The sequence below is a fragment of the Megascapheus bottae genome, chromosome 1, assembly GCF_031878675.1.
Source record: "Megascapheus bottae isolate mThoBot1 chromosome 1, mThoBot2.hap1, whole genome shotgun sequence".
NCBI lineage: Eukaryota > Metazoa > Chordata > Mammalia > Rodentia > Geomyidae > Megascapheus > Megascapheus bottae.
Window position 1 is genome coordinate 2,950,001 of NC_143509.1, and position 213,561 is coordinate 3,163,561.

Below are 213,561 nucleotides of genomic sequence, written 5' to 3' on the forward strand. Positions count from 1 at the left end.
CTGGGGTCCACCTGAGCAAGGGGTGACAATGTTACCAGGTCCTGGGTCAGAAACACCCTTCCTCCTATCCCTGCCCCACCTAGACCAGCCTAGTCAGAACCTGTCTGCAGGTGTGTGTGTGTGTAACATGCACACACTTATACTAGGGCTAGAACTCAAAGCCTGGGCACTGTCCTTTAGCTTTGTCCCTCAAGGCTGGGATCCTACCACTTGAACCACAAACTCCACTTCTGGCTTTTTGGTTTTGTTTTGTGTTGTGCCAGCCCTGGGACTTAAAGTCAGGGCCTGGGCTCTGTCTCTGAGCTCCCTGTGCTCAAGGCTAGCACTCTTCCATCTGAGCCACAGCTCCTTTGGTTAGTTTAGTGGTGGTAAGAGCCTCATGGACTTTCTTTTCCATATTGGCTTTGAACTGTTATCCTCAGATCTCAGCTTTCTGAATAGCTAGGACTACAGGCGTGAGCCTCCAGTGCTGGATTGCAGCCTTTTCTTGCCAACTCTCATCCTTGCACCCCAGGGAGAAGATGCCATGCCAACATCACACCACATCTGTCAAGTCCAGGGTGACATATCAGCAACCTGCCAGCTATTAATGATGTGCTAAGGACATGTAATTTGCTGGTCACGTGCTAAGGGTGCAGTTATGCTATCCATGCCAATATGAAAACCATCTCCTCTCCCCTTCTTTTTTCTTTGTGTTTTTCAGTGTTGGAGATTGAACCCAGGGCATCTCAGATGATAGACAAACTTTTTTTTTTTTTTTTTGGTTTGGGGGCTTGAACTTCAGGGCCTGGGTGCTGTCCCTGAGCTTTTCTGCTCAAAGCTAACCCTCTACCACATGGAGTCATAGCTCCACTTCCAGTTTCCTGGTGGTTAATTGGAAATAAGAGTCTGGAGTTTCCTGCCTGAGCTGGTTTTGAACTGTGATCTTCAAATCTCAGTCTCCTAGGTAGTTAGGATTACAGGCATGAGCCATCAGCACCCTGCAGCCCCAGCCCCTTAAAAATATTATTTTGAAATAGGATCTGGTGGATGACTGGAAAGTCTCATGGACTTTCCTGCCCAGGCTGGCTGTGAACCATGATTCTAAGGGGAGAAAAGAGGGAAAGGGAGGAAGGGGAGGAGAGGGGAAAAAAGGGGAAGAGGGAGGGAATTCATAAGCATATAGTAAGTTTTCATTAAGATTCATGTAAGTATATACACAGTAAGAATCTAATCAAAGACTGAGTTAAACTGGAGACATTTAAATTATTTATTATGTTGTATACTGACCAATTATTAATAATACACATTTCAAAATTGCTAAAATAAATCTTTAGCATTCTCACCAGTAACTTGGTAAAGACATACATTAATTAGCTTGCCTGTATCTTTTTTTTTTTTTGTCAGTGGTAGGGCTTGAACTCTGGGCCTGGGCACTGTCCCTGAGCTCTTCGGCTCAAAGCTACTGCCCTGCCCTTGAGCCAAGCCCCACTTCTCGATTTCTAGAGGTTAATTGAGGGAAGAGTCTCAGGTCCTTTTGTTCTAAGGCTGGCTTTGGACCTTGATCCTCAGATCTCAGCCTCCTGAGTAGCTAGGATGACGTCATGCTCCGCATCCCTCAAACTTTTGATCCTCTTGTCTCAGCTTCCCAAGTAGCTGGAATTACAGGAATAGCCCACCACCGCCAGAACTTTTCTGGTAAGTCTATTTCAACGTGCAATGTGTGGCCCTGTAAGCACTCAATCCTCACAGCACATCTCAGGTGGACCTTGTAATAACATACCAGCCCTTGACAGAAAGGGAAACAGAGTCCTGGGTACCTGAAGCCATTTCCCCAGTTGAGAATCCCTGGGCTAAGGACCTAGGTTGAGGATGACAGGGCCTCACCACGGCTCCACCGTTCTATATGAGGCCCAGGAAGGTGAAGTCAGCTGTTCGAAGGCGGCAGAGCTTGGATTCCAATGAACAGATGTCTTCATCAGCTCCCCCTCTCCCCACCACCCGCACAGTCGTTAACGCGCATGTGCGGAGGCCGCCGCGGGGGGGCGTGACGTGACGGGGGGCGGGGCCTGGCGTGCGTCCGGACGGCCGTGACGTCACGCGCTGACTCACCCGGCGCGGGCTCCCGGGCTGGTGGCCGCTTGGCCATTTATAGAATCCGCTTCGGCTCTGAAGTCACCGCGCAGGCACGACGCGGGCGGGGGGTGGGGGGGCGCTTGGTTCACCCCGGAACAGGCAGCTCAGGGTCCCCCCGCCCCGAGGCGGCTCATTCCGGGGCTGACCAATCTGGCTTGCCTTTTGTCAGTCTCCATCCCTGGGGTGCTGACACTGTGCCTCAGTTTCTCCGTGTCACCGGCAGCCACTCAGGGAGCCAGGGCCATCTCCAGGGCTAACCTCTTCACGAGTTACCCCTGAACCATCCCTGCTCAGCTCTACCCGGCGTTTTCAAGGCTCTATCCCCTCTGTGCCCCAGTTTCCGATCTAAATGTGGGGTCTTTTTTCTTTTTCTTCCAGTCCTGGGCCTTGAACTCAGGAGCTGGGCAATGTCCCTGAGCTTCTTTTGCTCAAGGCTAGCACTGTACCACTTGAGCCACATCACCACTTCAGGCTTTTTTTTGAGAAGTTTATTAGTCCTGCCTGGACTGGCTTGGAAGCACGATCCTCAGATCTCAGCCTCCTGAGTAGCTAGGATTACCAGCGCCTGGCTTCTAAGAGACTTAGCTGCAGTGTTTAACCAATGAAAAGTCACAAGTGGAGGAGTGGTTCATCCCCTCTCTCCCCCTCCCACCAAACTACTTGTGAGATGGTGGGCAGGGGAGAGCTGCTCACTGAAGTCTTTGTGTCTGGGACTCTGGGTTCAGTCCCCAGCACCTTCTACTGTCCTCAGTCCCCAAACTGCAGCAAAACTCACCAACACAGCACCCAGATTTGAGTTCCAGTCCCAGCTTACTCACTGTGATTTCATTTAGTTAGGGAACTTTTAGGGTTTTTTTTGGGGGGGGGATGGGTATGGAAGGTTAGACATTGGACCACAGCATCCTGTCATGTCACCCACAGCTCCACTTCCAGCCTTTTGCTGGTTAGTTAGGGATAAGAAAGTCTTCCAAGCCAGGCATGGTGGCTCACACCTGTAATCCTGCTACTCAGAAGGCTGAGATCTGAAGATCACAGTTCAAAGTCAGCACGGGCACTAAAGACCATGGAGACTTGTAGCTCCAATTAACCACTCGAAAACTGTGGCTCAAGGGGTAGAGAGGTAGCCTTGAGATGAAGAGCTCAGGGATACCACCCAGGCCAAGCACCATTGCCACCAAGGCGGCTGGGGGTGGGGTGGGGGGAGGAAGTCTTCCAAACTTTCCTGCCCCGTCTGGCTTTGAACCAAGATCCTCCAATCTCAGCTTCCTGAGTAGCTACAGTTACAGGGGTGAGCCATAGGTCCTTGGCCTTTCATTACATTTCATTTCTGTGCTTTAGATTTCACTAGTGTATCACAGTCCTTCTGCTTTTCAGGACTCTTGTGAAGGGTACTCATCGATTATTTTGTAGACTGCTTGCCTCTTGATTTGGTTTGTCTGAGGTTTTTGCATTTCTTGGAAGGATGCCAGAAAGGTGACACTGTGGCCTTTTCAGTGCGTCATCATGGTGTCACTGTGACTCATGCATGGTGAGAACAATCCCAGCCCTGTGGTTAAGGTAATGTCCGTCAGACCTCTCTAAGAGCTCTTTGCAAAACTGCACTGTCTTAAAAGAGACTGTAATAGTCTGAGTTGGTAGCTCACACCTGCAATCCAAGCTACTCAGGAAGGAGGCTCCATCCAACAGAAGCCAGAATGAATGTCAGGAATGAATGAAGAGGAAAACGGGTCGTGCTGGAGAACTGCCATCGACAGGAGGAGGGGGGAAGGAGGCTGACTATGGTCAGTTATGTCATGAAAAATTAGGTACTTGTAGAGTCACAGACTCTCTCTGGCAGTCAGACACACAATCACACTCGGAGGAATAGGTAATTGGTGTCACACCTGAGGTATGTTAACAGTGGGACACAATCACTTATCCTCGTTAGTGATCGATCCACTGGTGTGGTTCAGTACTTCAGTTTCAACCCAGGTCTTTGAGCTTGCTAGGCGGGCACGCTAGCGATTAGCCACGCCCCCCACAACAGAACCACGCCCATCGCATGACCACGCCCCGTCGTATAGCCACTCCCCCGGTGACCAGTGAGGTTCTGTCCAGGCAACTACATATGCAATGAAGCACAGGAAGGATCTTAGAGACTTTAGTTAGAATACTGCTCATCGGGCCCGGGAGTTTGGCCTAGCGGTTAAAGTGATTGCCTAGCATGCACAAAGACCCGGGTTCGATTCCTCGGTATCCCACATACACAACCAAGCCGGAAGTGGCAGAGATGAGACTGCAACAAGCGACAGAGAGCGAAAGCAAGCAAGCAAGCGGAGCCCAACCGAGTGGTGGCCGGGGCCGGAGCGAGCTGGGCCGGAGCCAGCGGGACCAGAAAGAGAAGGGGGCCAAAAGAATAAAAAAAAAAAAAAAAGAATACTGCTCATCTCTCAGTTATGAGTTAAATTCCAGTCTCCCCTGATGGACAGGCATCCAGAAGTTAGCACAAATAGCATGTGGACACACACAGCTCAGCAAACTGTCACACCACAGACTGGCTGACACTGACACACACGGACCATTCCTGACTCACACTTTTTACTTTTTGACCCATACTCTCATAGCTATGTGCATACTTTTATAGTTTTGTTAGAAGTTCGAGACACTGTAAAAAACAAACAAACAAACAGGGTCCGGGAGTTTGGCCTAGTGATAGAGTGCTTGCCTAGCATGCACCAAGATCCGGGTTCAATTCCTAGGTACCACATATATAGGAAAAAAAAAAAGCCAGAAGTGGGGCTGAGGCTCAAGTGGTAGAGCTCTAGCCTTGAGAAAGTCCAAGGACAGTGCTCAGACCCTGAGCTCAAACCCAGAACTGGCAAAAAAAAGAAAAAGAAAAAAAGAAAAAAAAACAGTAAAACACTCATCATTCATTCCAACGTCACGAAGATACATACATATTTGTGCACACACAGGCACACCATAGCTTCAGCACAAATACAACCACCACCCGAGAATCTCAGCCCCTCAGTGTGAGTGGTCTTAGGAGAAAAACCAGACTCTTGGCACTTCCAGATAGGGAGAGAATAAATCTAGGACTAAATCCCTATCATGGCAGCAACACATACTGTACTTATATGGCCGTTTCGCACAGATTAAGTCAAACCTAAAAGAATCCTATTAAAGCCTCCTTCAGTGGCCTGCTCCTATAGCCCCAGCTATTAGGATCACTTAAGTCCAGGAGTTCGACACCAGCCTGGGCAATGGAGGGAGATCTTGGCTTAAACACCCCCCCCCCCAGGAGTAAAACAACAAAATCACCTAAGCTGGGTGATGGTGCCTCCCGATTGTAATTCTAGTTGGTCAGGAGGCTGAGATCTGAGGATCGTGGTTCAAAGCCAGCCAGAGGAGGAAAGTCTGTCAGACTCTTATCTCCAATTAATCACCGAAAAAGCCAAATACGGCATTGTGGCTCAAATGGGGTCTGGGAGCGTGGCTTAGTGCATGAGGCCCTGGGTTCGAGTCTTCAGTACCACATACACAGAAAAGGCCATGGCCTTTTAAAAACAAACCCCGCGTGGATGCGGATTCCTCCCTGCGCGGGCAGTGCGTGCAGCGGAGCGCCGGGCGCACTTCTCCTCCACGGTGGAAGTCTGGGCATTGGTAAGCAGTGGACGGGAAACCGAGCCGGGATGGGAGCCGGGGTCAGCCATCGGTGCCGCCGTGGCTCTACCGGTACCAAGGACCAGGGTTCAAGCCCCAGGACCAGCACAAGTAACAAGAATCCCTCTGCAGTTCGGGTGGGGAAGCTGGGGCGCCTCGGGAGCCCCAGGCCCGGCTTCCCGGCCCGGTCACCCCCCTACCCCGCGCCGCCTCCCGGCCCGGCTCCCCGGCTCCCCGGCCTCACGCCTGCGTGTTCCGATTCGTCCGGAGGCGGGACCAATATTTGTTTCCTCGTTCCTATTGGCGGATATCTCCTTCGGGGGCGGGTCTTGCCCGAATTGGCCTTTTTTGATTCGCCGTCTCTCTGCGGTGGCCTGTCACCCGGAAGCTCTCGGCGTCAACATGGCGGCCCCCGTCGCCGAGACGGTGCCGGCTCGGCGGCGTCCGTAGCCGGCGGCGAGACCGGGTGAGGTTGTGCGTGGAGGGGCGAGGTGTCGAGTCGCTGGGCGTCCCCGGGGTCCCGCTGTGTGTCTGGAAGCTCGGGAATGCGTTCTCCATGGGGGACGCGGCCGTCGGGCAGGGCGCGGTGACCTTTCGGGGATGCGGGGCCGGGCTGCCTGGGCCACTGGTGACTGGTCGGGCGCCGAGAGGTTAGGGCTGTCGGCCGGGGTCGCACAGCCCGAGGCTGGCAGTGACGCCCCCGGGGCCGGCAGCCAGCGAGTCTCACCGCTTCTTACTCGTGTGGATCCGCCGCCCCCAACCCTCGTATTTCCTAAGGGCGGGAGACACGGAGCAGATCAGAAATAAACGAAGCCTGGGAGCTGGCGGCTCACACCTGGCATCTGTGCTTTTCAGGAGGCTGCGAGGCTCGCCAGTCCAAGGCAGACCGGCAGGAAAGTCTGGGAAAGCCCCAAGTGGAGATGTGGCTGAAGTGGTAGCGTGCGAGCCTTGAGTGGAACAGGTAAGGACAGCGCCCAGGACTGGCACAAAAACAGAAACATGAGCTCAGACATACATAGCCATCCAGGTACCAAGTGGCTCGCAACAATAATTCTAGCTACTCAGGAGGCTGAGATCTGAGGACCACAGTTCAGTGCCACTCAAACATGAAAGTCAGTGACTCTTATCTCCAATTCATCGCCAGAAAACCAAAAGTGGCGCTGTGGTTCAAAGTGGTAGGGTGCTAGGCTTGAGCAGAAGAGCTCAGGGACAGCACCCGGGCCCAGAATTCTAGCCCGATGACTGAAAAAAAGAAAGAAAGAAAAAAAGTCTGTAAGGCTGTTATCTCTACCAAACCACCAAAAGAGACAAAAGTGAAGCTGTGGTTAAGTGGTAGATTAGCCGTGAGCACAAAGACGTTCAGGGACAATGCCCAGGTTCTGAGTTCAAGCTCCAGGACTGGCACCAAAATAAATAAATAAAAATTGATGAGTAGAAAAAAATGGTTGGTCCTAGGGCTTGAATGCAGGGCCTGGGCACTGTCCCTGAGCTCTTTTGTTCAAGGATAATGTTCTACCACTTTGAGCCACAGTACCACTTCTGGTGATTAGTTAGAAGAGTCTCACAGACTCTTTGAACGGCTTTGAACCGTTATCCTTAGATCTCAGCCTCCTGAGTAGCTAGGATTACAGATATGAGCCACCAGCACACAGCTCAATATTCTTTTTGTTTGGTTTGTTGTTGTTGTTTTTTTAAATGATCCATTAGAGAAGGGACCATTCCATGAACAAATTCCTGCTGAGAGAGAATCATTTGGCCCTCTCAAACCAGGACTTGGAACCAGAAATCACCTAAGCTAGGCTGGGGGCCCAGGAATCATGGAGGCTGGCCAGCTTCCCAGGAAGTCTCCCTGCACAGGTTGACTGCCACCTCATGCCATCTCATCTCTTCACCAGGTGGTGGCCAGACTGGCTGAAGCATGAGCTGGGTAAAGGCCATCCTGCTGGCCCCGGGCCTCTCAAAGGTCCGGGGAGGGGTCAGCAGGATTCCGCTCAAGGGCGCACCCTTCTCTGAGGTAACTGCCAGCTGGGCATTCATTGTGGGGCGTGGAGGGGTGAGGAAGGCTGAAGGTGTTCTTTCTGCCTATCAGATTGGACCTAAAGAAGTCCCCTCTGAAACCAGGTACTGGTGGCTTCACTTGAGTCAGCTCTTGTATTCTTTTTGTTTTGTTTTTGTCAGCCATGGAGCTTGAACTCTGAGCCTGGGCACTGTCCCTGAGCTCTTCAGCTCAAGGCTACCACCTTACTCCTTGAGCTACCTCTTTTCTAGTGATGAGTCTCACAGTCTTTAGTGCCCGAGTTGGCTTTGAACTGTGATCCTTAGATATCAGCCTCCTGAGTAGCTAGGATTACAGGTGTGAGCTGCCACGTCTGGCTGTTTCGTTGTTTTTTTGCCAGTCCTGGGCCTTGAACTCTGGGCCTGAGTGCTGTACCTAAGATCCTTTTTGCTCAAGGCTAGCATCCTACCACTTGAGTTACAGCAACATATCCAACTTTTCCTGTGATTAATTGGCAATTAGAGACTCATAGACTTCCCTGCCCAGGCTGGCTTTTTTTTTTTCCAGTCCCCAGGCTCGAACTCAGGACCTGGGCATTGTCCTTGGGCTTTCTAGAACTACAGCACCACTTCTGCCTTTTTTCTATGTATGTGGTACAGAGGAATAGAACCTGGGTCTTTGTGCAAGCGAGGCAAACACTCTACCACTAGGCCAAACTCCCAGCCCCTAGGCTGGCTGTGAAGAATCCTCAGAGCTCAGCCTCCTGAGTAGCTAGGACGACAGGTGTGTACCACATGCACCTGGCTTGTTTTATTTGAGGCCGGGTCTCACTGGAACTAGAAGATGCCTCTACCTGCTTGGTGCTGGGATGGCAGACCCAGTACTGTATCTTCTCCCACTCTGTGATCTTGGCTTTTGTACCTACAGTACCACACGTCCTCAGAGGCCCTCAGAATCACCACTGCCTCCTTTTCCAGAAAATGATACTGGCAACGCCCCCATCCCCGCCCCAGTTATTTGGGAGGTGCCAGGTTCCATCCATGGTCCCCTGCCCCTAGGTTCCCCTCCAGGCCCGACGGGCCCTCCACTGCAGCACAGCTTCTCACCACAAGGAGTCGTCGCTGGCTTCCCGCCCGCCTGAGCCCCGGCCTAGGTCAGTCAAGGTCCCGGAGCCCCATGAGGAGCTGTTTGGATCCTCGGGTGGGGACCGGAGCAAGGGGAGCTTCCTGCGCGTGCTGCAGAGCTTCTCGCAGCACAGCGTGCGCAAGCGCGGCCACGTGGACTTCATCTACTTGGCTCTGCGCAAGATGCCAGAGTTCGGCGTGGAGCGCGACCTGGAAATCTACAACCAGCTGCTGGACATCTTCCCCAAGGAGGTCTTCCGGCCCCAAAACATCTTCCAGCGCATCTTCATCCATTACCCACGGCAGCAAGAGTGCGGGGTCGCTGTCCTGGAGCAGATGGAGAAATTCGGTGAGGCCTGCCCAGCTCCCTCGCCCCACTCCTCTTACTCCCTCTTCCCCCAGGCTCCCCCGCTTCTCCTCTTCTGTTCTTTTCCAGACACTGAGTCTTGCTATGTGGCTTTGAACTCAGTCCACTTGTCCCAGCTTCCCAAGTGTCGGAATTACAGGCGTGTACCATGACACCCATCTTGTCTCTTCATCTCTTACCTGCCTCCTTCTCTATAACTCTCTTCTGATTCTGATTTTCCTGTCGGTTTCCCCTCCTCTGACTTCAGTATTCTCCCTCTCCCCTCTCTCCTGGCTCTCCCTGACCCAGGAGTCATGCCCAACAAAGACACGGAGTTCCTGCTGCTTCAGATATTTGGACGCAGAAGTCACCCCATGCTCAAGTACCTGCGTATGAGGCTGTGGTTCACCCGTTTCAAAAACATCAACCCGTTCCCCGTGCCTCGGGACCTGCCTCAGGACCCCGTGGACCTGGCCAAGCTGGGGCTGCGGCACGTGGAGCCTGACCTCAGTGCTCGGGTCACCGTCTACCAGGTATCAGTTGTGGTCTACGCCCATAACTGCCGCTCACCACTCCCTGGGGCTCCCCTGGGAGGGCAGTGCTGATGGAGTTCTAATCCCTGCTCTGCCCTCCAGTGGATCCATGGCTCTTGACCTTAGCCATCTTTCAGAGGCTGTGGCCTGGGGCTTAGGGACAGCATCAAGGCCCTAAGTTCAAGCCCCACAACCACCCTCCTCCCATCCCCCCAAAAAAGTTGCTTGGCAAGACAGAAAGCCAGGGAAACACTCAGGTCATGCTCACTTGTTCCCATTTTAGTATTTTTTTCTTAAGTAATTAAATATGAAATAGATGTCTTCTATTCCTGTTCCCTCCACCCAATTCTCCTTGATATATATATTTTTTTCTTTTTGCCAGTCCTGGGACTTGAACTCAGGACCTAGGCACTGTCCTCAAGTTTTCTCAAGGCTAGCGCTCTACCCCTTGAGCCACAGCTCCACTTCTGGCTTTTTCTGTGTATGTGGTACTGAGAAATCGAACCCAGGGCTTCGTGCTTACCACTATACCACACTCCCATCCTCCTTGAGATAATTGTCTTTACTCATTTTTCTTTTTGGTGCCAGTCCTCCTGGGGCTTGAACTTAGCCTTATGGTCCCACTTAGCTTTTTCACTCAAAGCTGGCACTCTACCACTGAACCTCAGTGGTTAATTGAAAATGAGCATCTCTTGGATTTGTGCCAGGGTTGCTTTTGAACTGTGGTCCTCAGATCTCTCAGCCTTCTAAATAACTAGGATTATATGTGTAAACCACTAGCATCTGGCTTGTTTTTTATTTTTTGTCTGTTGTGGGGCTTGCATTCAGGGCCCAAGGCTAGTGCGCTGCGCTACCGCTTTGAGCCACAGTGCCACTTCTGGTTTACTTGTGGTTAAATGGAGATAAGAGTTGGTATAGACTTCCTGCCCAAGCGGGTTTTGAATCACAATCCTCAGATCTCAGCCTCCTGCGTAGTTAGAATTACAGGCAACGCTAGGAATGAATCCTAGGGCCCTCTGTATGCTAGGCAAGCGCTTTACCACCCAGCTGCACTCAGTCTTGTTCTAGGGTTTCAGTGCCATCTCAAGTAAGGGCTGTTAGTACCCTCATTTTGAAATTGGAGAGACTGAGGCACCATAGCCTGACACAAAGCTAGGGTTTTAATATAGGTGAGTGGTTCCTGGGTTCCCTGTCAGCATATGTGTGTGTGTAAGTGCACTAGTCTTAGGGCTAGAACTCAAGGCCTGGATGCTGTCCCTTTTTTCACCCAAGATTGGTGCTCTACTACTTGAGCCACAGTTCTACTGGATTTTTAGGTACGTAATTAAATAAGGATCTCATGAGCCGAGTGCTTGTAATCTGAACTACTCAGGAGATGAGATCTGAGGCTTGCAGTTCAAAGCCAGCCCAACAAAGAAAAGTCTGTGAGACTCATATCCAATTAATCACAGAAAAAGCTGCAAGCGATAGAGGGCTAGCCTTGAGCAAAAAAGGAATTTGGGACAGAGCCCATGCCTGAGTTCAAGCCCCATGACCAACTTAAAAAGTTTCCGGAACTTTCCTACCAGGGTGACTTTGATCTGTGATCCTCAGTTCTCAGCTTCCTGAGTTGCTACAGGCATCAGTCACACCCAGCCAGTGGGACCATCTTACACGTTGATGGCTGTGACCATATTGCACAGAAGGGAAGAGGGGAGTGGTTGCAGTGATGGGCAGAGGTGTCCAGGATGTCCTAGCATCTCCGGGGCTTCCTTCCATCTTTGTCTTCCGGTGCTACATGGGCTGGGGTAACGCAAGCCTGCACACCATGCTCTTTCCACAGATGCCTTTGCCCAATGACATGATGGGGACAGAGGAGGCCACAAAACCCCACATTGTAGGTAAGACCCCAAGCACAGGGCAGCGAGGCTTGTGACCTTTCCCAGCCCCTGCCCATTGCCCCAGGACCTGTGACAGGTGGGTTCCCTGGGCCTTCCAGAGCCAGTACATCCATAATCTCCACCCCAGGGATCCAGAGTCCTGATCAGCAGGCAGCCCTGGCCTGCCACAACCCAGCCCGGCCTATCTTCGTGGAGGGTCCCTTCTCCCTGTGGCTACATAAGAAGTGTGTCTACTACCACATCCTCAGAGCCGACCTGCTTCCCCCTGAGGAGAGGGTGAGAGCCCTCCCTCCACATGGCATGCACAGCCCTAGCGGGTGGGCTGCTGGGCAGGGAGGCTGCAAGATCCTAGGCCCCTGACCCTGCCTGCTTCCTGCACCCCAAGTTAGGAAGTGGAGGCGATCCCTGAGGAATGGAACCTCTACTATCCCATGAAGCTGGATCTGGAGTATGGCAAGGGCAGCTGGGATGACTATGAGTTTGACATCGATGAAGGTGAGCATCTACACAAGATGTGTGGTCTCCGGGGACAGGCAGAGACACACCCCCACTCAGCAAGCACTTACACAAGGCGCCAGCCTCCGGGCTTGGGCTTGTCACTCCTTCCAGCTCTGTCCTTCATCAAACACTTCCACCCTGATGACTATGGCTGACCCCCAGGTCCGCCGGAAAGCAGGTTAAATTTTGGGGGGATTTAAGAGAGTGTTACTCAGGATCAGGAAGAAGCAAGCAGACTGGACTCTATAGGCATGGATTGTGCAGTCAGGCAGAGGGAACAGCTGGTGCAAAGTGTGGAGACACTCTTCACAGATGCTTTCCCCACAGGGGGCTCAGACTTCCTGAAGGGCAGTGGGCATGGGGGAGGGGGCTGAGCACCCTACTGCACTCACTCTCTCTGCCCACAGTGGAAGAAGGCCCCGTCTTCGCCATGTGCATAGCGGGTGCCCACGACCAGGCCACACTAGCCAAGTGGATCCAGGGCCTGCAGGAGACCAACCCAGCCTTGGCTCAGATCCCTGTGATCTTCCGCCTGTCAGGGGTTTCAGGAGAGCCCCTGACGCCCCCAGGAATGGAAAAGCCGGAGCCTGGACCCCTTCCCGAGGGCCACCTGGACGATGATGAGCGTGGACAGCGACAGCAGCAGAGCCACAGGGGATCCTGAGCAGGCATGAGGGCACAGGCAGCCGCTCATGGCGGCTGTGGACCGGTGTGGACGGAGGGTGAACTTTTGAGTGTACAGGAAATAAAAATGTTCTTGCTTGGGGCCGTCTCCCCTCCGCTCTGGCACTGTGGTATCCTTTCCTCCGGATCTCCCCAGGACCAGAAGCGTGGGGTGCTCCACAGCTGGCGTGCACTCCTCTGCCTCTTCCACGAACCTCAGTCCTTCTTTTAACGAAACTAGACAATTAACCGAGTCTGGCGCTGCTGGCTCACACCCGTACTCCTGGTACTACAGAGGCTGAGATCTGAGGATCGCGGTTCAAAGCCAGCCCGCGGAAAAAAGACGGTTATCTCCAATTATAGCCACCAGAAAGCCAGGAGTGGAGACGTGGTTCAGGAGCCGATCAGCCGGGGGACGGCGCCCAGGCTCCGAGTTCAAGTCCCAGGGCCGGCACGCACACAAGTTAACCCCAAGCCGCGGAGCCGAGCCGGCTGCGCGCATGCGCAGCTCCCGCTCCCAGGCCTTCTTTGGTGCCGCCGGGCAGAGACGGGCCGTGAGAAATTTCCCGGCGGCGCGGAACATGCGCGCCACTTCCGGCAGGGCTCCTAACAACGGGGGAGGCCGGTAACCAGGGTGGGGGGGATGGCGGAGCGGGCGCTGGAGCCCGAGGCGGAGGCGGAGGCGGAGGCGGGCGCAGGCGGGGAGGCGGCCGCGGCCGAGGAGGGAGCGGCGGGCCGCAAAGCGCGCGGCCGGCCTCGGCTCACGGAGTCGGACCGGGCCCGGAGGCGGCTTGAATCCCGGAAGAAGTACGACGTGCGGCGCGTGTACCTGGGCGAGGCGCACGGACCCTGGGTGGACCTGCGGCGCCGCAGCGGCTGGAGCGACGCCAAGCTCGCCGCCTACCTCATCTCGCTGGAGCGCGGCCAGCGCAGCGGCCGCCACGGGTGAGGGGGTCCGGCCAGGGAGGGAGGGAGGGAGGGAGGGAGGGAGGGAAGGTGGGAGCGCGCGCCGGACGAGACGCCCCGCCCTCGCGGCGCGCGGCCACGCCCACTCCTCCGGACGGCTCCGCCCCCTGCACCTGCGAGCTCCGCCCCAGGGCCAAAACTGCGGGCCCGGGTCTCCCACAGCCCGCCTCGGGACGCGCCTGGCTCGCGGCTCCGCCCCCAGGCCTCGACTACCCAATCCTAGGATGTGCCCAGCCTCTTGGCCCGCCTTCTGGACGCGAGGCCCCGCCCCTAGAACTATGGTTGACCAATCGCCGCTGGCTCCACCTCCGGACATTGTAATTACCCAATGCCTGGAGAGGTGTTCCCTCGTCCTGAGGCACCTGATGGCCTGCGGCAGCTCTGGGGTTTCAGGGTTTCCAAAACGCCACGCTTGCCCTGAGACTCCGATTAGACTTGAGGTTCTGATGCCCTGCATGGGACTGCGTGTGTGTCCGGTCTACCTGGGGTCCCCTCTGTCTCCCACTCCTGGGGAGCGATTCAGCCCACAAAGGCTAGATGAACAGGAGAAGGGCTGAGTTAGCTGGTCAAGTGGAGGGTAGAGACATTATGGGTGAAGTTTTTATCTTCCTGGCCTAGAGGGTGATGGGACAAGTGAGTTAGAGGCCGGCAGTGTGCTCAGTTGTTAGCTTATCTAACACATGCAAGACCCAGCCCCACAAACAGAAAGCAAATACTCTGTCAAATGATGTAAAAGGTGTTGAAGTGAAATCTCGTTCTGTCCTCCTGTGTGTGTTTCTCTGGGGGGTTGAGAATCACCAGATCTTGCTAAACTGTACCCAACTCCTGTAGGAGGATTTGAACTCAGGGCCTTTTGCTCACTGACCTGGTGCTCTTTCACTGCAGCCCTACTCTTTGCTGGTTTGACTACAGATAGTGTCTGTGAGACTTTTCTGCCCAGATTGGCTTTAAATCTAGATCACCACTTCCTGAGTTGCTAGGATTACAGATGTGAGTTACCAGTGCCTCAACGAACAGGAGGTATTTTTGTGCAGGTCCTGGAGCTTGAACTCAGATCCTACACACTGGTCTTGAGTTTTTCTACCCAAGGCTGATACTCTATCACTTGAGTCATAGCTCTCCTTTGGACCTTTTGGTGGCTCATTGGAAATAAGAGCCAGGTGCTACAGCTCCAGTGATAGTGCTCTAGCTTTGCGCACAGAGATTCTCAGGGACTGTGCCCAGGCCCTGATTTCAAGACTCATGACTGAACAAAAAAAGAAAAGGAAAGGAAGAGCACCCTTAGGCTCTGAGTTCAAGCCCCAAAATCAGCACAAGGAAATAAGACCCCTGATGTTCTGCAGTCACAATGTTGAGCCACAGCCAGAGTGGAAAGGCTTAGGAGGCAAATGATTCTGACATCCGGGTCCTCTTATGGCCAGGCTGGCTGCAAGAAGGACTGGCTCACTGCACAGCCAGCCAGCCAGCCAGCCAGCCATGGTGGGGCCGGACCCTCTTCCACCAACGCCTAAGGAATAGCATGGCTTCAGACTCCAGCTCTACACATCCTTACTGTGAAGCAAGTGCCCAGAATTCAAGGGCTCACAGCCCCAGAAATCTAGCACCTCTCAGTTCCATAGATCAAGAGCCTGGCACAATGGTACAGGGCCCTTCACTAGGGCTGGCAAAACTGAACTCAAGGTGCTAGCTGCTTATGCCTCCATCTGAAGCATGCTGGGAAAGAGTACCTTCCAAGACGGCTTCTGGTGCTGGCAGGATTTCTTGCCTCATGACTGTGGCGCTGAGGTTCCTGCTTTCCTCTGGCTGTTGGCTGGGACTGCTCCAAGAGGCCCCTCATTCGGGAGTCCATGATTTCAGTTTCCCATTGCTGTCTGCGGCAGTGCCCGGTCCCTTTAAGACCACCCAAGTTAGGCCAGATGGCTTAGATGGGCACAGCCACATAGGAGTGTGAGTTCTGCCGCAGCCTAACAACTTTCCTTATTTGTCATCAGTCAGGACATGCCCCCCCCCCCCTTGATCTAGACTCACACTCACCACTTCTCTCTGTTGCAGGAAGCCCTGGGAGCAAGTCCCCAAAAAGCCAAAACGGAAGAAAAGTAAGTAGGGTTCGCTTCTGCTCAAGGGGAGACCAGGAGAGGGGAGGGAGAATCAGGAAGGCCCAGAGAGGTGGAGACACCGCCTGGTCTGCATAGTCAGATGGCCCTGCCAGCCCGCAGCCCCAGATGTGCCATCTGCCTGTCCCCTAGCTCCCTCTGTGGAGTTGACCAGGGCCAGCTGAGCACAGAGGACACCTTGTACAAAGACACAAGTCGCCTCTTCCAGGCCCCTCCTCATCTGCCAGTGCTGAGGCTAGGGGCACACATGCCTCCCTCCCGCTTGTCATGGGGCCCAGCCCCATGGTTTCCCTGATCCCTGACAGTCCCTCAGGCTCTCCTGCCCCAGAGGAGGCAACCAGGGTTCAGACAGGTTGAGTCACTTGCCTGGCACCACCCAGCTATGAAGTGGCAGAGCTAAAATTTGAACCCAGGCAGTCTGGCCTTCCTCTGTCCACTTTCCATAGTACCCTCTCTTTGTGTGCCAGCTTTTGGGGAGCTGACATTCGGGGGGCAGGAGGAGGTACAGGCAGTGCAGTTGCTCCTAAGAGGATAGCCAGAAGGGTTGGCCAGGCTCGTCTGCAGGGTGGCCAGTCAGAGGAGGCCTGAGTAATGGCAGAGGAGCAGGGATGGTGGGGGAGGAGGAGGGCACAACGTGTGTAAAGGCCCTGAGGCAGGGCTGGCCTTATGCACACAGGAAGAACTTTGGCTCTGGTGGTTCAGGGGGAGAGTGCAGTGGACTGAGCAGTCAGGGTAGCCCTCCCTATCTGCTCCCCACTCATTGCTCCTGTGCGCCCCCTGGTGGCTGCGCTGTACGCCAAACAAGGCTGACCAAGGCCTCCGAGCTGGTCACAGGTGTTGAAGAGAATCACAACGTCAAGGACAAGCCGACAACCTACTGTGTGCTCGGCACCATGGTTTCTATATGACGGCACTCAGACAACGAGCAATCCCTACATCTTCACACACAGGCACACAGCGTGTTTTTTCTGTCCCTCCTCTGAAAACTGGGCGCAGGGCTAGGGAGGGGGGGTCAGCCACCCCATCTCCCCAGGCGCCCTCACGCCCACCTGCCCTGCGTCCGCAGGGCGGCGGCGCAACGTAAACTGCCTGAAGAACGTGGTGATCTGGTACGAGGACCACAAGCACCGCTGCCCGTATGAACCTCACCTGGCCGAGCTGGACCCCACCTTTGGCCTGTACACCACCGCTGTGTGGCAGTGCGAGGCCGGCCACCGCTACTTCCAGGACCTGCACTCGCCCCTGAAGCCCCTCAGTGACTCAGAGCCTGACAGCGACAAAGGTGGGGCCTTTGTGTGAGGACATGGACACAGAAGGGGGCAAGGACATGGAGGGGGAGGGGATAAGGAGGGGCAGGGACAGGAAGGGGGGGGCTCTGAGTGAGGACAGCAACCCAGACTTTGGGGACAGGGAGCTCAGGCCTTGTGGATCTGTCTCCACATCATCTGGCCCAGGGGCTGGGCAGAGGCTGGGCCCTTGAGATTTTTGTCCTTCTGTTCTCCTTTTTATTTGGCAGCTCAGCGCTTCCAGCTTGCCACATAGATGATCTGCTCCTGGAATCCCGCCCCTAACCCCTCCTCCACCTCCCTTTTATTATTTTTATTTATTTATTTATTTATTTATTTTTGTGGATCATGGGGCTTGGACTTGGCCTAGGTGCTGTCCCTGAGCTCTTCAGCTCAAGGCTACCACCCTACCCTTGAGCCAAGCCCCACTACCCGTTTTCTAGAGGGTAATTGGAGATAAGGGTCTCAGGTCCTTTTTGTACCCAGGCTGGCTTTGAACCTTGATCCTCAGATCTCAGCCTCCTGAAAAGCTACGGAGGATTACAGGCGTGAGCCACCTTGCCTGGCTCCCTTTTTAATTTTTTACTTTTGTTATTTTTCACTTAATGCAGCCTCAGACCACGATCCTTCTACTTACACCTCCTGCATGGTGGGGTAACCACAGCCCACCACACCTGACTTGGGGGGTTGACATGGGGGGTGTCGCTCACTTTTTTTTTTTGTCTCAGCTGGCCTCAAACCACAGGTCTCCCGGTCTCCAGTTTCTGCATGGCTAGGATTGCAGGCCACTGAGCTTGGCCCATTTGCCTTCCTTGATCTCCCATTTCCTCCTCCTCGCTGGCTTTCTCCTGACTCCTTCCTTCCTTCCTTTCCTCTCCTTCTTCCTCCCGTGACGTTCACCCCGGGCTGAGGCCTCACTACAGGCCAAGGAGGGACTCAAGGGAGGGCTGGCTCTGGGGAGCACTGCGGACCCTGTAGGGTAGGGAGAGGACACCCCTGCTGCCTCTGGGCTTGGCATGGCTGAGCTGGCGTGGGGCTCACTGCCAGGCCCAGGGTGGGGTCAGTCACCAGGGCAGAGCCATCGCTGGCAGGCATGGCAGAGCAGGTGGTGTCCCAGCAGGCTGAGGGGAAGCCGTGGGCGAGAGGTGTTCCTGGTGGGCTCCCAGGCCCTCAGCCTCCCCACCTCGCACAGGCCAGGCTCCCACAGGCAGCGTGCTGTGCCTCGTGACAGAGCCCCACCTCCCCCACCTGTCGTGTCTCCTCACCAGGCCCCACTCCAGGACTGCCTCGAGCTTCCCCATAACCCTGGCATTAGCCAGGACTAGCCTAACTGGCAGACACTCATCTGGGACAGGGGTGGGGGAGAGGATCCTCTCATGCCCTTAGCCCTTCCGTGTGTGCCAATACTGGGGCTTGAACTCAGAAACTGGACACTGGCCCTCAGCTTTTTAGCTCCAGGCTGGCACTCTGCCTCTTGAGCCAGGCTTCCAATCTGTCATTTTGCTGGTTCACTGGAGATGGAGTCGCAAAAGCTCTTCTACGTGGCTGTGTTTGAACTGCAGTCCTCCAGATCTCAGCCTTCTGCATAGCTGGGATTATAAGTGGTTATCATTTTAACTGAAATTTTTTTTTTTTTTTTTTTTTTTTTGGTGCAAGTCCCGGGCTTGGGCTCAGAGCACTGTCTTTGGACTTTCTCAAGGCTAGAGCTCTACCATTTGAGCCACAGCACCACTCCTGGCTTTTTTTTTTTTTTTTTTTCAATGTATGTGGTACCAAGGAATCAAACACAGGTCTTTGTGCATGCTAGGCTAGCATTCTACCACTAGGCCACACTCCCGGCCCCATTTTAATTGAAATTTTAATGAATTGATTTCTCTGGTACTGGGGTTTGAACTCAGTGTTGATGCTTGCTTGGGACTTGTTCGATTGGCTGGTGATCTATGACTGGAGGACAGCCTCCAGCCCTCCAGCCTCCTTGGTACTGGGCATCTGTCTAGGCAGCTCCTTCTTCCTTTGCAGAGCTGTATTCTGGGGGGAAGCAGACAGTAAACAAGATAAAGCTAATAGGGGTTGGAGGCATGGTTCACTTGGTAGAGCATAAAAAAAGAAAAAATTAACACAGTGTGGCTTACCTTGGATGCTAAGTGCCTGGTAAAGAGGCTACTTGAGACCGTATCAGGGAAGCCTTTCTGTGAAAGAACCCTGGGATGGGGCTGCTGGAGGTGAGGGAGGAGCCTTATGGAGAACTGAGTTCTGGCAGAGGAACAGCAAGTGCAAAGGCCGGGGGGTAGGGACTAGCCCAGGGTGTCTGAAGGACAGAGCCTGACCTGTCCTCCCAGTCTCCCTGGTCAAGAGGCCTTAGGACCCCATCCGTCTCTATCCCACCCAGGCCCTGCGGTTGGGGCTGAGGCTGTTCATGTGTTTCGCCACTTATGTCCCCTGTGCCATTGAAAAGACGAGTCAGGGAGAGCTGGGATAAGAAGCATCCGATTTGTGTGGCACTGGTGCCTTACGCCTGTGACCTCAGCTGCTTAGGAGATCTGAGGTTCGTAGCCTGGGCAGAAAAGCCTCTGAGACTCTTGATTTTTACATCCTATTTCATATGTCATATTTAACAAGGTTGAAGAGGGGACTCTCCCTGTACAATCACTGGCACAGATTTTAGAACATAATTAAAATGAAGCTGAAAGTTGGTATGTCGTAGATACATATCAATATATGTAATAAACCATTATGTCTATAGAGTAGATAGCCCATCTGTGAGACTCAGGTTCAGTGCACCACCAGGAAAGCCAGAAGTAGAGTGTGGCTCAAGTGGGAGAGGGATAGCCCTGGGAAAAGCCATTCAGGGACAGTTGCCCAGGCCCTGAGTTCAAGCACTCAGGAAGCTCAGGAAGCTTGGATCTGAGGATTCCAGTTTAAAGCCAGGACTTTCACCTTAAAGGAAACACCAGGAAAAACAAAATGGCAGTGGTAGAACACGAGCCTTAGGCAGAAGAGCTCAGGGACTGTGCTCAGGTCCTGAGTTCAAGCCCCATGACCAACCAAAAAAGAAAAAAGAAAGAAAGTGTCCAATTTTGGGCAGCAACGTCCAGAAAACTCCTGTGGCCACTGCTGTGCTCACGCGCCCCTCTCTTCTCTTTCCTGCAGTGGGCAATGGCGTGGGGGCCAGCAGCTCCACCTCGGCCAGCTCAGGCTCAGGCTCGGACTCGGAGGACCCCCCGGAGGTGCAGCCCACGAGAGCCGCGGCCGCGGCCGTCACCCCGAGCAGCCCCGTGGGCAGCAGCGGGCTCATCACGCCCGAGGGCGTGCACATCCCCTTCGACGTGCACCCTGTGGAGGGCCTGGCCGAGCAGGGAGCCCCGCTGGGCCCCAACCCCGCGGGCAGCGGGCCCGAAGCCTTGGAGACCGTGGTGTGTGTGCCAGTCCCCGTGCAAGTGGGCGCGGGCCCCAGCGCCCTCTTTGAGAATGTGCCCCAAGAGGCACTGGGCGAGGTGGTGGCCAGCTGTCCTGTGCCAGGCATGGTGCCCGGCTCTCAGGTCATTATCATTGCCAGCCCTGGCTACGATGCCCTCACGGCTGACGGCATTCACCTCAACGTGGCTGCCGGGAGCGGTGCCCCCGGCAGCGGCCTGGGCGAGGAGGTGTCCTGTGCCATGATGGAGGGGGTGGCCGCCTATACCCAGACGGAGCCCGAGGGCAGCCAGCCCAGCAGCTTGGACACCACAGTCTCAGCCAGCATGGAGGCCAAGAAAGGTGTGGGGGCACTGCCCACGGCGGCCTCTAGCAGGGATGGGGGAGGGCCTGGGGGGTCAGGCATGGCCTCAGCCTGCCTCCACGACGGCCTTAGCCCCCCACGGACACCGCTCTGTGTCCACCCCGTAGAGAAGGAGGATCTGTACCTGCTCAAGAGGGAGAAGGAGGAGCCGGCGGCGGCCCCGGCACTGGCAGAGCTGTCCGTGGTGCCTGAGAGCGCAGAGGCGGAGATGGATGGGGAGGAGCTGGACGGCGGCGCCATGTCGGCTATCATCTATGAGATCCCCAAGGAGCCGGAGAAGTGGGTGCTGGGGTAGCCGGGTTGGGGCAAGGGCGAGGAGCCACTGTGGGCCCAGAGCCTGCCCGGGCTTGATGCCCCCACAGCTCGGGCCCTTCCTCTCCAGGAGGCGTCGGAGCAAGCGGTCTCGGGTGATGGACGCTGATGGCCTGCTGGAAATGTTCCACTGCCCCTACGAGGGCTGCAGCCAGGTCTACGTGGCCCTCAGCAGCTTCCAGGTGAGGCTTCTGCTGCCCCCCAAAACAGGCTGGCACAAGGCCTCACTCAGGGCCCCCCTGGAACAGCAGGCCTGCAGGGCTGTATCCAGCTTCCTGCAAAGCTGCCATCTTGCAGGACATCTTACCTCTTCACCCTCCTGTCCCCACACACTCCCGGAAAGCCCAGCCCAGCCTCAGCTCACCTTACCAGGACCCAGGGCCCGTGGCTTGCCCTCAAGCCTGGACCCAGCGCCCGAGGGCTGAAATAGTCCCGACCCCACGCCTAGCACAGAAGGCAGCATCGTGGCCTTTGAGTGTGCCAAGCCATATTTTCACCAAGCCTCTATTGAGTGCCTACTGTGTGCCAGGCCATTGTAGTGAGCTGGAGTGGAGGGATGAGAGTGAGGGAGTACCCCAGGGACCCCCCGCCCAGTACTGTGGCATCCCTGAGCTCTGGAGCCCCACTTTCCCCATCTGTGAACTGGCCCAACAGCTGGGCCCTTCCTGGGGTTCCCCGATGCCCCAAGCCCACACCTGGACTGCAGGAGGGACTTGTTATGGCTGCTCTGATCCCTTGCTCAGTAGCCCTCGGAGCCTCCAGGATGGACCAAGGATCTCCTCCCCCCTTTTTCAGCCAGTCTCCCAACTGTCCTCATCCCCCCCACCTTCATGAGTCCCTTGGGCGACCCACAGCACCCACCTTCTCCTGCCCCTCTCACCCCTAGAACCATGTCAACCTCGTGCACCGGAAGGGGAAGACCAAAGTGTGCCCTCATCCTGGCTGTGGCAAGAAGTTCTACCTATCCAACCATTTGCGGCGGCACATGATCATCCACTCAGGTCAGGCCCCACCGCTGCTGCTGCCAGGGACAGAATAGGCTGGTCAGACTCCGGCATGGCATGGTGACAAGTGTGTCTTGAGCCCAGCACTAGGAAGGCTGAGGCAGGATGATCAAAAATTGGAAACCAGGCTGGGCGCGGTGGCTTGAGTCTGTAATCTTAGCTACTTGGGAGACAGATCTGAGGATCAAGACTCAAGCCAACCCCCGTATAAAAGTTCTTGTGATACTCCTATCTCTAGTTAATCACTCAAAACTTGGAAGCGGCACTGTGGCTCAAGTGTGGTACAGCACAAAGAGGCTCAGGGACAGCGCCCAGGCCCAGAGCTCAAGCCCCACAACGGACAGAGAAAGCAAAACACTGCTTCCCCCTGAAGATTGACTCCTGGGGCCTGCCAGGTGTCAGGAGTGAGGCAAGCAGAGGAAGCAAGAGGGCTTTTGATGATGCATGGAAAATAAGAGCAGACTTTGTTTTTGTTTTTGCTAGTCCTGGGGCTTGAACTCAGGGCCTGAGCACTGTCCTTGGGCTTTTCCCTCAAGGCTAGCCCTCTGCCACTTGAGTCACAGCACTATTTCTAGCTTTTTCTATGTATGTGGTACTGAGGAATCAAACCTGGGTCTTCGTGCATGATAGGCAAGCACTCTACCACTAGGCCAAACCCCGGCCCAAGGGTAGACTTTCTTGCCAGGGCTTGCTTCAAACTGGGATCCTCAGGTCTCCGCCTTCAGAACAGCTGGGATTTTCTCATGAGCTCGCCCAGAGAGCAAACCTTAATGGCAAAGCAAGCCCATCCTGTCCGGGCCGTTAGCACCTGGTGCCCTCAGAGAGCCAAGCGCGCACTCCAGCCTCTGCTTGGTCAACTGTAGCGCTGGGGGTGAAGGGGAGTTGGGGAGACCAGCGGTGCACCCCGTCGGAACCCCGCCTCAGCCGCGTCTCCCCACTGTCGGCAGGTGTCCGCGAGTTCACCTGCGAGACCTGCGGCAAGTCCTTCAAAAGGAAGAACCACCTGGAGGTTCACCGGCGCACGCACACGGGGGAGACGCCCCTGCAGTGAGTGACAGGCGGCGGGGCGGGGGGATTGGGCGGGCACCTGCGGGGGGCGGGACGCCGCCGGAGGCCCCGCCCCCGCCCGGAGGCCCCGCCCTCACCAGGCCCGCGGCGCCCCGGCTCCCCGCAGGTGTGAGATCTGCGGGTACCAGTGCCGGCAGCGCGCCTCGCTCAACTGGCACATGAAGAAGCACACGGCCGAGGTGCAGTACAACTTCACGTGCGAGCACTGCGGGAAGCGCTTCGAGAAGCTGGACAGCGTCAAGTTCCATACGCTCAAAAGCCACCCGGACCACAAGCTCACCTGACCACCCAGCCTCGCACCGCCCATATATTTATTCGTCCTCTTGGACACAGTGACCGGGCCTGCCGGCCGGGGAGAACCCCGAACAGCTGCTGCGGGGGCTGCCCGGGCCGCAGGCCGGAAGGAGGCGCCCCCCCCCCCCCCCCCCCCCCGCTCCACCGTGTCCCAGGGCTGGGTCTCCCCCCCCTGCCCGCCGGCCGCTTCCCATCCCTGGAACTGTCACATGGGCTGCGCCACTGGAACTGTGTGTGGAGAATGGCGAGATTAAAGTGTGAGAACGGAGATACCTGTTTCCTAGGCCCTGAGGGTTAGGGGATGGGAAGCGCCCCTCTGTGTCCAGCATGCCCGATCCCTTCCAGGCAAGGCCAGGTTAGGGGAGATGGCACACAAGGCCCTTTCCTTCCAGCCTTCGCTCTCCCTCAGTCCCTGGGGCCGGCTGCCCCGCACAGCTCCTGCTCTGCTCGGGAGCAGGGGTGGGTTAGAGGGGCTGGGGAGACATTAGTAGACCCCCCCACACCCGGTGGACGCTTCCCACCAACCACAAGCGCTGCACTGAGCAGAAAACGGAGGCCTTGGTTTCGGGGCTGACATTACCATCGGGTCGGGGATGGAGAGCTGAGGACCAGAACGTCCCAAAGATCCATCCCCGGAGGAAGGCCCAGAGAGGCAGACAGATCCCAGCGCACCGCCAGTGCGAGGCCATGGAGTGGACGGGTTCCTGGAACCGGAAGCGGGGGGAGGGGGCGGGGGGTGCAGGCAGCAGCCGGGCGGGGCCGGGTCACGCGGCGGCAGCCCCGGCGGCCCGGGCACGTGCTCCCGCGAGCCCTGCGGCGCCACGCGCAGATGGGCCCCGTGGGGGCCGCGGCTTTGACTCAGTTTCCGAGACGGGCCGGGGACGGAAGAGCCTGCGAGGATAGGCTCAGCCGGGCAGCCCAGGCCGGGCCCGCGGGGGAGGGGGCTCCCGGGACGCAGCCGGAGCCGGCGGTTTCCATGGGAACCGCAGCGGGGTCTGCGCCCCCGGGGACAGCCCCGCTCCGGGCCTCGCTGCTGACCCGACGGGAGCCCGGAGGAGCACGGGCTGGGGTGGGGCAGGGGAAACAGGCCTTGGCTGGGGGGGGCCCGTGTATCCGCTGCCGAGGTGCCCCGCGAGCCCAAGCGGGGCCACGCTCGCTCGCCGCCGCCGCCGCCGCCTCCTGCGCGGGCGCCCCGATTGGCCTGCGTGCGCCCTGGGCCGGCGGCGCCCCGGCTGCGTGCGCTCTCATTGGCTCCGTCTCTGGGGCCTCTTCCGGCCATTGGGTCTCTCCGGAACGTCTCTGATTGGTCAAATGAGTCTCTACTCCCTGGTGGTACTCTTGGCAATCTGGGCTCGCTCAGAGGCGAGGACCGGAATAGGGTGGGGTCTGGGACTCTCGGGTCCCTGCGCTCCGCCACCCGCCCACAGCGCTTCCCCGCCGGCTGCTGGTGGGGCCGCTGTCTTTGGTGCTGAAGACCCCCTTTCACCCCAGTCAATATATTTCTGCGCCTCGCTGCCGCTCCGACGTAAACATACACGTGTGCCCCGGCACCAAAGGATGGGAGCATTCCTACGAGAGGGAACAAACCACGGAGCCCAGGAAGCCGGGACGGGACCTGGAGCAGCGAGGGGGCCCCAGAAGCATCTGTGGCTTCCTCCTTCTGCAGCATTCCAATGGGGATTGTCTAGAGCCCAAGCCTCTTGACCTTCTTCAGGGCCGTGTGGAATTCCTCCCACACTGAAGGGCGCTAGAGGCATCTGCCCCACTCAAAATCCAGTCTAGTTATCTTCCAGCCGCTAGATTCGAGCCACCTAAATTAATCACATCTTTGTTTTTTTCTTTTTGTCGGTCCAGGGTCTTGGATTCTGGGCCCGGGTGCTGTCCCTGGTCTCTTTTTGCTCAAGATTAGCACTCTACCACTTAAGCTACAGCGCCACTTCTTTTTCTGTTGATGAAATGGAGATCAGAGTCTCACGGACTTTTCTTGCCTGGGTTGGCTTCAATCGAACAGGATCCTCAAAGTCTCACCTCTGCAAGGTGGTAATCCTGCTTCCTCGGGTCCTCTCCGTGGACAGCGCCTCGGGAGGGTCATAAATTCGGGACACTAGCAATTCCTTACTGTCGGACCCTCCCTCATTCCCTAGATCGAGGTGCTGGACCAAGCAAGGGAACCGAGGAGTTTGTGTTCAGACAAAATAGATTGTGCGCTGAGACAGGAAGCAGGGCACCCGGCACAGAAGGCCCAGAATCTGGCCACAGAAGCTTCCAGATGTACTTGTGTGTGTGTGTGGGGGGGTAACTAAGGCCTGGACCCCGGGCCTGGGCTCTGACCTTGAGCTTCCGTCCTACCGCCACCCTCAAGGCTACCGCTCACCACTTGAGCCACAGCTCCACTTCAGGCTTTTTTTTGGGGGGGGGGGAGTTAGGTAATGGGAGAGAAGAATCTCACGCACTTTCCCGCCCACTCCCCGGCCCAGGCTGTCTTCGAACCGCAATCCTCAGCTCTCAGCCTCCTGCGTGTCGGGGATTTACAGGCCTCTCCATCCAGGCAGCGCTTCTTTCGGGGGCTGGGCGGGGGAGGCGGTGTCCGGGCCCGAGCGCGCCTACTTCCACCTGCCGCGCCGTCGGGAGCCACGGGGAGGCGGCGCTCGGGCGCGGCGGCCAATGAGCGACGCCGGCGCCGGCAGCTGCTGCTATAAAGGGCTGGGGGCGGCGGCTGCGCGGCCCAGAGCTCGGAGCGCGCAGCGCAGGCCAGAGGGAGGGAGGGAGGGCGGGCGAGGGGAGCGGACTGAACACCGGGGTCCCCCACAGGCCTGACCGAGGGGCGGCAGCCAAAGACCCGCGCGCCACGGTCTCCGTCGGGAAGCGCGCGCACCCACCCCGGGCCCCGCGGGGCCACGCAGGGGGGGCGTCCTCCACCCCGCGTCCGGCTCCCTCTTTCCATCCTCGGCCGCCCGAAGGCCACCCCCGGGGCCCGGTCACCGGAGCGTGCATCCTCGGGCTCGGGTCCATCCATCCTTGGCCCTCGAGGGAGCCGCCGCTCGCATCGCCGCCGCTGCCGCTGCAGCGGCCGCACCCGAAGCCGCCCGGGCGGGACCCCGGCGTGAGCATCGGGCGCCCCCCCTAGGAGTGCACGACCCCCGGAGCCGCCCTCAACACGGACCGCGCCCGCCGGGCACACAAGAATGGTCACTGTAGGTATTCCCTCGTCGCCGAGGGGAGGGGTTGGATCCAGGCTCCGGGGAGATGGCGGGGAGGGGGGGGTAGGACCAGGCCGTGGTAGGCCCGGGTGTGTGTGTGGGGGGGGTAGGACCGCGCCTCGGGCCTGCGAGTGGGGCAGGGCGGCGCCCGGAATGTCGGGGGGCCGCTTAGAGCCTGGCCCGGGAGGCCTTGGAGAGCCAGGTTGTCATTTCGGGGGCGCCCCGGAGGCGGGATGGCCCCCCGCTCCCGAAGGCCTGGTGGGGGAGGGGCCGCGGCGGCGGAGGATGCTTCTTCCTCCATCCAGGCCCGGACCCCGCGGGCCCCCGGCGCGCACGCCGGACACCCCCCTCCCCACGGCGGACGCGGGGCCGGGCCCCGGCGGCACGGCGTCCCCAAGAGCCTAAGGGGAGGCGGATGGCGTCGGATCGGGCGCTCCAGGCCTCGACCGCGCCCGGGAGGCGGGCGTCTCGTCCTCCAGCCCCGTCGACCTTGCGGCAAGCGGGGAGGGGCGAGGAGGGGGCGCGCCCCGAGGGCCCCGCGGGCCCGCCGCCGCCGCCGCTGCCGCGTCCCTTTGTTTCTCGGAGCTTCTTCGCGGGCCGTAGCCTCGCGCGGGCGCCTCGGGCTGCGGGGAGGGGGAGGGGAGGGAAGGGCCCGCGGGGCGGGTGCGGGGAGGGGGTGGTGAAGAGCGCTGCTCGGCTCCTTGGGCCCCGGCCTCCTGGGAGATGGAGGAGTTGGGGGAGGAAGTAGGGGACGGAGGCGGCCGCTTGGGCCAAGTCTAAGCGCCCCACCCCGCCAGGACTCTGGGCCGCGGGGTGACCTTGAACGCGCCCGCTCGCCCGCACCGCTCGCCCCGCGCCTCGGTGGTTTCAGCAGCGAAGAAGCTGGTCAGCTCCTGAGCGAGCGGCCCCGCCCCGCCGGTCACGCCCAGTCTAACCACGCCCCCACACACCCATCTAGGCCACGCCCCCAGGGCCCCAGGGGACCCGGCCTCGCCCGCGTCCCCGCGGTTCCCCCGGGCGGCCCCGGGGGCGGGGCGGGGGCGGGGCGACGCGGGGTGAGCCCCGCCCCCGGCCCCACCCCTGCCCCCGCCGCGCGACTCGGCTCCCCGCGCCGCCGCGCGTCCTTTGTCTGGTCCCGGCGCCCGGGCCTCGCTCCGAGGCGGCCTGGGCGGCTCTGCGCCCGCGGGTTCTCTCCGGGCCGGTTTTCCGTGCCCGGCGCTGGCCCGGTGGGTGGGGGTGGCGGTGGGGATGGCGGGGACTCTCCGGGCCGGGGCTGCCCCTCTCCTTTCCCAGGCGCTGGGGCCCGCCCACCTGACTGTGGCAATGGAGACCCTCCCCGCCAGCGCCCGGCCGGGCGGGGGGGCGTCACCCAGGCCAGACCCTCCGACTCCCCCCCTCGTTTCACATCTCCCTTCCCCCACACACCAGGGGAAAAAAAAGGGGGGGATAACGAGTGTCCCGGGAGGTCACAGGGGGCCGCGCCCCGGCGGCGGCGGCGGGGAGGAGGAGGTACCAAGCCGGGATGGCCGGGGGCCGCGGGGAGGGAGGCCGGGCCGGGCTGGGAGGAGGCGGGCCCGGCTGCACCATGTGGTGGGGCCCCTCAATGCTCCTTTGTCGCCGGCGTCCAGGCATCTGTCACCGTGACTGGGGCCCAGGCCCACAGCTGGGGGCCCAGGGACGCAAAGAGGCCTTAGGTCAAGTGGGGGAGGGAGAAGGGGACGAGAGGGGCTTGGGGTGAGGAGGAGCAGAGAAAGGCCAGAAATGGAGGAGGAGGGGCGAACTGGAAGGCCAGGGCAGAGCCAGGAAGGGTGACCGAGCCGGTTCTCCGCTCCCCGGCTTCCCATCCCTTCCTCCGGCCCGCGCTCGGGTGAGGGCAGCCGGGTGCCCCCGCTGATCCGATCCCCATCAAGGGCTGAGCCGGCTCAGCCCCAGGAAGGAAAGACGACAAGGCCATTTACGCCCTGGCTCTGACAGGAAGTGGAAGGGAGATTAGCAGGCCAATTCCCATGTGACCCCCCCCCTTCACTTCTACTGCACCCAAGTTGGGGGTGCAATTATCTGCGCGTGCACCTGTGCGCACGTGCCAAATTAGGGCTTGAACCCAGAGACTCGAAATGTCCCATAGCTTTTTCACTCAAGGCTGGTGGTGCTCTTCCACTTGAGCCATAGCTCCACTTCAGCTTTTTGCTGGCGCCCTGTAGATAAGAGTCTGATGCCTCCTGAGCAGCAGGGGTGTACAGGGTGAGCACCAGGATTTTTTTTTGCTCTTGTTTTTGACAGCACTGGGGCATGAGCTCGGTGCCTTGAGCTTGCTTGGCAAGTGATTTAATCATCGGGCTATCCTCCCACCTCCTTTTCCTTAGATTAATTTTCTAATGGGGTCTCAAAAGCCTGGCCTCATGCTTCCTGTTTAAGCTGGGATCATAGGTGAGAGTTATGATGCTTGGCTTGTTGACTGCCTGGCCTTCCCTGGAACTCTGTTCCTCCAGCTCTCTGCCTTCAGAGTAGCTGGTAATAACAGGGAATAACTATTGTACCTGCCCTCAAAAAAATTTTTTTAAACCAGTCCTGGGATTTGACCTCAGGACCTGGATACTGTCCCTGAGTTTCTTTTGCTCAAGGCCAGCACACTACCACTTGAACCACTTACAGGTTTTTTTTTTTTTTTTTTTTTTTTTTTTTTTTTTTTTAATAGGTGGTACTGAGGAATCAAATCCAGGGCTTCATGCATGCCAGGCAAGCACTCTACCACTAGGCCACCTTCTCAGCCCTCAGCCCTCCTCAATTACCCCCCCTCCCCCCCAAAAAAAAGATTGGCATTCTATCACTTGAGCCACAGTTCCACCTCTAGCTTTTTGCTGCTGGTTCATTGGAGATAAGCCTCTCATGGACAGACTTTCCTGCTAAGGCCATCTTGGAACCATGATCCTCAGAGCTCAGTTTCCTGAGTAGCTGGGATTGCAGGCGTGAGCCACTGTGCCTGGCTTGGAGTAAACACTGATTGACTTGAAAGAGTACATTACAGGAATAAAGTGGGTTTAAGGGCAATACCCAGAGACTGGACATGTAATTCAGTTTGTGTTAGCATGTGTTGGGTTTGATAGTGATGTCTAAGGAGTGGTATACAGTAGGTTCTCAGTTTTGTTTTGTGTGTGTGTGTGTGTGTGTGTGTGTGTGTGTGTGTGTGTGTGTGTGTGTCAGACATTACTAATCAACTCTGGAGCCTCAGAGCGCCCCTCCTGAGTGGTTCTTCAGATGGAGATGAAAAGCTGATTTTTGTCTGTTTCTTCCTACCCCATTCTTGATGGTCCTGGGGATGGAACTCAGGACCTTTCGGGTGCTGGCTAAGCACTGGACCACGGGGTCACCTCCTAGCTCAGTTTTCCCTTTGATTAAAGCTAGGCATGCTTGGCATGTGCCAATAATCTGGAAGCTGAATGAAGGAGAAGTATCATTTGGGCCCAGAAGTTCAAGTGATACCCCCGTGCTATGACCACTGTGAAGCCAAGCAGCTCTGAATGCAAACAGGTTGAGGCTTGGCATGGAGTTTCTCATTTCAGGTTGCCAAGATCTCTGAGTTTGTATCCTGGAGGGTAAGTCTAGTGATACCTTGAAGTGTGCTTCTCCCACAGTGCCTGGCACTGGAGCATGCTCAAATGGAGCACACTGATGGCTAATAAAGGACAAGGCAGTCGTGGTGGATAGGACAAAACAGCCTTACTTTTCATGCCTCTGCCTATGGCAGACATTACTGATGGATCCCAAGCTGTCTCTCGGCTGTCTGCACATGTGGCTTTAGATGTTTCTGCAGACCACTGTGCATAATCTGCAATTTGCCAAAGACCAGAGGAGGTGCCCAGAAGCATTAAAATGGCATATCTGAGAATACAAAGCTGGGAAGTGTTAGAGCCAGTGCCAGCCCTGGTTGGCAGTAGATGTTGGAAATAGAGACACTGGATGAGGAAAACTCGTACACAAATCTGTCATTTCTATGAGCCATTTATACGATGCACAGTCTGGGGCAGTGTTTAAAACCAGCTGTTTTGCACTTGCTAAGCAGGCACTCTACCACTTGAGTCATGGCCCCAGCCCTTCTTGCTCTGTTATTTTTGAAATAGTCTCACTTTTTGGCCAGGCCAGTCTGACCCACAATCCTATTTACGCTTCAGTATATGAGAAGTTTCCTCATAGACTGGGCATATAGGTGGATAGGGCGGGCATATCTCCTCAGCATGGTTATGAATGAGAAGAGAAAAAATAAATAATCGCATGTAGAATGTTTTCAGTTCCAGGTGCAAAGTAGTGTCTGATATTTGGGCAGTTATATTAAAACAACTTGAATAAGAAAAGGCTGGGATAAGCTGGGTGTAATGGCTCATGCCTGTAATCCTAGCTACTCAGGAGGCTGAGATCTGAAGATCACGGTTCAAAGCCAACCTGGACACTGAAAAAGTGAGACTCTTATCTCCAACTAACCACTAGAAAATCGGAAGTGGCGCTGTGGCTCAAGGGGTAGGCAGTAGCCTTGAGCTGAAGAGCTCAGGAACAGCACCCAGGCCCAGAGTTCAAGCCCCGCAACTGACAAAAAAGGCAAGGCTGAGATAGAGGCTGGAAATGTGGTCTAGTGGTAGAGGGCTTGCCTAGCATGCATGAAGCCCTGAGTTAGATGCCTCAGTACCACAAGCACAGAAAAGGCCAGAAGTGGCTCTGTGGCTCAAGGGATAGAAATGCTAGCCTTGAGCCAAAGAAGCATACCTCTTGAGTGGTGCCTTTGGCCCTGACAGACATTGCTAGTTGAGCACCAAGGTCTTTCCTGCTGATACGGAATGTGCTTCTGAATGTAGCAGTTAATTTGAGGTTTTTTTTTTTCCCCTATCTTTTTTGGTCCTTCCTTTCTTTCTCTTCTTTCTTTCTCTCCTTCCTTCCTTCCTTCTCACACTCTCTCTCTTTCCTTTCTTAGCACTGGGGTGTAAAGAAGGCTAATCCACCTCATAGAGGCTGAAAGGGATGCTGTCATTTACGTTCCCATGTTCATGACAGACATTACCAATCAATCTGTCTATAATGGCTCTTCAGATATCCATCACGCATTTATTTTTACTTGGCTGCAAGGTAAAACAGAGCTTCAAGGACATAAGGACAGCAGAGTATAGTGACTCACATGTTTAATCCTACCTACTCAGGGGGGAAGAGGCTGGGAAGATCAATGTTTGAGGCCAGATCAAGTACAAAATGCCTACGTCCCCCTCCCACCCCTCCCATATTAAGTGATAACTGAGCATGGTAGCATATACCTACATTCCAGCCTTCCGGGCATACATAACAGGAAGCATAAATAGGATTGTGGTTCAGGCTGGCCTACACAAAAAGTGAGACTAGGGCCGGGAGTTTGACCCAGTGGTAAAGTGATGGCCTAGTATGCACAAAGATTTGGGTTCGATTCCTTGGTACTACATAGAAAAAGCTGGAGGTAGCCCAGCACTGGTGGCTCACTCCTGGAATCCTAGCTACTCAGGAGATCTGAGGATCAAAGTTCAAAGTCAACTAGGGCATGAAAGCCCTTGAGATTCTGATTTCCAATTAACCACCGGGAAATCAGAAGTGGCGCTATGACTCAAGTGGTCGAGCTGTAGCCTTGACAAAGCCCTGAGCTCAAGCTCCAGGACTGGCTCCCCCCCAAAAAAAGTGAGACGACATATATATATTTTTAAAAAAACCCAGAAGGGCTGGAGATGTGGCTCAAGTGGTAGAATGCCTAAGGAGCCTATTTTGTGAATTGTCTGAGCCAATACCAGCCTAGTTTATCTGCCACTCGTTCTAGTCAGAGAATGGCAGCGTGGTCTTCAAGTTTAGAAAGGTATACATTTTTTTTTTTTTGCCAGTCCTGGGGCTTGAACTCAGGGCCTAGGAACTGTCTCGGGCTTTCTCAAGGCAAGTGCTGTACCACTTGAACCACAGCACCATTTCTGGCTTTTTCTGTATATGTGGTACGGAGAAATTGGTACGTGCTCGGCAGGCACTCTATCACTAGGTCACACTCCCACCCCCACCATTTTTTACATGTAAATGTACTGTTTACTGTTTAAATTTATGGTTATAACAGAGGTGATATACAGAGGAGTTACATTTACAGGCAACAGGGAATAAGTAGAAAGGTGTACCCTTGAGATCCAGTGCTACCCCCAAAATGTTGTGTTTCTTAACATCTCTGATCCTCAGATTCTTCATCAGTCTAACTCTGTAGTCTTTGTATGAATTCAGTAGCAAACAGCATGAAAAAAAATACTGCACAGATTGAGAAAAAGTAGCTCACACCTGTAATCCTAGCTACTCAGAAGGGCTGAGTTGGAAGCCAGGCCCCCAGGAAGATAAATCCAAGAGACTCTTCAATTAGCCAGATTACCAAACACCAGAGAGTGCCGGGAGTTTGGCTTAGTGCTCATGTAGCATGCACGAAGGCCCGGGTTCAATTCCTCAGTACCACATATACATAGAAGCCAGAAGTGATTCTGTGGCCCAAGTGGTAGAGCACGAGCCTTGAGAAAGCCCAAGGACAGTGCTCAGGCCCTGGTTCAAGCCCCAGGACTGAGAAAAATACAAAAATTCTGAACAGGAATGAGGTGTGATTCAGTGGTAGAACAATTATCTAGCACATACACACTTAAAAATACCTAATATCAAATATATATATATAAACAAACTCACATGTTGGCTTTTATCCTACAAAGCTTGGTTTAATATTGAAAAAATGTTCATGAACATACCTTATGGCATTACTATATTAACCCTAAAGTCCATTTCGATGGATACAGAAAACACTTCAATAAACATTCTTGCTTTTTCTTTCTTTTAAATCTATTTAGAATCAGGCAAATAGTAACAGTAACACAGACTTATCATCTCTGTTACTCAGGAGCCTGAAGAAACGACAGGTAGAAGTTCAAGGCTAGCTTGGACAACATAACAAAACCCACCTGAAAGGAAAAGAAAATTTGTTAGGATGCTAGACCAAGACTCTTTCTTTTGTTCTTTTTTTTTTTTTTTTGTGAGTTATGGGTCTTGAACTCAGTGCCTAGGCGCTGTCCTTGAGCAAGCTACAGCTCCACTTCTGGTTTCCTGGTAGTTCATTGAAAATAAGAGTAACTGGAACTTTTCTGCCCAGGCTGGTTTTGAACCCCGCTCTGCTAGAGCTCAGCCTCCTGAGTAGCTGGGATGACAGGCGCTGGTGAGCACAGGCTTATTTATTTATTTATTTTTCTAGTATTGGACATAAACCCCAGAATGTAGTGTATACTAGGCAAATGCTCTACCACTGGGCCACATTTCCAGTTTTAAGGAGCATATTTCAACCTGATCAAGGCCATCTAAACCTGCAAACCTGGAGGCATGGTTCAAGTGGCAGAGATCCCATGCCAAAAAAAGGCTTAAAGCATTTCCTTCTGTGTGTCCTTAGATTTTTGTGAGTTTTCCCTTTTCTCTTCCGCACGCCCCCTTTGTTGTTTTCTTTCTCTTTCTCCATTTTTTGTTTGTTTGTTTTTGTTCTGGTCATTGGTGCTTGTACTCAGGGCCTGCTGTCCTTTTTGTTCCAGGCTAGCTAGCACTCGACCACTGGAGCTACAGCTCTACTTCTGACTTTTTGGGGGAGTAGTTTTAGTGGAGAGACTAGTCTCACAGACTTTCCTGCTTAGGCTGGCTTTGAACTGTGATCCTCAGATCTTGACCTCTTGACTAGCTGGGCTCATAGGCCTGAGAACCTGTGCCATACTTCAAGGGGCCTATGCAAGGCCCTGGCTTCCCTCCTCCGCTTCCTCCCCTCTAAAAACAACCCACCCTGGAGAGAACTAGCCAAGGTCCCAGGAGAAGGGCACTGATCTCTTCCAAGGGTAATGCTGGCCCCCAAATGACTAATTACCTCCTGCTTAGCCTCAACTCTTAAAGATTCCACCATCTCACCTCCTGTGCCACACTCGTACAAGGCCACACAGCACCCACAGTTTTGTGTTGTGTTTATTTATTTATTTATTTATTTTGCCAGTCCTGGGCTTGAGCTCAGGGCCTGAGCACTGTCCTTGGACTTTCTCAAGGCTAGAGCTCTACCACTTGAGCCTCAGCACCACTTCCGGCTTTTTGCTATGTATGTGGTTACCAAGGAATCGAACCCGTGTCTTCGTGCATGCTAGGCAAGCACTTTAACCACTAGGCCAAACTCCTGGCCTGTTTGTTTGTTTATTGGCAGCATGGAGGTTGAACTCAGGGGCTCGGGAGGACTACACAATGCCTTCCCCTCCCAGCCACATCTCTAGCCCACATGTATTTTGTTGGTTTGTGTTTCTGTTTCTGTGCTGGTTACTGGGGCTTGAAGCTCAGGGTCTGGGTGCCGTCTCTTTGCTTTTTGTGTTGGAGGCTGGTACCTGAGCCACATCTCTACTTCTTGGGTGTGTGTGTGTGTGTGTGTGTGTGTGTGTGTGCCTGTCTGTCTGCCTGTCTGCCTGTCTGCCTATCTGCCTGTGCTTGCACCGTTCCAGTCCTGGGGATTGAAGTCTGAGCCTGGATGTTGTCCTTGATTTTCTTAAGCCACAGGTTCACTTCTGGCTTCCTGGTGGTTCACTAGAGGTAAAGAGTCTCGTGGCCTTTCCTGACTTAGGTGTCTTCACCCAGTGATCCTCAGATCTCAGCCTCTCAAGTAGCCAGGATTATCCGTGTGAACCACCAGCACCTCGACTGCATTTTCTATTTATAGATAAGATACTGTTCACCTTGAGATCACACAAGAACATTTGACTTCTTCCTTTCGTCCTCTCTTTAAAAAAGTTAACAGGGCTGGGAGTTTGGCCTAGTGGTAGAGTGTTTGCCTAGCATGCACGAAGACCCGGGTTTGATTCCTCGGTACCACATACATAGAAGAAAGCCAGAAATGATGCTGAGGCTCAAGTGGTAGAGCTCTAGCCTTGAGAAAAGAGAAAGAGAGAGAGAGAGAGAGAGAGAGAGAGAGAGAGAGAGAGAATCCAAGGACAGTGCTCAGGCCGAGTCCAAGCCCAGGACTGGCAAAAAAAAAAAAAAATTAACAGGTACTTAGTCTTGAACTCAGAGCTTTGAGTAATTTCTACAAGCCCCCCCCTTTTTTTGCCAGTCTTGATGTGGCACTGTCCTTGAGCTTTCTTTGCTCAAGGCTAGTGCTCTGTCACTTGAACTATAGTGCCACTTCCGGCTTTTTCTGTGTATGTGGTATGGAGGAATCGAACCCGGGTCTTCATCCATGCTAGGTCAGCACTCTAGCACTAGGCTACGCTCCTGACCACCACCAGATGTTTTATTCATTGATTGATTGATTGATGCCTAGAGCTTCTATTTAAGGCCTTGGGGGATTAGTTGGAGCTAAGAGTTTCAGCAGTCTTGCTACATAAGCTAGCTTTGAATTCTAATCCTCGGGTCTCTGCCTCCTGGGTAGGATTATGGGTGTGAGCCACTGACACCAAGTTGATTTTTTTGTTTTTGTGTTTTGTCTTTTTTTGCCAGTCCTGGGGCTTGAACTCAGGACCTGGGTGGGCACTGTCCTTGAGCTTCTTTTGCTCCACACTGGCACTGTACCACTTGAGCCACAGTGCTACTTCCAGCTTTTTCTGTGTATGTGGTGGTACTAAGAAATTGAATTTTTTTTTTTTTTTCTTGCAGTCCTGGGCTTGAGCTCAGGGCCTGAGCACTGTCCTTGGACTTTCTCAAGGCTAGAGCTCTACCACTTGAGCCTCAGCACCACTTCCGGCTTTGTTCTATGTATGTGGTACTGAGGACTCGAACCTGGGTCTTCGTGTATGCTAGGCAAGCACTTTAACCACTAGGCCAAACTCCCGGCCCCTAAATGGAGGAGATTTTAAGAAGAGTTTTTAGGTAAGGCATCAGTAGCTTATCTGTCACCCTAGTTATTCATGAGTCTGAGATCTGAGAATCGCAGTTCAAAACCAGCCCACACAGTAAAGTCTGTTAGACTCTTGTGTACAATGAACCCGCTGGAAGCTGAAAGTGGAGTTATGGCTCTAGCACGCCAGCTAGCCTTGAGCAACAAAGAAAAAGAAAAAATTGGAGCAAGATTGTAAGCCCCTCTCCCCCCAAAAAAGAAGAAGAAAGAACCTGGACACCAGTGTCTCACACCTGTAATCCTAACAATTTACGAGTCTGGGATCTGGGGATCACAATTCAAAGCCGGCCTGGTCTCTCAAAAAGTCTGCGACACTCATCTCCAATGAGCCACCAGAAAACTGGAAGTGGCTCAAAGTATAGATCACTATCCTTGAGCTGAAGAGCTCAGAGACAGTGCCCATGCCCAGAGGTCAAGCTCCATGACCAACCAAAGAAAAACAACAGGAGATTAATAATTAGTCATTTGTGTGTGTGTGTGCGCCAGTCCTGGGGCTTGAACTCAGAGCCTGAGTGCTGTGTTTTGCTCTACCATTTGGGGCCATAGCACCACTTCTGGCTTTTTGGTGGTTCGTTGGAGATAAGAGTCTCCTGGATGGGCTGGGAATGTGGCCTAGTGGTAGAGTACTCGCCTAGCATGCCTGAAGCCCTGGGTTCGATTCCTCAGGACCACATAAACAGAGAAAGCTGGAAGTGGTACGGTGGCTCAGGTAGTAGAGCACCAGCCTTGAGCAAAAAGGAGCTCAGGGACAGTGCCCAGGCCCTGAGTTCAAGCCCCAGGACTGGCATAGAAAGAGTCTCACCGACTTTCCTTCCTGGGCTGGCTTGGAACCCTGATCCTGCGGAGTAGCTGGGATTTTAGGCATGAGCCACAGACTCCCTGCAGCAGGAGTAATCTTGTCACTGAAGCAGCCACGGTGTGCCTGGGTGTGAGGACTGGGCGGTGAGCGGGTGCCACCTGTTGTTTCCAGCAGATACTGGGGGCCATGGAGTCTCAGGTGGGGGGGGGCCCGGCCGGCCCGGCCCTGCCCAACGGGCCACTCCTGGGTACTAATGGAGCCACTGACGACAGCAAGACAAACCTCATCGTCAACTACCTGCCCCAGAACATGACCCAGGACGAATTCAAGAGTCTCTTTGGCAGCATCGGAGACATCGAGTCTTGCAAGTTGGTGCGGGACAAAATTACAGGTGTGCCTGGTGGCAGGGTGGGGATGGAGGTGGCAGGAGGGGACTTCCCCGGACCTATAGGGACTGCTGGGACTTGGGGGGGTGCAGGGGGGGTGGTCTTTAGTGGGGGTCCGGCCAGCCCAGGAGGCTGAGGTCATTTTCCTTGGTCTATACCACAGGGCAGAGCCTGGGCTATGGCTTTGTGAATTATTCTGACCCCAATGACGCAGACAAAGCCATCAGCACCCTCAACGGCCTCAAATTACAGACAAAGACCATCAAGGTGAGCGGTCCCTGGTGGCCCTGCTCGGGCTGGGCATATCTCTCTTCCGGCAGTGTCTGGCTTTGGCTTGTCTCCATCTCGGTTTCCTCATCTGTCAGGGGTGGGGGATGCGGGGGAGAAGACAACCGTGCAGGAAGTCTTGTGTTTGCTGGAGACTCAGAAAAATGAGTCAGGCCCCAGAGGTAGGATAGGATGACTTGGGAGTGGTGAGCAGAAAGGGGTCCCATGAGCTATACCCCTCTTTGCCTTTGTACTGGAAATGGGGGTGGGGGGGCCCAGCTGCCATCTGGAGTCTAATTAGGGCCTTAGGAGGGCTGGATTAGGGGGCAGCCCAGCCCCTCCCCCCCTCCTCACAGCTGCAGCTGGGTCCCAGGGAGCCCAGATTCCCTGGGGAGGGGGGAATCACCATGGAAACACCCCCCCCTCTAGGTTTGGAAGGAAGGGCGGTGTTTTGCTCCACCCCACAAATCTGCTCCTGGACCCTGGGGGAGAGGCCAGGCAGGGAATGCCCCATCTGGTCCCGTTTTGGGCATGGGGAGTGCAGAGTGATAGAAATCTTGATTTCTCTTTCTGCTCTAGAGGCTCCCTTCCCCCGAATTCTCCACCTATGAGTGGCTGTTGTCCTGGGGTAGGGAGGGTGTCTGGTGAGTTCAGATTTGGGGTGTGCCCTTCCTGATGTGTGAGCTCTGAGATTCATGTGACACACCCCCGCTCTGGCTGTGACCTGATGGGACCCCCCCCATCCCGTGGGTATGTCTGGCTATGACAGGGTGTTGGGGTGTGTGTCAAGGTGATGCTGTGTGGGGGGTGTCTGCCTGTGCACGCGTGGGGGTGGAACCCATGTGAGGTTAGTGGGTGATAGGTGTGGGTTCTTGTCTTTCTTTTCCCAGTCCTAGGGTCTGGGTGCAATCTCCATATTTCTTTTGCTCAAGCCCTGCATGCTACTACTTGAGCCACAGTGCCGCTTCCAGCTCTTTTTTGGGGGGGGTTCATGGGGCCTGGGTGCTGTCCCTGAGCTCTTGAGCTCAAGGCTACCGCCCTACCCCTGGAGCCACAGCGTCACTTCCAGTTTTTCTAGTGATTCAATGGAGATAAGAATCTCAGGGTCTTGAGTGCCGGGGCTGGCTTTGAACTGTGCTCCTCAGATCTCTGCCTCATGAGTAGCTGGGTTACAGGTGTGAGCCACTGCTCCCAGGTTCTTTCTATTGATTTCTTGCAGGTATTAGGGCTTTTGAACTCGGGGCCACGGTGCTTTCCCTGAGCTTTTTCACTCAAGGATGGATCTCGTCCACTTGAGCCACAGATCTACTTCCAGCCTCTGGTGGTTCACTGGACATAAAGAGTGTGATGGGCTTTCTGCCCCCAGGCTGGCTTTGAACTGGGATCCTCAGATCTCAGCTTCCTGAGTAGCTTGCGTTACTGAAGGAAGCCACTGGCGCCTAGCTTTTGTGTGCCCGTGTGTGCCGGTCCTGGGCTTGGGAGAGGGGCGCTGCTGGCTCAGGCTGGCTGTCTATACTCCCAGCTACTTAGGAGAATGAGGTCTGAGAATCATGGCTCAAAGCCAGCTCAGACAGGAAAGTCTGGGAGACTCTTATCTCCAATCAAACACCAGAAAGCGGAAAGGGGCCCCGAGGCTCAACGTGGTACAGTGTCCTTGAACTGAAGAGCTCAAGGACAGCAACCGGCCCCTGACTTCAAGCCCTACAAGGAACAATAAAAAGTCTCCAGACTTTCCTTTTGGGCTAGCTGGGATTACAGGTGTGAGCGGCTCGCACCTAGCAGTTGTTTCTAAGGTAGGTGGTTCAGACTCAGCATTCAACACAAAAGCCAGACCTCTCAGCCAGCTGGGGGTCAATTTAGAAGTAGATGTCGATAACCATAATGATCCCCCTCCATGCCAGCAACAGGGCTCCCCACAAGCGCATGGGGGCAGGCAGGCCTCGAGCCCGCCCCAACACTGATAACCACACAATGGGATGGGCTACAGGACACTGGCTGCTCAGTAAATGGACTTTTATTCCCTCCATTCTCGACTTCACAATACCCACCAGTGTTTCTGTGAAATGAATGTCCACGGCCACCATTTTTAAAGACAGCGAGTGAGTATCAGTGGTCACTGGGTCTCATGAATGACAGGAACCATACCAGAATACGGGTAATTCACAAGCAGGGTGAGTCATAGAATTGGGGCTGGAGGGCAGCGTCCAGGTGGAGGAGAACCTGGAGGGACTTTGCAGCTGAGATCTGGAGAAGAGAGGGAATCATTTCAAAGGCCCTGAGGCTGCCTGTGCCTACTAGAATTGGGGAGGACAGAGGGGGCTGGATCAGAGCCATTGGGCGAAGAAGGGGGGCCAGGTGAGGACAGCATGGTGACTGAGACAGGACAAGAGGTTATGCACATAAATTAGTGGGCGACAAGATGGGTTCATTTTCACACTGAGGAGGGTGGGAATTTGTCAACTCAGGAGGCTGGGATCTGAGGATGGCAGTCTGAAGCCAGGCAGAGCAGGAAAGTCCCTCTCTCCAAAAATAACCAGCCAAAAGCAGGTCTGGAGGTATGGTTCAAGTGATAGAGCGCCAACCTCAAGTGAAAAAGCCAAGCAAGAGAGGGGCCTTGTTCAAGTCACCATACTGGCATGTGTGCACGTGTATACACACACACACACACACACACACACACACACACATATTTAGACTAGAGGCACATGTCAAGTGGTAGAGCCACAAGCTGAGCTAACAAACCAAGTGATAATGGAAGATACTGAATATTCATCAAGAAAGAAAGAAGGAAAGAAAGAAAGAAAGAAAGAAAGAAAGAAAGAAAGAAAGAAAGAGGGCCAGGAGTTTGGCCTAGTGGTAGTAGAGTGTTTGCCTAGCATCCACAAAGGCCTGGGTTCGATTCCTCGGTATCACATATACATAGAAAAAGCCAGAAGTGGTGCTGTGGCTCAAGTGGTAGAGCTCTAGCCTTGAGAAAGCCCAAGGACAGTGCTCAATCTCTGAGTCCAAGCCCCAGGACTGGCAAGAAAAAAAAAGAAAGAAAGGATGGGAGAGGGAGGGAGGGAGGGAGGGAAGGAAAAAGAGTTGAGCTGGGTGCCAGTGGCTCTCTCCTATCATCCCAGTTTCTCAGGAGGCTGAGATTTGAGGATCACAGTTCAAAGCCAGCCCAGGCAAGAAAGTCTGTGAGACTCTTATCTCCAGTTGTCCAGTTAACCACTAAAAAGCCAGAGGGGAGCAGTTGTTCAAGCGGTAGAGTACCAGCCTAGAGAAAAAAAGCTCAAGGGAGGGATAGCACCCAGGCCCTGAGTTCAAACACCAGTTACTGCACCAAAAGGAAAAGAAAAAGCTCAATAGCAAGTAAGCAAGCATCCTAGGTCTCCCAAGACTCAGTCTCTTCCACAACTCAGGGGTGCTTGAATCCCCCCTCCTACCCCGGCCAGGTGTCCTATGCCAGGCCTAGCTCTGCCTCCATCCGAGATGCCAACCTGTACGTGAGCGGGCTCCCCAAAACCATGAGCCAGAAGGAGATGGAGCAGCTCTTCTCCCAGTACGGGCGCATCATCACTTCTCGTATCTTGATGGACCAGGTCACAGGTGAGTGCTGGGGTTTGGGGGGGTTGGCATGGCATGGCAGGAGGCAGTGTGGGGGGTGGGCAATCACAAACAGAACGGGATCAGGGGACCAGCTGCTCACTACACCCCATCACACACCCCACCAGGTGTATCTCGGGGCGTGGGATTCATCCGCTTTGACAAGAGGATCGAGGCAGAAGAAGCTATCAAAGGACTGAACGGGCAGAAGCCGCTTGGCGCTGCCGAGCCCATCACGGTCAAGTTTGCCAACAACCCGAGTCAGAAGACAGGCCAGGCCCTGCTCACTCACCTCTACCAGTCGTCAGCCCGGCGCTACGCAGGGCCCCTGCACCATCAGACGCAGCGCTTCCGGTGAGCTAGCGTTCTGTCACCCGTGGGACACCCCAGAGCTCCCAGGCCTGCAGCTCCTGTTGAGAACCAAAATGGGCAAATGCAGACTCATCAGGTGTCGAGACCAGGCCCTCACATACAGAAAGCACCCAGTATACCCGCCTACGGTGGCTCACCCCAGTAACCCTAACAACTCAGGAGGCTGAGATCTGATAATCATGATTCAAAAGTCCAGAGAAACTCTTATCTCCAATTAACCACCAGGAAACCAGAAGTGGTGCTGTGGCTGAAGGGGTAGGGTGGTGGCCTTGAGCTGAAGAGCTGAGGGACAGCACCCAGGCCCAGAGTCCAAGTCGTATGGACAGATAAGAAAGAAAGAAAGAAAGAAAGAAAGAAAGAAAGAAAGAAAGAAAGAAAGAAAGAAAGAAAGAAAGAAAGAAAGAAAACACACCTAGTATGTGCTGGTCAGTACAGTTGGCATTAGTGAGGTGAAGGGGCTTGGGAGAAAGCTGAGAAGCTGGGTGCAGTGGCTCATGTCTATAATCTCAGCTCCTTGGGAGGCACAGATTGGAGGATAGTTGTTTCAGGCTAGGAGGAGGACGGGTGACCCCCCCCCCATCTCAACAAATAAGCTAGGTGTGGTAGTTGTCTCTAATTCCTACTTGAGAGGCAGAGGTAGGAAGATTATCAACCCAAGGCCAGCTAGGGCAGCCACTAGAGGCCTTACCTGAACAGCTAAAGCAAAAAGGGGTAGGGGACAGCTTAAGTGGTAGAGTGCCTGTGACCCTGAGTTCAGACCCTAGATCAACCAGAAAGAAGGAAAAGAGAAGGGAAGGAGGGAGAGGGTCAGGTGCCAGTGGCTCACACTTGTCATCCTGGCTACTCAGGAGGCTGAGATCTGAGGATCAAGGTTCAAAGCCAACTGGGGCAGGAAAGTCTATGAGACTCATTTCCAATTAACCAGCAAAAAGCCAGAAGTGGCTGGGCACAGTGGCTCAAGGGGTAGGGCTGTAGCCTTGATCTGAAGAGCTCAGGAATAATGCCCTGGCCCAGAGTTCAAACCCCATGGCCAAAAAAAAAACACAAAGCCAGAGTGGAGCTGTGGCTCCATTGGTGAGCACTAGCCTTGAATGTAAAAGCTAAGAGACAGCACGAAGGCCCAGAGTTCAAGCCCCACTTCTGGCACCAAAAGAAAAGAAAGAAAAAAAGCTGGTTGTAGTTCAACTGCCTGAGCCCCCCCCCATCTCAGTTCTTTAATCCCCACATCTATGCCTCAGTTCCCCCTCTGTAACAGCCCTAAAGGTTCCTGGGCCCCTACTGTCTAGTGGTAGAGGCGGCTCATTTATTCTGCATAGCAGCCCCAAGAGAACAGAGATGGTATTGTCCCCATTTCGCGGAGGGGGACCCTGAGGCCCAGAGGGACACGCGGGGGCCCCTCCCTGCGGCGGGGAGGGCCGGGGGTGGGGCCGTGCCAGGCGGTGTCCGGCGTGGGGGGCCCCCCTGACCACCGCTTCTCCCTCCACAGCCTGGACAACTTGCTCAACATGGCCTACGGAGTCAAGAGGTAACAGTGCCCCCACCCTGCTGTCCCCCACCCTCCATGCCTGTCCCCCTCCCATCCCTGGCCCTGACCAACCCACACCCCACCACCCGCCGCACCCCAGAACCACCAGAGGCTCCACGGGGAGGCGGGGACCTCCGGGCCTGGGGCCTCTTTAGGGGTCTCTGAAGCCTGGCAGAGTGGCTGGGAAATGGGATGGGCGTGGTTAACGGTGGCCCCTCCCACTTCCGTTTTCCAGCCCAATGAGAGGCAGGGCAGAGGGCTGGGGGCGTGGCTCTGTGGAGCAGAGCCTGCTCAGCCTGCAGAGGTCCTGGGTTCCATCTCCAGAGCCTCCAAAGGGAGAAGAGAGAGGGGAGGGGGGGTGGGGGAAGGAGAGGAGGGCGCCCTCTGGTTCTACCACTAATTCTGAGAGCCACCGCTCCCCCTCCATTCATTCATTCATTCATTCATTCATTCCTGGTGATCTTTGTTACAGATAAGTAGAATGACCCAAAGGTGGGGCCTGATTTGGGGCTGGGGACAAAGCGAACACGGCCCAGAGTGAGCTCAATAAAAGGTGGCCACGTGTATGATTCACACTGCTCTTCATGGTCTCGGTCTCAGGCCAAGGAGTGGACATGGGGCTGTGCAGGAAAAGGGTCAGGAACAATGGAGGCCGAGCAGAACTCTCCCCCCCACCCAGTTTTGTTGTGACACATTTGTCATTTGGGGTGTCACCAAGTGTCTACCTGGAAGTGGAGTCCTGGCAGCAGGAATAACCTGTGCAAAGGCCTAGAATTCGTCCCACATGATCAAGGCTCCCCTCCGGAGGATGTCATTCATTCACTCCACAGACATCCCCAAGCTACTCGGGAGGCTGAGATCTGAGAATCACGGTTCTAGGCCCGCCTTAGGGCAGGAAAGTCTGTGAGATTCCTACCTTCAGTGAAAAGCTAGAAGTGGAGCTCTGGCTCAAGTGGTAGAGCGCCAGCTTTGAGCGAAAGAAACGAAGGGATAAGCACCTAGGCTCTGAGTTCAAGGTCCAGTACCTGCACCTAAAGAGAGAGGTGACAGCCAGTGGTGTCACCCTGTGAGGGCTTGACACCCTCAGTAGGAGGTGACACCCACAGAGCAGGCCCAGCGGGGAGCCGCGATGGTGCCAGTGTGGTCGGAGGCATGCTGGGGGTCAGGGCAGAGCCCGCGTGACCCCCAAAGTAGTCCCCTGTCGCTTATTGCTAGGTTCTCCCCCATCGCCATCGACGGCATGAGCGGCCTGGCGGGCGTGGGGCTGTCGGGGGGCGCGGCGGGCGCCGGCTGGTGCATCTTCGTGTATAACCTGTCGCCCGAGGCCGACGAGAGCGTGCTGTGGCAGCTGTTCGGGCCCTTCGGGGCGGTCACCAACGTCAAGGTCATCCGTGATTTCACCACTAACAAGTGTAAGGGCTTCGGTTTCGTCACCATGACCAACTACGACGAGGCGGCCATGGCCATAGCTAGCCTCAATGGCTACCGTCTGGGGGAGCGCGTCCTGCAGGTGTCATTCAAGACCAGCAAACAGCACAAGGCCTGAGCTGCCCCCCACCCCGCCGCCCTCCCCTCCCTGGGCAGCAGAGAGAGAAAGAGAGAGAGAGAAAGAGAGAGGCCCGAGAGAGCCAGTCCAGGCAGACCCGCATCTCTGTGGAACGCCACAGCCACAAGCTGAGCCCTCTGGGGGACAAAAGGTCTGTAAGGAACTGGGGGTTCCCCAGGGGGGGTCCCCCACCTTGTTCTCCCTGCCCCACCCATCTCAGGCTGGGCTGTTCACTCTCGTTTGGCTCCCGGTAAAAGGTTTTGTTTCTCTTTTTGGCTAAAAAGAAAGTCGAGATGAATGTGCCTCCCCCCCCTCCCTTAGCCATTCTGCATAGGATGGCTTGGGGGACAAAGGGGGGAGCCTTCCCAGGTCCCTGTTTCCCCAGGCTCCCCCAATACCCAGATGGGCCTGGAGAGAGAAGGGAGGGAATAGGTTAAAAAATTCCCCGCCCCCCCCAGAAAAAAATCAAACCATGAAGAGGGGTGTGGGCATGCCAGACCCCTACCCCCCCCCAAACCCCTGCCTGAGTAGAATGTGAGGAACAGGGTTGGGGGGGGAGGGTTAGGGTTGGAAGCTGAAACAAAATGACAAAAAAAAAAGGGGGGGTGGGAGGGGAAGAAAAATTCTATTTTTGTAAAAAGGGAAAAAGACCTCGTGGAGAATTTTTACTGGGGATTCTTGAACTTAAAAAAAGAAAAAAAAGACAAAAAAAGACAAAAAAAATAAGACTTAAAAAAAAAAAAGAGAAACCTATTTTGGCAGGTTATGATCATCAACCAGGGCAGGTGGGCGTGCAGGGAGTGGGGGCGAAGGGGCTGAGAGGCCACAGGGCTACCCTGCAACCCTGGGGGACGGACACCCAGAGACACACACAGACTGCACGACTCGTTCTTTTCCATCTCATTGGCCCAAATCCAGTCCTTCAAGGCTGGGGCTAAGCCTACACAAAGGGAAAGAGATGGCAGGTTTTATTTGGGGTGGGGGGAGACACAGCCACAGAGACACAAAGATAGGAAGTCTCACGGACACGTGGACAGGTAGCCTTGTCCACCAGCCCACGAGGATGCAAAAACTCACAGACAGATCGATCTGGACACACGCGCACACATGCACACACACGCACACACACACCCAGGGACATGCACACATTTTCACAACATCCCACGGGGTAAGATGTCCCTAGCCAGACCCTCCCGTGACCCAGTGGCTTCCTCAGCGGGGCCCCTGCTCCAGTCACCACTCTTAGTCCCAACCCGCCCCGGGCCCCAGGTTCTCTGCAGATTTCTTCTGGCTCTGGGTCTCCCTGCTGCCCACCTATAATAGGGGTGTATACCTGACAACCATGCACCCACACACATAATACCTCTTCTACTTTGGCATCATGGGGGGGGCTGGAGGCAGCCCACCCCCACCCCCACAACACTTGAGGCCAAAGGACCCCCCTTCCCTCCTGTCTCTGGGGCTCAGCCTTCCCGGGCCAAGGGGAAGGGCAGCCCTGAGCCTTTCTCCACTAAGGTCACACCCTGGCAGCAGGCACCCAGCACCCCCATCCTTGCCGGGCCCAGGGTGGAAAGGTCTGAGGCCACACCCCAAGATCCCTTCCTGTCCTCCCAAATGCTCCCCTCCACCCTCCTTTCGGTTGTTGGGGATCTCATCTTCCCAGATTTTTTTCGGGGGGGGGTAGGTGATGGACACAGAGCCCTGGCCCTGGCTTCTGTCTGGATTTTGCACCCCTTTTCCTAATTTTTCATTGCTTGTTTTTGTTTTTTTAAACAAATCTGACAGAAGCCAAAGGCCATGAGCCTCTGGGAGCCGCTCCCCTTCCTGGAACCCACTTCTCCCGCCACCCTCCCCCCCCCCCCGTGGGCCCAGTTAGAACTGAGAATTACAAAAGCCCCCCTCCCCAGTGCCCCCAACTCCGGTTCTTCTTGCCTGGTGTCCTCTTGTTTGGTGTCCAGCCATGGCCTCATTGAACGTCCGACTCTCTCTCCCCACCCCTCCCGGTGTTGTTTTTTTAAAGTCCATGGAGCTCTTCTGCTGCAAGGAACAAAAAGAAAAAAAATAAACAAATAAAAATTCTTTAAAAAAAAAAAAGTGACAAAAAAGAAAACCACCGAGAAAAACAACAAAAAGAGAAACCACAACCAAGAGGAAAGAAAAAAAAAAGCAAAGGAAAAAAGATTAAAAATACCACACACACACACAGAAGAGATTTAAAACAAAAACAAAAAAAAAGAAAAAAGAAGAAAAAAGAAAAAAAAAGGACATAAAACTGGCACCAGTTAACTTTCTTGTACTTTTTTGCTGAATTTAGCTTCTTGTAGTTTTTAACTTATTGCTATGTTAACTATTTATTGCCCTGTAAAGACATTTGTGTATATTTCTGTTCCTTCCGTTTACAAGTTGTACAAGGGACAACACATGTTCTCTTTGTTTCTTTAAGTTTTGCGGAGATGTGGTTATGCCTAATTTATTTATTAAAAAAGGGAGTGGAATTATTAAAGTAATAATAATAATTATTAATAACAGTAATGGTAGCTGAGGGGCACCCAGGAGGCGTGTGGGCTCTGTGGGCCTGCCCCAATCTGGGGGTCTTCATGGAATTATTTTTGCTCTTGTCTTGAGAATCTTTTCAGTCTTATTTAGCTGGTGAAAACCCTAGCTTGTTGATGATACACGAACCTATTTATTCTTGTGGTTTTTAAGTCCTCCCTCTTCTTCCTCCACCTCCTCCTCGCAGGGCAGGGACCCCCCCTCTTCTAGCGGGTGCACCCCTCTTTTTCCCTGCTGTTTCTGGGGCTTTTCTTCCCCCTCTCCGCCCTCCGCACTAAGTGCTGGAGGCATCCGAGCAATAAGGGCTGGGTTTGTCCCCCACCCTGGGCGGGGCCAGGCTCTGCAGAGGGGGCATCCCCCACCCTCCCCCCCACCAAGGCCTAGGTCCCTGCCAGTCCTGACTGGGTGAGACTTCTTTTTTCTAGACTACAAAAGCTCAGCCCAGCCAGGCTCCCCCTTCCCAAGAGTCCAGCCCCTTTTCCCTGGGGGGGAGCAGGGCAAGGGGGGGGCCCTTGGAGTCTTCCAGGGTCTTCCACATCCCTGGGGGGGGGCGGTCAGGAGCCAGCCAGTGGGGAGGGGGCTCAGCCCCTCCAATCCTCCTCCCTTCATCCTGTTATTTATTCTGAAAGGTTTCAAAAACTCTTGAGAGTCCATGTTGGAGGTGATAAAGAACTGTTTAAAAAAAAAAAAAAGACAAAAAAAAAAAAGACAAAAAAACCCCAAGAACAAGAACACTTCACGTTGCTGCGTCTAGACTATTTATTACCGGGATACCAGGCCTGGCCGCGGTAACAAGACTTTTACATGGAATTGTTTAATTATTTGTACTTTTCATGCCAGAAAATAAAAGTTCAGAATCTTACGGTGCTTGAGTGGTATGTGCATGAAGCAGGGGTGCAGGCAGGCGTGCATGAGTGTGTGCAGGATGCCAACGCTCTCAGGCCTTGGGTCTCGGGTCCCGAAGCCGCTGTCAGCCACAGCCGTCTCCCTGTGCCCCACCCCAGCCCAGCAAGGCACACAGCCACGATTGGAAGGGAAGAGTCACATTTATTGTTCCGAAGCCACACAGGTCAAGACACTCTTGGTTCCCCCACCAGGATTGGGGGACAGGGGCTGGGTGCCAGGTACAGCGGTGAGCCCCAAGGGAGGGGCAGTTTCTTAATTCTGTCTTTGGAAGCCCCAGCTGGGATCTGAGAATGCAGCTCAGCTCCCACCAGGGGCTGGGAAGTGGGGCTCCTCTTGGCTCCTGCCCCAGGGATAGGGCCAGGAACCCCAGGTGGGCCCAGGCCTTGGTCCACAAACTGGGGGGGCAGGTGGGTGGCACTGCTCGGGGCTGGCTTCATACAGGGAGGTCCTAGGATGGAAGAAAAAGGAATTGGGGGAAGCAGGAGGCTGATTCAAAGGTACAGCACAGAGTGTGCGTACGTGCGTGTGCGCGCATGCGCCCCCCCTTTGTGGTGGTCCCAGGGCTGGGCACTGTCCCTGAGCTCCACCACTTGGGGCTTTCTGGTGGTTCACTGAGGACTGTGATCCGCCCAGCTGAGGGCCTCCCTCCTGGTTCGCTGGGATTTCAGGCCCTGGCCTCTCGTACCCTCTTCTGGGCCGTCCCAGGCTGCGGGAGCTCACAGCTCGTCGTGGTCGTCGCTGGGGGGCAGCTCTGGGGGCGGCTCCGGGCAGGCGGCAGGCGTCACCAGCTCCATGAGGTATTCACAGCGGCTGGGCTCCGTGGTGCTGGTCACCGCGGTCTCCTTCCCACACAGCAGGCGGACCTGGGGGACAGGGATGGGCCGGAGGGGTTGGAGCTGCGCCAGGCCTAGTCCCCCACTGTGCCCCCTGCCCCCTGGGCACTCACGGTGGTAGAGCGGTTGGGGCCCTGCCAGCAGCCGGTGCCCTGCTCGTACTTCATAGCACTGAACTTGTCGTGGTCGGGGCCGGCCCAGGAGCCCCAGGTGCTGAAGGAAAGGGGAGGTGCTGAGGGCCTGTGGAGGGAGGGGCGGGGCCACGGAGGGGGCGGGGCCACAGCCCACCCACCCATGGTTGGTTGTGGGAGGAGCAGGGCCACGGAGGAGCGGGGCCTAAGCCCACTCACCCAGGGTTGGTTGCGGGAGGGGCGGGGCCACGGAGGGGGCGGGGCCACAGCCCACTCACCCAGGGTTGGTTGCGGGAGGGGTGGGGCCACGGAGGGGGCGGGGCCACAGCCCACCCACCCATGGTTGGTTGTGAGGGGGGGCGGGGCCACAGCTCACCCACCCATGGTTGGTCGTGGGAGGGGCGGGGCCACGGAGGGGGCGGGGCCTAAGCCCACTCACCCAGGGTTGGTTGCGGGAGGGGTGGGGCCACGGGAGGGGCGGGGCCTAAGCCCACTCACCCAAGGTTGGTTGGTGAGCCGCCGTGCTTAGGTTTCTGGGAGACCAGCTTGAAGGGGCAGAGTCGGTAGACATATCTGTCAAGGGAGAGGGCTGGTGTGTGTGGGGGAGATAGGGGTGCCCCTACCTCCATGTGCTGGGTGGTATGGTTATCTTCCGTCCCTAGAGCCCATGCTGGAAACCAGTCCCGGGGCTTGAACTCAGGGCCTGGGCTCTGTTTCTGAGCTACTTTCACTCAAGGCTAGCACTCCACCATTTGAGTCACATTGCAACTTCTGGATTTTTTTTCTGTTTATGTAGTACCGAGGAATTGAACCCAGGACTTTGTGCATATGAGGCAAGCACTCTACCACTAAGCCACATTCCCAGCACAGCCCCCCCCCCCATGCTGCTCTTTCACTTACAATCCCCATCTCAGCCTCCTGAGAGCAGGGATTACAGATGTGCACCACCACACCCAGCAGGGGGTGTGGGGGAACCTCCTGCTCACATGCGCTGTCCAACTCTCAAGCAATTCCCATCGGGAAATCCCACTGGCTTCCCTCTGATGCCCACCCTGCCCTGCCTTGCTGGGGTTCCTGGGCCCAGGGAGAGCATTGGCACAGGACATACTCATTGGTGGTGAGCTCGTAGCACTGGCTATACAGGTAGGCGAACTCTCCATGTGGGCCGAAGTCAAAGGAAATCTCCTGCTCCAGGTTCCTGGATGGACAGGCCCAGCATAAAGGGGGGCTGAAGACCCCAAACTCTGACACAGGAGGCAGACACCCCATGGCTGAGTCCACAGCCACCTTGGTACCTGATAGAGTCTTCCATCTCCTTCAAGGAGCGCTCAGCTTCCTCAAACTTGGTACGGGCCTCCTGGGCAGCTGGGGAGGGTGCAGAAGTGAGTGGGGGGCTCAGCCCTGGCAAGACCAGGAGCCAAGGAAAATGACTGTCCCCCATCTGGGCCCCCCATCTTCCTTGCACAAGGACAAATCCTCAATACAGGCCAGTGGGCCCCTCCAGGCACAGGGCGGCCTCAGCCGGCTGCCCGGGTGCCTGGCTCCCCAGGGAACCCTGCCAAGGCTCCTGGGACCCAGCTGGCTCCTGGCATGCCAGAGGGTGGCACAAACAAGCTGAGCCCCATGGGGAAGTTGGAACAACCCTGGGGCTGCAGAGGGAGCGGGGGGTGCGATCAGCCCTCCCCAAGCTTCAGAGCCATTTTTGGGGACTCCCAGAATGGGGGAGCACATTCGGGCCTCACCATCAATTAAAGCCTGCGTCTGCTCATCATAGGCTGGCATCTTGCCCTCCTCGGGTCCTGGGCTGGGGGGCTGAGGGGGCTGGAGAGGCGGGGCCTCCTAGGAAAGGGGCGGGGTCAGTGGCCACCAGCACCCCACCCTGTTCAGTGATCCAGCTTCCCCCTCCACACCCACCTTGGGCTGCTCCCCTAGCACCTCCTCTTCTTCCTCTTCCTCCTCCTCTTCGTGGTCCTCCTCCTCCTCCTCCTCCTCTTCCTCTGAGGGCTGCTGGGGTTCGCGCGGCTGCTCCTCGCTGGGCTCTGTTATGTCAGCTGCTGAAGGTGGGTCGGTGGGCAGTGCCTGGCATGCAGGTGAATGGGGTGAACATTGTTGAGGGCAGGGGCAGCCTGTGTCCCCTCCCCACCTCTGGGCAGCCGCCATGGCGTGGGTTGCCCAGCTGGCCCAGGTGGCTGGGTGCCAGCGCTGGAGGCCTGTGTGAGGCGGTGGGGGCAGGGCCAGGCCAGGACTCAGCCCCTTCCCCTCTTATCCACACACCTCTGAGCGGTACTTGTCCCTGATGGCAGCCCAGACACGGTCGTAGAACAACGTGCCATCCATCTGGGTGTCCCCACTGAAGAGGGCCTGCACGTGAGACGCGGTCACTATGGAGACCGCTACGCACCCTCCACTGCAGCCCAGCCCCAGTGTTCAGGGCTTAGGCTGCGGTGCCAGGCACGGGGACGCTGGGCCCTGAGCCTCGGAGGGCAGCACAGGCATGAGGGGAGGAGCTGGGAAGGACAGAGGGACACACTGGGGACAGGACAGGGAACAGATGGACAATGACAGGGTAGGGATACAAGGACACTGGTCCTTCGGTGCTAAGGCCCAGGAGAGCTGGGCAAGGACCAGGAGCAGGCAGGAATGGATGCACAGAGTGGAGAGGGTGGTGAGGGGAACGGGCTCTGTCCTGCCCCTTCCCTAGCCCCGAGGTCACCCCCAAGCCAGTGTTTTCTCGAAGTCCCAGTCCCAGGGCAAGCCGGGTACCTGGGCCTCCCCCTCTGAAAGCACCCCATCCCCATCAGTGTCCAGCTCCGGGTGGGTCTGCAGCTCAGCCACGGAGACCCTGCAAGGACAAGACAGCAGAGGTGATGCCCTGGCTGCCAGCCGGCTGCCTAAAGCCCTGGGCACCACAGGGGCACCAGGCAGGGAGCTCGGAGATGAGGTCCAAGGCTGGGGGGACCTGTGTGTCAAATAAATTCTGGGCCTCTGACTCCCGATAACTTCAAAACAAAGGGGTGCAACTGGGAAGCACCTGACCCCCCATACACCCCCAAGGCTCCCTTATCTGCCCCTCTGGCTCTCACTTCCTTTGTCTTCCCACCCAACCCACTGAAACAATGTATTGTCCTGTACCTCTGCCCTGTACCACATCCTGCACCCCCATAATTGGCACTGACCAAGAAATGCCCCCCGCCCACCCTTCTGCATCTCCAGGCTCCATGTCCCCCTAGGTCTCTGCCCTCTACGCAGGCCTGCAGAGTTCAGAGGTCCAGTCAGGTCTCAGACCCAGGATCTGGGGTGTGGTTATTGGATGGAGAGGGGGTAGTGTGCATGGCTCCATCCAGAGCTCTTGCCTAGCTAGCAGGCATCAGGCTGTAGATTCCAACCTAGTAACAAGTAAAATAATAACAACAACCAACAACAGAAGCCCACTGAATGAGATAGAGAAAAACAATATGACCTCTCAGAGGGCAGCTTCTCTAAGACTACGGATTAGTCCAGGCCTTGGGGGTCGGGGGGAACCCCACGTGGACTAGCTGATTTCCAAATGCAGGTTAGGGTGAGGGGGCCCAGGAGGATGGCCTTGTCACACTTACAGCCCATCCATGTTGTCATCCAGCTCCTGGAAGGCATTAGCTGACATCTCCTGCTCCCGCCTGGCCTTGAAAGCAGCCTGCTGCTCTGTGGGAATGCCAGCTGTCACCCTGCGTGCCCAGCTCACCAGCTCCCACCACCCAAAAACTGGCCCTCACTGCACACAAAGCCCCTACTGTGGGCCTGGCCCCATACCGGGCAGACACAGCTGTGAACAGCAAGACAAACAAGAGAACGAAGGCTGGGTACAGGCAGCTCACGCCTGTAATCCCGGCTTCTCGGGAGGCTGAGATCTCAGAATCACAGTGGGAAGCCAAGCGTGGGCAGGAAACCACTCACACGCACACACGTGCGCGTGCTCACACCCCACACCCCAAAGACATACCCTCCCACAGCTTCTGGTGCTGGTCTTTGGCTTCCTTCTCTGGTCGTTCGGCCTCCTCCTTCACTGTCCGCAGCATGTCCACCTGGTCTTCTAGAGACTTCTTTCCAGCCTGCAGCTCCGAGAGCTTGTTCTGTGGGGTGGTGGGGAAGAGGCCAGTGTTCCTGCAGTTCTCCTTTCCTCTGTCACCTTCCTGTCTCTACGCCATGGGGCAGTGCTTGGCTTATCCAAACCACTTGCCCTCCTGGGTCTCCTTTCTGCACCAGGGGAGAAGCCCACATAATCAGCATGGCCCACGAGGTCCTGTGTGACCAGATATCTCCATCTTTTTTGGGGGGCTTGAACTCAGGGCCTAGGTGCTGTCTCTAAGCTTTTCTACTCAAGGCTGGCGCTTCATCATTTGAGCCACAGCTCCACTTCTGGCTTTTTGTGGTAAACTTAAGAGTCTCACAGGCCTTCCTCCCAGGGGCTGGCTTCCAACCTTGATCCTCCAGTCTCAGCCTCCTCAGTGACGAGGCTTACAGGTGTGAGCCATAGTGTCGGTACCAACCTAAAAGCAAGGCTCGAACTGCCTCCAGTTTTTCACACGTGCTATCCCTTCAGTCTGGAACATTCTCCATGACTAAAACTCTCAATTATTCTGCTGATTTTGGTTTAGCTAGAGGCCCCACTTTCTACGAAGTCTTTCTTATTTCTTGTCCCCCCCCACCAAAAAAAAAAGATATGAGAGCGGACAAAAGCTACCAAAATGCCTTTAAACCCCAAATCTCCCTATTTCCCAGTAGTCCCGGATATCACTTTCTGTCTGTCCTTCCTCTGAGGCAGGTCCAGGTCTTGTCTCAGCTTCCAGACAGTGCACAGCACACCTGTTATATGCTTAAAAAGACATGAGAGCTGTAACCCTTGCTACTATGGAGACTAAGATCTGAGAGTCACAGTTGAAGGCCAACCCAGGCAGGAAAGTTCAAAGCCTCTCTTACTTCCAACTAGGCCTTGAGTTCAAGTCCTGCCACTGGTATAAACAAATCAATAAAGCAAGCTGTAAAACTAAAGCAATTTATAGATACATCACGACGTCTTTATAAAACTCATCTGAAGTCCAAGGCTCAATTCTTCCAATGGGAACTCTCAGTCAATACCTAACCACCCAGCATGCACCTGGGGAGAGCAAGGGCTAGGAAGGTATGGACTTGCCCTGGACATCCCTACCCAAGATCCTCTAGGGTTCGCCCCGAAGGTCCCTCACCTGCTTCTCCTCCCGGGCTTTCTTCCAGTCCTCGATGAGAATTTTCTTCAGGCGGAATCCCTCCCGGGTGACCTCTGCCAGCTGCTGCAGGGACTCCCTCTCCTTCCGCCCCTTCTCTCTAAAGGGGGAGACACACAGGCACTGATGGGTGGCACTTTCAGCTTACCAAAAGGGTGAACTGTCCTCCTCCTCCTCCACCCCCACCCACCAAGGTACTTTATCTACCCAAAATAAGAGGAAGGGAGGGAGGAAAACTAGTTTGCTTTCAATTTGGGAGAATTCTGATGAGGTCTTTCAGTTGCTTTCCAAAACTGATCCAACCCTGTCACTTATGAAAGGCAACAGAAATTGGAAGTAACTGTTCCTTTAGCTTTTGGTAGATGTGGGGCTTGAACTCAGAACCTGGGTGCTGTCCCTGAACTCTTTTGCTCAAGACTAACACTCTATCACTTTGAGCCACAGTACTACTTCCGGTGTTTGAGTGATTGGTTGGAGATAGATAATGATGTCTGAGTGATTGGTTGGTAGAAAGACGGCTGAGTTCAAGGTTAGTCTGGGTTACAAAGCACAACACTATCTCTAAACACTTGGGGGAGAGACAGAAAAAGGAGACTGTCTTTACGGGGGATGGTTTCAGACAAGGGGGTGATGAGGAGAGGGTCCTGTCACCCACTTACTTGCAAGTGTTCTCGCAGACAATGCCACTGTTGTACTCATCTGTGCCATCACAGCAGTCTATGGTGGAGAGGTGGGACTCAGGTCAGATTGGCAGTGCCGCTTCCTGCCAGCCATCACCTACTATTCCCAAGCCGCGGGGGTGGGGCATCTCATCACTTACCACAAATCCCATCGTTGACACGGCCGGAGTGGATGTACAGGGGCTTGTAGCCAGTGTTGGTACAGTGGAAGCTGCCATTAGGACAGGCAGCTGTGCCTGCAGCAACAACAACAACAACAACAATAATAATAATGCTCTCAGGCCCACACCTGTCCTACCCATTCATCCTGTAATCCCACCTCCTATCATTTTTTTTTACCAGTCCTGGGACTTGGAACTCAGGACCTGAGCACTGTCCTTAGGCTTTCTCAGGGCTACAGCTCTACCACTTCAGCAATAGCACCATTTCTGGCTCTTTTCAAATCTGGGTCTTCATGTGTGCTAGAAAAGCACTCTACCACTAGGCCAAACAACGGCCCCCTCCTTCCAATTTTTGAGGCCCCTCTCTCACAGGAAGGGGAAGAAAGGAGACAGCCTTCTGTGCTCCTATAGGAGACTCACTGCTCACTGAGTCAGGATTGTACCATTCAATGGGGTGCACACTGACCAGATTTTGACCCTCTTTCTATCCTTCAGGACCCACCGGCTCTACCCATCCCAGCATTGGGGCTTGGGCACTCAGCAAGTGCTCACTAAATGCACCAAGGACTTGGAGAAAGGACTCACCTGGCTCGTCTGAGCCATCCTTGCAATCACAGTAGTCATCGTTGACCTGATCAAAGGGGATGGTGGCCGAACCGTCCAGACAAGTGAAAGGCTTAGACTCATCATAGAAGGGATGGTCTGACAAGGAGCACAAGAGATTCAGCCCAGAATACCAAGGGGGAAAAAAGGAAAAAAAAAAAATCTCAAACTTGAGATCCACCCCACAGAGCTGAGTCCAAAAGGCTTGTGGAAAATCCCCCTGGCGGCCTCCCACCCCACCCTAAGCACTCACTGGTGAGAGAGACGCCCCGGGGCCTCTTGACTTCCACAGCCCAGCAGAGGGGCAGCACAAGCACCAACAGCAACATCCCGAGATGAGGAGGGGTGGGGGGCTCGGAGGCCGGTTCTGTGACGAGGAAGCAGGAGGATGCACGGAGCCGCGAACGTGGGGGGGGGGATCCCAACAAGTCGACCCCCCCAACAGATCGGAGGAACAGAGGCTACTTTCAGAAAACCGGATGGCTACACCGCCTGTGGCCAATGAGAACTCACTGGGCTTCCGCTTTCGGGGTGCAGGGCCTGGGGATCTCCCCGCGATCCGGGCCGGCCAAAGTCTCACTTGGCTCGAATCAATGGTGAAGGGAACCGCAAGCCCCGGAGCCCGGCGGAGGCGCGCCGACTCCCGCCACGTCCCCACGCTGACCACCGGGCTCCCCCGCGGCGGCGCCTTCCCAGGCCGGGGCAAAGAGCAATGTCCCCCGCAGCACCCCGCGGGCCACGGTTCCTGCAGCAGAAAGAAAGCGGAAGCGCGTCGACGTCACTTCCGCCGCGCGCCGGAAGCGGCCGCTCGGGGACGCCATCTTGGGGGTGGCGCGGCTGCGGCGGCCGGAACTGGGGCGGCCATCTTGGGTAGGGCCGGCGAGTCGTGAAGAGCCTAGGGGTCGGAAGGCTCGCGCTTAATGGCGGCGCAACGTGTCTCCATCTTGGGAGTGGCGGCTTCCGCAACCGGGAAAGAAAGTTCCTGAAAACTATCTACGCACCGCAACCCGGAGAGGAAAAGCAAACACAAGCACGTGACCGCCGAAGCGCCCTCCCTCCGCGCCAGCCTCTCGCGCCTTCCCCCTCTGGTCCCGCCCATCCGCGCGACCTCCACCAATGGGAGCCGTGCCCAGCAGCGCGGCTGGTCTCCATGGGAACGCGGGAGGGAGGAGGGGCCGAGGTTACCTAGCAACCGGGAGATGCTAAAGAGGCTCAGCCCAGCGGACGGAAAGTGCATTCCCCAGCCTCGGAACCCGAGCCGACTCCCTGACCCGGGCAGCCAACTTCTACTTGTTTTTTACCCTCACCCCTAAGTGCCTCTTAGCTCCAGCCCAATCATGTCGAACCCCCTGTGCAGGGCGGCCTCTGCCAACGCCCTGCTGACTCAGGACCAAATAACAACGTCCTCTTCCAAAGCCAAGGGCAGTAAGTCCCAGGTCAAGCAGGGTTACCCTCGTGGCAAGGATGCGATGCGGGCACAGGCCTGGTCCGCACACCGTTCCAAAGGGGCTCTTGCCCTATCCCGTGCGACGAAGGCTTCCATGCAAGCACAGGTGGTTGAGTTACAAAGGAAGATCCAGCTATTAGGTAAGGTGTTTGCAGAGGGCACTGAGGGTCAGGGGCCAATAGTATCCAGAGAGTTACCTGATGATGCAAGGGGAGACAAAAGGCTGACTGCCAGCCTGAGTCTACGTGGCCAGGTTGTGGAGACAAATACTTACACTTGTCCATCGCCCTTTTAAAAATTCTGGGCTTTGAGGGCCGAGAGTTTGGCCTAGTGGTAGAGTGCTTGCCTAGCATGCACAAAGACCCAGGTTCCATTCCTTGGTACCACATACATAGAAAAAAAGCCAGAAGTGCTGAGGCTCAAGTGGTAGAGCTCTAGCCTTGAGAAAGTCCAGGGACAGTGCTTAGGCCCTGAGCTCAAGCCCAGGACTGACTAAAAAACTACTCTGGGCTGTGAGCAGACTGGACTGGGGCTCTTGACGTAGGTTGTCATATAGCCCTACTTGCTTAGTGTTCATGGGACTCTGAATTCCATCCTCAGCACTAGGGGGGAAACGATTGTGTTTCATAATTTTTCCCCCCAGTCCTGGGGCTTGAAATCAGGGCCTGGGCAATGGCCCTGAACTTCTTTTGCTCAAGCACCACTTCAGCTTTTTCTGTTTATGTGGTAGTGAGGAATTGAACCCAGGGCTTCATGTACTCATGCATGCTAGGCAAGCACTCTACCACAAAGCCACATTCTCAGAATTGTATTTCATACTTTGCTTTAATTTTAGCTTTTCTATCATGAATGTGGTAGAGCAATGCATAGATGTCTTTGGGCTTTCTCAAGGCTAGAACTCTACAACTTGAGTCACAGCACCACTTCTGGCTTTTTCTGTGTATATGGTACTGAGCAATCAAACCTGGGTCTTCGTGTATGCTAGGCAAGCACTCTACCACTAGGCCAATTCTCAGCCCCTAGTTTATATTTTTTGTGCTTAAATTTTATATTTTTTGTACTGGTGCTTGAATTCAGGGTCCTGTGCTATCATGTAGCTTCTCCCCCCCTCCCCCGCCCCAGTCATAGGGCTTGAACTCAGACCCAGGGTACTTTCCCTGAGCTTTTGTGTTCAAGGCTAGATCAAGGCTAGCGTTCTGTCCCTTAAGCCACAGCTCCACGTCTGGCATTTTGATGGTTAATTGGAGATCAGTCTCGTGGACGTTTCTACTAAGCCTATCTTCAAACCATCATCTTCAGATCTCAGCCTCCTGTGTAGCTAAGATTACAAACATGAGCCACCAATACCCAGCTTGAAAAGCATAGATTTTACAGCCAAGTTTTCTTAAATTCAAATGGTGACTCTGATGAATCGTTTTCTGATGTTAAGGAACCAAGAATAATTAAATTACTTTTTCCATCTATAAATCTGATATAATATGACTGGGGGCATGGCTCAAAAGGTAGAATACCTGCATACCATGCACAAAGCTTTGAGTTCAAACCCCAGCACAACCAAAACAAAAGGGCAAGGTAAGAGAGTAGCAGTGCAGTATAGGTAATGTGCAGTGTAGAAATGTGTAAAGTGAGTTGTGGGTCAGTGGCTCACACCTATAATCGTACCTACATAGGAGGCTGAGATCTGAGCATCAAGGTTCAAAGCCAGCCCAGGGCAGGAAAGGCCCTGAGATACTTGCTTCCAGTGAACCCACAGAAAACCAGACGTTGTGCTGTGGCTCAAAATGGTAGCGTGCTAGACGAGCTGAAGTGTTCAGGGACAGCATCCACACCCTGAGTTCAAGCCCCATGACCACCACCACCACCAAAACCATGATAGAGTGGGCAGCACAGAGTGTGGCACACACATGTGAAGTGCAGTGATCTGGCAGTGTTTCTCATGGAGGACAAGTTCCCACTTCCTAGGGTCAGCATTCTTTTCTGTGTGCGCCAGTTCTAGGGCGTGGACTCACAGTCAGGGGCTGTCCCTCTGCTTTTTCCACTCAAGGCTAATGTCCTACCACTTGAGCCATAGCCACTTTTGGCTTTTTACCTGTTAGTGGTAGATTAGAGTTTTGTGGATTTTTCTGCCTGAGCTTTCTTTGAACCTGAATTTTTCAGATCTCCGCCTCCTGCATAGTTAGGATTATAAGCATAAGCCACTGACACCCTGCTGCTTATGTATATATATATATATATATATATATATATATTTTTTTTTTTTTTTTTTTGCTTGGTTGTGGGCTTGAACTCAGGGCCAGGGAGCTGGCCTTGAGCGTTTGCGATTAAGGCTAGTGCTCTACCCCTTTGAGCCACAGCTCCACTTCCAGTTTTCTGGTGGCTAGTTAGAGATAAGAGTATCATGGGGGGGGGGGCGCCTGGAGTTTGGCCTAGTGGTTAAAGTGCTTGCCTAGCATGCATGAAGACCCGGGTTCGATTCCACGGTACCACATACATAGAAAAAGCCGGAAGTGGTGCTGAGGCTCAAGTGGTAGAGCTCTAGCCTTGAGAAAGTCCAAGGACAGTGCTCAGGCCCTGAGCTCAAGCCCAGGACTGGCAAAAAAAAAAAAAAAAAGTATCATGGGGACTTTCCTGCCCAGGGTAGATCTGGGGTCACTAGGATTACAGGTGTGAGCCAGTACGGCTTATACTGGTTGGTTTTCATGCTCCAGCATGGGGTGCCTGGGCACCACGATCTACCTGTTGACACTTCCTTTTAAGCTGAGGCGCACAACATTTCATCCAGGTATGGGTTAAGAAGGTATCTCATGAACATCTTATTCTCTCCTGGGGTTAGCTTTGAACCAAGATCCTATTTCCTCCTCCCCAGTAGTTAGGAACACAGTCTCCGGCACCCAGATGGCAATGTATTGCATCTGGGCTTTGCACCCTTCACTAGATATTTCAAAATATATAATTAATTGTTGCCCTACTGTGCTGTAGGACATGCAACGTTACTTCTCTGTGGCTCAAGATAGTGGCTCATGCCTGTAATCTCAGCTACACAGGAGGTAGGAAAGTAAATGATCACAGTTCCAGGCCAACCTAGACAAAAGTTATTGAGACTCCATCTCAACTAATAAGTCGTGTGTGGCAGTACATACCTATCATCTCAGCTACAAGGGATGCATAGAAAGGAGGATTATCATCCAAGGCCAGTCTCAAGGAAAGCCAAGAGACTCTATCTTAAAAAAAATAGCTTAAATAAAAAAAAAAAAAAGGCTGAGACCCGGTTCCTATAATCCTAGCTACTCAGTAGGCTGAGATCTGCGGATTTCAGTTCAAAGCCAGCCCACACACTAAAAAGTCTGTGAGATCCTTATCTCCAATTAATCACCAGAAAACCAGAAGTAGCACTTTTACTGAAGGGGTAGGGTATTAACCTTGAGCTGAACAGCTTACGGACAACACCCAGACCCAGAGTTCAAGTCCCACGACCACTCACATGACCACACACACACACTCACACAACGCAGAGGACATAGCTGGGAACTGGTGGTTTATTCAGGCCTCTAATCCTTCCCTACTCAGGAGTTTGAGATGTGAGGATCACAGTTCCAAGCCAACCCAGGCAAGAAAGTTGATGAACCTTTTATCTCTAACCACTAAAAAGCCAGAAGTAGGGCTGTGGCTCAACTGGTGAAACACCAGCCTTGAATGAAAGAACTAAGGAAGCGTGCCTAGACCCTGAGTTCCAGTCCTAATTATGGCGCACATACGCCACACGTGTAAATACACACACACCAAAAAGCTGAGGACATTGCTCAAGTGGCAGGGTACCTGCCTAGCCAGCAAAGAGATGCCGAGTTCAAATCCCAGAACCTCAAAAACATAGTTCATCCCTTGAACCCATTATCCGTCTTCATCATCAAGTGTTATTAGACCGTTGAGTTATTACCACACACTGCTGGCTCATGCCTGTAATCCTAGCTATTTAGGAGGTTAAGATCTAAAGATCATGGTTTGAACTCAGCCTGGTCAGAAAAGTCTGTGAGATTCTTATTTCCAATAAAACTACTCAAACAAGCCAGAAATGACAGTATGGCTCAAATGGTAGAGTGCCAGCCTTGAGCAAAACAGAAGCCTAGAGACAGTGTCCACATCCAGAACTCAAGCACCAGGACAAGCGGAAAAAAAAAAAAAAAGCTCAGGGGCAGCACCCAGGCCCTGAGTTCAAGCCCCACAACCCCCACTCATTGAAAGGGTCTCGTCTCTGAGAGCCATTACTCACCTACCCAATGTCACTGTGCCTGTGTCTGCCCTTCTCGCCTGCTTCCCAGAGGGTGATCGGAAAGCCTTTTATGAAAGTTCCCAATGGAATATCAAGAAAAACCAAGACACCATCAGCCAACTTCGTGAGGAGACCAAGGCTCTGCGGACACAGCTGACTGATCTGCTCAGGGTGAGCATGGGCATATGGGAGATGGGGCCCTGAGCAGGGAGGTGGTGGAGGAAAGAGCTGAATGGCTCCTATCTTTTCAGGGAGATGAGAAAATGGTCCAGGCGATCATTCAGGAATGGAAGTCAGAGAAGCCATATTTGAAGAACAGGACTGGCCAGGTTTGCCTTGCCCCAGTTCACTTGACCCTCCCCATTAGCTCCAGCCACCCTCCTCACTGGCCTTCCGGCTGCCAGGCTCACCCTCTACACAGAACTGTTGATCATTTAATCATTGACTTCCCCATCAGATCTTTATTATGCATTCATCTCATGATTGGCACGGTGTTTGGGGTTGGTGACCCAAAACAGAAGAGCAGAAAAACAAGCAAGTCCTTTCTCCCAGCTCTGCATCAGTGGCTCATGCTTGTAATCCCAGCTACTCAGGAGGCTGAGTTCTGAAGAACGCTGTTCAAAGCCAGTCCAGGCAGGAAAATCTGAGACTCTGATCTCTAGAAGTGGAGTTGTGGTTCAAATCAGTAGAACACAAGCCTTGAGCAAACAGAACTCAAGGACATTGCCTAGGGTCCAAGTTCAAGCTCCACCACAGACCACAAAATAAATAAAGTTGAAGGACAAAGCTCAGGTCTCAAGTTCAAGCCCCAGCAGTGGCACAAAAAAAAAAAAAAAAGCATGAAAGATGAGAAAGATGAGACCCAAGTACACAGTAAACTGAGGCAGGACAATCTCTTGAGCTGAAGAGATGAAGATTAGATCGGTGTGGAAAATATTAAGGAGGCTCTTGTCTCTTAAAAAGAAAAACCTAGGCCAGGATCATGGCCTAGTGGTAGAGTGCTTGCCTCGTATGCATGAAGACCCAGGTTCCATTCCTCAGTACCACGTTCGTGTTGCAAGATCCAGTCACTTGAGCTATAACCCCACCTTCACCTCCTTTTTTTAGGTATTAGTAATTGAAGCCAGGCCTCTTGTTTGCTGGGCAAGTGCCCCTCACTTAAGCCATGCTCAGCAGGGATGAGATGGAGATGCCTAAGGCAGCATGTACATATATAAGCCCCAAGAAGAAGGCTAATTGTGGTGTTTTCAGTTTGTGAATGAGTTTTCAGACCTTGTCCACTAGCCAGGTACTGATAGCCTCATGTCTTTAATCCCAGCTTCTCAGGAGGCTGAGACCTAAAGATGGTGGTTGAAAGCCAGCATGGTCAGGAAAGTCTATAGGATTTGGAGATAGGTCCGAGGTAACTAGTAAAGTCAGAAGTAGAGCTGTGGACAGGGAGCAGAGCCTAGTGGTAGAGTGCTTGCCTAGCATGCATGAAGCCTTAGGTTCAGTCCCTGGAACCACATACACAGAAAAAGCTGAGTGGTGCTGTAGCTCAAGTGGCAGAGTGCTAGCCTTGAGCAAAAAATGTTCAAGAACAGTGTCCAAGCCCTGAATTCAAGCCCCAGGACTGGCAAAAACACACAAAAAAAGTAGAGCTGTGGCTCAAGTGGTAGGGCATTAACCTTGTGAAAAAGTGTCAGGAGTTTGGCCTAGTGGTAGAGTGCTTGCCTTGAGAAAACCCAAGGATAGGGCCCAGGGTCCTGAGTTCAAACCCCTGGACTGACACCAAAAAGGAAGAGAATGTGTTGGTGATAGCCAGGTTGGATGCTAAGAAACAAAAGGAGACCAAAGGACGTGGGGAAGGATTATCTGGAAATCAGATCTGGTTCCTCCCCCCCCCCCCCGCCCTGCCCCCCAGCAAGCCCTGGAGCACCTGGACCACCAGCTGAACGAGAAGGTGAATCAGCTGAACGAAGCCCGGCACCAGCTCATGCTGCGGCAGCGGCGGCTGGAGGAGCTGCAGCTGCGCCACAACCTGCGCCAGCTGGAGATGGCCTACGCCCAGGACAGCAACACCGAGGTGGCCAAGGTGGGATGGATGAGGCCTGGGGGGCCGGGGCGGGGGACAGGGGCTTGGGTTGAGGGGACTGGACTCAGCCTGCCCCCCCCCTGCCCCGTCCCATTAGACCATGCGGAACCTGGAGAATCGCCTGGAGAAAGCTCGGATGAAGGCGGAAGAGGCCCAGCACATCACCACCGTGTACCTGCAGCTCAAGGCCTATCTCCAGGTGGGGACGGGAGTGGCCCAGGAGGGAGGGGCAGGCCAGGCCCGGGCCCCCGATCACCACCCCCTCCCTCAGGAGGAGAGCCTCAACTCCGAGAACCGGCTGGACTTCATGGAGGCGGAAGTGGTCAAAACCAAACACGAGGTGGAGGAGCTGCACGTGGTGAACCAGGAGGCCCTCAACGCGCGCGACATCGCCAAGGTGCCTACCTGCCCCGGGGTGGGGGGAGTGCTCACCCGCAGCTCGGGTCGCGCCCACCCCTTCTCCCCCCTCCCTCGCCGCCTGGCCTCGCGGCTCTGCCCCCAGCCGCCCCCTCGCCCCTGCCCGCCTCGTAGCACCAGCTGCAACTCCTGGAGGAGAACGTGATCCGGGAGCGGAAGAAGCGGGAGCGCCACATCACTGAGTGCAAGAAGCGCGCCGAGGAGAAGAAACTGCAGAATGAGCGCATGGAGCGCAAGGTGGGCGCGCCCGGCCGGCCCCGCCGGGAGACCACGCCCCGGCCCCGGCCCCGCCCCCGCCCCTCCCAGCACGCGCCGCGTCCAGGCTCCGCCCCGGAGGGCTCCCTCCCAACCGTAGAGGGCCTCCTGGCCCCGCCCCGCCCTGGCTCCACCCCTGCCCTACCCTCCAGTCCCGCTCCGGTTCCGCCCCCTCCCTGGCATGGAGGGTCCCTAGCCTCGCCCCATCCTGCTCGGGCCCTCCCGTGATGGGCCTCCTAGCCCCGCCCCTCCCTTGCTCCACCCTGAAATCAGGCCCAGGCCTCTCCCCCAGGCGCTTGTGCTCTCTCCAGTAATCCCCACCGCTTCCCGCTGCGCCCCCCCACGGCCTCCACCCCTGCCGTCCCTACCCGCCCCACCTCCAGCTGGCCCGTTTCTAGAGGTCTCCTTACCTTGACAGCTCGCCCTCGCGCTGGCTGCCAGGCCCCCACTGGTCCTGTGCTGAGCCCCACCCGCCTCTCTTACCTAGCCTTAAGGAGTTAAGCCCTGCTCTCCCGTCCAGCCCCAGCCAGGCTGACCCCGCTTCCTCGCCCCCTCCCACGTTTCACCCCCCCCCCCGAGCAGACGCAGCGCGAGCACGTGCTGCTGCAGTCGGAGGACACGCTCCAGGACAGCCAGCGCAACCAGGAGGAGGAGCTGAAGCAGCGCTGGAGCATGTACCAGATGGAGGTCATCTTCGGCAAGGTCAAGGACGCCACTGGTGTGGCTGAGACCCACGTGAGTGCCACCCCTCAGCCCGCTCGCCTCCCCCTCTCAGCCTAGCCAAGTGTAGGAACCTCTCCAAAGGCATCCTTCCTCTGGGCCTCGGCGCCAAGCCTGTAATCCCAGCCGCTCAGAATCACCAAGAAAATCAGTGAGGCTCATTTCCAATTAACCGCCCCAAAAGCCAGAAGTGGAGCTGTGGCTCAACTGCCAGCTTGTAGTGAAAAAGTTAAGAGACAGTGGTCAAGCCTCAAGACTGGCACACTGGCACAGACGCACACACACCGCCCCTCAGTTTTCCCAGTCCATACTCCCTCCATGGGATCACTCTCTAGGAGACCCAACAGTTAGATCTGTGGCCGGGGTGAGCTGATCGCACCCCAATCGCCAGTCTTTGTGTGGCGATGGGGCATTATAGATTGCTAGTACTTGATGGCACGTTGATTTTAGAAAGCAGCGCATTTGGTGTCTCCAAATGTTGGTTGTATCTGACTCAGTCAAATACAGGCAAGCAGAGACAGGGTGGGGTGAGACATGACTTGTCCTGGCTGGAGGCAGCCTTGAACTGGACCCACACCATCCCCATACATCGCTGTGCCAAACCGCGGTGGGGCAGAGCGCACGAGCTCTGGCCTCACTTAGTCCCAGGCTCTGATGCCTGGGTGGCCCGCAGTCGGTGGTGCGACGGTTCCTGGCCCAGGGTGAGACCTTTGAGCAGCTGGAGACCCTCAAGAAGGACAACGAGCTGGAGTTAGTGAGGCTGAAGCAAGAGAAGCAGCAGCTACAGCAAGAGCTCGAAGGCCTCAAGTACTCTGGGGATGCCAAGCTGGTGAGGTGAGGCCCCGATGCCCATGCCCATGCCCGAAAACGGGAGGTGGCGGGAGGGGTGAGTTCTGTATCTCGTCCGCTCGCTCGCTCTGCAGCCAGCAGAAGTTGCATTCAGAGATGCAGGAGAGCCTCAAGACGGAGGAGCAGCGGCAAACAGGGGTACAGGAACAGCTGGACAGCACCTTGCGGACCATACAAATTGCCAAGGACAGCCTCCAGCACCTGGCGGGCAAGCTCAACCACATCGCAGTGGTAGGCCCCGCCCCCGAGGGCCCCGCTCCCAGGGCCTAAGCGGCGCAGCCGCTCAGTGGGACGCAAAAGACCCATCTAGTCCTCTGCCCAGGACCTCAGAGGCCTAGCACTTGAGAAACCTGGGCCTACTCAAGCTCCGCCTCCAATGAGAGATCCATATTCCCCCCCACACACCCCAAATCTCACAAGGCTGCCCCAGCCTTTCCGAAGGCCATCCTCATAATGGACCCTGTCTAGTTCTTACCTCCCACCACGAGACCGCCACATCCCACCCTTTGCGTCGGGAGCCTGTGAGCCCCATCCAGACCACGCCCAGGGGCGGGGCCCTTGTGCACAGGCCACGCCCACGGGAAGAGCCCGCCGTACTGGTCCGGCCCCTGCCCCCTGACGCCCCCCAACCTCCCCCCATCCCCGGCCGCAGGAGGACAGCCGGTTCTCCGGAGTGGTGTTGGACCCCAACTCTGGTGACTATCTGCCGAACCTGCTGGGCATGGTCGAGGAGAAGCTGCTGAAACTGCAGAGCCAGCTGGAGGTCCACGTCGTGTCCGAGATGCTGCGACACATCGCGGATCGCGAGGTGCCCCTGCGGCCACGGGGCGGGGCCCGGAAACCTAGGGGGCGGCATAGGTGGCGGGATGGGAGGCCGGCTGGGGGCCAGGTCTGGGAACTTCACTGCCACCCCCGCCTCTCTCCACGTCCGCCCCGCCTTAGTTCCTGGCCAGCTTGGAAGGAAAGCTGCCCCAGTACAACACCCGCATCCCCCTGCCCCTGACCAGAGCCAAGGACAAGTACTTCGGTCAGTACTGGGGTGGGAGGCCTGGAGGGGTCCCAAGCCCAGGAGGAGGTGGGTGGGGAACTGCGTCCCTCACGCCCCCCACTCCATGCCCCCCCAGACGAAGAGGAGAGTGAGGACGACGACAACGAGGTGGTGAGCCGCTCTGCGCTCAAGATTCGCTCCCAGAAATTAATCGAAACCCGAAGCAAGAAGCGCAGCCGCACGCGGAAATAGACGCCTGGAAACCTCGCCCTCCCGGCGGCTCCAGGCCCCCCCTCCGTTCGCCCCCGACCCCTCTGGGCCCGCCCACGGGCCCGGTGGAGAGTGGGACGAGGCCCGCACAGGGGCAGAGCAGGCCAGAGGCCGTCCCCGGAGGAGAGGAAGGGCCGGGCCGAGGTTCCCACGGTAAATCTCCCGAGGCGGGCCGCGCCGGCCTCGGAATCGCGCAATAAAGGTCACGGACCAGCCCTCTGGGTGCTCACCTCTTCTTCACCCCGCACCCCCCAAGACGGCTGTGCGCCCCAGGGCCACCCACACCCCCTCCCCAACCCCTCTCCTACTCCGCGCGCCCCCACGTAGCGCCACGCACAGCTCGGGGTGGGGGGGCCCCCGCGGGGCCAGGGCCGCGCACACCTGTGGGTCCTGGGGGCCTCGCCGGGCCCCGCCCCGCCCCCGCCCCCGCCGAGCCCCGCGGCGGCCCGCAGCCCGCCGGCCCTTCCGCCTCACTCGGCGGCGCGGCGGAGCCATGGAGCGCACGGCGGGCAGGGAGCTCGCCCTGGTAAGGGAACGGGGACCCGGGCCCCACATCACTACTGACCCCGCAGGGCCAGAGATTGCAGGCGCCCCCCCACGACGGACCTGCCCCCACTCGGGACAGGGAAGCCCCCACTTCGGAGCGCCTCTAAAGGAAGAGCTGGGACGGGCAGGATCCGTGAGATGGGGTCCACCCCCCCTTCTCCTCACGCTGACCTGGGGCGCAGAAGGGACCCACACGGCGTCCTGTCCCCGAAAGAGGGCGGGCGGGAGGGCCAGGCTGGGCCGTGCGGCCGAGGCCCGGGGCCGCCCTGAGCTCGCTGCCCCGTCCAGGCGCCCGTGCAGGACTGGGGCGAGGAGACCGAGGACGGCGCGGTGTTCAGCGTCTCCCTGCGGAGGCAGCTCAGCCAGCGCTCCCGGCCCAGAGCCGGGCCCAGGCACAGCCAGGTGAGGGAGGGGGCGGGGCTGGGGGTCAGCCAGGTGAGGGAGGGGGCGGCCTGGGGGTCAGCCAGGTGAGGGAGGGGGCGGGCCTGGGGGTCAGCCAGGTGAGGGAGGGGGCGGGCCTGGGGGGGCAGCCAGTGAGGGAGGGGGCGGCCTGGGGGTCAGCCAGGTGAGGGAGGGGGCGGGCCTGGGGGTCAACCAGGTGAGGGAGGGGGCGGGGCTGGGGGTCAGCCAGGTGAGGGAGGGGGCGGGGCTGGGGGTCAGCCAGGTGAGGGAGGGGGCGGGGCTGGGGGGGTCAGCCAGGTGAGGGAGGGGGCGGCCTGGGGGTCAGCCAGGTGAGGGAGGGGTCAGCCAGGTGAGGGAGGGGGCGGCCTGGGAGTCAGCCAGGTGAGGGAGGGGGCGGGGCTGGGGGTCAGCCAGGTGAGGGAGGGGGCGGGCCTGGGGGGGTCAGCCAGGTGAGGGAGGGGGCGGCCTGGGGGTCAGCCAGGTGAGGGAGGGGGCGGGCCTGGGGGGGCAGCCAGTGAGGGAGGGGCGGGTCTGGGGGGCACAGCCAGGTGAGGGAGGAGGCGGGCCTGGGGGGCAGCCAGGTGAGGGGAGAACAGCCAGGTGAGGGAGGGAGAGGGCGAGCCTGGGGGGGAGCTGGAGGAGCAGGGGCTGATAGATGGAGCTTGGGCCTGGGGCCAAATGAGGGCCTGGGGGCGGGGTGAGCTGACAGAGAGATTGGGAGGAAAGGGATTGGAGTGTGAGTGGAAAAGGGCCTAGGGTCGGACAGGAGAGGGAAGCAAGCACAGGAAATGGGGTGGGGCCAATTCCGTGCTCAAGCAGTGGCAGTGGTGGTCACTCAACCAGGTGAGGGCAGAACTGGACAGCAGAGTCTAGGAAATCCAGGCTCAGTGGGCCGACGCTGGAAGGAGGGGTGCGGGGTGTACAGGCCGCTGGGAGAGGGTAGGCGGGGCCAGGGCATGGCCTGTGAAGGCAGCCAGACAGCAGAGAGGCCCTGGCCAGGGGCAGCGCTCAGAAGGACTAGGGTTTACAGGGGACGGTCCATTTGTGCACAGGGACCGAGATTCTGAGAGACTCATGAGCAGGGACAGATTGAAACGAGGAGCTAGGAAGCCAAGTAGCTCATGCCTGTGATCCCAGCTGCTCAGGAGGGTGAGATCTAAGAATCACAGTTCAAAGCCAGCCCAGGTAGAAAAATCCCTGAGACTCTCATCTCCAATTAGCCACAGAAAAATCTGGAAGTGGAGCTGTGACTCAAGTGGTAGAGTACCAAGCACAAAAGCTCAGGCTCTGAATTCAGGCGCCAGAACTGGCCCACACACAGGCAAAGAGCTAAAGATACATGTAACAAGAAAAGGGCGTGCTTGGAAGCCCCTCCAGGCCTCTCATTACCCTCTCTGACCCCTTGCTTATAGATTCCCAGCCCCAATGCCACGGAAACCTTCCTGCACTACCGCACCAGCAAGGTGCGGGCATTGAGGGCAGCCAGGCTGGAGCGATTGCTGCAGGAGCTGGTGTCTGGGGACCCAGAGCAGGATCCCAGCTTTGTACCCACTTTCCTGGCTACCCACCAGGCCTTCGTGCCCACCGCCCGAGTTCTGGGCTTCCTGCTGCCCCCACCACCACCGCCCCCACCTCTCAGGTCAGTGGCTATCAAAAGACTGCAGTACCCGCCCCATCCTCCCCTGTCTTTTCTCCTTAGGTGTTACAAGCAGGAAGTCCAGGGAGGGGAGGAAGTGGCTCAAGCCACTCAGGAGGCTGAGATCTGAGGATTGCTGAGGTTCAAAGTCAGCCTGGGTAGGAGAAAGTTCACAACACTCAATTAACCACCACCCCCCCAAAAAAAAGTGGAGCCGTGGTAGAGCACCAGACTTGAGCAGAAAAGCTCAAGGAGCACATGCAGGCCCTGAGTTCAAGTTCAGGAAACTCCTGGTTCTCCTCTTGAACCCCTCTAACCTTTCCCAGGGAAGAGAGCAAGACAAAAAGACAAGATCTGAGCATCAACAAGAACCTAAGGTTGGTCTTTTGGAAGGCATGGGGAATAAGGGGGGTCCCCCAAATCAGTGATCACCCCTCACTCTGGGGGCTGGAGGGCTAGCTGACCTGATGGTCCAAGATTGGGCATCTGTTTCTTGCCTGGTGTCCTGCAGGCAGGGGTGGGGGTGGGGTCTCTAATGGAGGAAGTACCCAATCAATCCCACTAGCTAGCATCTCTTTTGAATCTTAATTCAGATCTGGGTCCAACTCTAAGGTTGTCCCCACTTGTGGGCAGGGCTGTGATATCAGTGCTGGGCTCCTGGCTCCGGGACCACCCTCAGGACTTCCGAGACCCCCCTGCCCATCGAGACCTCAGCAGTGTCCAGAGCTTTCTGGGTTGGGCAGCTCCAGGGGGAGTCGAGGCCCAGGAAGCAAAGAAACTTCTAGAAGAGTTCTTGAAGGAGACTGAGCGAGAACAGGAGAAAGAAGAGCAGGCTGTGGCCTGGGCAGGTAAGGAGGTTTCTGTGTGTGTATGTGTGTGTTTGAGTACATGTATGTGCACATACTAGGCATGGACACTGTCCTTTAGCCTTTTTTTTTCCCTCCAGTCCTGGGCTTGAGCTCAGGGCTTGGGCACTATCCTTTAGCTTTCTTGGGGATAGAGCTCTACCACTGGAGCCACAGCACCACTTCTGACTTTTTCTATGTATGTGGTACCAGGGAATCAAACCTGGGTCTGCATGCATGCTGGGCAAGCACTCTACCACTAGACTATACTCCAGCCCTGTCCTTTAGCTTTTTCCACTCAAGGGTGGTGCTCTATAACTCAAGTCGCTGTCTCCAGCTTTTTGCTGCTTAGTGAGAGATAAGAGTGTCATGATTTTTTCCCTGTGTAGGCTGGCAGGCTGGCTTTAAACCAGGATTCTCAGACCTCAGCCTCCTGAGTAGCTGGGATTAGAGGCGTGAGCCACCTGCATCTGGGTCCCTCACTTTGTGAGGAGAGGAGTCAGAAGGGTCCCCTCCATCTGCTCCCCAGTGCTGGCTCCAGAGCAGGAGGCTCAAGGATTAGCTGGCTGAATAATTGCATTTAGCTTAGGCTATCATCTTCCACCCTGAGTGTATGATCTGGTCTCTGTTGCTAAGCCTCACCTCTAATCCTCAGATTAGATTAGATTAAGAAGTGCTGCCACTTAGTAAAGCCCCTAGAGTTCTAGTTGTATTTTTTTTCCCCTGACCTCCTGATTATTAGCTATCTTCCTCTTCTTGCTACTGAGTTTTCACAACTGGTCTTCCAAAGCATTAGGAACTGTGCATTCCAGGTTAATAGCTGCCAGCCCATGTTGTGATTGAAAATTTGTTAGAATTATTAGCCAATGGCTCATGCTTGTAATCCATTCATGTCTTTTTTTATTTTTACTAGTCCTGGGCTTGAACCCAGGGCCTGAGCACTGTCCTTGGGCTTTCTCAGGAATAGAGCTCTACCACTTGAGCCACAGCACCACTTCCAACCTTTTTCTATATATGTGGTACCAAGGAATGGAACCAGGGTCTTCCTGCATGCTAGGCAAGCATGCTTACCACTGGGTCAAACTCCTGGCCCTGAACTGTTCTTTCTTTTTCAAGGCTAGAGCTCTAGCTCTTGAACCACAGCACCACTTCTGCCTTTTTCGTTTTCTTTTTCTGGTTAGAGAGTCTCACAGACTTTTCTGCCTAGGCTGTCTTCAAACCTTGATCCTCACATGTCAGCCTCCTGAGCAGCTAAGATTATAGGTGTGAGCCACGAGCACCTGGCTCTTGCTGGTTGTTTTGTAGATTAAGTCTTGTGGACTTTTCTGCCTAGAGTGGCTTTGAACCATGATCCTCTAGATTTCAGTTGTGGCAGAGCCCTAGACTTGAGCAAAGAAGTTCAGGGACAGTGCCCAGGCCTTGAGTAGCTAGGATTATAGCCAGGAGCCACTGATACCCTGAGAATGGAACAGATTTTCTTTTAATATCTACCATTTGATTTTTTGCTATAGGAAAATTCAGGTATATATCAAAATAGGAGAAACACACTAGTAAAGAACACTCATAGGTGGCTTTCAACAGTTACTGGTATAAGCCTGGGTGTGGTAGTGCATGCCTAGAGTTCTAGCATTTGAGAAATTAATTCCATGAGAATGATTCAGGCTCTTGAGTAATAATTCCAACAGGAGGATTCTGGATTCCTGTTCATTCTGGGCTGTCTAGCCAGAACCTGTTAAAATCACCACCACCAAAACCCACCACTCATTTGGCCATCCAGTGATTTATAATTCTTTATCTTTTGGGAAAGGAAGAGTGCAATTCTTTAATGTGATCCATAGAGGGCGCTGACGTTGAAATTCAAGTTTTTGTTTTGTTTTGTTTTGTTTGCCAGTCCTGGGCCATGAGCTCAGGGCCTGAGCACTGTCCTTGGACTTTCTCAAGGCTAGAACTCTACCACTTGAGCCACAGCACCACTTCTGGCTTTTTTCTATGTATGTGGTACCGAGGAATCGAACCCGGGTCTTCGTGCATGCTAGGCAATCACCCTACCACCAGGCCAAACTCTCGGCCCTTTGTTTTGTTTTTAAAATATTGCTTTCTCCACACTTTATTGCAGTCTAGTTTGCCGGATCTCATTTGATTGAAAAGGAAAATCAAGAGCTGGGTGCCAGTGGCTCACGCCTCTAATCCTAGTTACTTAGGAGACTGAGATCTGAGGAGCAGGATTTGAAGTCAACCTGGGCAGGAAAATCCAGGTTGTGCCTCCATTAAACTACTCCGAAGAAGCCAGAAGTGGTGCTGAGGCTTAAGTGGTAGAGCGCTAGCCTTGAGCACAAACAGCCTCTAGGACAGCCCTGAATTCAAGTCCCACAACAGACACCCCCCCCCCAAAAAAAACACCTACCTCTCCGCCTTGTGTGGTGATGCATGTCTGCAATCCCAGCTCATTGGTAGGCAGAGGCAGGAGAACCTGAGCAAAATTAGAAGAGAAAGCAAACAAAAACAGGAAACAAAAGGGAAGAGAATATAGTCTTAAGTGGTAGAGTTCTTGCCTAGCAATGTAGAAAGTTCCTTCCTTGTTGTGCTGAATAACTAAATCAATCCATTCCTGAAGAAACTCCAAGTCCCTTTAAATTTTCAATGCTTTTTACAGATGACAGAAAAAAAGGGGGAAGGGACTGGGGAGGGGTTAGGTTTTTAAAAATTCTTTCTGTAGTTGCTAGAGCTTTAGCCTGACTTGGCCTTGCCTTGTCTACTCTTATCCTCTGCTCAAATTTAAACGTTTTTTTAGTTTGTTTTTTCTCTGTGCCAGTCCTGGGGCTTGAACTCAGGGATGCTGTTCCTTATCTTTCTTGTTGTTCACTGGAGATAAGAATCTGCTGGAAGCAGCTCCACAGATCCCAGCCTCCTGAGTAGCTAGGATTACAGGGGTGAGCCACCTGTGCCCCATCTAATCCTCAGGGCCTCCCAGGGCTGTCCCGACCCCCAGACCAGACTCCCAAGAGGGCCTCGCCGAGGAGGAGGAGGAGGAGGAAGAGGAAGAGGAGGAGGAAGGGATGGGACAGAAAGGTCCAGAGATCCTGGACTTCAGCGAGGGCGAGGTGGCGGAGCAGCTGACCCTCATAGATGTGGTGAGAACCCTGGGCTGGGGTAGAGTGGGGTGTCTCGGAGGGGCGCCCTGGAGAGGCGCAGAGGTCAGAGTCCCCCTCCCATCTCACCCTCCCACCCAGGAGCTCTTCTCACGCGTGCGGGCCTGCGAGTGCCTCGGCTCCGTGTGGTCGCAGCGGGACCGGCCCGGGGCCGCAGGTGTCTCCCCCACCGTCCGCGCCACCGTGGCCCAGTTTAACAAGGTGACCAGCTGCGTGCTGGGCTCGGTGCTGGGGGCGCCCAGCCTGGCCGCACCGCAGCGGGCACAGAGGATCGAGAAGTGGATCCGCATTGCCCAGGTGGGTGTGGGTGTGGCTTTACAGTGGGGGCGTGGTTACGTATGGGGGCGTGGCCGTGCACGTAAAGCGGGGTGGGCGGGGCGTTTAGGGTAGAGCCGTGGTGTCGGTGGGCGGGGCTTCTTTGTGGGCGTGGTGTACAAGGTTAGGGGTGGTGGGAGGAGCCTGGGCCACAGAGGATTACAGTCTGGGACCTGTTAAAGGACCTGGAGAAAGGAATGGGTCTGGAGCAAGCTGTGGAGTAAGCGGAGAGAGGCTGGGAGAAGACCCGGCCAGGGGACGGGGCTCACGGGGTGTATGGCCCCCCGGTGGGCGTTGCTATGGCAGAACAGGGCTCTAGCAGGAGGCGTGGCCTTGCGGGGGTGGGTCGATATAGAGGCGGGGCTTCGCTGTGGGCGGGGCTATGGTAGCACAGGGCTCTAGCAGGAGGCGTGGCCTTGCGGGGGTGGGTCGATATAGAGGCGGGGCTTCTGTGGGTGGGCGGGGCTATGGCAGAACAGGGCTCTGGCAGGAGGCGTGGCTTTGCGGGGTGGGTCGATATAGAGGCGGGGCTTTGGTGGGCGAGGCTATGGGAGGAGCCAAGGAAGGGATTCGGGGGGCGGGGGGGAAGGGGAAAGTCTTAGCAGGACCCCAGGGTCACGTGGCTTCCGAAGTTGTGATCCCAGGTGGCTGTGGCCTGGGAGCCAGCTCCCAAAGTGACCTGTGTCCCACCCGCCCCCAGCGCTGCCGGGAACTGCGGAACTTCTCCTCCTTGCGGGCCATCCTGTCCGCCCTGCAGTCTAACCCCATCTACCGGCTGAAGCGCAGCTGGGGAGCCGTGAGCCGGTGAGGAGGGGGGGCGATGGGGGCGGCAGAGGAGTGGGGGCTCCCATCTCAGCTCCCCAGGTCTGAGGACCTTCTCTCTCTTATCCCCACCAGGGAACCATTATCCACCTTCAGAAAACTGTCACAAATTTTTTCCGACGAGAACAACCACCTGAGTAGCCGAGAGATTCTTTCTCAGGTTTGCATGGTTCTTGATCAGGGGATTTGGAGGCAGGAAGGGTCGGGTGTGTGGCGCTCTACCACTGTGAGTCACAGCTCCACTCCTAGCATTTTGCGCTTCAATTGGCCATAAGAGCCTCAGAGACTTTCCTACCCCTGCTGGCTTTGAAGCTCGATCCTCAGGTCCTCAGCCTGCTGAGGAGCCAGGGCTACAGGCGTGAGCCACTGGCTTCACTGTTTCTGTGATGCTCAGCAAAAAAGCCTTGACAAAATACAAGAAGTGACAGGAAAAGGTTACTTAAGGCTAGAGTGGCAGCCAAGTGTGGAAAAGGAAATGGGTTCTGGGAACTTCTCTTGATTCGCATGAATCTTTAAATGTGGGCCAAGGCTGATTCATTATAGGCAAAGACGAAGGTTCTAATTGCAATCAGGCTCTGGTTCTTCCAGTGAATTCAGAATAAGTGGAACACAGAACCTCTTCCTAAGTCTAGAACATTCTGTTACTGTCCCCCTCTCCCTCTCAGATAGGCAGGCTTGGTTCTGGAAGTGTCTGTCTATATGCCTCACCTTGAAGAAACTCTCCTGAAGTTAAGGGCCCCCATCTGCCTGCGTGATGACGAGTTCCTCTGCCTGTGCTATTATGGGGTTTATGATTCTGTGCTACTATTTCTCAGGAGGTACTGGGGCTTGACCTCAGGGCTTGAGCTTCTTTTGTTCAAGGCTAGCACTCAACAACTTGAGCCACAGCACCACTTCTGATTTCTTCTGTGTATTTAGTACTGAGGAATGGAACCCAGGGCTTCATGCATGCTAGGCAAGCATTCTACCATTAAATCACATTCCAAGCCCCCCACCACTTTTTTTCTATAAACATTTGTGCTATCTGCTTGGCACTCCAGATAGTGCCTGGCACACAATAAGCACTCAGTGAACACCTAGAGAAGGCATATGTCAAATAATGAGGGCACAAGGGACAGGAAGCTCTGTCAAAGCACCTACTGTGTCCCCTCAGCACCTACTGTGTGCCAGGCCTTGTTTTTGCTCCATCAACAATCAGACAGATACAGAATATAAGAATGTCTACTTTGGGGCTGGGGGAGGGGGAAAGAATATCTACTTTGCAGGGCACCTATGACTCATCCAGCTACTCAGGAGGCTGAGATCTGAGGATCGCTATTTTAAAGCCAGCCATGGGCAAGAAAGTGTGTGAGACTCTTAGCTCCAATTACTACTGGAAAAAAAAAGAAAAAAAAAAACCAGCCTGGAAGTGGAGCTGTGACTCAAGTGGTAGATCAATAGCCTTGTGCACAAAAGCTTAGAGATAGCAGCGAGGCCCTGAGTTCAAGCCCCAGGATCTAAACACACACACACACACACACACATACACGATGAGTGTCACTGTGGGTTTTGAAGAAGTTGCAGGAGACCCTAGACCAGTCCTTCCTTTCCACCAAGGAGGAGGCCACTGAGACACCCCAAGAGGAGGACAGCACCCCAGGAAGCCTGCCTTCCGTGAGTGTCATGGCGGTGGTTGGGGAGGTACAGGGAGGACCCTCAGCAGGTGATGGGTCAGCGGTGACCCCAGAGTGACCGGAGCTTGGGGGGGGCTGCAGAAGCTTCCCCCAGGTCCTGTTCCCTACCTTGGCACCTTCCTCACTGACTTGGTTATGCTGGACACAGCCCTGCCGGACATGTTGAAGGTTTGACTCCCCCCCAACCCCATCCCTTGACCCCTGACCCCAGATCCACTTGCTCCAAACTCAGTGGGCCTCCTGCTATTGACCCTTGATCCTGCCTTGAACCCCTGACCTCAGCCCCTTGGGCACAGTAGGGCTCCTGACATCCCACTTCTTGACCTTGACCCTTGCCCTTGACCCTGGACACTCCAGCTCAGATCAATGTTGCCCCTCCCCAGGGGGATCTCATCAACTTTGAGAAGAGGAGAAAGGTAAATGGGCCCAGGTGGGTGTTAGGGGTGCAGGGAGGTGGTGGTTATGGGGTGGGGGGGTCTCACAGGCCAACTCCTCAGGAGTGGGAGATCCTGGCCCGAATCCAGCAGCTACAGAGGCGCTGTGCAAGCTACAACCTGAGCCCCCACCCGCCCATCATGGCCGCCCTGGAAGCCCAGCGCCAGCTCAGTGAAGAGCAGGGGTGAGACCTGGGGCCTAGCCCAGCTGTAACCTGTCACCCCTCCAACCCCCTAGCCCAGCCCCCACCTGTGTGGTGAGCCTGCCCACCCCCAGCCCCAAACTTGAACTTAGGGCCTGGGTGTTCTCCCACAATCCCAGTAGTTGTGTGTGTGTGTGTGTGAGTGTGTGTGTGTGACAGAGAGAGAGAGAGAGAGAGAGAGAGAGAGAGAGAGAGAGAGAGAGAGAGAGAGAGAGAGAGAGAGAGATATCATGGCCTCGTTGCTGACTCTGAGCTGTTTTGCTCAACATTGGCTAGCTTGGGACTGCAATCCTCGGATCTCAGCCTTCTCTGTAGCTAGGATGACCGGCGTGAGCGACCAGTTCCTGGCTTAACTCCAACTTTGCATATCTGACCATCTGATTCAACCCACTTGTTTCCAGCCAGCCTCTCAAATTCATGACCTTCACCCTTGACCCTGAGCAGAACTTTGTACCCGGTTGACCCTTGACCCAACTCCTTTGTTGAACTGGTAGTACAGACGTGGCTCCATGGTAGAAGGCTCTGAGTTCAAATCCTAACACAACCTAAATAAGAAAAGAAATTCTTCTGTGTCACCTTGTAAATCTCCAGGTGGCTAGCCAACCACGCCACCCCACCTTTTCCCTGCTGCCTCCCCTCAGCTCCCCTGACCCACCATCTGGGGTCTCTTTTCTGCTGAAGCTTTCCCTCCACACACAAGACCCAATCCCGACTCATTCACTCCTGTCTCTTCCTCCCCTGCTGCATCCTGGCTCCCCTTCTCCCATCCACAATTCTGATTTAGCTACCGGCTTTCCCGGGTCATCGAGCCACCGGCCGCCTCCTGCCCCAGCTCCCCACGCATTCGGCGTCGCATCAGCCTCACAAAGCGTCTCAGTGCGTGAGTTGGGGATGGGGGGGGTACCTGAGGGGTCAAGAGTCATGTGAGCCAGGATTGGGAGGTCTGCTCAGGCACAGTCTGGCCTCAGCATCTTTCCTTCCTTCCTCCCTCCCTCCCTCCCTTCCTTTCTTCCTTCCTTCCTTCACTGGTCCTGGGGCTTGAACTCAGCACCTAACGCTGGCCCTTAGCTTTATTACTCAAGGCTGGCTCTCTGCCTCTTGAGCCATAGCTCCACTACTGCTTTCTGATAGTTGATTGGAGGTAAGAGCCTCATGGACTTTTCCTGCCTGGACTGGCTTTGATCATCAGGTCTCAGCCTCCAGCTGTCTGCATTATTCTTTGTTCCCATTCTCAGGAAGCTGTCTCGAGAGAAAAACTCATCTCCTGGTGCCAGTCCTGGGGACCCTGCATCGCCCCCCTCCAGGTGACTTCCCAATTGGTGAAAGGACTTAGAGAGACAGTGGGGTCAAAGGTCAGAGCAGCCACCCCTCCCCCACTTCAGGCTCTGTGTTTCCCCCAGTCTGTCCCCAGGCTCCCCTCCATCCAGTCCTAGAACCAAGGATCCTCCCAGCAGCCCTCCAGCCTCTCCAGGGCCTCAGGGCCCCAATACCAAGGTACCTAGGCCTCCTGGGTTCGGGTGGAGAACAGGGGTATCTAGATCTCTTCCTGTGAATGTGTGTGCTCCTGTCGGATTGTCTGCATGCACGGGATTGGGGGCCAGTCAGGAGACCAAAAGCCCCTCCAAGGGTCTGGCTGACCAATTTGATTGTGTGTGTGTGTGTGTGTGTGTGCCCCCAGTGTCCATTCCTGTGTGTGTCCCTTCACACTGGTGCTTGAACTCAGAGTCTCAGGCTCTTGGCTTTTGCCACCTAAGACTGGTACTCTACCACTTGAGCTGGAGTTCCACTTGCGCTTTAGGGTGATTAATCGGAGATTAAGGATCTCTTCAATTTTCTGGCCCTGTGCTGTCTTCAAACTTAGATCTTCAGATCTCAGCTCCTGAACAGCTGGGGTTGCGGGTGTGCATCACCTGTGTCTGATGACGTGTGTCTTGTAGACAAGTCTGGGCTGTGCAGCCTGGAATGTCTTTACCAATTCACAGTGCTCCTCCTGAGTGCTGGGATTCCAGGAGTGCACTGCCAGGCCCGTCACTTGTACACAGGATTTGCTGTGTGTGTGGACATGGTGTGTGTGGCCATCTGTTTGTGTAAAAGAGGACTGAGGGCTGTGGACAATTGGAGATAAGAATCGCACAGACTTTCTCTCCAGGACTGGCTTTGAATCGGGAGCCTCAGATCTCAACCCTTCTGAGTAGCTGCGTGACAGGCGCGAGCCACCAGTGCCGTGCTTGCTCTCATCCTTTTATAGCTGCCTCTGAGCCCAGACCTGCCGGACTCCCGGTCTCTGGCCTCGACCCTGAGAAGCCCTGGAGTGCCCCTCGCGGGACAGCAGGACTCGGAAGCCCGTATCATTCGGGTCAGCATTGACAACGACCATGGGAATTTATACCGGAGCATTTTGGTGAGGAGCTGACCTGGGGACCTGCTGGGTGCAGCCCTGCTCTCCGAGTGGGGACCCCCCCACTTACTTCCCACCCTTGTGTTGCAGCTCACTAGTCAGGACAAAGCACCCAGTGTGGTCCAGCGAGCCCTAGAAAAGCACAATGTGTCCCAGTCTGGGTCTTGTGCCTATCAGCTATTCCAGGTCCTTCCTGGGGACAGAGGTGAGCAGGGACAGCTTGGAACCTGGGCCCACATGCAGTCTCTACTGGCGTCAAAAAACCACTGCTAGGTGCAGTGGGTTCGTGGCTGCAGCCTTCAGCTAATTGGGAGGCTGAGATTGGAAGATCGGGATTCAAGGCCAGCTCAGATAAAAAGACATCCATGAGACTCTGCCTCAACCACTGGTTGAGTGTGGTTCCACTGACGTGTTCTCACACGAGTGGTGGGAAGCAGAAGTAGGAAGGTCATAGACTAGGACAGCCAAGGCATAAAGGGTGACCCATAAAGGGTGCTGGGCTGGGAATGTGGCTTCAGGGTAGATAGAGTGCCTGCCTTGCATGCATGAAGTCCTGGGTTCGATTCCTCAGCGCCACATACACAGAAAGAGCTGGAAGTGGTGCAGTGGCTCAAGTGGTAGAGTGCTAGCCTTGAGCTAAAGAAGCTCAGGAGCAGTGCTCAGGCCCTGAGTTCAAGCCCCAAGTCTGGCCAAAAAAAAAAAAAAAGTTGGAGCCCAGCATTACCTGGCACTGACCCTATTCAAGGTCAGGTGGGAGATGGGAAGTGCAGGTTGTCTGCCCAAACTGGATAGGGATATGAGGCAGTTGTTGGTTTTTGTTCTGGTCATTCGTGAGGTTCTAACTCGGGGCCTAGGCACTGTCCCTGAGCTTACTTTGCTCAAGGCTAGTGCTCTACCACTTGAGCCACAGCACCTTACAGCTTTTTCTGTGTATGTGGTACTGAGGCATGGAACCCAGGGCTCATGCGTGCTAGGTAAGCACTCTTACCACTAAGCCACATTCCCAGCCTGGACTATGAGTTTGTTCAGGTCCAGGCGGAGGGCGGGGGTGGAGGGGAGAACTGGGCTTGGATCTATGAGAAAACAAGGAAAGGAAAACACATATAATATGTGGGGGTACTGGGCTTTGAACTCAGGGCATGGGTGCTATTCCTGAGCTCTTTTACTTAAAGCTGGTGCTCTACCACTTGAGCCACAGCTCCACTTGTAGCATTTTTTTGGTGGTTTATTGGAGATAAAGAGTCGCCTGGCTTTCTTGCCCGGTGTGGCTTTGAACCGTGATCCTCACATCTTGACCTCCTCCAGAGTAGCTAGGATTTACAGGTGTGAGCCACCAAGAGACAATACAGGGCCTGGGAGCAGGTGAGCCACGCATCCCGAAAGAATAACTCAGGTATAGAGCCTGAAGCCAGAACATCGTGTAAACTGGCAAGGGGAAGTTACCCAAGTTCCTCCAGTATGGCTGGGCGAGGGAGGGGAGTGGAAGACAGTCACTGGAATTCTAGAAGGTTCTCTGGATCCTTCCTGGGGTCATTTCTGCTTCTCTCCAGAGCTCCTGATTCCGGATAATGCTAACGTCTTCTACGCAATGAGCCCTCAAGCCCCCGGAGACTTCATGCTACGCAGGAAAGAGGGGCCCCGGCCTACCTCCTCTGTCTCCCCATCCTGACCTCCACAAGAGCGTCTTGGGTCCTGGCTTCTATCACCATGGAAGTGGGGGACCTCCGTCCTGGAAAGCCTCCACCACCACCTCTTTTTCTTTCCTTCTTTTTTTTTTGTCAGTTGTGGGGGTTGAACTCGGGGCCTGGATGCTCTCTGAGCTTTTGTGCTCAAGGCTAGCGCTCTACCACTTTAAGCCACAGCGCCACTTCTGGTTTTTCTACAACCAATTGAAGATTAGAGTCTCACAGACTTTCTTACCCATGCTGACTTCGAACCATTATCATCAGATCTCAGCCTCCTGAGTCTTTAGGGTGACAGGTGTGAACCCCCAGCTTCCAGGCTCTATTGCTTAATAGAAGCCATTTTTCTCTGTATTCTGCAACATTCCCCCTCCCCTACTAGACTCTATTTCTCTGACTTTTGGGGTACTAGAGCCCTAATCAAAAAGAAAAAAAACTCAAGCTCAAACCAGGGGGTTGCTTGAATCCAAGACTGATGTGGAAGCATGAAGAACCCAGCCTCCACTGCCCTGTGATGCTTCTGCCTCTTCTCTGCCATGTATGTGTAGGGCAAGGGAAGAAATAAAAGTCCATGAGAATCAAAGGCAAGGGCATTATTTAGGACTGGACAAGCAGAATGAGAAAAGGCAGAGAGGGAGGCGTGATGGGTACCCCTGGCTCTCCCGCAGGTAGCTACTTGGTTAATGCTCCTGGCATCATTCTGAACGGCTTCATGGAGATGAGCAGGTGTGAACTGCCACACCTGGCCTGCAGGTGTTGGGGACTTCTGGCAGACCCCGGATGTGAGCAGCATGGCCTGCAGGCAGCTGAGTGCCCACCCGGTGCTTCGATTGATTTGAGGAATAAAGCAGGAGTCCATCCTGCCATTTAATTGTTATAAGGGCCCATGCTGGGCTTGAACTCAAAGGCCAAACCCTTTTGCTCCAGGCTAGTGCTCTACTACTTGAGCCACAGCTCTACTTCCAGCTTTTTGCTGGTTCACTTGGAGTCACATGGACTTTTCCTGACCTAGCTAGCTTAGATAATGCCATTCTCAACTTCCTGAGCGGCTAGGATTGCAGGCTGTGAGTCACTGGCCCTTGGCTACTTACAATATTATCAAATCCCAAGTGTATAAAATATGTAAGCAGTAAAATTGTTTCTTTAAAAAAAATGAGAACAGTGCCCGTGCGGGTGGCTCACCCCTGTAATCCTAGTTATTTAGGAGGCTCAGATCTGAGGTTGGTAATTCAGAGCCAGCATGGGGGACTGGGAATGTGGCCTAGTGGTAGAGTGCTTGCCTAGCATGCACGAAGCCCTGGGTTCCATTCCTCAGTACCACATACACAGAAAAAGCCAGAAGTGGTGCTGTGACTCAAATGCTAGATGCTAGCCTTGAGCAAAAGAAGCTCAGGGACGGTGCCAGCATGGAAAGGAAAGTCCATGGAACTCCTTATCTATGACTCAAAGAGGTAGAGTGCTAGCCTTGAGCAAAAGAGCTCAGAGGGAGTGCCTGGTCCCTGAGTTACAGCCCTAGGACCAACCAAATCGTTATATAGCAGAAAAGATGTCAGTTGCCGGTGGCTCATGCCTGTAATCCTAACTACTCAGGAATCACAGTTCGAAGCCAGTCCTGGTAGGAAGTCCTTGAGACTCCAAATAAAAAATAAAAATCTGGAAGTTGAGCACTAGTCTTGAGCACAAAAACTCACGGCCAGCACCCATGCCCTCAGTTCAAGGCCTAGGACTGGCACAGACACACATTAAAAAAGAGAAAAGAACAGGGCCAGGAGTTTGGCCTAGTGGTAGAGTGCTTGCCTAGCATACACAAAGACCTGGGTTCGATTCCTTGGTACCCCACATACATAGCAAAAAGCCAGAAGTGGTGCTGAGGCTCAAGTGGTAGATAAGTGTCTAGCCTTGAGAAAGTCCAAGGACAGTGCTCAAGCCCTGAGCCCAAGCCCAGGACTGGTCAAAAAAAAAAAAAGAGAAAAGAAAAATCAGTGCCGGGAGTTTGGCCTAGTGGTAAAAGTGCTTGCCTAGCATGTGTGAGGATGCCGGAAGTGGTTCTGTGGCTCAAGTGGTAGAGATCTAGCCTGAGAAGGCCCAAAGACAGTATTCAGGCCCTGAGTTCAAGCTGCAGGACTGGCCAAAAACAAATAAATAAAAAGAAAACCCAAATCAGAAAAGAAATCCCACACTTCAGAATTAATATGTACAGGCTGGGAGTTTGGCCTAGTGGTAGAGTGCTTGCCTAGCATGTATGAAGACCCAGGTTCAATTCCTCAGTACCATACACATAGAAAAAAAACTGGAAGTGGTGCTGAGGCTCAAGTGGTAGAGCTCTAGCCTTGAGAAAGTCCAAGGACAGTGCTCAGGCCCTGAGCTCAAGCCCAGGACTGGCAAAACAAAAAGAATATGTACACCTCACAAATAATAAACCATATACTTCTGTCCCCACAGCATAGCCTAGACCTTTGCAAGCATTCTGTTTCCTGATTTGAACATCACACTGATTGGTCTGAATAACCAAGACCTGACATTTTGGGAGAGCAATATTTGCTATGCATGGGGACATATTTGAGATAAAAGAAGACTCATTAGTGCAGGGTTAGGGCAGTGTCAAAGTTTGTCACTTAGAACTATTCCAGACCCCCCTCCTCCTCCTCCTCCTCCCCCAAGCCTCCTCCAGGGGCCAGGCGGTGCCCGGTCCCCTCCCAAGGCAGCTGCCTGGCCTTTATCTGGGGCCAGGCTTGGTGCTGGCCCCGCCCCGGGGCGCCACCACTCGGAGCTCCTGGCCGGGAAGGGCCTGGTCAGCTGTGTCCGGTGGAGACAGCTGCGGACCCAGCTGGGGACTGTGTCAGGGGCCGAGGGGAAACCGAGGGCCTGGAGTCCTGGCTGCCCCGGGGCTCCCCGGGTTTGGGGTGAGGGGGGCGGTGCTGCGGCGTGATGGGCCCCCTCAGAACTGCCCTGCGGCCACCCGTCGGACTCCTCTGTTTCCTGTTTGCGGGGGCAGCCTGGGCCCCCCAATTCAGCCTCCCGGACCCCAAGTTTGAGAGTAAAGGTAAGGTTTGCAGCTCCTGGCGGGCACACCTCCCCATCCCATCCTCTCCCCTCAGGTCTGCAAGGAAAGGCTGGTCAGTGAACCTCTAGATTAGATTCTGGGGGGGTTAATGTGGGGGTCGGCTGGCGTCTGAACCCCCCCGGGTCTGGTCCTGATGGGACGAAACTGGGCTGGAAGCCCCCAGGCTGGATTGGGGGGGCGGTGAAGAGAGGATCCTAAGGGACCTGCTGAGCCTTGGTGTTGGGGTGTGGGTCTCTGAGCCCCCCGGGGCGGGGGGATGAAGGGAGAAGGGCTAAGACAGGGTCCTGGCGACTGTAAACACGGTGCTCGGGCGCGCAGCCCCCCACGAGTGGAGGGAGGGACGCGGGCGCACGGTTGGCGCTATCTGGTCACCCGGAGCCTGCAGGGGCAGATAGGGGCCGCCTCCTCCCCACCCACCCGCCGGGGCCTGCGGGTCCCAGGGCGGGGTCTGGAGGCTGGGCCGGTGGGGGGTGGGGGACACCAGAGCCATTTGCGCTTGGAAGTTTGAGGGGCGCCACTCACGCGGGGGTGGGAGGGGACACAGGACTTGGTTCTTATCGGGTCCGCCCAGGCAGTGGGAGGGGGGAAGGAAAGGGCAGCTGGGGCCTGAGGACCCGGAGGGGCTTCCTGGACGGATGGGGACGGGGGGGGGTGTTGGGCATTCTCCATCCGCCATCGCCCCCTCCCGTCCCCCCACCTCCAGCTGCCCTGCTGGTGGCCCGCGGGGCTGAAGACCTGGTGTGTTTCACGGAGCGCCTGGAGGACTTGGTGTGCTTCTGGGAGGAGGCGTCCAGCTCGGGGCTCAACTACAACTTCTCCTACCAGCTGGAGTGAGTGAGATGGAAGTGGGGGTGCGGGTCCCCGGCCAGTGCCCAGGGATGGGAAGGAGGGGGGTGGGAAGAGGTAGAGCTTCCCGGAGGTCCTAGCTTGAGATCCCCCCCCCACGTCCCATGCCTGGGGTCAGGCCACGCCCCACATCGTGATTGCTGGGGGGGACCCCCAAACCGTGGGGGAGCAGCGCCCCTAGTGGCCTAGGTAACCATAACTCAGGCCGCGATGGCCCCTGGAACGCGATCCTCCTATACTCACACCTCCAATGCGCTCTTCCCCGTGGGCGCAGGGGTGAACCCTGGAAGCCGTGCGGCCTGCGCCGGGCTCTCACTGCCCGCGGCACCGTGCGCTTCTGGTGCTCGCTGCCCACGGCCGACACGTCCAGCTTCGTGCCGCTGGAGCTCCGCGTCACCTCGGCCTCCCGCGCCCTGCGTTACAAGCGCGTCATCCACATCAACGAAGTGGGTGAGTGCGGGGGGGGGGACGGGGCAGGGGGGCCGTGGAGGGGTGTCTCGGCCCTGGCCACCTGCCCGACCCCTCCACCCCCTCCTCCCGCAGTGCTTCTGGACGCCCCTGTGGACCTGCAGGCGCGCAGGGCGGAGGAGGGCAGCCACGTGGTGCTGCGCTGGCTCCCGCCCCCCGGGGCACCCATGACCACCCACATCCGCTACGAGGTGGACGTCTCCGCGGGCGGCGCAGGGGGCGCGCAGAGGGTGAGTCCCGGCGGTGTCACGGCCCCAAAGCCCCCCAGGACCCCAAGCCCCGCCATGCCGTCGCCACGAAGCCCAGCAGAACCCTCGACCCTAGACGCCATCCCCAAATTCCAGCACGCGCCCTCGCTCCTGCTCTACCACCCAGGTCCGGTCCCATCCAGACTCGGCAGCTCTCTGCTGATTGGCTATCGTTCCAGACGAGGCCCTGCTCCCTGCTCTCATTGGTTTACATGCAACGCTTAGGGGAAGGGCTGTCCTTGCCTAGCCCCGCCTCTCCGAAGGCCCCGCCCCACAAGGACACACCCCCAAAGGCCTGCTCAGGACGAGGCCACGCCCCACAGTCTCTTAGACCACGCCCACACGGGGGGCCACGCCCCTCGCGCGGCCACGCCCCTCACGAGGCCACGCCCCCAGGTGGAGATCCTGGAAGGCCGCACCGACTGCGTTCTGAGCAACCTGCGCGGCACCACCCGCTACACCTTCGCCGTCCGCGCGCGCATGGCGGAGCCGAGTTTCAGCGGCTTCTGGAGCGCCTGGTCGGAGCCCGCGTCGCTGCAGACAGCTAGCGGTGAGACCCCAGGGAGGAGCTGGAGGAGGGTGGTCGGGGAGACCCCGGGAAGCCCTCCGCCCTGACTCCGCCCTGTCACCAGACCTGGACCCCCTCATCCTGACCCTGTCGGTCATCCTCGTGCTCATCCTGGCGCTGCTGGCCGTGCTCGCCCTGCTGTCCCACCGCCGGTGAGCCACCCCGCCGGGGGGCCCCCTGTCTTCGGCTTTAGTGACTCTTCAGGAAGGGTTTCCAGCTGTTGGCCTTGGGCTGGCCTCAGACCTCAGTCCTCCTGCCTCAGTTTCCACAGTGATTGCTGGGGATTAGCCGGGTGCGCCTCGCGCCCTGCCTGGGAAGATTTAAATCCCCAAATCCCTCTGTCAAGTTCCTCCCATGCTCTTACCATCTGAGCAGACATCCTCAGGGAGGTGAGATTGCAGACACATAGCAGAGCTTTGCAGGCCCCCAAGCCTTTGGATACACTGTGCCTTCTGCCAAGAATGCCCTTCCTTTCCCGTCAGCCAAGCCATACACTAGATATCATTCCTGGCCTCATTCATTTCCTTGGAATATACAGAGATTCATATACAGATATGGATACATAGATAACAAAAAAGAGACAGCCATGTACCAGGCATCTCAAAGAGAGTGGACCACGAGTCCTGTGGGTCTCATGGTCAAGGAGACGTGTAGCTATGTGGTTATAAGTGTGACTGGTGGCTAGGGACATGATACAGTAACCAAAACACTAAAGTGGGAACCGGATGCAACCACATCAAAAGTGGGGGAGAAGGCGCATTAAGTGTAAAGACTCTGGGGTGGGACTGAACTTGGAGTACAGAAGCAGCTATCAGAGCCATGGGGCTGGAGCAGGGGTGTAAGGGTGAGTGACGAGTCAGCCACTCAGGAATCTCTGCAGGCTATAGTTTTAGATGTCAGCCTTTGGCTTAGGAGATTTGAACTCAGAGCATTGAGAGTACTAAGCTTAATATAGTCTCCTACTGAGGTACCTCTTCAGCCTTGGAGTCAATGCTAAAGATACTAAGGGGAGTGGTAAAACTACAGAAAGGACCAAAACAGTGACACAATGGACCTTCAGGTAAAGCCAAAGCCAACATTAGAAAATATTGAACTCTTATACATCCTTCAAAAACTCAATTCCAGTTGCCCTTTGGTAGGGCAATGCTGATGCTTCACCCTGTTTCCCAGAAGTTTTAGTAGCTCTGAAGATACTGGTTTATGTTCAGTAACATGGCCAAGAAAGAACCATTTGTGTGTGTGAGTGTGTATGTGTGTGTGTGTGTGTGTGTGTGTGTATGTGTGTGCCAGTAAAATTTTAAAAAAGGCGGGGGCATGGCTCAGGAGGTAGAGAATCTACCTATCAAACCTGAGGCCTTGAACTCATGGCCTTGTGCTCTCACATGGCTTAGTTTGTGCTGCCACTTGAGCAACAGCTTCACTTCTGGCTTGTACTGGTAACTGGAGGTGTATGTCTTAGGGACTTTCCTGCCTAGAGTGGCTTTGAACCAAGATCCTCAGATCTCAGCCTCTTGAGCAGCTAGGACTATAATCATGTGTCTGGCTTAAGGAGAGGGAGGGGGCTTTTAAATGTTTAGGGAGTGCTGGGGATTGAACCTAGGGCTTCCTGCTTGGGAGGCAGGTGTTCTCTCACTCACGCCACGCCCCCTCCCATCTGTACCTATCAGGTCTCTGAAGCAAAAGATCTGGCCTGGTATCCCCAGTCCAGAGAGCGAGTTTGAGGGTCTCTTCACCACTCACAAGGGTAACTTCCAGGTAAGTGGCTGTGCTGTCCCCTCTTCTGGGTCCGGGGCTATCCTGCAGCTGGTTAGCTGAAGGCCAGGCCACTGAGCAGACTGGTGCTGTGCTTTCCAGCTGTGGCTGTCGCAAAACGATGGCTGTCTATGGTGGAATCCCTGCACCCCCTTCACAGAAGACGCCCCTGTCCATCTGGAGGTCCTCTCTGAGCGCTGCTGGGGGATGACCCAGATGGTGGAGCCAGGGCCAGGTGATCAGGGCTCCCTGCAGGAGCCGCTGGGCACTGAGCATGCCCAGGACACTTACCTGGTGCTGGACAAGTGGTTGGTACCCAGAAGCCCTTGCAGCGAGCCCCTCTCAGACCCTGGTGGCAGCGTGAATGCAGAGGCCTTGGGTGAAGGTTCGGAAGCTCCCTCCTGCTCCTCTGACACGGCCTCAAAGCCCAGGTTGGAGGGGGCTTTGACAGCCAGCTTCGAGTACACCATCCTGGACCCTAGCTCCCAGCTGTTGCGTCCAAAGACACCAAGGCCTGCGCTGCCCCCCACCCCACCCCACCTAAAGTACCTGTACCTCATGGTGTCTGACTCAGGGATCTCAACGGATTACAGTTCGGAAAGCTCCCAGGGAGCCCCTGGGGACTCGTCGGATGGCCCATACTGTCACCCCTACGAGAACAGCCTGGTCCCAGCTACTGAGCCTCTGCATCCCAGCTATGTGGCTTGCTCTTAGGACTCCAGCTGTGGAGGCTCAGAGATCCAATATGGCCCCCCCTGAGAGAGTCCAGGCAGGGGCCGGGGAGCCAGTCTCAAGATAATGGCCCTTGGCCATCTGCCCAGCCCATCCTGCTCAGGTAGTAGCCACGCCCTGGCAGTGTTTGAAAAGATGTGCAGTTTCCTTCTTGTGTATATACATGTGAATATATATATATATGTGTGTGTGGCATACCGTGACATTTATCTACAAACACGCCATAGGTTCCTTAAGCTCAGTCTGCAATTTAGGTTCTGGGAAGACTCATCATGACAAAGCGTGTAAGTTATGCTAGCTGTCATAACAAGCACCTCTTCAGTCTGAGTGGTTAACTCCACTGAGTAGTTTCACTTGGATCTGACCTGAAACAGAACTGTGGGGATGCTGGGAAATGTAGTTTCATTATAGACCCTGGTTAATCGGAAAATTGTTCCAAGCAGAATAGTAGGGTGCTGGGAAATGTAGTTTCATTATAGACCCTGGTTAAAGGAAAGCTGTTCTGAGCGCCTAGAACTATTCTGTGCCCCCTAGTAATGACAGTGACCCATAGGATTTGATTCTGAATTAGGCCATGTTTTAAGAAATTACTGTGATGCCACCACACCATTGACTCAGGAGTAGTTTAAGTACTTTTCAAAAATTTGAGTAAGAAAGCTGACTCAGGAAGATCTTATCTTTCAGTAATTTGATTAAAGAAAAAAAAAAACATAAATATACCCAAACTTGTAGGCAAGAATGTTGTGAGAGAGCCGGGAGTTTGGCCTAGTGGTAGAGTGCTTGCCTAGCATGCACGATGACCCGGGTTCGATTCCTCGGTACCACATACATAGAAAGAAGCTGGAAATGGTGCTGAGGCTCAAGTGGTAGAGCTCTAGCCTTGAGAAAGTCCAAGGACAGTGCTCAGGCCCTGAGCTCAAGCCCAGGACTGGCAAAAAAAAAAAAAAAAAAAAAAAAGAATGTTGTGAGAATAAGTCCATATGCTCAATAAGTTGGGGTACAGTCAGCCACAGAATATTACGTAACTGAGAAAAAGGAAATGAGACTAGAAAATGTGGTTGAATATTAGTAATAAGGTTTAGTGGCAACAAAGAAAGCCCTGGAAAATTAAATTTATCATGAAACGACATAATTCAAAACAGGAAAGTTAAGTATTATTAAAATAATGTTGATATGTACATAATAATGCTAGGTGATTTGATTTTTTTTAACTGCTGAGGAACGGAACCCAGGGCCTTGCAGCTCTACCACTGAGCTACATTCTTAAAATCTATAAAGCTAATTTATCGATCTTCTTTTTTTTTTGGTCAGATGTGGGGCTTGAACTCTGGGCCTGGGTGTTGTCCCTGAACCCAAAGCTAGTGCTCTACCACTTGCCACAGCGCCAGTTCTCGTTTCCTGGTGGTTAATTGGAGATAAGAGACTCATGGACTGGCTGGGCTGGCTTTGAACCTTGATCCTCAGACCTCAGCCTCCTGAATAGCTAGATTTACAGGCATGAGCATTGGCGCCTGGTCAATTGATTGACTTTGGTTTTTGTTTTTTTGTACTGGTTCTGGGGTTTAAATTCAAGAGTCTGGACCCTGTCCTTGAGATATTTTTGCTCAAGGCTGGCATTCTACCACTTGATCCACTGTTCCACTTCCAGTTTTCTTGTGGTTCACTGGAGGTAAGAGTCTCAGGAACTTTCTGGCCCCGGTTAACTTTGAACTGCCATCTTCAGATCTCAGTCTGCTGAGTAGCTAGCGCCTGGCTTTTAATGCTAGTTTTGAAAGAGACAAAGTCCTTTCCATTCTGTAGGCCTTTTGCATCTTCATATGATCCAGAATGAAGTATCCCAGCACCCACCATGGCTCAAGGCTTGCCTCCAGCACTTGAACTCTCCTCCGAGTTGGGGTTACCAGCTTGGGTGGGCCACGGGGTGATTCTCATCTCTCCCTGTGGCTGGAAAGTCACCCACCACTCTGCCCTGGGGCCTAGCCCACCAGGCTCCAGGCAGACCCGCAGGCGGTGCTCTCCTGGGCCTGTTGCATCTGGCCACAGCCAGCACTGGGCCGGGAAGTAGCGCCGAAGCATGGCCATCTGCAGGCCGTCACAGCTGTCGGTTTCCCCGGCCGGGGTCTGCAAGGCCACCAAGAGCCCGCAGCCCTGACCATGGCCCAGCCTGCGACCGTAGTGGGCAGCGGTGTCCAAGAGCAAAGCAGTCAGGTAGGTGGAGTCCTGGGCCCCCAGGTCGTCCAGCAGGTACTCCTCCAGGCCGTCCAGCAGCAGCAGGGAGGGGGCAGGCCCCTGGGTCTCATGGGCAGAACACAGGAGCCTCAGGAGCTCTCGCGGGGAGGGTGGGTACTGGAAGTGAATTTTCTAGAAGATGGGAAAAGAAGGAAAAGGCCAATTTGGCACAGGAGGCCAGACGCTAGCTCCGAGCAGTACCCATCTCCTGGGTCTCTTTTGGTCTTGCAGGACTTTATCATTGCTGCAGGTTGCTGCAAGGTTTTTTTGTTGTCAGTCCTGGGGCTTGAACCCAGGGCCTGGGCACTGTCTACCACTTGAGCCACGGCGCCACGTCTGGCTTTTTCTGTGTATGGGGTACTGAGGAATCGAACCCAGGGCTTTATGCGTGCTAGGCAGGCTTTCTACCATTTAGGCCACGCGCTCCCAGGCCTCACCGCTCTCTTATTGGATGCCGCATCAATCAATCTCAACTAAGTCCCGCCCTTCACGAATTCCCCGCTCCACCCCATTATAGCTGCTTCCGGGGTGGGGGGGAGGTCGCCAACCAGTTTTCAGTGGTCATTGGTTTGTGTCCATGTCACTCATTCCCTCACAGCCCCATCATAGGCTAGCAGTGCTACAAGCCCCGCCCTGCCGTTACCTGCAGCCGCCAAGGGTCGAGAGTGGTTCTGGTACCCAGGGGGAGGCTTTGAAGAGGACGCCGGGTCAGGAAGAGCACAGGGCCGCGGCCTTCTCCGGCCACTTCCAGGGCTATTGCAAACAGCAGCGCTGTTTTCCCAGAGCCTGAAGTACCGAGCAGCAGCACAGGCGGCCCTGCCTCGGCCGCGCTCTCCTCCTCCCTGCTGCCAGCCACGCTGCCCCGGTTTAGCACTCGCCTCAGCGTCTCCGCCATTCGGCAACGTAGCTTCTGTCCAATCAAGGGCGCGGTTCCAGCTTTAAGCCCGCCCCATAAGAAGCCCCATTGGTTAGAGCGCGTCTAGCTTGTCTATTGGTTCACAGAGCTGCCCATCTCAGGTAGCTCTTGCTAGCTCCTCCCCCCACCTTGAGCAAATAATCTAGTCTGAGAGTGGAGGAATGGGGAGGCAAAACCTTGCTCTGAGGGGATCTCTGGGGCGAGTCGGGGAGGGAAAGCAGCATGAATACTATCGCTGGGGATGAGGCAGGTAATCAGACGAGTGTACAAGTTGAGAGTCGTAGGGAACCTGGCCACCTAGCCTTAAATGTACCCACCTGGCGCCACGGCTCACACCTGTAATCCCAGCCACTCAGAAGGCCGCGATCTGAGCCTCCAAGTTCGAAGCCAGCCCGGATCAGAAAGCCTGTGAGACGCTTGACTTCCAAATAACCACCAAAAGTCAAAACGTGGAGCGGTGACTCAAGTGTCAGCCTTGGGCAGAAAGAAAAAAAAAAGCCAGGCCCGAGGCCCTGAGTTCAAGTCTCCCCCCCTCCCCGCACAGAATTCAGCAGCAGCTGTCTGTGCGGTCTTCTCACTTCCACATTTTTTTAATTCTTTAATTTGATAATTCTTTAACTCTTGTTAGTACTGAGGCAAGAGAACAAAATCCGGAGAAAGGGGGCAGGAGAGAGAAAGGGGGGGAGACAGAGACTAAAGAACCTTGGCTCTCAGAACAGTGCTCACTCAGCACATTGTAGGTGGCAGGTCCCTCCTCTCACCAGCTCAGTGAATGAAAGGAAGGTGGGGATGGAGAATCTAAGAGATAGGAACAAGCAAGTTGGTGGCTGTCTGGGACGCCTCACCCAGACTCCCTGCCACTCACTTCTGCTGCCCTGGCAACCGGGTCTCTTGGTAACTTCAAAGTGGTGCCGTTGCCTAGCAACCCAGGGGGCAGGGTGGAACTGTGATTTCCTGGGCTGCTTCTCTCCCTCTGGGGCCAGAAAACAGTTCTACAGCATCCCCCTGCACACCCACTCACGCAGCTGGGCCCCCCTACACCCTTCTGTACACACACACACACACACACATGCGCGTGCGCGGCATGGATTCCATTTTCAGAATCCCCATCACCCATGTACTGACGGCTAGCTCTCCCCTACCTGACACACAAAGCATCTCATACGCACTCTGCTTGTCCTACATTTCCACCCCACACGCCTCCCTGTACAAACCCACATTACAGCATCCTCCCTCCCTGTCTCCCTGTCTCCCTGTCTCCCTCCCTCCCTTCCTTCTTTTTGTGACACTAGGGATTGAATTCAGGGCCTCCTGCATGCTAAGTCACACTGAACCACTTAAGCTAAACCCTCAGCCCTAAATGATTTTTATTTGGACACTTATTTGGGGCCAGTCCTGGGGCTAGAACTCAAGGCTGGGACACTGTCCCTGAGATTCTTTTGCTCAAGGTTAGTGCTTTGACTAATTGAGCCAGACAGCATCACATCTGGCTTTTTCTGTGTATATGGTAGTGAGGAATGGAACCCAGGGCTTCCTGCATGCTAGGCAAGCACTCTACCATTAAGCCACATTCCCAGCCCCTTGATATTCTTTTACTTCTTTGCTGTACTGCGTTTGAACCCAGTGCCTTGTCCTTATTAGGCAGTCATTTTACCACCTGGCGCCATGTCCCCAGACCTAGTTCTTCCTTTTTCCCTCTCTTCTTTCCTTCTTCCTTCTCTTCTTTCTTCTTTCCTTCCTTTCCTTCCCCCCTTCCTCTCCTCTCTTTTCCTTTCCTTTCTGGTACTGGGGCTCACACTCAGAACCTGGCCACTCTCCTTAGCTTTTCCCTTTCAAAGCTGGTGCTGTAACACTTGAGCTGTTTCAAGCATTTTCCCTGGCTTAGTGGAGATCAGTGTTTCAGAGTGTATTCTGCCCAGGCTGGCTTTGAACCGTGATCCTCAGATCTCAGCCTCCTGAGTAGCTAGGATGACAGGAAACTACCAGCACCAGGCTCTGCTTCTTTTCTTTTCAATGGTAGATATGAACCTAGAACTTACACAGGCGAGGCAAGTTCTATATCCACAACTGCACCTCCAGCCCAACAAACACGAGGTACCACTGTTTTTCAGGGTTTGTTCCAGACACTGAAGACTGACAGTGAATGTTGAACAAACAATGAAGTCTTTTTTTTTTTTTGATTTTGAGCAGAATCAGGTTTTGGTTTTTGTTTTTTGGTCAGTCATGGGACTTGAACTCTGGGCCTGGGCACTGTCCCTGAGCTCTTCAGCTCAAGGCTACCACCCTACCCCTGCAGCCACAGCACCACTTTCCATTTTCTAGGGGTTAATTGGAGATAAGAGTCTCTTGTTCTGTAGTTCCAGGGCTGGCTTTGGACCACGATCTGCAGATCTCAGCCTCCTGAGTATCTAGGATTACGGGCGTGAGCCACTGTGCCCCGCTGCTTCTGGCTTTTTTTGTGTATCTGTTGCTGACGAATCCAACCCAGGGCTTCATGCATGTTAAGAAAACACTCTACCACTGAGGCACATTCCCAGCCATGGTTGTGAATTCTTTAAATGATCTTCAGGTTTAGGGGAGAAGGTATGTAAAACATTAAGGGGATTTCATGTTCAGATGGGACCCATGTTGAGGGTATTCATTATGTATATGTGAATATCTCAAAATCAAAAGCAGCTTTGATCAAGGCCTGTTGCTGAAAGCATCCTCCCGTGCACTTTCTTGTCACATAGGGAGACGAAGCACGGTGGCACATGCCTGCAGTTCCTGCTTCTCGGAGCCTGAGGGACTGAGCAAGCAAGAACAGCCTAGATTGTGTTTTCTACCTAGGATTATTCACCCTCCCGCTCCTGGCACTCTGTCAGCACCGCGGACAGCGGTACTGCCTTCTTGGGCTAGAGGAAGAGACAAGTTTAGAATGGACCATGGATTTCCGGTATGTAAATTTTGGAAACTGACTTGGTCAACTAATCACTCACTGATTGTGTGTGTGTGTGTGTGTGTGTGTGTGTGTGTGTGTGTGTGTGTGTGTGTGTGTGTGTGTGTGTGTGTATTTCCTAGTACTGCACGATCATGCCTGGCTGTGAGCCAGATTTTTTGTTTTTCTTTTGATACTAATCTTGTGGCTTAAACTCTGGGCTTGGGTGCTATTCTTGATTTTTTTTTTTTTTGCCAGTCCTGGAACTTGGACTCAGGGTCTGAGCACTGTCCTTGGGCTTTCTCAAGGCTAGCACTGTACCAATGGAGCTACAGCACCACTTCCTTTTTTTTTTTTTTCTGTATATGTGGTACCAAGGAATCGAACCCAGGTCTTTGTGCATGCCAGACAAGCACTCCACCGCTAGACCAAACTCCCGGCCTTATTCTTGGGCTTTTGCACTTAAGACTTAGTGCTCTATCCCTTGAGCCACAGCTCCACTACTAGTAGTTAGTTTGAGCTACTGGCCAGATACCTACTGACTTTCCTGTCCAGGTTGGCTTTGAACCATGATCCTCAGATTTCGGTGTCCTGAGTAGCTAGGAGTATGGGTGTAAACCTGGCTAGGTCAGTGTTTTGACCTGTGTGACTGTCCCCAGGGTCCCATATTGCCTCTGCATGACTGTCTGTCCTCAGATACACTATGGCAGTACACCCACACCTAGCTTCACACCCTTCTACACCCAGAATTTCAGTCCTTCTCAGCCCACCACCCGGGGGAGGCAGGCAAGTGGCCAAACTTCTGTTACAAACAGATTTTTATTAAATGTGAGGAGCCAGGTCTTTATTAAAGATGAGAAGGAGGCCGGAAAAGAGGGTCAACGTCCCCTCTACCCACTGCCTTTGGCTGTTCAGGGTAGTGGAGTCCCTTCTGTGCCACCCATGCCCCCCTAAAGATGATATTTCTTCATGAGGCTCAGGCTTGGTTGAGCACAGTATGAAAACAGAGGCAGGCTCCAAGAAAGAAAGAAAAAAGAAGTCATTTCCCACAGCCCTAATAAATAACAGAAGGACTTGGGGGTGTCCTGGGTACGGGCAGACACAGATCTCAGAACCCCAAAGCCTCTGAATTGGGGCAAGCCCTGCTTTTAGTAGGGAGTTGGGAGGGGGTTAGTGAGAGGGGGTACAGTGCAGGAGGGGCTGAGAAGGGAAAGGGGTACCCTAAGGCCCTGTCATGGGGGAGCCTGCCCCCAACCCTTCAGCTGGACTCATGAATGGAAGGGGACCTGGTGGCAAGGAGTGACCCCCCCCCCCAAAAAAAAAAAACCCTATCTCCCTCCACCTCTCCTTTGCACATGCTTAGACAAGGGCGGTCCCCCATTGACTGGCATCATACCCACCCACTGTAGAAAGTCTGAAAGCCAAGGGCTCCTATTGGCTCTCGGGACACTCAATCGTTGGCTGGACTTGCCCTCTTGCCTGGGAGCACGCTCCCATTGGCTGGAGTCAACTCCAGGGGCCTAGAAGTCTGAGAAGCGAGAGCGCTCATTGGCTGAGCCACGGAAGCTCTCATTGGCTGCTCTGTGGGCCAATGGGGATCGAGCTTTAGCCTTTCCAAGGCCGAGCCTTCAGGCCAGGGTCCGTCCTGCAGCTCTCGCTTACTGAGACGTCCCAGTGGGGAAGAGAGATAGGAAGTCTCCCCCACATCCCCTGCCAGCCATCCTCTGATGGCTGGGCAGGAGGGGGGGAGCGAGGAAGAGCAGGGGCCTTTGGCACTCACATGGCACACGCACACACACGCGTGACGGGGGAGAGACGGGGGCCCGGGGGGATTCTGGGTGGGTGTGGGTCTCACAGCAGGTGGTCGCGGCTGGCAAAAAGGTAAGGGCTGAAGTTGTCCCGGTGGAAGGGGGAGGGGTAGAGTCCACTGAGGGTGTACAGGTCCCGCAGCAGGGGCGTGGGCAGCAGCAGCTTCCGGCCACGCCCACCACCCCCACCCGGCCCCCCAGGCCCCGGGGAGGAGGGCGAGGGGCCCTGGCTGGGAGTGGGCGCTGGCAGGGGTAAGGGCAGCGGCAGGAGTGTTGGCTCAGACCTCAGTCGGGGACGGGGCACGCGGGGTGAAGAACACATGGCCGGGGCCCTGGAGGACACGCAGCTGGGGATCAGGTGGCCACGGCGGGCGCAGTTCTGCGACTCTGCAAGTTGAGAGTCAGAGAGCAAAGGATTAGAAATGGGGGTGGTGGTGGAGGGGGAAGGCCAAGGAAGCCTGGAAGTCCTCATGTTTATCCCCCCACTTGCCCAGTACTCACTGGATGGGGTGAGCCGTGCCGGTGTCGAATGCGGCCTGCAGGCCTCGGGTTCCTAAGATAAAGAAGCAGAGGGAAGGGGCTAGAGGACCCCTCGATCTCATCATCCACAGGCCGGGGTGGGGGTGGGGGGCTCATCCCATAGACAACTAGCAGTGTCCTTTGGGAAGAGACAAAGAGGGTGCTTCCGTTCCAGGCTGTTCCCTCCCCAAGAGGGTACCCCCTACTTCTCGTTTTATTTCCTGCCTCCCTGGGCCCCTCCACCCACCTCCCTCTCCAGCCGGGAGCAGCCCCCGGCCCCCCTTACCTGAGCCACACTTAACTTTTCGAGGGGGCTGTCCATGGTAGCAGCCTGGCTCAGGTCTTCCCAGGTGGAGAGCCTTCGGCCAGAGGGCGGCCGGCTCTGGAAATTGTGCACGACGCAGATGACCTGGGATAGAGAGGAACTAGGTAAAGGCAGGATTGATTCTGTGTTCAGCGCGTGTGTGTACTGAGGCTCAAACTCAGAACCTGGGTGCTGCTTCCCACCCCCCCCAAGCCTCTTCGGTCAAGGCTGGCACTCTACCACTTGAGCCACAGAGCCACTTCTGGTGAGAGCTGGAGACAGGGCTCCAGGGACACATGTGCTTGTTCTGGCTCCCACCTGTGACTCTCAGATCTCAGCTCCTGAGGAGCTGGGGTTACAGGCCTGAGCCACAAGGGTTCGGCTGGTTTTGACATTCTGACATTCTGTGTACGGATGGTTCTTAGAGCTGTGGCATCCCCTTCAATTTTGCACTCAGGGAGTGTCTTAGCAGGGATCTTCACCATCAAGCAGTCTTGTCTTTGGGGTTGGGGTCCACTGCGGTAGGGGTATCCCACGCAGAGATGGGGAGGAAGCTATGAATCTCACCAGAAAGGTAGCTATGGATGCTCCAGTCAGGAAACCAGCCAGCACATCTGACCAGTGGTTGCGGTACTCGGCCACACGGACCACGCCCACCAGGAAGGCAGGACACAGCAGAGCCAGGCAGAGGGAGGGCTTAACCAGACGAGAGCCCTTCACCCGGAACACTCGGGTCACGTACATCTGGGGGAGGCAGATTGATCAGGGGGCACGTGAAGATGAACTCAAGGAGGACATTGCCTTCTGGCTTCGGGAGCCTGGTCAGGGCCCCAGGGCAGGGGGGGAGGGGGTTGGCTATGGAAGCCAAGTGATGGCTTTCTTTCCAGGAGAAAGGGTTCTTACAGAGATGGGAGTGTGTAAAAGGAGAGGGGACAGCTGAAGTGGCTTCGAGGGCCTCAAGGATCCCCAATTTACCTACAGGAGTATGGCCAGAGCTCCAGAGAGCAGAGGTCAGGGTCTCAGATTCCTGCATTCGTTAGTTTCCCAGGATAGAGACCCAGATTGGGAAAGACACCCGCTGGGTTAGAGCCTAGGGAATGGAGGAGCCAGGTCCAAAGGGCCAGATCCAGGGACTCCAAGAGATGGCATCCTGAACCCCAGGGGATCCCAGACAGGTTTAGGGGCCTCATCACCCCTAGAGATCAGAAAAAGGAACCAAAAGAACCAAGGGAGCCACTAGGAAAGGGGGGTACGGAGTTAGAAATCAGCAAGTGAGTCAGGAGCCACAGAGGATGGAGACCAAGCTTCCCAGAGGGCGGGCGGGAGGGGGATGGTAAGGACAGGGAGGGGAGCTGGAGTTGAAGCCGTCCCAGCCAGGTCTTGTAACTTCTTTGGAACTCCAAGGGGCAGAGCCCAGACAGCCAAAGACAGACATCCTGAACCCAAAGGATGCAATCAACAGCCTTCCTGGGGCGTGGCATTCCCAAAACCAGAGGGGTGGCCTGAGAGGGGAGGAACCAATAGACTCTGCAGGGGGCGTGACCACAGTACAGGGGCGTGGCCTCCTGGACACAGGTGCAGGAGGCGTGTCCTGAGAGGGGAGGAGCCAATGGACCACGCCAGGGGCATGGTCATAATCCAGGGGCGTGGCCTCGTGGACACAGGGGACCAGAGGCGTGGCCTGAGAGAGGAGGAACCAATAGATTCCACAAGGGGCGTGGCCACACTGCATGGGCGTGGCCTCATGGATACAAGGCAGAATCTAAGACTCCAGGAAGGATGACCTCCAGCCACCTGGCCCCAGAGCTTGCTCACCGCTGTGTAGGTGACGGCGTAGGCGCAGAGGGCCGCATCCTTGCAGGGAAAGGCGCGACGGGCGGCAGCCACCAGGCTGGGGCTGCCAGCACAGGCTCCCTGGTCTGTGACAAAGCGATCAGGCCCTGGCCGGTCAGGAGAGGGTGGTAGGCAGCCCAAGGCTGTGTAGTTGGGGCGACACACTGACAGGAAGTGCGGTGTGGGGTTTCCAGTCACCACCTGCCCCGCGTTGGCGAAGATGGTGGTGGTGAACAGGCCGAAAGAGTATACTCCTAATTGTATGGGAGGAAAAAGAAGGGGTTCAGGCTCCAGGCAGCCCTGATGCCCCAACTGAGACCCTGTTACAATTTCAGGGGATCCCTTTTTCCTCCCCTCCCCTCCCCCGACACCGTTCCTGTGCTGCATTAGTGCCAATGTGGCATCCTCAGAATGGTCTTCTGAACACCTCAGAATGGTGTTTAATGGGTGATAAGAGTCTCACAGACTTTCCTGCCTGGCTTGATCCTCACGTCTCAGCCTCCTGAGTAACTGGGATTACAGGTGTGAGCCATTGTGCCCAGCTCCCTTGGCATTCTTGTGCCTCTTTAGGCCACTCCTTCCCCAGGGACCCAAGGACCACTATTTTTGACTGCATCCCCATGTATGGTGTATGGTGCCAGGAAATCTCATGATTTTCCAGCTTCAGCTTCCTGAATGCTGGAATTAGAGCTGTGTGCCACTATGCCAGGCTCCACTGACCCATTTCTAGATTCTTCATCCATAGCTATCACCCTTGGCTTAAGCCTCACCTATGTCTCTGGATCTTCCATTATGTCTTGTTTAAGTGCAAATACGCACTGAATTCTGGGCTGAGCTCCCCCCTACCACACTTGTTTGAACTCAGGATCTGGGTGTTGTTCCTGAGTTCTTTTGCTCTCCACTTCTAGTTTTTGAGTAGTTAATTGGAGATGAGAGACTCATAGAGACTTTTCAGCTTAGATGGGCTTTGAACCATGATCTTCAGATCTCAGCCTCCAGAGTAGCTAGGATTACAGGTGTGAGCCACCAGTACCTGGCACTGGCCTGTATCTCTTTCCCTCTGCACCCATCTCCTTCCCTGTCACCCAGGGGTGTGTGTCTCACCCAGGAAGCGGACCAGCCTTCGCAGTGGGGGGCTGAATCGACAGCAGGCCCCAGACACAATGGTGCTCTCCCCAGTGATAGGGCTGGCTGAGGGGGGCACAGGAAAAAAGGCACGTGCCAGCTCTCCCAGAAGGATCTGTGGGACAAAACCAAAGTGAAGTCTTTCTGGGCGTTAGAGCCCCCAGCTCCAGCCCTCCTGCTTTCCCACGGGGGTCTTCCCCATGCCGTCTCACCGTGAGGGTAGGCCCGGCAGTGACCAGGGCGTAGATGAGAGCAGGAGGTGCTCGGCTGGCGGCCTCAGGGCCTGGGTAGGGCTTGGCGTAAGTGCTGTCATAGCAGAAAAAGCCCTGGGTATGCACGGGGAAGGTGTCTGTGAACTCGAGGCGGTAAGCAAGGAGAACTACAATGCCCAATAGCACCGACTGCACCCAGCCGGGGCGGGAGTGGGGGGGAGAGAGGCAGAGAGAAGAGGAGGTCAGAGATTTGAGGCCACCTAGAAACACACACACACACACACACACACACACACACACACACACACAGATGGAGGGAAAGAGGTGGATACTGGAAGATTAAGATGGGAGAGGGAGGCATGGTAATAAGCAGTTGATTATTCCCTTCTCCCCTTTTTTTGGTCAGTCATGGGGTTTGAACTCAGGGCCTGGGTGCTGTCCCTGAACTCTCTTGCTCACAACTAGTGTTCTACCATTTTGAGCTACATCTCCACTTTTAGTTTTCTGGTGGTTTATTGGAGATACAGACTTTCTTGCCTGGCCAGGCTTTGAACTGTGATCCTCAGATCTCAGCCTCCTGAGTAGCTAGGATTACAGGTGGGAGCCGTCGGTCTGGCCAATGTTTCGTGGTTTTTGCTAAAAGTCTCAGTATGTAGGCTAGACTAGCTTTGAACTTTCAAGAGGAAGTTCATCTTGTCCAGTTCTGGGCTCAATAGACATGTCCTGTCATGCCAACTCAACCGTACCCATTTTATGGATGAGGAAGACTGAGGCTCAGAGGGCGTAGAGACCCTCCGTTGGATTTGGGTAGACGGGGCACCGTGGAATTGAGAGGAAGAGTTTCTGAACCTAAGTTTGTGACTTTTTTTTTCTTTTTTAAGAAGGAAAAGTGATGGAGGTTGGCATGATGGTGATAGGGGGTGAGGGCAGAGAGGAAAAGCAGTCAAGAGACAGGAAATGGGTTACAAAGGTGAGAAACTAAGGTTGGGTGGAGACAGAGGAAGGAATCACCCCACACCCATTCCCATGAGCATGGGTCTGGGTTCTCACCTCCACAAAGACGAAGCAGGGAATGATGGAGAAACTCCTTTTCAGGTGAGGCCTTCCTCCCGCCATGGTGAAGCCTGGGCCTATGCAGATGTGGAGAGCATGGGAACTCTAGGGCAGATACCTGGCCCACCGAGCCCCATTCTTGAGCAGGGAGAAGGCCAAGGAGCTATGGCTCCGCCCATTGAGCCTCCTGGCCACCCCTCCACAATCCAGACCCTTGCCCTATTGGCCCCTGGGCCTGACTGTGCCCACCTGGGACCACAGCCTGTGATGGGAGACTGTGACCACAAATCTTTTAGGGGAATTCTATTTTCTGGTCATGGGGGACTCCATGCCCCCACCCCTGCCAGGTCCCAAGTCCCTTCCCCCACGCCTCCATTTGAGCCCTCCCCTGCCTCCATGGGCTGTGGTGTGTTTGTATGGGCTGATAGCCAGGACCTCCTTCTCTCCCAGCTGCCTCCCTTCTTCTCCTTCTCCTCCGCCTCCTCCTCCTCCTCCTCCCAACCCAGCTGCCTCCCTCTCTGTCCCCCCCCCACCTCACCTGTGAAAGTGCCCTAGGGCCTCCTCCAGGACACCTCCTTGGTCACAGACTCACAGCTGCTCCTACTGGGCAGCAGGACAGGGGTGATCACCCCCATTGCGCAGATGGGGAAACTGAGGCCCAGGCAGGCAAAGGTAGACACTGTGGGTCCAATACTCCATCCACAAGGCCTGCTCTGTAGTGTGACATGTGAGGAGAGGGACATCACCAGAGATCCTAGATGTCCGAAATCCCCCCCCACCCACACACACCAGCACCCCCATAGGACCTAAAGAAGCCACAGTGTCTACCCCAAATGCCACATGCACACAGAGACATCTGTGACATGGCGAGTATCCGTCCCACAACAGGGACCAAGCATGCTAAGCTAGGTGCTTGCGTCCTGGATGGCGAGACAGGTCTGCTCATTCAGGCAGTGCTCTATGCTCACGACACTCCTAACACACACACACACACACACACACACACACACACACACACACACACAGTGTACGTACAGCCTGTCACAGACACCCACACAGACCAAACCTGTCCCCATACACCAACACACGCACCAGGGGACCCTGTGTGTATGACAGCACAGTGGATCCACCACAGTCACAGTGTTCACCATCCACCACAGAACCGGTCTCAGAGTCACACCCCCAGTTACAAGGCACTCACAATCAACAGCCCTAGGGGAGAGAGCCCCAGGAGAGGCCACATGGTCGCATAAGGATACAGAGCTGGGTCACGACACAGGGGGACATGCACACAGACCCACACAGCCACCCCGGAAAGACACAGGATGGCAGACGCACACATGCCCTGAACACACACACACACACACACGAGCGGCCACACAATGACAGTCAGACACAACAGTCACAGGGCCACCCAGGCACGTCCTAGCAGGTATCCACACACACACACACATGCACGTCGGTGACAGACACAGGGAGACACACACACAGACACACCCGAGGCCACCACACAATCACAGCACCCACAGCCACCCTCACCCTCACCACCACAGCTTTGGCCTCTCAGGCCTGGGGTCCTCGCTGAGCCCCCTTCCCCCAGGCCCTGGCTCGCCCCCCGCCACCCCTCCCCCTCCCCCCACCCAGACCCGGACCCCTCGAGCCCCTGTCCTGGCCTGGGCCGGCCGATCCGGGGTAAGGGGGCCGCCTCAGGTCCCTCCCTCACCGATCTAGGTCGCCGCCGCCGCCTCCTGAGACCCTGGCTCCGCCCAGAGCGGGTCGGCGGCGCGGGACAGACAAACCAGGACGGACGGACCGAGGGACGGACGGATGGACTGGCCGACGCGGAGACCCGGACAGCGCGGCCCCGCTGAGCCGCGCAGACTCGGCGGCCCAGGGAGAGGAGGAGCTTCCTGACAGCTCATTTGCGTGCCCCACCCAGAGGGGGGCGTGGCGCGCGGCGCCTCATTAGCATACGGGGCGGGGTTTGTGCGCACGGATTCCACGTAGCAGGTGCGAAGTTGCCCACCGACCTGGGGGCGGGGAGCCCGAGGGGCACGGGAGGGCGGGGCTCCGAGCTCCACGCCGCCGTCCGCCCCACCCTCTCGGGGCTTCAGCTCCCCCATGTTGGCTACAGGAAGCCAGATCCTGCAGAAAGGAAGCCTGGAAGAGCCAGAGTGACCCCTGACCGCATCTGAGATCCCCCGGCTGGAGGCCGGCGCGTCCCCAGCTGGCGCGTGCGCGCGCGCGCCTGCATGTGCGTGCGCGCGTGCGCGTGCACGTGTGTGCCTGTGTGATGGGGATTCCCGCACCGCTCCCTGACTCTGCACAGGAGGACATGTCGGGGTTCACTTGGGGTGATCGGGAGGTTCCCAGGCGCAGGAAGGCAGCCGGGGCGGCGGGAGTGGGGCGCAGAAGGAGCTCTGCTAGTTTTATTTCTCTCTGGAGGGATCTTCTGGGCGAGCAGTCCCGGCTGCTCAGGCTGTGGAGAGAGAGGGTAGATGAGGAGGCCAGGGCCTGCCTGAGCCCGGGGGAGCCCCAGACTGCAGGGCAGGGTCCAGATACCCAGGGTAAGGAATCTAGGGGTGGTCCTGGGGGCCTCGCTGGCGGGCGATGGGCGGGCGTGGTGGGTTCACACCGGGTGGGAAGAACTGGCTGTTGGTGGGAGGTGGGGATTCCCAGTCAGAGTCGGAATCCCACGAGGGGAGCTGAGGGCTCAGGCACCGGTGCCCCTTGCGTCCTGTGGGAGAGACGGATGCCAGGCTGGCTGTGTGTCCAACCGGTGAGATGAAAGCCCAGGGATCCATGATAATCATTCCATCCCAAATTATCTCCCCCGATTGCTCGCAAAAATAGAACTCTCAAAAACATAAATGTGATCCTGGAATAAAGAGCCAACCAATATAACCACCACCACCACCACCACCCCTTAAGCTGGAGAGTGACTTCCCAGTACCCCAGGGATTCTTGACTCCCTCACCCCTGAGGTTTGAGGCTCTGGGCCGGGTCCCCGATGACATGTTGAGGCTATCGATGGAACTCTGTAGCCCGTGCACAGCGGACCTGTGAGGAGACGGAGAGATGGGAACCAGGAAATACCAGATGTTCAGAAGAGGGCAGCAGCTACAGCATTCAGACAGAGGTGAGTCAGGAGAAGGAGATGGCTAGACTTGGTAGACTCCACTTCTTGTTTTTTTTTTTCTTGGCCAGTCCTGGGGCTTGAACTGAGGGCCTGAGCACTGTCCTTGAATTTCTTTTGCTCAAGGCGAGTACTCTTACCACTTGAGCCACAGGACCACATCTGCCTTTTTCTGTGTATGTGGTACTGAGGAATTGAACCCAGGGCTTTGTGCATGCTAGGCAAGCCCAGCCCAAGGGTTCCACAATCTTGTGTTTAGTAGATGGTGTCTGGTCAGGCCCAGAGGTGTGTGTGTGTGTGTGTGTGTGTGTGTGTGTGTGTGTGTGTGTGTGTGTGAATGGCTCAGATGAGGGTCAGAGGTCAGACAGAGTAGGCATTACCATATGTCACTCAGCTCTTTCTGGAGATCACTCTTCCAGTAGTTATTGCCTTCTAGATATACTCCTGCAGTCTCAGGACTGGCAGCGGGTTCACAACCCTGCTGTGACATCTTGGTCAGGACCTAGGGTTTGGGGGAAGGAGGAATGAGAAGCCAGACACAGATGAACAATGATAATGGTGATGGGTAACATTGTTTTTGCACACTTATGTGACAGTCTGCATGCATTCACCGCTGGCTCAGGCCTGTCATCTCAGGAGGCTGAGACGTGAAGATCATGGTTCCCAGCCAGCCTGGTCAGGAGAGTCCATGAGATTCTATCTCCAAATAAACTAGCAAAAAACCCCACAAAGCTGGAAGCGGTGCTGTGGCTCAAGTGACAGAAAGCTAGCCTTGAGCGCTGGGGGGAGATGTGCCGCTTATGTACTTGTCACACATCCTGTGGAGTGGAGAAGTCTGAGGCCCAGAGAGACACCAAGTGATTTTTCCAGCGGGTCACACAGCATTAAGTGGTAGCTCGGGGATTTGAACCCAGACTCCTCCCTCTGCTCACCTTACGGCACTTCACCTGCGTCCTCTGCATCTTCTGAATATTTACCAGGTTCTCTGAGATCTCCTCTTCCTGTGCCTCTGTGAGGGGCCGGGGCTCAGAGGGAAGGTGCACAGTGGAACCCCACTCCGCTCCACCCCCCCCATTGTGGGCTTGTGGGGGACACTCACGAAGCTTCTGATAAATGAAGGACACCTCCTCCCGCACCAGCTCCAGCTCCTCCCACAGGAACTTCTTACTGAGAGGACAGAAGGCTCCATCACCCCTCCCCCACCTCTCTCCCCACCCCCACCCATCTGTCACTCTCCCTCCTATGGCTGTCCCTTGGGTCCAAGCCTCAACCCTATCCTCTCCTCCTGAGCCTTGGCCTCCACTCTCTTACCCTTTGGCCTCCATTTCTAGTCTCCTTCCTCCCCCCGGCCTTCCTTGCTACCTCCATCCCACTCCCTCCTTCCCCACCTCTCTCTGAAGCCTCCCACCTGCGTGTCCTGACCCTCCGCCCCTCCCGCTGGGTTCCAAGTCCCCGCTCCCCAGGCCTCTCCCACACAGTCCTCCTCCCAGCAGCCTCCATGCTGCCAGAACTCCACCTGTCACGGATCTCCTGGGCCAGCAGCTGCAGACAGCGGGTGGTGCGAGCCCGCTGCATCTCCTCCCCGTCTCGCAGGGTCTTCTGCAGCCCCCGGAGGCCCTGGGCCAGGGCCCCGTACAGCTCCTGTCGGCCCTGCTCTGTGTTCCACTTTTGCCCCTCTTTGTCTACCTGGCGGACCGAAGGGGTCAGCATATCTGCAGAGACCATGGGGATTTGGGTGGGGGCTGAGGCCAGCCGGAAGCCAGCCTGACCTCCACCTTGGACTGACTTTGACCTGGAACTCAGATTTCCCCAAGCTCACTCCCCCTGGCCTGACCCTAACGGAACCAGCTTCCAACTTGACCTTGACCTCCATCTGTCCTCACCTTTGCCCTTGATTCCTATCCTCACTTTTGCCTTTGACCCCACCCCATCCTCACTTTTGACCTTGACCTCCTCTTTTGACCTTGACCTCTACCCCATCCCCACCATTGATCTTGACCTCCATGTATCCTCACCTTTGCCCTTGACCCGATCCTTACCACTGACCTTTACTCCCGTCCTCACCATTGAACTTGACCCCACATCCCATCCTCACCTTTGACCTTGACCCCCATCCACCCTCACCTTTGACCTTGACCTCCATCCCATCCTCACCTTCGAGCTGCTGGATCTTGATCTGCTGCAGGCAGCTCTCTTTCTCCAACATAGTCACAGAGTGGTTCAGAAACTCAAAAGCCTGGTGGGCAGCAGGGGAGAGGTTGGCTCTGAACTGGGAAAGAGGACAAGACAGGAACCCAGGCCGGGGCCAGTGGCTCACACCTGTTTCCCTACTCAGGAGGCTGACACCTGAGGATCGTGATCCAAAGCCAGCCTCAGCAGGAAAGTTTGGTGAGGTGCTTTAATGAACCACCAGAAAGCTGGAAGTGGAGTTGTTGGCTCAAGTGGTAGAGCACTAGCCTTGAGCATAAAGGCTCAGGGATGGTGCCCAGGTCCTGAGTTCAAGCGCCAGTATTGGTGAGACGCATGTGCACACGTGCACGCACACACACACACACACACACACACACACACACACACACACACAGGAAACAGGTTTCTGGGGACAAGGACGAGGTGATCACCTTTGTCTGAGCCTGGAGCTGAGTCTTGAGTGACTCTAGTTCACATCGCAAGAATTTCTGAGAGTCGGGAACTATCATGGCAGACTTAACTGTGGACAGATGGGAAGGATGAGTTGGGCTGGGGGCAAAGACAGGGGTGAGGAGAACCCCGGAGGAGAGGGGTGAGGCACAGAACAGGGGCAGGGCAGGATGGGCTGTGATCATGGGATAGGTCTTTCTCCAATCACCTTGTGGGATAGGATTCTCACCTTTGCTTTTAGAAGAGATGGTCTCCAAGGACTTCTGGAAAATGGGGACAAAAGAGAAGTGGAAATTTGTCCCTAGAAAGCCCACTCCGACCCAATTTGGAGGATAAGACAAGAACTGACTCCCTTGGTTTCCAGGAATTGCAAACCAAGCATGCAGGTAAAGCTGTGTCCAGATGCATATTCATGCACCTCCTTTGCATGGCCCATCCCACCTGTGTGGGCTGGTGAGTTGTCCCCAACCACAGGTGCCAACCCTGATCCCAGTTTGGGCTCAGGCAATGACATTTTTCACTCCAAATAGCATCAGGAAAACAGAGGCAGTAAACGGGGCTATATGTAGGCAACACACATAAAACCACACATCCAGGCTAAACACACAATTCCAGACACACCAAACCTCAGCTACAACCATAAACATGAACTCATTAGACCCAAGGTATCCTCTAGCATACATCTCTGATACACAGTCACAATCACAACCACAGACATAGCGAGGGACAGTAAGGAAGAAAACCCTACCAAGGTTTCCCTTCCATTCTCAACATTGAATGAGCTAAGTGTGACACCTCACGTCAATAATCCTAACTACTCAGGAGCCTCAGGATCTGAGGTTCAGAGCCAGTCCAGGCATGAAAGTCCATATGAGGGGCTGGGAGTTTGGCCTATGGGTAGAGTGCTTGCCTAGCATGCATGAAGACCCGGGTTCGATTCCTCGGTACCACATACATAGAAAAAAGCCGGAAGTGGTGCTGAGGCTCAAGTGGTAGAGCTCTAGCCTTGAGAAAGTCCAAGGACAGTGCTCAGGCCCTGAGCTCAAGCCCAGGACTGGCAAAAAAAAAAAAAATCCATATGAGACTCTTACATGAACCAGCAAAAAGGGAGAGCTGGGAGTTTTGGCCTAGTGGTGGAGTGCTTGCCTAACATGTACAAAGACCTGGGTTCCATTCCTTGGTACCACATACACAGAAAAAGCCAGAAGTGGTGCTGTAGCTGTAGCTTAAGTGGTAGAGCCCTAGCCTTGAGAAAGCACAAGGACAGTGCCCAGGCCCTGAGTTCAAGCACCAGGATTGGCAAAAAAAAAAAAAAGGCAGAGCTGTGGTTCATATGGTAGAGTAAAAAAGCTCAAGGACAGTGTCAGGACCTGAGTTTAAAGCCCAGTAGGGGTACCCCCTCCCCCAAATAAAAAGACTCTGTGAAGGGGGTGTCCTAGCTATTGAATCAGGCACTGAATGTTCTACAAAGTCCCCAATCCACAACCCCATTCACCCCCCCCCCAGTCCTACATCACAGTGGCTTAGTGACTTCCTGGCTCTCTGAGGGAGCCTTCTGAATGGGGAGACCTGGACTAGGTCATGTTGTCTCCTCAGAAGCTCCTGTGCATCGCAGTGCTCAGTCTAAGTTGGACTAGGAGGGAGTCCCACCCCAGCCTCCAGTCTACAGTCCTCACAAAAGCCTCAGAAGCAGTGGCTCCCACAGCCTCTAGCTCTGGTGTCCTGGACCAGTAATTCTTGAAGTCCAAAGCCTTGTCAGAGGAGGACCCTAAGGAGAACAGTTTCTGTGAAGGATTCCCCCAACCTTTTCCCCTCCTCAACCCTCCCATCCTCAGACAAGCCCTGCCACGAACCCCAGAACTTATTACACTTCTCTGTGTGGCCGGGAAAACACACATCCGAGGGTGAAGGAGGTGAGTACTGATAGGATACAGAGAAGTCAGGGTCCAGGGGTAGGCCGGCCAAAAGAGGGTCACTGCAAATGGAGAGTGGGGGGCAGGCAGGAGCTGTTTTGAGATCAGACACATTATCCTCCCTTCTCCCCCTCCCAGATCCTTCCCCACCCCTGCCCAACATCTGGGAGATGCTCTGAATGTGCGCATGTGTGTGTGTGTGTGTGTCCTGGGGTTTGACCTCAGGGCCTCAGTGCTGTCTCTGAGCATTCTTTGCTCAAGGCTAGCACTCTACCATATTGAGCCATGGCATCATTTCCAGTTTTCTGGAGATAGGCGGCTCACAGGCTTTCTTGGCCAGGTTGGCTTTGAACCTCACTTGTCAGACCTCAGCCTCCTGAGTAGTAACTAGGATTACAGGAGTGAGCTACTGATGCCTGGTTTAGCTGTATGGGTTTTGAATTTTGGGGGTGTGGGGGGAAGTCAGGGATGCTCTGTGCTTGCTAAGCAAGTACTCTATGGTGGGGGGGGGTCATGCCCCCCCATCCCTGCCCAGCCCAAGAACAGCACAGGTAAGCAAGGAAACCCTCCAGCTGGATGGCCTGGGGTCAAGTCCTCACTCAACCTCCCCCACCCCTGGCGCTCTGGCCCCCAGGCCAGCAGTGGGGAGCTCACCGTCTGCTCGTCAATGCCACGCTGAGGACTTGCGGGGTGGGGGAGCATTGGAACCCCGGGCGGACTAGAAGCACGAAGGGGCATTTGGGGTGTGGAATGTAGATAGCCACGCCTCTCCAGCCTGGGCCCTGCCCCCCAGGCCTGGAACCCGGATCCCACCCGCCTCCCACTCCCCCTTCCGTTCCCACCTACCACATATCACCTGTTCATGCTCTCCCATGAGAGACCGCGAAGCCAGTCCCCAGCTGTGACGCTGAAATTTGATCCCGTGGGGACACCATCGCTGTCAAACGTGCCCGAGTGGAGGCAGAGTCACAGAGAGGGGTGTGGCCTGCGCTTCAGCCCCGCCCCCTCCCCGGAGAGTCCCCGGCCTCATTGGCTCCTTCACATCCACGGTGTGATTGGATAAAAGCCTAATCGAGTGGGGCGGGACCGCCAGGCCGTTCCGGTTAATCTATTAGTCAATACGTAAGAAGGCGGGCTCGGAGAGGGCAGGTCTGCGATCCGATTGGTTTAGGGCTCAGGGCGAAGGCGGGACTAGTTCCTGATTGGGGAAAGGCGTTGCACTGGCCGAGGCAGCGGCCCGCAGGGGCGTCCGCGGTTCGCGACGGGGCCCGGGCGTGCGAAGCGGATCTTGTCTCTCGCTCGCCCTGGTGATCTGATCCCTGGCGACCCAGGTCGGCTCCGACTCGCGACTCCAGGTGCTCCTGGCTGAGATCCGGTGTCCTAGCGGCGGAGGCTGTCCCTCGCATGAGTTTGGGGGTGTCCCGGGATAGGATGGGGTCTCTGGGGGTGGCTTAGCGGTGTTCGCAGGGTTGTCTGGGGTTCCTCGTGAGGAAGAACGGGTTTTCACTGTTAGAACTGGATTCTGGGGTGACACTCAGGGGTGGAGACTTGAATAGCTAGGGCTGAAAGTGGGGGGAGGTGGCTGGAGCCTGAGTGGGCTTCAGGGTTTGAACTCAGGGCCTGGGTACCGTCCCTGCACTTTGGCAGTCAAGGCTGGCGTTCTACCACATGAGCCACAGCTCCAGAACCGCTTTTTGCTGTTGAATGTAGATGGGCCTGGGCAGTCTTTGAACCCAGACCCTCAGATCTCAGCTTCCTGAGTAGCTAGGATTACAAACATGAGCCTATGTAGAGAGCTTGAGATTTATTTTTATTTTATTTATTTCTATTTTTTTTTTCCCCAATGCTAAGGAGGGCCTCAGCTCTTGGCCTGGCAAGTGCTCAGGCTCCAGAGCCACCCTCCAGTTCAGAGTCTAGGATGCTGATTGGAGAATTGGAGGGGCCTCCTACCTCCCTACCCCCCACTCCTGGGTTGTTTTCCCTTGATATCTGCCAGATTGCCAGTGACCTGGCTCCTAGACTCAGGGCGTCAAGGGCAAAGGGCAAAGGTAAAACTTTGAGGGGTTGGGAGTTTGGCCTAATGGTAGAGTGCTTACCTATTATGCATGAAGACTCGATTCCATGCCTCCGTACCATATCCATAGAAAAAGCTGGAAGTGGTGCTGTGGCTCAAGTGTTAGAACTCCAGCCTTGAGAAAGCCCAAGGACAGTGCTCAGGCTCTGAGCTCAAGCCCCAGGACTGGCAAAAAAAAAAAAAAAAAGGTAAAACTGAGTCATCGGTGCCTACTTCTCCAGGGCTGCAAGATGGAAGATGGTGGGGACCCAGGAGGCCTGACTAAGGTCATCCATGTGCTGGTCTTGTCAGGTGCCTGGGGCATGCAAGTGTGGGTGACCTTCGTCTCAGGTAGGGACCCCATCCTGGCCGTCCTTGGCATGCGGGTGGAAAGGGCCCTTGGTCAATGTCCTAACCCACTGTGTGTCCTGCCTCACAGGCTTCGTGCTCTTCCGAAACCTTCCTCGACATACCTTTGGCCTCGTGCAAAGCAAGCTCTTCCCTTTCTATTTTTATATCTCCATTGGCTGTGCCTTCACCAATCTTTGCATCTTGGCTTCTCAACGTGCCTGGGTTCAATTTACATTCTGGGAAGCCATCCAGGTACGTGGGCTTGAGTGCCACCATGCCCCACAGACTCCATGCTCAAGACCCCAGTGAGCACCTAGAGTGACAAATTTTCTAGGGGGGAACAAAAAAGGGTTCTTTATTCCAGATAGCGCACTGGGTATCTTTGTGGGGACTCGAGCAGTACTACAGCCTTTACAGCTATCCATGTGTATTTCAGAACATCTCTCCATTGGCTGTTATTTCCTTCCTCTCCTCCCTGTCAGTGGGCGCACTGCCAGGCGGTGGTGACTCAGCTGAGTTGGGGCACTGACCCCAGTTCATTGTTTAAAAACCAGCCTGACTGGGAATGAACACTTCTGTGCCTCCCACCTCCAACCCCCCTCCCCCATCCACACATTTGCTAAGCCACAAGGCCCATGACCCACCAAAAAAAAAAAAAAAAGGTGGAGGCAGGAGGATCTTGAATTTGAGACCAGCCTGGGCTCTTAGTAAGATTCCTGTTAAGAACAAAACCAACACCCCCTCCTCCCCCTGCCCCCTGGCACTGGTACATGTACACCTAGCTACTCAGGAGGTTGAGATTCAAAGGTTAGGGAAGCCCTTGAGACTCCATCCCAAAAATAACCAGCAAAAAGCACGACCAGCCCTGCAAGTACTCTGAGCCAGGGTGAGGCCCTGAGTTCAAACACTGGTAGTAGTAAAAGAAAAAAAATATCTTTCACGGACAGAAGAGGTAGTGGGTCTCACAAGCATTTCACTGACCTGTGAACCTCATCTTTTGGGGTCTGAGCCCTATCTTGGGGACCGTGGGAACAAAAGAGCAATCAGAATTCTCTAGCTTAATTTCTAGTCATGTTAAATAACCTTGATTTGGGGGGACACTCCATGAGAAGAACCTGTCCACAAACACAGGGTAACAGAGGTGTCTCAGGAGCTGGGGAGAATAGAGATGGAGCCTTCCCTGAGTGACCCCTAGTTTCAGGGTATGCTTTGGGGGTTTGGGGGGACACGGAACATTCAGGAGGGCCCCCTCCCGAAGTTTCCTCCTGCCTCCCTTGCCTGGCTTACCTTCTCCTCCCCTGTCCCTCACCAGCTCTGCCTGCTTCTCCTGAGCCTCACACTAGCCATGGTCAATGCCCGCTGGCTGGAGCCTCGCACTACTGCCGCCATGTGGGCCCTGCAGGCGGTGGAAAAGGAGCATGGCCTGGGCGGAGAGGTCCCTGGCAGCCAGCATGGCAACGACCCCTACCGTCAGCTGCGGGAGAAGGACCCCAAGTACAGTTCCCTCCGCCGGAAGTTCTTCCACTATCACGGCCTGTCTTCTCTTTGCAATCTGGGCTGCCTGGTGAGCAACGGGCTGTGCCTGGCCGGCCTGGCCTTGGGCCTGCGGAGCCTTTAGCATGGGTCTTGCGTGTAAATAAATGCTTCTTTGAAAACGACTATGGTAGTTTCTCCTTCTCCCCCGACCCCAGAGTGGGAATTCAGGAGGAGCTGAAGGCCGGTTTCCCCATTCTCCCAGCCTAAGGACTTGGGGTGTCATTGCAGCCCCCCCGTGTTTCCTCTGTGACGCTTATTATTGCTGTAGTTATTGGTGTGTGTGTGTGTGTGTGTGTGTGTGTGTGCTGGCCCTGGGGCTTGCCTTTCGTACCTGGCTCCATCCACTTGTGGCATTTTGCTGGTTTAACTGGAAATGAGAATTGCTCGGATTTGTCTGCTTTGAACCGCGATCCTCCGATCTTAGCCTCCTGAATAACAGATTACAGGCGGGAGCCACTAGCTCCCAGGCTCTTGGTTTTCTTACTGCAAAAGAGATCCTACTACCCAGAGAGGTTCAGCAACGTGTCCACACTCACAAGACGACCGGGTGATGGAGCTGGGATTCGAACCCCGCTCCTCAGTCCGTTGGACAGGCTACGGAATCTCTACCTGCAGGTAAGGAAGAAGGTGTTGGTTGCCAGGGGCAGGTTCGGTCAGCGGATGGTCACGGCGTCTGACCACGCCCGCCCGCGATCGATGGCCACGCCCACTATCCCTTAGGCCACGCCCACCGCGCTCTGCAGGCCCCGCCTCATCCACCCGCGGTGTCAAGTTTCTTCCCCACAATTGGCCACGCCCACTACCCTCCACCGACCACGCCCACCCGCCCGCAGGCTCCGCCCCGGCGCGGCCCCGCCCTCGCCGTCTGGGCGGAGCCCTGCGGGATCCGGGTGGCTGCCGACTGCGGGGTGGCGGCGGCGGCGACTGCGGGGCCGGGGGTCCCGGCCGGGGTCAGGCCGCAGCGACTTGGAAGGCGGATACCTGCGGGCAGCGTCCCGGATAAGAGGTGAGCCCCTGGGAAGGAGCGCACCCCACTTTCCCCCGGCGCCGTCCCCGCAGGTCCGGAGGCCGGGCTGGGGGCCTGCGGGACAAAGGCGGGGCGGTGGGGGGCGCGGGGTCCCCGGCCCGCACCCAGCTGGGCTCCCGGGCTGGGCAGAGGGGCGCGGGCGGGGCCGAGAGCGCAGCCGGGGACCCGCAGTCAGTCCATATGGTGATGGGGGCGGCGGCTGGGCTCCCCTGCGCCGCCCAGGGCGCCCCAAGCCCGGTGAGAAGGGGCCGGCCGAGCCCCCCAGAGACCCTCACCTCGTGCCAGGCGGAGGGGAGGGTGGGGCCTGGCGGCCCTGCCCTGCGTCTGGCTTCTCTGCCCCTCCTCAAACTCGTTCTCCGGGAACACGGGGTGGGGCTGGTTGGGTCCTGGTTGAAAAAAAAAAAAAAAAAAAGCACAATGGTCATTGAGAAACAGCTCGGCCGGGCCTCTGCGGGGTGCCCGCCTCACCAGCTCAGGAAGCTGCGGCAGACCGCTGGGGGAAACTGAGGCCCGGGGCGCGAACCACAGCTCACCCCCCGTGCATTCTTGGGGGTGTTTGCCCTAGCAGGATGTTGGGGGGCCAGGGAGGGGGGGGCCGGACAAAGCAAGGGGCAGGGTGGTGGCCGTGGAAGTGGAGCCTGAGATCCTGCTCTTGCCTTTGGGGACTCGAACTCCGGCCTCCCTGGGCTGAGTCAGCCTCGCCAGAGAAAGTTCCAGCCCCTTTGCCAAATAGAAAATAGCAAGTACTCACTTGAGAGGCGAGCTGGGGCGTACACATGTTTGGAGAGTAAGGGGAAGGGTTAACCTGGGCTTGAGGGGGGGAGGAGGCGGGGCAGGCACCCCAGAAGCCAATACCTGCCAAAGTCAACATCTATGCCAGGGAAAGGGGGAGACCTGTCCAGCTGGCAGCCGCCTCTCCTCTCCCAGATCATACCTGGGCCGCACCAGCTGCCTACCTTAGAGCAAAGTCCACATGTCTATAGCTGTCTTCATGGCCAGAGAAGTAACAGCCCAGGGACCCCCACCCCCCAGCCCTAGCCCTAGCCCTAGCCCTGAATTTGAATCCTTTCCCAGACCTCCAATTGCAAAGGTTCGATGTTGCTTTTGTGAGACTTTTTATTGAGACTTTTTATTATGCCGGGTCATCTCTTAGAACCCTTGGGTGTATTATTAAGGCCTCACTGGAGAGCATGTGGGTAGCCTTACCCCTGTGTCCCCTTTGTCTTATTCACAGAGATGTCTCAGAAACAGTGCCTGGCACAGATAGGTCAGGTGTTTGTTGAATGAATAAAGAAACTCATTTTAGTCAGGTGTTGGTTTTCGTGCGTCTGATCCTACTCAGGTAGCTGAGATCTAAGGATCCCAAGATTCAAAGCCAGCCTGGACAGACATAGCTGTGAGATTCTGACTTCCAGTTGACCAGCAAAAAAAAAAAAAAAAGTCAAGACAGGAGGCAAGGTTCAAGTGATAGACTAGGCCAGCAGAAAAGGGCAAGTGATAATGGGAGGCCTTGAATTTGAGCCCTAGTACTGGTGCATGCCCACGTGTGTATACACACACACACACACACACACACACACACACACACACACACGCATGCACAAGCACATCCGCTTGCGCATGTCTATTTGTGGGGCTTGAACTCAGGGCCTGGGCGCTGTTCCTGAGCCTCTTCCTCAGCACTCTCATTACTTGATCCACAGCGCCACTTCGGTTTTTTGAGTGGTTCATTGGATGTCATGGGTACTTTTCTGCCTGGGCTGGCTTTGAACCACAGCCCTCAGACCTCAGCTTCCTGAGCAGCTAGGATACCAGGTGTGAACCACCTGCGCCAATAGCCTTTTCTGGTAGGGACAAGGACAGGTGACCCATTTTTTTTTCCCCCGTCCTGGGCTTGAGCTCAGGGCCTGAGCACTGTCCTTGGACTTTCTCAAGGCTAGGGCTCTACCACTTGAGCCACAGCACCACTTCTGGCTTTTTTCTATGTATGTGGTACCGAGGAATCGAACCCGGGTCTTCATGCATGCTAGGCAAGCACTCTACCACTAGGCCAGAGTCCTGGCCCCAGGTGACCCATTTTACAGAAGAGGAAGTTGAGGTTCAGTGGGAGACCTGGGTCATTTGGCTCTCCAGCTGGCTGAGCCTGGATTTGAACCCAGGCCAGGTGGATCCACTGGACCTGCCATTGCTTCCTTTAGGGGTCCAGTGGTCGGCACGTGAGGATCTCCCAGGTGTCCTGGCAGGTGGCTCCTACAATGGCTTCGGCCGGAGACCCCCCGTCAGGCTCCCGGGATGCTGCGGACCAGAACTTTGACTACATGTTCAAGCTTCTGCTCATCGGGAACAGCAGCGTGGGCAAGACGTCCTTCCTCTTCCGCTACGCCGACGACTCCTTCACCCCCGCCTTTGTCAGCACGGTGGGCATCGACTTCAAGGTCAAGACCGTCTACCGCCACGACAAGAGGATCAAGCTGCAGATCTGGGTGGGCCTGCACAGCTGCCTGGGGATGGGCGGGGTGGGGAGAGGGTGGGCATTCCCCCCCCCCAGCTGCTGGCCATGGTTGTCATGGTAACAGGGCCACCAAGTGGACTGAAGATGGAGCCTTCCTGAGCCAGCTCCATCACGTGGCCATTAAGTGGTTCTTGGAAGCCAGGCAGGCGTGGGCATGTGGGCTGGGACCCTCACATTGGACGGGGAGGGTGGGTGGGGACCTGGTGGCCCGTGGCTGGCTGACCACTGTTCCCCCAGGACACGGCGGGCCAGGAGCGTTACCGGACCATCACCACGGCCTACTACCGAGGCGCCATGGGCTTTCTGCTCATGTACGACGTTGCCAACCAGGACTCGTTCGGCGCCGTGCAGGACTGGTGAGGCCTGGAGGATGGACCCCCCACCCCACCCCCGGGGCCTTCCTGCACCCCAGCTTCTGGCTCACGGCCCACTCTTCCACAGGGCCACGCAGATCAAGACCTACTCGTGGGACAACGCGCAGGTCATCCTCGTGGGAAACAAGTGTGACCTGGAGGACGAGCGTGTGGTGTCCGCCGAGGATGGCCGCAGGCTGGCTGACGACCTGGGTCAGTGCCCAGCCTGGCCCACAGGCCCAGGCCCCCGCTGCCGCCGTCTCCCCAACCCGGGCCAAGCACAGGCCACCTTCCCTGCCTCTGGAACCCCAGAGCATTACATGTGGAAGCTTAATAAGGCAGCAGGTTTTTCTTTTTACTTTCTTTTGGTCGGTGGTGGGATTTGAACTCTGGGCCTGAGCACTGTCCCTCAGCTCTTTCTTGCTCAGGGCAAGTGCTCTACTACTTTGTCTGGTTTTCTGGTGATTCACTGAAGGGAAAAGTCTCATGTCTCACGGAAGCCCGGCAGTTGTGGCTCACGCCTGTCATCCTAACTACTCTGGAGGTTGAGAGCTGAGGATCATAGTTCAAAGCCAGCCCCAGCACTAAAGTCCATGGTGACTCTTATCTCGAATGAACCACCAGAAAACCAAAAATGGCGCTGTGGCTCCAAGTCGGAGAGCGCCAGGCTTGAGCTGAAGAGCTCAGGGACAGCGCCCAGGCCCAGAGTTCAAGTCCCATGAAAGACCCCCAAAAGAGAACTGAATTTTAGGCCCAGGTTCCCCTCCCCCAAGCCATGGAGGATCTCCTGAGTAGCCCACTTTTTGCCCATGCAGGTTTTGAGTTCTTCGAGGCCAGTGCCAAGGAGAACACGAACGTGAAGCAGGTGTTCGAGCGCCTGGTTGACATCATCTGTGACAAGATGAATGAGTCTCTGGAGCCCAGCTCGAGTCCCGGCAGTAATGGGAAAGGCCCGGCTCTGGGGGACACCCCCCCTTCCCAGCCTAGCAGCTGCAGCTGTTAGGGGTGACACCCCTCTTCCTCCTCAATCTCCACAGCCGGCCTCCTTCTCCTGCCTAAGCTGAGACTGTGGCGGAGGAGCCACGAGCCACGGGGGCTGGCTCCAAGCTCAGAGCACCCCCCTCTCCTCCTCCATTCCCCTCCCCTGTCCCCCCGGCATGGTTCCCTCCTCTTCCAGAGCCACAAGCCCCAGGACAGCCCAGCCTGGGGTCCTGCATGAACTTGCTGCTTTCCATGGCGTTCTAATGGCTGGTCGTGGGCAGCGAGTCTTCTCCTGGCTTCCAGTGGTGTCACCTGTGCCTTCTGCATCTGCCCGTGGTGTTTAGAAGCCACCAGAAGCCAGGCACTGGTGGTGGCTCCCGCCTCTCATCCTAGCTACTCAGGAAGCTGAGACCTGAGGATCATGGTTCGAAGCCAGCCTGGACAGGAATAGATCGTAAGACTCTTACCTACAGTGAGCCTCCAGAAAACCCGACGTGGCACTGTGGCTCAAGTGGTAGAATGGTAGCCTGGAGTAAAAGAGCTCAGGGACAGTGCCCAGGCCCTGAGTTCAAGCCCCATAACCGACAAAAACAAAACAAAACATGAAGCTGCCTGAAGTTGGGGTGGCTTGTCTGAGTTCATGTTTGGGCCACGTGGCAATCACCCCTTTTTCTCAGGTTCCCCCAGCTTGGCCTTTAGCCTGCCCTGGGAATTGCCTGCATGCCATGGTCACGAGCTGGGGTGGTGATTGGGGTCCCCCCATTACAGAGCCTCTCACTGTGCTCACAGATCCCTTGCACAACCTCCCCTCCCCCATCCCGGTCCGCGTGGACTCTCCAAAGTGCCTTGGCGAGAACGCATGTCCTGCCCATCCCAGCCCACTGCACGGGGATGCTCAGACCTTCTAGAACATTCTGTGTCTCTTTCCTTCTTGCTTTCCGGCTTGGACTCAGGGTCTCTTGCTCTCTTGCTTAGCTTTGTCCACTCAAGGCTGGTGCTCCACCACTTGAGCCACCCAGCTCCACTCCTAGCTTTTTGCTGGTTGATTGGAAAGAAGAATCTCACAGACTTTTCTGTCCTGGGCTGGCATCAAACTGTAATCCTCAGATCGCAGCCTCCCGAGTAGCTGGGATTCCAAGGGTGAGTCACCAGTGCCCAGCCTTCTAGAACATTCTGGCCACAATAGATAGGGCTGAGAATGACTCAACTCTTAATATTCCCTCTGTAGACCATCTGCCAGGAGACCCGGGCCTCCCGCCCTGGCCTCACCTAGCTGCTTGTATTTTAAGCAAGACCTTTACAAATCTTAACATCCTGCTTCAAAAGGAAGTTAACCAACGAGTGGCCCCAACAAGCCTGGGCTGGCTCTGTTTTTGGAGGGGCCTGGTTGAGTCTGCCTCATTTCCCTCCTATTTATGTTTCCCTTGTAGCTGGGATGGTAGGTACATGCCACAGGGCTCAGCTTTTCATTGGTTAAGATGGGGTCATCCCGCAGATTTAATGGCCTCAGCCTCCCTGTGAGTGAGACACAAGGTCTGGTTCAAGTTCACGTTTATTTTGTAGGCGCCTTATTTACCCTTTATCAGTGGAGCGACTGATACCATCCAAGAGAAGGTATTTCTGTTAGCATTAAAAGTCAAAGCATTTAAGGAAAGAGAATGGAGAGGGGAACAGCGGTTCACGCCTGGTAAATCTAGCTGCTCGGGAGGCTGACAGCTGAGGATGGTGGTTCCAGGCCGGTCAGGTTCGAAAAGTCCTCAAGGTTCAATTTCCAAAATTAACTAACAAAATGCCAGGCTGGAGGTGTGGCTCAAATGTGAGACCCTGAATTCAAATCTACTACTGACAGATGCAAACAAACAAAACAAAAACGGGGTTCTCTGAAGAGTAGAATTAATCTTCTCTAGTGTTTTGTTTTTTAAGCCCAAGATGTCCTTGAAAATTGTGGGGTTTGGGTGCTGTTTATGGGCAGAAATTAAACCAAAGACCACAAGAAACTTCTTTCTTCCTCCTTTCCGCCCGTCTCGGTCTCTTTCTTTCCCATTTCACTTAGGGAACCCAGGGGTAATGGAAGCTGTAATTGTGCCACGGCCCCTCCCTGGAACTCCTCCAACCCTGGGGAAGAGCACTTATGCCCTCAGTGCCCGTGTATACCCCCAGGCTGCCATCTCCATCCTCAGCCAGCTCTCCTGGGCACCAGTCCCTTCCCGTCTGGTGAGGATGGATGTGCACTTTGTTCCACATGAGAAAAAGAATAAAATCCCGAGAGGCTCAAACACGGTGTGTTCTTTGATTTCCATGAGTGAGCTGGGGCTTGAGGAAGCAGGTGTGTCCCCTCACCTGAGACCACGGGCAGTGGCCATGTGTGGCACGCAGCGCCCTCTTCAGGCTCAAAGATGCATTGCTTCTTTGAAGGTTGTTGACACCTACTGGATTTGTAAAGCACGCTTGTGGGTGTGTCACTGAGAGTTGTTCTAGAGATGATTGACAAGGGGGCGACAAATGGTAGAAGATCCCTCCCCTGATTGTCAGTGGCTTCATCCAATAAGCTGAAAACATAATATGACAAAAGTGGAAGGAGAAGGAAGTTCACCACCACCAGCCTTCTCTCTGCTTCCTGGCCGCCATGAGGTGAGCAGCTTCCTCTGCCTCCAGTCCACCATGGACTCAAACCTCTGAATGAGGGCCGGGAGCATGCAAGAAGCCCCTTCATACCACATCCACAGAAAAAGCTGGAAGTGGGGCTCTGGCGGTAGAGCGCTAGCCTTGGAAAAGCTCAAGGACAGTGCCCAAGGTCCTGAGTTCAAACAAAACAACAACAAACCCAGACTTAAAGAAAAGGTGAGTCATTGCAGCTAATGTTGAGGTTGACAGGGAGGGGTGTGTGGGAGTCCACAGACTTCGTGGCTGAGTCAGACATTAGCAAGCGTCAACAGATTACATGTTTCCCAAAATGAAAGTGCTGGAAATGTAATTCCCCCAACTCAAACTAAATGGCATTTGGAGGTGGGATTGGGAAGAAAGTAGGGGTTAGGGGAGGTCCTGCAAGTGGGGAGAGAGTCCCCAGACATCCTTCAATGCCCTATGTTGGGAATTTAGAGACAGAGCTTGAATTCCCAGCCTTCCGAATCACAAAGACTGTGTGTGTGTGTGTGTGTGTGTGTGTGTGTGTGTGTGTGTGTGTGTGTGTGTGTGTAGCGGGGCTTGAACTTGGGGTATGGATGCTGTCCCTTAGCTTTCTCCCTCCAGGATGTTGTTCTAGCACTTAAATCACAGCTCCACTTCCTGGTTTTGTCCCAGCCAATCAGAGATAAGAGTCTCACCAATTTTCTTCCCAAAGTTGATTTTGAACGTGGATCCTCAGATCTCAAGCTGGGGTTAGAGTGTAGGCCACCAGTGCCCAACCAAAGTTCCTTTTATTTTTCTCTTTTGGAAGGGAGGTGCTCGACCTAGGGCTTGAACTCAGGGACTGGGGACAGTTCTGAGCTTCTCTGTGCTCAAGGCTAGGGCTCTATCACTTGTGCCACAGCACCACTTCTGGCTGTTTCTGAGTAGTTTATTAGACATGCAAGTCTCACAGAGGACTGGAAATGTGAACTAGTAGTAGACTGCTTGCCTAGCATGCATGAAGCCCTGGGTTTGATTCCTCAATGCCACATACATAGAAAAAGCCAGAAGTGGCACTGTGGCTCAAGTGATAAGTGCTAGCCTTGAGCAAAAAAAAACCTCAGGGACAGAGTCCAGGCCCTGAGTTCAAGCCCCAGGGATGGAAAAAAAAAGTTTCACAGATTATTTGCATGGGCTGGCTTCACAATCCTTAGAGCTCTGTGTCCTGAGTAAGATAAAAGGCGTGAGCCACTGGTGCCCAGATCAAACCTCTTTTCTTTTTCTCTTTTTGCCAGTCTTTGGGCTTGAACTCAGAGACTGAACACTGTCCTTGGGCTTGTTAAAGGCTAGAGCTCTAAAACCTGAGCCTCAGCACCACTTCTGGCTTTTCTTCTATGTGTGTGGTACCGAGGGATCAAACCCGGGTCTTCGTGCATGCTAGGCAAGCACTCTACCACTAGGCCACACTCCCAGCCCGAGTCTCAGATATTTTGTGATAGTAACAATATACGGCCTTGCACACCATCCTACTCAAGGTATTTCAAACTTAAACCCATTGCCAGCTGAGGCAAAAGAGAAAACCAAAGAGAAAGGGATGCACATGGATATTTTAAAATTATTACTCCTCTCCAAAAGCAGTGAGTGTGCCAGAGAAATAAAAGGTGGAATCCATGCCCAGCAGCCAGGTAGACTCAGGTGTCCCGTCTTCTCCAGGCCTCACTGTCAGCCCAGCTTAATGAACAGCAGCAATGTGGCAAGAGTTCCTGGCAGCTGCAATGAGAAAGTGGAACACAGAGCCATCACTGGAAACTTCCAAAGTAGAATCAAAGTGTAGCTCACAGCTAGTGGGGGAACACTCTGGAGTAGAAAGGTGAGGGTTGCGTTTTACAGCTGGTTGGAGGTCTGTCTGGACCGTGTCAAAGCTACTTTGGGCCTGTGAACAGTAAATCCAACAACAGCAGAAAGGGTGAAGACAATGTACGTAAATACATGTGAGTTCTCCTGTCTAACCCTCAAGGACTACATTTCCCAGAGTTCTCTGTTCTCCAACTTCCTATAGATTGTCCAATAGGAATGTCCTGGCTGTTTGACTTCCTGGAACGTTTGTCCAATAGGAAGTACCAAGAGGAAATCTGGTCAGGTGGGGGGCAGAGATTTGGGGCATTTGTGCCTATGCCTTCTCTTTTGTCCATCCTAAACTTTCCATGACTACAGAGTGGCCAGATCCCCTCCTCTCCCCGCCTTGACTTTTCATTATTGCAAGGGGAAATACAAGGCTACTCTATCACTTGTGCTACAGCACAAGATAAGAATCTCCTGGACTTCCCTGCCTGGGGTGGCTTCACACCACATCCTCAGATCCCAGCCTCTTGAGTAGCTTCCACCAGTGCCCAGCTAAAATTTTTCTTTCCTTTTTTTTTTTTTTTTACCCAGTCCTGGGCCTTGAACTCAAGGCCTGGGCACTGTGTCCTTGAACACATTTTGCTCAAGACTAGAGCTCTGCCACTTAAGCCACAGCAGCACTTCTGACTTTTTGTATGTATGTAGTACTGAGGAATCGAACCTGGGTCTTGGTGCATGCTAGGCAAGCACTTTAACCACTAGGCCAAACTCCAGGTAACCACCCCCCTTCTTTGGTAGGTCATGGGCCTTGAACTCACGGACTGGATGCTGTCACCTGGCTTTATTTATTTTTTTTTCAAGGCTGGTGATTTATCATTTGAGCCACTGAAAGTCACGTCATCAATGGCTCACGACAAATTATAGGGCAAGAATGGACCCCAGGGCCTATCACGTGAGTGGCAAGTGCTCTGCCATCTAGCCCCACCCACCACAACCCCCCCCACCAAACCACACCCCAATATAAAGCCCCACCCCTAGATTGGAGCCACCCCACCCCCACGGAGCCAGGCCCACACCACTGCACCAAGTATCCTTAACTGAGATAATTGCTTAATGTCCACTCCACCATGGCAGAAAGTTCTGGGTTTTGTTGTATGACCCCAGTGCCTGGAGCATTGTTTGGTATACAATTGGTATTTTTTTTTTTTGGCAGGGGAGGGGAGGTCTTCAGAACAGTTTAACGAAAGAAATGGAACCCTTCCTAAATGGACAGGTCATCCTGGCATAGGGGTTATGATCATTCTCTCTGTATTGTTTCCATTGTAGTATGCATACAGCACTACCGCGGTGCCTGATGAAAGAGCTGAAAACAAGCCACTCAGGAGGCTGAGAGCTGGAGGATCGACCTTCAAAACAGGCCAAAAAAGGGCTTAAGCCAGGGGCCAGGAGTTTGGCCTAGTGGTTAAAGTGCTTGCCTAGCATGCACGAAGACCAGGGTTCGAGTCCTCGGTACCACATACATAGAAAAAAAAGCCAGAAGTGGTGCTGAGGCTCAAGTGGTAGAGCTCTAGCCTTGAGAAAGTCCAAGGACAGTGCTCAGGCCCTGAGTTCAAGCCCAGGACTGGCAAAAAAATAATAATAATTTGCCAAATAATTGGTGAAAAGCAGAGCTGGAGGCATGGACCAGGAGGCAGAGGACCAGCCTAGGGAGTGGGAAGCTTGAGTTCAAACCCCAGTCCCAGGGTGTTCCAGAGAGGCTGGGCCTTACCTGGATCACGGCTGCTCCCACGGACATCCCGCTCAGGGTTAGGCTGTGGGTCCTGGTTATTTTCAGGAGTTTGGTAAAACAGCCCTGAGGATATGAACATGAAAGCAAGCAGAGGAAGCCAGTGAGGGGTTCACCGATGCCTGGGTTCCGTGAAGCCCACCCTTCAGGCCACCAGCACCCATCGATTAAGAGGGAAGAGGAGGGGGTGTCTGCAGATCCAGGCTCCTCCCCCCCCAATCATCTTTCCTGGGCTTTGTTCTTCCCCGGGCTGTATCAGCACTAACTGGAGATGTTAGCTTGCACCATTTATTATTTACTTTATTATTTTATTTTTTATTTATTTTTAATTTTTTTTATTTATTTTTTTTGCCAGTCCTGGGCTTGAGCTCAGGGCCTGAGCACTGTCCTTGGACTTTCTCAAGGCTAGAGCTCTACCACTTGAGCCTCAGCACCACTTCCGGCTTTTTTCTATGTATGTGGTACTGAGGAATTGAACTCGGGTCTTCATGCATGCTAGGCAAGCACTCTACCACTAGGCCAAACTCCCCGCCCTATTACTTTATTTTTTTTTGTCGGTTATGGGGCTTGAACTCAGGGTCTGGGCGCTGTCCCTGAGCATTTTTGCTCAAGACTAGCGCTCTACCACTTTGAGCCACAGCTCCACTTTCAGGTTTCTAGTGGTTTATTGGAGATACGAGTCTCATTGACTTTCCTGCCCTGTCTGGTTTTGAACCATGATCCTCAGATCTCAGCTTCCTAAGGAGCTAGCTAGGATTACACGCTTGAGCCACCACTGCCCAACTAGCTTGACCCCATGTATAACTGCCAGAATCTACTTCTCAGATGTGTCTTCTAAGAAAATGGAGAAGGAACGCTTCACTCCTCTTGGCAGTTTGTAGAATGTTGCCCAGGGGTCATGGATTAGAGACTTAGATTCCCAGCTCAGCACTATGGGAAAGCCTTTAAGAAATAGGGCCCAGCCTGTGTGTTGGTGGCTCCAGGCCTGTCATCATAACTACTCAAGGTCCAAGGCCAGCCAGGCAGAAAAGTCCAAAGCTAGCATAACCAGCAAAAAGCATGGCTGGAGCTGTGACTCATGTGGTAGCGCACCAGTGGAGCCCACTTAGCTAAATAAACATGAGACCCTGAGTTCAATCAATGGTACACACACACACACACACACACACACACACACACACACACACACACACACACCGGTGGGATTTACTTGTTAGATTTAGGGCATTGTATGCATACTCTACCCTTTGAGTTCTCTTCCTGTCTCTCTTTTATCCTTTGCCCATGAGCTGAGGGCTGGCTTTCCTCTCCTGTGTGGCCCCAACGTTACTGCTACTCTGCCATCGGGCTACAAAATGACCAGGCCAACCAACTACAAAGTCTCTGAAAACTACAAGCCCAAGTAAACCTTACTTCTTTTTAAATTGATTGCCTCAAGTAATGTGCTACCGTCACAGAAAGCTAACACCGTCACCAAAGTGACAGTTGCCAAAGCGAACCAAACACCAAATGAGAGTTTCTCTCCCCTTTCTAGGATTCCTATAAATAAGTATATTTTGGGAGGAGAGGGAGGTCTTAAAAACTACTGGGGCAACATACAACCAAATCCTGAATTACCTCCCGGTAGATGACCTCTGAGGATACATTCTGCCCATCACAATTTGGGGTTTCCATGGATTTACAGCAGCCCCTGGGGTAAGTATGGCCAGTTGTCATTTGAAAGGAAGAGCCAGAGAAATCTGTGTAGTTATTTACACCACAGCACTTGAGCTGCAGGAAGAGAGGGAGGGGGGGGGGAGAAAGACATGAAAGTCTCCATTTCAAGTAATCAAACGCAGGTAGAAAAATCACAGTCATCTTAGATACTGTCCAGAGAAGTTCTAATACTGCTGCTCTGGACCAGAACCTTCCATGGCTCCCATCTGATCAGGATACCAGGTGAATTCTAAGCATGGAGTCTCAAAGCCAGCCAGCTGGGTGAGGAAAGTCCCTGAGACTCTTACCTCCAATGGACTACCAGAAAACCAGCAGTGGAGCTGAGGCTCAAGTATTTGAATACTAGCCTTGGGCAAAAAATGCTCAGGAACAGTGCTCAGGGCCTGGGTACTGTCCCTGCACTTTGGTGATCAAAGTTAGCTATCTACCACTTGAGCCGAGCTCTACTTCTAGATTATTTTGGTAGTTAACTGGAGATAAAAGTCTCAAAATTTTCCTACCTGGGCTGGGTTTGAACTGTGGTCCTCAGATCTCAGCCTCCTGAGTTGCTAGGATTATAGGTGTGAGTCACCACGCCCGGCTACGGGCCTAGCATACTGATTATAATAGAGGGGTCTCACTAACTTTTTGCCCAGGTTGGCATCGAAACCTGATGCCACCAAACCCACACACTCAGAAATGGCTGTGATGGTCTCCTGCTGTTCCTATTTTATCCCCAATTTCCTGCAAAAGCGAACCTCACCTTCTCCATGACCAAGTTCCACTGTGCTGAAAAGTCGTCTGGCTCATTGTAACCTTTGTAATTCTTCCTCAGGATTGCAAAGTTGTGTTCCAAGGCTACATCTCGAACCTTCCAGAACAATCCAGAAGCGGCAAAGATTAGCATGCTGGGTGTCAGATGTAACCCTAGCTAGTGAGGAGGCTGAGATCTGAGGATCATGGTGCAAAAAGGGGTCTAGAAAAGGGGTCCCTTCACGCTGCCAGGGTAGCCACCCCGTTTGGGGACACAAAAGAGGAGGTGTTTGCAGCCAAGTGCATCTTGTCCTCCCCATCACTGACAACCAACTTGAATCATCTGCTCGTCCTGAATCGCCCACGAGCCAGGCACACCTACCATGTGTCTGGAATTGGATTAAAGAATGGAGTAGAGGTAACCATTCTGGTCCCAACGAGGGGGTTTGCCCAAGAGCACACCCCAGTAAATTTCCCTCTACTTGAAAAGAAAAAAAAAAAGGCCTGGTGAGGCGGTGCATGCCTGCAAAACCAGCTCTTGAGAGGCTGAGGCAGGAAGGCCTGGGGTCTGACTCAGGTCTGATTGGGTCACTTAGTGAGCAGTTCAAGGCCAGGCTGGCCTTGCTATACAGCAAGACTTTGTCTCACAAAAAGAAAGGAGCGACTGGGAGCATGGCCTACTGGTAATGTGCTCGCCTCGCATGCATGAAGCCCTGGGTTCGATTCCCCGGAACCACATACACAGAAAAAGCCGGAAGTGCTGCTGTGGCTCACGTGGCAGGGTGCTAGCCTTGAGCAAAAAATGTCCAAGGACAGTGCCAGGCCCTGAGTTCAAGCTCCAGGACTGGCAAAAATATAAAGAAATAAAGGAAAGGAGGAAGGGAGGGAGGGAGGGAGGGAGAAGGAATACTTTTTTTTTAATGAAGCTTTAAAAATGCCTCGTTTCCGGCAGCAACCACGCATCCCGGGCTCAGGACCGACCGAGCCCAGGAGCGGAAAGCACGGGGCGTCTCCCTCCCACCGCTTTCTCTCTGCCAAGAAAAGGGGCCTCCGGCTTCACACTCATCCCTAGCTCGGTTTCCTGTGTCCCCACACAGGCCTGCAGCTGGGGCGCCTCCACCCTTGCCCGCGGATAACTTAGATGCGCGCTCCACTCAGGACCCAGGCCCCTGGGCGCCAGCTCCTCCACAGGTCCTGGGTGGCTCAGCGCGGGGGGCGTGGCGCTCGGCGGGGGCGTGGCTCAGCGCGGGGGGCGTGGCTCCGTCCTGGGGAGGTGCTTCAGCACTAGGGGCGTGGCTCCGTCGTGGGGCGTGGCTTGCTAGTGGGGGCGTGGCTCAGGCCTGAGGTTAAGCCTCAACAATAGGGGTGGGTCTCAGCACTGGGGGTGTGGCTTCGAGCCAGGACCAGGCTCAGTGGTGGGGCGGAGCTTTGTCCTAGGGTCCCTGGCTCCGAGTTAGGGGCGGGGCTCAACGGAAGAACAGAGCTGGGCCTCAGGGGCGTGGTTCAGCGGTGTGGCGAGGCTCTCTGTGGGGGCGGGGCTCTGTGGTGTTGGGCGGGGCTCCGCGAGGGGGCGTGGCTTCCACGGAGGTGCAGGTGGGAAGAGTGACGTGGGTGTCTTGCTCTGGACAGGGGGAGACAGAAGCCCCTCACTTACAATTGGGAAGAAGGCCAGGGTCACGGAGGCGGCTGTGATTTCCACGATGAGGATGGTCACCATGAAGAAGAAACACTGCAAGACAGGGGGTGGTGGCACAGGGCTGGCTGGAAGGATGTGGCGGGAAGGATGTGGAGGGAAGGATGCGGAGGGAAGGGCTGTTTCCCTGTCCCTGCACACTCATCCCATCGCACTTTTGCAGTGCCAGAGAATTCAGGCTTGCTCGGGTGGTTCCTGCCTGTAATCCAAGCTTCTCAGAGGTGAGATCAGAGAATCCCCGTTCAAAGCCAGCCCAGGCAGAAAAGTCCTTGAGAGTCTTATCTTCAACGAGCCTCCAGAAAACCAGAAGTGGTGCCGTGTTTCAAATGATACAGTGCTACCCTTGAGCAAAACTGTTCAAGGGCAGTGCCCAGGCCCAGAGTTCAAGCCCCAGGACTGAGGGGGACGTCAGGAAGGAAGCCAGGTGGCTCATGTCTGTAATTCTAGCTACTCAAGCCTGGGCAAACAAGCCCAAGATCTTATCTTGGTTTACAGTTAACCACCTACAAACCAGAAATGGAGCTGTGGCTCCAACTGGTAGAGCACTAGCCTTGAGTAAAAGAGCTCAAGGGCAGTGCCTAGGCCCTTAGTTCAAGCCCCGCAACCAATCAAAGAAGGAAAAAAACAATGTAGGTGAAGAATACTTTGGGGAGTAGAATGTATTATATATGACTGTAATATGTAATTTAATAATTTCTGAGTTTAGAGAGAAGAAGGGATTTGAACCAAGATACCAAGATATCATAATGGATCTTACCCAGTGAAATACCATCAGCACTGTTGAAAAGGGGGCATGAGGTGAAAGGCTTTGTGTGGGGCGCAATTAGTCAGTCTTGAATTTAGGGCCTGGGTGCTGTCCTTAAGCTTTTGGTTCTTTTTGTCTTTTTTCCCCCCAGTCCCGGGGCTTGAACTCAGAGCTTGAGCACTGTCCTTGGGCTTTCTCAAGGGTAGAGCTCTATCATTGGAGCCACAGCACCACTTCTGGCATTTTCTATGTATGTGCTACTGAGGAATCGAATCCAAGTCTTCGTGCATGCTAGGCAAGCACTCTACCACTAGGCCAAACTCCCTGCTCTATCCTTAAGCTTTTTCCACTCAAGGCTGCCACTCTACCACTCAAGCTACATTTCTACTTCTGGCTTTTTGCTGGCTAATTGGAGATAAATTCTCATACATTTTGCTGCCCAGGATGGCACTGAACCTTGATCCTTAGATCTCAGCCTTCAGAGTAGCTGGGATTACAGGTATGAGCTCTGGCACCCGGCCAAAGTACTTCTTGCTTATTTTCCTTTATCACTATTTTTTTTTTTGGTACTTCTTGGGTTGGAACTTAGGGCCTTGAGCTTGTTAGAACAGATGCTTTACCACTTGAACCCATTCCCAGCCTGAAAGTATTTATCATATAACTGTGATAGGAGAGCCGTGAAGGAGAAGTGGGGGAGGAGGGGCCGGTGGGGTAATTTGTGGTTCTGTGTGCAAATCCAACTTACAAACAAGAGAGTGCCTCTGCTTTCTTTAATGGCTCCATACCAGCCAGCCAGGGCGAGCGGGATAATGACGCATCCCAGAACCAGGAACAGGTAGCCGAAGTGAAGGAGGTAGGAGGATGACAGCCCCAGGACTGTAGTTAGGGACGCCCGACCATACTTCATACCCAGACCCAAGGCAATGAGGATGATACCAGATACCTGCATACCACAAGTCAGAGAGGAGGAAAAAAGCCTTGAGTGGTCCCCAGAACATTCTCCAGGCTGAGTGCCACAGGCTCACGTTTGTCATCCTAGCTACTCTGGAGGCTAAGAGCTAAGGATGGTGGTTCAAAGCCAGCTTGGGCAGAAAAGTCTCTGTGAGACTTTGATCTCCAATGAATCACTCAAAAACCACAAGTGGCAATATGGAAGAGCCACAGCCTTGAGCACAAAAGTGGCTCAGGGACAGAGTTCTGGCCCAGAGTTCAAGCCCCAGGACTGGCAAAAGCAAAAACAAAAGACCTGGCGAGGGAGTAGTAGTTGGGAAAGCAAAAGCAAATAAAGCCAGCAAAAAAAATGTTTAGGGGCCGGGAGTTTGGCCTAGTGGTAGAGTGCTTGCCTAGCATGCACGAAGACCTGGGTTCGATTCCTCGGTACCACATACATAGAAAAAAGCCAGAAATGGTGCTGAGGCTCAAGTGGTAGAGCTCTAGCCTTGAGAAAGTCCAAGGACAGTGCTCAGGCCCTGAGCTCAAGCCCAGGACTGGCAAAAAAAAAATGTTTAAAAAAAACAAAGAAATGAAAATGGGGGACCAAGGCTCATGCCTGAAATCCTAACTACCCAGGAGGCTGAGATCTGAGGATCCTGGTTCAAAGTTAGCTTGGGCAAGGCAAAGAGTCTTAAATTGTTGAGACTCTTATCTCCAATGAATCACCCCCAAAGCCAGAAATGTCATGGTGGCTCAAATGGTAGAGCACCAGCCTTTGGAAAAACAAAACAAACAAAAATACAGCCAGGTGTCAGTGGCTCACATCTGGAGTATTAGCTATTCAAGAGGCTGAGATCTGAGGATTGCATTTCAGAGCCAGCCTGGACAGCAAAGTCTAGGAGGCTTTTATCTCCAATTAACCAAAAGAAAACTAGAAGTGATGCTGTGGCTCAAAATTATACAGTGCTAGAAGTCTGGAGCAAAAGAAGCTCAGGGACACTGCCCAGGTCTTGAGTTCAAGCCCCACAACCAAAAAAAAAAAAAAAAATGGGGTTGGGGATCGGTGCTCGGTGGTCCAGCACAAAGTTAACACTCAGGAAGCTTCAGACACACACAACACAACACAAACGGGCATGCACACCAGGCTCTCCAACTGGCCTGAATTTTCTGCAGGAGTCATTCTAAGCCGTTTTGTCATCTCTGATCTCCACACAGTTCTGAGGGCCACCACTAGGGGACAGGCCAGAGCTGACCACGCTGTTCCCAGCATGCTCCACTCCTGGGGTGGGGGGGGGGGGAGTGGGATCACTTTATTCCTGTCATTCAGAGAGCTGGCCATACCCCCCCTCCAAGGGGCGACATACTTACAGCTATGACACCTTTGAGGAGCGATAGTAGTTTTTTCAAGGAGGAATAGGGCGTGTGGGTTTCAGTCATGTTTGTCAGATGAGGGTGTCTTGGTGATTTAAGTTAGCATTTTCCCACACATCCGGCCTCCTGATTGCCAGGTTTGGTGGAGGGCTTGGGGAGGGGTGAATGAGGTTGGCTTGCTCCTCCCCTTTGTCTCCTGGCTGTTTGATTGGTTTCCCCCGGCCTCCCCCCACCCACCCTCTCAAGGCTGCCCAACAAGTGCCAGCTTCAGGCCTAAGCCTTTATCACATCACAATGGGATTGCACAGCAAAGCGCTGATGATGCCCTAGGAAACAGGTCCCCCCCCAGCTCCCCACTGTCACCTCCTGCCAGCTGCTCTTCACAAACTACCACACTGAGGAGAGAGATAAGACCTCTGTCCCCATATGCAGAGGGGCCCTGTGGCAAAGTTTGTGCAACTGACACAGACCGTCAAAGGGCAGGGACCTGGAATGCCCTGTTTTGTGTCCCTCTGTCTGTCCCTCTGGCCCAGTGGCTTTGAAGGAACCCATTAGGATGAAAGAACCCAGCGGGTCCAGTGCCAGTGGCTTACCCCTGTAATTCCAGAGACTTAGACATCATCTGAGATCTGAGGATGACAGTTTGAAGTTAGCCCGGGCAAGAAAGTCTGTGAGACTCTTATTTCCAATTAACCAACAAAAGGATGGAAGGAAAACTGTGGCTTAAGGTTGCAGTGTGCTAGCCTTGAGCAAAAAAAAAAAAAAAATCAGGTACAGTGCCCAGGCTCTGAGTTCAAGCCCCTGTACTGGCACCTAATAATGGTGCTTCCCCTATGATTCTCCAAGCTCCACTTCCTGAGTAGCCAGGATTACAAATGTATACCGCTACCCCCAGCAAATGGGCTTTTCATCAGAATGACAGAGTGCTATTTCAGGCCAAAGTGTCCAGACCTGGCTCCCCTTATCCCCCCATATCCCCAGAACACACGCACCCCAGCCGTGTCCAGCCTTGGCCTGGGGCTAGACCTTGTGTAGGTACTGGATGGCTGAGCTGGGGTGAGGGGGTAGCCGAGAAGGAAAAAATTAACTTCATGATTGTCCAGTCACTTGTTTTGTGGAACAAGCCCAGCTAAGCAAGATCTTAAGGGGTAGAGTGACCTTATCCGTCTGGGTCCAAGGTCACGTTCACAGCTAGGAATGTGTGCTGTCACACCATGTTTGTAAAAGTATTACTGCCCCCGTATGGGTGTACACACACACACACACACACACACACCCCATACGGCAGCATTTCCCTCTGCACACGTGTAAATGTGTCCTGGTCCCCAGTGCTGTCACCTGGCCGGTCAGCATGAGGAAATGCAGCAGACAGCCCAGCCCATACCCTCACCCACGCAGCGGATAGGAGACAGATTGTGCCAGAAATGCCAGCACTTGGAAACACCAGGGAGAACATGTAACAGAAATCATGCAGAAAGAAAGGCAGGTGTCATAAGGCCCCGGTGGCTCATGCCTGTCATCTCAGGAGGCTGAGATCTGAGGATCTGGGTTCGAACCCAGCCTGGGCAGAAAAAGTCCATGAGACTCTTATCTCCAAGGAAGCACCAGAAACCCAGAATTGGAACTGTGGCTCAAAGTGGCAGAGCTCTAGCCTTGAGCTGAAGAGCTCAGGGACAGAGCCCAGACCAAGGGTTCAAACCCCACGACAGACAAAAAGAAAGAGAAAGAAAGAAAGAAGAGAAAGACAAAAAACAAGCAAGAAAAGCAGTGCGATTTTTGCTCACAAATCAGAGGTTCTAGAAAGCTGACCCCTTTGTAGACTCCAGAGTTACAAGCAGGACTTTTAAATGCCTTTGTTCACATAATGAAAGTGCCAATCAAATAGAACCTTAATAACAGAAGGTAAAGTGTGTGGAGGTGCCTATTTCTACACACGTTTTTCTTTCCTTTCTTATATTTTAGATGTTCTAAAATATTTTTGTTAGTAGGTATTAACTGTGCAACAGTGAGTTTCATTGTGACATTTCCACACCATAAACAATATATACCAATCAGCTCACCCTCCCATCTCTCTCCCTCACCCTTTTCTGGTTTGGAAAACAATCTGAGCCCAGTGCTGGTATCTCACACCTAAAATCCTAGCTATGATCTGAGGATTGGGGTTCAAAACCAGCTCAGGCAGGAAATTCTATAAGACTATCTTCGACTAGCCACCAGGCACAGAGTTCAAGTCCCACCACTGACAACAACAACAACGAAAGATTGGGCCAATGAAATCCACAGAGCTGTTAAATCCACAGGATGACTGAAGAGCAGATGCAGCCACAGATTTGGTGGCTCCTATGGTCGGGGTGGGAGCTGTTCCCTTGAGCAACACTAGGGGGCACAAAGCCCACAGAAAACAATGCTTATGGCTGCTCTGGGTGCTTCTGGTTCTGCAGTTCTCATCCTCAGGGACAGGCGCCTTTTCCTTCAGTCTTCTTCCAGGCAGATATGAGGATTAATATTACTATTAACAGATTTGTTTGCTTAATTGTGTGTGTGTCTTTACATGTCAGTCCTGGGGCTTGGCCTCAGGGCCTGGGCGCTGTCTCACTTGCTCAAGGAAAGCACTCTACCACTTGAGCCACAGCTTCACTTCAGGCTTTTTTTGTGTGTGTGTGTGTGTGTATGTGGTACTGAGGACTCGAACCCATGGCTTCATGAATGCTTAGGCAAGCATGCTACCACTAAGTCCCCTTCCCAGAGCTGTTATTGGTTTATTCTCTGCCCCCCACCTCCCCCACTCCGTAGGGCAGGGGGCCTGCGCTGAATTACAAGGGTTTTTCTTCTCCCGGAAGTGTGTATTTTTCTTGGGGTGGGGAGCCTGCCTCAATTTCTCAACAGGGCAGCTCCTTGCTGGGCCTGAGGAGTGAGGGTGGGGAGACCACATCTTGGGCTAGCCAAATCGGAGATCCCTGAGAGAGAGGCAAAACAAAACAAAACAGGAGGAAACAACCAGCTCTGATCTACAACTTCGCCGGATCCTCAGGGGTCCTGGCCAGCCCTGGAATGTTCTTGCCGGCTTCTTTTCCACTATTGGCCATAGCCCAAAGATCTGTGAGGTCGGCATAGGAATGTCTTCATTTCGTGGAGCCCTTCCTTCACTGGGCCCAGCTTCTGATCCGGCCTGGAGCTCTTTCCTGGACAGTCCTTGCAAGTAGGCACTGGGGAAGTGAAGAGGAGAAATGAAAAAAAGGAGTCACTGATGTCAAACGCTCAGAACAGAGGGCAGGAGCCCAGGAGGGAGCCTTGGGCAACATAATTAATAATAAATCCCAGTTTTCTATGCATTGTGCAAGTCTGTATGCACAAATATGTGTGCAACCAGTCAGCTCTTTGTACCCAGGAGCCAAGAAGCACAGCGTTGGGGGCGTGGCTAGATGTGGAGGCGTGGCTGTACTGTGGGCGTGCCTCAGGTGTAGGGCTGTTTTAGCCGGGTGGAGCTTGAAAGCAGGGGCGTGGCCCAGTGGCGGTGGGCGTGGCTCTGACGTGGGCGGGCCTACAGGCTGAGGCCAGGCTCAGGCATCTTCGCTGTGTGGGTGTGGCTCAGAACGGAGGGTGTGGCTTGCAGCGGGGCGTGTCCCCGGTGTGGGCGTGTCCTCGTCCTGGGGGCGTGGCCTCGGATGGGGGCGTGGCTGGAGCGCTAGAGCCGCAGCTCCTTGCAGTCCAGGAGCTGTGGTTTCAGGCCTGCAATCGCAGCCATTGAGGAGGCAAAGGGAGGAGGATTGCAGCTGGACGTTCTTCCAGGGAAAAAGACACCATCTGAGAAGTAACGACAGCCAAAGGGGCTGGCATGCTGCTGGTATGGAAAAGGTGATTGTGCTCCAAGATCCCAGACGTACACATCAGAAAGATGCATAGGTCCTTTCCACTTCCGCCTGTCGGCTTCAGACCACCCCCGGGGAGCTTAGAACCCCTGACACCAGGTCAAGGATGCTGGGACTGTTTTGTTTAGTCAGGGCCTGAGCACTGTCCTTGGATTTTCTCATGGCTAGAGCTCTACCACTTGAGCCTCAGCACCACTTCTGGCTGTTTTCTATGTATGTGGCACCCAGGAATCGAACCTGGGTCTTCGTGCATGCTAGGCAAGCACTTTAACCACTAGGCCAACCTCCCGGCCAGTGCCTGTCTTCTTAAAAGAACAGTTTAAGTACTTGTTGTTTTGTTTTTTTAAAGGGATTCAACATGTCAGTTTGTCCCCCCTTTTCTTTTTTTTTTTTCTTCTTGCCATCTCACCAGCTCAGCCCCAAACTCATGGTCCTCCTTCCTCCACCTCCTGAGAGCTGGGATCATGAGCGTGAACAACCATCCCGAGCCTGATGCTGTGATTTTTTTCCTTTGTGTCGGTCGTGGGTTTGAACTCAGGGTCTAGGTGCTGCCGCCCACAGCTCCATTTCCAGCTTATCTGGTGGTTTATTGGAGAGTCTCATGGACCTTCCTGTCAAGGCTGTCCACAGTCCTCAGCTCGCAGCCTCCAGAGCAGTTAGGATGACAGACTTGGGTCTTGAGGGAAATAATTCAGGGGCAGTGTGCCTGGACACTGAGTTCAAGCCTCAGGACTGGCACAATAAGGAGAGCGAGTGAGAGAGAGAGAGAGAGAGAGAGATGAGAACTATGGTTGAAGAATATTTCACTGTTCCCTGGAGTCTGCTTTCTTCTCCTCAAACCCAGGCAGCACAATTAGATTCTTACAAACCATCGTGGTTATAAATAAGGCCATTGTGCCTAATCACTGTCCCGTCTGTGTGCGCGTACTTATGGAACTGTAAACTTTTATTTCTCTTATGAAAATATCCAGCACTCTGTTGACTGGGGGGCTGAAGGGGGTGAATTTGTTTGTGCCGTCTCAGTACAAGCCTCTCACTCTTGCTTGGCTTTCATACTACAGCTGGTGCTTTAGCACATGAACCATGCCTCTGGTCCAACTTTGTGCTGGTGAATTACAGATGGAGGCTTTCCGACTTTTTCTACCCTGGAGCTGGCTTGGAATTTGGATCCTCAGGTCTCAGCTTCCTTCGTAGCTGGGATTCCAGGCGGGAGTCACGGATCCTGTGTGAACTTTGTCACTGTCTTGGCTCTGACATTCCAGCACTGGTTGGCTGGCGCCCTTAACTATATAAATGGAGGTTGGGGCCCGTTCCTTGGTGACTGGACTCCTTCTGGCTCAGGATCCCAGAGTGCTGTGGCTTTTCCTTGCTACCTCTGTGTTCTTGGCTGGCATTCTGTGAGCTGGCATGTGAGCATGGGACTGGGGTAAGTGTATGCCTGTCGGTTTAATTGCAGGTGTCCATTTGCTGAGGTCTGCTAAACACGGAAATTAGTACGTGGAGAAGACTCCATCTCAAGCAGCCATGACCCAACTGGACTTCTGAAGAATTAAAAAAGACAAGTCTCTACGCCTGGTGCTGTGGCTCACGCCTATAATCTCAGCGACTGGGGAAGCTGAGGTCTAAGGACAGCGGTTCAAAGCCAGCCTACACAGGAAAATCGGTGAGGCTTGTGTGTCCAGTGAACCATCATAAGCCAGAAGGAGAGCTGACTCAAGACGTTAGAGTACCTGCCTTGGGCAAAAACCACTCAAGGACAGCGCCAGGCCCTGAGTTCAAACCCCTGGGACAGACACAAAAACCACACCAAACCCAACCCAAACAAACAAAGCCAAACCGGAAGCCTGCGCTGGGACCTCTGCCCTCTGCCTGTGACCTTTGATCCCAGAGCCAGGCCTGTCCACCCAGAGCCCCCCACCGCTTCCTTCCCTGGCCCTGAAGACAAGGACAACAGCCCCAGCCACCTACTGCAGCTCTCTGGGCCTGGCTGTGGCAGTGCTCATGTCACAGATGGGGAAACTGAGGCTCAGAACTCAGCCCCCCCCCCTCCCATCACGTAGTCTTGTGGGGACCAGGTGAGCTGGAATCCTAAAATAAAATGTCTGCACTCAGAGTCCTCCTCAGGCCTCTCCTACAGGACGTGAGGCCATTCCTTCACTCCTTCATTCATTCCTTCACGGTCTATTGGGTGTCATGCAATCATTCATTGGTTCATTCCATCCGTCTTTCCTTCCTGCGTGTGCTTCTGCATCCATTTACTCAGGCATCCATTCATGCATCTGTTCCTCCATCAGCATTCATTCATTCATTCATTTGCTCATCCATTCCTCATTCATTCATTCATGCATCCAATCATCTGTCCATTTATCTGCGCATCATTAATTCATCGCTTCCTTAAATCGTTGCTTCATTTCTTCATTCCTTCACCACTCTGCCGGAAAGTGTCTGAATCCCTGGGAATGGGGATTCTGGAAGGGTCTGGGAGTTGGGCGCTACTGGTAGACTGCTTGCCTAGCATGCACAAAGTGCACAAAAGGCATGCCAGGTTCCATTCCTCTGTCAGTACCACCTACATAGAAAAAAGCCGGAAGTGGTGCTGAGGCTCAAGTGGTAGAGCTCTAGCCTTGAGAAAGTCCAAGGACAGTGCTCAGGCCCTGAGCTCAAGCCCAGGACTGGCAAAAAAAAAAGTCTCAGAGCCCATTGTCTCTGGCTGGGGTAGGGGACCTTGCTACAAGGCCAGTCACTGACACCTCGTGGGCTGGGCCTTCTGGGTTCTGGAGGGACAGAGGGAAGAAAGGGAGAAAGAGGAACTTTCCTGGAACTTACCAGGGAGTCAGGGTGCCCGGCCCCCCATGCAGATGCAGGCTGGCCTCCTCCCTGGTCTATCAGTGCCCTCACCACACCCCCAGAAGGTGATCGCAGACATAGGAGGCCAAAGTCCCCCGCCCCAGCCCCACCCTGTTGAGTCAGAAGCCTCACCAGTCAGGTCTGGCAAGTGCTTGGGTGGCACTGGGCCTACAGCAGCCTTTGCTCAGAGTGGGGGTCTCCATGCTGCCTCACTAATCAAGCCCTAGTTGGGTAGGTTGGGAGGGAGGGGGTCCTCACCCCCACAAACCTATACGGAATGATGGAATCCTGACATAGCATGTGCAAAGGTCCTGAGGTAGAGCTGTGTTTTTCATATTGAGGGGGTGGGGCAGCTGGAATGAAGTGACTGAAGGGCACAGAGAAGGGAGGTGACAGGGAGAGCTCATGAGGGATCGAGGGGGTATCCATTGGGTCAGAAACAAAGACTTTAGTGTGGCAGACTACAGGTGACAATGGGTGGGGCCCGCATGTGATGGGTGGAGTTACACCTGGTTTCTCCACACCTCCATGGCAGGACTACACTGAGATGTGTGGGGGCTGCTGAAACCTGCCGTGCCCTGTTGCTTGCTGGGCTGGGCCAGCCCTGCTAGCTTCCCTACCTCATGGACCTGGCTATGGATGTCTCTTTTATCATCCACGTCTCCTCCCTGTGGATTCAGGATCAGACACGGAATCAAACAATGTCACAATCACTCTGGGCCTCCTCATCTGTCCAGGAAGAATAATAACAGCATCCATACTCCTAGGATCAAGAATGGCATATGCAAAGGCCCTGAGGTGGCCACGCGTTCCAATGACCGTAATTCAGCTTCTAGTTCTCCTCAGGATGTGTGGTGACCCCCGTGGGAAGGGTCACCCTGGGAGAAGGACCTGGTGTTGGGCCAAAAGGTCTGGTGCGCACAGACGTCTGAGCCTTGGTTTCTCTTTCTGTCCAGTAACGGTCGACAGTTACTCTGTGTTGCACACACATTGGCAATTCTTCGGTTTATTCCACCTGTGGACTTTGATGTGGCTGCCATCTAGGAGTGAGGGAACAGCAAGGATGCACTGGGTCTTTACCCCGTGCCTCAGTTTCTTCATCCAGGGATCTCAGGGATGGATGGGGGTGGGAACAGTACTCCTCCTACCCCCTGTGTTCAATGGCCCCGCCCACAAGCCCCGCCCCTCCCACTGGCCCCGCCCCACACTGGCCCCTGCCTCTGGCGGCTCCCACCGAGCTGCATCGAGCCCCGCCCTCGATCCAGCCTCACCCAACCACAGTCTGTTTCCACCCTTCAAGCCCCGCCCTCCTCCGGCCCCACCCACCCAGCCACGCCCAGCCCCGAAGTCGACCAGCCACACTGGGCCCCGCCCCTCGCAGTGGCCCCGCCCACGGCGGCTCACACCCCACTCTACCGCATCAAGTCCCGCCCCTCCATCCAGCCTCACCCAATCACATTCGAGTTCTCCCCTTAAGCCCCGCCCTCCTTCCGGTCCCACCCAGCCAGCCACGCCCAGCCCCGAAGTCGATCAGCCACACTGGGCCCCGCCCCTCGCAGTGGCCCCGCCCACGGCGGCTCTCACCCCACCCAACCGCATCGAGCCCCGCCCCTCCATCCAGCCTCACCCAACCACAGTCGAGTTCACCCCTTAAGCCCCGCCCTCCTTCCGGCCCCACCCACTCCCAGCCCCGAAGTCGGCCCGCCACACTGGCCCCGCCCCTCTCGCCGGCCCCTCCCACTACGGTCCCGACCCCGCCCATTCAGGCCCCGCCCATCCCGGCTTCTCAGCGCGGGGCGGCGGCGGCGGCGGGACGCGGGGCCGGAGCGCGCGGCGGCGGCGGCGGCGGCGGGGACCCGGGGCGCCATGGCGGCCGCCGAGCGCCGCGCCTTCGCGCACAAGATCAACAGGTACGGCGGGGCCGGCGGCACCGTCCGCGTCGCCCCCACTCGGCCGCTCGGGCCCCACGGCCGCCTCTCCCACGGGGCTGAGGTGGCGCCGGGGCGCGTGCGGCGGGCGCGGGGACCGCCGGGCCCCGCGGGGACCCCGACGCCGGCCTGGGGCGGGGACCGCCGGGGACAGCCGGGGACAGGCCCCCCGCGTCCTGCTCCGGGGCCCCCCGGCCCGGGCTGGGGACGATGGTGTGGGGGCTGGGAAGGAGCCAGCTGGTGGGCAGACGACGGGAGGGACCGGCGCCAGGCGCTGATGTGGGGCGGGCCAGGGGGGGCATCCACTTCCGCGGTCTCTAGAGATTGGGAGGGAGGAGTCCGGGACGGGGGGGTCAGACTCTCCGGGGGGGCGACAGGGTGCGGTGGTCCCCCGGGCCACCCCAGACCGGAAGGAAACTGGGAAGGGTGGGGCTGCCAGGATGCACACCTTCATTTTCAGGTGGCCTGAAGGAGGTGGGGGAGCCGCCTGTGCCCCTGTGTGTGGAAGAAGACAGAGCAGACGCACGGGAAGGGCAAGTGCAAAGGCCCTGTGGTAGCTAAGGGAGGGGATAGTAAGACTAGCTCAGGCAGAGCTTGGGGCCCGAGGAAGGACTTGGATTTGGTTTTCTTTTGGTGTTGGTACTGGGGCTTGAACTCAAGGGCTGGGCGCTGCCCTTTGGCTTTTTCATTCAAGGCTGGTGCTCTCACATATGAACCACAGCCCCATTTCTGGCTTTTTTTTTTCTTTTCTGCTTAATTGGAGATGAGAGTCTCCTGAGGCATTCTTGTCCAAGGCTTGCTTTGAACTAGGATCCTCACATCTCAGCTTCCTGAGTAGCTGGGATTACAGGCGAGAGCCACAGTGCCCAGCCAGAACTTTGAGACGTGTATCCCCTGTGAGGTGAGTGAGAGCCGTGGAGGGTTTTGAGAAGAGGAAAGGAAGCGACCTGGTGTAGTTTTCATGGTCTGCCTTTATGTGCTTCTCTGACTTGGACTCCACAAAGTCTCTGAGCCTGAGGAAATTGAGTAATATTTCTTTTCTGCTTTGCTGTGTCCACCAGTCCTAGTATCTGCTCAAGAGAGAAAAACAGACCTCGGCTTCTGTTGTGGGAAAATAGCCACAGGAAGCACAGAAAATGCCCCAGGGCCCAAGGCTTCCAGCGCAGCCTGTGGGTACCCAGGTGTCTGCACTCAGACTGGGCCTGTGATTCCTTCACTTATTCAATCCATTGGCAAATACCAAGTTAGGGAGGCAGAGGCAGGCGGATTGCCAGTTTGAGGCTAGCTCAGAATATTTAGTGACACCCTCTCTCCCCAAATCCCTGAGTATTAGGTAGTTTCTTTTTTTCCTACTCTATGTGTATGTGTGTGTTCTAGGCCTTGAAGTCAGGGCTTCGGTGCTGTCCCTTAGCTCTTTTGCTCAAGGCTGCTTCTCTGCCACTTAAGCCACAGCTGGTTAATTGCTGGTATTTTCTTTTTCTTTTTTTTTTTTGCCAGTCCTGGGCTTGAGCTCAGGGCCTGAGCACTGTCCTTGGACTTTCTCAAGGCTAGAGCTCTACCACTTGAGCCTCAGCACCACTTCCGGCTTTTTTCTATGTATGTGGTACCGAGGAATCGAACCCGGGTCTTCACGCATGCTAGGCAAGCACTTTAACCACTAGGCCAAACTCCCGGCCCCAATTGCTGGTATTTTCTTGCCTGGACTGGCTTTGAGTAGTTAGGGTTACAGGCATGAGCCACTGGCACCCAGCTTCTCTAACGAACAGATTCTTAACAAAAAGAAAAGGATCTTTGCTACTCAGGAGGCAAAGATTAGGAGAATCTTGCTTAGAAGAGAAACTTGGGCAAAAAGTTAGGGAGACCCCCGATCTCTTATCAACAATCTGGGTACAGTGATGTCTACTTATAATGCCAGCTACATGGCGGGTGGGATAAGGAGGATTTCACTCTAAGATCAGCCTGGGTGTGACTTCAAGACCTTACCTAAGAAATAACTAAAACAAAAAGGTCTCGTTGGGCTTGGTGACCCACACCTGTAATCCTAGCTGGTCAGGAGGCTGAGATTGGCAGATTGTGGGCACTAAAGTCTGCCAGACTCCTATCTCCAATTAACCACCAGAAAACCAAACAGGGCCCTGTAGCTCAAGGAGTTGAAGAGCTCAGGGACAGCGCTCAGGCCCAGAGTTCAAGTACCACAGTTGACCAAAAAAAGTCTGGAGTGGTGGTTCAAGTGGGAAAGCAGCTGACGAGCAATTGTGAAGCCCTGAGTTCAAACCCTAGTACTACCTAACCCCTAGGGAAACACACACACACACACTCACACACTCCTGTGACCTGCTTTTATTTTTGTTCCCGGTACTGTAGATGGAACCCAGTACCTCATACATACTAACCAAAGTCACATCGTCAGTCTTGTTCATTCATGATTCATTTCTTTTTATTTTTGTTGGTCGTGGGACTTGTACTGCGAGCCCGGGTCGTGGTCTCTAAGCTCTTTTGCTCCAGGCTAGCGCTTTACCACTTTGAGCCGCAGTGCCATTTCCGGTTTCTGATTGGTCTTTGGAGTTAAGAGTCTCCAGGGACTTTCGTGCCTCAGCTGGTTTTGATCCCTGATCCTCAGATTGAGCCTCGTGAGTAGCTGGGATTACAGGTGTGAACCACTAGGTACTAGCTCCAACAGGCTTTTTTTTTTGTTTTTCTCCCCTAGTCCTGGGCTTGAACTCAGGGTCTGAGCACTGTCCTTGGACTTTCTCAAGGCTAGAGCTCTACCACTTGAGCCACAGCACCACTTCTGGTTTTTTCTATGTATCTGGTACCAAGGAATCGAACCCAGGTCTTTGTGCATGCTAGGCAAGCACTCTACCACTAGGCCATACTCCCAGTCTCCCCGTTCATTTTTATGGTGTTTGTGCTACGTGTCTTCAAGAACTTCTGCCTTGAGAGAGGCCATGGGTTTTCTTGACTTGTTCCCTTGCTTTATTTTTATTTTTATTTTTACAAGTGGAGAGCTCACAGCGCCTTAGACTTGGGTGCTTGTGGGTTTTGTCCTCCCTCCTCCTCCAGAGGGGAGACCTCTGTTCATCTAAACAGCCCCAGGGGTCACACCCACAATCCTTAGTATGCTTCCTGTTGCATTATGGGAACCACCCACTCCAGTCACCCTTACTGGGGACACCAGAAGCAGGTGAGAGGAAAAATGAGGTGTGAATTCTGGGCTCCCATGAGACTGGACCCTTAGAAAGGGGAAGAATGTTGAGAATCTGGGGTGCAGGCACAGAGACCCCCCAACATGATCCTCTGGCACCAGCCTCAAGATTCACTAAGACTTCGTTTTCTTTTTTTGTGTGTGTGCTGGTCCCCAGGGCTTGAACTCAGGGCCTGAGGGTTGTCCCCGAGCTTTTGTGCTTAAGGCTGGCAGTCTTCCACTTGAGCCACCGTTCTACTTCCGGCTTTGTGTGTGTGTGGTTAAGTGTCTCACAGGCTTTCCTATCTGGGCTGGCTTGTTCTGAACTACCATCCTCAAATCTCAGCCTTCTGACTAGCTGAGATTTACAGGCATGAGCTTGGCCAAAATTCACTAATAGTTTACTTAGGAAGCGCAGGGTCAATAGGCCCTTTGGGGGGTTAGGGGGTGGACAGAGAAGAGGTGGGTTCTACAACACTGTATTCTTGGCCCTGCTTCCCTTGGGGGCCCTGCCCTGGGACAGCTCAGGACCCCCAGCCTGGGGGATGCGGTCACTTCACCATTCTGGACTCTTCTAAGTTTGGCTGTGTGGCCTTGGGTGGGTCACAAGACCTTTCAAAATCCCAGGCCCCTTTGATGTAAAAAACAAAGCTAATCAACTCAGCTTCCACTTACTGTATATACTGGGTCCATTATGCCAAGGAACAAATTTACAAGATCTGGAACTTTCCCAAGTCCAGAGAGACTCATGTATGGGTCTTTTTTTTTTTTTTTTTTTTTTTTTGTCACTATGAGAAAAGGCCCTGTGGCTAAATAACCTATGAAGAAAAGAGGTTTATTTGGGTCCTCGTTGTGAAGATTGAGGAGTGAGGGTCTTGCGTGTGTGGTGGGCTTTGCTGACAGCCTGCAGTTGGGTTGAAGTGTCAAATGGTCAAATGGGAGAGAATGCATGTGATGGTGTGTCTTTGTGCTCCACTGGTCTCAATCTTGGTTGTTTTGTTTTATTCCCCCCACCCCCTTTAATTGATGATACTGGGGATTGAATTCAGGGCCTCTTGATTGCTGGGCAGATGCACTCAAGTCAGCTGTCTCCTAGGCAAAGGGCTGGTGAGGCCCTGTGTGTCTCTCTAAGGCCAAGGGAGAAAGGAAGCTGGAGGTCTGGCTTCTAGAATAGCAGCTGGGAAACAGCTGGTCTCTGGGCACAGCCTCATTCCCTGCCTGTGCCCTGGCATCTTTTAGAAATCAACTCCTCCCACCCCCAGGCTCTGTGGGCCTGGAGCTCCAGAGAAGGCTTTTTGAGTTTTAGCATGAAATCGTAATTTTAAAAAATGGTTTTTTAATTGTTATTGGGACCAGGAGTGTGGGTGGTAGAGTGTTCACCCAGCAGGCATGAAGCCCTGGGTTTGATTCCTTGATACCACATACACAGAAAAAGCCAGAAGTGGCGCTGTGGTTCAAGTGGCAGAGCACTAGCCTTGAGCAAAAAGTGTCCAAGGGCAGTGCTCAGGCCCTGAGTTCAAGCCCCCAGGACTGGCAACAAAAGAAATTATTATAAAGGTGATGTACAGCTGGGCATGGTGGCTCAGTCTTAAATTTCCCAAGTACTGCGGAGCCACGCCCCACGGAGCCACGCCCATCGCTAGCCACGCCCACCGATAGCCCCGCCCCGGCTCTGGCCACGCCCCCGACCCGCTCCCCCAGCCCTGCACTATCTTTTTGTGTGGCCTGGGCCTGAACTCAGAGCCTGAGGGCTTTTAGCTTTTCCATTCAAGGCTGGCGCTCCACCCCTTGAGCCACAGCTTCCCTTGTGGCTTTTGGCTGGGTCACTGGAGATAAGGATCTCCCGGACTTTCCAGCCACGGGCTGGCTTGGATGCGGGAGCCTCAGATCTCAGCCTCCTGAGTGGCTGGGATGGCGGGCGTGCGCCTTGCACGCCTGTCTTTGTTTGGAGGAGGCCCAGGCCGGCCTGGGAGATGGGCCTGCGTCCGCCTCCGGCGGGGTGCCAGACTGAGGCTGGGGTGCAGTGGACGCTGTCCCCCAAGGCTCCCTCCCCCATGTTGCTGCCTTCCAGGACCGTGGCCGCCGAGGTTCGGAAGCAGGTGTCCCGGGAGCACAGCGGCTCTCCGCACTCCAGCCGGCGCTCCAGCAGCTCCCTGGGGGTGAGCCTTGGGGATCCCCCCCAGGACACAAGCGGAGTCCCCTCTTTCTTCTGGCTGGCCTTCCTTGTCGATGTCGGGGAGGGGGTGGGCAGTCACATCCCCAGATGGAGCTGGGGACATCCGGCGCGGTGGGGGAGGGAAGGGCCGCTCTTGGCCTCCTCCCTTCGGGATGCTGTCTTCCTCTGCCTCCACTGTTAGATTATTTATTTCCCCAAGCAGACACCAGGGCGTGATTTCCTTCCTGGAGCCCGGGAGGGGGTGGGGTCGGCCAGGCTGCCCTGGAAAGTGTGATGTCACCAGTGACATCACCGATGAGGTCACGGCCCCTTGACCTCTGCAGCACAGAGTCACAACCCCTCTGCCCCTGCCCAGGTCCCCCTGACCGAAGTCGTGGAGCCCCTGGACTTCGAGGACGTTCTGCTGAGTCGGCCTCCCGATGTGGAGCCCGGGCCCCTCAGGGACCTGACCGAGTTCCCCGAGGATGATCTGGAGCTGCTGCGTCAACCCCGCGAAAGCAGGACCACAGAGCCAGGGGTCCCCGAAGATGGGTGCGTCCTATACCTGCGGCCCCCCGGGAATTCCCCCCCCACCCCCTCACCTCACATATCTCATCCTCTCTGAGCTGCTTTGCAAGTCAGCAGGAAGACGCCTGCGCCCTGTCTACCTGCTCTGATTGCTTTTGTTTTTGTTTTGTTTTTTTTTAATCAGAAAATTGGACGCCCAAGCCAGGGCTGCAGTGGAGATGTACACAGAGGACTGGGTGATTGTGCACCGAAAGTGAGTCAGATCCAGGCGCAGGCTCAGTTCCCAGGAGGCATTATTTGGGGCTGGCCCTCCTATGATCTAACCCCTAACCCAGCAAAGGTGGCTGAACTTTTCCTGTAGCGCACAAAGCATTGTCCATAACCTGATGGGCATCACAGGATGCTCGTAAGAGCAAACCGAATAGTCCTCAGATCACTCCTTGCCCACCCTCCTATGCTAGGTACCAGTACCTGAGTGCTGCATATAGCCCTGTCACCCCAGAGACGCAGCGAGAGAGGCAGAAGGGCCTCACACGCCAGGTCTTCGAGCAGGATGCCTCTGGGGATGAGCGATCTGAAGACACGGTGAGCAAATCTGTGGCTGGCGTCTATACATAGACTCAAAGACCCCATCTTAACCAGCAGCTGGGTATGGTGGTACATGTCTGCCCTCCTAGCTGTGCAGGAAGTGTAAAATAGGTGGATCATAATTCAGGCTGGCCTGGGCTTAAACTGTGAAATTTTTGTTCCACAAATAAAGCCAAGAGAGCTGGTGCACTTGGCTCGAGTGGTAGACCCTGTGCCTAGAAAGTGCAAGGTTCTAAGTTCAATACCCTCTGCTGTAGACAGAGACAGAGAGGACTCTGTCAGCTTCGATCCCCAAATAAATTGTACCATCATTCCAAACCTATACCAAGAAGCCTGAGACAGGAGGATTACAAATTCAAGGCTAGCCTGGGCTACATGTCAATACTGGATTGCACAAATCAGGAAGAAAATTCAAGAGAATTTGATCAGCTCTTTTGAGTTGAAAAGTTAAAGCTAATAATTATAAGCACTTATTGAGTGCTCAGTGTATACTAAAGGCCCTTTCATGCTGATTGAGGCTAGGTATTGCAACCATTTTTACAGGTAAGAGAAATTGAGGCATGTTATTAGAGGCTCCCGAGTATTTTGCCAGCCAACATTTATTGAGTACCTAGTATAAACCACTTTTTTATTGCTTTTCTTATTTATGGAGGTAGGGCAATTCAGGCCTTTAGAGTTGATGGGGGGGGTTGGCAGAGACAGGTCAGGGAGTTAAATTCCAACCAGAGCCTATGCCACTGGCCATACCTGTGGCTGCCTGTTGTGTCCTGTGGTCAGTAACAGTCCCAGTGAGAAGAACTTGCCCCTCCCCTCGATGACAGTGAGCCGCGTCCCAGGGAAGGCTCTCATTGGCCAGCCCAGGCATCTCATTACCCTGGAGCTGAGCCTCCTGGGAAGAGGCGGTGCCTCCCCCACCCCTGCGTCCAGGGGAAGGCTCTCATTGGCCAGCCCAAGCTCCTCCCCCGCCTGGAGTTACCCCTGGGGCTGGCAGGTGTATTCTCAGCATCTGGACCAAGCCCTGCAGAAGCCAGAACTCGGGACACCACTACCATCCACGGCTCATCCAATGCTCGCTGGTCCTCCACCCACAGGACGACTCCCGGCGCAGCTCGGCCTCCCCCGAGGACACCCCTCGAAGCAGCGGAGCCTCTGGCATCTTCGACCTGAGGAACTTGGCTGCGGACTCGCTGCTGCCCTCCCTGCTGGAGCGGGCGGCCCCGGAGGACGTGGACCGCCGCAATGAGGCCCTGCGCCGGCAGCACAGGCCCCGCGCCCTGCTCACCCTCTACCCGGCGCCGGATGAGGTGGGCACCGCTGACTGGGACGTCTACGTTATCCAACAGGCATTTATTAGATGTCGACGGTTACCCAGTCAATAGTGTTATTCAGTACCAGATAGTCATGCACTTACCCAAGTCTCATGCATTCTGATATTTACTTAACTAGCCCTTGTTAGGTTTAAATTAAGTTATGCAGTGCGGACCTTACAATACTTATTGCATGCTTCTTATTTATTTATTTGTTTGTTTGTTTGTTTTTGCCAGTCCTGGGGCTTGAGCTCAGGGCCTGAGCACTGTCCTTGGGCTTTTCTCAAGGCTAGAGCTCTACCACTGGAGCCATAGCACCACTTCTGGCTCTTTTCTATGTATGTGGTACCGGGGAATCGAACCCTGGTCTTTGTGCATGTTAGGCAGGTACTCTACCACTAGGCCAAACTCCCGGCCCCTTATTTATTTTTTTAATGCTAGTGATTGAAACCTAAGACTTCATACTCACTTTTTCACTTGAGCCACCCTGCCCTGCCATTTTAGCTTTATTATTAATTTTCAGATAGTGTTTTGTGTTTTTGCCCACATGGGCCTAGATCTTGGTGCTTTCTGTGTAGCTGGGATGATTAGTATGCACTACTATGCCCAGCTTTATCAGTTAAGATGGTGTTCTTGCTAACTTTTTTCTCAGCGTAGCCTTGAACCAATCCTCCTGATCTAGATAGAACCAGATGAGATTCTAGGTATGAAATGTTAGGCCTGGCTTGTTGTTTTGGTTGTTTTTGCTGGGGTAGTTTTGTTTAGTTTTTGCCTGAGACTCTTATCGCCAATTAACCAGTAGAAAACAGGATGTAGGGCTGTGGCTCAAGGGGTAGGGTGGTAGTCTTGAGCTGAAGAGCTCAGGGACAGCGTCCAGGCCATGAGTTCAAGCCCAACCGACCAAGAAAAAAAAAAAAAGTGTTTACTGCACCTGCCCTACAGGACACAGAGCCTTGCCTGCCTTCAGGACGCTCTGTAAGCTTTCGTTAGCTAATGGTTGGGCAGACATAAAGCTAAATTTGAAAAAAACAAACACTACAACTCAAAGGAGATCGGGATACAGAGATTGGAGAATCCAAATTTGAAGCCAGCCTGGGGGAAGAAAGTTGGAGAGACTCAAATTGAACTAGGGCCTGGGTGCGAGGGTGCTTCCCTGCCACCCCAGTGACCTGGGGAAGCACACATAGGGGGTCCCAGCCAGACAGGGAGGGAGGAAAGCAGTTCAGGCTGGGAGTGGAGCTGGTCCTTTCTGAAGGACGCAGCTGAACTGGAGGCCCCCGGCTCTTGACAGGACGAGGCGGTGGAACGCAGTAGCCGCCCGCAGCCACCCCGTGAGCACTTTGGGCAGAGGATTCTGGTCAAGTGTCTGTCACTCAAGTGAGTATCTGACTCGCCCCTCCCCATCCCTCGAGGGGTCCAGGCCTGAGGGCCGTGGTGTGACCGTGCACAGCCTGGCTTCCTGGCTCAACTCTTTCACTCAAGGTTGGTTCTCTACCACTTGAGCCACAGCTCCACTTCGTGCATTTTTTGCTGGTTGATTGGAGATAAAAGTCTCCTAGGCCTTTTTGCCCAGCAATCCTCAGATCTCAGCCTCCTGAGGAGCTGGGATGCCAGGCGTGAGGCCCTGGTGCCTGACTGAAGCTGCTTACTCCTCAAATGTCAACAACGGCGGCCCGTCATTTACCTTAACTCCCATATGCACCATAGCCTATCAAGTCCCCACTTGTAGATAGGGAAACTGAGGCAGAGTCGTGATGCCTGGTACCTAAGGTCATGTAACTTGTAGGCCAATGTCTCCTGGGCTCCCCCACCCCTGCTGCTGGGGTGACGAGGTGGTCCTGGGTCTGGGTCTGCTTCCCACTACCCATGGTGCCCTCCGTATCCGTCTTCCCCCAGCAGGGGAGGGGGCGGGCAGCGGTGCATGGGAAAGGAAGTGAACAGGATGCAGGCTTGGACCCTAGCCCAGGCTTGTGGCTTCCCACCCCCAGTTCCTGCCTCCATCCAGGCAGGAAAGGGAGGTTCCTTTCTAGCGGGAGGCCCCAGGGACCTTCTGCTGCTGACCCAGTGCTTAAGATTCAGCCTGCATGCTGGGCAAGGCGCAGGCCAGTGGCTCACACCTGTAATCCCAGCTACTCAGGAGGCTGAGATCTGAGCACCACAGCTCAGAGCCAGCTCAGGGGAGGAGGGGTGGGAGACCTGTAGAGGCCCCTGGTCCAACATGGGGGACAGGGGAGCTGACAGCTGGGGAGCAGGCACTAAGACCCCACAGGAAGGAGAGACTGGCTCTGGGATGGGAGAGGAAGGATGTGGGGACACCTGTAAAGTAGGGGGCTGGAATGTTTGGGTGCTCTGGTTTGGGAAAGGGGAAGATAAAAGTTGTTGTTTTTTTTTCCAGTCCTGGGTCTTGAACTCAGGGCCCAGACTCTGTCCCTAAGCTTCTTTTGCTCAAGGCTAGCATTCTAGCGCTTGAGCCACAGCGCCACTTCTGTGTATGTAGTACTGAGGAATTGAACCCAGGGCTTCATGCATGTGAAATTAAGCACTGCACTGCTAAGCCATAGTCCCAGCACCTGTCAAGTTTGAAGAGTGTTTTCTAGCCAGGCAAGCTGGCTCACGTTTGTAATCCTAGCTACTCAGTAGGCTGAGATTTGAGGATCACCATTCAAAGCCAGCTGGGGCACTAAAGACCGTGAGACTCTTATCTCCAATTAACCACTAGAAAATGAAGAGTGGTGCTGTGGCTTCAGGGGTAGGGTGGTAGCCTGGAGCTGAAGAGCTCCGGGGCAACTCCCAGGCCCAGAGTTCAAGCCCCACAACTGACCAAAAAAAAAAAAAAGTGTTTTTTTGTTTGGTTTTTCTTTCTTTTTTTGGAAGGGGGGACTAAAGTTTGAAATCAGAGCCCTGTATGTTGTGAAGCATGTGCTTCACAAAGCTTTTGGTTTTAATTACTTTTTGAGTAATTTTTTTTTTTTTTGCTCAAGGTAACCTGAACCGTGATCCTCCTATTATGCCTCTTGCTTAGCTGGGATGCCAGGCATGGCCACTTGAACCAGCTATTTATTGGTCAGGATAGGAACTTGCTACATTCCTGATCTCTCCCTCCCAGATACCTGGAATTACGGCTGTGAATCCCACTGCTTAGCCCTGGTTTTAGGGAGAAGTTTTGATAAGTTCCCTGAAGAAGCACTTTGCTGGGTGGGGGCCCCCAAGTAGAGTAGGCCCGGGAGAAGGATTAGGAGGATTTGATGGATCTGTAGACAGGCATGTGACTCAGCCCAGAATGGCCAAGGATATTGTATAGACGTGGATGGGAGGCTCTGGATGTGGCACAGAGATGCAGAACTCCATTTCTCCTGTTTGTCAAATGGGGAGTATCTTTCCTGACAACCAATGGTTGGTTCCATTTGGCCCCGTGGGAATCAGAGTCTAGCTCTTCTCTGCTCCCTCACCCCCCCCTCTGGGTTTGTGGACAGTGGGGCGTCCCAGAACATCTCTCCCTGCCACCGTGCCATTTTACCCCCAGGTTTGAGATTGAAATCGAGCCCATCTTTGGCATCCTGGCCCTGTATGACGTGCGGGAGAAAAAGAAGGTTAGTAGCCTGTTCCCTCTCCTTCCCTGTGAGGGGCTGGTGGGCTTCCTGGAGGCGGTGGCCCACCTCCCATTCATGTCCCCTCAGATTTCAGAAAACTTCTACTTCGATCTGAACTCGGACTCCATGAAGGGGCTGCTTCGGGCCCACGGCACCCACCCTGCCATCTCCACCCTAGCCCGCTCTGCCATCTTTTCCGTGACCTACCCCTCGCCTGACGTTTTCCTGGTTATCAAGGTGAGCACTGGGGCTCAGCATGGAGGGAGGACGTGTGAGGTCCACAGGATCGGTTCCTGTCTTGGTGGACCGAGAGCAACCGCAGGGGGGCCTCACCGGACCTAGGTGGGGACAAAGTCTGGAGAGAGTTCTCCCATAGGGTCTCATACTTCTGCCTGGCATCCTGGGTCTTTTACCTGTGCGCCTCAAGTAGCCAGCATTAGAGGCACACTACCATGTTTATCTGTGCAGATGAAATCTCCCTGCCGTGTTTGCCTGGGCCAGCCTTCCATTGCTCTTTCTCAGCTCAGCCTTCCAAGCCTCTGGGGGTCACAGGTGTGAGTTGCCACGCCAGCCTCTTTAATTTCTTATTTTTAGAATTGTTTTGTTATTTGAGGGAGGAAAGACTAGCTCGCCCATTCAGTTGGGATTTTTCTGTTTCCGTGTATGAGATCAGGTTTCCTTCCCCTGAACCTTCTTCAGATTGCAATAATGAAATGAACTGAGAGCCTGCAGGGGGCTGTGCACGTGGGTCAAGGTGGCTAAGGTCTTGATTTTGCAGATGGGAAACTGAGGCATGAGTGGGCAAGCAACTTGCCCATGCTATGTGCCCACTCCTGAGTGGTCAAATGGGAGCCCAGGCCTCCTGTTCTGGAGCCAGCACCTGTGTTTATAATAACTAACCAAGAACAATGTAGAGGACTGAGCGAGAATGTGGCGCAGTCTCTGTGGCAGGTCTCAGGAGGCTGAGACCTGAAGATTGAGGTTCCCAGCCAAGCTGGGCAGAAAAGTCACTGAGAGAGACTCTTCTCTCCACCATCGGAAAACTAGAAGTAGTCTGGTGGCTCATCTGCAGAGCCTTGAGCAAAAGAGGCTCAGAGACAGCACTCTGATCCAGGGGGAGCTGGGAGGGAGAGCCAGCCATGGCACGTCTGGGGGTCCCGGAAGGGTCCAGGAGATGGAGAAGGGGCCGGGATGGCCCTCACCTGCCCTCCTTCCCCGCAGCTGGAGAAGGTGTTGCAGCAAGGGGACATCAGTGAGTGCTGCGAGCCCTACATGGTGATGAAGGAGGTGGACGCGGCCAAGGTGCGAGGGCGGGGCCGGGGGCGGGGCTGTGGGAACCGGGAGGGCCTGGGGGGGTGGGGCCCTGAGCGGCTGCCCCTCCCCCGCCCAGAACAAAGAGAAACTGGAGAAGCTGCGCGTGGCCGCCGAGCAGTGCTGCACCCGCCTGGGCCGCTACCGCATGCCCTTCGCCTGGACGGCCGTGCACCTGGCCAACATCGTGAGCAGCGCCGCCGGCCAGTCCGACCGCGACTCGGACTCCGAGGGCGGTGAGGAGGCGGGGCCGGCGGGGCGGCGGCCAATGAGTGAGGGATGTGGCTGGGAGGTGGGCGGGTCCAATGCGTGAGGGCGTGGCCTAGAGATGGATGGGGCGGTGCAGAGCGGGGGCGGGGCCAGTGGAGGTGGATGGGAAAGTTGAGAGGGTGGGGTGCGTAGAAAAATGGGCGTGGAGGGGGAGTCAGATTCCTGAGAGAGGCGTGCGTGCGTGCGTGCGTGCGTGGGCGTGGCCAGCGGAGAAGGCAGGGTCAGCCCTGGGGGCGGGGCTATCCTTGGTGGGCGTGGCCTGTGGGGAGGAAGGCGGGCCACGGGTCATTGCTCGCCCTCTGCTGGCCGATGGCGGCACTGCTCCGAGTCAGGTCAGCTCTGCCCCTGGCCTGTCTCCTCTCCAGCTCTCCTGGGTCACTGTCACTGTCTCCCCTAGAGCGCCGCCCTGCCTGGACCGAGCGCCGCCGTCGGGCCCCCCAGGACCGGGCCAGCAGCAGTGATGACGCCTGCAGCTTTTCTAGCTTCCGCCCGGCCACACTGACCGTCACCAACTTTTTTAAGCAGGTGTCCTGTCTGGAGTGTGGGGGGGCTGGTGGGCGGGAGCCAGGGCTCCGCCGCGCCCCCCTCCCCCGGCCGAGCGGGACAGGGGCTTACAGAGGACCCGTCCCCCAGGAGGCCGAGCGGCTGAGCGACGAGGACCTGTTCAAATTCCTGGCGGACATGCGGCGCCCGTCGTCCCTGCTGCGGCGCCTGCGGCCTGTGACGGGTGGGTGTCACTCAGCAGACCACCCCATGACCCAGATTCCCGGCCTTGCCCCGCGTGAGGACTACACTGAACAACTAGGACAGTGGGTCACCCGGGGACACAGGCGGGAGGCAGGGCAGAGCAGCCCAGATGCGGGGTGACTGTGGGTTTTGCCCCTGTGGCCCAGGTTGTGTGTGGGGCCCTGGCTAGGAAGCTCCCCAGGGGCCACCAACGACTCCCATTTCCCCAGCTCAGCTCAAGATCGACATTTCCCCGGCTCCTGAGAACCCCCACTTCTGCCTGTCCCCCGAGTTGCTTCATGTCAAGCCCTATCCGGACCCCAGGGCCCGGCCCACCAAGGAGATCCTGGAGTTCCCAGCCCGGGAGGTCTATGCCCCCCACACCTGCTACAGGTACGGGCTCCCAGCTCGGGGGTGCTGGGCGGGGATTGGCTCTGGGGAACCCCCATCCTCACACACAGCCGCGCATGGGGTACGCCAGCGCATGGCTTTAATGCTCAAAGGGGGTTCATATGTCCTTCTCCCGCTCCTCCTCTCTTCCGTCCTCGACCCGGCCTGCTCGGGCTCTGCTCCGTGGCCGGAAGCGGGGCACCCTGGCCGGCCTGTGGGCGGGCCGCTCCTCCCAGCTGCTGCAGGCGCCCGGAAGCGTCCCTTGAGACGGTGTCTTGCCCTCCATTCTACACAGGCAGGAGGTTCAGGCTGGTAGCGCCGCAGTGTGTAGTCTGGGAAGAAACATGGGGGTTGAGTCCAGGCCTGGAGGAGGGAGGGGACTCGCTCCAGTTGCCATGGGTGTCAGACAACTCCCAACACACTCACCTCTCCTGGATCTGCCGCAGCCATTGCCGCTGCTTTCTCATCTCCAGCCTCTGGCGCTGCAGGTGACCGGTGAGGGCCCACACCAGGTGGCTCTGCTTCTCAGTGTGAGCCTGCGGGAACAGGACAAGAGCTTCAGTGTGTGTGTGGGGGGGGTAGAGGGTCCCCTGTAATCCCCGATCCTACTCAGGCCCCCTCCCCCATCCAGGTGACACTGGAATTTGTCAACCACCCTCCTTGCTCTCCATGCCACCATATGTAAAGAGTGTGTGTGTGTGTGTGTACATGTGTACGTGTACACATGCGCATGCACGCCCGTGTTGGGGCTTGAACTCAAGGCCTGGGCGCTGTCCCTGAGCTTTCTCATTCAAGGCTAAGCTAGCCATAACTTCTACTTCTGGCTTTTTGGTTGTCCACACTGGAGATCAAAGTCTCATGGACTTTGCCCGCTCTGGCTGCCTTTGAACTGCGATCCTCAGATCTCAAGCCTCTTGAGTACCTAAGATTACAGGTGTGAGCCACCAGCTCCCAGCTTAGAAAATGGGTTTAAGGTAGGGTCATGAGCACCCCAGAACTTGTTCCAGGGGCCTCAGACCATGCCTAGTCACAAGGCATGTTACTAGGTACCGTGTCCCTGATTTTGCTCTGAAATATTAGTTGTTACCTCTGTCTGCAAGTGGGGAAACTGAGGCAGGGGAGAGGGTGCTGGTTTTCGCCCTGATGTGGGAGGTGTCCACGACGCAACTTTCAGAAGTTTTGAGAAAACCACTTACCTTGATGGCCTCAAATTCTTGGCCAGCCTGGCCCAGCCAGGCGCCCCTCAGCTGGACTTCCAGCTGCTTCACACTGTCTCTCAGCCTTCGCTGGGCCTGGGTCACTTCCCCCAGCAGCTGGGCTGTGGCCTCTGTGCGGAGCTGCAGGGCATCCTCTTCCGTCTGTTTGAAAGACAGTAGGGTGTTAGTGCTGTGACCAGCCTGCCTTTGCGCTGCCCGAGCTCTCAGACAACCTAGCCAGTCATCTTTCTACAGACTCCTATCTACCCCACAAAGCCCCACGCGTCATGCCCACCTGCATCTCCAATAAGCTTGTGCGAAGCTTCTGAGCAGCATCCCGACCCTCATGGACTTTGGTTCCCAGGAGTCCCAGTGCCTGGTCAAAGAGGCCCAAGTTGCGCCTGACCTCCATCAGCTTCTCCTCCGTGCTCTTGTAAACGCCATTCAGAGCCTGGCCCAGCTGTAAGGCCCCATGAAAGAGCAGAGTCAGCTCCTCATGCTGGGCCGGCTGGGCGCCCCCCACGGGAGCTGCTGGTACGGGCAGCGCCACGGTGACCAGGGCACACAGCAGGTACAGAGACAACACAGGCATGGCTGGCGTCTGAATCATGGTCCCAGAGCCACCGCTGGGCCTTTTATGGTCCCTGCCTGCTGGTAACCCGTCAATGGTTAACCCGTGTTGCTCAAGCGCCTGGCACTGGCTGGGGAGTTGCATCAGGCGCGTGTCTGGCCCAGCCACGCTGGAAGCATGCTGGCAGAGGCTCAGCCCGCCGGGGGCGGAGGGCACTGGGCCAGACCTGGCTAGAGCCTCAGTTTCCCAACTCAGCCAGGCTGAGTGTGGTAGTGCATGCCTGTAACCCCCGCAACCTGGGAGGCAGGGATGGGAGGACTGCAGCCTGAGGCCAGTTGGCACCAAAAGTCAGTGAGACCTCACCTCCACAGACAAATGGCGGTCCATGCCTGTCTCCCTGGTTGTGTGGGAAGCAGAAGGGGGAAGGCTGGGATCCGAGGATGACCAGGCCAAAAAAAAGAAAGAAAGAAAGCAAGACCGTGCCTGCACAATATCCAAAGTAAAAGTCAAGGGCTAGAAGGTATGATTCAAGTGGCGGAACATACTGCCTTGTGAATGTGAGGCTCTGAGTTCCAACCCCAGTACCACCACCACCAAGCAAACAAAAAATAGATAGCAGTGGCTCACGCCTGGAATCCCAGCTGCTCAAGAGGCTGAGATCTGAGGATTGGGGTTTGGAGCCAACCGAGGCAGGAAGATCTATGAGACTCTTATCTCCAGTGAACTCCCAAGAAGCCAGAAGTGAAGCTGTGGTTCAAGTGGTAGAGCACCAACTTGGAGCACAAACCCTCAGGGACAGAGCCCAGACCACGAGTCGAAAAAAGTAAGCAAGTTGTTAGACATGGAAAGCCCATAAATGTTTGGCATAATTATTTACTGCCTACAAAGGGTGGACAAGAATCTTCAGTGTCCGGGCCGGGAGTTTGGCCTAGTGGTAGAGTGCTTGCCTAGCATGTGTGAAGACCCGGGTTCGATTCCTCGCTACCATGTACATAGAAAAAGCCAGAAGTGGTGCTATAGCTAAGTTCTAGAGCTCTAGTCTTGAGAAAACCCAAGGCCCTGAGCACTGAGTTCCAGGCCCAGGACTGGCCAAAAAACAACAAAAAAGAATCTTCAATGTCTCCATAATACAAGGAGACAGCACAGATTCCATCCCCAGCCGCAAAATCGGGCCTCAGTCTCCCCAGCTACGAGGCAGGAGCTAAGACGTCAATGTCCCTTGGTATGCTGGGGGGGTGCACAGAGCCCTGCAACCAACCCCCAAATCCATGTCAGTGTCCATCTGTTTCCTACCCCCTCCCCCTCTGAGCCCCTTGTCTGTACTTTGAGGGGGGCTGTGTGGCCCTCACTCCCATGGGAGTAATAGTGTGTGTGGGGGGGGGGGGGCGGTCCTGGGGCTTGAACTCAGGGCCCGAGCACTGTCTTGGAGAACTTTTTCACTCAAGGCTGGTTCTCTACCACTTGAGCCACAGCTCCATTTCCATATTTTGGAAATTCTCAACACACTTTCCTGCCCAGGCTGGCCTCGAACCTCGATCCTCCAGGCTCAGCCTGCTGCGTAGCTGGGATAACAGGCATGAGCCACAGGCCCCTGGCTTCTACGTGGGGCCCCACCACTGTCCTGTGTGCCGGGTGGGCTCGGGACCCGCGTTCCCGTGCTGTCTGAGCCCTGGACCTCCGGGGCACCCCTTCACCTGCCCCGTCTCCCCCACCCAGGAACCTGCTCTACGTCTACCCACACTGCCTCAACTTCAGCAGCCGCCAGGGTTCCGTACGCAACCTCGCTGTCCGAATCCAGTACATGACGGGCGAGGACCCCAGCCAGGCCCTGCCGGTCTGTGGATGTGACCAGCGGAGGAGGGGGGGGTGCCACGTCCCTGCAGGCCCCTCCCTCACGGCCCCTTCCCGCCTCCCCAGGTCATCTTCGGCAAGTCCAGCTGCAGCGAGTTCACCCGTGAGGCCTTCACACCCGTGGTCTACCACAACAAGTGCGTGGGGTGGGGTTGTGGGGGGAGGCAAGAGAGCCTGGAGTTCTAGGGCAGCGTGGGCCACGTAGGAAGAGAACCAGTCTTCAGAGACAGCCAGAGACCCGTGGCTCCCGCCTGTAATCCTGGCTACTCAGGAGGCCGAGATGTGAGGACCTGGGTTCAAAGCCAGCCTGGGTAGGACAGTCCACGAAGGAGACTCTTCCTTCCAGTGACTCACCAAAAAAGTGGAGCTGTGGCTCAAGTGGTGAACCTTACCCTTGAGCACAAAAGCCCAGAAACAGCATCCCAGCCATGAGTTCAAACTCCAGGACCAGCACTAAAAAAAAAAACAACAAAAACTTGTGGGCCCACATGGGGTCCCTGGTGGCTATGGAAAGAGATATTTGCATGTACCAAGTTGGGAGATGGGCAGAATAGGGGTAGGCGATCCCTCACTCCAGGCTGCACCCCCCAATCTCTCCAGATCCCCTGAGTTCTACGAGGAGTTCAAGCTCCAGCTGCCGGCGTGCGTGACCGAGAACCACCATCTGCTCTTCACCTTTTACCACGTCAGCTGCCAGCCCCGGCCTGGCACGGCGCTCGAGACGCCTGTGGGCTTCACTGTGAGTCGGGGCGCCCCACTTAGAAGCCCCCTCTCACCGAGCCAGGCCCCCACCTGACCCCTCAACTTTTTCACAGTGGATCCCCCTGCTGCAGCATGGACGCCTGCGGACCGGCCCCTTCTGTCTCCCCGTGTCTGTGGACCAGCTGCCACCCAGCTACTCTGTGCTGACCCCCGATGTAGGTGCAGGGTACCCCGCTTCCCAGCACCCTTTGCCTCTGCTAATGCAGAGACCTGCCTCTCCTCCCCCCAAGAGTGTTTCTGGAGTCTCTATGTACCTCGCACCACCAGCCCCCTTCCAGCTTTTGGGGGGCACTAGTGGGGGGGTGTCCTGAGTACCCCGCCCCCCTCCTGGCACCCTTGCTGGCCCATCGCTTCCTCTGGAGTTCAAGTTCATGGTGAACAAGTGTCACCTCATTTTCCACTGTCGGGGAACACGTGACTTTGCAGCCTGCCAAAGGACGCCCCTTTCCCCTTCCCAGCGGACCAGGCTAGGGTCAGGGGTCAGGGGTGCAGCTGCTCTCCCGGTCTGAGCTGGGCACCAGGCCACTGCCTGGTGGCCTGATAGGCGTGGGAAGGGCGGACCAGTGCCCACCCACGACTCCCTCCCTCCCGCAGGTGGCACTGCCAGGCATGCGCTGGGTGGACGGCCACAAGGGTGTGTTCAGCGTGGAGCTCACAGCCGCATCCTCGGTGCACCCCCAGGTAAGGGGACCTCCCCCCAGATCCAGGCCCCCCCCAATCACCCCCCACTCATGCCCGATTGCTCTGGGGTTGGGCAATGGCCACCGAGAGCCAAGCGTGGGCTGGCCCTGTGGACGTGACTTTGGTCAGCTGGGCAGGGCCCTGGGGAGAAGCTGCTGGTGGGGGGCAGGGCCCTGGCAGCACTGAACCTCGACCCCCACCCCGTGTCTCCCCCTCTCCCTCCCCCCCAGGACCCCCACCTGGATAAGTTCTTCACGCTGGTGCACGTCCTGGAGGAAGGGGCCTTCCCCTTCCGGCTCAAGGACACCGTGCTGAGCGAGAGCACCGTGGAACAGGAGCTGCGGGCCAGCCTGGCCTCTCTGCGCCTGGCCAGCCCCGAGCCCCTGGTGGCCTTCTCCCACCATGTCCTGGACAAGCTTGTCCACCTGGTCGTGCGGCCCCCCATCATTGGAGGCCAGATGGGTGAGTCGCAGGGGGGCAGAGAAGGGCTCAGGCCTCAGTTTCCCTCACGGGTGGGAGAGGAGGGGCTCTCCATAGGGACAGGAGAGGCCTTGGCCCTGGAACTTGACCTCTGCTCTGCCCGACAGTGAACCTGGGCCGGGGGGCCTTTGAAGCAATGGCTCATGTGGTCAGCGTTGTCCACCGGAGCCTGGAGGCCGGCCAGGAGGGCCGTGCTCACTGCCCGTTGCTGGCTGCCTATGTCCACTACGCCTTTCGCCTCCCTGGCACCGAGCCCAGCCTCCCTGGTGGTAAGTGCTGGTGAAAATCCTTGGGATATAAGAAAAATCCAAGTCAAGAGCAGATCAGGGAAAGGGAAACGGCATGTGCAAAAGCCCTGGGGTTGCACAGGTAGGTTTGGTTTGGACAATTTACAACACAGATAGCATCTTTTGGGGGGGGCTTGAACTCAGGGTCTAGGCTCTGTCTCTGAGCCTCTCTGTGCTCAAGGCTAGTGCTCTACCACTTGAGCCATACCCCTACTTCTGGCTTTTTCTGTGTATGTGGTACTGTGGAATGGAACCCAAGGGCTTCCTGCATGCTAGGCAAGCACGCTACCACTAGGCCACACTCCCAGCCCACACATAGCATTTTATCAAGAAAATAAATCAGTTAGCTGGGCATTGTGGCTTATGCCTGTAATTCTGGCTACTCAGGAGGCTGATCTGAGGATCAAAGTTCAAAGCCAGCCCGGGCACTAAAGTCTATGAGACTCTTATCTCCAGTTTTAAGCACCAGAAAACCAGAAGTGGTATTGTGGCTCAAGGGGTAGGGCCAAAGCTTTGGGTGCTGAAGAGCTCAGGGACAGCACCAAGGTCCAGAGTTCAAGTCCCACAACTGACAAAATAAATTAATTAATTAAAAATAAAGGAAACTGCATATTGATGGCTCACATCCTAACCGACTTAGGAGGCTGAGATGGGAAGGTCAAGGCCCAAAGCCTGGGCTAGAATGCCCTTGAAACTCATATCTCCAATTAACTACCCAAACCAAACAACCCCCCAAACAAAAAACAACCCAAGAGGTGGAGCTGTGGCTCAAGTGTTAGAGAACCAACCTTGAGCAAAACAAAACAAAAAACGTCAAGGATAGCACCCAGGCCTCAGGTTCAATTCCTAGCTCTGGTATCCAAAAAGTAATTTTCAAAAATAGAGACCTAAAAAGGAGAAGGAGGGAGGGAGAGGGGTGGGGTGAGGGGGAGAGAGAGAGATACAGACAGACAGACAGACAGACAGACAGACAGACAGACAGACAGATCGATCTCTCAGCTCATTTACTTTTGCCCCAGCCTTAGATTGTGGTCTGCATGCCCTTGACTGGCAGCTGCTTCAGCCAATCAGCAAGCACCTTCGGTAGCTTGGGCCAGGGACCCAAAACTAGGATTTGAATCCTTGGCTGTCCTGACCCTGGACGTGTGTTCTGCTTTCCCATTCGTGAATCAGGGGACCTCATGGGGACAATGGTAGTTACAAAGGACAATCACTTGCACAAAGTGCTTAGTAGGTCCGCTGTCCCTGTGTTGTGAGCATTCTGAGTTTGGCGGGGCCGAGATTCAGTGCTCTGTCCTCAGCGCAGCACCAAGGAGAATTGAAGAGGAGAGCTGGGTGTGTTCGGTGCCCGTGCATTTATTTGTTACGTAATGAGGGGTTCCCGCCCCGCTGGACTGAGAGAAGGGAACAGGACCCTGAGAAGCCCCCGCACGGCTCCCACCCGCTGCCATGCCAGCTACTCGGGAGCCTGAGCTCTCGAGGACTGTGGTTCGAAGCCAGCCTCGACAGCAGTGTTCATGTGACTCTTCCTTCCTCCCCCGCCCCCAGTGGGCCTGTGGCTCAAGGTTGGGGTGCTAACCTTGAGTGAAAAAGCCAAGCGGGAGCGCAGGGCTCTTGAGTTCAAATCCCAGAACCAAAGAAAAGAAGAAAAGAAGCACCGCCAACTTGGAGGGCCCGGGGTGCGGGGCAGGCGCGGCCCGACGCTGTCTCCCCTCCCCAGGGACCCCGCCAGTGGCCGTGCCGGCGGCCACGCTCGCCCACGGCTCCCACCGCCCCGCCAGCCTCTATCTGGCCCGGTCTAAAAGCATCAGCAGCAGCAACCCCGACCTGGCCGCGGGCCCCGGCTCCGTGGACGACGAGGTCTCGCGGATCCTGGCCAGCAAGGTATGGACGGGGCAGGGCCCGCGCGGCCCCCAGGCGGGTGGGCAGCCGGGCGGGGGGCAGGAAAGCCCCGGCCCCAGCCCGGCTCAGCAGGGCGGAGGACCACGGCTCAGAGCCAGCCTGGGGCAGGGCGGCTGAGGCTCTTAGTTCCGACCTGCCAGCACCAAGCCAGCGGTGGAGCGCCAGCCTCGAGCACAGCCTGCGAGGACAGGGCCAGGCGCGGCGTCCACACCCGCGCGGGGAAGGGCGGCCGCCGTGGGCACCGCGCATGCGCGCCGCGGACGTGGACGTGGGCACCGCGCATGCGCGCCGCGGACGTGGGCACCCGCGCGGTCCCGCGCGTGGGGGGGGACCCGCCTCTCTGACGTGTGCCTCTCCAGGGCGTCGACCGCTCCCACTCGTGGGTGAACTCCGCCTACGCTCCGGGCGGCAGCAAGGCGGTGCTGCGGCGGGCGCCCCCGTTCTGCGGGGCCGAGCCCAGACAGGTGCCCGCGCTCCCCTCCGACGCCGCCACGCACGCGCCCCTCCCACGCCGCCACGCACGTGCTCCTCCGACGCCGTCACGCATGCGCTCCTCCCACTCCACCACGCATGCGCTCCTCTGACGCCTCCACGCATGCGCTCTGACGCCGTCACCCATGCGCTCCTCCCACTCCACCACGCATGCGCTCCTGCCACACCGCCACGCATGCGCTCCTCTTACTCCACCACGCATGCGCTCCTCCACGCCCCCACTAACCCGGGTGGCCGTCTGCGGGAGGCAGCGGGTCTCCTTCCTGTCTTTGAGGCTGCAGGCATCCTTGGGGTCATCTGAGGTGCCACGTAGTAACAACAGCCTGGATTTGGGGGGGGGGCATGGCTCGGTGGCCCTACGCACACCTGGCTTGTGCAAAAGCCCTGGGGTCCATCTACCCCCAACCCCACCAAAACTACGTGCAAAAGAAAGCACAGGCCGCAGCCTGCGCAGAGACAGAAAGCACTAGGGTGGCATGTAGATGCGTGTAAGTTAGACACAGATACGACCACCTGTCACTCCTCCCGGCACAGCTTCCCTCCACCCACCGCTCTGCCTCGAAGGAGCCAAGGGTTCAGCCCTGGATGCCTGGATCCCTCTCCCCTTTGTAGATAAAGGACTCCCCCATTCTGCCCTCTCTCCGGTGTGGGGAGGTGCTTTGCCTCTAGTTAGACCTGAGTCCCACTCTGCTATAGCCACATCCTGTGTCCTCAGCTGTCCACTGCGCCTCTCTGAGCTTCTGTTTCTTTATTCATTGAAGCTATCAACGTGGTGTGGTGGCTCATGCCTGGAATCTCAGCACTCAGGGGGCTGAAATACAAAGGATCACAGTTGGAGGCTAGCCCAGCCAGAAAAGTCTGGGACCCTCTGCAATTGGCTGGAGGCACGGCCTAACAGGTAGAGGGCCAGCCCTGTGACAGTGCAAGGACCTGAGTTCCAGCACAGGTATTGGCACAAAAAGAAAGGAAACAGAATGAGGTGCCAGTGTCTCGAGGGGGGACAGAATCAGCCAGAGTAAAGGGGTGCAGTTTGGGGGTCAAAGGGAAAGGGCAAAGACAGAGGCTTGGGTCCCACATAGCTGGCCATAGCCTAGATGGACAAATCTGGGGATGGTTAGTGAGAAGCAGGGATGATCCTAGCTGGACACTGGTGGCTCACACCTGCAATCCCAGCTACTCAGGAGGCTGAGATTGGAGGATTGTGGTCGGGAGCCAGTCAGGGAAAGTTCTTGAGAGGCTCTGGTCTCCAATTAACCACTCAAAACTCACATTAGCCTGAGCAAAAGCACTCAGGGATGGCGCCTAGGCCCTGAGTTCAAGTCCCACAGCCACCAAAAACCAGGAGAGGGAATAGTTCTCTCCAAGCCTGCCTTTCTGCAGCACTATCTGAGCCCTTGTTCAGGGACCTGTCATGCAGGCCCGCTGGGACTGCGATCCTCATACCTAGACCATTCTCCCTGCTGGGACCACAGGTGTGGGCCACTGTGCCCCACCTTCATGGTGAAGATGGGGTCTGGATAACATTTTTCCCTAGGTGCCCTCAAACCCACATCCTCCCTATCTCCACATCCCAGATAGCCAGGATTACAGACTGGAGGCCCTGCGCCCGGCTGCGTTTTGTTTTGAGAGACTTTGATCAGGCTGACAGCCTTTACCAGCCTTCTATTTCTGCCTCCAGAGTGGCAGGGATTACAAGTAGAAGCCACCACACCAGGCCCTGAGTCACCCACGTTGAGCTGTCTCTTCTCCTAACTGCCTGGGCGGGGATGGTGGTGGTGGAGGAGAAGAAGAGTGCAGCTTTGCACACTGCCCGATGTTGTACCCATTTCTCAGATGAGGATACTGAGGCCCCACGCGAGGCTGGAGCAGGGCCAGGCCTGGAACCCAGCGTTGTCATCACCATGTCATATCCTCTATCTACACCTTTTCTCCCACCATCTCCTCTGTGGTCCACCTCAGCTCATCTCTTGTGACCCCCACATGCTCTTGGCCCTCTGCAGATTCATCCTCACACTCGCTGGCCAGCCCTTGCGTGTTCCATCCTGCTCCTGTAGTGGACATGGTCTCCTGTGCTGGTCACTGCTTTGTTGCCTCCTTATCATGGCTTCTTTGTCCTTAATTCTCAGCAGTACTGAGATTTTGAACTCGGGGCCTGGTGTGCGCAAGTCCAATGCTCTACCACTGAGCCATGCCTCTAGCCCAAGACAGCTTGAGGTTTCATTTCTTTTCTTCATTTCCATTGATTTCTGTTGGGTTTTCTCGGCTCTTTTCTTCTTGTGGTGGGAGGGAATTCAGCCCAGGGCTCTGTGAGGGAAGCCCTCTTCCTTCTTCCACTGAGCCATAGCCCAGCCCATGATTTTTTTTTGGGGGGGGGGTGTTGTGGGGCTTGAACTCTGGGCCTGGGCGCTGTCCCTGAGCTCTTCAGCTCAAAGCTACCGCCCTACCCCTGGAGCCACAGCCCCACTTCCCAGTTTCCTAGAGGTTCATTGGAGATAAGAGTCTCACAGTCTTTTGTGCCTGGCCTGGCTTTGAACCTTGATCCTCAGATCTCAGCCTCCTGAGTAGCTAGGATGACAGACGTGAGCCACCAGACTCCTGGGCTGGTTTTAAACCTTGAGCCATAGATCTTAGCTTCCTGAGGGGCTAAGATGACAAGAATGAACCACTGAACCTCCCTTAAACCCTTGGGCTTCTTGGGCACTGGTCTTACTATATGGCTTAGAGGCTGGCCTTGTGTCTCAGCCTAGAATGCCGGGTGCCCGTGGCTCACTCCTATAATGCTGGCTATTGAGGAGGCTGAGATCTGAGCACTAGCTTTGAGTGAAAGAGCTCAGGGACAGCGCCCGGGCCCTGTGTTCCAGCCCCATGACCAAAAGACACACAAACACAAAACACTTCACCTCCTAGAGGTCCCACGTGGAATCCACCACGGGAATTAAGTTTTCCCCCTTGTGGAAACACTCCAGCCATGGTATTATGCCTCCATGTTTCTCTGCCTGTTCATTCTGAGTCACCTCCTCCCTCCCATACTCCATGCAGAACGTCCGTCTTCCTCCATGCCATTCCCATCTTCCATCCCTGTGGCCTCCCCTCTGGTGGCCTCCACTCCGGTGGCCTCTCCTCCGGTGGCCTCCACTCCGGTGGCCTCTCCGGTGGCCTCTGTCCCAGTGGCCTCCCCTCCGGTGGCCTCCGCCCCCGTGGCCTCCTCTCACCCATGCTAACTCCTCATCATCCCATGCTCTTCATCCCATCCCATCCCAGGCCACCGACCGCAGCTCTAGCCGAGCCTCCTCTTACCTCGAGGGTTCCTCCTCGGCCCCGCCAGCCTCCCAGCCGAGACCCACTGTGCACAAGGTAGTGGATGGGAGGGTGGGCGCCTTGGCCTTTGCCCCTTCCCAGGAGAGGGATCCAGAGCAACCCCCCTCAGGGCCACGTTGCGGTGTGACCAGGGCCCGGGCACTTGTCATGTGCTCCTTGTCTTGTCCTCTGGCATGGCCTCCTGCTGCTCTGAACCCCCCAAACCCTTCAGCTGCATCATCCATTACCCCCACATCCTCACCCTCCCCGCATCCTGGCTCCCTGTGACCTCTGGCCCTGCCCCGCAGCTGCTTCACGAGGAGCTGGCCCTGCAGTGGGTGGTCAGCGGCAGTGCCGTGCGAGAGGCCATCTTGCAGCACGCCTGGTTCTTCTTCCAACTCATGGTGAGACCCCCGTCCCCCCACCTGCTGACCAGAGACCCCAGGGGAGCCCCCAACTGCCCCTGACTCCCTTGAGAAAGGAGCTGAGACCAACCCAGGAACCCAGACTCCCAAGCCCCGCCCCCCACTGGCTTGAGCTCCTCCCACACAACACCCGCCCACCAATCACTGCTAGAATCCATGAAGTCCCGCCCCTGCCTAGCTCAAGCCCTGCCTATATGTAAATAGCCACACCCATAGCTCAGACCCTGGAGCCACGCCCCTTCCCTCGAGGCCACGCCCCCAGCCAGTTCACTCTTCCCCCCAGGTGAAGAGCATGGCACTGCACCTGCTTCTGGGCCAGCGGCTGGACACACCTCGAAAGCTGCGTTTCCCTGGCCGCTTCCTGGACGACATCGTGGCCCTGGTGGGCTCCGTGGGCCTGGAGGTCATCACCCGTGTCCACAAGGTGAGGAGTGCAGGGCCTCAATAAGGGAAGCCAGTGGGCTGATGTCGCCAGTCCTGCCCAGTGTCTCTGCTGGGAGCCGACCCAGCAGGCAGGCCAGGATCAACACTCATGTAGGACTGAAAGGAGGGGAAGACTAAACCTGTGGGATTTAGCAACAGCAGGTACAAAGGCCCTGTGGTAAGCAGTATCTGGGCTGTTAGGAATGGAGCATGGTTGGAGTGGAGTCTGTAAGGGAAGATGAGGTACATTACAGGGCAGACCCATCATCCCAGCATGGTACCAGTGTGTAGTAAGTGCATAATAAATGTACCTTGCTCTTCTGAGACCTTGATCACAGAGTCCAGTCTCTACCAGGGGTTAAGCAGACAACAGTAATGCTAATAGCAATGGTATGGAGAATTTATTGAGCACTTACTGCATACCCAGGTACTTCTGTTCTTACTGGGCTTGAACTTGGGGCCTGGGCGCTGACCCTGTGGCTCCTTTTGCTCAGGACGATTGCTTTGCCCCACAGTGCCACTTCCGGTCTTCTGGTGGTTAGTTGGAGATAAAGAGTCTCATGGGCTTTCCTATCAGGGCTGACTTTGAACCTGGATCCTCGGGTCTCATCCTCCTGAGCAGCTAGGATTCTAGGCATGAACCACCAGCACCTGGCTTTACCTGGGTACTTTAGATAGATGCTACTAATAAGCTCTCCCAGACACGGAGGGATGTAGCCTTTTACTAGTGAGGAAACTGAGGTGCAGGTATCATGTAGAACCACAGAACTGGAAAGGGGTGGAATCAAAGTAGGATTTATGGAGACCAGAGATCACGTTTTCTCTTGGGAGGGCGGCAGGCCTTCAGAGCCAGATCACCAGGTCTCTGTGGAATTGTGTCTCTTGAGACCAGATTGTCCCATCCACCCCCCCCCCTTTTTTTTTGTGGGTCCTAGAGCTTGAACCCTGGGCCTGGGCACTGCCCCTGAGCTCTTCAGCCCAAGGCCCTATGCTTGAGCCACAGCACCACTTCTGATTTTCTGATGATTAATTGGAGATAAGAATCTCATAGACTTTAGTGCCCGGGCTGGCTTTGAACCACAACCCTCAGATCTCAGCCTCCTGAGTGGCTAGGCTTACAGGCGTGAGCCACTGCGCTCTTTTCTTTCCTTTTTAAGAGAAATGGAACTTTAGGATTTGGTGGGAACTTTCCAGGTTTTGAAATGTCATCTGACTCAAGCAGCCCTTGCTTAATGCCACGGTCCTCTGGGCTGACCTCAAAGGTCTCGACCTTGTTTTACTGGAACCTTCCCAAGAGGAGCCCAGTTTCCCAGATTGTGAGAAAACCAACCAAGCCACAGTGGGGTGCAGGACAGAACACTACTCTTAAAAATCTGTGTGTGTGTGTGTGTGTGTATGTATATACCAGCCTTGAGGCTTGAACTCAGAGCTAAGTGCTGTTTCAGAGTGGTCTTTCTTTTTTGCTCACGGCTGGTGGTCTACCACTTGACCCACAGCTCGACTTCCTGCCATTTTCTTTTGTTTTTGCTGGTTCATTGGAGGTAAGAGTCTTACAGACTTTGCTGCCAGGGCTAGCTTAGAACCTCCGTCCTCAAAATCTCAGTCTCCTAGGATATTCAGTCACTGGGGCCTGGCTAAAGCTGGGTTCCTAAGTTCCACCAGTGACATTTAACAACTCATATCAGGCTCCATGCTCGACAGAATTTTTGTTCCTCCTCTCTATTGACTCACATTCCAGGCCCATTTTATTTATTCTTCCTTTGGGGTTGCAAGGAATCAAAGGCCGGTGAACCACTGTGGCATGTAAGGGTACAGAGTAACAGTAAGAGCCCTCACAATCCAGGCTCATCCCGCCCAGGGCCGTCACGCTGACTGCTGCAGCTGCTCAGGACACCTTTCCGGAGCTCGCATCTCTGGAAATAGCCCACTGCACACCTAGTATTATCTCGAATCCTTGTCTCCTGTCTCTCCCACGTCAGGCTGTGGGTCAGGCAAGCAGCAGGGACCGTCTCCATCTTGTTTGTAGGCCCTGATTGACAGTGGGATGCTTGTGAAACGATTGCTGAGGGGTTCTCAAGCCAGTTTGCACAAACGTAATCACACGTGCTTCAGACAGAACCAAAAGTTTATTTCTGAGTATAAGGAGGCTTTAGGCTTTTTTTTGGGGGGGGGAGTGGGGGCCTGTAAGATGTGCTCCTGAAAATTCACCACGATGCTCTCCACCTCAGGGTTGCAAGCAACCCAAAGCTGACCCACATCTCATTGGCCAGAATGGGGTTTCTTGGCTGGACTCAGATGCAAGGGATTCTGGGAAATGTAGTACCGCAAGGCATGCTGGGAAGTGTGGTCCGGCTCACCGTAAAACTTGATCCAGAGGGTCGGGACCTGGGTGTGCCAGGCGCTCCTGTCTGCCAACGGTTGTGTTTTTCAAATTCTGGATGACAGTGGAAAGGAAAGCGCATCCAAATGAAGCCAGAGGGAAGGAAGCCAGGGCGGACAAGGGGCTGCCCGTACCCCCAGAGATGGACGTGTCTAGAAGGGCATTGCCCAGGGCAGCTCGTGGAGTTTGTCCGTGGTCCTTGGGATCAGGACCCACACGTTCCTGTGTCCCCAGGACGCGGAGCTGGCCGAGCGCCTCAACGCCAGCCTGGCCTTCTTCCTCAGCGACCTCCTGTCCCTCGCCGACCGGGGCTTTGTCTTCAGTCTGGTCCGCAGTCACTATAAGCAGGTGGGTTGGGTGGAGCCTGGAGACGCTGGGTGGGTGTGGCCAGGGCCGTCCTGGGCGGGGCTGGGGTGGCGGGGTGGGGCCCGGCGGGTGATGGGGAGGGCGTGGCAGTGACCCCGTGGGGCATTTGGGGCAATGGCACCGATCGCTGACCCCCCCCTTGCAGGTGGCCACCCGACTGCAGTCTGCCCCCAACCCGGCAGCTCTGCTGACCCTGCGGATGGACTTTACCCGCATCCTGTGCAGCCACGAGCACTATGTGACCCTCAACCTTCCCTGCTGCCCGCTGTCGCCCCCGGCCTCCCCCTCGCCCTCCGTCTCCTCCACCACCTCCCAGGTGGGCCGGCCTCTGCGTGGGCCTCTTGTAGACCTAGGACCTCTCACCTTCCCTGCACTGCAGTGGGTTTCGTGGTGGACGGGCCCTTTACCTCGGAATTCTCACCTCTGAACTCTCACGCTGGCAGTTCTTAGCAGGGTCCTGGACTTCTGATTCAGGAATAGAAATCAGGCTGGCAGGCCAGCTGCTGGCTCGGTCTTAGGACTATTGACCCCGTGCCCTGTCCCTTCGCAAATGGGTTAACCCCAATTATCACCTTTAATCCTTAACCTCAGAGCCTCTGCCACCGCCAGAGGAGTTCATCCTACATTCCCATCAGTGGCTCGTGGTATCATCACTTCAGTCATTTCCCAGATGGCTTTTTGAGGAAGTCTCTCACCTAGGACCCCTGACCTCAGGCACCCCATCTCCCCCTATCTCTGCAGGGCTCCACCTTCTCCAGCCAGGCCCCAGACCCCAAGGTGACCAGCATGTTTGAGCTGAGCAGGCCGTTCAGGCAGCAGCACTTTCTGGCAGGACTCCTGTTAACAGAGCTGGCTCTCGCCCTGGAGCCTGAGGCCGAGGGGTAAGCGGAGGCTGGTCCCCACTCATGGCGGTGGGGCTGGGTCCCCATGGAGGACAGGTGGTCCCATCCCCCATCCAAAGTGCGTGGACCCCTGCTGAGTCCCCGTCCTCCCGCAGGGCCTCCATGTTGCACAAGAAGGCCATCAGCGCGGTGCACAGCCTGCTGTGCAGCCACGACACCGACCCCCGCTTCGCCGAGCCCGCTGTGAAGGCCCGCGTGGCCGAGCTGTACCTGCCGCTGCTGTCGCTCGCCCGGGACACGCTGCCCCGACTGCACGACTTTGCGGGTCAGGGGGCCCGGGAGGCGGGGGGTTGGGGAGGGACGGGACCCGTGATCTGGGGGCCGGGCCTTACCAACACAGGCTGGGAACGGAGGGCAGCACGGTTAAGGATGAGGGGACAGAGGTAAGAGCTGGCAGAGCAAAAGCCCGCCACCCGAGCTTCAGATTACCCACTGGTAAAACGAGAATTCTGGGGCCACGCCTACCATTCTATAGCCACGCCCATTGCATAAGCCACACCCACTTATCACCTCCCATGTGGCCACGCCCACAACCCTCTGCCACACCTCCTACATCCCACATCATGTCTACATACCCGTGGCCACGCCCTCCGTGGCCACACCCACACCAATCGACCACGCCCACGACATGGCATTCCCACATCTATCGTCCCGCCCACAACGTCTTCTGCAAAGCCACCAGTCTCCCCTAACATCTCATGCCACGCCCACATCCATCGGCCACGCCTCCTCAGGTCACTACACCCCCCAACATCCCCTGCCACGGCCACACCCACCAGGCACACACCCCCATCACCAGCCAATCCTGGACCTGACCTTCCCGACATCAGTAAGAGCCTAGAGACAGGTGGAATTTGGCACACCACAGTACCAAGTGCGTAACCAGCCCCTGGATCTTAGCCCTGGAGAGCGGGGCCCACCTGGTGAGGAAGGGCAGAGGGCTGTGCTGGGCACGGTGGGTGGGGGACCTTACAGTGAGGAGGGGGAGCCGAGGCCTGGGGTGGGGGAGAAGTTCACCTCCCTTACCTTTTGAACTTTTTCTCTTTGCTGCTTCACTTTCCCTCCTTTCTCCTGGGACTGGAATTACACGTATGTTAGACCTTTCGATTTATGTCTCACATCTGCTCCTTTTTTCTCTCTCTCTCCTTTTTGTTTCAGTTGGGAACGTTCTGTACCCATCTTTGATGGCACACATATGTCTTTCGTCGGTCCCATCTGTTAGGTCTTAATGACAGACATTTTGGTTGTTGCTGCTGTAAAATGTCCAATTTGATTTTTTCCCCCTCCCCATAGAGTTCAGTTTTGTATTTTGGTTTCTTCATCTTTTGGCCAATGTTTGCCCTTTTTCTCTGAATATGTACAGTACTTCGCTAGCGTCAGTCTCTGATTATGTGTAGTATTTCTGTTGTGCTTTCCTGCCTGGTTCTGTTTTGGACACTGTGTGAAAGACAATACAGGAGGGCTGGGGGGTGTCATTATCCCTTAGAAAGGATTTATTCTGTCCCTGTCACAGGCAGAGAGGATAGTCACCTCAGTCTGGAATTGAGCAAAGCTGGGCTGGGCTAGGGCTTTGGTTAGTCTTATTCTACTTTTTGTCTCAAGAGTGTTTAGGAAAAAGCCACACCCTAGCTACTTGTTTGAGGCCAATTTAGCAACCTCTTTGGGAACAGAATAGGCCTGGCATTGGTGGCCCAGAGTTCAAGCCCCATGACCCACAAAAAAAAAAAATCACAGACAGGAACTAGATTGTGGAGGTAAAACACCCTGGCTGTACTGCCAGGATGTCTGCTAAGGCCTAGAGGTACCTTCCTGTAGTCTAGCACTTGGGACACTGAGATAGGAAGGTTGTAAGCTTGAGGCTAGCCTGGGAGATACTACATAGCCAGACCTGTCTCAACAAAACAATGGAAAGAAAAAGATCCTAGCTCTACACTTCACATGCTGCAACCCAACCCTTCAGTGTCTCATTTTTCTTATCCCTGAGGGGAGAATGATTTAAAAAAAAAATACCTACCTCATAGGGGGTTTTGTTTTGTTTTAGAATATACCAGGATTAACTCCTACCATAGGGCTGTTTTGGTTTGGTTTGGTGTTTTTGTGGTCATGGGGCTTGAACTCGGCCTGGGCACTGTCCCTGAGCTCTTCAGCTCCAGGCTACTGCCCTACCCTTAAGCCAAGCCCCACTTCCTGTTTTCTAGAGGTTAATTGGAGATAAAAGTCTCAGGTCCTTTTGTTCCCCGGGCTGGCATTGAACCTCGATCCTCAGATCTCAGCCTCCTGAGTAGCTAGGATTACAGGCCTGAGCTACCGCCCTCAGCAGAACTGGTTTTAAAGGTTAAGAATTAATTTGGGGGCTCAGTGGCAAAAGCTTGCCTACCAAGTGCAATGTCCTGGGTTCAATTCCCAGTACCAAGAGAAAAATCCAAAAACCAAACAACAAAAAAAGAGAATTAATTCTGTACCAGGTGTGATGGCGCATGCCCGTAATCTTAGGTACTTGGGAAATAAAATTGTAAGGATTGAGGTTCAAGGATAGCCCAGGCAGAAAAGTTCACCGGACCCTATTTCAACCAATCGCTGTTGGCAATGGCCTGTGCCTGACATTCGAATTATATAAGAAGTGCAAACAGTAGCACTGTGGTCTAGACGAGTCAGGGGGCGGAAAATGAGACCCCATTTCAAAATTACAAATAAAGCAAAACGGACTGAGGGGAAGGCATGCATTTACTGTCTAGTAAGTGTGAGATCCTAAGTTCAAATCCCGTTTATTACATTTTTTTAAAAGCCAAAGCCAGGGTGGGGGAAACCCCACACAAAACAAACCCCAGAAATCCTGCATTCCAGGGGTAGACAGCCAAGCCCTCAGCATGGTATATGTTGTCAAGGGAACCTTCTAGAATAGGAGCCACTGGAGGGACAACTCACAAACACTTTATTCTTCTCTGGCCGCTCCTCCCCTCACCCCAGAGGGCCCAGGTCAGAGGTCAAGACTGGCCTCCTTGCTTGACTCAGACACCGATGGTGAAGGGGACATTGGAGGAACCATCAATCCCTCGGTGGCCATGGCTATAGCCGGAGGCCCCCTGGCCCCCGGCTCCCGGGCCAGCCTCTCCCAGGGACCATCACCTGTGAGTAGCAGGCTTGTCCCCACCCCATGGGGGCCGAGGACTGGGGTACATGCCGGGTGGTGCTCGTGGCGAATGGAGGGTGACGCTTGTTCTTGTGGGGCGCAGGCATCCCGCGGGGGCTGTCCCCTCTCGGCTGAGTCCAGCAGGACCCTGCTGGCCTGCGTCTTGTGGGTGCTGAAGAATTCCGAGTCTGCCCTGCTGCACCGCTGGGCTTCTGACCTGGGCCTGCCACAGCTCGGTCGCTTCCTGGACCTGCTCTACCTCTGCCTGGCTGCATTCGAGTACAAGGTCGGGGGTGCAGGGGGAGTCTGCATTGCTGGTAAATCTGCGAGGCTGGCTCGGATGGGATGAAATTAGGGTTGAAGGCGGGGATGGGTGAGAAGGAAAGAAGGAAGGGAGGAGGAAGAGAAGGAAGGAAGCAAAGAGGGAAAAAGTGCTGAGATCTGGGAGCTCAGGCCTGTGATTCAAACTACCCGGAGGCTGAAATATGAGGACTGAGGTTCAAAGCCATCATGGGCCGAAAGAGTTCCCAGGAGACTCTTACCCCTCAAACACCTCACGTGGCCTAGTGGTAGAGTGCTTACCTAGCATGCCGGAAGCCCTGGGTTCAATTCCTCAGTACCACAGACACAGGCAAAGCTGGAAGTGGTGCTGTGGCTCAGGTGACAGAGTGGTAGCCTTGAGGAAGCTCGAGGACCATGCTCGGGTTCTGAGTTCAAGCCCCAGGACTGGCAAAAAAAAAGTGAAGCTGTGGATCAAAGTGGTAAAGCACACTCATCTTGAGCAGAGGAGCTCAGGGACAGCTCCTAGGTCCTGGGTTCAAATCCTACAACTGCCACACACACAAGGAAAAAAAAAAGAGGGAAGGAGGAAGGAAAGAAAAGGAGAGAGGGCAAGGGGAAGAAAGGAGACTTTGACCAGCCAGCCTCACTCTTGGCACAAGGGCAGACTTTAACCTTGACCTGGGGTCTCTGCCCACAGGGGAAGAAGGCCTTTGAGCGAATCAACAGCCTCACATTCAAAAAGTCTCTGGACATGAAGGCCCGGCTAGAGGAGGCCATCTTGGGCACCGTGGGAGCCCGGCAGGAGATGGTGCGGAGGAGTCGGGGTGAGATACGCCTTGGACCCCAGTCTCCTCCGGCTAGACACCCCTCACTGTCCCCACACAGGAAGCGTGTGGCTTGGGGGTGCGGCTGTCCGAGCATTTGCCTAACGTGTGGGACCCCAGGATCCACCCAGCACTGGAAAAAATGAAAAGCTGGGTGCTGGCGGCTCACACCTGTCTTCCCAGCTACTCAGGAGGGTGAGATCTGAGGATCCCGGTTCAAAGCCAGCCCAGGCAGGAGAGTCCCTACGAGACTCTTTCTAACAGACTGTCCTGCCCTGGCTGGATTTGAACTTTGTCCCTCAGATCCTGAGTAGCTGGGATGACAGGTATAAGCCACCAGTGACCGGCTGTGTGTGGGTAACTCACCCAGACATCTTCATCTCCGCTTCGGTCTTGAGGGGTCACGTGTCTTCCCTGCCGACACAGTCACGAATGCACACTTGCACTTTGCAGAGAGGAGCCCGTTTGGAAACCAGGAGAATGTTCGCTGGCGCAAGAGCATCACACACTGGAGGCAAACCTCAGACCGTGCAGACAAGTAAGGGTCCAAGGTGGACAAGGGCTCCTACTCTTGTCCGTGTTCCGTTACTGTCATGAATTAATCTGTGGCAGGTCAGCTTTATAAAGAGAAAAGGTTTTATTGGTGTACTATGCTCACCCAGCATGTGCGAGGTCCTGGCTTTTCTGCCTACTACTGCAAGACAAAACAGGAAAAGGGGAAGAAAAAAGTCTCATTAAAAATATTTATGTGATGGAGCCAGGTGTTTGGCCTAGTGGTTGAGTGTGGGAAGGAATTTTCTGGGTTCAGACCGGCCATGGGATGGAGAAAGAGCTCGCTTGTGCGAGAGACTCTGACCCCATGTGGCCTCATGACTCGCCCCCACTCCAGGACCAAGGATGAAATGGAACATGAGGCCTTGGTAGATGGGAACCTGGCTACTGAGGCGAGTCTGGTGGTTCTGGACACACTGGAGATCATCGTGCAGGTAGCGCTCGATCCAGCGGCTTCCCTGACACTCTGATCCCTCTCAGGCGGCCTGGAACCCCTGACCCTTGACCCCTCCTCTCCTTCCTGCTCCCATAACCACCTCCATCACTAACATGTGGATTTCTGGCATCCTTCCCTGAAGACCGTGATGCTGTCCGAGGCCCGGGAGAGTGTGTTGGGTGCAGTACTGAAGGTGGTGTTGTTCAGTCTGGGCAGCTCCCAGAGTGCCCTCTTCTTGCAACACGGCCTGGCCACCCAGAGGGCCCTCGTGTCCAAGGTAAGCGGCCCTTCACAGCTGTTCATGCCAGCCAGTGCCAGGTGAGGTGGTGTCCCTGCAACCCAGCTCCTCAGGAGACCCAGGTCAGAAAGACCCCTGGCTGCAGGCCAGCCTGTGCAAAGAGGGCTTGGGGGTGCAGCTAAGAGGGGGTAGAGCACGTGTTGTCTGGCTCTGGCTTTCCTCAGTGGAACCACCAGAAAGAAAGAAACATCAGCTCACTTAAGACCTACACTGTGTGCTCAGGCCCTTAGCTGTGGCTGCACTGCCAGGGCGTAAGCCTGGCCCGCGGCTGGCCGGGGCCAGGGTCCACCAGGCCTTCTGAGCCTGAACGAGGCGGGGCTCAGTCTGTCTGTCTGTCTGTCTGTCTGTCCTGGGAGCAGTTCCCAGAGCTGCTGTTTGAGGAGGACACGGAGCTGTGCGCCGACCTCTGCCTAAGGCTCCTGCGACATTGCGGCAGCCGCATCAGTGCCATCCGCACCCAAGCCAGCGCCTCGCTCTACCTCCTCATGCGCCAGAACTTCGAGATTGGCCACGTACGTGGGGGTGTGGCCTGCCTGAGGGGTGGGGCGTGGCGGTGGGGGCGTGGCCAGTCCAGTCAGGGGGTGTGGCTTAACCAATGCACCTACCCACGGCATGGGGCGTGGCCTATGCTACACAAGACAGGGCCAAGCAAGGTGGGGCATGATCAGGGTGGGCGTGGTCTGTGCTGTGGGAGGAGCCTAGCCTAGGGTTTGGCTTGGTGAACACGAGGCTCCCTCAGGGAGGCCACCTGTGGGTCTCACTGTTCAAAGATGGATTGGGAGGGAAGGGGGGACCGGAGTCTGGCCTCATGGTAGAGTGCTTGCCTAGCATGCAGGAAGACTCAGATTTCATTGCTCTGTGCCACATACACAGTAACAGCCAAAAGTGGTGCTGGGCTCAAGTGGGAGACTGCTAGCCTCGAGAAAGCCCAAGAACAGTGCCTAGGCCCTGAGTTCAAGCCCCGGGACTGGCAAAACAAAAAACAAAAAAAAAGATGGACAGGATGGCAGGTGCTGGTGGTCCTGTCTGTAATCCTAGCTCGTCAGGAGGCTGAGCTGTGAGGATCACATTCTGAAGCCAGCCAGGACAGGAAAGACCTTGGGACGCATCGTTAAGACCACCAGGAAACCGGAAGTGTCACTGTAGCTCAAGTGGTAGAGCACTAGCCTTGGGCAAAAGGAGCTCAGGGACAGCACCCAGGGACTTCAAGCCCCACAAGCAAAAGCCCCCCCCCCCCAAAGGAGTCTGGAAGGTAGACAGGTGGAGAAAGTGGTACTGGGCTTCTGTGAGGCATCAAGTCCACAGGCTGTCCGGGCCTCGGTGCCCGGGGTGTCTGAGCTCTTCCCACGTCCCCGCAGAACTTTGCCCGCGTGAAGATGCAGGTGACGATGTCTCTGTCCTCCCTCGTGGGGACGACCCAGAACTTCAGCGAGGAGCACCTGAGGAGATCCCTCAAGACCATCCTCACCTACGCCGAGGAGGACGTGGGGCTGAGGGACAGCACCTTCGCCGAGCAGGTGACATTCCCGGGCCTCCACCCCGCCCTTGGCCCCTGAACCCCCACCCTCATGGTCCCCGGATGTCCTCCCTCTGGCCCAGGTCCAGGACCTGATGTTCAACCTGCACATGATCCTGACCGACACCGTGAAGATGAAGGAGCACCAGGAGGACCCGGAGATGCTCATCGACCTCATGTACAGGTGAGGGCGTCCCAGCCCCCCCCCCCCCCCGACACCCCAGCAAGCAGCTTTGTGTTCTTCACTGGAGGTGAAGTCTCATGACCTGGCTGGCCTCCAGCCGTGACCCCGTGGATCTCAGCAGCTAGCAGGATAGGTGTGAGCTGTTGGTGCCTGGCTTAGTTTAGTTTTCACAGGCCCCTCATGGTCCCCTCATGGCCAGGTTGCCAAAGAGAATGGAGGTCTCACCGTCCACAGAGGGCCTTAAAAATATGTGTGAAGGGACTGGGAGTTTGGCCTAGTGGTAGAGTGTTTGCCTAGCATGCACGAAGACCTGGGTTCGATTCTTCAGTCCTACATACACAGAAAAAAAACCAGAGGTGGTGCTGTGGCTCAAGTGGTAGAGCTCTGACTTTGAGAAAGCCCAAGGACAGTGCTCAGGCCCTGAGCTGAAGCTTTTCCCCTTTGTGTATGGGGGGAGAGGAGATGGGGAAAGATGAGGTCCAACTGTGTTGGAATGGGGTGTGGCTCTGCCATGGGGGGGTGGTTTGATGGTAGCACTCTTGCCTAGCATGCACTGCACCTCCCAAAACATTCAAGCTCACAGAATGCAAGATGCCGACAGGTGAAGGAGAATAAAAGGATACCAGATGACTGGTTAGAAGAACAACAGATGTGAAGAAGGGGGTGTTTGAAAGATAGATGGGAGAAGGCCAGTTGGGGGGACTGGAGATGGGAACAGGAGAAATGGCAAGCCAGTTTGATTGGTTTGCAGAGGGGGTTGTGAGGTGGGAGGGCAGGAAGGCGAAGGAGAGGGCCAGGCAGGGGGCAGGTAGGCCAAGTGCAGCAGGGCTGGACAGCTGGGGAGTGCGTGGACAGGTAAATGGGATACAGGGGCCCTGGGCACAAGACAGGTACCAGAGGGAATGGAGTGAGTCCCTGCCCTTACCTCCCCTCACTGTGGATCCCCCCCAGGATCGCCCGGGGCTACCAGGGCTCCCCAGACCTGCGGCTCACCTGGCTGCAGAACATGGCAGGCAAGCACGCGGAGCTGGCCAACCACGCGGAGGCTGCACAGTGCATGGTGCACGCGGCTGCCCTGGTGGCCGAGTACCTGGCCCTGCTGGAGGACAGCCGCCACCTCCCCGTGGGCTGCGTGTCCTTCCAGGTGAGGGGGCGGCGGGGAGGAGAAGGGGGGACAGGGGGTGTCAGGATGAGCACCCCACGATCCCTGTGACCGCAGAACATCTCGTCCAACGTGCTGGAGGAATCTGCCATCTCCGATGACATCCTGTCGCCAGATGAGGAGGGCTTCTGCTCGGGGAAGCACTTCACGGAGCTGGGGCTGGTGGGTCTGCTGGAGCAGGCGGCCGCCTACTTCACCATGGTGAGGCCTGGGGGCTGTAGGTGATGGGGGGGGGCAGAGGGGCCAGGAAGCCAGAGTCATAGGCGCCATCAGACACTGCTGCGCTGTTTCTAGGCCGGGGGTTCATGAAAGAGAATTGGCTGGTGCAGGAGTAGCCACCTGTAATTCCTGCACTCAAGGTAGAGGTAGAGAGATCATGGGTTCTACCCCATGCCAGGTGCCGGTGACTTGTTTCTATAATCCTAGCTACCCAAGAGGCTATGAGGATTGTGGTTCAAAGCCAGCTCAGAAAGGAAAGTCTGTGATACTTTTTTCTTGTTGTTGTTAGTCCTGGGCTTGGGCTCAGGGCCTGAGCACTGTCCTTGGGTTTTCTCAAGGCTAGAGCTCTACCACTTGAGCCACAGCACCACTTCTGGCTTTTTCTATGTATGCAGTACCAAGGAATCGAACTGGGGTCTTTATATATGTTAGGCAAGCACTCTACCACGAGGCCAAATTCCTGGCCCCTATGGTACTATTTATTTCCATTTCACTACCAGAAAACTGAAAGTGACACTGTGGCTCAAAGTGGTAGAGTGCCAGTCTTGAGCAAAGAGGTCAGGGACAGCACCCAAGGCCCTGAGTTCAAGTCCCATGGGCAGCAAAAATAAAGAAATAAAAGTAAAAGAAGAAGAGAATTTGATATGCAGAAACTCCCCCCCCAAAGTTAATTAATAAAAAATAAATTGTGAAATTGTTTATAAGAAGGAGGGAGAGTAAGAAAGGAGGTTGAGGATGTAGTTTAGTGGAAAGCTTGCCTAACATATACAAGGCAAAAACAAAACAAAACACTGGACTCATGGGCCTTAGCAAAGCCCTCCATACCGGACCATGTAGTTAAACCAAGATTTCAGAGATTCACAGGCACTTTCAAGTCTGATAGGCTCTGACTTTAAACAAATCCCAGCTGGCTCCGTGTACACCAGAGCTACTTTCTTTACAGCCCTTGCTGAGAAAACACTTTGCAAAACTCTCCTCCTTGTTTATAGTAATGCATGTGATAGATATGTAGTCATCTTTCTGTGGTTGCTTAGTTTGAATCAGGATCCATAAAGAGCCTTTAGTGGTGGATGGCTTGTCTTTCTTGTGTGAATTAAACTCAGGGTCTGAGCACTGTCTTTTAGCTTTTTCACTCACGGTGTGGTTTGACCACTTGAGCCATAATTCTGCTTTTTTTGTGTGTGTGAGAGAGGTTTAATTAGAGATCTTATGCATTCTCCTGTTTGGTCCGGCTTTGAACTCAAAGGGTCAGATCTCAGTCTTTTGAATAGCTAAGATTACAGGTGGCATAAGCCACTAGTGCCTGGTTTCTTTTCTGTTTTCATCTTTTGGGTTTGAACGCAGGTTCTCATGTGCTGGACAGGCACTCCACCACTTGAGTTACTCTCAGTCTTTTTGTGTGTGTTGTTATTTTCAAGGTAGGGGTTCACTTGCTGCCTGGGGTGGCCTGGGCTGTGATCCTGCTCTAACTGTGCCTGGCATGTAATTGGGGTCATAGGTGTCATCCACCAGGCCCAGCTCTTGGTTGAGATGGAATCCCATGAAATTCATTTTTGCCTAGGCTAACTTCAAACTAAAGTCCCCTCAATCTTGACCTCTCAAGTAACTAAAGAGTCCAAGTTGGAGCTACCATGACTGGCTTGCCAATTCTTTTGACCTAAAATTACAAAAATGGAGAATGGGTTAACAGTCCCCACTTGAAAGAAGGATTTATGAGTGAGATTTTTATTCTGGATTTCCAGACACTCTCATGAGGCTGCTTATTAGAGTCTTTGGAAAGAAAGGCCTCAAGGGCAAAAAATGGACATATATTTTCTGACAGCCAATCAGCAAACACCTCCTGTGTGCCAGGCTTGGGCACCTATGAGGAAGTGTTCCTGACAGAGTAGAAAGTTTGGGGAGAGGGGCCAGGAATTTGGCCTAGTGGTAGAGTGCTTGCCTAGCATGCACGAAGACCTGGGTTCGATTCCTCGGTACCACATACAGAGCAAAAAGCCAGAAGTGGTGCTGAGGCTCAAGTGGTAGAGCTCTAGCCTTGAGAAAGTCCAAGGACAGTGCTCAGGCCCTGAGCTCAAGCCCCAGGACTGGCAAAAAATAAAAGAGAAAAAAAAGTTTGGGGAGAGGGACGGGAGTGTAGCTTAGTGGTAGAGTGCTTGCCTAGCATGCATGCAGACCCGGGTTCGACTCCTTGGTACCCAAGGACAGTGCTCAGCCCTGAGCTCAAGCCCCAGGACTGGCCCCCTCTCAAAAATGGGGAAATCCTGAACTCCCCCCAATCCCGGTACCCTAGGGCGGACTCTACGAGGCTGTGAACGAAGTCTACAAGAACCTCATCCCCATCTTGGAAGCCCACCGAGACTATAAGAAGCTGGCAGCTGTGCATGGTAAACTGCAGGAGGCCTTCACCAAGATCATGCACCAGGTGTGTCCCGGCCCCGCCCACATCCCCACTCAGGCCCCGCCCACATGCAATCCCAGGCCTTGCCTCACCTATGGCCGCAGGCCCTTCCCACATCCCCACTCTAGGCCAGCCTCAATCCTTCCCAGTCCTGCTCCTGGAGGCCCCGTGTCCCCCCCCTCGGGCTCCCCTGACCTTGACCCTTCTCTCCCCCCACAGAGCTCTGGCTGGGAGGTGAGTCCCGCCCCCTCTCTGGCCGTCTGCCTCTGGGGACCCCCAGGATCTCCGGTCATCAGTGGTCAGCGACCACGAGGGGGCGCCCGAGGAGCATGGCCGCGGACCACAGGGGCCCCAGCTAAGCGGGGGATGACGCAGAGCCCCCGCCCGACCCTCCTCCTTCAGATGCCCCATCCTCCCTCCTCCCCCATCTCCAGGGAGGCTGTGAGTCACCCAGCTGGGGCCTCTCCAGAGACACCCCTCCTGGAGGCCAGCTCAACACTGCCCAGGAGGGGGGCCGCCCGCCCTCCCCACACCCTCTCTTTCTCTCCCATCTCCCCATCCCAGACTCCATCTCTCCATCCTAGTCCCTGTCTCTGCCTCCCCAGCTCCCCGCTTCCCCCCAGGCTCCTCATCTCGAGATAACATACAATTCCCCCCCCAAAATAAAGAAAAAGTCCCGCCTTTCCCTTTCTATTTTTAGGCAACTCTTAGTTTGGGGAGAATTTTCTGGCCAAAGATGGCAGGAACCCAGAGCCCGGGCAGGCAGGCCCCCCTGTCCCCATCCTGAATCTCTAGCTTCTCATAGGGTGGTATAACCAGAAGAGGGGGAGAGGGAGGCCCCAACCTCTCCCGTGACTGTGTCTTTCTGTCCATTCCCCCCCCCATGTCTGCCCTGCCCGGCTCGGATCCGCCCTGGTGAGTGAGCCGCCCCTCCTGCTTCCCTGTGGGCAGAGGGTGGTGATTCTTGGGGTGACTTGGGGGAGGGGTCTCCCCTCCACACGGGACAGGAAGGGGGATTGCCCTAGCATACAAAACAAGAGTCACTGTGGGTCCCGGCCTCTGGCCCGGCTTGTCCTCAGCCGAGCAAACATGGGGCGCCTGCTGTATATGCAATCCCAGGGACTCTGGGCCCTAATTTGGTATTGGTATCCAGAGGATGAACCCTCACCCACCAAGGAGCGAACCCGGAATTCAGAGCTGGTGGCAGAAGCCATAAATACTGGCAAAGGCGGGCGGGCTGCGGCCTGGCTCCTCTCGCTGATGGATGGCTGAGGGGGCTCCTCGATGGTGCCCGGGACCCCCAGGACACACACATGGGGTGGCGGGACACCCTCCAGAGGCTCCCCCAAATAGCCACGTGCCTTTCTCACAGCCCCCAGCGCGTATTCGGGACGTACTTCCGGGTGGGATTTTATGGCGCGCGCTTTGGGGACCTGGACGAGCAGGAGTTTGTGTACAAGGAGCCGTCCATCACGAAGCTGGCTGAGATCTCACACCGGCTGGAGGCACGTCCCAGCGCCGGGGGGCCGGGGGGGGGGGCGCACCCCCTCCACCCTGACTCGGCCCTCTGTCCCCAGGAATTCTACACGGAGAGGTTTGGAGAGGACGTGGTTGAGATTATCAAAGACTCCAACCCTGTGGACAAGTCCAGACTCGACCCACAGAAGGTGGGCCGCCCTGCCCTCCCCAGCCAGCTATCCGGGGTGCTTCAAGCACGCTCTCCCGGAGACTCTTGCACATCCCTGCTGTTGTCTGAGTGCGGTGATTCACGCGCTCGGGAGGGGGAGGCAGAAGGATCTGGAGGGGGAAAGAAGAAAAGGTGGGCAATTCCAACCTTACCTCCTGGGGGCCCCTGGAGTGCAGGCATCGGGTGCTGGGCCATACCTGAGCGGGGCATGGGGGTGCTCACGCCGGACCCCGTCCCCAGGCCTACATCCAGATCACCTACGTGGAGCCCCACTTCGACACGTACGAGCTCAAGGACAGGGTGACCTACTTCGACCGCAACTACGGGCTGCGCGCCTTCCTGTTCTGCACGCCCTTCACGCCCGACGGGCGCGCGCACGGCGAGCTGCCCGAGCAGCACAAGCGCAAGACCCTGCTCACCACCGAGCACGCCTTCCCCTACATCAAGACGCGCATCCGCGTGTGCCACCGCGAGGAGGTGGGGCCCGGCCCGCCCGCGGCGGAGATGGGAGGACCGCGGTTCAAAGCCAGCCCGAGCTGGAACGCCGATGAGCCAGAAAGCCCAACGTGGGGCTGCGGCTCCCGAGCGCGGGGACAGCGCCCAGGCCCCGAGTTCAAGTCCCCTGAAACCGGGCCGCTCCCAAGGGAGACCCCCCCAACCCAGCCCGAAGCCGGGAGGGGACACGGTGGGCGGGCCACGGGGACTCAGCCGCGCCCCTCCCCGCAGACCGTGCTGACTCCCGTGGAGGTGGCCATTGAGGACATGCAGAAGAAGACGCGCGAGCTGGCCTTCGCCACCGAGCAGGACCCTCCCGACGCCAAGATGCTGCAGATGGTGCTGCAGGGCTCCGTGGGGCCCACGGTGAACCAGGCACGCCGAATCGGCAAGGGGAAGGGGGCTGCGGGGGCCCGGAGGAGCCGGGCGCCCCCTCACCTCCCGCTCCCCCTGCAGGGACCCCTGGAAGTGGCCCAGGTGTTTCTCGCCGAGATCCCAGAAGACCCCAAGCTCTTCCGGCATCACAACAAATTGCGCTTGTGTTTCAAGGACTTCTGCAAAAAGTAGGCCGGGCACATGCGGGGGGAGCTGCTGTGCCCCCTCCGAGCCCCCCCAGCCCCGCCAGCCTCTGCCTGCTGTCAGTGAGAACCCACTCCATCCTCCCTCCTCAGGTGTGAAGATGCCCTGAGGAAGAACAAAGCCCTGATTGGCCCGGACCAAAAGGAGTACCACCGCGAGCTCGAGCGCCACTACTGCCGCCTGAGGGAGGCCCTGCAGCCCCTGCTGACCCAGCGCCTGCCCCACCTGCTGGCACCCACGGCAGCCAACCTCAGGTACCGAGGGGAGGCCCATGGGAGGCAGACAGAGACGTGGACAAGCAGCCGACCGGCTCTGGGCCGGTCCTCTCTTAGAGCCTCAGTTTCCACATTGGAGAAACTGATGTGATCGGTTCCTCCGGTGGCAGATGTGTGAATCGCACAGCCCAAATCAGAATAGACAGGAAGAGATCCTAGAAGGGTCCTTGGAGGAAGACAAGGTGGACTGGGGAGCACTGTGGAGTTTGGGGGACCCTGGGGCCATGCTGACCCATTATATTTCACCCCCAGGAACTCACTAAACCGAGCAAGTTTCCGGAGGGCAGATCTCTGAGCTGACAGCTCTGCCTGGATCCACATACCCAAGGACCAACTCCCAGGCTTAGCTGTTTGGGCCTCGCTCTCCTAGGGGCCTGGGCCCTCTGTCCCTTTGTCTGTCCCCATCCATGTGCACTGGTGTGCCCTTCCCTTTCTTAATTTAAAATGTGTTTTTTTTAAAAAAAAAATATATATATATATACATCTGCAGTGTGTGGTCTGTTCCCAGCATCCCTTTATCCTGAGATGGCTGCTGAGACCCTAGGGTCCCACCGGGCTCCATCTGTGGGACACAGGGATACCTCAGACCAGGAGGCGCAGACACTATAGCAGAGGTGACACAATTCACACCATGCCTACTGGGAAAACTAACACCAGTGCCAGGCGTTGGTAGCTCACACCGGTAATCCTACTACTTAAGAGGCTGAGATTTGTGGATCAAAGCCATCCCAGGCACAAAAAGCCCATGATACTCTTGTGACTCTTGTCTCCAATTAATCACTGAAAAACCAGAAATGGTGCTGTGGCTCAAGTAAGTGGTAGTGCAATAGCCTTGAGCTAAAAATGCTCAGGGACAGTGCCCAGGCCCAGAGGTCAAGCCCTAAGATCTACCAAGAAAGAAAGAAAGAAAAAAAGTGCCCACCTGGAGTGTTTACTTAGTGTTGGGGAAGGTTTCTCAAAAGATAAAGTACCTGTGGTGGGAGTTAAAGCCCTGAGTTTAAATCCCAGCACCCCAGGGAAAGAAAGAAAAGACTCTGGGTTTGGCCAGGTGCTGGTGGCTCACGCCTCTCCTGAGAGCTGAGGATCTGGGCAGGACAGTGTATGAGACTCCAATGAACCAGTAAAAAGCCAGGAATGGAGCTGTGGCTCCAAGAATGAGTGCCAACCTTGAGAAAAGAAAGCTGAGAGGGCTGGGAGCATGGCCTCCACAAGATTGCTTGCCTCACAGGCATGAAGTCCTGGGTTCCATTCCTCAGTTCCTCATTGACAGAACTGGAAGTGGTGCTGTGGCTCAAGTGGAAGAGCTCTAACCTTGAGAAAAGCTCAAGGACAGTCAGTGCCCAGGCCCTGAGTTCAAGCCCCAGGACTGGGAAAAATAAGTAAATAAAAAAATAAACAAAAAGCTGAGAGAGCCTGGTGAGGTGGCTCACACCTGTAGTCCTAGCTACTCAGGAGACTGACATCTGAGGATCGTGGTTCAAAGCCAGCCCCGGCACTTAAGAACGTGAGACTCTTATCTCCACTTAACCCCTGGAAAAGCGAAGTGGGGCTGCGGCTCAGGGGCAGGGTGGTAGCCTTGAGCTGAAGCGCTCAGGACAGCGCCCAGGCCCAGAGTTCAAGCTCCACGACCCACCAAAAAAAAAAAAAAGCTGAGATTGTGTGAGGCTCTGAGTTCAAGCTCTGAGTACGCCGGCGCGTGCGCACACACAGCCGAGAAAACGGGGCTTTACTGCCCCTGCCTATGAGTTGGAATTTTCTCGATCACCTAATCGGGGTGAGTGAATGGGGAAACTGAGGCACGGCACAGAAGAAACCCTCAGCGTGTGGGATTGGAGTTCAGGTCTGGCACCCCCACCCCACGCCTGCTCCGCCTACCCGACGGCGGTCACACCACAGCGTACCAGGCCAGCGCTGGGCGGCTTCCAGCCCCGTGGGGCCTGGGGGGGAGGGGTGACCTCCCGCAGCCACCGCTGGATCCGCCCCGAGCTGGGCCCGGCCCGCTGCAGCGGCGGAGGGAGGGGGGGCCCGGCCCCGGGACTGCTGGTGGAGGGGGACAGGACCCGACGTCCCTCGACCTGCGCGCATACCTGCCCCACCGGTGCCGGGACCCCGCAGCCAGGGCGCCTGGGCGGCGGAGGGGGGCGTGGCCCGCGGGAGGGGCGTGGCCCGCGGGAGGGGCGTGGCCCGCCGGGAGGGGCGTGGCGGTGGGCGTGGCCGCGGCCGGGCGGCCGGGCGGCGGCGCGCGGAGGACGCACGGGGCGGCGGGACGCGGGGACGGCGGCGGCCGGAGCGCGCCAGGCGGGTAGGACTCGGGGACTGGGTCGGTCGCGGTTCGAGTCCAGGTTCGGGGGTTCCAGTGGGGCTTTCCTTCTCTTTCTCCACCTCCGGAGCCCGGCCTCGCGGGGTACGGGTCGGGGGCCGCAGGCGCAGCGCTGGCGTCTGGGTGCCGCTGCCTCCAACTTTACCCGAGTGGCCAAACTTTTCCGCCTGGTCCCGGGCGCTGCCCCGGAGCCCGCTTCCCTGGGCCCCCGCTCCCTGCGCCCCTTCCTCCCTCCCGGCACCCCTCCCCCAGCCCCGGGCGGCGGGAAGGCGTCCGGCCGCGGCTGGGCCTGGGCCTGGCGCGGGGCGGCCGGGCGGGGACGGAGCCGCAGCTGTTTGCTATTAACCGGGGACCCCGCCGGCCCCGCCTCCCCTGCACGGGGCGGGGTCCTCTTCCCTCCCCGCCTCCCCCCCAACTTTGGGGCGGAGAGTGGGTCTGGAAAACCCGTGACACCGCCGGTCTCCTGGGGAGATGCTTTGGGGAGACCCCCTCCTCCCCCTGCCCCCTCTCCTGGGACACCCCATCTTGTCTTCTCCGCACCCCACCCTCAGCTGGCACCCCCACTCCTCAGTTCTCTGGCCCTGGCTTGCTGCAGCTCTCAATGTAGAGGGCGCCGGGATGGCAGTACACCCTTGTGCACCCCCTTCACTGCGTGCCCTGGAATGTGGGGTTCAAGGGGTGATGGGGGGCCCCGCGTGGGCCACATCTACCAGGCGCAGCTTCAAGGCCTGGCTGGGTCAGCTTCCCCAGGGACGAGAGGCGCTGCCCCTGTACTGTTTGTTCCTTCACCCGTGGAGCAGGGCTGTTACCTCCCCACTTCTTGCAAAGAGGTGTTACCAGCCGGGGGCCACGGCTCAAGCCCTATTCTGGAGCCTGAGATCACGGGGTCACAGCTGGAAGGCAGCCAGCGCAGGAAATTCCATGCAACTCGTTATCTCCAGGGAACCACCAAAAAGCCCAGAAGTGGTGCTCTGACTCAAGTGGTAAAGTGCCTTCCTTGATTTTCAAAAAAAACTAAAGGACAGCACTCAGGCCCTGAGTTCAAACCCCAGGACTGGCACCCCATGAAAAACCGCCCATTGTTGTAGTTATTGTTATTTGGTGTACTTCCTAACCCCTATCCTCTCTCTTTGGCACCCAGAAAATATTATAGATCAATTCCTGCACCCCAGAAGAAAGTGAGGTGAAGGCAGGGAGATGGAAAATCTAATATCCTATCATCAGTCACTCTGCATTCTAGGTGTTGAAAGTCAGAAAAGCAAGGACAGAGACGTGGACAGACAGGGAGAGGGAAGTGCAGAGGGACTCAGAGGCGTGAAGACAGACTAAGCAAGACAGGACAAGAAAACGAGCTCGAGTTCAGCTGTTCCTGGAGCCCCTGCCCGCCTTCATGCCAGGCACGTGCCCTACCTGGCTGGTCTTCCCAGGTACCCAACTACCACAGGCCAGAAAGAGGCCACTGTGTTAGTGAGACTGGCCCACCAAGATGTCTGCAGCATGGTGGCTGTAGGTCAGACAAGAGAAAGGACTGGCCAAGTTTAGGCAGGGTGTTGGAGACAAAAGAACCCTGGCTAACATCCAGGACTGCAGGGGGGGTTAGTGAGAGGTCCTGATTGTCCCTCTTTCTTCACAGCCCCCAGGAGCCCCCCTTACTTCCTGCTTCCCACCCCTCTGACTTCCCGGGCCTCCACCCTGGCCCTGCAGCGTGCCCCCCCACGCCGGACGCATCGTTGGGGGCAGGAAGTTCTGTGTAGCTGGGCAGCAGTGAAACTGTTTATTTTTAGAGAAAATCGCTTTCCATAAACTGGGTGGGGAAAGCTGTCCCAACGTGCCGCCTCCCCCACCAGGCCGGCCAGACCTGGCTGTCTTGTTTTGGGGTCACACAGGGGTCCCTGCATGCCCCTGCCCCATCTCCATGCGTCTCCTTGTGTCTGTCTCCTTTGATCTTTGCTGGAAGACGCCCCCGGCCCCCTCCCCACAGTGGCTCCTTCCCCCATCTGTCTCAGTGGCCTGGAATGAGAGGAGGGGGACAGGATGGGTGGGGCTGTGGGCTTGGGGGCCCCCTAGCCTGGGGCTGTGTGGAGGCCTGGCTGTGGGAACAGCTGGAGCCTGTCCAGGGGTGGACAGATGTGCACACCATGGGCGGGGAAGTTTGGTTTCTTTGTTCTAGGCCTGGCTGTGGCCGGGCTGGGCGTGTGTCTGAGTGAGGGTCCTGGGTGGGAGAGCGTGGAAGGGGTGGGCACATCACCCCCCCCCCTTCTCTGGTACATTCTTCCTGACACCCACTCCTTCCCTGCTGTCTCCCCAGGTCACCTGCAGCCAGTGCTGCAGACAGTCTGACTTGCAGTCCCAGGAGCAGCTTCTGATTGGCAGACTAGAGGATGGCTCAGGTTCTGCACGTGCCAGCTCCCTTTCCAGGTCTGCCCGGGCCAGGGCTTTGGGGGAGAGGGGGCACAGCCATGCCATGTGTGTGTGGGAGTCTGAGGGAGGGGCCAGTCCCGGGTGGGGGGGGGGACCCCAGCCTGAGGGCGCCGTGTGTCTGCGCTCGCAGGGACCCCGGGCCCCGCGTCGCCGCCGCCCTTCCCGGCCGGGGAGGCGGAGGCCCCGTACTCGGTGGAGACGCCGTACGGGTACCGGCTGGACCTGGACTTCCTCAAGTACGTGGACGACATCGAGAAGGGCCACACGCTGCGGCGCGTGTCGGTGCGGCGGCGGCCGCGGCTGGGCTCGTGGTGGACGTCCACCGAGTCGCTGTGCTCCACGGCCAGCGCCGACAGCCGCCACTCGGCGCTGTCGTGCGGCGCGGCCCGCGGCGAGGCCCGCGGCGGCCTGAACGCGCGCGTGGAGCGCACGCTGCTGGGCGCGCGGCGGCGGCTGGAGGGCCAGGCCGGGCCGGGCGCGGGGGGCGCGGCCACGCCGCGGGGCTCGGGGCTGTCCACGCCCGTGGCGCCCAGCGCCGGCCACCTGGCGCAGGTGCGCGAGCAGATGGCGGCGGCGCTGCGGCAGCTGCGGCAGCTGGAGGAGCAGGTGAAGCTCATCCCCGTGCTCCAGGTCAAGCTCTCCGTGCTCCAGGAGGAGAAGCGCCAGCTCGCCGTGCAGCTCAAGGGCCGCCGGGTGCTGGGCGCCCCCGAGGCCCGCAGCGTGGGCACCTGGGTCCGCGAGCGCGACCTGGGCCTGCCGGACGCCGAGGCCGCGCTGGCCGCCAAGGTGGCGGCGCTGGAGGCGCAGCTGCAGCGGGCGCGGCAGGAGCTGCAGGCGGCGCGCGTGGCCGCGGCGCGCGTGGACGGCCGCGCCCCGGACGCCGTGCGCGTGGTGCGGGGCCCGCGCGACGTGGAGGTGGCGGCCAGCGCGGCCGCCGGGGCCCCCGCCCAGAGAGCCCGGGACCTGGAGCCCCCCGGCCCGGCCGTCTTCCGCAGCCACGAGGTGGTGGAGGCCATGTGTCCCGGCCCCGCCGCGCCCGCCGGCCACGTCCACGGCATCAAAAAGATCAGCATCACCGAGCGCAGCTGCAACGGGGCCGCAGGTGAGTGGGGAGCCCGGGAGCGTGGGGGGGACCCCGCACCCCACGGCCTGCCACGGGCCTGCGCCACCCCCCGCACTAAAGGAAGAACCTTGCGTGGGAATCCCACTTGCGGGGCTGTGGGGAGCATGCGGAAAAGTGGGTATCCGGTGTTGCCCGTGGGAAACGTCTAGAAACACACGGGAGTGAGGGAGGGGACAGTCCCCAAGATCGATCGCCCAGGCGCTAGCCAGAACTGTAACCTGGTTTGCGGCTGGAGCAGTTGAGCCAACACCATGGGCTGTCGGTGCAGCGGCGAGGGACAGCTGCAGGCACAGCGGGATCCAGGTGCTCTGGTATCGCTCCCAGCGTGTCACTCACACACTGCCAGTCTTTCCCCCGGGGAACCCCCACATGTGGAAGGAAGGGCCTCCAGGGCAAGGGGGGGTCTGCATTACAAAGAACTCCTTGCAAACCCCAGCAGGGCCTTTCATGGTGGAAGCAAGCATACCCTGCTTGCTCCTGGATCCTGAGGGCTCTAGGAGGCCCGCCCAAGCCTCCCCCGTGGCTCTGCCAAGAGGAAGGAGGTGCCCCCCCCCCCAGGAAGTCCCAAGCCCTTGTGCCAGGAAAGGGGTACAGACTTGTCAGCTGGCGGTGGAGAAGCTGCCAGAATGATTCATGCTAACAAGACAGCTGCTCTGAGGCGCACCCCAGCCAGGGATCCCGCGCTGTGCTCAGCGATTCTCCCCAGGAGGGGCTGAACATGGCCTTTCCGGCCACTGCCCCCCCTCCTCCCAGCTTCCCTCCCCTGTTCTCATTATACTTGAGGTGCTAAGTGGCCCTGGATGAGTGGCTTCGCCTCTCTGGGCCTCAGTTTCCCTCCCTGTGATCCATACCGTTTGTGAATCCGCGTATACAGAAAGTGCTCAATGTGTGCCTATTTAAACATGTGTGTGCTGGTCATGGAACTCGTGCTCTGGTCCTGAGCGCCTCAGCTCAAAGCTGAGCCACAGTGAGCCACAGTGCCGCTTCCCGTCTTCCAGTGGCTAATGGGAGATTGAGCCTCGGGGACTTCCCTGCCTGGGCTGGCTTTGAACCTCTGTCCTTAGATCTTGGCCTCTTGGATAGCTGGGGTGACCGGCGCGAGCCGCTGGTGCCTGCTAGTTTTGTTTCCGCCGAGACCATGTTCTAGTGCATCCCGTTGTGGTGTGGGAGACCACTCACCTGCTCGGCTGTTTTCTGGGCCCTCGGTGTTGTTTCTGGCAAGCTGGTGACACCCGGCTTGTGTTCCCATTCCCTTAATCACTCAGCGCTGCCACGCTGGCCCTCAGCCAGAGGCCGGCCCGGCCCAGACCCATAGTCCCCGAGCGGTGGCTCCATGCCGCCGTTCCCCGAGTGCCTTCCAGGGCAGTCATCAGCCTCCTGACCGGAGGACAGGCGGACTTCGTGAGGTCAAGTCCCCGTGCTCACTGCCGGTCCTGAAAGTCACTCCTTGCTGCAGGCAGCAAAGTCTCAAACTATCTTCTGCAGTTCTCTTTTCCCTGCTTCTGGTCTATGGTCTGCACACCCATTTCTTGAATTGCTGAGCTTGTTGCAGGTTTTGGCATTTGTTTGTCACTGGACTAATGTGAATCTTCTTTTTTTGTTGTTGCTTTGGTCGGCCCTGGGGCTTGACCTCAGGGTCTGGGCACTGTCCCTGAGCCTTTTGCTCTAGTCGTGCTCTACCGCTTGAGCCACAGATCCACTGGCAGCTTTTTCTGAGTACTTTATTGGCGATAAGAGCCTCTGGGACCCCCCTGCTGCCCCATCTGACTTTGTAACGTGAGTCTTGAAGGTAGCATGGCTGGGAACGTGGCTCCGTTCCAGCACTGCAAGAAAAGAAATGACGAGTTCCGTTTTCAGTGTGACATTGGGTTGTGGCAGGTGTCTAGGCTTTGTGACAAGGTAAAAAAGCTGGAAGCTGGCCACTCACACCTGTAATCCTCGCTTCTCAGGAGGCTGGGGTAGGTGGTACTAGGGAATCGAACCCAGGGCTTCACGCATGCTAAGCCAGCACTCTCCATGAAGCCACCTTCCCAGGCCTTGTACCTCACAGGTTTGCACATGACTCCTCCCCTGTCTCTGCTGGCTAATTGGAGACAGCGCCTCTCCAGCTCGTCTGCCTGGGTTGACTTTGAACTACAGTTTTCCCGATCTCAGCCTCCTCACTGGCTAGGGTTACAGGCGCGAGCCGCCACACCCAGGCCAGGCAGTGGGATTCGAACCCAGCCTCATGCTGGCTCCGGAAGTCAGCCCTCTACCGCTTGGGGACTGCCTGCAACCCTGCTTTCTTTTAGTTGACTTCACAGATGGGTCTCATGATGGTCCCATACCGGCTGGATTACAGGCATGTGCCATAACACCCAGCACAGTGTTCTTGTTTTCCCAGCCACTTAGCAATGGAAAGCTGACATGGCTGGGTGCCAGGCTCACCTCTGGGCCTTCCGTGCACCCACCACCCTTTCCACTCAGTTTCCTTTGTGCTTGCTTGCTTGCTTCTCTTAAGTAAACCAGATGTCACGGTTGTCTTCTTCCACTCCTGGACTCAAGTGACCTCCTGCCTCAGCCTCCCTCATCGCCGGGCCACACCCTTGAGTGTTTCTTATTCTCCACCTTCCAAGGATTCATTTAGATATTTGCAAAATATGCCGGCTCCCGGTTTAATTTCCTTACATGGTATTGTATTTCAGAAAAAGAAGGGGGGGAAAAACACAGCTTTTTGCTTATTTTTTCCACTCTTTTTTTTTTTTTTTTTTTTTGCGGTGCTGGGGATGGGATCCAGGGGTTTTTGCACATGCTAGGCCAGCAGTCTGCCCACAGACCCATGCCCCTGGCAGAGGAGGCCTGCCACTCATCCATTGGCCACACCCACTCACGGATGGTCACACCCCTGACTGCCAGGCCCCTCCCCTAGGCCACACCCACACCACCCTCTGCCTCCTCCTGCCCATCTCATTTTTCTCTTTCCTGCTTTCTGTTCTTCACAGTGGACATTGTAAATCTGGCTTGTTTGTTTGTTTGTTTGTCGGCCATGGGGCTTGAACTCAGAGCTCAGGATGCTTAAGGACCATGCTTTGCCAATTGAACCACAGCACCACATCTTGGTGCTTCTTTGACATTCATTAGTGATAAGAAGGATCTCGTGGACTTTTCCTACCAAGGCTAGTCTTGAACTGTAATCCTAAGATCTCAGCCTTCTGAGTAGCTGGGATTCCACTCGTGTGATGCCCAGCTCCTCCACTCCCTTTCTTTGTGTGTGTGTGGGGGGGTCTGGGTGATTATCTTTTGAATGGGGGGCCCCCACCCCAGCATCCTCATCTGCACGGGTTGTCTTTCTGTTCCCTTTCTTTTCCCTTCACCATTTGGACAGTGTTGGTACTAGGTCACGTCTGCTGTCTTTGTTCCCTGCATCTCTGCTGTTTTGGCCTGGAGCCTCTTACTCAGGGTCTTCTGTGACTCACCACTTTATTGACTTGCTCCATTTTTTTTTTTTAAAGAGTAGTTTACAGACATTCCTGGAATATTCCAGAATAGGGAATGGCAAACTGCAGTCAGATTTGACCCGCGGGCTCCCTTCATGTGGCTCAGGGCTGAGGAAGTTTGGTTGGTTAGAATTTGCTTTCTTTGGGTATTTTTTTTTTGTGGGGGGTTCTTTCTGTTGGGTCTGGAATTCAGGGCACTGTACCCGAGCTGCACCCACAAAGCCCTAGGATTTTTTTGTTGTCGTTTTCTGTTTTTGAGCTTGGAATCTTGCTGTTTAACCCAGGGGTCCTGAAACTCCCATGTTCACCCCATCTGCTTGTGGCTCCATCTCAGTCCTGTGGCCACACCTGACCTCTTGTGCGAAGTTGTCTGAACTCGTCAAGGAGTAAACGTTCGGGACCCTGTGCCGGGTTTTCTGGTGGATTCACAGGACTCCACTCAGCCAGTAGCAGTGGCGTAGCCTGTAACCCCAGCTCCTCAAGAGGCTGAGATCGACAGGGTCACAGCTCGAAGCCATAAGGCTGTTATTGCCAAGGAACCGGCAAAGAGCTGGAAATGGAGCTGCGGCTCAAGTGGCAGAACAACAGCCTTGAGTGAAAAAGCTAAAGGACAGTGTCCAGGTCCTGAGTTCAAGCCCCAGGACCAGTGCGTGTGTGTGCTCATACACACACATGCACGCACGCACACGCACACACGCACGCACATTCAGTATTTCCTCGGCAGCAGATACTCCAGCCCCTTTCACAAGCGGTCCACCCGCAGTCCTTAATTAATTGGCGATTAGAGTCACTTTGCATTGCAATCCTCAGATCTCAGCCTCTGAGTAGCTAGGATTATAAGCGTGAGCCACTGGGCTCGGCTCTGTGAAATGAGTCTTAAGGTTTAGAAAGCAAAACCAGGATACCCTGGTGGGGTCCAGCAAACATGAAGCCCTGAGCCCATCCCGAAGCTCACAAAAGTAGAAGGAAAAAGAACATTGTAATTCAGAAATCTGGGCCATGATGGCCCCCTTTCATCCCAGCTACTCAGGAGGCTGAGATCTGAGGGTCACAGTTCAAAGCCAGCCCAGGCAAGAGAGTTGATGAGACTCTCATCCCCAGTGACCCAGCAAAAAGTGGAGCTGTGGCTCAAGTCATTGAGCACTAGACTTGACTTTAGCAAAAAAGAAGCTGAGGGGCCAGCAGCACCCACGGCTGAACTCCAGCCCCAGAACCACCACACAAAAACAACAACAACAAAAGGTTGATCTAAGCCAGCGTTTGCTCTCGGCTCCCTGTGGGAGTTCGAGCCTGGGCTGGGGCCACACCCGCAGCCACATTCCTGGCCCCGTGTCCCCTCCGCCCTGCCCTGTCTGAGTTTTTGGTCTGGAAGTTTTTGGTCTGATGGGCTCCTTGGCTGGATGGGACATTGTGAACTTGACCAGCTTGTCCCACCCTGTTAATCCTTAAGGGCCCTCGACTTGACATTCCTTGGTCTGAAGTGTCCGGGGGCCAGTGGCAAGAAGTCCTGGGGAATTGGGGACAGGAGAGCTGCCCGGCCTGGGAGACCTGAGTGCATTTGTTCCAGCAGAACCAGGCGCCGGTGCCTCACGCCTGTAATCTAACCAGCTGCCCCAGAGGCTGAGATCCGGAGGCTTAGTTTTGCTATTCTCCACATCAGGTCTAATGTTTATCCCCAGGCGTGCCCCGGGCTGTAGTCTTACTGTTTGTACTTGCTGCGTAGCTGGGGTTACAGGTCTGTGCCTCCACCTGTGTCCAGCCAAGGTTTAAGTAGAAACAAGACAGCCTTGATTTGTAGGTACACGTGACAATTCTATTCCCCTTTTTTTCCCCTCATAGATAGAGTCTGGGGCTAGTGATGGGAAAGCATGCCTAGCGTGGACAAGGCCCTGAGTTCTTTTGTTGTTTTTGTCAGTGGTGGGAATTGAACTCTGGGCCTGGGCGCTGTCCTTGAGCTCTTCAGCTCAAGGCGACCACCCTATCCCTTGAGCTTCAGCGCCACTTCCACTTTTCTGGTGATTAATTGGTGATAAGAGTCTTACAGACTTTTTAGTGCCTGGACTGGGCACTAAGCCCTAGCTGAGCTAAGATTATAGACGTGAACTGCTGTGCTGAGAGTTTGGCCTAGTGGTAGAGTGCTTGTCTAACATACGTAAAGACCTGGGTTCGATTCCTCGGTACCACATACATAGAAAAGCCAGAAGTGGTGCTGTGGCTCAAGTGGCAGAGCGCTTAGCCTTGAGAAAGCCAGGGACAGTGCTCAGGCTCTGAGTTCAAGCCCCAAGACTGGCAAAAAAAATAAATAAAAACCAGTAATAAACTGGAGGCAAGTATGGTGGTACCTGCCCTTGGGAAGCTGAAGCAGGAGGACTGGTGAGTTCAAGGCCAGCCTGAATTACACAGAAAGAGTCTACCTCAAACACAGGAATGAAAATAGTTTTTACCATAGCCAGCTGGGTTTGGGGCGGTGAGTGCTGTAATTTTTGTGTGTGGCCCTGGGTTTGAGCTTCACCGTGCGTCTCTCCAGGTCTCCCACAGGCTTCTACAGAGTCTTCCCCGTCCCTCCTGGAGCCCGCTGGGCACTCCAACGCCCCCAGCCAGGAGCCCAGCAGGCATGCGGCCCCCTCGCCCGAGCCACAGGAGGCTAGCGCTGCAGGTGAGTGGGGGTACCCCCTGCCCGCAGCGCGGTGCCACCCAGGCCCACACCCGGTTGCCCAGAGTCTGACCTCACGTCTCTGCCCTGTAGGTGAGGACCCAACAGCCACGAGGTCCATTGTGAAGTGCAGAGAGGCGGCCCCGGACCCCACGACCCAGAGGAGAAGCCCCCAGTTCCTGGGGGTCAATGGCGGGTGAGACAGAGCTCCCCTCCCCCATCCTCATTCTTACCCACAAGGGGCAAAAATGAACGGGACTTGCTCTCAGCCCCTAGCTTTACTTAATCCACGGGGAAACTGAGGCACAGGGAAGTTGGGCTTCTTCCTGGGGCTCTGGAAATGGTGTGTGTAGAGGTGCTGGCATGGGTACTGGTCCTGCAAGCCGGAGCCCACACACATGGGCCTGGGTTGTAGTGCACGCCTGTAACCCCGGCAGAGGCAGGATCCCCCGCTCAACCCTTAGAGGTGGTCCACAAGCAGGTGGAGGGCAGGACCTACCTCCCCCACCATCGCCCCTGTCCACCTGCCTTCCCCCAGCTATGAGTCCTCCTCCGAAGACTCCAGCACGGCGGAGAACTTCTCCGACAACGAGAGCACCGAGAATGAGACCCCAGAGCCAGAAGCCAGGGTACCCAGCGCGGCCGAAGCCCTCCAGCACACTCCCGCTGGGCCAGCCGTCCTCCAGAGCAGCCGTCCACCCTGTCAGCTGTCTCGGGAGTCTCAGCACGTGCCCACAGCCGAGGGGGCAGCAGGGTCCAACTCGGAGGAAGAAATCCGGTCAGTTTTCCGAGTGGCAAGGCATCTGGCAGCGCCTCTGCCTGCAAGCCTTTTTCTTTTCTTTTTTTTTCTCTAACTCAGGGCCTGGCCCTGTCCTTGACTCTTCTGCTCAAGGTCAGTGCTCAACCACTTTGAGCCACAAATCCACTTTTTTTTGTTTTTTGCTAGTCCTGGGCTTGGGCTCAGGGCCTGAGCACTGTCCTTGGACTTTCTCAAGGCTAGAGCGCTACCACTTGAGCCTCAGCACCACTTCCAGCTTTTTCTATATATGTGGTACCGAGGAATGGAACCCGGGTCTTCATGCATGCTAGGCAAGCACTTTAACCACTAGGCCAAACTCCCAGCCTACAAATTCACTTTCTGTTTTCTCTTGGTTCACTGGGGCCAGGGATCTTGTGATCTTTCCTGCCCAGGTTGGCTTTGAACAGCCATCCTCCAATCTGAGTAGCTGGGATGACCGGTATGAGCCACCAGCGCCTGGCTGGAGCCCTTCAGGCTGCATTGACCAGGCCGGGAAGACCTGACTCTTCACCTAGCACCTATTTCAGTCTCTCATTTTTCCCCCTGGTGAAATATCTGACCCCGGGGCCAAGCTGTGGTAGCTCACACCCGAAATTCCTAGTTCTCTGGGAGGCGGAGACAGGATGTTGGGACTGAGGCACCATTGGTGAGACCTGCCTGCCTCCAAAACAAAGAGACACGGGAAGTGATAATAGGGGGATCACAGTCTGTCCAACCTGGGCAAAAGCACCAGACCCTGTCTGAAAAAGAAACAAGAGGAATAGTGATCCCGGGGTCCTGGGACCGGGAAGGGGTGTGCTTGCTCCTCACGGCTCTGTGGGGCGGGCTGGGGATCGGGATCCCCAAGGCCCCGTGTGGTGGTCCCCACGCCCTCCTCACACCCCTCCGTGGGCCCTGGCAGGATGGAGCTGAGCCCGGACCTCATCTCGGCCTGCCTGGCCCTGGAGAAGTACCTGGACAACGCCAACGCCCTCACGGAGCGGGAGCTGGTGCGTGGCCGGGGCGGGGAGGGGGGTGGGGAGGGGGCGGGCAGGGTCGGGCCCAGCCCCCCGCTCAGCGCCCCCCTCCGCCCCGCGCAGAAGGTGGCCTACACCACGGTGCTGCAGGAGTGGCTGCGCCTGGCCTGCCGCAGCGACGCCCACCCGGAGCTCGTGCGCCGCCACCTGGTCACCTTCCGCGCCATGTCCACGCGCCTGCTGGACTACGTGGTCAACATCGCCGACGGCAGCGGGAACACCGCCCTGCACTACTCCGTGTCCCACGCCAACTTCCCCGTGGTGCGGCAGCTGCTGGACAGCGGTGAGCGCCGGTCCCAGGCCGGGGTCCCCCTCCCCGCCGCGGTGGACCGTCCCCGTGAGAAGGGGGTGCGGACGTGCCGCTGCAGGCCGGGCCGACCCTGACCCCCCCCCCGCCCCAGGTGTGTGCCAGGTGGACAAGCAGAACCGCGCCGGCTACAGCCCCATCATGCTCACGGCGCTGGCCACGCCGCGCTCCCAGGACGACATCCAGACCGTGGAGCAGCTCTTCCGCCTCGGGGACGTCAACGCCAAGGCCAGCCAGGTGCGGCCCCCGGCCCGGGTCCACACCCGAGGGCACGGATGGGGAAACTGAGGCCCGGAGAGGCAGCGTCACTTCCTCCAGAGACCCTGGTCCTTGGAGAGCAGGGCTGGGGCGGGGCTCCGGGGTGGGCGGGGCTCCGGTGGGCGGGGCTGTCTGTAGGGGCGGGGCTTCGTGTCGGGGGCGGGGCCCGGCTGGGGGCGGGGCCAGGGGTAAAGCAGCCCCCTTAGCAACTGCGGGAGCCTGAGGTCCAAACCCAGTGCTGCCCAGGGAAAAGATTCAAGGCCCAGCTGCTCAGGAGGCTGAGACGGGAAGATCAAGGCTGGAAAGGGGGAGAGATTCTCATCTCCATTGAACCTGCAAGAAGCTAGACATAGGCTGTGCGGCTCAAGGAGCACTAGAGCACCCGCCAAAGCTCCAGAGCTCCAAGACCACACCCAGGCTCAGAGTTCAGCCTCCAGTACCAACAAAAAAAAATAAGAGTTATGGGGGGTAAAGTGGTAGAGCTCCGCCCAAGGACAGTGTTCAGGCTCTGAGCCCAAGCCCCAGGACCAGCAAAACAAAAATAAATCAGATTTTTTTGTTGTTGTTCTTGAAGTTCAGAAGAAATTCCGGCACTCAGGAGGCTTAGGCAGGTAGATCTCAAGTTCAAGGGCGGCCTGAGCTACACAGTGAGACTAGAAGAATCAGGGAAACCAGGGTCAACACAGCGGCTTACGCCTGCAGTCCCAGAGCTCCAGAGGATCTTGGTTTGAAGCCAAGCCAGACAAAAAGCTAGCGAAGTCCCATCTCAGCAAGCCAGCCAGGCATGTGGCATGGTGCTGTGGGCACAGCTATCCGGAAGATGTAGAGTCATCACCGAGGCCAGCCCAGGCAATGCCAGGGACAGCGTATGCCCTTCAGGGCTACGGATGTATCTCAGTGGTAGGGGTGCTGGGTTTGAGCTCTGGCCCAGCAGAGGTCCTGAAACAATGTGTAACCTCTTGTGTCTGGCTTCTTTCACACTACGTAGTGTTTTCAAAGTTAGTCCATGTTTCTTGGGTGAGTAATATTCTGTTACATGGCTGAATCTGTGTGTATGTGTGTTGTGACTAGAGCTTGAGCTCAGGGCCTATGCTTAAGGCTTTTTTTTTTTTTTTTTGCTGGATAATCGTGAGTCTCGTGGATTTTCCTTCCTGAACTGGCTTTGAATCAAAAAGATGGCCCTTAGATCTCAGCCTCAAAAGTAGCTAGGATTTCAGGTGTGTGCCACAAACCCTAGATTTGATTTGATTTGATTTTTTGGTAGGGTTTTGGGTTTGTTTGGAGACTTGAAGGAGAAGGGTTGTCATTGTGTAACCCAAATGTTCACATTGGTCTTTTTGTTGGTGGTGGTGGTGGTCCTGGACCTGAACTCAAGGCCTGGGTGCTGTCCTCCTGGACCTGAACTCAAGGCCTGGGTGCTGTCCTCCTGGACCTGAACTCAAGGCCTGGGTGCTGTCCCTGAGCTTTGTTTTCCTCTCAAGGCCCGAGTGCTCTGCCCTTTCAGCCACAGCTCTGCTTCTTTGTGTTTCTTCTTCCTTTTTATTTTTGATTTGTCTATTGTGGGACTTGAACTCTGGGCCTGGGTGTTGTCCCCGGGCTCTTCCCCCGAGCCTCAGAGCCACTTCTGGTTTCCTGGTGGTTCCTTGGAGGTAAGAGTCTGGGGCCTTGCGTGCCAGGGCTGGCTCTGAACCACCATCCAAGAGCGCGGCCGTCCCCGGGCTTCCCTTGGCCGTCGGGTTGTGGCCTGGCCACGGCTGCGTCCTCAGCTGGAGGAGTTGTCGCCGGGGCAGCGGGCGGGCGGGGGGCCCGGGGACCCCCGTGCCAAGGCCGCGGTCCTGTTGGTTGCACGGGCAGGCGGGGCAGACGGCGCTGATGCTCGCGGTCAGCCACGGCCGCGTGGACGTGGTGAGGGCGCTGCTGGCCTGCGAGGCGGACGTGAACGCGCAGGACGACGACGGCTCCACGGCGCTCATGTGCGCCTGCGAGCACGGCTTCAAGGAGATCGCGGGGCTGCTGCTGGCCGTGCCCAGCTGCGACATGGCCCTCGCCGACCGCGTGAGTGCCCGGGGGGCCCGGGGGGCTCGGGGGCCGCGCCCCGGTGCAGGGCCTCACCAGGCCGGCCGCCCTGTCCTGCAGGACGGCAGCACCGCCCTTACCGTGGCCCTGGACGCCGGGCAGAGCGAGATCGCATCCATGCTGTACTCCCGCCTGAACATCAAGTGCTCCGTGAGTTGGGGGGACACAGGGGGGCGCGGGGTGGGGGTTCCCGAGGAAGAGGCATTGGAGAGCCCACCCCCGAGGGGTCTTCTAAGCGCTCATGCCTGGTCACCAGCCAAGAAAGACAGCTAGAACTTGGCTAAGGTGGGGTCGCGCCAGATAAACACATCGTCATTGTCATGAAAATAGGACATGCCTAGATCCAGGTGTGGGGGTTCACACCTGTAACCCCAGCCACGCAGGAGGGGGTGCATCCAGGCCACAGCCACTGGCCTGCCTCCCTGCTCCTGCCCCAGGGCCTTTGCACTCGCCGCAGGGCCAGCACAGCCCTGACCCTGCTCCCAGCAGCCTGCCCAGACCTCGCTTACCGCCCTCTCTCTGCTCTCTTCCCTCCCTTACAGTTCGCCCCAATGTCAGATGATGATAGCCCTGCGTCGTCCTCGGCGGAGGAATAGCCACAGGGGACCCCGCCCGTTCCCTGTCACCGTCCCTCTGTCCACCCACTCCCCACAGCCCACGCCTGAAAGACTGACGGGTATCTTGTCTTGGTCCCTGGAGGGAGATCCCCAACATCTAAGGACCCCAGGTCCACTTGCCCCCTTCAGAGGCACTGCCGTACACACCAGAGCTGAACCCCCACCCGCCTGCCCCGGGGTGTGGTGAGGGCTGTGCAGGGTTCACAGGGGAAAACAGCAGTGGGGGTCGGAGGAGGGGAGTCGGGGAGCAGGGAGGACCAAGCCTTCACCCCTCGCGCTGCCCACAGCCCCACCCCGTCAGTGCCCTATGGAGAGAGTGCAGCCATGGCTGCGCATTCCCCGCCACGGAGGCCTTGCTAGATAGTTCTAGAAAACTCCAAGGACCCACAGAAAGAAGAGGATCCGGTGTTCAGAACAGCCCTGCCTCAGAGCCCCACGCAGGGTGGGGGGCCGTTCCATGCACCCCACTAGCACTTGGCTGCCCTCCAAACCTCCAGGCGCACATTTAAAGAGACAGAACTCTAGGGTGGGCGTGGTGGCTCGCGCCTGTCATCCTAGCTACTCACGAGGCTGCGATCTGAGGATCACGGTTCAAAGCCAACACAGGCACTAAAAGGCCCTGAGACTGTGACCTCCAGTTAACCACTAGAAAACCCGAAGTGGCGCTGTGGCTCAAGGGTAGGGCTGTAGCCTTGAGCTGAAGAGCCAGGGACAGCGCCCAGGCCCAGTTCAAGTCCTATGGTAGACTGATACACAGACTGAGCTCAGCAGGGCGTGTCTGTGCGTGTGTCTATGTGTGCAAATCTTTTTTTTTTTAACAACCTTTCCAGAACTTCCGGGCACACTCACAGTTTCTTTTGTGGCCAGTGTTTTCTTTCCGTCCCCAGAATTTCAGTCCCGTTTTTTTTTCCCCGTTCCTTCACTTGCTGAGTCAGAAAAAGGGAGCGTGCCTCCATGTCCTTGCATGGGGAGGGGAGACCTTCTCTGCTGCCTGTAATTCCAGCACTGGGGGGCTGAGGAAGGAAGATCCCGAGTTCAAAGCCAGCCTGGGCTAAAGTGTGGAGATGATCAAATAAAACCAGCTTAGGCTTGAAAGGCCCAGAGAGAGAGTCCAGATGGATGGGTGGATGGATGAATGGATGTGGAGGTGGATGGATGGGTAGATTTGCATATGTGTGTGTGTGTAAATTAGAAAACCAACTAGAGCAGGGCCCAGGGCATGGCCTAGTGGTAGCGTGCTCGCCTAGCATGGACGAAGCCCTGAGTTCAATTCCTCAGTACCACATACACAGAAGAAGCCAGAAGTGGTGCTGAGGCTCAAGTGGTAGAGCTCTAGCCTTGAGAAAGCTCAAGGACAGTGCTCAGGACTGGCAAAAAAAAAGAGAGAGAAAAAGAAAAGCCGGACGCGGTGGCTCACAGCTGTAATCCTAGCTACTCAGGAGGCTGAGATCTGAGGACCACGGTTCAAAGCCAGCCTAGGCACAAAAGGACCTGACACTCTTATCTCTAATTAACCTTTGAAAATGGGAAGTGGGGCTTGGCTCAAACGTAGGGTGGTAGCCTGGAGCTGAAGAGCTCAGGGACAGTGTCCAGGCCCAGAGTTCAAGCCCCCTGACCCACCAAAAAAAAAAAAAAGTAACAAGGGTTGGGAATGGTTGCTGGTGTGGGTTGGAGGTTTTGGAAGAGCTGGGTGCCTTCAGTCCCAGAGGGCTGTGACCCCAGCTCCCAGCTAAGTCCCTGGCTGCCTGTGATTCCTGAGGTATCAGACCTTGCCCCCCACTCCCCAGCATATACATGGGACTTCACTTCTCACTACGGTACAGCCATGAAGACACTATTACACGTAAATGAAGTATCCGCTTTTGTAATCTTTTTTTTTTTTTAGAAATTACAAAGAATTTAATAAAGCAGTGGATAATGTCAGTGCTTTGGAGATTTTGTGCTTTCTTTCTTGTGCTGCTCCCCGGGTTTGAACTCAAGGCCTGGGCATGGTCCCTCCGTGTTTCCCTCAAGGCCAGAGCCACTTGACCCCACAGTCCCACTTCTGGTTTTCTGCTAGCTCACTGGAAATAAGAGTCTCATGGGGTGTTTTCTGCTCCGGGTAGTTTCGAACCCGTGGTCAGCTGTGATAAATTCTTGAGTGAAGTTTGGACTCAGAGGCCTCGTGCGTGCTCGGCTGCTATTCAATGGCTGGAGCCACGCCTCCAGCCCAACTTTTGACTGCTTATTTTGGAGAAAATCCCAGTATTGCCCCCCCACCCCAAAAAAGAGATAAATCTGCCTTGTTTCATCAAAGAAACTCTAAAGTCCAAAAATATTTTTGGATGTCAATGTGAGGTCAGAGTGGAAAATTCTACACCTGCGTGATCTCTCGCAATGGCTCAAAGTCTACCTTGAGGGCCTGAGTTCCTTCCATTCTTGGCATTGGCAGAAGGAAACAAAAAGATGGGCCCGTTCGTAGAGAAAACAACTGCATTTTGTCCTCAAAATAGCTTCTGTATGTAGCTTTATCCCGAGATCCATCCCACAAGGTCCAAAGTCCAAAACAGCCCCGTTCCCTCGCATTTTGGATAAAGGGCTGTGTCCCTTGTAGGGATTGAAAACGGCTGCAGTCGCAGGGTCATCTCGCACAATTTGAAGCATCTCCTGCTAATTCTTTTTCTATTTTTTTTTTCAGTTGTGGAACTTGAACTCTGGGCCTGGGCCTTGTCCCTGAGCTCTCCAGCTCAAGGCTATGCCCTACCCCTTGAGCCACAGCGCCACTTCCAGTTAATTGGAGATGAATCGCCTGGTCTTTAGTGCCTGGGCTGGTTTTGAACCCCGACCCTCAGATCTCAGTCTCCTGAGAAGCTAGGATTACAGGTGTGAGCCACCACTCCCAGCTTCTTTTTCTATTTTTGAGGTGTGTGTGTGTCACACACACACACACACACACACACGGGCACTGTCCCTGAGTTTTTCCACTCAAAGCTTTGGTCTACCCTTTGAACCACAGCACCACTTCTGGCTTGTTCTGTGAATGTGGTGCTAAGATATCACACCCAGGGCTTCCTGCATGCTAGGCAAGCATTCTACCTAGGCCCCATTCACAGCCTTCCGCTTCTTGAGCAGCTGGGATTCCAGGTGGGGGCCACGTAAGCACACCGAGTTTTAAATGTGTTCCTTTTTGCACAACCTGTACAGAAAGGCATAGTGCTGAGTGTGCTTTGTTGTAGATGAGGAAATAACTTTGGCCCCGGCCTCTTCCACCAGTGCAGAGGTGAGGTGACTTCCCCGCCCCCACCTCGTGCCCCGCCCCCCAGGGCCTCTCCTCTTTCCTTGCTGTATCCCTGGCCTGGTGAGCCCGGAAGTCCTTTTTGAAATCCCAGACACTGGATGCAAAGGAGGGGGTTTCTAAGCCAGAGGTTCTAGGCCTGTATCACGTTTCTCAGGCATGTGTGAGCCAAGGACAAAGAAAACGGTTTCTCATTCTTTCTCAGAAGGCCATTGCCAGCCCTGCTTTGTGTTCTTGCTCTGCTGGGGTTGAAGAGCCCATCCCCCACTCCTTCCTTTGCCCAGTTCCTTCCTTTGCCCCACCCTTCCTCCCTGTCCCTCTCCTTTTCTTTCTTTGTTTTTTGTTTTTTTTCCCAGTCCTGGGGCTTGAACCCGGTGCCTGGGCACTGTCCATGGGCTTTCTCAAGGCTAAAACTCTACCACTTGAGACCCAGCACCACTGATGGCTTGTCCTGTATATGTGATTCTGAGGAATCGAACCCAGGGCTTCCTGCACGCTAGGCAAGCCCTTTACCACTAAGCCACACTCCCAGCCCCAGTTCTGACATTTAAAGGTCTCTTCATATTGTTTCCGGAGCCAGAACCCCTTTTTCCATCCCCATCCACAGTACAGACTTCCATTTCTCCACACACACCATGGGCACTTAATTGGGGACTTCGGGGTGGCTTTGCTTTCTGACTGGGAAGTGAAGCTTTTGGAAAAGAGAAGGTGAGTGGCCTTTTGGAAGGGATCATTTAAGTGGTGAGCTCTGATTGCTCAATTCCTCATGGCTTATCTCAGAAACACCCACCTCACCCCAGCCCAAATGATAAGGGCTATCTTTAGCCCCGAGGCTGGGAGAGATGGGTTAAGAGCCAGCCAAGGTCCTGGGCAAGCTGCCCAGCCAAAAACCAAATTCATGGTCTGCCCCTGCCCCCACCCAATACTGAGGTAGAAGCCAGGGTCTTGCCTGTCCACAGTCCTAGCTAATTACGAAGCTGAAGCTGAGATCTGAAGATTGAAGTTCAAAGCCAGACTAGACAGGAAAGTCCTGTGAGCTCTTAGCTCCGATTAACATGCAAAAAGCTAGAAGTGGAGCTGTGGCTCATACACAGAAGCAGTGCTGTGGCTCAAGTGGTAGAGCATTAGCCTTGAGGAATGTCCAAGGACAGTGCTCAGTCCCTGAGTCAACACCCCAGAACTGGTCAAAAAATAAAAATAAAAGCTCAGGGACAATGCCTAAACCCTAGCACAAACACATGTTAAGCAGTTGGTAGTTGTGCAAGCTGAGTTTCAGTCCCACAAGTCAAATTATGATTACAATGGCATTTTTTTTTTTTTTTTGCCAGTCCTGGGCTTGAGCTCAGGGCCTGAGCACTGTCCTTGAATTTTCTCAAGCCTAGAGCTCTACCACTTGAGCCTCAGCAACACTTCTGGTTTTTTTCTATGTATGTGGTACCAAGGAATCGAACCCGGCTCTTTGTGCATGCTAGGCAAGCACTTTAACCACTAGGCCAAACTCCCGGCCCTACAATGGCATCTTTTAAAAACAAATTTTGTTTTCCTTTTTTTGCTAGTCCTGGTGCTTGAACTCTGGGCCTGGTGCTGTTGCTAAGCTTCTTTTGCTTAAAACTTTACCACGTGAGCCACAGCACCACTTCCTGCCTTTTCTGAGTAGTTTATTGGAGACCAGTCTCATGGATTTTTCCTACCCTGGCTGTCTTTGAACTATAGTCCTCATGTCTCAGCCCCTGAGTAGCTGGGATGATGGGAGAGAGCCTCTGGAGACCTGCAACAATGCATCTGAGTCAATGTCACCTCTCCTGTTGTTCTCCCTCGAGTTAAGGATATTTTGGGCCCTTTTCTCAAAGAGTCTAACCAGGGATTCAGGGAGGCAGACGCAGGGGGATCCTGAGTGTGAGGCAAACTTGGGATTCAAACTTGTGTGTGTGTGTGTGCCACTACTGGGGCTTGAACCCAAGGCCTGGGCACTGTCTTTGAACAAATTTGCTCAAGTCTGACACTCTACCACTTGAGCCACATCCAGTTTTTTCTATGTAAGGTGGAACAGGGCTTCATGCAGGCGAGTCAAGCACTCTTACCAGTAGACCAAACTCTGGGCCTTCAAACTCATTTCTACCTTGTAACTACATGGCTGATAACTGACAACCAAAGGAGCAGTGAGGCATAACCTTCAAGGGAAGGTGGGTCTGGAAGTATTCACTGAAAGTTGAGACTACCAAAGCGACTGGTGAAAAGTCCTTGTGGTCGGGTCACGGTTTTGTTTCTTTACTGTGGGTCATGAGCTTGAATTCTGGGCCCCGCAAGGCAAAAATGTACTTTTTATCTGACTTATGTCACTGTAATCCCTTTGTACACGACTTTCATAAGTTAAATACTAAAAAATTAAAGAGGGCCAGGCGCCGTGGCCCGGGCCTGTCATCCTAGCTACACAGGACGATGACATCTGAGGATCACGGTTCAAAGCCAGCCGGGCACTGAAGTCCAGGAGTCTCTTCTCTCCCATTAACCACTAGAAAACCAGAAGTGGCGCTGTGGCTCAAGGGGTAGGGCGGGAGCCTTGAGCTGAAGAGCCCAGGGACAGCGCCCAGGGTTCAAACCCCAGGACAGACCAAAAAGAAAACATTAAAGATACATCCTAACTCAAGGCACCTTCAGAGTCACCCGGGACCCCGGGCCTCCGGCTCTTGCACAAACTCCAGTGCAGGGCATGAGGAGAAGGTGTGACACCATTTCTGTCACTCTTTTTCCCCTCCACAGCCAGTTTCCTAAACAACACTGCACTTTCTGTGTCCAGACACTGATTCACCCCCCGCCCCACCTCCACGGTCCACCACCAACCACCTCCCCTCCAACTGACGCCCCCTCTCCTCCACGGCGGGGCCCCGGGGCCTCTGGCGGGCTTTCCACCCTTGCTGGCCACCGGGCTCCGCTCTCCCCGCAGTCTGCCCGGCGTGCCGGCCTGCGCAGGCGCACTAAGCCAGGCCTCGGGACAAGTCCCACCCCGTTCCGGAAACCTCCCTTCCCGATTGGTCATCCTCTGAGGACTGACGGAGAACGGAGCACGGGCGCCCTTGGCCATGCCAGACACCGCCTCCCTGCGCTTCATTGGTCACTGCTACAGACGGACGGAAGCGGCAACCAATAGAAAGTTTCCCTGAAGGGGGCGTGTCCACGAGCGGTCAAATTTGCGCGGGTTCTGCCCGGCTTCGCCATGGCGGCCTTCCGCGACATCGAGGAGGTGAGCCAGGGTCTGCTGAGCTTGCTGGGTGTCAACCGCGCCGAGGCGCAACAGAGGCGGCTCTTGGGGCGTCACGAGCAGCTGGTGGAACGGCTGCTGGAGACACAAGAGGACGCCGAGCAGCGGCTACGCGGTGAGGCCGCGCTGGGTCCGGGCGCGGGGCGCGGGGCGGCGGGCCTGGAGCCCTGGGCGACGCCGGCCGGGCACTGGGCCTCAGTTTCCCCCCCAGGGGTTTGGAGTTCTCCAGGGCTCCGTGCGCAGGCGCGGAGGGTTTGATTGGGGTTCAGCTTGGAATCCCAGCACCCCGGCTTCCCGTACGTAAGATGCACTCAGTGAGCCGAGTTTCCTAACCTCGTTGGGGCCTCAGTTTCCTTCACTGCCACACGTTGGTAGGAACCGTTTTACGGTTTTATGGACTTGGGTGGAAGTGGGGAGCACGTTGGAATGGGTCCTCCATTCCCTGGGGCCGCTGACATGTGAGTGGGTGGAGGACAGGAAAATTCTGTAATCCTAAGTGGTGACACTTGTGTCACCGGAGGGAAACTGGTGTGAATGGCCGGGAGTCTGGCCTAGTGGTAGATAGAGTGCTTGCCTAGCACACACGAAAAACCTGGGTTTGATTCCTCAGTACCACATACATAGAAAAAAGCCAGAAGTGTGCTGAGGCTCAAGTGGTAGAGCTCTAGCCTTGAGAAAGTCCAAGGACAGTGCTCAGGCCCTGAGCTCAAGCCCAGGACTGCAAAAAAAAAAAACAAAAAACCTGTTGTGAGACCAGGGCTGGTGGCTCACACCTGTAATTCCAAAGCCAACTACTCAGGAGGCTGAAATCTGAGAATAGCAATCACCATTAAAAGCCAGATCGAGCAGGATAGTCCCTGAGACTCTCATCTCCCACGAACCACCAAAAAGCTGGAAATGGAGCTGTGGTTCAAGTTGTAGAATGCCAGCCTTGAGCCAGAAAGGTCAGGAACATCACCTAGGCCCTGAGTTCAAGCCCGAGGACCAGTGCACTCACACACACACACACACACACACACACACACACACACACACACACATATTTGTTTTGGTAAAGTAGGAGCTTGGTGTGAGTTGTGGAGATCTCCCACCAGGTGTGGAAATGGGGGTACCGCCTCTTCCCCAGCCCCCCCCCCCCGAAGGAGGGATGAGACAGCTGCTTGTATCTCACTGCAGAGACCCTGACTGTTGAGAAGGAAGTGGCTCAGAGCCTTCTAGACTCCAAGGAGCGTGTGCAAGAGAGGGGAGCTGAGCTGGAGCAGCTGGAAGCCGAGCTCAGGAAGGTGGGCGAGGAGGACGCAGAGCTAGAGGCCAGCCTCAAATATCCTTCCTCACCACAGCCTCCCTGGAGGGTGTGTGTGTGTGTGTGTGTGTGTGTGTGTGTGTGTGTGTGTGTGTGGTACGTTACTTACCTAAGGTCACACCAGGCCTCAGCATAACGAGAAGTGGCTCACGCCTGTCATCCTAGCTACTCAGGAGGCTGAGATCTGAAGATCAGGGTTCAATGCCAGCCCGGGCACTAAAACATGTGAGACTCTAGTGAACCACCAGAAAACTGGAAGTGGAGCTGTGGCTCAAGTGGTAGAGCTCCAGCCTTGAGCAGAAAAAGCTAAGGGGTTTGGAGGCAGGTACCGTTCCTCCCTCCAAAACCAGGGTCCTTAACACCCCGCTGCAGCCAGCTCACCAGAGAGCTGCAGGAGCTCCAGGAGACGGAGGTTGATCTGGAGAGACAGGAGAGAGAAGTGAATGAGGACACCACGGTGACCATTCCCTCCGCCGTGTAGGTTCTGGGAACTCTGGGCACCCTGGGTCTGCCTGAGGTTACATTGTTGTTTTTCCTTCCACTGTTACTTGATCTCCTTCCTGTCTTCCCTGTCTAGGTATGTGGCGCAACTTTATCACAAAATTAGTAAGATTGAGTGGGATTACGAGTGCGAGGCGGGCACCATCAAAGGCAGTATCCTTCCTCGGAAATGTCAGTGGCGTTATCTAGAAAATGGTCCCAGAGCTCTGAAAAAATCATGGGTAGCGGGGAGGGGGGGACCCTTAAAAGTTGGAAATAAAGCCAGGCGCAGTGGCTCACGCCTGTCATCCTAGCTACTCAGGAGGCTGAGATCTGAGGATCCAGGTTCAAAGCCAGCCCGGGCACAAAAGGACCTGAGACTCCTCTCTAATTAACCTCTAGAAAAGGAGAAGTGGGGCTTGGCTCAAGGGTAAGGCGGTAACCTTGAGCTGAAGAGCTCAGGGACAGCGCCCAGGTTGAGGTTAAGCCCCGTGACCCACGAAAAAAAAGAAAGGGAGGGCGGGACATGTGGCCTAGCATGCATGAAGCCTGGGTTCGATTCCCCAGTACCACATACATAGAAAAAAGCCAGAAGTGGTGCTGAGGCTCAAGTGGTAGAGCTCTAGCCTTGAGAAAGCCCAAGGACAGTGCTCAGGCCCCGAGCTCAAGCCCAGGACTGGCAAGAGGAGAAAGGAAGGAGAAGGACCCCCACACCTGCGGTTTTCCTTGCATCGCTGCCTCCCTCCGCCCAGTCCACCGTGGCCCCCGCGTGGCGCAGCCCATCTACCTGGACAGCACGCAGCTCTCCAAGCAGTTCATCAGCGACTACCTGTGGAGCCTGGTGGACCCCGAGTGGGAGCCGGAGCCGGGCGCGGGAGCCGGGTGTGGGAGCCGGGAGCCGTAGCCGCCGTGCGGGGCGGCGCGGGGTGGGCCGGCCCTCCTGGGACGCCCCGACCTGGGGGCTGGCTTTATATAAAGGGGTTCTTTACCGTGCTGCTTTCGCCCTGACTGTGGCCTCAGCTCGGGGCTGCTGTCCGCCCAGAGCCAGTGGGAACTGACTTAGCTGGACACCTGTGTCCAGGACCCCAGATTGGGGATGTCTCAGGGCTTCGGGCCGGCTGGGCTGGTGCGCCAGCACGGGGCCACGCCCCCAGGGCAGACCACGCCCCACGGGCAGGCCGCGCCCCCAGGGCAGGCCACGCCCCACGGGCAGGCCGCGCCCATCGACCAACCCCTCTCCAATCACAGGTCTGGTTACAGCCACACCCCGGCAGTGACCACACCCACGTCCCATGTCCTGTGGAAGGCCACACCTCCTCACAGCCACACCCATCCGTTACCTGGCTTTTGTATTTATTTAGCCAGTCCTGGGCCTTGAACTCAGGGCCTGAGCACTGTCCTTGGACTTTCTCAAGGCTAGAGCTCTGCCACTTGAGCCTCAGCACCACTTCCGGCTTTTTTCTAGGTATGTGGTAACCGAGGAATCAAACCCAGGTCTTTGTGCATGCTAGGCAAGCACTTTACCACTAGGCCACGTTCCTGGCCCCTATTTTATTTTATTTGTTTATTGGTCCGTCTTGGGGCTTCGACTCTGGGCCTGGGTGTTGTCCCTGAGCTCTTCAGCTCAAGGCTATCTCCCTACCTATAAGCCACAGTGCCACTTCCGGTTTTCTGGTGGTTAACTGGAGATAGAGTCTCACGGGCTTTAGTGCCTGGCTGGCTTTGAACCGCAATCCTCAGATGTCATCGTCCTGAGTAGCTAGGATTGCAGGCGTGAGCCACCCAGGCCCAGCTTGGCTTGTTTTTTTTTTTAGGCAGGGTCTCCGCTGTTGCCTGGGGCCTCCTTGGTCCCAGAACCTCCTGTTTCTGCTTCTGCCTCCGGACATGCACCTGCTGTCACCCCTAAAATGGCAGGTCACAGTCCAGGTGCACACCTGGGTAGAAAGCCAGACCCCATCTCAGAACTGGGACTCAGTAGCTTCCACCTGTGATCCTAGATACTCAGGCGGCTGAGCTAGGAGGGTGGTGGTTCAAATCTAGTCCGGGCAGGAAAGCCTGAAACAATTCTGGACAATCACCAAAAAACCAGAGGTGGGGCTGTTTTGATTTAAAGCGGGAGGGGCGCAGGAGTTTAGCACGAAGACCTGGGTTCCATTCCTTGGTACCACATAAATAGAAAAAGCTGGAAATGGTGCTGTGGCTCAAGCGGTAGAGCTCCAGCCTTGAGAAAGCCCAAGGGTAGCCCTCAAGCCCTGAGTTCAAGCTCCAAAACAAAAGCCCAGGGATAGCACCCAGGCCCTGAGTTCAAACCCCAGGCACACACACGGCCTGGCACCCAATAAAGGGCTAGAGATGTGGCTTCTTGGGAGAGCCCGTGCCCAGCCCCGAGTCCCGGGCCAGCACTCACGGTTAATTAATTGGATAGAAGCTATCCAGACCCGAGTGTCAGGAAACCCAGGCTTGAGCGCACACTCCTTGGAGCTCGAGCTCCGGCCTGTGTGGGCGCCAGGCCCTGGGCGCGTGCGTCAGTCCTTCCGGGCTGTGCTATTTCATGGTTGGCAGGCTCTTATCTTTTATCCACTTATTATTTTTTACCCCAGCAAGTGCCACGGACTCCTTTCTAGGGCATGAAATGGAAGCATCAGGGGACCCAGAGCAGTGTCCCGTTAGGAGGGGGAAGGAAAAGCAATAGGACAGGCGAGGACTATTGAGGAACAGTGGGGGGCACCGGGGTTCCCATGGGAAGGGACGGGAGGTTATGCATCTGAGCTGGGACAGGACCTGGAGTTTTATGGGGTCTAAGCAAGGAGGGCAGAAGTGAATGCAAAAGCCACTGGATCAGGCCACCTGATAGCTAATCACTGAGGAGAACAGATGGGAGTGGGGGGGACACAGCAGGCCACGCCCACCAACTGCAGGAAGCCAAAGTAGGGTGCACCCCCGTGACTGGACAGGTCTGAGAGCCACAGACCAACCCCCCAGGAGTGGGCTGGCTGCCACCCTCCCCCAGCCCCCACTTCTCACCTCCGTCCCTTTAAGGAGACTGTGCTCAGGCCCAGGGCCGTTGCTTTTGCTGCCCTTGTCTCTGTCACCAGCCCAAGGGCTGCCCTGTGGGGGTGTGCGGTGGGGGCGGGCTGGGGAGCCCCACATGCCTGAGCCCTGAGTCAGGGCCAGGCTGGCTGCCCGGACAGCCTCC

At 55.5% G+C, this 213,561-nt stretch overlaps 17 protein-coding genes and 1 non-coding gene across 46 annotated transcripts; 11 read left to right on the forward strand and 7 right to left on the reverse strand.

Moving 5' to 3' along the window:
* The first annotated feature begins 6,144 nt into the window (after nt 1–6,144).
* Nucleotides 6,145–12,920, forward strand: Ecsit (ECSIT signaling integrator). Its single transcript, XM_090337150.1, has 9 exons — nt 6,145–6,223; nt 6,613–6,718; nt 7,653–7,771; nt 8,812–9,226; nt 9,533–9,756; nt 11,579–11,636; nt 11,764–11,912; nt 12,026–12,131; nt 12,542–12,920. The coding sequence occupies exons 3-9, from the start codon at nt 7,676–7,678 to the stop codon at nt 12,796–12,798; spliced, it is 1,305 nt and encodes a 434-aa protein (XP_090193276.1). The 5' UTR covers nt 6,145–6,223; nt 6,613–6,718; nt 7,653–7,675; the 3' UTR covers nt 12,799–12,920.
* A 514-nt stretch (nt 12,921–13,434) lies between these two features.
* Znf653 (zinc finger protein 653) lies at nt 13,435–23,738 on the forward strand. Its single transcript, XM_090337747.1, has 9 exons — nt 13,435–13,742; nt 15,816–15,859; nt 16,944–17,159; nt 20,314–20,919; nt 21,049–21,220; nt 21,324–21,435; nt 22,140–22,254; nt 23,205–23,304; nt 23,432–23,738. Exons 1-9 carry the CDS (start codon nt 13,441–13,443, stop codon nt 23,607–23,609), a joined length of 1,845 nt encoding a protein of 614 aa, XP_090193873.1. The 5' UTR covers nt 13,435–13,440; the 3' UTR covers nt 23,610–23,738.
* A 2,656-nt stretch (nt 23,739–26,394) lies between these two features.
* On the forward strand, nt 26,395–46,403 carry Elavl3 (ELAV like RNA binding protein 3). 3 transcript variants are annotated; one of them, XM_090337362.1, is made up of 7 exons: nt 26,395–26,813; nt 37,703–37,922; nt 38,081–38,184; nt 41,625–41,778; nt 41,904–42,129; nt 43,634–43,672; nt 44,867–46,403. In XM_090337362.1, exons 1-7 carry the CDS (start codon nt 26,805–26,807, stop codon nt 45,216–45,218), a joined length of 1,104 nt encoding a protein of 367 aa, XP_090193488.1. In that variant the 5' UTR covers nt 26,395–26,804; the 3' UTR covers nt 45,219–46,403. The 3 variants fall into 3 exon arrangements, with proteins under 3 accessions (XP_090193488.1, XP_090193505.1, XP_090193497.1); XM_090337379.1 differs by having other exon boundaries at nt 44,888–46,403; XM_090337371.1 differs by having other exon boundaries at nt 37,706–37,922.
* Nucleotides 46,404–48,798: 2,395 nt separating this feature from the next.
* Nucleotides 48,799–57,070, reverse strand: Prkcsh (PRKCSH beta subunit of glucosidase II). 2 transcript variants are annotated; one of them, XM_090336982.1, is made up of 18 exons: nt 56,839–57,070; nt 56,579–56,692; nt 56,308–56,424; nt 55,702–55,797; nt 55,541–55,598; nt 54,864–54,981; nt 53,621–53,750; nt 53,238–53,322; nt 52,405–52,483; nt 51,916–52,002; nt 51,556–51,720; nt 51,384–51,480; nt 50,937–51,006; nt 50,750–50,839; nt 50,140–50,214; nt 49,624–49,723; nt 49,363–49,540; nt 48,799–49,125 (listed from the first exon to the last, which is right to left on the reverse strand). In XM_090336982.1, the coding sequence occupies exons 2-17, from the start codon at nt 56,652–56,654 to the stop codon at nt 49,394–49,396; spliced, it is 1,590 nt and encodes a 529-aa protein (XP_090193108.1). In that variant the 5' UTR covers nt 56,655–56,692; nt 56,839–57,070; the 3' UTR covers nt 48,799–49,125; nt 49,363–49,393. The 2 variants fall into 2 exon arrangements, with proteins under 2 accessions (XP_090193108.1, XP_090193099.1); XM_090336973.1 differs by having other exon boundaries at nt 51,577–51,720; nt 56,839–56,923.
* A 104-nt stretch (nt 57,071–57,174) lies between these two features.
* Odad3 (outer dynein arm docking complex subunit 3) lies at nt 57,175–67,827 on the forward strand. Its single transcript, XM_090336922.1, has 13 exons — nt 57,175–57,912; nt 62,089–62,210; nt 62,291–62,368; nt 63,943–64,113; nt 64,211–64,312; nt 64,385–64,510; nt 64,645–64,767; nt 65,368–65,520; nt 66,179–66,339; nt 66,429–66,585; nt 67,007–67,162; nt 67,297–67,381; nt 67,479–67,827. Exons 1-13 carry the CDS (start codon nt 57,663–57,665, stop codon nt 67,592–67,594), a joined length of 1,800 nt encoding a protein of 599 aa, XP_090193048.1. The 5' UTR covers nt 57,175–57,662; the 3' UTR covers nt 67,595–67,827.
* A 191-nt stretch (nt 67,828–68,018) lies between these two features.
* On the forward strand, nt 68,019–83,148 carry Rgl3 (ral guanine nucleotide dissociation stimulator like 3). 3 transcript variants are annotated; one of them, XM_090336706.1, is made up of 19 exons: nt 68,019–68,138; nt 68,447–68,560; nt 69,973–70,199; nt 70,523–70,573; nt 70,830–71,044; nt 74,003–74,172; nt 74,272–74,487; nt 75,206–75,309; nt 75,403–75,487; nt 76,882–76,980; nt 77,082–77,168; nt 77,384–77,416; nt 77,498–77,619; nt 78,422–78,517; nt 78,873–78,941; nt 79,038–79,131; nt 79,886–80,038; nt 80,126–80,240; nt 81,586–83,148. In XM_090336706.1, the coding sequence occupies exons 1-19, from the start codon at nt 68,106–68,108 to the stop codon at nt 81,702–81,704; spliced, it is 2,202 nt and encodes a 733-aa protein (XP_090192832.1). In that variant the 5' UTR covers nt 68,019–68,105; the 3' UTR covers nt 81,705–83,148. The 3 variants fall into 3 exon arrangements, with proteins under 3 accessions (XP_090192832.1, XP_090192823.1, XP_090192815.1); XM_090336697.1 differs by having other exon boundaries at nt 68,082–68,138; nt 75,424–75,487; nt 76,924–76,980; XM_090336689.1 differs by having other exon boundaries at nt 68,083–68,138; nt 76,924–76,980.
* Nucleotides 83,149–84,532: 1,384 nt separating this feature from the next.
* On the forward strand, nt 84,533–89,697 carry Epor (erythropoietin receptor). The gene is made up of 8 exons (XM_090336995.1): nt 84,533–84,760; nt 85,485–85,611; nt 85,902–86,077; nt 86,171–86,325; nt 86,740–86,893; nt 86,976–87,063; nt 88,579–88,666; nt 88,766–89,697. Exons 1-8 carry the CDS (start codon nt 84,646–84,648, stop codon nt 89,375–89,377), a joined length of 1,515 nt encoding a protein of 504 aa, XP_090193121.1. The 5' UTR covers nt 84,533–84,645; the 3' UTR covers nt 89,378–89,697.
* Nucleotides 89,698–89,963: 266 nt separating this feature from the next.
* On the reverse strand, nt 89,964–92,532 carry Swsap1 (SWIM-type zinc finger 7 associated protein 1). The gene is made up of 2 exons (XM_090337595.1): nt 92,268–92,532; nt 89,964–91,756 (listed from the first exon to the last, which is right to left on the reverse strand). The coding sequence occupies exons 1-2, from the start codon at nt 92,517–92,519 to the stop codon at nt 91,250–91,252; spliced, it is 759 nt and encodes a 252-aa protein (XP_090193721.1). The 5' UTR covers nt 92,520–92,532; the 3' UTR covers nt 89,964–91,249.
* A 3,725-nt stretch (nt 92,533–96,257) lies between these two features.
* Plppr2 (phospholipid phosphatase related 2) lies at nt 96,258–104,190 on the reverse strand. Of its 6 annotated transcripts, none has more exons than XM_090337104.1 (10): nt 104,035–104,190; nt 102,849–103,024; nt 102,309–102,386; nt 101,259–101,447; nt 101,026–101,161; nt 99,904–100,175; nt 98,656–98,832; nt 98,071–98,193; nt 97,767–97,818; nt 96,258–97,652 (listed from the first exon to the last, which is right to left on the reverse strand). In XM_090337104.1, exons 3-10 carry the CDS (start codon nt 102,372–102,374, stop codon nt 97,309–97,311), a joined length of 1,359 nt encoding a protein of 452 aa, XP_090193230.1. In that variant the 5' UTR covers nt 102,375–102,386; nt 102,849–103,024; nt 104,035–104,190; the 3' UTR covers nt 96,258–97,308. The 6 variants fall into 6 exon arrangements, with proteins under 6 accessions (XP_090193230.1, XP_090193239.1, XP_090193247.1 ...); XM_090337113.1 differs by having other exon boundaries at nt 102,309–102,382; nt 102,850–103,024; nt 103,985–104,190; XM_090337121.1 differs by having other exon boundaries at nt 101,259–101,372; nt 103,985–104,190.
* A 522-nt stretch (nt 104,191–104,712) lies between these two features.
* Ccdc159 (coiled-coil domain containing 159) lies at nt 104,713–110,964 on the reverse strand. 14 transcript variants are annotated; one of them, XM_090337198.1, is made up of 14 exons: nt 110,847–110,964; nt 110,655–110,718; nt 109,941–110,062; nt 109,764–109,855; nt 108,317–108,350; nt 108,069–108,157; nt 107,602–107,716; nt 106,964–107,159; nt 106,547–106,614; nt 106,380–106,456; nt 105,828–105,949; nt 105,289–105,371; nt 104,874–105,048; nt 104,713–104,790 (listed from the first exon to the last, which is right to left on the reverse strand). In XM_090337198.1, the coding sequence occupies exons 1-13, from the start codon at nt 110,872–110,874 to the stop codon at nt 104,888–104,890; spliced, it is 1,251 nt and encodes a 416-aa protein (XP_090193324.1). In that variant the 5' UTR covers nt 110,875–110,964; the 3' UTR covers nt 104,713–104,790; nt 104,874–104,887. The 14 variants fall into 14 exon arrangements, with proteins under 14 accessions (XP_090193324.1, XP_090193343.1, XP_090193333.1 ...); XM_090337217.1 differs by having other exon boundaries at nt 104,713–105,048; nt 109,956–110,062; XM_090337207.1 differs by having other exon boundaries at nt 104,713–105,048; nt 108,317–108,347.
* A 94-nt stretch (nt 110,965–111,058) lies between these two features.
* On the forward strand, nt 111,059–114,062 carry Tmem205 (transmembrane protein 205). 3 transcript variants are annotated; one of them, XM_090337636.1, is made up of 4 exons: nt 111,059–111,122; nt 112,296–112,404; nt 112,493–112,656; nt 113,717–114,062. In XM_090337636.1, exons 2-4 carry the CDS (start codon nt 112,305–112,307, stop codon nt 114,020–114,022), a joined length of 570 nt encoding a protein of 189 aa, XP_090193762.1. In that variant the 5' UTR covers nt 111,059–111,122; nt 112,296–112,304; the 3' UTR covers nt 114,023–114,062. The 3 variants fall into 3 exon arrangements, with proteins under 3 accessions (XP_090193762.1, XP_090193753.1, XP_090193757.1); XM_090337627.1 differs by lacking the exon at nt 111,059–111,122 and adding an exon at nt 111,228–111,355; XM_090337631.1 differs by lacking the exon at nt 111,059–111,122 and adding an exon at nt 111,230–111,331.
* A 739-nt stretch (nt 114,063–114,801) lies between these two features.
* On the forward strand, nt 114,802–121,089 carry Rab3d (RAB3D, member RAS oncogene family). Its single transcript, XM_090337600.1, has 5 exons — nt 114,802–114,946; nt 117,166–117,450; nt 117,717–117,835; nt 117,921–118,045; nt 118,648–121,089. Exons 2-5 carry the CDS (start codon nt 117,223–117,225, stop codon nt 118,833–118,835), a joined length of 660 nt encoding a protein of 219 aa, XP_090193726.1. The 5' UTR covers nt 114,802–114,946; nt 117,166–117,222; the 3' UTR covers nt 118,836–121,089.
* A 149-nt stretch (nt 121,090–121,238) lies between these two features.
* Nucleotides 121,239–132,475, reverse strand: Tspan16 (tetraspanin 16). Of its 2 annotated transcripts, none has more exons than XM_090337597.1 (7): nt 132,236–132,475; nt 130,680–130,877; nt 129,151–129,225; nt 127,507–127,614; nt 126,666–126,818; nt 125,031–125,114; nt 121,239–121,362 (listed from the first exon to the last, which is right to left on the reverse strand). In XM_090337597.1, the coding sequence occupies exons 1-7, from the start codon at nt 132,302–132,304 to the stop codon at nt 121,351–121,353; spliced, it is 699 nt and encodes a 232-aa protein (XP_090193723.1). In that variant the 5' UTR covers nt 132,305–132,475; the 3' UTR covers nt 121,239–121,350. The 2 variants fall into 2 exon arrangements, with proteins under 2 accessions (XP_090193723.1, XP_090193722.1); XM_090337596.1 differs by lacking the exon at nt 121,239–121,362 and adding an exon at nt 123,016–123,190.
* LOC150067985 (U6 spliceosomal RNA) lies at nt 124,506–124,608 on the reverse strand. The gene has a single exon (XR_016538470.1). It is a non-coding gene; the product is annotated as a U6 spliceosomal RNA (small nuclear RNA).
* Nucleotides 132,476–140,796: 8,321 nt separating the features above from the next.
* On the forward strand, nt 140,797–185,457 carry Dock6 (dedicator of cytokinesis 6). 2 transcript variants are annotated; one of them, XM_090337716.1, is made up of 49 exons: nt 140,797–140,864; nt 146,138–146,225; nt 146,598–146,773; nt 146,934–147,002; nt 147,211–147,334; nt 148,429–148,641; nt 149,936–150,021; nt 152,168–152,234; nt 152,322–152,471; nt 153,456–153,536; nt 153,625–153,781; nt 154,213–154,340; nt 154,449–154,542; nt 154,772–154,934; nt 158,415–158,532; nt 158,616–158,686; nt 159,150–159,288; nt 159,365–159,466; nt 159,906–159,992; nt 160,223–160,454; nt 160,580–160,741; nt 162,480–162,643; nt 163,021–163,125; nt 166,415–166,507; nt 166,759–166,854; nt 167,159–167,299; nt 169,913–170,026; nt 170,190–170,360; nt 170,786–170,925; nt 171,042–171,211; nt 173,914–174,362; nt 175,056–175,182; nt 175,636–175,720; nt 176,072–176,168; nt 176,313–176,447; nt 176,828–176,980; nt 177,827–177,985; nt 178,068–178,168; nt 179,120–179,312; nt 179,388–179,531; nt 181,840–181,971; nt 182,167–182,181; nt 183,327–183,452; nt 183,525–183,614; nt 183,875–184,111; nt 184,361–184,504; nt 184,586–184,692; nt 184,801–184,962; nt 185,236–185,457. In XM_090337716.1, the coding sequence occupies exons 1-49, from the start codon at nt 140,821–140,823 to the stop codon at nt 185,276–185,278; spliced, it is 6,444 nt and encodes a 2,147-aa protein (XP_090193842.1). In that variant the 5' UTR covers nt 140,797–140,820; the 3' UTR covers nt 185,279–185,457. The 2 variants fall into 2 exon arrangements, with proteins under 2 accessions (XP_090193842.1, XP_090193844.1); XM_090337718.1 differs by lacking the exon at nt 166,415–166,507 and having other exon boundaries at nt 173,914–174,074; nt 174,180–174,362.
* Nucleotides 155,026–156,719, reverse strand: Angptl8 (angiopoietin like 8). The gene is made up of 4 exons (XM_090337761.1): nt 156,423–156,719; nt 156,128–156,289; nt 155,358–155,467; nt 155,026–155,263 (listed from the first exon to the last, which is right to left on the reverse strand). Exons 1-4 carry the CDS (start codon nt 156,717–156,719, stop codon nt 155,236–155,238), a joined length of 597 nt encoding a protein of 198 aa, XP_090193887.1. The 3' UTR covers nt 155,026–155,235.
* A 2,376-nt stretch (nt 185,458–187,833) lies between the features above and the next one.
* Nucleotides 187,834–203,972, forward strand: Kank2 (KN motif and ankyrin repeat domains 2). 2 transcript variants are annotated; one of them, XM_090336666.1, is made up of 13 exons: nt 187,834–188,286; nt 188,544–188,730; nt 189,612–189,721; nt 189,855–190,826; nt 196,851–196,979; nt 197,070–197,172; nt 197,515–197,754; nt 198,677–198,764; nt 198,855–199,074; nt 199,193–199,335; nt 201,211–201,411; nt 201,493–201,582; nt 201,975–203,972. In XM_090336666.1, exons 3-13 carry the CDS (start codon nt 189,685–189,687, stop codon nt 202,026–202,028), a joined length of 2,277 nt encoding a protein of 758 aa, XP_090192792.1. In that variant the 5' UTR covers nt 187,834–188,286; nt 188,544–188,730; nt 189,612–189,684; the 3' UTR covers nt 202,029–203,972. The 2 variants fall into 2 exon arrangements, with proteins under 2 accessions (XP_090192792.1, XP_090192802.1); XM_090336676.1 differs by having other exon boundaries at nt 188,544–188,700.
* A 4,553-nt stretch (nt 203,973–208,525) lies between these two features.
* Nucleotides 208,526–211,407, forward strand: Spc24 (SPC24 component of NDC80 kinetochore complex). Its single transcript, XM_090337760.1, has 5 exons — nt 208,526–208,697; nt 209,759–209,904; nt 210,259–210,362; nt 210,463–210,539; nt 211,118–211,407. The coding sequence occupies exons 1-5, from the start codon at nt 208,538–208,540 to the stop codon at nt 211,267–211,269; spliced, it is 639 nt and encodes a 212-aa protein (XP_090193886.1). The 5' UTR covers nt 208,526–208,537; the 3' UTR covers nt 211,270–211,407.
* Nucleotides 211,408–213,561: the final 2,154 nt, after the last annotated feature.

Bases quoted from the DNA above. Each gene is read 5' to 3' on its own strand.
- Tspan16 (XM_090337596.1), bottom strand. From the start codon at position 132,304: ATGACTGAAACCCACACGCCCTATTCCTCCTTGAAAAAACTACTATCG. The intron at 130,878-132,235 runs GTAAGTATGTCG...TGTGGTATGCAG, and splicing joins TCCTCAAAGGTGTCATAGCT to GTATCTGGTATCATCCTCAT. The intron at 125,115-126,665 runs GTAATTCAGGAT...TCATATCCTCAG, and splicing joins CAGAGGTCATCTACCGGGAG to GGCTGTTTTACCAAACTCCT.
- Kank2 (XM_090336666.1), top strand. From the start codon at position 189,685: ATGGCTCAGGTTCTGCACGTGCCAGCTCCCTTTCCAG. The intron at 197,755-198,676 runs GTCAGTTTTCCG...GGGCCCTGGCAG, and splicing joins AACTCGGAGGAAGAAATCCG to GATGGAGCTGAGCCCGGACC. The intron at 201,412-201,492 runs GTGAGTGCCCGG...CCTGTCCTGCAG, and splicing joins ACATGGCCCTCGCCGACCGC to GACGGCAGCACCGCCCTTAC.
- Plppr2 (XM_090337104.1), bottom strand. From the start codon at position 102,374: ATGGCGGGAGGAAGGCCTCACCTGAAAAGGAGTTTCTCCATCATTCCC. The intron at 101,448-102,308 runs GTGAGAACCCAG...GGCTGGGTGCAG, and splicing joins CCTGCTTCGTCTTTGTGGAG to TCGGTGCTATTGGGCATTGT. The intron at 98,194-98,655 runs GTGAGATTCATA...TCTCTATCCCAG, and splicing joins CATCCATAGCTACCTTTCTG to GTCATCTGCGTCGTGCACAA.
- Angptl8 (XM_090337761.1), bottom strand. From the start codon at position 156,719: ATGCCTGTGTTGTCTCTGTACCTGCTGTGTGCCCTGGTCACCGTGGCG. The intron at 155,468-156,127 runs GTAAGTGGTTTT...CTGTTCCCGCAG, and splicing joins AAGAATTTGAGGCCATCAAG to GCTCACACTGAGAAGCAGAG. The intron at 155,264-155,357 runs GTGAGTGTGTTG...GTTTCTTCCCAG, and splicing joins CTGCGGCAGATCCAGGAGAG to ACTACACACTGCGGCGCTAC.
- Elavl3 (XM_090337362.1), top strand. The intron at 38,185-41,624 runs GTGAGCGGTCCC...TACCCCGGCCAG, and splicing joins TACAGACAAAGACCATCAAG to GTGTCCTATGCCAGGCCTAG. The intron at 43,673-44,866 runs GTAACAGTGCCC...CCCCCAAAGTAG, and splicing joins ATGGCCTACGGAGTCAAGAG to TCCCCTGTCGCTTATTGCTA.
- Odad3 (XM_090336922.1), top strand. From the start codon at position 57,663: ATGTCGAACCCCCTGTGCAGGGCGGCCTCTGCCAACGCCCTGCTGACT. The intron at 64,114-64,210 runs GTGGGATGGATG...CCGTCCCATTAG, and splicing joins GCAACACCGAGGTGGCCAAG to ACCATGCGGAACCTGGAGAA. The intron at 65,521-66,178 runs GTGAGTGCCACC...GGTGGCCCGCAG, and splicing joins CTGGTGTGGCTGAGACCCAC to TCGGTGGTGCGACGGTTCCT.
- Spc24 (XM_090337760.1), top strand. From the start codon at position 208,538: ATGGCGGCCTTCCGCGACATCGAGGAGGTGAGCCAGGGTCTGCTGAGC. The intron at 208,698-209,758 runs GTGAGGCCGCGC...ATCTCACTGCAG, and splicing joins CGCCGAGCAGCGGCTACGCG to AGACCCTGACTGTTGAGAAG. The intron at 209,905-210,258 runs TATCCTTCCTCA...CCCCGCTGCAGC, and splicing joins AGCTAGAGGCCAGCCTCAAA to CAGCTCACCAGAGAGCTGCA.
- Rgl3 (XM_090336706.1), top strand. From the start codon at position 68,106: ATGGAGCGCACGGCGGGCAGGGAGCTCGCCCTG. The intron at 74,488-75,205 runs GTGGGTGTGGGT...ACCCGCCCCCAG, and splicing joins AGTGGATCCGCATTGCCCAG to CGCTGCCGGGAACTGCGGAA. The intron at 75,310-75,402 runs GTGAGGAGGGGG...TATCCCCACCAG, and splicing joins AGCTGGGGAGCCGTGAGCCG to GGAACCATTATCCACCTTCA.
- Epor (XM_090336995.1), top strand. From the start codon at position 84,646: ATGGGCCCCCTCAGAACTGCCCTGCGGCCACCCGTCGGACTCCTCTGT. The intron at 84,761-85,484 runs GTAAGGTTTGCA...CCCCACCTCCAG, and splicing joins CCCCAAGTTTGAGAGTAAAG to CTGCCCTGCTGGTGGCCCGC. The intron at 86,078-86,170 runs GTGAGTGCGGGG...CTCCTCCCGCAG, and splicing joins CATCCACATCAACGAAGTGG to TGCTTCTGGACGCCCCTGTG.
- Znf653 (XM_090337747.1), top strand. From the start codon at position 13,441: ATGGCGGAGCGGGCGCTGGAGCCCGAGGCGGAGGCGGAGGCGGAGGCG. The intron at 15,860-16,943 runs GTAAGTAGGGTT...CTGCGTCCGCAG, and splicing joins AAAGCCAAAACGGAAGAAAA to GGCGGCGGCGCAACGTAAAC. The intron at 21,221-21,323 runs GTGGGTGCTGGG...CTTCCTCTCCAG, and splicing joins ATCCCCAAGGAGCCGGAGAA to GAGGCGTCGGAGCAAGCGGT.
- Ccdc159 (XM_090337198.1), bottom strand. From the start codon at position 110,874: ATGGGAGAGCATGAACAGGTGATATGTG. The intron at 109,856-109,940 runs GTTCGTGGCAGG...TGTTCTCCTTAG, and splicing joins GAAGTGTAATAAGTTCTGGG to GGTCCTCCTCTGACAAGGCT. The intron at 108,158-108,316 runs GTGAGAATCCTA...ATCTGTCCACAG, and splicing joins CATCTCTTCTAAAAGCAAAG to TTAAGTCTGCCATGATAGTT.
- Ecsit (XM_090337150.1), top strand. From the start codon at position 7,676: ATGAGCTGGGTAAAGGCCATCCTGCTGGCCCCGGGCCTCTCAAAGGTC. The intron at 11,637-11,763 runs GTAAGACCCCAA...TCTCCACCCCAG, and splicing joins CACAAAACCCCACATTGTAG to GGATCCAGAGTCCTGATCAG. The intron at 12,132-12,541 runs GTGAGCATCTAC...CTCTGCCCACAG, and splicing joins TGAGTTTGACATCGATGAAG to TGGAAGAAGGCCCCGTCTTC.
- Rab3d (XM_090337600.1), top strand. From the start codon at position 117,223: ATGGCTTCGGCCGGAGACCCCCCGTCAGGCTCCCGGGATGCTGCGGAC. The intron at 117,451-117,716 runs GTGGGCCTGCAC...CTGTTCCCCCAG, and splicing joins GGATCAAGCTGCAGATCTGG to GACACGGCGGGCCAGGAGCG. The intron at 117,836-117,920 runs GTGAGGCCTGGA...ACTCTTCCACAG, and splicing joins TTCGGCGCCGTGCAGGACTG to GGCCACGCAGATCAAGACCT.
- Swsap1 (XM_090337595.1), bottom strand. From the start codon at position 92,519: ATGGCGGAGACGCTGAGGCGAGTGCTAAACCGGGGCAGCGTGGCTGGC. The intron at 91,757-92,267 runs GTAACGGCAGGG...CCCATCTTCTAG, and splicing joins TCGACCCTTGGCGGCTGCAG to AAAATTCACTTCCAGTACCC.
- Tmem205 (XM_090337636.1), top strand. From the start codon at position 112,305: ATGGAAGATGGTGGGGACCCAGGAGGCCTGACTAAGGTCATCCATGTG. The intron at 112,405-112,492 runs GTAGGGACCCCA...CCTGCCTCACAG, and splicing joins GTGGGTGACCTTCGTCTCAG to GCTTCGTGCTCTTCCGAAAC. The intron at 112,657-113,716 runs GTACGTGGGCTT...GTCCCTCACCAG, and splicing joins CATTCTGGGAAGCCATCCAG to CTCTGCCTGCTTCTCCTGAG.
- Prkcsh (XM_090336982.1), bottom strand. From the start codon at position 56,654: ATGTTGCTGTTGGTGCTTGTGCTGCCCCTCTGCTGGGCTGTGGAAGTC. The intron at 55,798-56,307 runs GTGAGTCCTTTC...TTGTTGCTGCAG, and splicing joins GGATGGCTCAGACGAGCCAG to GCACAGCTGCCTGTCCTAAT. The intron at 50,840-50,936 runs GTACCAAGGTGG...CTGTCCATCCAG, and splicing joins GAGATGGAAGACTCTATCAG to GAACCTGGAGCAGGAGATTT.
- Dock6 (XM_090337716.1), top strand. From the start codon at position 140,821: ATGGCGGCCGCCGAGCGCCGCGCCTTCGCGCACAAGATCAACAG. The intron at 176,981-177,826 runs GTACGTGGGGGT...ACGTCCCCGCAG, and splicing joins AGAACTTCGAGATTGGCCAC to AACTTTGCCCGCGTGAAGAT. The intron at 178,169-179,119 runs GTGAGGGCGTCC...GATCCCCCCCAG, and splicing joins CTCATCGACCTCATGTACAG to GATCGCCCGGGGCTACCAGG.